The 288,358-nt window shown below is 33.2% G+C and overlaps 6 protein-coding genes and 1 non-coding gene across 13 annotated transcripts; 5 read left to right on the top strand and 2 right to left on the bottom strand.

Moving 5' to 3' along the window:
* Window positions 1-75,653: 75,653 nt before the first annotated feature.
* On the top strand, window positions 75,654-76,436 carry LOC111064468. Its single transcript, XM_022352211.1, has one exon. It carries the CDS (start codon window positions 75,654-75,656, stop codon window positions 76,434-76,436), a length of 783 nt encoding a protein of 260 aa, XP_022207903.1.
* An 8,588-nt stretch (window positions 76,437-85,024) lies between these two features.
* LOC111064462 (rabphilin-3A) lies at window positions 85,025-124,604 on the bottom strand. Its single transcript, XM_039442098.1, has 16 exons — window positions 124,454-124,604; window positions 122,153-122,301; window positions 120,890-121,036; window positions 119,337-119,466; window positions 118,444-118,566; window positions 116,728-116,842; window positions 114,227-114,317; window positions 105,558-105,685; window positions 104,204-104,363; window positions 103,199-103,365; window positions 102,510-102,589; window positions 95,707-95,781; window positions 94,625-94,741; window positions 93,441-93,607; window positions 92,457-92,632; window positions 85,025-86,096 (listed from the first exon to the last, which is right to left on the bottom strand). The coding sequence occupies exons 2-16, from the start codon at window positions 122,260-122,262 to the stop codon at window positions 85,963-85,965; spliced, it is 1,920 nt and encodes a 639-aa protein (XP_039298032.1). The 5' UTR covers window positions 122,263-122,301; window positions 124,454-124,604; the 3' UTR covers window positions 85,025-85,962.
* Window positions 124,605-129,107: 4,503 nt separating this feature from the next.
* Window positions 129,108-153,701, top strand: LOC111064461 (two pore calcium channel protein 1). Its single transcript, XM_022352198.2, has 13 exons — window positions 129,108-129,327; window positions 131,747-131,889; window positions 132,184-132,348; window positions 133,961-134,086; window positions 135,773-136,086; window positions 137,203-137,302; window positions 137,852-138,032; window positions 138,344-138,568; window positions 140,429-140,548; window positions 142,437-142,776; window positions 147,507-147,817; window positions 150,201-150,307; window positions 151,200-153,701. Exons 1-13 carry the CDS (start codon window positions 129,222-129,224, stop codon window positions 151,317-151,319), a joined length of 2,358 nt encoding a protein of 785 aa, XP_022207890.1. The 5' UTR covers window positions 129,108-129,221; the 3' UTR covers window positions 151,320-153,701.
* Window positions 153,702-157,360: 3,659 nt separating this feature from the next.
* LOC111064463 (mesoderm induction early response protein 1) lies at window positions 157,361-195,388 on the top strand. Of its 3 annotated transcripts, none has more exons than XM_022352202.2 (10): window positions 157,361-157,730; window positions 166,619-166,646; window positions 168,909-169,054; window positions 171,679-171,946; window positions 172,988-173,058; window positions 177,592-177,816; window positions 179,078-179,254; window positions 179,758-179,885; window positions 183,544-183,728; window positions 191,347-195,388. In XM_022352202.2, the coding sequence occupies exons 1-10, from the start codon at window positions 157,719-157,721 to the stop codon at window positions 191,502-191,504; spliced, it is 1,398 nt and encodes a 465-aa protein (XP_022207894.1). In that variant the 5' UTR covers window positions 157,361-157,718; the 3' UTR covers window positions 191,505-195,388. The 3 variants fall into 3 exon arrangements, with proteins under 3 accessions (XP_022207894.1, XP_022207893.1, XP_039298567.1); XM_022352201.2 differs by having other exon boundaries at window positions 172,985-173,058; XM_039442633.1 differs by lacking the exons at window positions 157,361-157,730; window positions 166,619-166,646 and adding an exon at window positions 168,407-168,550 and having other exon boundaries at window positions 172,985-173,058.
* A 6,498-nt stretch (window positions 195,389-201,886) lies between these two features.
* LOC111064464 (rho GTPase-activating protein 190) lies at window positions 201,887-260,639 on the top strand. Of its 5 annotated transcripts, none has more exons than XM_039442629.1 (30): window positions 201,887-202,162; window positions 208,669-208,944; window positions 210,432-210,579; window positions 212,235-212,497; window positions 213,184-213,453; window positions 215,532-215,761; window positions 216,975-217,199; window positions 220,535-220,721; window positions 221,067-221,182; window positions 222,375-222,527; window positions 224,871-224,985; window positions 225,836-225,959; window positions 226,420-226,621; window positions 227,654-227,821; window positions 228,329-228,580; window positions 229,448-229,626; window positions 230,108-230,282; window positions 231,542-231,708; window positions 234,190-234,315; window positions 242,905-242,949; window positions 245,103-245,251; window positions 246,031-246,201; window positions 247,619-247,661; window positions 249,049-249,294; window positions 250,296-250,387; window positions 250,859-251,213; window positions 251,967-252,098; window positions 252,283-252,388; window positions 253,542-253,714; window positions 255,078-260,639. In XM_039442629.1, exons 2-30 carry the CDS (start codon window positions 208,774-208,776, stop codon window positions 255,116-255,118), a joined length of 4,824 nt encoding a protein of 1,607 aa, XP_039298563.1. In that variant the 5' UTR covers window positions 201,887-202,162; window positions 208,669-208,773; the 3' UTR covers window positions 255,119-260,639. The 5 variants fall into 5 exon arrangements, with proteins under 5 accessions (XP_039298563.1, XP_022207896.1, XP_039298564.1 ...); XM_022352204.2 differs by having other exon boundaries at window positions 247,619-247,751; XM_039442630.1 differs by lacking the exon at window positions 234,190-234,315 and having other exon boundaries at window positions 247,619-247,751.
* Trnal-caa lies at window positions 238,511-238,627 on the bottom strand. The gene is made up of 2 exons: window positions 238,590-238,627; window positions 238,511-238,556 (listed from the first exon to the last, which is right to left on the bottom strand). It is a non-coding gene; the product is annotated as a tRNA-Leu (tRNA).
* Window positions 260,640-269,230: 8,591 nt separating the features above from the next.
* Window positions 269,231-276,650, top strand: LOC111064466 (derlin-1). Its single transcript, XM_022352208.2, has 5 exons — window positions 269,231-269,331; window positions 271,947-272,038; window positions 273,803-273,951; window positions 274,557-274,667; window positions 275,627-276,650. The coding sequence occupies exons 2-5, from the start codon at window positions 271,982-271,984 to the stop codon at window positions 275,769-275,771; spliced, it is 462 nt and encodes a 153-aa protein (XP_022207900.2). The 5' UTR covers window positions 269,231-269,331; window positions 271,947-271,981; the 3' UTR covers window positions 275,772-276,650.
* Window positions 276,651-288,358: the final 11,708 nt, after the last annotated feature.

The following is a 288,358-nucleotide window of genomic DNA, read 5'->3' as shown; positions in this document are numbered from 1 at the left end:
GATGGAGATTTCACAACACTTTTGAAGTCTTTAGAAAAGTAAAACAAGATTTGGAGCAATTTGATGGACTATGGAGTGATTTAAAGGTTGAAGCTCTTTATTATTTGATTATGTACAGCCTATAAGCAATTAAATGATAGAGGATGTATAGAGATTTGAATTCCTCACTCCGAAATCATTGTTTTAGTTCGAAAAACTTGAAGAAGACCACAAAGTGGGCCAAAAAAGAATACAAAACATATGAAATTCATTACCAGAGAATCTACACCATAGAATGCAATTTTTATAATAGCATGTTTGTATATTATTGAAAAAAATGTGGAAAGATTATAAAGATGTTTGAAGATTTCCTATTATTATTCCTTCATTATAGAGATTATTTCCTCTAACAAAAAAATGAATGAACTCATCTTAAACATACCTTTGGCAGAAGATGCCTCTGATGTTTCATCTGTCTCTTTCATCTGTTGATCCTCTTCTTCTGGAACACGTTGAAGTCCCCACTCATTGTACATTGACTGGGCACACTTATTGTTACGAATGAAAAGATAGATCGCTTTCGGTGTCATCCGCGCATTCAAACTATTTGATATTTCAATAAAAACACTGTTTGTCGGGGGCACGATTTTCCCGTTTTCAAAAACTCTTGTTTTAAAGAGCGAAACCACTTCACATACCTCCTCATTACACACTTTTGGACGTCTACCGCGCACCATTTTAAGTTTGATTCAAGCTACCTAGACAAAATTCGCGCATTTAGAGTTATGTACCTTACATTAGCATATCAGCGTCATTACTGATATAAGGGCTCACTTCACTCAATTGCTAAATTATGCTGAATGTTTGCTCGACGAACGTATACTGGAGACTGAACACTGAACTGTCCCAGGCAAGAAAAAACTGCGAAAGGACAAAAACAAGGGACTTTTAGCAGGAGGAGTTTCACTTAACAATAATGAATAGAATTTTAGGGAACTCCAGTATGAATATAGCTCTAGCAGGTAAAGGAGAACTTGTTTGAGAAGACAAACTTTGACAGTGAAGGCAGACAACCTTCTTTTGCTAGTAGAGAATAGGAGAAATAGCTCTGGGTTTTCACATTGTTGATTCTTAGACCCAGCAAATTTTCGAAACAATATAATTCCGAGAATGGATTCTTATGTCTAACATCTTCCTGCCTATTGTTTCACAAGTCTGTGGAACAGCATGTTTGACAGCTATGAGCTGGGTGGAAGGTATAACTCACCACCTGTTAAAAAAGATGGATTTCGAAGAGATAGCTTGTGCGACTACATTTATTGTAAAAGAGCGCCCTATTTATCATTTTTATCCATGTTGATATCTGATGGCATGATGTATGATGAGAGTAGGTACTTCAGAACCTTCAAACACGGTTATCCAGAAGCAGCTGAAGCTAAATGCAGAACTACAGGTTCACCATAATGTACGTATGATTTTACCTGGTGAACAATAATTTTGTTTCTATTTGCAGGCCCGGCCCCAAGGGTTGGCGGACAGGGGCGGCCGCACAGGGCGGCAGATTTTTGGAGGCGGCAAATTTTAAGGAATGGAACATTTTTAAATGCAAATAAATAATAAATTTCATGTGAATAGTAAAATTTTATAAGAAGCTTTTTCAAACTCAAGCTAATAAAGACATATATCTAAGATCAACAATGTCCCAGGAACGTCTGAGTGGTCTAGCGAACATAAAATATCTCAGTCCCTAGATCTTGAAGAACTAGAGAAGGAATTTTTCTATGCAAAGGTCAGACGAGTTCTACTCAATTAAACAAGTGGGTTGAGCAAACTCGTGTTGTAGCAATTGTAGTTTTGATTACTTAGCAAGTTAAATCGGCCCAATACTCTGTTGCAGTCTATTGATTCAGAACTACCGTCTTAATTATGTTTTCTTATTGTGTACCATATATCTGTTTATAACATAAAAATCTGGTGTGGTACACTCACACAACTTTCCTTGCTCATTGAACTGTAAGCCTCATTCTTAAACGAGAATAATTTAGGGGAATAACATAATGACGATTGGCGGCAACATATTTGAAACTACGATCAGACTACTGTATATGCGTATATATATAATTGTTTTCAGAGTACTTTTTTCTTCGTGTAAATTGTGAAATTCGATGATTTTTTAAAAGTCGTCAAAAAAGCTGTTCTACAGATGAAATATCTCGACTATGTGTTCTTTTAATAAACTGCTCTACCTACCTAACTCATGCACGAGAGGGAGTTTACAAAGTCCATTTCTCAAGGATGGGGTGGACCCCATCAAATTCTCAGGAAAAAGACTCATGCCAGTTGATAGAGCTGATAAATAAATATATAGGGTTTGAATTTGAAATAAATCAGTCAAGTTACTTTTGAGAAAATCGTGAAAAACATGGTTTTTTAGTAACTATCCGCCATTTTTCTCAAGAATATTACGGAGCTCCTGCAATTTTCCCACAAATGAGACTAATGTCAGTTGATTGAGCTTATAAATAGCTATCCATGGTATAAATTTGAAGAAAATCGTTAGAGCAGTTTTCGAGAAAACCGTGAAAAACATGGTTTTTTAGAAATCATCCGCCATTTTTCCGCCATCCTGAATTGAATTTTATTGAATTTCTTATTGTCGGGTTCTCATGGTATAAGGACCTTAAGTTTAAAATTTCAAGTCACTCGGTTAATTAGGAATGGAGTTATTGTGTTCACAGACATACACACATACACACACACAGACCAACACCCAAAAATCATGTTTTTGGACTCAGGGGACCTTGAAACGTATAGAAAACTTGAAATTGGGGTACATTATTCGTTCGTTTTTCCTTGTAATCTTCATAATTTCTTCTTGTTTCTCGTTGTATCATTCGAGATCTGGCTTCATTCTTCTCTCTAATTGCTTCCCTGCACTCATTATCGTACCATCCCTCATTCCTTTTCCATCTTTTCTGACCAATTGCTTCATTTGCTGCTTCCTACAGGCCATTGGCTAGCTTTGTCCATACTTCTTCAACACCATCTGCTTCTGAAGAGCTCAAAGTTTTTGCCTGTATTAGTCTGAGGTATTCACTACGGACTCTTTCACTCTTCAGCTCCGAAATCCTCTACCAAACAAAACTTTCACTCTCAACACTAAAACTGAACTTCTGAGATATTACTACTTTGAGATATGAAAAAAATGTAGAGAACAAAACTTGTTGGTAATTTTGTGAGCTTCAATTTTGTACAGTGTACAAATGTTCATAAGATGCATAGTTTCCGAGATATGTGAGAAAAATGAAAAAAATGGTACTTTCAAACTACCCCTACCCCTTTAGTACATGGGGTAAGGGTGAGGATTTTTGATATATCAATCCTCTTAACATCCTTAAAAGAGCTGTAGAGTTGAAAATTGTGTTCCAAAATTTTCCCTCCATACCTTTATTTGAGCATTCGTTGCCTGCACTTATTCCTCAATATTTATATTTGTCAAATATTTGTTTAAATGTCATTTTTAACTTGAACAGCTGATAACCTTTCGGCAAATTTATAAGTAAACAATAATTATTAGACGGGATACCTGTCGTTGGGGGGGGGTGGCGTTTGCTGATTTCGCCCAGGGCGGCAAAGTCCCTAGGGCCGTGCCTGTCTATTTATGTTCATTTTGAAACACCTATTTTACTTTTCATAGTTTATTTATAAACTTAGAACTGAAAATACCCCAGAGTTTGCTTCTGAAATTAAATATCTTATTTGTTCCGTGTAAAATGGAAATTTCCAGAAGCATTACAATAACAACTATAAATATTTCCCTACACCAATTCTAATTGTTAAGTTTTTAATTATGAATGCTTCAATAATAATGACTTCAGAAGCCATTAATAATTTTTCTACTGCCGGGTCTACACGACAACGATATTTGCGCAAACTTGGCTCAAATCCAGGTTTACGCAAATCTGGCTTTGAGCCAAGTTTGCTCAAACCTCTGCTTACACGATACCAACTTTAACACAAACCTGTATTATAAACTAAACAATATATAAATTCTATACAAAGTCTTTGAAGTGTTTATAAACTTGAGATGAATCCTCAAGCCTCCTCTTCCTCCTCCTCCTCCTCGACCTCCTCATCCCTCCACCGCTCCTCCTCCTCCCTCAAATACTCCTCTTCCACCTCCTCATCTACTCCTCTTTCTTCTCCTCACCCTACTCTTCCTTTTCCTCCTCACCCCACTCATCCTCCTCCTCCACCTTCTCCTTCGCCTCCTCCTCCTCTTACTCCTCCTCCACCTACTCCTCCTCACCCTACTCTTTCTCCTCCTCCAACTATTCCTCCTCCTCCTGAACTACTCCACCTCCTCTCTTCCTCCTCCACCTTCTCCTCCACCTCTTCTTCCTCTTCCTCCACCTACTCCTCCACCTCGCCCACTTACTCCTCCTCCTCCTCCTCCTCCTCCTCCTCCTCCTTCTCCTCAAGAATACTGCTTATCAAGTAAAGAGTATAACTATATCTATTACATTACTATAGTATAAATAAGATACTTATTATCCATCCTTGTTTTTGAGAATTGACCTCGCACATCTTTGATTTGAGGGTGCTGAATCCGAATCTGAAATAGCGAATTCTCTATCTTCATTTTGAAGCGATTTAGGTTTTGATGGATAGAGGAGACATAATCGTTTCCTAGAAAAATTGACGCAAACCTGGCTGAGATTGATCAAAGAAAGCAGAAACCTTCTAACCTCAGAAATTTACAACGATCTCCCATCTACACGACGCAAACTTGGCAGGTTTGCGCTAATATCGTTGTCGTTTAGACCGGGCATACGGTACAGCTATTTTCAAAATTATTATTTTTGCATTTCTGTTAATTGGGATTTTATATTTTTTGGGAGCAATAATGTTTCTCCTAGAAAGCAGTTATCATTTTTTCTAATTAAACAATAGAATAATGAACTTGTATTTAATGGATTGGAATCATTTTGAAATATACTCATAAATGTGTATGAATTTCTACTAAAATCGCTCATTGGACATAACCCCTACAAACATCTCCATTTGAGGAAATTCATAAAGAAGGAAAATAAAAAAAAGTAAGAGAATACAAGATAAGAAAATAAAAATGAAATAAAATAGGCATATCTTCTTGAATGATTATGAACTTATTCTAATTACAATAATTATTACAAGAAATCACTTATCCTAGGATGTGAAAAAGCAATCCATAAATCTATCTCTCTCAGAAGTCTTCCATTTAAATGATCGGTTATGAAAAGAGCAGGTATCACATTTATAAGCTTATAATCAAACTGTCTTCTACAAATAGATAGAACTGCATTGTGTGATTCAAATGTAATGGTTGAGGGATGAAGATTGAAAGGTGATATACGAAGGTTGAAAAGTTCTCTATGTTCATTGATGTAAATAATTAAATAATTTATATACAGCTGCTCAACTGTCAAAACATTAAATTCATTGAAAATACTGTCACCGCGTGGAAGTGCCACCACCCCTGAGATGACGGAGAAACTACCGCTATGGGAAAGCACCACCCCCGACGCCGTTGATACAGTGGAGAGGGTGCCACTGCGGGAAAGCGCCGCCGCCGCCGAGACGACGGAGGGAATGCCGCAAAATCTATACAGAAAAACCTAAACTTAATACTAATACTGAAACTAAACATGTAATAAAATATTTGATAAATTCAAATCTCAAATTATAGAGAATTCTTTTCCCATAGTAATTGTAAATACTATTATATTTCATCTACTGTAATTGGAAAATAGTTTCTATAAGTGCCAAAAATTATCTTTCTCCTCAATGTACTCATTTCAGCAATGCCCGGCCTGAAGAAGAGCGGAAAATGGAAAGCCCGTGCACTGCGAGCGCGGCGCGGCGTTACGCGGTTCCGATCCCGAAAAGTTCAGAGACTCTTCGAGATCTGCGCCGCGCCGCGGTCCAATGCATGGAGGTCACAAAGTAGAAGGAATTCTTTCTTCTCTGTGATGGAGGTAAACTTGATCACTTGATACGCCGCGCCGCGTCGCGCCGCTCCACCTTCATAGTGCACGCCCTACTTGAAGGTGCAAATGTTTTTAATAATGGTAAAAAATGGATACCAAATATTGGCATCATTAGTTGTTGAAATTCAGACATAGCCGCGCCGCGCCGCGCCGCGTCGCGCCGCTCCACCGACGTAGTGCAAGCTCTACTTGTAGGTGCAAATGTTTTTAATAATGGTAAAAAATGGATACTAAATATTGGCATCATAAGTTTGTTGAAATTCAGACATTGCCGCGCCGCGCCGCGCCGCGTCGCGCCGCTCCACCGACATAGTGCAAGCTCTACTTGAAGGTACAAATGTTTTTAATGGTGGTACTAAATAGTACGAAATAGGTGCTAAATATTGGCATAATTATTTTGTTGAAATTCAGACATAGCCGGGCCAGTGACATGCCCATGGGCAGAGGTCATTGACCCTTGTTATTGACATGCAATAACTCTTTAACCTTTGAGAAAAGAAAATTTTTATTGTTGGTACTAAATAGTACGAAATAGGTACTATTTAATGGCATAATTGGATTGATGAAATTCAGACATAGCCGGGCTGAGAGGTCATTGACCCTAACTATTTTCATGCAATAACTCTGTAACCTTTGAGATAAAAAAAATTTCATTGTAGGTACTAAATAGTACTAAATTGGAACTAAATATTGGCATAGTTAGATTGGTGAAATTCAGACATAGCCGGGCTGAGAGGTCATTGACCCTAACTATTTTCATGCTGTATTTCCTCTGTTACCTTTGAGGTGAAATTTTTTTTATTGAAGGTACCAAATAGTACGAAATAGGTACTATTTAATGGCATAATTGGATTGATGAAATTCAGACATAGCCGGGCTGAGAGGTCATTGACCCTAACTATTTTCATGCAATAACTCTGTAACCTTTGAGATAAAAAAAATTTCATTGTAGGTACTAAATAGTACTAAATTGGAACTAAATATTGGCATAGTTAGATTGGTGAAATTCAGACATAGCCGGGCTGAGAGGTCATTGACCCTAACTATTTTCATGCTGTATTTCCGCCACCTTTAAGGTACAAATTTTTTCATTGGAGGTACTAAATAGTACTAAATAGGTACTAAATATTGGTGCACAGCTTGAGTTCAAATTTGAAGATAGCCGGGCAACCATGTCTCTGGCCCGGCACTTTAGAAAATTGAATTGATCTCAAATTGTAGACATGGATTTTTCCTTTCATGTGCATTTTAATGAAATAATAAATAGTTTTGAAATTAGTTAGAAAATTTTAAAGAGGCCGAAGATTTCAAGAAAATTATCATACCTCCAAAGTTGAAGCCATTCTGCAATCAAATAGAATGGATAAAAACAAGTACGTAATTTGTATAAATAAAATTGTAAGGAATTGTATCCTCTAAAAGCCCTGTAGTCTCAAATTTGTTTTCTACACCATTTGCTTGAAAAATTGTTTGAGCTCTGGAGAAAGGATAAATTTAATATTTCTTGAAATCTTCAGCTTCTTTAAACTTATGTCCCCATAAGTTGCAAAAATTCAGCTTTTCCCTAATTTGTTGCGCAAACCCCTGTTTTTTTTTTGTCTTCATTGACTGGGCTATATTACAGAAGATATAGAAAAATGTTGTAAGATGAATGACATAGATGAGATTGAAGGACATAATGTAAGCTCCAATTTTGTATGTAACTGCAATGTCTGTAAGACGTATAATTTTCGAGTTATATTCGATAAACCATAAAATGTTACTTTTGAACCACCCCCACCCTCTTAGCACAGGGTGTGAGGGTGGGGACTTTTGATATGTTTACCTTGTTACTACCCTAAACAGAACCGCGGGATTGAAAATTGTCCTCCCAACTTTTCCTCCTATACCCTTTTTTGAGCATTCATTGTCTGGACAATCAAGGTTCCACATAATTATGGTAAAATGACAATATCTCTACTATAGTCAATTTCACCTCTACTATAGTATATTTGTTTTCAAATATAGCCTAATAAAAATATCGATTTAATAGAGGTGTGAATTGTTTCTAAATTCCCCGTATTATTTTATTGCTCAAATATATTCTATAATATTAATATATTGAATATATTTGATTAACCAAGTGGGGTTTGATCCCAATTAATTCGGATGGCTGGAGTTCTACTGCATTCAGTCAGTTTTTGTGAAGTGAAGTATGTAATTGTGATCATTGTATCTGGTAGTCTATATTTCAATTTCACTTGGTCTAAAACAGTTAATTACTACTGTGATGTTCGTTGATTTTTCTAGTTCGAAAAGCTTTTTCAACGTATTTTTCAGTTACTATCGAAAATTGAATCAGATAGTGGGGATGAGAAGGTTGTGCCATGGAGAAACGGAGTATTAAGTTATAATTCTTATTTCAGTAAGTAATCTATAGTCAGTAAGTGGTTGCGGGAAGCGGGGAGCAACGAGTGGTAGCGATAAGAGCGAGTCCAAGTAACAACACCTGCACCTGCGTTGTTACCGGTTTATCAAGTCAATTCTATTGATGGCATGTTCAATATCCTCAGGGTGGCCACCACTAACAATAAGACAATTATGTCGAGCATGTGTCAACGGAATACGGAAATGTCTTTGAACGAAATAGACATTCACGCTTTCAACTAAAAACAGCTGTTTGACAGCAGCTTTTAACATAAAATAAACAACCAATGTAAATAAACCACTGGAGAATTACAAATCATAATATTATACAAAAATAATACAATTCCAAATAGAGCAACGATGAAAATGAAAACATGAACCACAAAAAATCGAATGTACAAATTCCCAACCTCAAAGAATTTTGTTTGAAGCCTCTTGCTGATGACACAATATGTATGACGAGAATGTATGCAACATCGATAATATATCACTGCAATTAGAAGCAAACAGAAAAACATAATCTAAAGTACTGATCATCACTGCATTGAAGCAAAAGTTCAGCATTGATGACAAAAATTGAGTGCAATGATTTAAACGGCAGATGAATTTTTTAATGAAATATAGACTAAATCGCTAAATACAAATGGAGAATAACTTTGAGAGGCTTACAAGTGAAAGCAATTATAGTCAATAATATTGGTAGAAAAAATGTATTGATATCCTTAGTGCTCCATTCGTTATTTAAAGGCGAAAACTTGGCCGAAATTTTGATCAATGTCTTTGAAGCAGTAGCTTTCAAGGGTGAAGTTGAAAACTACTTTGTTAGACGACTATCACAGGTTCTCTCTCAAAAGTACAAGTTCCAGTTATCATATCACATCCCGCTATCATAGTAGTCCCCCTATCATATTGCAATTTTATGAATGGACCTACTCATACAAGAACATACTTCTTGATTGAAAAAAAAACTAAAAACGGTAGACTGACTCTAAGATCGACTGGACAGTAAAAGTACGTAGGAGGAGCGCATTCTACCTGGCTGAAGGTTGGTCATCATTTGGGAATCACTTTCGTGATGGTGCGAAGGAGGAGCGCACCATTTTGGTGGTACTTTGGTACTTGTCGCGCCTTTTTCTACCTGTCCCCTACCTGCTCACGTGGAATTACGATAATATATATAAATATACATGCTACTTCTTATTTTCCAGTTTTAACAAAAATCGACACGTTCATTCAATAGAAGTGGGAATTTTTAAAGCATTTCATTACATCTCAAGATACATAATTATTATTATATTATACGTTTCAAGACCTATATATATATATATATATATATCAAGACACTTTAAAGTTTGTAATATAAATTAAAACAGGAGACACGATATAAATAGATTGAAAACACTTAAAAACTTACATTAGAAATGGGGAAATTTTCGGAGACTGTGTCTCCTTTCTCAACCGAGCACTGATCAGTCTCCGAAAATTTCCCCATTTCTAATGTAAGTTTTTAAGTGTTTTCAATCTATTTATATCGTGTCTCCTGTTTTAATTTTATATATATATATATATATATATATATATATATATATATATATATATATATATATATACTCAGCCTGAATTTTGAACCCTTGTCAAACTCGAATCGCAGTTGTGCGAAGAAGGAGCTCGTCATTTCAGTGTGCTCCTCCTTCGTACCCTACTGATTTTCCCTTCTGACAGCTTGACAGAACTTTCGCATGCGCTGCTCCTTCGTCCTGGGGGACCTCATTCAGTTGGGGGGGGGGGGGGCTCCTGGAACAGTTGGTGGGACTCAGTAGTGTTTTACGGTACTGAAGCATCGTTAATATTAACGAAACAATGTCTCTCCTAAATCTTTCAATTTTCATAACAGCCAAATCCTTGCAGAAGGACGGCAAATTTATTTGTGTGGTTTAAAATGGTCTTATCTTGATGGAAAGGGATATGAACTCTAAAGCACAAACCATAAACTCAATTCAGGATCTGGTATAACAAATATGAACGATTCTCTACAAATATTCATTGACAGATAACATATTTTACAAGACATTAATCACGAATAGCCCTATAATCGATTTCTTCCTACCTTCACCATCTACATTCCACGTTGGAACAAAAAGTTTATTTTATTCCAATCCAAGAACTATTATATATTTAATCTTACTCCACTCGCGCGGACGGCAAATTGGCCGCCTTTTTAGAATTTTTGTTATATTTCCTAATCTGACAGAAGAGTCCTGCGACATTCGAGGCCAGCGACGGTAGAGGACTCCTGAAAAAGAGGCCTGAACTGTCGCCTGCGCTAGGCTCTCCAGAATGGCAGACAGCACCAAAAGAATTATCATTTAATTAGTATGAATTTACCAGCAATTGAATAATATATTATATCCCATTAATCCTTCATTCTTATGAACTGTTAATATGCCTTAGTTGCTTCTTCATAAAAAACAAAATTTTCAAATTCGTAAACACCTTTTTGATACTTGGATGTAAAATTGTCAGTACTTTATAGATGTAGGATATTATTTTACAAATCAATAACTTTTATTAATTTCACACATTCACATTTTACATTTCCTTGATCTATACATTAAGCTTTTCTCGTAAAAACTAAATTGTTTATTTATTTCATTAACGATGTTGCTTATGTAATTAATCACATGATTACTTTCATATGATGATAACATCATACGTCAAAATAGAATTACCATCGCTACAATATCATATCCTACACTCGGCCATTCTGACAAATTGGCTTGCCCTCAAGCCATAAAATAAACGAATATGAAAAAGATTACAAACATAAACAAAACATGGAAAATAAAACAAACATAGACAAAACACACAAGATGAAACGAACGTGAACAAAACATAGCACTGCATTACCCGCAACACTGCTTGATAAGACTGACTTTCTTTGGCTGTTGGGGTTGGCTGTTGTTTCTTCCTTCCTCTTTTCACCATTTCCAATGTGCAGATGATTGTGGGCTACAGATTTTAAACTGATATAACCATTAAAACTTTCAAGTTTTTGATCATCAATTTTCAATAATTCTCCACTGCGAAGATTTCAGTACTTTGAATTGCTTTTTCATCAATTTTCTTCTAATTGTTGAGTATGCATCAACTCATACATATTCTTTACTCTATAATAATTCTTATCACGTTTTCCAATACTAGCCAATATTTCTTTTTCATTTCTTTCTAAATTCATACCTTGACTTTCTTATATTTCCACATCTTTCTCATCTCTCCTCATTTTTTGTACATTCTCATTCCGTTCTCCAAGTTTTCCTTAATTTAATAATTTAATTCGATTCCATTTTCCTCTCCACTATTCCATCTAAGTTCCCTTTCCCCCTCATCGTCGCCCTGTTTCTTCCTCTTTTCACCATTTCTAATGTGCAGATGATTGTGGGCTACAGATTTTAATCACAAGTTTTTGATCATCAGTTTTCAATAATTCTCCACTGCGAAGATTTGAGAAGTTATCATTACAAGGAATCAGATCAAATGCTTGTAAATTTTTAGATTGATTTCGGTATTCAAATCCAGGTTTTGAAAAATGTTCCAACTTTTGAAACGAAATCGATTTCGAAACGAAATCAACTCCGCGTCAAGACTAACTTCTTGATAGTGTTTATAGTTACCACAAACTCTGTTTCGAATTCTATGATACCAAAAGAGATTCGCAGATTCTAAGAAGAATTCTATGAAGATGATGCATGATAAACAATGCATGATAAACAATCAACAATGAAGATGATGTATGATAATGATTATAAGAGTTAAGGGTGCGTACACAAAGAAAGCTGGTTGCCGGCGCCGGAAAACCAGCCGCTGTAAGCGCGTCCCGGCTTTAGAAGAACTTAACATGGTTTCAAGTGTGCCCGTACACAGTAAACGCCGGTGCCGGCTCAACAAGCGCGAGCTGCCGGCGTCAACCGGCAAACAAGTATGAAGAGAACATTCTTGTAGCCGGTTTCCAGCAACTGGCTCAGTCTGCGAGTGGTCTCTGTACTGTGTGTACAGTTAGTCTCCAGTACAGTCTCTGTACTGCAGTTGGTTAGCGTAGTGTGTACTGTGCAGTAGTTTTAAAGATGGTTGATACAGATGATTTAATTTCCAAAGTTTTTCAAAAGAAGGCGATTTGGGATAAACGGGAGAAGTTGCACGCGAACAGAGTGTATGTAGATAAGTGTTGGAAGGAGAACCGTTGTGGGTCACCTTTTAGTTGCGGAAACAAGTGATGGTATTCACCAAGTTTCTTCCTATGTCTATTAATAACATGAACACCGAATTTCCTCCTTTGCAATAATTTTAAATGAACACTCTCCGCCAAAAACACATCATCACTAGACGAAGACATCTTTGACACTGCTCAAAGTGAACTGACTTGTCGCGCTTGTTACCAGCTTTCTTTATGTACGGCTTCAAGCTTTTACCGCGCTTATAAGCTCGAGGAGCAAGCTGCTGGTTTTCCGGCGCCGGCAACCAGCTTTCTTTGTGTACGCACCCTAAGTGTATGGAATTATTTTTGGATAGATTCAACTGCACTTAACCATTAAAACACATCTCAGTTCTTCCCAGTTCTTTGAGTCTATAATAATTAGATTGATGTTGTCAGTTAGCAGAATAAATTCATTTGTATTGGTATTGTGCAGTCTTCAAGTTCACCATGTCTGCTCATATTTCGAGAAGAGTAACGTTAGAATAGAATACAATAGAATATTTAGAATAGAATATTTTTATTTGTCCAAGAACAATTACACGATTGCATGAGACATTGTCAAGATAGTTATAATACATTACAATTACATCTTAATATATTTCTATACAATATAAGTCATAATAACATCAAAGTATACATTTTTTGAAAGTCATAATACATTCAAATATCCACTTCTCATAGTACTCTTTCAAGCTGTAAAAGAGATTTTTGACTAGAAAATTGTAAAGTGTAAATGTCAAAAATCTTTAAACTTCAAAAACGGGAAATTTCTTATTTCTTGAGGAAGGTGATTGAAGAGTCTCAAACCTACATTTACATGGCTTCTTAAGGTCTTTGATAACCGTACTTGCGGTATATGCAAATTTGCATAGCTTCTTGTATGGTGTGTGTGGATATTTTTGTTGCTGGTTAGATTTGTTTCCTCAGATTTGACATGTAGTAGCAGGGTGTATATGTACAAACAAATAACTGTCATTACTTTACTTTTAATAAAAAGTAGCTTACAGTGGGCTCTCATCTCTGAATTGGTTATAATTCTAATTGCTTTCTTTTGTAATAACAAAACTTCGGATACTCTTGCACAATTTCCCCATAGAATAATACCATAATTCAATATAGAATGAAATAGAGCATAATAGATACTTTTAGAATAACTTTCAGGTACATGGTATTTCAAAGTCTTTAACAAATAAATAACCTTTGAAAGCTTACTTCATACTGAATCTATGTGGTCACTCCATGTCAAATGATTGTCAATCTGAACCCCAAGTAATTTAACTTTTCTCACATATTTTCCTGGAAACTTGGATCTGGTATTCAATGAATAAATGGCCTCTTGTGTTTTTGACTCATTGATGACAAAACTATTAGCTTTGAACCATATGGCAGCTTGATTTAAGGTTTCGTAGGCAATCCTGTTTAGAGTTTGTAAGTCTCTGTCAACAGAAAGAAAAGTTGTATCATCTGCGAACATGATTGTTTTTGAAGAAGTTATACTATTAGGAAGATCATTGACCATCACTAGAAACAACAGTGGCCCCAGTACTGAACCCTGAGGCACACCAAACTTGACATAGGAAGCAGATGATTTGTTTCCATTCACATCAACTATTTGCGATCTGTTATCCAGATATGACTTGAAAAAATTGAGACACTCTCCACGTATTCCCAAGTGATTTAATTTTTGAAATAGAATTGAGTGATCTACACAGTTGAACGCTTTACTTAAATCGCATGCTGTAATTTGAGCCACACACTTATCCTCAAAAGCCTGTATTATATCATCGATAATAGTTAAAACTGCTCCTGTAGTATTTTTGCCTACTCTATAGCCGAACTAGGAACTACTTATCAAATTGAGACTGTCAAAGTAGGTACAGATTTGGGTCTTCACAATTTGTTCAAGAATTTTGCCAAAAATTGGAACTATTGAGATTGGACGATAGTATTTAGGTAATAACCTATCCCCACTTTTTTGAACAATGGTACCAGTCTTGAGATTTTCAACTTTGATGGAAAAACTCCCTGTCTCAGGCACATATTGATGCAATAAGTAATTGGTACAACAATAGACTCACACACACACCTCAAAACCTGGTTGGAAATGTCAAATATGTCTTTGCTCTTTGAATTTTTCATATTTTTTATAACTTTGTGAACGTCCGCACAAGAAACATCCCTCCATTTGAAATTGTTGTGTGGAGAAGGCAGGCGCTCCATGAAGTCCTTAGCTGTCAACTGAGGAGGTCGCTCAATGCTGTCTCTTGCATCCTGGACTGATGAGAGGTAGTAGTTGTTGAACTCCTCTGGTGGAATCTTGATGCTTTGTGACTTGAAACCTCCATTCCTCACTTTGTTAACAAGGGTCCATGCAGCTTTTGACTTGTTGTCAGATTTTTCAATGTAGCCAGCATTATGATTGAGCTTTGCCTTATTCAGTTCATCCTTATAGATTTTTTTACTTTTTTTGTATGCCAATTGTGATTCATTGCTTTTATTTAGTAGGAAAATAGTTCTGAAAGCCATCATAGTATTCTTCAATTCAGCCAATTCTGTGGTGTACCAATTTGATTTTTTTCCAGTTTTCCGTGTCTTCTTACTTTCTTTGATAGGTATACTTGGGCATATTTCGTTGAATATTTTGTAGAAGACTTCAAAGAAATGATCAAAAGCAGATTGGGCCTCCTTTATACCCTCAAATATTTTCCTCCAATCCACTAACATCAATCTATTCTTCAACCTATCAAGCCTTTTTAGTGATACATTTCTTGCAAACTTTTTCAATGAAGGCACCTTATCATTCATTGAATTATTTGAAAATGTCAAGTGGATACCAGAGTGGTCTGAAAAATTGAAATTCAGTATATTCAAATGAATGTCTTGTTTGTCAACTGTGGTGATGACATTATCCAGACATGCTTTCTCTCGTGTAGGCAACATATTCAAGTAATCCATGTTAAATTCGCTTAGGAGGTTTTTGAACTTCTGCACACTGGATTGTTCTGTTGCTACATCAAAATGAGCATTGTCGTCCCCGCCAATAAATATTCCTTTCTTAAACTTGAATAGGTAGAAAAGAAGATGCTCCAACTTTTCCATAAAGAGAATAGGGTCTCCTGATGGTGATCTGTATATGCTCACTAAGATCACTTTGTACTCCTTCAGGTGAACAGCTGCTGCTTCAAATGTAAGTTCCTCGCATATCCAAGCTAAGTCAATCTCTTCATTGTTTAAATTCTGTTTCAAGTACACCGCTACTCCTCCTCTTGAGTGATCTTTTCTGCAGTAAAGGCCAGGACGTAGTTATCAATCACCTCATATCTCAAAGCATCATTCCGCTTCCAGTGCTCACTAAAACACATTACACTAAAATCGTGCTGATCAGCCAAGTGGGAAAGAATGTTCAATTTTCCTGAGATTCCTTGTAAATTCAAAAAAAGAACTCTTTGCTGGTAGTCAGCATTCTCATCCAGAGCTGCATTAGTTTGTAATGGGCTACTAAAATCTGGCTCTGATAGCGATACATTATTACCTATCACTTCACGTCTAAAAAATGTTTCCCATGTAAAGGAATAGCCTGCTCAGAAACACAGTTCTTTTGTACTCCTGATGAAAAACTGTCTACAAAGCATTAATTTCCAATAATTTTCAATAATTATATCTTCTGTGAAATTATTTTTTTCCCAATATAGTTAAGATGTAGCCCATGAGTTGTATGAAACCGTCTGCCTACATTACTCACATCCAGGAATTGACAATTATTGAAATATTTACACAGTTAAGCAATCTCCGTATTAACCCTCTTTACCTCTTGATTGATGCATGACCAATCTGCCAAGTCGTGACGATGGGGTACAGAACAAACGATAACTTTCGATTGTCGAAGTTCTTGTAGTTTTTTTCGCAAATTTATCAAAAAATCCTTCGCTTCATTCCTACCAACATCGTTTGTTCCACCCAGCAACACTACACAGTCATCTGATCGAATATCAGCACAATTGTCTGGTCCTACATACTCAAATTTAGCTCCAGATTTGATGGTCGAAACAACTGAATAGTCACTAATCTTACTGATAATATTGTTCAAATTTCGTCCATGACTGTCTGCAAATAAATGGATTCTTCCAAAACTTCTTTTCCGTTGTTCGTGAGATTTAGTAGTGTTTTCACTACTTATCTACTGTGTTCAGTAGTGTTACCTGAGCTCAGATAATATAAATCCTTAATCCTGTTGGTTTGGCACATTTTCAATGTCTGAGTTGTTGTACAGTGGCACAAGCTCAAGTGTGTGGTATAAGGGTGGCGTAACGGAGTCGTTAAGTACAAATACAGGTCTCAGACAAGGCTGCTTACTCAGTCCTTTGCTGTTTGCATTGTTTTTGAATGATATTGAGGAGGAATTGAGGGGAGGTGCCACTACGGATGGTGTTATGCTCGGTGTACTCATGTCTGCGGATGATATTGTGGAACCTTGTTCATTTTATGTGGGCGGTATGGTTAGAATTCTTATAAACTTCAAGTGCATGTATTGACTATTGACTCAAGCAGTACCTACCCCCTCCTCACCCTTCCTCCCTGTTGTGACGTTCTTCCAGAGTTCCAGTCTGTTCTCTGTTGACGTTCAGATGTCATCGGTTAAGTGTTGATTGCTCGCTCAATCGCTCTTACAGGTAATACCACATTTTCATATATTGTTTATATTGTAGAATATGAATGATACATACGGCACAAACGAAGTGAAGAAAGACTAAAGTTTATATAAAAAAAATGAAGGTGAGTAAAACATTCTATGAAGATGAGTATCTTCGAAGAAAATGGGTCAATGTCAAACGAGGCAAACGACAGAAGAGTCCTGCGACAGTCGAGACCAGCGACGGTAGAGACCGGCGACATTCGAGGCTAGCGACGGTAGAGGACTCCTGAAAAAGTGGCCTCAAATGTCGCCTGCGTTAGGCGACAGTTGAGGCCACTCTAATTTTTTGTACAGCCCCGACAGTCGAGACCTGCGACGGCAGAGGACTCCTGAAAAGTGGCCTCAAATGTCGCCTGCGTTAGGCGACAGTTGAGGCCACTCTAATTTTTGTACAGCCCCGACAGTCGAGACCTGCGACGGCAGAGGACTCCTGAAAAAGAGGCCTCAACTGTCGCCTGTGCTAGGCTCTCCAGAATGGCAGACAGCACCAAAAGAATTATCATTTAATTAGTATGGATTTACCAGCAATTGAATAATATATTATATCCCATTATTCCTTCCACATTATGAATAAGTATTGCAACTTTACAACTGAAAATATACCTTAGCTGCTTCTTCATAAAAAACGAAATTTTCAAACTTGTGAATATCTTTTTGATACTTGGATGTCAAATTCTCAGTACATTATAGATGTTGAATATCATTCAAAAAATCCATATACTGTTACAAATCAATAACTTTTATTAATTTCACACATTCACATTTTACGATTTTTTGATCCATACATTGAGCTTTCCTCGTAAAAACTAAATTGATTCATTATTTCATTAATGATGTAGCTTATGGAATGAATCACACATGATCACTTTCATATGATGATAACATCATACGTCGAAATAGAATGAACATAGCTACAATCTCATACCCTACACTCGGTCATTCTGACAAATTAGCTTGCCCTCAAGCCATAAAATAAATGAATATGAAAAGGATTACAAACATAAACAAAACATGGAAAATAAAACAAATATAAACTAAACACACAAGATGAAACGAACGTGAACAAAACATAACACTGCATTACATGCAACACTGCTTGATAAGACTGACTTTCATTGGCTGTTTGGGTACTTAGAAATCTTTTCATTAATTTCCTTCTCTTTATTGTGTATGCATCAATTCATACATATTCTTCATTCTATAATTATTCTTATCAATTTCACTTTTCCCAATACTAGGCATTATTTCTTTTTAATTTCTTTCTAAATTCATACCTTGACTTTCTTCCATTTCCTCATCTTTCCTCATTTTTTGTACATTCTCATTCCGTTCTCCAAGTTTTTCCTTAATTTCATAATTCGATTCAATTCCATTTTCCTCTCCACTATTCCATCTAACTTCCCTTTCCACCTCATCATCACCCTCTTCCTTCCTCTTTTCACCATTTCCAATGTGCAGATGACTGTTGGCTACAGATTTTAAACTTACATAACCATTGATACTTTCAAGTTCTTGATCAACAATTTTCAATAATTCTCCACTACAATGATTTGATGAGTTATCATTATAAGGAATCAGATCAAATGCTTGTAAATTTTTAGATTGATTTTGGTATTCAAATCTAGGTTTTGAAAAATGTTCCAACTTACCATGGTTAGAAATCAACTCCGTGTCAAGACTAACTTTTTGATTGTGATTATAGTTACCACAAACTCTGTTTCGAATTCTATGATACCAAAAGAGATTCTATGAAGAATTCTACGAGTTCTATGAAGATGAAGATGCAAAAATCAACAATGAAGATGATGCATGATAATTATTATAAGAGTTAAGTGTATGGAATTGATGAAGCGGAATAGGTTGGAACGGTATTTTTGTATATTGTTATTGGTATTGTTGGAATAGTATTTTTGGATAGATTCAACTGCGCTTAACCATTAAAACACTTCTCAGTCCTTCCCAGCTCTTTAAGTCTATAATAATAATTATGGATTGTCAGTTGGCAGAATTCATTTGTATTGGTATTGTGCAGTCTTCAAGCTCACCATGTCTCCTCATATTTCGAAAAGAGAAACGTTACCTGAGCGTCGTGACATTAGCTCAGATAAAATAAATCCTTGACCAACCCCCACCTCCCCCCGCCTAGAATCTGCCTCTGGTTGCACACACCATTATTATCGCACAAATCGATTGAGTCTCTTAAGGAAAAGGGGATTATTCATAAGTGGAGATTGTGCAAGAAGCGTGCGATGGTAATGAAAGTTCATTCGAAAAACGTCCGGTAGATGTGCAAGATCTTGCCGAGAAGAAAGGCCCATTAGAAAAGGTAACTAACCTGAAGTCATTAAATTATAGTATTTAACAATACTGGTTTACAATTACATACTGGTTTTACAATTGACATAAATTGTATGTATATTTCAAGTTAAAACCAAAGATATCAATAACTTTCTGAAAATCAAAATTTTGTAATAATTCCACGAAATCGGAAATAATATATCTAAAAATTATATTAGAAATGCTTTCTCATTTTTCACCTTAAAATTAATTGAATTTCATAATTCCATACTTTCTCACCAATTTCCGATAGATTTGAAGCCATTTTTCTGGGGCAGGGAGGGGGTCGCAAATAGGGGGTCAAGTTTTTTTATTGACGTTGTCCAATACTGCAGAATCGTTCCAAGAATCTTTCAGTTACTTTGGAATTATTTCCCTAAACGGTCTTCTTCCATTAGAAGTAACTGACGATGACTATATAACCATGGTTATATTGTTAGGCTACTTTAAACTGAACTATGATGATAACTTATTGAAAACTGAATTAATGTGTTTTTCTTCGAGGTCAAACACCATCAAGTGTAAACTGTCAAGTGTCAAGAGCAACTTTGGTCTCTCACTTGTAATTTCTTTATGTGGTAATACAATGCACAACGGTTAACATCACCAGATTGTTAGTTTCTCTCAGGTATTGACATTTTGAAGTAGGATTTTTGATGAACGAACAAAGTATGAATGTGAACACAAACGAAAATGATGTCAACCTATTGTCATATTAAATGTTTGGGAATTCTTTAAAACACATAAGCTTTGTATATTTTGGAGCACGTATTTCCCAAAATGTGTTGCATTGAATATAGTACTATTCAACACCGTTACAGCTTATTCCACCTCATCAATTCTATTCGTGGACATTAACATGTTTTTGTTCTCTGTTATGTTTTCCATTCCGTACGCCTTTTTGTTGTCATTCAGCAGATAACAGTTTTCTAAAGAAGCAGAACTCTGAATCTGGATGTGCGCTGAGCATCATCATTGTCCACCTGCCTTATAATAAAATTCCTTGAAACTTAATATGAATTGGCTATTTCTTGAAAAGTACAGGTCAAGTCCCAAAACATGAGTCGAATATTGCACCATCAAATTCCTTCATCATTCATTCATTCAACTATCCATGTTTGGTTTAGTTATCAGTTTCTATTCAATACAGTATCAGCTTATCTTTCTAACAGCTCTATTCCACCATACTCCGGCTCATAGAAGGAATACTCTTTCATGTCCTTTTCAAAAATAGACAATTATGCCAGATTTAAATTGCATTCCTCCTTCATTACAATCCTTCTAAGATGTTCCCATCCTTAGTTAAATACATTGAATAGTTCGTTTTTTCATTCTCATTGTGAATAAGAGCATAAACCAGAAAGTACAAGTATTATTGCAATTTCCATGAATGAATGAATATATTTTCATCAAATCAAACCTAATCTATTCTATTTATGATCGTGATCTGGTACTCTGTTAATATCATTCCCTCTCACATACACTGTAAATATTCTATATCCTTTGGCCGGAGTTCCTAAAGGAGAAAAAATTATGATCATTTGAGAAACAAGAACAGTATTCAGTATTCATTGTACTGCATCAATGAAATTAGACAAAAAAGACGAAATCAGTAGATTTGTTAGAAGTAGTCAGGAGGTGATAATAATACTGTAGAAACTGGTTAGCTCCCCCGGGCTGAAGAACTTTTAGGATATTGACAAGAGATAAGATTCGTTTAACTCTTCAAAGGTGCATTGCAAACATTGGTTCACTCAAAACGATATTGTCCTTTTAATGTGAATATTGCATACTTTAACTCTCTAGTTGCAGGACTTCTTAGGCCTATGTTTTGGGCTATGAATACAGCGACCACATAATACCAATACAATTTGTACCATGTGGTTTCTGTATGAATAGGCCTTTGTCCTATTCAATAGGAAATCTAATTATAAATCACAAGATATTTTGAGGTCCTTTGTAGATTCTGATGTTACAGAACAGTTAGCAATAAATAATAGATTAAAAATAGTAAGCAAGAGTAGCATTAAAGGAAGCTATAGATACACTGAATAAGAAACTGATGATATGAACTCAAAAAATCAATTATACGAACCTATGAACTGTGTAGTGGATGTCTATATTGACTAATAGATGTTATGCTATAACAACTTACCCGGTATTTCGGAAATGAAAGGGTATGATTAATTCAAGTCTCTAGTCAGCATGTAAAGGTGTACCTGTTGATATCAATTTATTGTTATAAATTAAAGTCGTAGCTCAATAATTATGAAGAATTTTCTGCTATAATGAGTGAATCAGCATAGCAGGAAATATGGTGAGACCCACCTATTCATATAGGAATATGGTCTTTAACTCCAAATTAAACAAACCCATTGTCCCAGTTGCAAAAAAGCCTGTTGAATTTTAATCATGATTAAATGCCAAAAGAACCAATCAGGTCAGTCTTTTTTGAAAAGAAGGCGCCTCTTTTCATAGCATTCAATCATGGTTGAAATTTGACAGGCTTCTGTGCAACCGACCCTATACAGAGCTGGATGGCTACCTGCTGGCTGTTGTTTCTCCATCTCTTTTATATTCAATACCATTTCCTATCTTCTTCCTTGTCTCTCAGTTCAATGGCTACTACTTCCTCGAAACAATGGCTTTTGTATAATTCATGAGAGAAGAATTGAAATAAATTCAGAATTATCTAACTTTTTACTGGATAATTTTATCAAAAAAGCTAAAGGAATAAGACGTTCAGAAAATTAATCTGAGTTGAATGGAAGAGAATGGTTAGAAAATAAGGGAAATGCAAGTTAATTTATTTTAAAATTATCAAGCGCACAAAAAGGTTAAAACAAATCATTTTTTAGGCCTCAAAAACTTTCTAACCCTAAAAATGTCCAACCCAAAACTTTTATCACTCCAATTAAACATTGTGTGGTGCAAGGGGGCACAGCCCAACCCCAAAAAATTCAATCAAAATAATATATATATATATATATATATATATATATATATATATATATATAATAACATTTTCAGGGGTGCCACGGGCGAAGCCCCCTGCTGAGCGCAAAGTGCGAGTTATAAATACTAGGCACAGGAATAATCTTAGAACTGAATTTCTACAAATTGCAAGATCTCAAAAAAGGTGGTTTTACACAGGTTCAAAATTATATGCCTGATTATATATAGTAAATGTTAGAGATCTTTCGGGTATAGTTTTCAAAAACACAGTAAAAAATATTTTTAAGGAAGAATGTTTATGTAAAGTTGTTGATTTTTCAAATCAACTTCCTAGATTATATAAAAAGGTAAATTTGTTCATTATTCTAAGCATCATACTACTGTACATAACCTTTTTCTATTCTCTGAAGCTTATTAATTTTGTAACTTTTAAATTTGTGTAACTTTGAAAGTTCAGCATGTAAAATAAAGATACCAGCATCTTTCCATCCTCCAATTGAGTTTCGTCAACAAAGGTGGTCAAGTCATATACATTCCAGTACTTTGATGATGGTCCCTAAACATATTTTTAAGTAATGGAAATCCATTACTACTGCATTATGCCTCCTTCATTGACAAATATAAATATTTATCTATCTTCTATCCATCTAAGACGAGATGGTGACTGTCTTTCTGTCTGTTTTTATGTGAGCTCATCACGCTTGAAATACTTGACTGATTAAGCTGTAATTCTTCACAAAGATGATCGTTCTGAAAATCCTTCAAGGATAAGCCCTATCTACCTTCAAAGTTCATATGCTTTTTTATGAAGGAAGTTTCCATTATTTGGTTTTCAACAAATCAGAAGTTATAATCATTACAAAATGTATTTTGTCTGGAATCGCAGTAGGATGTGTCCTCAACTGTCGCCTGCTGCAAGCGAGTTTCTAATTTTTGTACAGGCCCGACAGTCGAGACCAGCGACATTCGAGGCCAGCGACGGTAGAGGAATCCTGAAAAAGTGGCCTCAAATGTCGCCTGCGTTAGGCGACAGTTGAGGCCACTCTAATTTCCGTACACTCCCGACAGTCGAGGCCTACGACAGTAGAGGACTGTAAAACAGTCCTCTACGGTCGTAGGCCTCGAATGTCATCGGTCTCGACTGTCGCGCCCCCAAGAAAACACATTCAACGAAGATTTATTTACACTTGAAGAAAGAAGATTATTCAATGGGGAGTATTATCAGACGATTAACAGCTCGTTTGATAATTCCAGTTGAAGTGCGGAGCGATACTACTCTTATCACCTTATCAATGCCGGGATGTACATTTTCAACTTTGGCCAATGGCCAAACAGAGGGAGGCGTATTCATATTTTGAATCAGCACTAGTTGTCCTGGTTTGATTTCTTCTGTGAACTTCTTCAACTTGTTTCTTTGGATCATCGTGTGGAGGTATTCTGTGGACCACGTTTTCCAAAATGCTTGCACAATTTGTTTTAGATGACTCCAACGTTGATTGATTGAAAACTTTTCATCAAGAGGAAATTCAGGAGCTTGGAGTAATAGACGAGCAGATATAAAATGACCCAGTGTCAGATACAACGCATTTTCAGAAGGATCTGGTGACAAATCCAGAATTGGACGGCTATTCAATATAGCCTCAACTCGTGCGAAAATAGTTTAATACTCTTCCATGGTGAGGGGTGTTTCTCCAATTTGGTTTTTTATCAGTGTTTTTGCTGATTTAATATTACTCTCCCACATTCCACCAAATGTAGGACTACCTGGTGGTGAGAAGTGTCATGTAATTTCTCTTTGTATGAAATTATCATTGATTTCATTTCGATTTCCTTGTAAAAATTTGGAAACTTCACATAAGTGACGGGAGGCTCCAACAAAATTGAGACCATTATCGGAATGCATATCAGAAGGAAGACCTTTTCTTGAGACAAATCTGTCGAAAGCGGCGAGGAAAGCTGCAGTTGTGAGTTCAGAAACATACTCCAAGTGTACAGCTTTAACAGTCAGACAAATGAAAAGAGCTAAGTAGCCCTTATACTGCTTAGCATTTCTGAGTGGACTGGATTTAGTGGTGAATGGACCAGCCATATCAACTCCAACATGCGTGAAGGCAGCAAACTGATTTACTCGAGGTGTCGCTCGCATACGAGTGCATTTTACACAATGATTAATGCATCTTCTTACAAGATTGCGCACTGAAATGATCCAGAATTTTTGCGCTATCAACGACTGAGTGGTACGTGGACCAACATGCAAATTTTCAGTATGAATTTGGCGACAAATAATTGTACTCAAATGACAACATTTTGGAAGTAACATAGGATGTTTACTACTGTACTTGAGGTTAGACTTTCCGAGTCTACCGCCCACCCTGATCATTTTCGTCGAGAAACGGTGTTAGCGAAGAAAAATTCGGAGGTGGTGGCTTATTCTGTGACAATAGTGAGATAACTCCAGGGAAATAGAATTGTTGAGTGTCCTTCACTATGACTAATAACGAGAGACGACATTCGATGACAGAAGGAGGTGACCCAATATTTTCGACCGGCTTTGCTCTATGGCTTCGAAGATTATAACCTGAATTTTGACGTTTTGTTTTACAATTATTAATAAAACGTAGACAGTAGGCGAAAATGCGAACAACTTTTGAAAATTGGAGTGTTTTTCTACGCATTCAAGTATACAAGATTTCTCTCTCAACACAGTCTCTCAAGGACTGAAGCTTGTGGTTTCAGTTCACTTTTGTCTTCCACCAAATCAACCTTTGAAATTGGCAAACTTTCAGGAACAACATGAAAGGACGGATGTCCATTCCACCAAATTTTATTTCCAATTATATCCCTTGAGGCAAGTCCTCTAGAGGCCAAATCTGCTGGGTTATGATCTGTTGTGACATGTGACCAATTTTCTGGTGAAGATAAGTCAAGTATTTGTATAACTCGATTACTTACAAAAATTTTGAGTTTATGGGCAGGAGTTTTCAACCAAGTCAATACTAGTTTTGCACCAGTGTACAAATATAAACGAGAGATGCACTTTCCAAAAGCAGATAATACATTTTGCAAGAAGCAGAGCCCCACATAGCTCTAGTCTAGGAATGGTGTTCACTTTGACAGGAGATATCCTTGTTTTTGCCATTACCAGATCCATGGAAATGAATCGATCATTGGATGCTATGTGAAGGTAGATACATGCACCTTTCTGACGCATCACAAAATCCAAGTAGAGAAACATTTACGAAGGTGGTATCTTACCAATGTGGCGAGGCACTTGAACATTTGTAAGGAGTAACATTGAATTAGAGATACTGTTCCATTGACGAAGCAAATCATCATTTAATGGGTCATCCCAACTTAAATTGGCCAACCAAATCAATTTTAAAAAATACTTGAATGTAAATATAACGGGAGCAAGTAATCCTAGTGGATCAAATAATTTCGCAATATAAGACAATATTGAACGTTTAGTTGATTTTTCACTAAACGGAGTCACCACATATGAGAAATTGTCAGAGAATGGACTCCAACGGAAGCCAAGCACCTTGATATTCTGTGTTGAGTCGGAAAATGCTAACGGGTTTTCCAAGAATTCATCTGGGAAATCATCAATTACTTCTGATATGTTGGATGCCCACTTTCTCAACTGCATTTCTCCCTTTCCCATTCAATTGAGAAATCAATAGTTTGGCTTTTGGTATATTAGGTGCACCAGCTACTATGTCATCCACATACATGTATTGTCTTAAGGAATGAACAGCAAGTGGAAATTCTGATTCATAGTCGTTTGCTAATTGAAGCACGGTGCGTTGCGCAAGGAAGCTAGAGGAAGTCATACCGTACGTCACACAGTTGAGTTGAAATTCAGTCAAATCTTCTTCAGCTGAAGGACGGTAGAAGATATGTTGGTATTGACGATCTTCCTCTCTGATGGAAATCATCCGGTACATCATTTTAATATCGGTTGTAATAGTAACTTTATGCATTCTGAAGCTCAACAGAATTTGAGACAATTCATTTCGTATTTTAGGACCGACATGTAGTACTTCATTCAGTACTGATCCATTATTACATGATGCCGAAGCATTGAATACAACTCTTAGTTTAGTTGTAGAGTTGTCTTCTTTTAAAACACAGTATGAGGAATTACGAAGTTTGAAGAGGTGAGTGCTTTTGACATTTATGACATAATTCAATATATTTTTGCATGAAATCATGATATTGTTGGCGCATAGTATCATTTAATGCTAAACGTTTTTCAAGAGAAAAGGATTTTCTCATAGTGGACAGGCGATTGTCACCTAACTTTACATTTTGAACTTTGAATGGTAAAGCTACTTCCCAGAAGGAAAACGCTTTGTGGTCTCAGTATAGAAATCTTCACAGAACTTATGCGATGGATCTTCTGCTATTTGAATGCTGACTTCTTCAGTTTCCTAAAATTTATTGAGCAATTGATTGACAGGCTCTACATATGTGAGCAAGGTGGTGCGAGGTGATTGCGTGCCAATAGAATTAATTGGACCAATAATTACATAACCAAACACAGTGCTGAGAGCTCCAGGTGAATTTTCGAATTTGAGAGTAATTCCCTGAGCTTGATTACAAAGTAGGTCTAGAAAGATTTCAGCTCCAATAAGAATATCCACCTCACTTGATTCGTAAAACTTTTCATCTGCTAATTTTAAATTGGAAAAATTTGTGAATAGCTTGGCATTTAGTGAACCAGTGGGTTGGTTACACGTAATTGATGGAAGAACGACAGCAGATGTTTTTACATTGAACTCCCTTTGAATTGGAGAGGATATTTTCAAATTAACTTCGCCAAAACTTTTTGTAGTGGCGGAACCAATACCGATCAACCTTTGCTGAGACATCACTGAGTTTAAATGTAGTTTATCAACTAACTTCTTGGTTACTGCTGTGATTTGTGAAGCTGAATCAATTATTGCGCGAGCAGTGTGAGGTTGGTTGTAGGAGTCAAATACAATAACTCTAGCAGTGCCCAATAAACAATCAGAAGAATTTGAAGCAGACAAAATTGTATTACACAATACTTTGGAGGCCTTTTCATTATTAGAAGAAGGCGAATTTTGTGAAGATTGTTCAGATTTTAACGACTTCTCAGCATGTAACAGACTATGATGTTTGTTCGAATTGCAGACTTTACAACTTTTAGTAGATTTGCAAAATTTGCGATTGTGATTACCCAAACATTGGAAACACAATTTCAAAGATTTGATAACATTGTATTTTTCATCAATTGTCATGTTAATAAGTGTAGGACATGTAATAAGTGATATGATCAATTAACCAGTTCAAACGTACGAGACTTGCTGATGAGGAATTGAAGCAATGACTTAGTTGTTGGAATTTTATCTGTCGAAATAGAAGACTCATATTCAAATCGAGTTTTTGTCTCAAGTTTTCGTCGCATTATAGATAACAACATAAAATCAAAAGGGTCTTCAAGATTCTGACTTTTCAATGATTCAATTGCGCAAGGATTCACATCAACAAAATTTCTTATTGAATTATAATCAGCTTTAGTCATGGATTGGCAATCAAGAATTTGATCAATTAAATAATTACACAGGATACGAGGATTAGAATAGTGAGCTTTCAATTGCTGAAAGGCTAAATAATAACCATCATCTGAGAGAGGGATTCCATTGACCATAAGGAGAGCTGATTCAGATAAACTATTACGCAAATATTGATTTTTTCAATTCCAGACAAAGCATCATTGTCATGGATTAGGGCCTTGAAATTATTGTAAAATTCACTCTATTTGGATACATTACCTGAGAATTTAATTAACTGGATTCTAGGTAGTTGAATGTTAGACTTGACAGGAGAGCAAGCTTGATTCTTTTGTTTGGATAGGCCTAGATTGACAAATTTTGAATAGAGTTCATTGTATTTCAAGGAAATTTCGTTTGAACTTTCATCTTCAATGTCATAAATTATTGATAATTCGAAGATTTGATCACAAAGATTTTCAAAATAGGAGAAGTCCTTTTGAATTCGAATACTCAAGGAGTCAGATATTTCAGTCTGGACGTTTTGCAAAGTTAGTGTCATTAATTTTTGAATGATTAATGAACGCTTGTTTATTAGCAACTTGTGTTGTAGGAGATGGTTACTTTGTACATTTTGAATTTCACTAACGGAATTATTAGCGAGGCTTTCCGTGAAACTATCTTCAGCAGTAGCCATGTCGCAGCTTTAATGTTTACAAACAATGAAACAACATGAATTGAGTATTGAGGTTAAAATCACTTTGAATCAGCTAACAGCGGAACACTACTGTTTGGCAGTAAGCGATGGGTGAGGAAAGGAAAATACAATGATCGGAAGGATCACTGTGTAGAAGGATACATAACACCTTGCTTGTGACGTGAAGATGCAGCTTGAAACGTTGCTGGCCGCGGAGACTTGGAGCATTGCTGGACGCGAAGACGTAGCCAAAGAGCTTCTTGGTTGTATACTGGTACAATACTGAACTTGAAAGACACGCGTGGAGGGGATTGTAAACACATGTAATTAATTTGACTTGCACCAATGAACACGACACGCCATTTTCATGGCATCTTTTTGAAAAATAGACATTTCGAAATTCAATAACTTCTGAACGCACAGAGATAATCACATGAAATAAACGTATTTCTTTGTAGAAAAAATAGATCTTTCGAATGAGATGAGTCCTGAATACGTAATACGAAAGAAATAAACTCTGAAAATGTGAAGCCTGAGCATTTACGATGTGAAACAAAACTTTCACTAACACTTTTATGAGCTGATCGATCCGGTTCCGGTTTTGGACCAAATGTTAAGAGGGTTTACGATGGAGGACCGAGAGTTTACTATAAGAATGAAATTGTAACTTTCAAAAACAATATATGAAAATGCGGTATTACCTGTAAGAGTGATTGAGCAAGCAATCAACACGTAACCGATGACATCTGAACGTCAACAGACTGGAACTCTGCAAGAACGTCACAACAAGGAGGAAGGGTGAGGAGGGGGTAGGTACTGCTTGAGTCAATAGTCAATACACGCACTTAAAGTTTATGAGAATTCTAACCAATAACAATAATAATGATAACTGTACGAACTGAAAGAATTAATTTAGATCTCCTATTATTATTAAGATTTTGTGGCTACCCCATGAAGCTAATTTTAGCTTATATTGGGGTGTTGTTTTAATACATTATTTATTAGATTTGCAAGAGGTTCATAAACATAATATAATTCCTTCTTCTTCTTGTATTAATTTATATTTTTTATGATGTTTACATTTATATGTTAAATTGAGTTATATGTTGATCTTCTATTCTTCTATTGATTTGTTATAAAATAGCTCTTTATTTCTCTTTTAACTTCTGCGTATGTGTTGAGGCTCTTTAGGTGATTGGGGATGCTGTTGAGGATGTTTGGTACAAAGTATTCCGGTATAGCCTTTCCCAATTCTGTATAAAAGTCTGGTGTCTTGTATTGTATCTATGTTCAATTTTGGGTTATGGAATACTATTGTTTTAGTCTTTGTACTGTTTATATGGATATAATTGTTATGAAAGTATTTTGTAATTGTGTTTATATCTCTCTGTATTTTTTCGGCTGCAACTGATAAGTTTTTATGTGTAGATAAGATTATAGTATCATCTGCATAGTTGTAGACCTCCCCTTTGAAATCACAGTTTTTCAGGTCACTGATATAACTTACAGATTGAAGAGCAAAGGTGATAGTGGTGAGCCTTGAATGACCCCAAAAGATTGCGATTTTGGAGTACTATTGCTCTTCCCAATCTGAACAATTGTTTCCCTGTTACTAAAATAACTCTTGAATATTTCCAAATCTCTCCCACATACTCCCATTATATTCAATTTCTTAAGGAGTATTTCATGTTGGATCGTATGGAATGCTTTGCTGAGGTCCAGTAGCACTGCCAAGGTCAAGCTTCTTCTATCTATATTCTTATTGATTGAGTATGACACTTTCTCCAGTAATTGGGTTGTGGACTTACCAGGAACAAAACCATATTGGTTTCTATTCAGTAGGTTATGCTGAATGGAGTATTTCATAAGATCATCATGAATGATGAATTCAAATATTTACATTAGTATTGAGATTGCACCTATTGGTCTGTAATTTTGATTATCTTTTTTTTTTTTGTTCGTTTTTATAAATAGGTTTCATTTTCGTTGGGATTTTTCCTGTTTCAATTATTGTGTTGTATAGGTGAAGAGAGAATTCTTTTTAGGTATTCAAAATGGTCTCTTATATGTTTTGATTTGATATTATCAATTCCTGGAGAGGCAGTTCTATTTTATTTTTCACTATACTGTGTAATTTATTCATCTGTATTGTTTCTATTATGGTATGTGGTTCGTTTCTCAAGTCAAGTTCATCAGTTTCAATCGTTGGCACGTACAGCTCATCTGTTGATATGTTTCTGTTCCTTTCTTCTATCTTGGTTTTAAAATGTTCATTGAAGCTATTGCATAATTTATTGAGATCTTCTTCTTTCCCGATTTTGAAATTTTCCCTTATTATTGACTGGATTGGTTTCTTCCTTACATTGAGTATCTCGTTAACTGCATTCCATGTTTTCTTGGCATCTCCGATATGATCTTTGACTTTATTGTAGTAGTGGTTACGCTTTTCTCTACGTATTTCGTTAGTTAGATTGTTTCTATGGTTTTTATATTCATTCTTCAATTGGTTATTGTCTTCAACCAAATTGTCTTTTTAATCTGTTCCAGAATACATCTTCCATTTTGATTCGGTCTTTGATGTGCTCGGTTATCCATGGCTCTGGGCTTTTTCATCTCTCTTATTGCGGATTTTTATTGTAGCTTTTGCATAAATGTTTTCAAATTTTTGAACAATTGAGTCATATATCTTTGTTGGATCGTTTGATGTTGAATGATCATTCCAGTTAGTATTCCTAATCCTATTTCCTACAAGCCTATCCGAGATAATCTCTATTTTCTCATCTGTCACTGATGTTTCAATTCCATTCAGCTTGAATCCAATCATATAATGATCTGCTATTTTTGTTTTAATAATCATTGTCTCTATCCGATTTGGGTTTATTCTGGAATTGATGTGGTCTATGCATGAAGACGTTATATGATCAGCATACAGTTCTTCTCTGGTTGGCTCTTTTATTCCATTTTGCAGACCAGCTGTATACAATATATTAAGATAGCTTTCTGATTGTGGATTGATGCTTCGCTCCAAGATATCAATGTTCATATCTCCCATGATTAAAAGATTCTTTTTGTTATTCACATGTCCAGTTTGCAGCCAATTCTCTATTTGCTCATTGAATTGGTTAATACTTTTGAAGGTGGCCTGTAGAATACTGCAATCAAATAATCTAAATTAGAATATGGCATTGTATGCTGGGGTGGAGCAGCGAAAGTACATTTCAGTCCACTACAAAAATTACAGAAGCACTTTATTAGGATAATACTTTTCAAAAATCGAAGAGAGCCTTCACTTCCTTTGATCCAATCACTGGGTATTTTCCCACTACGGCATTTATTTGCTTTTAAAGTATTAAGAATTTTCTTTTTGCGTAGTGGTAATGATGGGGTTTTTTAGACCCTGCTTTTCTGAAAGACGAAGGGAGGATTCCATCTCACGACTACCTAGAATAAACTTCAGTTTTTTTGCGAAATCATTTGTTTATCTTAGTCCGAAACTGTATAACATTATACCTTATGATGGCAGGAGGAGAACCTCCCTTACAAATTTCACGAAAATTATAAAACCTTGGTTGTTTCAACAACATGATTTAGACTGTTTACTTCAAGTTTTATCTTAACATGTCAGATTGTAGTTTTAACCCCATTGTAATCTCTTCATGAATATATTAGTGCTTTATAAATTTTCTGAATTGTATTTTGAACTGCTTCTATGTTTCTGAATTTTTTAGTTTTGTTATTCCACATTAAATTTTTTACTCTAAATTTTGACTCTAAGTTTCGTTCTCTGTAAACAGTATTTTTCTTATAAAATTATTATCATTGTACCGCAATGGCCGCAGATAATAATTGTTATTTATTTTATTTAGCAACTCTTACCTCTATATTATGAAATTTATATATAGAATGAATGTAAACTGGCAGCGTCTATAAAAAAATTGCTGCTAGTATAATTCTGAAACTATTAGTGTTTTAAATGTTGTATTACTCAAATGCAGAATATAGTTCATTTTCATTTTTTTCAATCTTTTTTGTTCATTGAGAATTCAAATAGGAGTGACTCACTAGCAGGAAAATCGTAATCTATTATCTTTATATTCAATTCTTTCTTATAATATATTAGTATGCCTCCGCCAGCTCTTTCTTCTCTGCAGTAACTCAAATGATTATAATTTGGGATATCATATGACTCTATTTCATTCTCTTTTAGATTGGTCTCAATCAAGATAAGTAATTATTTTATGCTATCTAATGTGTTCCCCATGACTGCTAATAGTGTGTCCCAATGTTTTTTTATGCTTCTAATATTAATCATGATACATTCAAATGTGTTTTCCTCTATTATAGTATTTGTAAAGTCTTGTAAATTATTGTACGTTTTAGTTCGTATTTGTTCTATGTCAAATAACATAATTGAATTAGTAGGATGGTGGTAATTTTAAATTTTATAATTTATTGCTTTAATAATTAGTCTGGTATGTAGGGTGAATTTTGATTGATTTTGGGTTTTTGTGCGTGTTGTGAGCTCTGTTTTATCCTTTATTTTATTTTTTTTATTCTGTTTGTATGTCTCAAAGAAGGTGAGAGTATGATAATTCATTTTCAAAGTTAATGGAGTACTCTCAAAATTGTCTTATCTGTGTAGGCCTGCCCGTATCGTTATTGATAAGGAAGTTTTATCTCTACTGCGAAGGGAGCACTCGTTGCTTTCCTGTTAGTTTAATTCATTTCATCTTTCTGTAAACAACGTTAATTTATCCTTAGAGTTGTGTGTCTGATATTAGAATATATTGTTATTGATTTGAATACCTAATTTTTTTGTTGCTCATTTTATAATTTAATAGTGAAGTGATAAAATTCTGATTGAAATTAAAGTTCATGTGTTTAGTTTATCTTAAAAGTTCAATCTGTCAAATATTCTGTTTGCCTATCTGTCCATTCTCTGATTTTTTAAATTTTGGGTATTCAGTCAGTCTACAAAACAGTGCACACAACTTAATTGGATTTATATATATATTTTTTTCTTTTAGTTTAAAGATGACATAATAAAGAAATAAATCAAGATTCTTAATAATACCTGTTATCCTTACCTCTCACACTTCAAAATAATGTTCATTTCAATGGGGGCATGGGCCGGTCAAGCGAGAACAATACAATTGCGAGGTAGATTTAGCACATTCTCGACCCTTGTGCAATGAAGCGTATGCTCCCATCCTGTTAAGTTTAGTGATGTTATCCCACACTCTTATACTTTTACTCAGAGATTCCCATTTCCGTAGTCTTTACAGGTCCATCGAAGTTATAATTTCCAACTATTAGAGATTAGACAGTCTATTCTCTGTAGCTCTTGGTGTAACATGGAGTTCCTGCAAAGCTTATCAAGATGCGACATACATGTAAACCGTGAAGGCATATACCAGTTTTTATTGATATACAATCAAATTGCGAATCAAATAATATTATGCCCGTCGTTTGGTGAAAACCAAATCCTGCTATCAAATGAAGTGTTTTACGCAATAAATGAGTTTAGTATTATAACGATTTTATAACCCATTTTGATATTATCAAAGAACTTAAATTCTTAGTGCTAAATGATATTTTTCAAACAATACATAATATTATATCGAGTTGTGAGTTGCGGACCAGAGTGTTGGATTTTGGAGTAGGTTTTGAAAATATATTTTATGATTCTAAACCTATCTGGATGGGGGCATTAAGAGATCTATTGTTCAATATTGATTGAGCATTGGCATGGGTTGACAGTTATTGTTTTCCTTTCCACTGGCGTTGAAGAGTGGGTATTGTTCTCTCTCGATTGTTCCATGCCCCCATCCAGATAGGTTTTACCCCTTATTACATCCTATAAATATTCAAAAAAACATGTTTTTTATTTTAAAACAGCATGAATTTTCAAATTTCTTTATTAATATAGAGGTATCCTACATACCTTCGCGATGATGTTTTATGTAGCATATTCATTTATTTACCGCCGTGATTTGATATTATAAGATCGGTTACGTCCGATGAGCGACTTTGGGGGTTAGCAGTCTGCTGAGCGATCCATTTTTCAGAATAACAATAAGGATAGGCAGACGCTAAGAATGGGAGGACTCGGGTGTCATTAATCATCAGGGACAGTGACAGAGGAAGGCCACAAGCGTATGTGTATAGGTACTCGCAATAAGATATTATATTGATGATGATGATGATTGAATCAGTACCTACCCATTTTTGAAACAAATCATCTAGAAATAAAAAACAATATAAACTAAAAATTTGCTATTCCTATCATTTTGAATCATCATAATAATAATAATATGAAATAAATACAAGAAAATAGGATCAAATAGGGTAAGATTGGTATGATGACAATGCTCCAACTATTAATTAATGTATGCCAATCATGTAATAGGTGAAACCAAATTCATTATTTCAATTCATTGCATATAACTACAGATAACGCAGATCAGCATTAAATATGAATCATGTTGCATGGAAAATATTCAAAGAAGTAAGGGAATGAGAATGAGAGCAATAAATTGCAACTTGAAATGAAACAATGATTTACATTTTTCGACACTGCAAATTCTTTAAACTTTCTTGAAGACAACGCAAAATACTACGAAGCATCTTGAAGACAGAAAATCTTATAGTATTTTTCATTGTCATACATTTAGCAATCTCAATTGAATTCCTTTGTATCGAATATAGATTTATTCTTCAAAGATTATCATAATAAGGATACGGATTCAAATTATTTCTTTTCCAGAGTTTTAGAATGAGAGAAGAGTTTTTACAAGAATAGCGATAGTACCTATTTTAGTTGATATGAGTTTATATTCTGTTGTTGAAAAATTATCAAACTTAATGATTCAATTTTTATTGGCTTTTAACTTCAAGCTGACCTTTTCAATCGATTGGTACATCAAATCATGATGGGTGGACTCAATGGGTGGTTCAAATTACGTTTTTTTCATACTCTGTAGATGGCTGACGTTTTTCTCCAAAAACTTTAAGGGGCGGTTTCCGAGCTCGGGATCTATAAGTTCTGGACTTACAAAGTCCAGGACTGAAATAAGCGCTCGGGTCTAAATCGACTTTCTGAGTCACGATTTTATCTTCCAAACTCCGGAGTCTATAAAGTTCTCGACTTACTTGAGTCCAGGACTTTAATGTAGTAAACATGAGGGGAATTCACAATATTTTGCTCTTATATTGTTGGCATTATATCAAAACAAACACAGCTGATTGCAGCGGGATAATTCAAATGAGCATGTTCTCCAACTATTTTGTGAAAATACCTTTTGATTTATTTGTAGGCCTATTCAAAGCAAAACCTAACCTTTTTAAAGATGAATGAATAAACATTTTATTTTACTTTATGCTATTATTGATCATTGATCCTAATCAATTATTTTGGAATGAAAATTTCATTAGGCTATTGAGTTTGAAAACGTATTTGTTTTGAAAAAAAAACTGGAATAATAATTTTTTATTGTTATATTAATATGTTGAATATGACATCGATTAATAACATTCAGATTGGAATATAAATTCCAAGCCAATCCTTGAATTATTTTTCTTGAACATTTTTAGGTTATGTCACATTCGTAAAATAAGGTTACTTTTTAAACATAATTCTGATACAATTTTATTGCAAAATAAACTTGCAAACTATAAATTATGAATTTAGATGGACTAATCCAAATAATTTAGGTATTACATCTATTTGGCTTTTCATCTATTCCAAAACAATAACTGAATTGTGTTTGCTCAGTTAAGTCTAGAACTTAAATTTAAACCCTACCCCAGTCGAGGGTTTAAAATTACGTTGTTTCAAGTTCTGGACTTAACGATTTTTAATAAATCCTCGACTCGGAAAGAGGCAAGAATCTAATTCAAGTCCTGGGCTTATAAGCCCTTCACACAGAAAGCGAAATTATAGACTCCAGGGTCTAACGTGGTCTCTAAACTCCAGAGTCTATTTGAGTCCTCGACTACGTTACCGCTCTGACTCGGAAAGCCAATTTTCTGACTCCAGAGTTTAAAGCCAGTTAAAGTCTAGAACTTAGCTAAATGCCGAGCTCGGAAACCGGCCCTAAGAAGTACTGACTAGCTATTGAAACGTATCCACCCCTAGATCAACCGGCCAATGAAGGTAGCTGTGACTGAAAGGTTCAAGATCTATTGTGAGCTGGTCAAATGCAGTGGAGAGCGTGCCCAGTCAATTTCCTAAAAGTTTATTCTGATAGAAATAAAAATTCTTTACATTAGAATTCATCTTTCGATGACGTTTTTGTGAGATAATACACTTTCAAGTTTTGATGAGAAATAATAAGAAAGAATTGTCCATTATCCAAAATGTCTTATTGAATATACTCCCTATTTAATATCTTTTAAATCGTCTTTTAAAGGATACAATATAAAAAAACTTTACTTGTAGATTGACGCGCAATTCAAAAAGGATTATTCCTTCCAAATTTCATTGACAATTCATTGGAAAAATCCAAAAATATTGTGTTCATTTTCTGACCTATTATCAAGTATTCGTCGCTTTCACTTTTCCTAAGCACTAATGACTTGATCAACAATGATTGCAACTCATATAAAATGTTAATGCTTACAACAAGCACATATAACTTCTCTCACCAAAACCACCTAGGACGGAGTTAAGAATTAGATAGAGTTTGTTTAGGTATAACAATTTGGAACTACTGTTGAATGTTAATCATGCATGCATGTGTTGAGGCGATGATGCATGGGCTGCCCCGCCTCTTGAGGTACTTGATACAAAAGATTTCTCGGGCAGCCCTCAGAATGGGACAGGAGGCTCGGCAGAAGTCATCATAGAAGTCGAATGCTATTGTAGTATAGACAATACATTATACGGACAATAGATTATACTATGACCGTCGTCGGTTTCAGTCGGAGAGAACAGCCTTTGAAGCAGGTATCATGAAGGAAGTTCATAATGAAATTTATGTTTTTTTCTCTTGGAATTGTATTGCCGTGCTTTATTACATACTGCAGCAATTTGAGTTAAAATACTACACAGATACACACTCAGCCTTCAGAATGGATTGGGGATTTTCAATGCTGAAGAGTAAAACTATTATTATTATTATAAACAATCTTTTATTACACCGAATATGAATAATCATCTCTTATATTACAAAGAAACACCAAGAAAATAACTAACTACCTACATAACTACTCTAATAATTTGCCATATTATCGCCCTACAAACTGGACATGTTAATGGTAACTAGATATCTGTCACCTCCACGCTTCCGTCAGAGTTTGTTACTGAATAGTGACATTCTTGTGCAATAAATGAATTGCAGCATGCCGTCCACATATTAGCATGGCCGCATGGACTGCACAGCCTAGTTACCTTGTACTCTAAGCACAAGACGCAGGCTGTGCAGCCCTCTCCAGCCAGCTCACTCTCTTCCACATGGGCCGCACCAACCTGAAATTGGCCATTTTTTGTATATTGGAATATGGGCTTAAGTACCCATATTACAAGTACCAATAAATTTTTCATTTTTCGACCGAATTTGACTTATGATGCAAGGACCGCCTTGACAAGCCGAGAAGAATGAAGTGTAGTACGATGAAATCTGAGCATTGTGTCAAAAGTTATAAGTGTTTGAAATTTTGATCCTTAAGCGCGCCTTTCCACTAGGAAATACTGAAATGAAGTGCATCTAACGGGTGATACTCATAGAACATGATCTCATGAACTTATGTCATTGTGCGAAATATCAATGTGAGGACAATGTAGTTGGTGATGATGGTTGAAGCTGAAAATAAGGTGTTTTTCAGAATACAAGGAGCATTGTTGTCAGGTGTACCTGCAAATCTATTTGAGATAGAGCGCTCTTCCTGATCTCAGATCATAGAGCACAAAAATACGCCCAGAAGGATTTTGAATTATACATCTAAATGTTAACTATCGGAAGATATTGTTGATCAAAAACTAAAATTCATCAAAATTGATTTTTCCTTCAAATTTCACTCATTTTTGAAAAATCATAACTCAGTACTCATTGAAGATAGAGAGTTCCGAATGATCTCATTTTATTCAGAATTTTTTATTCTAAAAAAAGGCGGGAGCAAATTTTTCTGTCTGATTGCGAGATTTGGCAGAAATAGCTGAAAACTTGAAAATGAGCCGAAAATACGAGGTTTTTGGGCCACCTCGTATCTAGCACAAGGAAATTTTGCATGAAGAAATTGGTTCTGGACTTCTCTTATGTACCCAAATAATATATTGAAAAATCAGAACTAAAATATAAATTGCAAGCACACCCCATTTTCATGTCTATATTGACTGGACTACAACTGATGTTTGGGAATAATTGATTCATGGGAAAAGCGCCTTACTTCTATGAAATATATTTTACATTGGGAAAAGCAACAACTGCTATTTGGCCGTTTTAATAAAAAACCCCTTTCTACCGTCAAGTTAAATTCTGGCCGAATTTCCTCATTTTTTGCACACAGATTCCACAACGAACACTTCTGAAGTTTTAAAAATACCCTCCATTCATCATACTGAATAATTAAAATTTCATCGAAATTGTTTAAGCTGTTCACGCCATCTGTCAGATATACAAACAAAATTAGTCTTGATAGAATAGGATCAATTATTGATAGAACTCTCGTCATAAAAGTTTGTTTTATGAAACATAAAAATTATATATACTCCCAGGAATAGAAATAAATCTGATTACCCTACCCTTTTTAAAATTATTCAACACGACATGATTCGGCTATAAATAATGCCATTATCAAGTGATTGGAAAATAAATAATAATATTATATTCTCAGGAATTGTGATGAACAAGAAAAGTAAAGGAATAGCTCTGATTGAAGTAGCAGTGCCCAATCAATTTTTCCGCGATAAATGCATTTTAATCTTCAACTTGGTGCCAACCTAACAAAGTTAACTCAACTTAAAGCCAACCTGAAAAAATTATTAATTTGATTACCAGTTAACAACTGTTTCGAAGAGGTACTCTCTCTAGATTATAGTTCTATATTAACATATGGTATGGACATTTCAATTATAATTAAGAGATTGGAATAAGAAGAATATACATGCTAAAAGACGAACTTTAAACCCTTAAAAACCACCCTTACAGTTAAAATCACCAAAAGATTTCTTAGTGAGCACCTAGGACTTATAAGGAAGCTATATTTCAAGTTTTGTTGCAATCCGTCCAGTAGTTTTCCAGAAATCGTGATCAGTGAGTCAGTGAGTCAGTGAGATAAGAATTTTATAAGTATAGATGTACATTAGATCTACATTTATTCAAATATATGAATATTTTCATTATTATCAGATGTTAACGGTTGATATTTATTGACAATGATAATTGATGAAATCATAAATATGATAAACATCAATAAATTATTAATTTAAAAAATCACTTATCAAATAAATGTGAACATCCTCTATTTTATTTTACTTATCCAACAAGTACATTAGAAATAATTCTATTCAACTACTGAACTCCATTATAGGTTCTTTAAAATAGTGGGATCACTATAGGATGATTATCCATAGGTTTCCTTATCACTTAGGCTAGTTTCACATTCATTCGGTTCGTTTTCAGCAAATTCCGAAGTGTGGAACGGTAATTCGGTTTGAATTCGGTACCGAATAGAAAGCGCATAGAGCCGAACGCCCACTTGACTCTAATAAATTCCATCAGGTTTCAATTCATTGCTAGCGAGAGGCTACTTTTACACACTTTCGGTTCGGTTCGGTTCGTTTCGTTTTCGGCAAATTCCGATAAGTGTGAAACGATGATTCGGTTTGAATTCGGTACCGAATAGCAACCGCATAGCACCGAACGCCCCCTCGACACGAATAGGTTTCATCATATTTGAATTCGTTGCGAGGGAAACAGGAAAAAACAAAGTCTTTTACACACGCTTGCCTTTACTCAGATCAGTTCAAGAGTAATTTTTATAAAAATATTCAATAAGCTTCCGTTTTTTGTAAGAGAAATATCTGTTGCTCAGTTTAAACGTCAAATGAGAACACTTTTAACAGAAAATCCGCTTTACTCATTGACTGAATTCCTCAACATGAGCAATGTAACTTTTAGTAGCTACTTCTGATCAAATTTGAATTTAGAGTAAATCTTAAATAAGTGTGAACTATTATATAAACTTTCATGACTTGTATATTTTGATTGCCTATTATGTGATTATTATTGAATGTCTGTTAGATTTATTATCATTGTAAGATTATCATTGTAATGCATATAAGATTATGACGTTTCCGATTGTATAGTTTTTATACTTAAAGGAATAAAAAAATCTATTCTATTCTATTCTATTCTATTCTTTTTACTTACCTTGCCCTATTACCATAGGTAAGGAAAGTATTGCTTTCCGAAAAAATTAAGGTACCCCAATTCCTAAATTTCTATACGTTTCAAGGTCCCCTGAGTCCAAAAAAAGTTGTTTTTGGGTATTGGTCTGTATGTGTGTGTGTGTGTGTGTGTGTGTGTGTGGTGTGTGTGTGTGTGTGTATGAGTGTATGTGCGTCTGTGTACACGATATCTCATCTCCCAATTAACGGAATGACTTGAAATTTAGAACATAAGGTCCTTACAATATAAGGATCCGACTCGAACAATTTCGATCAAATGCGATTCAAGATGGCGGCTAAAATGGCGAAAATGTTGTCAAAAATAGGGTTTTTCACGATTTTCTCGAAAACGGCTCCAACTATTTTGATTAAAGTTATACCTGAAATAGTCATCGATAAGCTCTATCAACTGCCACAAGTCCCATATCTGTAAAAATTTCAGGAGCTCCGCCCCATCTATTCAAAGTTTGATTTTAGATTCTCAATTATCAGGCTTCAGATACAATTTAAACAAAAACATTCGAGTGGAAAAGATTCAGCATGAGAATCTCTACAACTAATGTTCAGTAACATTTTCACTTAAAATTAAATATAAGCTCGAAATTCGAGAAAATGTGATTAACCAATTGCAAACTGTTGATTCTATTAAATGATTCACTATGAAGAGATAGCACACCTCGTGTGTCTTCAGCGTTATTGCCCTGTCACCAGCTGGCTCAAATCTTTGAATAGTAGATTTGAGATTCCCGGGAACACTAGCGTCAGGTGATCAATTTTCATAACGGCAAGGAAAGTTGTGTGAGTGCGCCACACCAGATTTTTTGTTTTCATTTCAACCTGATGTCGTGATTATCTGTTTCAAAATTTTCCAAGTTAAAATCATATGGTCAATTCATTTCTGTTAGTTCACAGGAACATTTTTTCCTCAATGAATAGTTTGCTAAAAAAATATGAAAGATATAAATTAAAACTCAGGGAGAATTTTTATTTTTTCATTTTACTTTATATTTTTCCACGAATATTACATGATTTCATCAATAGAGAGAAGAGATGAAGTTTATTATATACCATGTGTCAAAACAAGGAACAAATTTTCAATTTAAAAGAATAATCTCTCTGAACAACCAAAATTAACATAATCAAAAGGAAACTATTCAAATGATCCACAATTTTTAATTAACTTTAAAATTTTGTTGTTCAAGAAATAACATCTTACAATTTAACACCAGCTGTTATATTTGAATATACCAGCATGAACTGTGAAAATCCAATCCAAATTGGACACTGCCGGGGAAGAACTGTCACCCTCACACTCCATGCAATGTATGTGCTATGAGCGATTGTGGGAGCGGGCCTTCGAAGAATTTCCAGGATTCCATTCAAAGCTGAATGCTTTCTCCTAACATCAACAGGTTCTTGACACCCTCCACTGAATCTTCTGTCTTTGTCCCCAATGAACAGCATTGAAAATAATACATTTCCTCGATATTGTTCTGATTTTTCAAAGAGTTCTAAGGGCGAAAATGCCGCAGGTACGTTTGTTATGTCAATCACATTAGTCAAAGTTATGGATCCTCTCTACAACTTTTGAATAATCACTTTAGTGGGGATATTGGCACAGTGTTATGGCCTGTGATGAGTAATCGCCAAACAATACAGTTGACCTTTGCAGGCATCACAAAACAAGAGTTTATTGTTAGGGAAAACCTGATTTCTGTAACACCCTTCAAAATTTCCAAATGACGACCCTCCCTTTCTTGGATCCGTCCCTTTTTCTTGAAAATATTTCTTCAAGGATGCCGATTCTATTATTAATATATTGATAAATTCCTAAAACTTCCTATTGTTCCAATGAACAAGAGAGCCTTGTAAATACGATCTATACAATTTTCAAACATTCAAGTCCATCTTGGGGCTGGTGTGAAGTTGGCTGGCAGTAATAATATTCTAACTCTCAAATCTAAAAACTATAAATCTGAACAAACGTCACATTTGTCGAAATAACCTAAACTAACGCTAAACTAATGATGTATATTATTCTTTTCAGCGGTTTTTTGCGTTTTCTCAGCTTTATCAAGAACAAATGAACAGAAAATATCCAAATTTAGTGCAGAAGCTCAGCTAGGGTGTAAGAATGTAGTAATAGGAGGACTTTGGGATAACGGAAAAGATACACCTAAAATAAGCGGGTTTTCCAGCGTTTAAGAATGTTTCTGCGTTTTCTCGGTTTTAAAAAGAAGTAATAGACAGAAAATTATCAAATTTGGTAAACAGGAGCGTACAGATTTACGCTCCGCGATAAAGACCAATTCACTTTCCATCAGCTGATTATTTCTGTATTCGTACAGAAACGGATATAAAAACATACAGATATAAAAAGCTTGGCATCAACTGTTAAAAAATGAGTTGTACGTGTTTGCGGCTCATAAATCTGTACGCACCTCAAGGTCCATGTTATACGAGCGCTGATAACTTGACTTAGCACTGTTACTTTTATAGTGCGCGCTAATAACGCTGTGTATAACTTGGTTCAGCGCTGCCAGCGCCGCGTTAACGCCGCAGCATTAGCGCTCGTATAACATGGGCTCTAGGCAATACCTATTATTACTATTACTAAAGTAATAGTAGGTATTGCTTTAGGTGTACAAAATGTTCTATTAGAAGAACTGTGGTATAACGTTAAACATAGCCCAAAATAAGTGTTTTTCTTCTTTTTCTCAGCATTTACGAGAACAAAAAACGTTTAAATTAGGTACAAATGTTAGGGTCAGCTAGGGTCTAAAAATATTATGTTGAGAGGTGCCCAATATTTCACCGAAGATACGCTCAAAGCTGGCGTTTTCCAACGTTTTTCTATATTTTTCGTTTTTTCATTAATTTATGGACAGAAATTGTTTAAATCTGTTCCACAGGTCCGTGTAATATTTTTGTAACAATTCAAACACCCCGCTCTCATAGGATATTAATTATTAGAATAGCGGAGTCATCACTCAGTCCACCAAATTGGACTTTTGTACCGGTGAGCTGAAAGAGTGATGACCGCGTAGAGGCGAAACTAGAGGGAGAACGTGCCGAGACGGGCTAGAGGAAGGTTGTGCGTGAGATAGTGAGATGTAGTTTTTAGTAATGTGATTGAGGAGTGATTATGTTTAGAGAGAGAGAGTATAGATGTTTGTTATGGGATTTTTCAATAGAGTGAGATTGTTTTGGTGAATTTGCGTATTTATTTGAATTATCCTATAAAAGTAGCAGGGCCCAGGACCCTAAAAACCTGGTGGTGGCAGCGCTACTGGAGAGCACTGTCATGCTCGCCACGCACGCCACAAGTGGTGACTTGGCGGTGGGATCCGAACTCTGAAAGCTTGTTTAAAGTATTTCAACTGTGAAAGATCAGTAACGAAACTTGTCTCCGAAAGATAATATAATTGGTGCCGTGAAGTTTCGAAGTCCATTGTTAAGTTTTACTAAATTTTAATTCGTTTTTGAATATGTGGACGTGATTTTGTTGAACTCTTGATTATGTGTATTATGTGTTCCTTTAGTTTGTGAAGATAAAGAGAACTTTATAAACTACTAAATAATGAACAGTATAGATTCATTTCTACATGAATTTGGAAAAAGGCAAAATTTCTTAAACTCATAATTTGATAAATCAGATCCGTTCAGAAATATTTTCTAAATAACGTTGACGTCTCAAAAATGATGCAGCTAAAAAAATTATTAAATTCAATTTTAAAGACTGTTGAACAGTGAGTTCGAAAATTATTCAGATGAAATATGAAACCGAGCGCGATTGTTGAACTCTGGAAAGCGGAAGCACGGAAGAAGCATAAGTAGTGTTTCTTTCCTCTGTGGCGGAAGTGTCTTGAGTCAGCAGAACGTGGGCAGTGAACCAGCGAAACGTTGAGGTGGGGATTGGCAGAGGTGTGACGTGGGCTTCCTCCAACTTTTGGGTGTTGGCGAATACGTCACCAGGTTCATCACTCTTCAGGCTACATGACTCCATAGGCTACTTTCACACGATGGGAGACGTGCAACTTGAACACTGAACAGTGTTCACGTTTTTTTGTCGAAGTACATTGAGTCAAATCGTGTCTTTCACATGGTGACTCCTATCCAGGAACCTCGTTTTGTCACGTCTTTTCCCCTCGAGGCAAGCAGAGGCAAGATCTAACAACTACACCGACATTTGCTCAAAGTATGACTCATCACTTTTTCTCAGAGTCTAACTTCCTCAAAAATATAGATAGAAGATTTCTGATTTCAGATTTGGATTCAGCGACCCCAAATTCTTTAAACCGTAGAATATATCCGTATTCGAAAATATCCGAAAACAAGGAAGTTATGGCTGTTTTTAATAGTAGACGGATAACGCGGATACTGGGCAGTTTTTTTATGACTTTTCCCCCCTCCCCCCGCCACCATCCTACCTCCCCTGCTCCTGCCGCCCCTCTCCTGCCCCCTCAACCGCCCCCTTAGAAGAACCTCTCTCTCTCTCTCTCTCTCTCTAGAAGAAGAAGAAGGGGAAGAAGAAGAAGAAGAAGAAGAAGAAGAAGAAGAAGAGGAAGAAGAAGGAGAAGAAGAAGAAGAAGAAGAAGAAGAAGAAGAAGAAGAAGAGGAAGAAGAAGGAGACACAGAATGTAAACTTATTATCTTTCAGTGTATATCCTGCTCTGTCAAACCCGGCCAAGTGATATGTGTTCTTATCAAACATATTTTTCACTAGTATATTTATTTATTTATTCAAGGTGATACACATACTATAATTAGGAAAGAAAAAACAGGCAATTGCCCAAAACTTCTTCAGTTCCTGGATTTTCACATATTAAAAATAGTCCAAACAATTAGGTTAAGTTCAAATTTTGATTTCTGCCAAAGTTTCCGCACCATCCGAGGAAGATAACACAGATATAAAATTGATTTTGAATTTCACAATGTTGATATAAAGCCGAAAAACAATAATCAATCCGAAATTCGATTAAATTAATTGAAATAAATTAAAAAATTTGAAGACAAAAATTAGACACTCACTTTCAGCTACTTTACAGCTGTTTTTTTTTTATAGCTTTAATTGTTGATGTTAATCCAATTAGTCTTGATTTAGAAATTTGTTGTCCAGCCAATTCATATCGAATTTCATCAAAGAGATTTCCAATGAGGTTACTGGATAATATATACTTAGCTTCTATTGGAGCATCCCCAGCCTTCGCAGCTGGTTTTGTACACTTCACCTCCCCCTCAATAAATATAAATGATTTGCATGGAAGGCTGTACTGATCCATAGAAGCCACATGGATGCGAGCTACATCTGAGGGTTTAATTTCTTGACCCGAATATACTGTATGAGTATGGAACTGAAATTTAGTAATATCATTATAGAACTCGAGTTGAGATTCAACATCAAGAATTCCACTAATTGCTGCGCCGTACATGACGCCAATCTACTATAAATCCCAACTTTTCCAATATTCTCGCGCTTTTCGCTGATATAGCACATAGCTTTTTAGGTGTTGACTCTATCACGTTCGAGTCTCTAATGAGCTTCTGTGAGCAAATGCTAGTGCGAGGTTTGAAAACAAGGAATCCCATTTCAAGTTCTTTGTTTTTCACGAATTTGAAGTCTAATTGTAATTATATCTCCTCGGAAATCAATAAATGATCCTTCTTGATTGGTTACCTTTACATTAATGCTTTGAATTCTATGTGTGTTTAAAGGCATATAGATTATCGGATTAGGCGTTTCATTTATCAAATACCCGCTAGGTACTCTAGGTGAGAACTCGTATATAATATGTTTCTGTTTGCCATCGGAGTAACTCCCACAGGCTATATTGCACTCAACTACAATAGAGTCAATATTTGTTATGCTAACTAAATGCTGAGAATAATACCATTTATTCGGTTATAATATAACATTATCAAAACCAAGCATTTTTCCTATTGAAGTAGATGATGTAAAGTCAATAGGCTTATCAGAACGAATTTCGAGCTTCATAGTATTCGTGTTAGCTCTTATATTAAGTTTCTTTTCGTCACTATTCAATTTACTCTTTAAAGCTAATATAATGTCATCAACTTCATATGCACCCGTATCAAGATCAATTAATTTATCACCATATTTGAAGGTAGAATTTTTACCTTTTATAACATTTGCAATGCTATTGTAAATACAGAAATTAATCAATCCAATTTCCCATTCTTTATTTTTATCCAAATCAAGAATTTCTTGTAAATGTTCATAGAGATCACTTGATCTAGATCGTAATGTAATAACAACCATCTTATATGTTTTCGGTACAAATACTGGATTACAACTGGTTCGCAAAAAACAAGAGCATAAGGTGTCCACATATATTAATTGTATGTAATGGTTGCATGTGCTCAACATTGTAAAAAATATTTACACCTGTTTCTTTTTTCCAATATTTATTCAATTCATAAGGTGGTTGTGAATTACCAATTGGATCAAAATAGTAAACATTTGATCCTCGTTTCTTATAACCAACCCAGTGTGTACCATGTCCGGATTGAGTGTCTAAATTAACAATACAATTCTCATTTTTTAGAATTTTATTAGGTAATGTATCTATCATGTATACACCTCGTAGGGGAATTTGTAATAATTTACACCATTTTATTAGATCGTGATTGGACAATTCACCATCGATATTCATTTTTTCACCTTCTTTGTCTTTCTACGTTTTTTAACTCCTTTTTTCTTTGGGAATAAACTTACACCATATGGTGAGGAGGAGGATGTGGGCTTGGGCCCAATCAAAATACGACCACCACTCGAGATTGGAGGGTACGGTTTCAAATAGTAACCTCTACCTGCAATATGCTGTTTCAACTGAGCAATAGCTTTTTTCCTTATCGAGCTGCTATGAGTTTTCCCAACACTTGTGCTCTTCTTCTTCTTCTTCTTTCTCAATCCACCGCCAAACGCTGCTTTAGCTTTCATCACGTTTGTTACAAGATAACTAAGTGCTCTTTCACTTAGAGATGATTTTGGATTCTTGAATATTTCCCATGCTGTGTTTGCAAGAGCTCTGTCTGCAATCGCTCGCGACTTATTATCACTATTTTGAGTGTATGCTATATCATGTACCTTACAGGCTCTATCTAATGAATTTATACCTTGATCCCCTCTCTTTAACCTTTCATTAACCTTTGTGCCAGGGCCACACCACTGGTACCCGGGGAAATGGCTTTCAGGTGATACGTTTATTAATTTATTTATAATAGTTGATGTAATGTCCCCCGCAGTACCCGCTATACCTTTGACAATTTTGCTAGCCGAACTTAAGATTCCTCTCCCTCGTTTTCTAGAAGATAACTTTCTTCTACATACCATTTTTCATTACCTTTCAACTCAATAGTTGAACATCGACTGAGGTTAATTGATCAAACACTTAACCTCAATCGAGAGACAAAGAAATTGTCTCACCATGTGCTTTATATATTACTACAAAGTTGGTATGTTTTAATCAATAGGGAATACAATTTTCTATCATCATGATGTGTCTTATTAACACACTTGTTAAGTATGTTGTAAGTTTTGTAGAAATTGCAAAGAATTGAACGTTCATCAATCATAAATCTATACCAATGTCTTAGACTAACATCGAGAGAAGCATCTGATGAATTGACATATGATTTGATATAAGATAATGTATGATTTCTTACTAGCAGTGATTCCTGCATCAATTGAGGTGTTTCCAAATCCCTAATCTTATTTCGTACATTTTGTATAGATTCCAATATTCTCTTACTATCATTCTGCATTGAATCATATTTTTTCAAAGCAATATGGAAAAGTAATAGCATATTCACACAACATATTATAAAGAGAAGAACAAATAAAACTCTCCATACGATTATCTTCATTGCACAACTTCTCCATTCAAGTGTTGTAAGCATACTGATAAAAATAGATTGCAATATCAATAGTGAGTGTATAGCGCAAACAGATGGAGGAGAATCTCGCAACAAGGTCAAGACCGGCATGTGGTGCATGCGCATGCGCGTGCGGCAGCAACTATAAAATAGCTTCTCTTGTGACCGAACACTCATTGACTGTACAAGAGCAATACTATTCTTTAATATTTCTTGCAGAATCCAATAGTGATGCATACATCAAATTAATAAGCAAACTCTTTCATTGCAACAAATAACTATCAACTGAATCAGTAATTTTCTTAACACATCACTTCAATATTATAGCAAAAAATGCATGATTAGTACAAATAATATGTAAGCATCATAATAATGAAATCAAAATATTCATCTTATTCAATTTTTTGTCTGAACTCTAATGAACTAGTAAGGTTGATCAGTTCAATTTCAAAAAGTATTCATGAATTCAAAATATACACATCTTAACTGAACTCTAATCATTTAATATCACAATATAACTATCAACTAAATCAGTAATTTTCTTAACGTGATGTGTTAAATATTATAGCAAAAAATGCATGATTAGTGCAAATAATATGTAAGCATCATAATAATGAAATCAAAATATTCATCTTATTCAATTTTTTGACTGAACTCTAATCAACTAGTAAGCTTGATCAGTTCAATTTCAAAAAGTATTCATGAATTCAAAATATACACATCTTAACTGAACTCTAATCATTTAATATCACATTGTGCATGCATGTAATACAAAGACATCTATTGGAAATTAGTTTTTTTCTCACTAAAGTATTTATTAGATAGTAGCATGCATTCAACCTAATCACTTCAAATAATTATATTTCTTGATTTCATAAAACAATTTATGCTCAATTCAAATGAATATATCAATGTAATCATCATATTCATGAACTCGAATATACATCTTAACTGAACTCTAAAGTTGAATAGTTTCATTTCCTATATTCGTTATCAAGAAATAATTCTTGATTGAAATTGTCTTTCAAATCAGATTCATCAATAACTCTAATCACTCCAATGTGAGTACATGTAATGTGAACAGATCTATTGGAAATTAGTTTTTCTCAGTAAAGTAAGAAATTTATCAGATACCAGCAAGCTTTTTAGTAGCAAGCTTTTCAACAAATTAATGACAACATATAAAGATTTAAAATTATCTGTTCACATTACATGTTAATAATATTTGAAATAACTAACCTTTGAGGGTACAAAGTTGGTTTCCTCCTCATCCTCCAGAAAGTGCAGCTTTCTCTTCCCCTGCTGCTTGTTGGTGGAAATCGTTGTTAGTGGTACATGCTTCGGTGCCCATCCCAGATGAGATGGTGGTGTGTCTGGTATAATGTATTCCTCACTGCTCATCCCTTTCTCCACGAAGACCCCACATCTCTTCAGCGGTGACTCCTCGGAGTCGGATGCAGCAGCGGCAGAAGCAGGGGGAGCAGCACTGCTATTGGTAGATGGAATCTTCTTCTTCCGCACAGCTTGCACTGCCCAGTAAGATGGGAATGAAGTCTCTTGTTGAGGAGGTGTATCCGGAAGGATGTAGTCCTGACGTGTGGATGACGAGTCCATGATGATAACGAGGATATGTGTGTAACAGGAACGTGACTAGTGCTCGAATGAAGCTGGTAAATCCAATAACCGCTGCTTATATACTCATTTGTTTCTCTCTCTCTGTTTTAGGATGAGTGAGAGATAGTGCATTTTCCCGCTTGTCACATCCTTGACATACAAATGCATTCTTACAAGTACAGCAAGGTGCATTCAGAGAAAAAATATCAAATTCTCACAATGCACTCGATTTCTCACTTCCAGATATCTCGAATAACAATATTTCGAATGTGAGAGCAATGTAATCTCCTCATTAATTTTCATAATTAACATCACATGTTGACTTGCTAAATTTCTTCTCAATATTATTGTGATTTTCATTATGTTCGTTGATTTCACAGAGTTCAAGACTGCATAATCACTCCAGTCTTTGAGGAGGAAAGACGTATGAAGAACTAGTCTGAGAGTTGGAGTGTAAGCAGAGAGAGAGACAGTACAGCACATCATTCATTGCATGTAAGTATGATACAATTCTCTATTTTTCTAATCATGATTTTTCAGAACTTACTTCTTTCCTGATACTACTACAATGCGCTTGGGAATCACTAATATCTCGATTCTGATTGGGAATTACTTCTACAACAGAGTGCATATTGTACAATATCCAGCTTGTTTTCCCACAGCATCTTCTTTTTCATCATTCGTCTTTTCTTTTCCATTATAGCTCATCTTTTTATATATACAAAACGGAGCATGTATCACTTTTTCATAAGGATTTTCAATAATATATTTGCAATATACACATTGCAGATATGATTTCTCATGTAAAAAGTATCCATTTATTGCAAAATAGTCTGCTCTATTAATAAATACCGAGAGCTTGAATGGTTCTGGACGATGGAAAGTTAAAACTCGTTCTTCATATTGCCGTAGAATATTATTATCGAAATTCTCCTCTTCACATGAAATATTATCTTCTTTGCGCCATCCACAATTTGGACTGCATCGCTCATGTTCCTTACTAGGATCGTCTGTTGCCAACCAATTTTCTAAATATACTGAACAAAACACACATTGAACAACGTCAGGTGCTCGCACAAATTTAAAACCCTGTTTAGCTATATTTTGAGGTGACAACAGACTCGATTCTAATTTCCAATGATTATCAAATGTTAATAACCTCAATCGTTCGTGCATGAAAATCTGATCCTGAGATAGCATTTTTTTTGCACTGTACTTGCAGCTTGTTAAATCACAACTGATTTTTAGATTAATGTTTACTTGTTTTTATATCTAATTCTGTGCCATAGTAATATATTCTTTGTTTGTTTTCAGTAACCCGCTAGTAGCAGAGATGGAGCATAGCAGAGAACACAGGGTTGGAGGCGTGAGTTCGCGAGCAATTCGCCATCGCATTTCCTTCGAAAACGTAGCACCTGACATTGAAAATGTGCTTCAAAACTCGAAAGCTCGTGTTTTCGAGATAATAAGAGAACACGCTGCACGTTTCGAAGGAAATGTTAAATGGTTTTTAGTATTAAATGTATTATTGTATAAGATGGTAGTTTTAGAATCAGAGGAATCCGAAGCTGTTTCATCTATTGTGAATCTTCATAGCTACTCGGCCATAGGCATGAATGTCTTGGAGAGTTATGACGAATTGAATGAACAATTTATGTTAGCAGTTAGGAAAATTTTAAGTTCATTCAATAACTTTGTTCGATTTGGGAGTGGGTGGGTGTTGAAGAAGATCGACTCGCTTGATGTAAATGTGATTAGATATAATCCAATATACACAAGCAGTTATATTCAAACACCCCAGTTCATCAACAATAAGAAATGTGTTATCAATGTCAAAAATCTTTCTGATAAAAAGTGTTATCTGTGGAGTGTTCTAGCCTATTTTCACCAGAAACAGACAAATAACAGCCACTTAACGGTGAAATATTTGAGCAAATTTGCTCACAGGCTGAACACTCGCGGAGTTAATTTCCCAACCACCGATAGCAACATAAAGAAATTTGAAATTCTCAATACAGACATCGCAATTCATGTTATCGCGTATGATAACAAAAAGTTTTTCCCCTATCAAACAAGCATATTCCATACGCGTAAATACCAAATTAATCTTTTAATGTTGAAAGGCGATGCAGGAAAAACTCATTTTTGTTCAATTAACACCCCGAACGGGAAAAACGGATTGTCGCGTCTTCTTTCTCACCTTTCGAAAGCTAAAGCACAAGTAGATGTTTGTAATTTCTGTTTTCACAGATTTACATCAGACAAAAGAGTAAACCGGGATGGGAAAGCAAATTTGATGAGACATCTAGAGCTTTGTTCAAAGTTCCAGTCTCAGAGAACTTCATACCCAAAACGAGGTGAGACAATCAAATTTAAAAAACTCGGTTCGACTTTGAAGAAAAAGTATACAATCTACGCGGATTTGGAAACATTTGTTGTGAATATGGATGGTAATGAATCTGAGGATGTACCTATCACCAGAAGTTACACCAAGAAAACGGTGCGTCATATTCCGTGCGGGTATTGTTTGTTGTAATTGATGTGAATGGGGATATCGTGTACGGCCCAGTACTCTATAGATCAAGTAATATCAATGAAAAGATCATGGAGAAATTTCTCAAGGAAATAATCGAACTGGGCGATTTATTGAGTGCGGATATAAAATGTGAAATTCCGATGGAGCATTTAAGTCATAACGTCAGCAACACGAATTTCAAAATGCTGATAAGTGCGGTCTTTGCGATGAAGTTTTTACCGAAACAGACACAAAGGTACGCCATCATGCACATGAAAATGGAAATTTTTTGTGTGCTGCTCATGTGTTGTGTAATTTAAATACTCGAACTGACGATATGATTAGCTGTTACTTCCATAATTTTAGCGGATTTGACAGTCATTTTATTCTAAAAGCTCTCGGAAAATGTAAAAAAGAAATTTTCTGTATCGCCAATACATCAGAAAGATTTTTGACATTGACAGTGGGAAAAATCAAGTTTTTAGATTCATATAAATTTATGAATGAATCTTTAGAAGTATTAGTGCGCAACTTGGTAGATAGTACAGATATGGAATCGAAGTTCAAACGTCTGTTTTCAGTATTTAATGACCCTGATCTCGAACATAGGCAACTCTTGTTGAAAAAAGGAGTATATCCCTATTCGTACATATCTTGCCCTGAAAAATTCGCTGAGACTTCTCTCCCTCCGATAGAATGTTTTTATAATGATCTTAACGATACACCCCTCTCCCTCAAAGAATATGAGCATGCACAAAGAGTGTTCTCAACATTCAAGTTGAAATCTCTCGGCGAGTATCATGATTTCTATCTGTGCCTAGACGTCATGCTATTAGTTGAGGTTTTCGAAGAAATGAGGTCAACGCTTTTTAGGTCATATGGCCTCGATGTGACTCATTTTCTTTTGCTTGCTCATTACACTTGGAATTGTATGTTAAAGTTCACCCGGGTTGAACTTCAATTGATTAGCGATCCCGATATACATCTATTGTTTGAATCAGGAATGCGCGGTGGTGTTTCATTTATTGGCAAGCGTTATTGCGAAGCCAATAACAAACACATCCCTGACACATACGATCCCACAAAACCAAGTAACTATTTGCTTTATATAGATTGTAATTCTTTGTATGCGCACCCTATGAATCAATTCTTACCTTATGGAAATTTCAAGTTCCTCTCAGAGGAAGAAATCCATGCTCTTGACTTTACAAATTTGGAGAGTGAATCAGAAACTGGTTATGTAATTGAATGTGATCTCAAGTACCCACAGGAGTTACATGATATGCATGCCAATTTCCCTCTCGCTCCACTTCATCAAATTCCTCCTAGCAAATTGTTCTCCGAGTACCAAACCAATGAGAATGGTCAAACTCTGACTAAAAAACTCATGAACACACTTTTTGATCGAGAGAGGTACATTGTTCATTACATGAATTTGAAACTGTACCTTCAACTCGGATTGCAATTAGCAAAGGTACATTGTGTCATTAGCTTTTCCCAATCGCCTTGGTTGAAGAACTACATTGAGTTCAATACCTGTAGTAGGCAAGCCGCGAAAAATAAATTTGAAGTCTCTTTTTTCAAACAGATGAGTAAACTTATGCTTCGGAAAATCGATACAGTGTAATGTTCAAATTATCACAGACGCCAAGCGTCTAGATAAGTACATTTCAAATCCCCTATGTAAACGCTGGCAGTCAATAAGTTCGGATGTGATTGCGGTTTTCTCGCGAAAGTTGGAACTAAAAATGAATAAGCCAATCCATTCAGGATTCTGCATCCTGGATTTGAGTAAACTACACATGTATGATTTTTTCTATTGTAAATTGCAAAAAATCATACCATGGCAACGCATCCAGCTTTGTATGACTGATACAGATAGCTTCCTCTTATCGTTGGAGACACCCGACGTCTACCAACTGATAAGAGAAAATCTAGAATTGTTTGACACTTCAAATTACCCAGCTGAGCACGAATGCTTCTCCAATGAGAGGAATAAAGTTGTAGGGAAATTTAAGGATGAGGCAGCTTCATTTCCTTTAAAATCTTTTCTGGGATTATGCTCGAAATTGTATTCATATCTTGTAAATAATGAGAAGGAGGAAACTGTAAATAAGTGTGTAGCAAAAGGTGTGAAGACACATGTGAAAAATAGAAAACTTAGTTTTGACTTGTATAAGAAATGTTTGATTGAACGATGCCAACATATAGAAAAATGTAATATGTTGAGATCCTTCAATCATAACATGCATCAAATTGAATGCGCAAAGGTTTGTTTAAGCCCGTTCGATGACAAGCGCTTTATTGCAGAGAACAGAATCGATACATTACCATTCGGTCACTACAAAATAGCAAACTGATGGCACAGATCAGTGTGTGTGTAACGAGGTAGTGACCAACACATTGAATTCTGTTTCAAGCGTGTCTTCACACAAAGAAGAACGTTTTGAGATAAGAATGAAACTAGCCTGACGCTGTGTGTTTCGGCTCTCGTTTGTGCTTCAAGTTTTGCAGGTTTTTCCGGGAGTTGTGAGTTGAATTTTGGTTGAGTTGTGTGACGCGGACTCATCTACGCGCCTGTGAATTTCTACGTATTGATAATAACTCGTTTGAAAGTTATTAGTGTTTTTGTTTAAAATGGTGAATACACCTATTGCAACGAGGAGCAGTGGCAAGGTTGGAGCCGGTAAGGACAGGGCTGCTGGCGATAAGAGTAGTTCGTCATCGTCCGAGCGTCGCCCCTCCTCTTCCTCATCTAGTTCCAAAGGCGAGGGGTTGATTGTTGATAAACGCCTGATTAAGGAGCTCATCACTGAACTGCTATCAGATGACTTGTTTCTCGACACCCTGGTTGATCGTGTTGCTGATAAGATCAACGATAGACTCGAGGAAAAGATTACTGCCCGTGTTCTGGATGAGTGTGAGTCACGCTTCACGGCCGTGGAACAGAGGGAGGACTCGATGTCGGCTGCGATCACCAAGTTGCACGACCAGCTGGCAGCGAGCAATGCGGCGTACGAGGGTAGGCTGGACGCTCTCGAACAATATCAGCGTCGGAACAATATACGAATATTTGGTATACCGGAGCAAAAGGAAGAAAACGTCATGGAGCTTGTGACAAATCTATGTCGCGACAAGCTGAAGATTGAGATCGCTCCATCGCTGATTGATCGATGTCACCGTGTGGGTCGTCTCACATCGAAGCCTGGCGATACTCGGCCTAGACCTCGGGCTATACTGGTCAAATTCGTGAGCTACCAAACCCGATGAATGATCCTGACGGCGAGGAGGCGGCTCAAGGACTCGGCTGTCACTATTGGAGAAGATCTCACTCGGCGAAGACATCAGTTTCTACTTGAAACGGCGAGCAGGGTGGGAATCAGGAATGTGTGGAGTGTTGATGGTAGGATCCTCTGGCGTGAGGGTGATCGAATCCTGTCTAGTTAATTCGTTCTAATACTTGAAATGGACTATTATGTATTCTGAATACCGTCCTGTATTAATTTAATGAACTATGATATTTGGATATGAGCTATAAGAATGGTGAATGAATATTATGCCTGAATATAAACTCTATTATGCATAAATTTCTCTTCAGTATCTTAAATTGTAATTTATTATTCTTCATGATACTATACTGTAATTTTTTCCGGTTCTATTTCTGGTAATTGGTCATTAGTGGTGTGGGCGGGGTCACTAACTCCATACTTCTGGATTCATATAGTTGTATCTATTAATTGAATTTTTCCGGTTAGAATTTCCTTCATATGGTGTATAACAAGTTTAAGTCTCGAGGTTTTTTTTTCTAAACGGTCCTCTATTTCTTTTCATCTATTTATTTATTTTTCTATATTTAAATATTATTGGTTATTTATTTGTTCATTTCTTTCAATTGTATTATACGGCATGATTCCTCGGGATTTTGGGGTGGTGACCATTCCGCTCTTCGAATCTACTTGATCTCTTATCATTAATTTACTCTCTAACGTTCTTATTTATGTAGGCACTGAAATTTTTGACTAGATTTGTCTTTTCACTTTGCTCTCTCTATTTCTCTCTCCTTCACCGTTCAATTTTATTTTTATTATTATCTTTATTTATTGTAGAGTCCATTTTATTTCTTCTACATATTAAGAATCATTATTCTCTCAACTTTTCTGCTCCAAAGTGTTATTTGAATGGAATATATAAACATTCGTTCTCTATTCTCGCTCCATTACAATCATTAAAGTGCGATATCTGAAATGCCAGTGTTCTTACTGATAATCTTGACCGACTTCTGTATAGTGCAACTTTAACCTAATCTCTTTTGATATTTTATCTCTCTCTCTCGTTCTAATACTCTTCGTTGAGAACCGTTTCTATTTCAAGCTTGAGAGCCGAATCTAAAACCTGATGAGTTAAACCTGATTGAGTGTTGTAGCCTATGTTTTGCATCACGGCTTAAATCACATACTTATTATTATTACCGTATACTAATTATTAATATTTATTATTATACATTATACTCATTTTTATTACTATTATTCAACTTTCATTGTTCTTGTCTTAGTCAATTATGTTATTTTCCAACTTGTCTATCTATTATCAGAATGTAAGAGGACTTCGCACAAAATCTTCCAATTTTTATAGATCCTTACTAAGCACTGATCACGATATTATTGTGTTGACGGAAACCTGGTTGCATGATGGTATTGCCAGCTCCGAATTTTTTGATGAACGCTATAGTGTTTATCGGAGTGATAGGGGTGATGGTGATGGTCGTCTGAGGGGAGGGGGGGTACTTATTGCAGTTAAAAGATCACTGCATGCTGATTTATGTGATGAGCTTTCCGTAGCTAATAATGATTATGAGTCGGTAGGAGTTAAATTGAAGTTAAATGCAACATATTATCACATAAATGCAGTCTATTTACCTCCATCAATTCAGTCGAACACCTATCTCCAATACTTAGAATATATTGAATCTCTTCACGATTTACTTAATGGTAATTTAATGATTATTGGAGATTTTAATTTACCAGAAATAACCTCCTGCACTTATGATCTTTCTTTGGGAACATCTAGAGCTAGGATTCTGAATAATTTTTTGAATTTTTATGATTTAAATTTGTATAACTCAGTTGTGAATAATTTGGGTAGGACTCTGGATCTTGTATTAAGTAACTTCCACGTTGAAGTTGTCAGGAGTGATGATTCCCTCCTCCCTGAAGACGGCTATCATCCTGCATTATTTGTTGAGGCCTCATATTCAGATTCTGGGACTGATAATGCTTCAACTGATACCCGGGAATTTCGTTATAATTATCCTAAGGGAGACTATCTTAAACTCTACTGTGGATTGAGAGACCGCTGCTGGGACTCTTTATTCGGTTGTGTTGATGTCGACTCGGCTGTGGATGAATTTTACAAAATACTGTACTCACACTTGGATGATTGTATTCCGAAGATTAAAGTGAAAGAGCACAATCCTAAATATCCTCCTTGGTTCTCTGCAGATATAGTATCTGATCTAAAGATGAAGAATAAATGTGCAAGGAAGAGGAAAGTTTCACCTCATCATGACAATCTTTTTAAAACTTTGAGAACCTCCTTGAAGACTAGAATTACTTTAGCATATAATAACTATATACATTCCATTCAATCTGGTCTGTGTGGTAATGTGAGAAATTTTTGGAGATACGTAAATTGCAAGAGAAAGACGTCCTTTGTGGAGTCGACTATGACGCTGAGTGGGGAGTCCTACATTGGTCCTCATATTGTGGATGGATTTGCACGTTACTTCGAGTCAGTTTATGAGGCTGATACACCTGTTGCATCTGATGAATGCGGGGGTGGTCCGGGGATGTCTGGCGGCCTGGGATTGAGTGTAGGCATTGGTCATGTTTCTTCTGATGAGATCCTATCTGCTATAGCGGGATTAAAATCTGGTTGCTCTGAAGGCCCTGATTTTGTTCCCACATTTATTGTTAAGGGTTGTGCAGCAGTTCTTCTTGAACCTTTAAAGTTTATTTTCAATCTATCTATAAAAACTTCTAAATTCCCTGAAAAATGGAAGATCGCTCGAATAACCCCGGTTTTTAAGTCGGGGAAAAGAACAAACATAAGGAATTACAGACCTATTTCTATTTTGAACTGTTTTTCCAAAATTTTTGAAAAAGTACTACATGCAATTATACTTGGACAGGTCAAGAGAGTTATTGCAGAGGAGCAGCATGGTTTCTTACCAGGGCGCTCCACTGTAACTAATCTAATGGTATTCAGCAATGAAGTGTCCACAGTGTTAGACGGTGGGGGAAGGGTTGATGCCATATATACAGATCTTTCTAAGGCATTTGATACAATAAATCACAGATTGTTAGTTAAAAAACTCAGAGTAATGGGTTTCTGTGATAACTTAGTCAAACTTCTGGAGAGTTACTTACATTTGAGATTGCAGTATGTTATGATACATAATCATAAATCTGATTCCTTTTATTGTTCATCTGGCGTACCACAGGGCTCTAATCTTGGGCCACTACTTTTTCTACTATTCATTAACGATCTTCCTTCATTTGTTAAAAATTCTTCTTGCCTCATGTACGCTGACGATGTTAAACTATTCAGAGAAATAAAGAATGTCAATGATTGCATTAAGCTTCAGAGGGATGTTGATAGTTTATTAGTCTGGTGTGAAACTAATAAACTGAAAATAAATGTGGCCAAGTGCAAAGTTATTAGTTTCACTCGACAGTTGGCTCCTTTTGAAAATATTTATAATATTGGTGGCACCCCTTTGGAAGAGATGAAAACTTTCAAAGATCTCGGTGTAGTGTTTACCAGTGATTTTACTTTCAATTGTCATGTGGACCTCATATGCAGTAGGGCTAATCAGCAGATGGGTTTCATCTTAAGGACATGCTCACCATTTAGTGATGTTGCCCCTCTCTTATTCTTATACAAGTCACTAGTTAGAAATCTCCTAGAATATGCCTCTGAGATCTGGAATCCATATTGCAATGGCCAAATTCTCATTCTGGAGCGTTTACAAAACAAATTTTTGAGATATATGTATTACAAGAAGTTTACTGTCTACTGTCCATTTGATATCCCAACTGATACGCTGAGGTGTATATTTGGAATTGAAACATTAAAATCAAGGAGGGATGTCAGATCCCTTATTTTCCTTTACAACTTACTTAACAATGAAATAGATTCTGCTTATTTACTTTCTAAACTTAATATCTACATATCATCCATAGCTCGTCGTTCTTCATTTTCTTTTCTTGTAACACGCTCCAGAACAGAGAGTCATTATAACTCTCCAATTAATAGAATCCAAAGGCTTTTCAATCTCTTTTCTGGGCGCCTAGACGTCTTTGGGTGCTCTCGTGGCAGATTCCGCAGCACTCTGAAGGGCTTAATTTGGGATAGATATTTGTAGCCAGGTTTCCGTATGACATTTTTCTTTCTCTCTTTTTTATGACTCTCTTTTTTCTTCTCAGTGCCCACATGATTCTTTGTTATTTCTGTATTGCATGGTTTGTACCCATGTAAAATATTTTAAGTGCATATTTTCCCACCTCCCATATTTATCTTGGAAAGTAGTTTCAGCAATAGATATGAGTTGAAGAATGAGAACGATTTATATCAATCAGATCTGATTGAGATGGGTAGCTTATCTAAATTCAATAAAGGATATCGTTATATTTTAGTTGTTATTAATTGTTTTACTAAGTACGCTTATTGTATACCTTTAAAGAATAAGACTGCACAGAGTGTTTATAATGCACTTGAACCCATTATTTGTAAGAATAAACATATGCGTTTTTTCCAGACAGATGGAGGGAAGGAGTATTTTAATAAGCATGTGAAAGATTTGTTAGATAAGTATAATATCAAGCATTATTCTGTTTTTACTGATAAGAAAGCTAGTATCGCTAAGAGATTTAATCATACAATAAAATCAAAAATATATCGATCTTTAACTGAACGTGGGAGTAAAAACTGGGTTAATAACTTACAAAATATTGTAGATGATTATAGCAATACAGTACACAGTAGCATTGGAATGCGACCCAAAGATGTAACTAAAAAACATCGTGAACGTGTTTTAGAATCACTAAACTCTGCATTTAATAGACGATTCAAATTAAAAGTGTTGAAAACAAAATATAAGCTAGGTGATATTGTGAGAATTTCTAAAAAGAAACATATATTTGATAAAAAATATCTAATGAATTGGTCACCCAAATATTTCCGAATTGTGAGCATACATCCCACAAGCCAATCACTTACTCATTAGAAGATCTTAGTGGTGAGATAATACAGGGTAGGTTTTATCAAGAAGAAATTAAAAAAACACTTTTGAATGAATCTGAAAGAAATGTTTATTTGATAGAAAAAATATTGAGATGAGATAAGGATAAGTTGCTTGTGAAATGGATTGGATTTCCACAACCATCATTCATAAATCGAGAGAACTTATTAGAGTGAGATTGTAAATAATAATTAGAGTAAGATCACATGGTATAATTTTATCGAATCACATTTGTTGTAAATAATTAGAGTAAGATCATATATGATGTAAATAATGTACATTATAATTATCTATCCACATTTGTTGTAAATAATTAGAGTAAGATCATATGATGTAAATAATGTACATTATATAATTATCTATCCACATCTGTTGTGGATAATCATTGTAATATTCTTTACATTGTGTGTTTTTTTAAATAAAAACAACTTGAATTGAATGTTCGCTCTTTCATTTCTCATTTTTGTCATAGAGAAGTGCTAGTAGCATGTGGCACAAGGTGACTAGATGTTGAATGGGTGAGTACATGTATGTGTGTCACCTAGAAACGCTTCATTAGCGAGTGAACCAGACACATGAAACAGTTCTGTTTGTATATCTCACTTTCTCAACATGAACAAACTTGTCATCGTAAATTTCGATAAGTTAATTGCACAAGAGGAAAAGCCTGTATGGTGTAAGAATTGTACATTGATACCACATAACGCTAGAATTCTCATCGTAGGCCCATCTGCATGCGGTAAAACGAATTTATTGTTCAACTTGATTTTTTCCAAAAATGGATTGAGATTTAAACATATTTATTTAAATACTAAAAGTCAATATCAAGATAAGTACTTGTTTTTAAGAAAAGTCTTTTCAAAAATGAAAGGTATTGAATTTCATGTCAATGATATTCCCGAGAGAATTCCCCACCCGAATAAAATTCCACAATTTTCTCTTGTTATATTCAATGATTTACAACTTAGTCACACACCTCAAATAAGAGATTATTTTACTATGGGTAGACATCGTAATATTGATACAGCATATTTAATTCAAAGTTATGGTGCAACACAAAAACATTTCACCAGAGATAATGCAAATATGATTGTTATATTCAAAATTGATCAATTATCACTCAAATTAATACATAGAGACTATGTGGGTGAAGATATTTGCTTCAGAGATTTCAGTAAATTGTGTTCAAATGTGTGGAATTCTAAGAAGCATAGTTTTCTTACTATTATGACCGAATGTGTAGCTAATAGTGGAAAATATAGGCAGGGTCTGGATAACTTCATTGACATTCAGTAGAGAGTGAGTAGCAGTGAAAGAATGAGGATGTCTCATAGTAGACAAAACGCTAGTGTTGCTCTAATCGATAAGATTAAGAAATTGAGGAAAGTTATTAGAGATAAACATAGAAGCATTGTACATTTTGAAAAGCAATCTGACGATTACAGAGAAAAACTTTTTAAACCGATTATCACACCTCTAGTTGAAATGGGGAAAACTAAATCTTCTCACCACTCTGATCAGATTTTTATACCAAAAAAGGAGGAACAAGAAGAGGAAGAAGAAGACGGAGAAAGTACGGAACTGGGAGAAAAACATGATGATGATATTAGTGAAACAATAGAAGTTGCATCACCATCAGCAGCTGAAAAAGATCTAAGCATAAACGAATCAAGTATATTTAATTCAACTAGGCTTGAGAGTGATACAAGCGGCAAAATAAAGAAGATAAAGAATCAAGTGCTTGCATAATATTTGTATACATTTCATAGTGAAAAATTGGATAACTCGATTCCTTATGGAATTTCCTATGATTCTAACCGAAAATTATATTTTATGGGTGAGATGGTTGTTAGCTTTGATAACTACTTCTTTTATATTGATAACGAAAAATTCCGAATTACACATGGACTATTAGAACTGTTATTTGCCCAAAGACCAAATTCATATCTCTTTGATGAAAAAGATCTAAATAAATACAAGAAGATTTTATCAATAACAAAAGTTCATTTGGATAGACGAGGATATGTGAAACGTAACAGTGGTGTAAAGTCTCGCTTAATTCAAATGCTGTTTCCTGTTAAAAAAACAAGTAAGAGAGGTTCTGGGTTATTGAAATTTGCAAAAAATACTTCTAGCAATAGAATTTACCAATATTATGACAACTATGACGAATTGGTTCAGAGACTTCATTTATTAAAATCATCAAAACTTGCTGGGCACTCGGGTCATGATGTTGAGATTGCATCAATTATAGAGGAATTGCGTGAAGGTAAAATTATTGTTTAGTTGCAGAATGAGCGTGCACAGATTCGGAGGTAAAAGCGAGAGAGTAGCTGCGAAGAAAGACATTGTATGGAATGAACCAGATCTTACCAGTTTTAGTGAGAGAATAATACAGGCAATTAATCAACAGGGTGTTAGTGAATCTCTGCATTCGTATTTAGATTCACAATTATCTAATATAGTCAAGAATATTGGATTGAACAAGATCGAAAAGGAACACATCTTCAGTACATTACAACAGTTATCTGACAATATCGATAGGGGACTTAAAGAGAAATCTATCAATTTGGAGAATTCTCTTCATGATCTCAAATCAACAACAGAGATATTCAGATCGCACTTGAATATGATCAACGATAATAAAGTTGACAAGAATTATTTGGATGAGAAATTGAAAGTTATCTCAGACAAGATTAAAGATTTGCAAGTATTAGATAGAAATTATCTAAATACCAGATTGAAACAACTTAGCACAGAACTTTTTACTAGAGTAAATGAAACTCATTCATTATCGGTTGATAAGGAATATTTGGATAAAACTGTGCAGGCATTGAATAACATTGTTATAACAAAACAAGAGTTTGAAGATCGATTATCTGCAATGACTAATACGATAAAGACAAATCTTATGGAGGGGATTGAACAATTTGTTTCAAAAAACGATTTGAATACATTGCTAACTACGTTTAGCGAAACTTATGTATTGAAAAATGATCTGAGTAGTGAAATGCAAGCATTTATTAAGAAAGATGAATTACAAGCTACACTCAAATCAATTTGTGAGGAAATAGCAACTTCAATTAAAAATACAGAGAATGATGAAGTGACGAGATTACAATGTTCAGCTGCATTCACCGATTATCTCACTTTATTTATACATCGAATAGCATACCAAATAGTGTGGAATTATGCTAAGGTTAGTTTCCATATGAATTGGATTGAAGCGAAACAACATAATTTGACAGAAGATCAAGTAGGTGATTTAATCACCGATAAAATGGGTCTCTCAATCTACGGCGATGTTCTAAAACCCTAAAGTTAGAATCATATCAATCTTTAACCGATTTTCACTATGCAAATTGCTTGGGAGAAATAGCTAGCTACATTCTATTTCAACGTGAGAGAATGTTCACATGCATTTTTTCCAAGCTGAAACAAGATTATGCGCGAAAAGTGTTAATGCTCGAATTTGAGATGAATTAGAACAGAGATGCATTCATCCTTGTGAACTCTGTGAAGTAAAATTGCAAAAACGTGACAATGATCGAGTATTGAATTAGACCGGAACCGCATTCGTCCTTGTAAGCTATGTGAACTAAAATTGCAAAACGTGACAATGCTCAAGTATTGAATTAGACCGGAACCGCATTCGTCCTTGTAAGGTCTCTGAAGTGAAATTTTGAAACATGTTAATCATCAGCCAAGAGCAGAATTGGTGCGTAATGATAACGCCCAAGGTTGTGTCACAGTAAGCTTATCTATAAACGTTGCTACATAGTGCTGTGAGATGAGTGAAAACTACAACAAGAAATGACAAACTTTGATATGACAATGTTTTTCAGTTTGATTGGTTCTCTGTTAAGAATGTAAGATTTGGTGAGAATGATTTAATTTATATCAATATAGATTCAGAAAAGAACTTTGAATTCACTATTATTCTTCCAAAGAATATTCAACTGTGCTTGACACATAAAGAGTTTTGAAAAGATGGGATTTGAATGTTACTGCTGGACATGTATTCTTGAAAGAATGATAAAATCTCATCCTAGTTGTCAAGTACATCTAGAATTTATGACAGTAAGAAGTTCGTTTCACTTAAATCTGGCAGTGTTCGTTGTGTGTACAACCCACTGCTTCACATCGTTGTCAAGAACATGTTTCAGTTAAATCTGAGAGTAAGATATTCATTTCACTTAAATCTGGCAGAAGTTCGTTTCACTTAAATCTGTCAGTAGATTGCCTCTCTCTCTCTCTCACATATCTCTCTCTCTACTATTAATAATCAAATAGACCATGACTAAATGTAATCGAACAACAAAAAAACGCTTTCTGAGTAACAAAGCATGGCTTCACGAAATACAGTACGATAATTTAGAATAGTTGATACAATGGTTATGCTTTTCGCATTATGGCAGCACTGTGCTTGCTCACTCACTTCTCCAGTTGACACTACTTGTTGACTTGTCAGTTGTTTACTTGACTTGACTTTGACACCTGTCATTACGCTATGTCTGAGTTTGATGTGGAGCTGTTGATTACTGCAGTTTGCAACCGACCTGCTCTTTGGGATAAAAGTCTTGACATCTACAAGGACTGGAATAAAGTCGCCAAAAGTTGGATGGAAGTTAAAAAGAAATAGTCTGGTAATTTAAAATTGCTGGTAATTTAAAGTGATATTCAACGATTTGAACCTGATAAATTGGATTGTTGAATGACAACTGAAATTTAGTGAATTCTACTATAAAACATTCCTTTTCCTCCTATTTTATTGGGTGATGAGTGGAGATGATTTATGATTTCATATTTGGATTCATCTTTTCATGGTTCAATATTTTTTTGGAAAACTAGAACTTTTAAAAATTGAAAATGTTTATGGTTAAACTTCTAAAGTGTTCAAAAACTTCTTGAAACCTTTGCCTGTCCCTTTGTGAGGCAGGAGTATTATTATCTTAGTACATTTACTATATTATAATCATATGATAATGGACAGCTATATTAAAAACAGCTATAACTCCCTTGTTTTCAGGTATTTTTGAAAATGGGACTTATGCTCCAAAGAATTTTGGGTCGCTGAATCAAAATCCGAAATCAGAAATCTTCTATCTATATTTTTAAGGAAGTTAGACTTTGAGAAAAAGTGATGAGTCATACTTTGAGCAAACGTCGGCGTAGTTGTTAGATCTGTCGGTTTATTTGTAAGATCCCTATGTGAAAGTACAGGAGAGCTGCAAAATATGAAATATGATCTTCAGTAATATGATCTTCCAGGAGCGAGGTCTCTGCCGTGTGAAACTGGCCTACCAGCTGTACGGCGGATGACAACTGTAATAACATGGATCTACTACTGGGGCAAAGTTTGCGGCATTCTACAATGGAGATGAAGACATCAATTAAATTTGGTGAGCAATTTATACAGCTCTTTCTATATTGAAAATATTATTGTTATTATTTATATATTTATCGAATTGTTATGTTATATTATATGGGAGATAGACTTCCCAATGAATTCATTTTATGATAGGTCTACATTCAGTTTATTTAGAGCTCATATCAAATTATTAATGTTTATTTATGCTGAATCAATCAGGTCAGATATCAATTTTGTTTTTTATAAAATCATATAAGATGAGAAGATTTCAGATCAAAGATGAAATTATTTAGGTCACACAGAGCTGATAGATTAAATTGATTGTTTATGAGAGTTATTTATTTATGAAAATGAAAGGTTAATTATAAAAATTTAAAATGGCTGAGAGCGTTAATTTTGAAGGGCTGGAAGTAGAAGTTCAAGCTGCTTTTGAAGCGCTATCAGCTAGATTAAATCAACTTAGTATCACACTAAACGAAACTGTTAACAGAGACCTAAATAGAACAAATACAAATTTAGTAGATGTAGAACTTGTTACACCCCCTGAGCAAAATGTCAAACCAAATTTCGATTTAGTTAGCAGTATTCCAACATTCGATGGAGAGCAGTCAGATCAAACTCATTCTTTTCTTGGCACTGTTGATGGAATCTCTCAATTGTGTGGCGTTGTTAAACGACAACGGGGAGCTCAAGACCGCCGTTGGGAACCCCAAACATTAGTAAACTCAGATCACTTTTGCAATAGGTCTGGACAGGCGAGACGAAGTAAGCCCAAAATTGTAACTACATTATGCCAAAATAGTGCCGAAGAACTAGTTGTGGATGGTAATATTGGAGGAGTGGAAGGAAAGATTGTAGTTGATTTGGGAGCACAAGTATCCCTTATCACAAGACAAATCGTGGCACAATTACTCCAAGCAACATCCTAATTAGAGGCATCGCTGGAGCCCTTATGCGAGTGCATGGGACAGTGAGGCAAGTTATAAAACTGAATAGGATGGAGGTAAAATGCGACTTAATAGTAGTTGACTTACCAGACACCTACCTATATTGCAATACTGGGATATGATGTTCTCAAAATTAAAATGTCAGTCATAGACCTTGATCGTAGTATATTATTTATGGAAGGAAGGCAAGTTGCGCGACTTTATGAAAGAAACAGTTCCAATGAAGATTACAAAAAGAGTGGCTATATGAAGGTTGAAGAAGAAAATACTCAATCAAAAACTATAAGTATGAAAATTGAAGGAAGTACTCAAACAGATTTTACAAATTCAAAGATAGAAGACAATTTTATCCAATCAAAACCGATAACTTCAAAATCACCCTTATAATCGACAGCTCATGTTAATGCGTATTGTAGAACCAATCTCACAATACCTGCTAGGTCGGAGAGAATAGTACAGATCAAATTGGGAAAAAACAATAAAGAATTGAAAAATGAATTAGAAAACAAAGTTACAAAGTAATAATAACAGAGCCTGTAACAGTCAAAGTTCATGGAATTTTAAAATAGCCCGAAGTCTTTCTAAAGTAATGAATGGTATGTGTTGGACTAAAGTAACAAATGTAACCAATGAAGATTTGAAATTATATAAGAACACATCAATTTGTAATGTTGAAGAGTCTCAATCAAGCAATGATGAACACGATGCTAACTATAAAGAAGTGAAGCTAACTAGAAACAGAACAGAGGAGTTTGCAGCCAAATTAGAAGGAAAGTTGAGTCATTTGGATAATGAAGAGAGAATTAAGATGAGAAATATACTTTGCAAATATATTGACATTTTTAGTCTTGAAGGAATTGAGAATTTAGGCTGCACATCAACAGTAGAACACAAAATTAATACTGGTGATCACCCCCCTATTAATAAAAGACCTTACAGGGTACCACATTCACAGAGAGATGTTTTGAAGAAACTTATTCAGGAACAGCTAGACAAAGGAATCATTGTGACCAGTTCATCACCTTGGTCAGCACCAGTTGTTATTGTTCCGAAAAAATCAGGTCCTGATGGTGTTATTACATACAGAATGTGTATTGATTTTAGAGAAATTATCAAAATTACAGTTCCAGAAGTATGGCCTTTACCTGATATCCACGAGACATTAGATTCATTATAGCAAATATTTCACAGCACTCGATATGAATTCTGGATTCTTCCAAATAAAAATGCACCCCGAGAGTCAAGAAAAAACTGCTTTCAGTACTCCTGATGGACATTATGAATATACAAGAATGACAATGGGACTTATCAATTCACCAGCAGTGTTTCAAAGACTTGTAGACTCTACCTTGTTAGGATTGAAAGGAAAAGCATGCCTACCGTACATGGATGATATTTTAATATTTAGCCCTACAATAGATCAGCACACTAAAGATATTTCCCAAGTATTGGATAGATTTAGAGAAGTCAATTTGAGTGTTCAATTGAGAAAATGTCAAATTGCTAAGCCAGAAATAAGTTTTCTAGGTCACATAGTCAACAGGGATGGAATCAAGCCATGTCCTAAGAAAATTGAAGCAATCAAAGAGTTTCTTCGACCTAAAAATGAAAAAGAGATCCGTGGTTTTGTAGGTTTATGCAGTTATTACAGAAGACATGTTCCAAAATTCGCCGAAATCGCCAAGCCGCTTACAAAATTAACTATAAGAATCAACATTTTGACTGGAATGAAGAATGTGAAACCGCTTTTCAAAAGTTGAAAGAAAAACTAATCACAGAACCGCTCCTTATTTATCCAGATTTTTCAAAAGCATTTATTCTTAGCACAGACGCCAGTAATTTTGCAATTGGATCAATTTTAGCTCAGGAAATCAATGGAGTTGAACATGTTATTGCATATGCATCTAGACAACTCAATTCAGCTGAACAAAATTACAGTGTAACAGAGCGAGGGCTTAGCAGTTGTGTGGGCTGATAAATATTTTAGATGTTACCTCTATGGTAGATCATTCACTTTATATACTGACCATAGTGCTATCAAGTGGCTTTTATCACTGAAAGACCCATCAAGTAGACTAACCAGATGGGCTTTGAAGTTGGCTGAGTACGATTATAAAGTTATTCACAAACCTGGTAATAAACACTCAAATGCAGACTGTTCAAACAGAGCTATATACAAGAATACAGTTGAGAATCTTCCATTGTTAGACTTGGAAATCATAAGAGAGAAGCAGTGAGCAGACGAAGAGTGTCAGCGCCTTCGAGAGTATCCTAGTTTCAAATTGAGTCCAGAAGGGATCATTCACTTCAAGAAACATGATAAGAAGTTGATTGTTATACCAAGAAGCCTTCGAGAGAAAGTTATTCGTCTCCACCATGCAGTTGTGTGAGCTTATGTCGGTCATGGGGGCATTAAGAAAACAATTCTAAGAATTCAATAAAAGTTTTATTGGCCTAAAATGAAGAATGATGTAACTAATTTTATAAGAGCGTGTGAAGAATGTAGTAAAAGAACAGATTACGGAAAATCGAAAGCACCCTTAGGAGAATTTAAAGAAGTGACCGAGTTTGGATACAGACTGTCATGTTCTAGGTCCACTTCCATTATCAAAATCAAGAAACAGATACATCCTAACAGTAATTGATCATTTTACTAGATATGTGGATTTTATCGCCCTACCGGATCAAACTGCTGAGACTATTGCACAAGCACTAATACAGAGAGTGATAACAAGAATCGGCGTACCAATGGAATTAATTACTGATCAAGGAACTAATTTTACGTCTGATCTGATGAAATCGATGTGCAAACTTCTAGGAATAAGAAAATTACAAACAACAGCTTATCACCCAATGAGTAATGGTAGAACGGAAAGAGTTCACAGAACTATACCAAAAATGTTGAGTCATTATGTCAACAAAAATCAAGATGACTGGGATGAGTTGCTTCCCATGGTGAATATGGCATACAATTCGCAAGAGCACGAATCAATTGGATACACACCTTATGAGATGGTATTCGGAAAGAAAATGAGAACACCGCTTGAAGATGATCTCACATTAACTGAAGATACAGAGATTTATTCGAATTATATAGAAGATCTTAGAAGTAGATTACAAACTATAAAAGAAATGTCAGTTGAGTGCCAAGAGAAGGCAAGGAAAACGCAGAAGAAGCAGTACGACAAAAAGTCTAAAACAAGTGAATATCGTGTAGGACAAAACGTTTATCTTTATGTACCACAAATTAAAAGAAAGAGAGTGAAGAAATTGTCAAAGCTATGGAGAGGACCGTATCGAATTGTAGAAATTAAATCGAAACTGAATGTAGTATTGAGAGTAAGAGGAAAGAACGTAGTTGTACATGTAAACAGAATAAAACCAGCGTTGTACTATGAGCAAGCTGGAAATGAAGTTCGAGAAGGAAACGATCCAGAAGAAGAAGAGGAAGAAGATGAAGAACAAATAGAAGTCAATGAGGAAAACGAAGAAGAGCAAGATGAAGACGACGACGATAACAATGACGAAGTAAGAGAAGAGGAAGAATATGATGAAAATGAATCAGATAACGATGCAAACTCGAAACACAAGAGAAAAAGAAAAAACCAAGAAGATATAACGATTATGTAGTGTATTGATTATGTCCATGATTATTGAGATATAAATATATATTGTATATTAATTAATGTAAAAGATTATTCATTTATTCATTCAATTATAATATTCAGTAGGAAGTTTAAGTTGAAGTTTATTTTTATCATGTATATTTATTTTGTATTACTTCAAGATAATAACTTTAAATGTTGGTGGAAAAGAATTAAAGCAAGTTTACTAGAGACAGAAAAAAAAGAACTAAAACAAGGTGTGAATGATTAGTATGTTGAGTAAGTATGGAGTGTGAAAGTGATGGCCAGTGAATGTTGATGATTGTGGAAGAATGATTTGTGTGATTGAAACTAAACATGTCCATGGGAAAACTAATGAAACTTTGATTCACTAATTTTGTGAATGAAAACGAAATGCATAACATTCTATTATTGAAGAATTTTCATGTCTTGCTTTAATTCACACCAAAGGAACTATGAAAACTTGTAGTATATTATTTATACCTTAAGCTATTATTATATATTAAAATTAATTTAGGAGATGAAAATAGTTTTGAAAGTAAAATATAAGTATGAAGAAGCCTACTGTATTCAATAAAGTCATCAGCATTGACTTAGGAAAATCTATCGAAACATGAGAATAATTTATGTTTAGTGTGATAGGAAATTGACAATTTATTGCTGTATTTAGCGATATGTACAATATTAAGTATAAGCTTGATACTGGTCGAAGTTTTGTGTTGTCTCGCAGGAGTGCCTTTTGCGAACGGACAGAGAGGCCAGAGCAACAGAGCCACAAGCACACCACCATCCGAGTTGAAGGAGGCGGTCACCTCGAAAAGATAATGCAGGAGACAACATTCGGCAACGACACTGCCTAAGAGTCAACTCAACAGTATCAAAATCGCTGGGTGTTCAAAAGTGACCAATGTGTGATGGGACTATAATGATTAGCAAGTTAAAACTTTATGTGGGAGAACTTTATGGTAGCAAAATGTGTTAAGATGGACTCTGCTTTGCTCTGTGCCAATAACTTATTGTTTGTAAAATTAGACTAGATTCAACATTCAAATATATAACTGTGATACTCTCTCTCCTTGAATTTTATGTTACAAATTGTTAAAATTTTAATGAATCTGAAAATGTACTAACTATATTTAACGATATTGTGAAGATTTAAATGTTATTTGATTTCAACTTAGCTTAAAGATGTGGCAGTAAATGTGTATGCCACATCTTTTTCATGCGGAGGAGTGATGTAACAATTCAAACACCCCGCTCTCATAGGATATCAATTATTAGAATAGCGGAGTCATCACTCAGGCCACCAAATTGGACTTTTGTACCGGTGAGCTGAGAGAGTGATGACCGCGTAGAGGCGAAACTAGAGGGAGAACGCTCCGAGACGCGCTAGAGGAAGGTTGTGCGTGTTGTAGTTTTTAGTAATGTGATTGAGGAGTGATTATGTTTAGAGAGAGAGAGAGAGTATAGATGTTTGTTATGGGATTTTTTCAATAGAGTGAGATTGTTTTGGTGAATTTGCGTATTTATTTAATAATATTATCCTATAAAAGTAGCAGGGCCCAGGACCCTAAAAACCTGGTGGTGGCAGCGCTACTGGAGAGCACTGTCATGCTCGCCACGCACGCCACATTTTTTTAAGTTCAGAGTAAGTTGTTTTTCCAGAGTTTTCAGGAACAACTGAATTTGAAAGTGTAAACTTGAGGTAATGGCGGTGATAAATCAGCGAGATTCTTTTCTCCAGTTTTTCATTTAGTTTTCTATGCATATTTCTTCATTTCTCGGAAAATTCATACTTGAGAGAGTTTGATATGAATGTTTTGTGAGTTAACCACATCATTCCTATAATCACGTATAAGCCTGTGGTACTTTTCTGTAAGTTGTGTAATTCTCATTGATTAAATAAATAAATTCCTATCTCAAATTTTAAAGGCCTGAACTGAATACAATAAATTTCATAATATCCTAACAAAGTCTCTACAGAGATATATTTATTCATACCAATAGAAAAACGATTTTTTCCATCCTGCACTACATAATTCGAATTAAACAGTTCCTGAAAGTCTCTTTTGACTTTTTGATGGAAAGGAGCATGCCCATATGAAAAATGCAGACGAACGAAGTGAGCCTGCCAACTAGTCTCAAATAGTTCCATCGATAAAACCTATAATATTGTACTTTGAAATTTTTCAATTCACTTAAGATTTTTATTATTGCTGCTGGGTCCTCCTTGATCCGCCACTGCCTGTAATTCCATGACCCCTGGACCCCAGCAGTGTCAATGGGAATCACTTCGCTCGCCTGCAAATCCCATTGAAACGGATCTCTCTTGTACATCATATCAGTCAGAAGAGTATTTTGAAGTTGCTTCACTCGCTTGTTGTTTTGAAATGTGGCTCTTGGATAAGAACATAAAGATATGAACCATTACCTAAGCTGAACCGCTGAACCTCATTATGAAGTTTGAACTATTGGTTCTTGAAAAATGTGATATAACTCTTAAAAAAGCAATGAATGACTGGGAAAACCAGGCGTGATTTGAGGAAATCCATAGAGTAAGTGCATGAAATATATATATATATATACCGAGCTCGGTTGAGAAAGGAGCACAGTCTCCGAAAATTTCCCCCATTTCTAATGTAAGTTTTTAAGTGTTTCCTGTAACACATATCGTGTCTCCTGTTTTAATTTATATTACAAACTTTAAAGTGTCTTCTATATATATATATATATATAATATATATATATATATATATATATATTTATTTATTTATATATACAGAGTGTTTCAAAAAAATGTATAAACACTTTGAACTTCCTTAGAAAATGTATTTACAATTCTACAAAGTTGAATTTCAGGAAATTGGAAAGCTGAAAGTCCAATGTAGATGAAACATAAATAGTAAACGTTAATACTGTTTGGTGACCTGCAGCATCAATACACTTCTGAGTACGAGTCACCACTGATTTTGTACATCATATCAAAACGTCCAATGAGATTTCTCTACACACGGTTTGAATCTCATTCCAAATAATGTCTGGGTTACGTGACTTACGTTTGTACACCTCATGTTTTACTGTGCCCCATAAGAAGAAATCTAGTGGTGTAAGGTCTGGAGAGCGTGCAGGAAACTCGATTGGCCCCCTGCGTCCTATCCACTGGCCCAGCAAATTTTGATCCAGGTAAGCTCGTACGTCCCTGTGCACCATCTTGTTGGAAATAAAAATTATCATTACCGTATAATGCATGAATGACAGGAAATATGGAATCAGCAAGCATTGTCAGGTAATTAATACCAGTTACAGTGACTGCAAATTGAAAAGGTCCAAGGCTGTTCAAGGTCGACCTGAATGACCTTTATGCACATCACACACTGATCCATAAACTTCAAATTTGTCTCGTATGTGTGTAATTGTTAATTGTAGTTGTTAACCTTGAAGGTGATTCTGTATCATACTCCCTTCTCCACTGTCTTTGAACTTCATTTACATTCTCAAATTTCCAGTACCACTCAATAACCTGCTTACGTTCATCAAAACTCAAACGTACGTCCGCCATGTTGATATTACAAATTCCAACTGACAATATAACATAGAGGTACGCAGTTGTAACCGTTCCAGCTTCGAATTGTTTCTCCAAAAATGACATCTTTTCACCACCTTGCCATGGAAGCTGGAAGCCCCTCCACGTGGTGCGCCTGGATATCCAGATCAGGATGGAGACCTGAATCTGGAGAACTAAATCGGTTACAAACCCCTTGTTCCAAAGCCCTTGTTCCAACTCCCTTCTTCCTCTTCTGTATGCTTCGGACCTTTAAATTTCTAGAATGGCACTAATTTCTATTGACTCAGCTGTGTGCCATTCTTTCTTTCTCTTTCTGTCGGCCTCCCTTGGCCAAACTCTTTTTTCTTCAGGTGTCAGGTAGCAACCGGCCGTAATATTTTCAAGCCAAAAACTTTCTCCTAATCCAAATTATGATGATACAACTAAAGAAAAGAGATGTGAAGGCTAGGGCGTCCCCCTCAAGCGACGGAAATGCTAGGGTGTCCCCCACAAGTGACAAAACTGTTAGGGCGTCCCCCCCAAGCGACGATATTAGACGCAGCACTGTTAATGTGCGCTTAGCAACATGGATGACATAGTCCTTGTAGCAGAAACTTTACAACAGGTTCAAATAGATTTAATAGCATGGTGCACAGTATTAGAAAGTCGAGGGCTGAGAGTAAGTTGTACTAAAACAGAATACATGCACTGTAACTTCTCAGGAATCAGAACATCTAACATCAGCGTGGCACAACCTCAGCTTGATGGCACTCCTTTAAAACAAGTTGACCACTTCAAATACTTGGGATCTACTCTTGCATCTACAGCCTCCGTTGACAGAGACATCAAGGACCGGATAACAGCTGCATGGCTGAAATGGCGATCATTGACGGGAGTCATCTGCGATGCAAAAATGCCCATCGAGGTCAAAGGAAACATATATAAGAGAGCAATCAGGCCAGTTTTAATGTATGGATCTGAATGTTGGGCTATGCGAAAGTCAGATGAACAACAAATTCATGTTACAGAGATGAAGATGCTCCGGTGGTCGGGAGGTGTAACCCTGAAAGACAAAGTTAGGAATGAATATGTAAGAGGAACATTTAAAGTTGCTAATATAACTAATAAGCTGTGGGAAAATCGCTTGCGCTGGTACGGGCACGTTATGAGACGCAGTGAGGATCACATGACCAGACTCGTCATGGAAATTGAACAGCCTAGGAGACGCCCTGGTAGACCGCCGACAACCTGGATGGGTACCATTTCCAAGGATATGAGGACGACGGATTTAGAGCCTGAACTGACTCAACAACGCCCGGAATGGCGGAAAAGGATTAGGAGGGCCGACCCCAAGAGAAATGGGACATAGGCTCAGGAGAAGAAGAAGAAGAAGAAGAATATAACATAGAGGGACGATTATGCTGGCACCTGGCGTAGAAATATAACATTAGCCTTGCAGAGTGGGAAATCTACGATAGTTTAAAGTGTGTATAAATTTTTTTTGAAACACTCTGTATATGTCAGTTTACTCGCGAAAACTCCGGCACCCAGAGCGAGCGAGGAGCTTAGTTGTCGGGTTCGGTGACAGCAACCAAGATCCTGGCATGCTAGCGTCAACTAGTCTCCCCGACAGTAAATCCCCTACTGGTTCAGAGGGAGACCGTAGACGACAACTAAGCTCCTCGGTCGCTGACGACAACTAGTCTCCCCGTTAGTAAAGCTCCTCTTTCAGGAGCTTAGTTGACGCCGTCAGTAAATCCCCTTGAATGTGGTTTCAAAAGGAGCTTTACTGTCGGGGAGACTAGTTGGCGCGTTCCCGGCTTCAAAGGAAAGATACTAGGTTCGAGTCCCGAAGAAGTTGCAATTTTTTTGTTCTCAATTTTTCCCCTCGAAACGTATCATTATCTATATAAATAAAAATCGAGCCTCAAATTTTGACGTTCAATAACTTTTTTATGTATGCACCGAATTTGATGATTTTTTTAGTTATGTTTAGGACCAGGTTTATGGCCTATCAAATTTATAATCCGACTTCAGGAGTCTTTCCTACGGTCCTTCAAAGTTTACATGTAATCCTTATTGGAGAAGATTTGTGAGCTGGCCTCACACAGAAATAAAAATCAACTGTTATAATCATCGCGTCATCCAACAGCCGTCGGTAGATCTATTTTTCTATTTTCTTTCTTTTTACTGATTCACAAAATTTTAATTCTAATAATAATTATTTTAACATGAGTATAATTTGTGGATTTAAGTGAAATTTTAAATATTTTTTGTGATTGTGAAGGAAGATTTTTGTTTGGATTTGTATTTTGAACTTAATTAATCTGATAAATCCAAAATTATTGTAGTACATACATTTTTTGGACATAAAATAGTGTGTGAATTAAGTTATTATTTACATAACCTCTAGACCGTGTATTCCAAATTAAGGTTTAAAAAGCAGTTTTGGGCGAATGCCTGTTGTTTTTACCAGCATTGTATCTATTGTCTATGAATAAATAAAATGAAATAATGCCGCGGTGCAAACGACGTCCAAACTTGGGTCGTAGAACTCGGAATGCTGTAAATTTAGAATATTCAGCAGCAATGAGATATACCATTCAATTCCCCAGCAAGGTGCATTCAACTATATCTAAAAATACAAAATGCTGTACAACTAGAACATAGGAAGTCCATATTGAGATATAAAATACTGATTGATGGATAATTTTCATAAAAATATAGTGCATCAGATTAAGCGAAGACTAAGCACACCTGAGGAGGCGTGGCTTGGTGATACAAAGTGTTGATCTTATGGAGATTACTTTATCACACTGTTCCCCGCCATGTCCAAATCAGTGTGTGTGAGTTCTTCCATTCAAACCAATAAGCAAGAAGCACCTGGATGCAAAATGCCGCAACGCGCCTCCTCAGGTGTGCATCCAGCTAAAGTTTGTCATGAGATGCATTAACTGTTTGGCGTTACGAAGTTCACCGGGCCAGCTAGTACAAAATAAATGATTGAATAGTGTTGTACATTTCTTCCTTTCTCATTGTTAGTCTAGAGTTTAGGGTTGCAGTTGTCGCGTAATCATTTTTGTAGCATCTTGATCGTTGGTTCATAATTATTATTCATAATATCAATGATACAGCTAACTTCAATTAATTCTTTACAGTACAATTTGAAAAATGAATGAACGGTCTGAAGATGAAATGCAATTTGTATTCGATAATACAATATTTTTCTATATCTACTTAAATCGGCCAAGTTTAAACCGTTCATGATCGTTGAAAAAGGTTATCATGGATATAATTTTCACTAACACTCCACTGGAAAGATGAAAGTGAAAGTGCAGTTGAGAAAAGGAAAATATATAATGAAGAAGTTCAACAAAAAAGTTAAGAAAAAATAGAATTAGAGGATGAAAAAGAAATGAAAAAACAGAAGAAAGAAAAAAGAGATGGAAGAAGGAAGAGGAGTGATTCACTAAAACTTGTCAGTATTTCCTATAAGTTGGAGTATAGTTAAAATAAGATAGATAGATAGTTAAAATAAGTTATATAAGAAAGTTGAAAGAGATGTGTGAAAAAAATGTTGACTATATCTATTTCGAATTCTATTGTTGTATTTCTTTGAATACGAATAATAATACTATTATTAACAACAATAATAATAATAATAATAATAATAATAATAATAATAATAATAATAATAATAATTATAATAATTATAATAATTATAATAATAATTATAATAATACAGAACGGTGGCTCTGTTTCAAATCAATGATTTATCAAATTGGCTATTATAAATGGAAAACTCGTGTGAGAGAGAGTGAAACGTGGGAGAGAGAGAGAGAGAGAGTGAGAGTGAGAGATTTTTTGATTCGCTGCTTTTATTAAAACCTCTCGCATTGAAAAAATATTCTGCAGTTATAATTATTGCCGGTATTGAATTATAATTATGTGTCTGATGAAAAAATATCACCGACAAGATCAAATTTATAGAGTAGAGAGTTGTTCCAGAAATGCTTAACAAGCTTGAAAATACTGGAATATAATAAAGTTGACAAAAATAAAAAATAATTGTCTAAAAACATCAAAACTCAATCAGTGTCTAGGAAAGATTGTGGTATCTGAAAAGATTTTGATTGATTACTGAATGTTCAGAAGAGAAATTATATATGTTTGTCAGTTTTGAGCTAAATCATTCAATATTTCATTTTATCGATAGTGTAGTGAGATTTTCTTGGAAAATCTTCGTAGGTAATTTCACGATCTACAGCTCAAAAACTGGCGCGCCGATAGATCGATTCAAATTTCCCACTTCGACTAGCAATTCTGGCACTCTTCGCAATGGTGAACACTTTTTCACAAGGAGGAAAGCAGAATCTTGACGTCCTGATAAAATGACGTCATGGATACTTACATCGATATCCAAGTTGCTTAGAATCGATAGTTTGTTGATTTGACAACGATACGATCTTTGTCTTTGATCTTTGTTGATTGGCAGTTGCATGTTGAAAGAATTGGTTATGTTTATGTTATGATGCTGAAAGTGGATTGATAATAATGGGTTATGTAAATTGTAAAACATTAGACGTCGTATTTGTTAAATTGAGAGACCATGAAGTGGCTCTTCATAGCCACCTCTACAGGAGTATTAAAAGGTGGCTATGCTTTACATGCCAACTCACAAAAATATCCTAGTATTTTGATAATTCGAATTTCATTTTCATCTGATTTTTGTTCAGTTTCAATTGCAATATCTGGTTTTATTTCCTGCGATGTTATTATTAGCGAGTCTATTCTTGACTCAATATGCTGGATGTGTGTTGGCAAACTATAGAGTTTAAAACAGTTTTATCCATAACATCACTAACTTGGGGAGTTTGGCCTTGAAATTTAAGAATCATGCACTGGTAATACACTTTGATTAATTTTTTTCAATACATTTTGATTAATTTTCTTTGCTTAATTTTACTTGTACTGTCCACTTGTCATTCATGTTGATGACCGGATAATTTTTAGACTACAGAGACTTCATGAAAAATTTCAAAAATAAAAATGCAAGTTTGTAACCTATTAAGTTGTATTCATTTCGCTTACCTGTACTTGTCATTTATTTTATTACCTCAAATTATTAACATAGGCTACTCTTAACCGCATTGTGAATGGCACCTTAAATTTAACCGAATTTGACTCATGATGCATGATTTTGGACCGCCTTGACGAGCCGAGAGGAATGAAGTGTAGTACGATGAACTCTGAGCATTGTGTCAAAAGTTATAAGTGTTTGAAATTTTGATCCTTGAGGTGTCCTTAAGCGCGCCTCTCCACTAGGAAATACTGGAATGAAGTGCATCAAATGGGTGATACTCATAGAACATGATCTCATGAAGTTATGTCATTGTGCGAAATATCAATATGATGACAATGTAGTTGGTGATGATGGTTGAAGCTGAAAATTAGGTGTTTTTCACAATACAAGGAGCATTGTTGTCAGGTGTACCTGGAAATCTATATGATATAGAGCGCTCTACCTGATCTCAGATTGTAGAGCACAAAAATACGTCCAGAGGGATTTCAAATTATATATCTAAATGGTAAAAATCGGAAGATATTGTTGATCAAAAACTAAAATTCATCAAAATTTATTTTTTCTTAAAATTTCACTGGTTTTTTAAAAATCATAACTCAGTACTCATTGGAGATAGAGAGTTCCGAATGATCTCATTTTATTCAGAATTTTATAATCTAAAAAAAAAGGCGAAGAGAAATTTTTCTGTCCGATTACGAGATTTGGCAGAAATAGCTGGAAACTAGAAAATGAGCCGAAAATACGAGGTTTTTGGGCCACTCTGTATCTAGCACAAGGAAATTTTGCATGATGAAATTGGTTCTGGACTTCTCTTACGTACCCAAATAATATATTAAAAAATCAGAACTACAATATAAATTGCATGCACCAATGTATATAGTGACTGGACTCTGGACTAACGGTAGTGACTTCACTATAAAAAGTAAGCTACTTTAAATGAACATGATTTTAAGCTCTTTAATTTTAATATCAGAAATTTGTAACAGTCGCTCTGCCAATAACTAGGCTGCTAAACCACGGAGTACATACAGTATTCTGTGACTAAACGACTAAACTATCGATTCTAATAAGCTACTATCGATTCTAAGCAACTATGGATATCGATATTATGTATCCATGAAGTCATACTTATCATGACGTCGAGACTCTGCTCTCCTCCTTGTGAAAAAGTGTTCACCCTTCGCAATTGGCCAAACTTTTGCGCCAAGGCACATGATTCGTCGACCGTGAAGGCAAGTCGGCGTGCTATTATATTGGGGCCATTATATTACTCTCTTATTTACTCCATTAATTACTGAATGAGACAGATTGATTATCAATTCAAAATTTCTTATTGTTAGTACATTTGGAAAATTACAAATTGAGAGTGTTTATCTGAACTTATTATGTTGTATCCTATTACATAATCCTCAGAATTTTTGTTCACACTATTCCTTCTTTCTTTTTCTTCTTCCTTTTCTTTTCATTTTCTCATCATCCTTCTTCTTCTGATTCTTGTTTCCTCCCTTCTTGTTCTTCTCCCCTTCGGTTTTTCGGTGTCATCTCCTTTCCTCCTCATGTCTCTTCTTCTGTTTCCTGCCTTCTTCTTCTCTTCTTCTTCTCCTCTTCCACCTTTTTTTCTCCTCCCGTACTTGGTATTCTTCTATATAATTTTCATGTTTTGTAAAGCTAGGTTTACACTATGTAGCAGAGCTATATAGCTCTGCTACATGTTCAAAAAGTGACACTGGAGATCTGCTATATAGCAGTTTTAAGCCTATTTTCTCAGCTATATAGCAGAAATTGAGCTATGCAAAGTTTTCGGTAAACACCAAAGAGAATCAGAGCTACATGTAGCTCTGCTACATGTCAATTTTTGTTTATAGCAGAGCTAGATGTAGCTGCTCTGTCCTTGAAGGAAGGCTGCCGCAACTGTTTACTGCTGTTTGGTGCCTCCTGGATTTATACCTGATCACCTGATATATACTGTACTCATTTGTTGTCAGAGTGCTAGTATAGACTACTGCGCATTACAAGCATTTCTTTTTGATTTATAATAATTATATTATTGTGCAAAAATGGAGAGTGGATTTGACTGGAATAAAGACAATAATATTATAAAGTTAGTTGAACTATTCAGGGATTACCCTGTGCTATGGAACGCTAAAAGTGCTGATTTTGAATATAGAAATAAAAAACAGGACGCGTGGAACGATATTTGATGCAAGAAAGGTCCCCAGATGCAAGAAATCTTGAAATAATTGGAAATTTTTCACGGGCTGGAATTGCATCTCTGAAAGAGGTATCTTTTTTTGAAATTTTGTGACCAACTGCATTGAGTAAATATTCTAAATCACCAATTGTCATGCAAAGAAAGTTCTTGAAACTACCATCACAACGAATTTCATAACTGAAATCGTCTCTATCATCCTCATTAGGTCTTTCAAAAGGTCACTATCATGTATAGTTTTCTAGCCTGAAAGGAGAGTCTTATCAAAAATCTTCTTTCTTTTCTCTGTGCTGAAAATATCACAGTAGCTGTGGCGAAAGCAGCGACTGCTGCAAGAACTACCTTCTTCTTCGGCATCTGGCTGGGAACTGAACAGTGAACTTTATCCAAATATCTTGCAGAGCTACATATAGCTCTGCTAGATAAAATTAGTGTTAAAATCTACTTATAGCAGAGCTACATCTAGCAGAGCTATATGTATCTGACAGAGCTATATGTAGCTCAAATTTTATATAGCTCTGCTATATAGCTCTCCAGCTACATAGTGTAAACGTAGCTTTACATTACCTCTTTTTGTATACAAGGCTTAATATGTTTCACTATCTTTTATCATTTTTTCTATCCCCATTCAATTCACTTTTTCTATGTATCTTCTATTTACTATTTGTCCCAATCCCTTTCCGTCTGATTCCTTTCTCCTTCTCCATGGATATGTTTTCTTCTCTCTTTTTCATTTTCAATACTAAACATGACGAAAAACAGAGTAGATCATTAACGTTACACATTCTAAGGACATCAAGAATAATAATTATATTCAAAGAATTGCTTCATCATCAAAACGTTTTCTTCAATATTCATTCTTCATCTACCAATATATTTCATTCACTGAGGTGAGCTAGAAGAATAATAAGAATTTCAAAAGTTTAACTGTATGAAATTCTTTTGAATGTTACTTTCTCAAGTATAAACCCGGCTATCATAGAAGCTACGCGCTACTCGCTACAACTGGCAATATCTCCAATTACAAGCAGGCAACGAATCTTTGATGTAGCGCCTCATTACTTAGCTTGCTAAACGCGCTAGACTAAATTTCTAAACTAGTTTAGCGTGCTAAACTAAATTACTTAGTGTTTAGCATGCTAAACGCGTTCGACTGGCCACGGTAGGTACGCGTTGAGTCGAGAGACCAGTTTCGTCCACAAGTCTGCTGTCTGTCTCTTGCTGTTTGTCTCATGCCGCTTATGTTGCAGCTCTGGAGCTATCTTTTCTCTGAGTCGCGAGCGTCAGCCGATCACTCATCGCAATTTCAGAATTGCTAACTCTCGTAAAAATAAAGATAGAAAGATTCTGATTTCGGATTTGGATTCAGCCCCCCCCCCCCCTAGGGCCGCCCCGAGGTTAATAGGCGCCCGGGGCGAGATTTTGATATGCGCCCCCCTCCCCCCCCCCCGTATAGCGCGGTAAGGTAGTATTTAAAAGTAAAGCCACATTGCTCTTCCAGGAGGAGAACTTCCATTATGGGCTGCATCCTTTCATTGATAATCAAGCTATATATTTTGTAAGCAGTGTTTAGTTGTCACAGGAACATCTTAGTCCAGTCAATATAGACATAAAAAAGGGGGGACATAATTTTTTTTTAATATATTATTTGGATACATAAGAGAAGTCCAGAACAAATTTCTTCATGCAAAATTTCCTTGTGCTAGATACAAAGTGGCCAAAAAACCTCGTATTTTCTGTTCATTTTCCAGTTTTCAGCTATTTCTGCCAAATCCAGTAATCGGACGGAAAAATTTGCTCTTGCCTTTGTTTTAGATTATAAAATTCTGAATAAAATGAGATCATTCGGTACTCTCTATCTTCAATAAGTACTAAGTTATGCTTTAAAGAAGAAATCAATTCTGATGAATTTTAATTTTTGATCAATAATATCTTCCGATTGTTACCATTTAGTTAGATGTATAATTCAAAGTCCCTCTGGGCGTATTTTTGTGCTCTACAATCTAAGATCAGGTAGAGCGCTCTATCTCATATAGATTTCCAGGTACACCCGTAAACAATGCTCCTTGTATTGTGAAAAACAACTAATTTTGAGTGATGATGTTTCAAGCTGAAAATTCAGAGTTTACATGCAGTCTCAGTTTAATGTAATATTTTTAAATAAACTAGTGAAGACTTGTGAAAGCCATGTTCAATTATTAATCTATTGATGAATAGTGCAGTTCTCTGCCTTGTCTATCAGTGAATAAAATCAATGTGAATGAGCCAACAGAAACCTTTTTGTTGTGATTTCTGTTTCAAGGCCTCTTGACACGTTCACAGTTTTATATTACAGTTTACAGACTCTTCATTATGACTTCATTGTTCTCAAATTCACTCTGTATGAAATGTTATTTTTTCTTTTTTCACCTTGTAATAATTTCTCATCATATCATGTCTATAATATATCATGCCAACTGTATCTTATTTTCATCTTTACTTTCCCAGGCTACATTATTGTAGAAATATTATCATCGGAAATGTTGGTGGAAGTCTTTCAGCGTTATTTTTTCAATATTGAATCATATTTAAATTGAGTTTTGTATCAATACAATTTATAATATAATCTGAACTAATTATATCTGGAATCATTTATAAATAGAGCCAAGATATTCAAGATAGTTGTGATATAAATGTTTATTATCTTTAATATATATATAACAAGATTCATGATAATCTTAATTCACAAATTAACAAAATATATAGGTAATGATCAATAGAATGAATTTTATCAAGCATGCATATAATATTGACATTACTCTTACAAAAACACATTCAATACTCCAATAAAATTTATGATATTCGACAATATAATATCAATTAATATAATAAATTTGTACGAGATCACTGTATTATTAATTATTAATAGTCATCACACCAATAGCCTTCACAAAGGTACAGAGTACATAAACGAAGGCATGAAGGATCACAGAGGTATATGGATTTATATAGGGTCTTGTTATTGGAAGCTCAATAAATTATTAGTATAATTTTTTCAACATTAACAATTTTCTTAGGAACTCATATTTTCTCACTTGCTGTTAAACCATGACTTTTTATCAATGATGTTCGTATCAAATTTAATAATATAAATTTCAGTTCATGACCAGTTGATAAATTTGAACAATTTTTACCTTAAGTAGATATGATATAACAGTTATAATAAATATATTCAACATCAATATTATTTAACTCTAAATTGTATTTGGATAATACTGTAATAGTATAGTAATTTACTGCAAAATTCTAATCAAGATAAATAGTACCTATAGTAATAAAGGAATATTATGAACATTGCATTAACATAATGATAAATACAATGTGATGGATTAAAAAAATATCGAATTGCTTTAAAAGTTAAGTTCATGCTTTAGAGCACAATGAAGGTGAACCAGATAATAGTTAACGTTTCTAGTTAGTTAAGTTATTAGTTAACAGTCAACTTATCTGTAACGTAGGCTATAACAGATTAGTTTTAGAAAGAAAACAATACTCATTATTATTATTTGCGCTGATGAAAACTGCACACATCAATTGTGCGATTAAATAACAAAACCTATGTTTTTATGATGAGTTGGGAGGGGGTTGGAGTTCACATAGACTGTGAAGACCCTCATGTTTATGGTCAGGAAACTTGATCATGTCGATCCAGTGGCGCAATCTTTCGCCTTTCGATTTGCAACTCAGTTCAAGGCATCCTGAAAATGTATTCATGTAATGTATGAGTATTTTATTAACAGTGCTATAGTCTATCGAGAATAATGCCTACCGATATATCAATAAATCTGTAGAAACATCAAGACAATACTAATGAAATGCGTTACCTATATTTAGTACACTTTTCTTGAAGTTAAACTTGAATTAATAAATAAGTCACGGTAACTTACGTGCTTTTTTTCGCTGAGGGCTGAGGGTGATGCCCAGATGAGGTTTGTGCGTGGTTAATTAGATGGATTATGAAGATATGTATGTTAAGGGTCGCGATCCCTTGCGAATCACAAGGAAAGAATGTTTAAACTCATGGATGATATTTTTTAGGAGTAGGCTCTTCAAGAAGTCACCTTTACAACAGGAGTAGCAGACGATTGGATTGAAACAGGCCCTAATCTGAGAGATAGTTTATCAGCGTAACCACTGATCGACAATGCCAATCACTTCCCAAAATATTATAGAAGACAAAATGCATAGTTTAAAATAATGGTCTTTAGTGAATTCTTGACGTTCTTTGGGCAATTAGTATACTCCAGCCACTTTTGGTATCAGCATGTCTGTTCATCAAATAAGATGTGTTTTACAAAACAAAAATTCCAATTCTGTGTTTTTATACAAATTGTAAAATTGTATTCAGGGCTGGGCAATAGAGCAACACTGTACAATACATAAGATAATAAAATGTGCCATTGCGCAAAAGCATTTGGTATTGAACTTTGAAATATAACACTGGGGTATACCGCACCCTAAACATTCTTATTGTAGTCATCCCTCCTTTAAAACAAAGTATGGTATTGGGATATTTCACACTCATGTAAATTCAATTTCCATTATTGTGATTTGCCCCATTGACACTGATGTTCAGTGTGCTACTGTTCAGTCTGCTCTGGGATGTAGTGCACGGGGTAAACCCTTATTGTTATATTATCGTATGCAATTTTCCAAGTTTAATATACCATTTGCCAAGTGGTCAGTTTTTGTTTATTTTATTTATCAACAATACTGTGAGAAATGTATCCTCGAAATTGCATGAATTTATCTCTTACCGAATTTTGAAATGATGTTTCAAATATTTAAGCTTTAGTTAAAAAATCTAGTATGGTACACTCACACAACTTTCCTTGCTCATTGAACATTAAACAAGAATAATTTAGGGGAATAACAAAATGACAATTTGCGGCTACATATTTAAAACTACGTTCATACTATTTTTTCAGAGTACATTTTCCTTTGTGTGAATTGTGAAATTCTATGATTTTTTAAAAGTCGTCAAAACAGCTGTTCTACATACTAGTAGTTCTGTGAACAGTAGACCTCGCGCAGTTATAAACCGCAGCCTCCTCTTATACTGTCCATCAGAGTAAATCCTGTCTGTATGTCGTGTCGGCGGGATATCGGTGTGAAAACGGCTAATGGCTGTTGGGGTTGGTGTATCAAAAATGCTAACATCAAAAGCTAATCTGCTTCAAGACATACTGGCAACAGGACAGCCCGAGTTCAAAGCAGAGAAAGTGCGAGAGACAATACTATGTTATTTTAGTTATTAATTGCATGCTTTATTGCACGCAGTCAATAGTTCATTTAATAGTGCATAAAAATCGCATTCAATGAGGCATGCAATTTATAGTCTACACAGCAGCTGATTTTTTACCAAGTTACATTGAGATATTGAATTGCATGCGTCATGGCATGCAATTTATAATCAACTCGTCAGCTGATTTATGATGAATAATTCTATAGTCTGATTCTTACTCTAATATTGGCGTAGGAAGGAGGCTCATTCTTCCTTTTATATTATCCTTGAAATGCAAAATTTCCTAAAACCTTATATATACCGTACGTCGACGCGTAATTTAAAAAGGAACATACCTGTCAAATTTCATGAGAATCTATTACCGCGTTTCGCCGTAAATGCGCAGCATATAAACATTTAAAAATAAAGAGAAATGCCAAACCGTCGACTTGAATCTTAGACCACACTTCCCTCGATCAGTGAAATATCTCGACTATGTGTTCTTTTGAATAAACTGCTCTAACTACCTACCTACCTCATGCACAAGAAGGAGGTTACAAAGTCCATTTCTCAAGGATGGGGTGGACCCCCTGTTAATTTCCCAGGAAGAAGACTGATGCCAGTTGATAGAGTTGATAAATAACTATACAGGGTATGAATTTGAAAATAATCGGTCAAGTCATTTTAGAGAAAATCGTGATAGAAATTTGACAAAATCCATTTTTCTCAAGAATATTACGGAGCTCCTGCAATTTTACCAGAAATGAGACTCATAAAATATCATAGTATTTTCTCTCGACCTTTCTCTGCTTTGAAATCGGCCTGACCTGTTGCCAGTACATGTCTTGAAGGAGATAATTAGCTTTATTGATGTTAGCATTTTTGATACACCAGCCTTAACAGTCATTAGCCGTTTCCACACAGATATCTCGCCGACACGTCATACAGACATGATTTACTCTGATGGACAGTATAAGAGGAGGCTGTGGTTTATAACTGCATGAGGTCTACTGTTCATAGAATTACTAGTAATTATAGATGAGGTAAAACAGGCTTTTTTTTAGGGTGATGCCCACATGAGCTCTAGGCTCGTCCATGGGTAATGAGGCGGTGAGAGATGAATAGACGTACAGTTTTAGGTGGGTCCCGAACCACATGAAGTTTGATTATTATTTAATATTCATTGCCCGATTACTGATACGTCATAGATTGAAGTGTATCGAATTCGAAGGTCATATGACTCATATGGATATGATTCATAACGTAATCGAAGATTATTTACTTCACTTTACGTGGTATGTTGAGATATCATGACATGACATGTTTTAGAAACAAATTGCAATAATAATATTATTAAATTTATGAATCATCATGAATTGTGATTCTCCAAAAAAGATGGACATCTATAAAATCTTGCTAAAAGGTCTTCGCTGAAGTTCACGTCGTTTCAAGCAGCATACCTAGATACCTTGGACTACTCTTGGAAGGACACCGACAATACATCACTAATAACTCTGGCGAGAGGTAGCACCAAATAACACATTTACCAGAAAATTAATCGAATTCAGTTTGAAATAGGTTTTTAATAATGTTTACCTATCAGAAAATTTTATCACAAATTATTTCTGTCAATTAGTTGTTCAATCACTTCTAAATACCCTTGAAAAACTGGGGCTTACGGAAACTCTGGAAGAAAAAAGCTTAATGTAGTTACAGTTTAGCATGCTATCTGTTGTTTGGAAGTTCCAGATAGTTTGGTCCGTTGTTTGGTCAACGTAACTGCGCTGGCAGTTGTGTATGATACGAGGAGATTGATACTGTATCATTTCGGAAAGCAACACGCTACAAAGTTGGCTACAACAGCCTGGTATCACGTCATCGTCATAGTGGCACGTTGAAGCATTGATGCTAGGCTACTAAAATGTTTGTGCCACCTCTGCCATGCTTAAATGCTATCTTTTCTCTATAATGGTTAAAATAAGTTAGTTGAAGTTGAAAACGTAAGAGTAAGCTAGCTATTCAAAAGACGAAGACTCTCCTTTCTTTTTCTTTTTTTTCTTCTTCTTCTTCTTCTTCTTCTTCTCTTCTCCTCCTCCTCCTGCCCTTCTTTTCCTTCTCGATAATCATATTAATCACCAAATAAGTTAATGAGATTATTTGTGCCTGTGAATGTTATCCCAAGCAAAGTGATATGATCAATAAGGAATTAATACTAAATGACCGTGAGCATCTGGGCTATACTAAATTATCTTTCGCTTCAATAAAAACATGAGAAATCGATGCAAATCTCCTACAAAATAGTTATTATACAAATTTTTATCACTTATCATAGTTTTAATACATTATGGGGAGTGGATAATAATTGATAATAGAAGATCGAGAATCTTCGCTTTGAAAATTCTGTAGAGGAAGTTGTAATGGATTCCGTTCTATTCAGAAGGGAAATAGTACTCGACAGCTTTACACGATTTTTTTTATATAGAATGAGTATTATAGAAGAAGCTAGTTTAAAAAACAGGTCTAGTCTATGTGAGGAGAAGGTAGTGTTCTATTATCGTGTTAGTAGAGTTCACATTGAAAAATGTTGAGGAAGACAGCAGAGAAGGTTGTTCTAGAAGAGATTTAGATAGCATCCCAATAATGAGGGAAAAGAATGACATTTGAAAAAATCTGGTGTGGTACACTCACACAACTTTCTTGCTCATTGAACTGTAATCCTTATTCTTAAAAACGAGAATAATTTAGGGGAATAACATAATGACGATTGGCGGCAACATATTTGGAACTACGATAAGACTACTCTATATGATAATATATGATTGTTTTCAGAGTACTTTTTCCTTTGAACTGATTTTTTTAATGTCGTCAAAACAGCCGTTCGACAGATGAAATACCTGGACTATGTGTTCTTTTTATAAACTGCTCTACCTACTTACCTCATGCACGAGAAGGAGGTTACAAAGTCCATTTCTCAAGGATGGGGTAGACCCCCCATTAGTTTCCCAGGAAAAAGACTCATGCCAGTTGATAGAGCTGATTAATAACTTCACAGGGTATGAATTTGAAAAAAATCGGTCAAGTCATTTTTGAGAAAATCGTGAAAAACATGTTTTTTTAGTCATTATCTGCCATTTTTCTCAAGAATATTACATAGCTCCTGCAATTTTCCCAGAAATTAGGCTCATGTCAGTTGATAGGGCTTATAAATAGCTATCCATGGTATGAATTTGAAGAAAATCGTTAAAGCCGTTTTCAAGAAAAATGTGAAAAATATGGTTTTTTAGTAATTATCCGCCATTTTTTCCGCCATCTTGAGTTGAATTTTATTGAATTTCTTATTGTCGGATCCTCATGGTATAAGGACCTTAAGTTTAAAATTTCAAGTCAATCGGTTAATTAGAAATGGAGTTATCGTGTTCACAGACATACACACATACATACACACATACACACACACAGAACCAACACCCAAAAATCATGTTTTTGGACTCAGGGGACCTTGAAACTTATAGAAAACTTGAAATTGGGGTACCTTAATTTTTTTTTGGATAGCAATACTATTTCCTTACCTACGGTAATAGGGCAAGGAAAGTAAAAATAGCTCCATAGTACCCTTTTTTAAAAATACTTTTTTATATAAAATACAATAACAACTAGTTTCAGAATGTTGTATTCATTATCAAGTTTTTCTTTTTGTATTTTAAGAAAGACGTGAACATGGATTTGTGGCGAATCATCTGTTTGCCACCTGTGATGTTTTCAACTGACATACCCTAGTTTGTTTATCACTTGTAACATTTTTATTTCAATATTTTATCCAGAGTTTTTTTTGTTTACTGATGCTTCCAACCACTCAGTTGGAGAATGCTTACAACTGGTTGAAGGCGTATGGCAGCCTCTTGCTTTCTTTTCAAAAAAATTATCTTTGAAAGAAAGTTGCTGGCCAGTATATTATGGCAACCTATTGCTTTCTTTTCAAAAAAATTATCTTTGAAAGAAAGTTGCTGGCCAGTATACTATCGCTATAAGAGGTCCATGTTATAATGACAGTATTTGATAAACTTTGATGTTGCTATCCTTGTCTATCATTCGACAAAGCAGTTAGTACTATCCTTTTCTAGCTCCGCAAAGATGCCAAAACTGTTTTTGACAATGTATAAATATAATTATATATTTATAATTAGGGGGGGGGGGAGGGTAATGTGGCGAATCATCTGATTGCCACCTGTGATGTTTTCAACTGACATAGTTTGTTTATCACTTGAAACATTTTTATTTCAATATTTTATCCAGAGTTCAATTTTGTCATTCCAACATTAAAAATATTTCATCATTCATCTAGTTTCATTCAATCAATTTCAACATAGGAAATCAGCAAATTAAATTCCTATAGATTCAACATTCTGGAACTAGTTGTTATTGAATTTTATTTAAAAAAATTAAGAAAAGGGTACTATGGAATATTATTTTTTAACTAAAAAATCAAGTACCTAGCCCTGATGAATTACGTTATTAGATAATTTAGGCTTCAATAAATATTTCAACTAGGTGCTCATATCTCAAATTATAGCCTATTTTGATAGTATCGAAATCGTATCGCAAAAAGTTTTTTTAATCCTATTGCATAGCCTTTATCCGCCAGTACCGTATAAGAGATGAGTAGGCCTACTATAATAGTTCAATAATAATATTTCTGCACGGTGCCGTTAACCGTAATTGTGTATGGAACAGCTGAAAAATGGTAGGTAGTTTTTTGCGCTGTACGGGGTCAAGATATTATTACCTAAAAAACAGTAAAATTCTAAAGATAACATAGGCCTATGGATCAACTTACCAAGATAGTCATTACTTTTACCATAATCTTTATCCCACACTGTTAGAACTAACGTCTGCATAGCCAGATCAGTCATTTTTGTTTCAAAAGCAAACTCTTCATTGAATGTGGGATTCAAGTTCTTCCATTTCACAGATGTCTTAAATTTCTGGTTTAACGCATCTGGTTTTAAACACCTGAAAATGAATATTGATTAATTTGTTTTAAGTTCACTAGTTTATAATGACGTTGATGATGATGATGATAAAATTTAATATTTTATAACTTATTTTTCAGTTACTAAAGAATATGCTCACCATAACAATAATAAGACAACTGATCTCTGTTCATAATTATTAAATTATTTATAATAATTTATAGTCATGCAGTCATAACTAAAATGAATTTTAGACAACTTTTCTCGAAACCACACGAAATGTTACACAGTTAAAGAATAATTAACTCGTATATACCGATTGAGTAGGGCTACTAACTTCGTGCGACAAAAAAAAATCCTTTTCAGAAATATTCACTATACACTAACAGGACTAAAAAATCACTGTAGTGCCCGAGATGTAGCGACGACGTGGACTACGGAATATGGGCTGATGCTTTCGGGTGGAGATTATTCTAGAGTAGGGAAATTCAGGTGGAACGAAAATTGAATCAAAATTTTAATCCACAACTCAAACAATTGAGTGTCCTGCCAAGCCCGAAGGTTTGTCGGCGGGTGCCCGCCGTCAATTAAAGCTCCAAAAATGCATGTATACGAGTAAATCAGAGTGATAACCTGCTCATATATTAATGAACAAGAGGTGTATAATATCATGTTTTTCGAAAATGCAAATTAGACTGCACAGTGTAGTTCCATCATGAACGTATTATTTGTTTCTTATTGTGTGGCGTAAAATGTTTGTGTATTGTCACAGTGAGTGATGTCATAATAATTAATGTCATAGTGATTCTGCTGAATAGTCTATGCAAAGTTCAAAACTTAGAACTTACAACTTGACGAACGGATCAGAAAACCCATTGTTGTCCATTGGTGCCAGATTGGCACATTTAATGACACCAACAATGAGTGATTTTCGCCGTGTGGAATAGCACAACGTGATCAGTATACGACCGTGAGACCAACTCTCTTCACCCCAAACGGCCTCTTCGCTCTCAACCTGCAAAAATTATTGTAAATTATCACATGAGAAGTAGGCTATGTAATACAGAAGGGTTATGTTTATTGGAAAAATTCAAAAGCATCCTTCTCATTGAAGCCTCTTAGATATATTGTAGCCTATTAGTAACACTGTCCAATTTAATTGAATAAAGATACAATTTTGTTTTCTGAGTTTCTGCCCTTAATTAAGTCGACATTTTAGTTTTCCAAGCTCCAATGAACAAGGAAGAAATTATTATTTATTGAAAGCTTTGTAATTAGACTCGCGCTTATCGTATCTCGTCCTTGAATAGAAATTCAAATGGCCCTACTCCGAAATCACATCTAATAAATGAAACGGTGAGAGAGAGGTCTGTCCTATCTTATCTCAACAGATTGTCTTATCTATATCTAGGAGACTAAAGAAATTATATAATGATAAACCGATATAATTTAGTTTTCTCAGCTCTTGACATTCTCAAATTAATTCTAATTTTATTGAATGACAGCATATTTATAATCATACAATGGGGATCATTAATAGATCATTGAATACAGTAGGCCTTAATACTATTTGAACATGGGGAAATAGTTTTCTATTCACGGCCAAATCGCAAAAGTGTACATTTACCCTTTTGAAACACATTTTATAATACAACAATCATATAATATAGATAAGATATCGCTACATTATCTGCGTGCTACAGGTAAAGGAATCTAGTTGAAATTTTCAGATAGAAAAAAGGGTGTCCTGTGCTGCTCTTGATTCTTTATCTTTCTCAACGACACAGTATTGCTTTTCAATATTGTAATAACATTTATAGACTAAATTTATGTGTAAAATATGAAATTTTTCTCAATGTCGGTGAGACAGTACGAGATTCATTCACTTTCAATAAGTAAATACTTCAGTGATATTTTTCACAAATAAATAAAGTTCATTATTATAATAGTGACTGGCTACAGTTCGTGTTACGTTCAATACACTTTGACAGTTTCTAAATATTGATTATTGTGAGCTGAAATTACCTAAAACGATGATATGTAGAGCACAGCGCTTCAAATCCGATTCGGTTACTCCATAAAATGTTAATGTCTCATTAAATTCCGGGTTCTTTGTCTTGTGAACTGTTCTAGTTCTGAGTCGATGTGACTGGAAAAATTAAAGTGATCATAGAAATATTAGGCTATCATATCATTGAAGCATTGAACATAGGAGGTAAGAAGTTTTTAGGAGTTTTAGAACATGGGTAGGGAAGTTTACTATGCTGATGAATGTAAAAGTAACGGGAGTAACACTGGAGTTTATGCTTTCAACCAGGAGATCATTTAAATATTGAAACAGTCATGTTCCATAAAGTTTGATAACTTATCAATTTTAATAATTTTTTGTGATGTGTTGTCGTAACCTAAATCACCATAAAAGTTTTACAAGTATCCATCAGGCTATTCAGTTCAAATAGGTATTCATTAATGCATGCGGATTGTTGAATATAGAATTTAAAAAATGGACAAAAAGCAGTTCTAGAGGTGAAAAAAACGTTATTGTTCGTAGACTGCATATCAATGAAATGTAATTAATAACTCAGTGCAACTTGAACCATTTCTCTTGACTTCTCAATGCTTTCAATAGAACAGCTGACACATGATATTAGAGAACAAGTACTCCAGCCCGTTGTGCGCACTAGAAAAACCAAGATTCACTCAGGGGACATTTTACAGGTGATTTTGGGATTGTGGAATATTTTTCATGAAATAGATATTACAGGAATATTGTACTTTCTATATTAAAAGTCTTGTATTACAGAGCATTTATGAAGCGGGCCCAAAATTTCGAAAACGTTTAAGAAACTATTAGATAGACTATTGATTTCAAATAACAAACGTTTTTTTATACATTTAAATGTTTTTTAGTAGAACAAGTCTCAAAATTTTCTTAATTCAGTCAGTTCCATTGATTTTAATGTTTGGATCTTACGACATGATTGTAATGTATTATAGATTAAAGGAGACTAAGAAGTATTTTTGAAAATTTCCAGACTTGTATTGGATTTAGTAGATAAGTACTGCCGAGAATACTTTCGAGTTTTTCCTACTACTAAGAAGGTTTTGCCTTACCTTGACACCGACAGGAAGAATATTCAGTTTGCAGAAAGGATCTGCTAATCCATTTATATCCATTGCCTTGAGATTCTAGAAGTCAAAAATTATTACGGTGTTCAGTCAAAGTAGAATGAATTTTCAAAACAACTCATTGGCCATTTTATAAAGAAATATAAATTCAATTTTTTTCCTCTACCCAAAAATAACAATATAAACAAAAATAATTCTAGGGATAAGATAAAATTTAAATACAAAATTTCAAATTATTTTGATGGCATTACTAGCATAATTTATACAATAATATATAATATACAGTATATAATATACAGTATATAATATACAGTATATAATATACATAATTTATACAATAATATATAATATACAGTATATAATATACAGTATTCAGTAGTATTACACACATAACATTTTTACGCAATTAATAAAATATTTAGCTCTCACATTTTGATCCAACATTTTAATCTCAGATGGCTTAATACGGAGATTTCTAATTTATTTTCCTCATCATAGGCCTCAGATAAGCATGTAAACAAATGACGGATTTCATCTTCATATATACAGTATTATTTTCTCTAAACAAAATGAAAAAAATTAAGAGGATTTAATTTACTTTATTTTTTTTTTTTGCTGAAGGTGATGCCTACATGAGCTCTAGATTTAGGTAAATTGAAATTTTTGTGTATATTATTTCATCATACAATAAAACGTTATTTTGGATTTCACCCAGTCATCGACTAGAATAATGAAATTTTTATTTATTTTATTGAAGATTAATTTGTTATTGTTATTTACTTGGTGGTCGAGTATTCTTGTAACTGAGTGCACGGGGTTGTGGCGAATGTTTGGCTTTATTCATAGATAGGATCAAGTTTTTTAATATATTGAAGTTGGTAGGACTGGTTCCTACAGTGTAGTGTTTTGCAGATGTGCTCTGTCGTATTTAATCAATTAACATGAGTTTTTGATAAGTTTTGATACATTTTTTGTGACAGTGAGCCTCAACTAAGTACTGGTTAATGATTCAACCTTGATAAGTAGTGAGTATACGCTTGATTGTATGAGATAGACCTATTTATGTGCTTCAATTATGAGTTTTGTTCAATGAACTGAGTCTACAATTCCTGTCCAACTAGAGAGATAAGCCAAGAATGCAACTTACTTTAATATAAAAGAAATTACCGATTTGAAGGAATTTCCCTTGGAATTCCCCTTTCACTGTATGAAAATTTACTCTTGTTGAAATCAGTGTTATCTCTACTGACAAATGATAACAAGGTTTCTTATAGATGCAACAAGTGGGATAGATGCAACAAGTTTGACAGTGGGCCTACTACTTATAGTCATTCATTGAATAGCCCTACCAATAGATATAGATATAATCATTATCTCTGTACAAGCCAAAAGCAGTAAGCTCAAAGAATCGCCGTATTTATTTCCTCTCATTTCATTCAACCTCTTTTTAATTCCTTTGATCTCAGGAGCTACCTCATCTGAACCAAGGCGTTGAAAGCTCTCTTGGCGCCTCCTTCATTTCCTATTTTATCCTTCCTGTTTCATCATTTGAGATCGGGATTCACACTATAAGGTAGAATGACTAGAACCCGGAATGAATGTGACAAGGCGAGTTGTAACATACATCAAAACTTAAATAATATGAAGGATGACCTTATTAACCAAGAAGTAGTGGAATTGGCAGTAGCTGTTCACGGGACTTTATCTATGATATGTGATAAATACTCTAGCGAAGCAATAATTGACTTAGTGCCCGATATTACGTCACTTTTCAACAAATACGATGCGGCGGTGAAGGTGAATATTGACTTACAAAATTATCTTAAGGATATGGCTGAGGAAAATCAGTTGCTGGTGAAGTTCTTGGAACTAGAGAAAAACAAAAGAAAGCAACATTTTGAAGAGTCTCTCCAATGCGAAGAATTGGCTGATGAAGAAATAAAATCCCTTAAATCAGAAATAAAGACGTTGAAAACAAGTCAGCTTACATTGAGACAGGAGTTAGCTTCAAAGAATGAGATAATTTGTCTTGTAAGTTCGGACTGTGAAAATCTTCGTCTCCCAAGCTGGTCGGCAATCAATAAGGAAATCCAAAGAGCAAACAACGAGAACTCTATTATTTGTAAAAAATTTAATAATGTATCATTTGTTAATATTAACAATATAGGAGGAAGATTCCATACATCAAATGGACTTCACTTGAACTCTTTAGGTAAAAGGTTTGTATGTGATAGAATTCTGCAATTTGTGCATAAGCTAGACAGCGATAAGGAACTGATACCTGACCCAATCCCCTTGAAGAACAATGATACCGATTGTTTTTTAGGACAAAATCTGATGAATTTAGACTGAGTAGACTTGATAGTGATTGTATAAATTCAGATAGTAACGGATATCCTACTAGCACAAAAACTAACAGACGTAAATTGACAGATGATAATTGTAATAGTTTACTTATAATTGATCAGTCATCTAATTTAGTAGTTGCTCATTGGAACGTTCAAGGCTTGATAAATAAATTGGATGAACTCACAAATTTCAACTGCAAATTTGACGAAGACATATTATGTGTCTCTGAGCATTAGTTGGATTCAAATGAGCTGGCTGATATTGAAATTAGTGGCTATACATGCATCAGCGCATATTGCAGGCCTACAGGGCAAAGAGGTGGATCTCTGATCTGTGTAAAGTCATCCTTAATTGCAGTTGAAGTTCCATTTTTGGTTGAATTATCCGTCGATAGGGTTTGTGAGATTTCGGCTGTTTTGATTAAGCAATATAATGTTATTTGCATTGAAATATATCGTGTACCTTTGGCGAGTAATTTCGAGGCTTTCACAGAGACGCTTTTCGGCATGCTTGATGTTTTAAATAGCAATAATAGTTCCAATGCTAGCATTATCCTCTGTGGGGATTTTAATGTAAATTTGATGATGGATTCTAACAACAGTATGGTCTTTAAAAATTTGCTGTCAAGTTTCAATCTCAATTTAACAATCAATGAAGTTACTAGACCAGGTGAATCTACTCATTGTGAGGGGACGTGTATTGACAATATTGCCACATCAATTCATTTTGAAAGGATTATCTCAGCAAAGGTTGAGCCGATGATTGTCTCGGATCATTTTGCTTTAGTGCTTAGCTGCCAACTTGATGTGACTGATCATACAGCTTCAGAATCTTTAAGAGGTAATAATAAGTCCAAAAGAATTATCAGACCACTTAATTACTCTAATATTGTTAGATTTGAATCAATAATTGCAAGAACTAATTGCTTAGATGTATATGCATTCAATAGTATTGAGGATAAATTTGCTCATTTTTAAAATAAATTTCTTTGTATTGCTGATGCAGCTCTTCCCATCAGATGTGTAGAAAGTGGCAGATGTCCTTCAGTAAAACTATTGTGGTACACTGAAGAGATTGAAAATATAAAGGAACAATGCTTACTTATGTACGACCTCTATAAGATTTCCGGTTCTGCCACTCATAAAAGCATGTATAATCAATTAAAAAGATCTTTTAAAAAGATGGTAAAAAAGTCTAAACTCGATTACAATAACAATCGTATCTTGCGTGCCAAAAATAAACCAAGGGAATTGTGGTCAATAGTCAGAGAAAATTTAAATAGGAATGAAGTGGCTAAAGGTGATAAAATATCTAGTCATACATCAGATGGATTCAATGATTTTTTTATTGACAGTGTAGATCAAAAATTGCGTTCAATAGCAGATCCTGTCCATGACGTTTTTCATTATCTTGACAATTACAAAAATTCATTGCCAAACTCTTCAAATTCAAAACCCTCTTTCTCTTTTAATCTTACGAGTGTTGAGCAGGTTCATAGTGTAATACTTTCCTTAAAGAATAGTGCTTGCCTTGATGTGTATTGCTTGAATTCTCATTTGTTGAAACTGGCTTCTCCTCATATTTGTGAGGTACTAAGCTCTCTGTTCAATGATTGTATTCTTGATGGCGTTTTTCCTAATAGCTTAAAATTTGTCAAAGTAATTCCTCTTTTCAAGAAAGGTTCTGCTAGTAAGTATAATAATTTTAGACCAATTTCTATCATTCCAGTTATTTCTAAAATCTTTGAGGTTATTTTGTATTGTCAGATTGTTGAGTTCTTTGAAAATAACTCACTGTTCTCCGATAGTAAATTTGGGTTCAGACCTAATAGAAGCACAAATACAGCTATATCTGAATTCATGGAAAACGGTATCTATTCCATTGATGAGAGGTGTAATCTGCTAGGCAGCTTTTATGACATGAGCCGAGCTTTTGATACAATATCTCATCCCATCCTATTACAAAAGCTCAAATTTTATGGTTTCGATGATATGTCAACCAATTTAATTGCCTCTTACTTGAGTGATAGATATCAAACTGTTTTTTACGATGGCTGTTTTTCTAATTATTTAAACGTATCATCAGGTTCCACACTTGGCTCTATCCTCTTCATTATATACGTTAATGATCTTCCTGCAGCAATCAGTTGTAAAAATGTAAAACCTTTTATGTTTGCTGATGATTTAGCTGTTCAAATAAAAAATAATAGTCTTCCTGGTAGCTTGCAAACGGTTAATGAGATAATTGAAGATTGGACAGCCTCTAACTCATTGTGTCTTAATAAGGACAAAACTCAACTTTTGGAATTTGGATTTAGATTACAACCTGATAATGGAAAGTTTCTTGGTATAACAGTTCAAAGCAATTTAAAATGGGACCTACACATCAAAATATTATGTGGCAAACTATCGAAGGGAATTTTTATATTGAATAGATTGAAGTTCATTGTTGATGAGAGTGTTTTAATTTCAGTGTATTTTGCTTATCTTCATTCTCATTTGTATTATGGTGTTGTTGCCTGGGGTAATGATACGACGAATGTAAAGAAACTATTTGTGTTACAGAAACGAGCAGTAAGGGTTATTGCTAATGTGAATAGTCGTTTTCATTGTGTGGATTTATTTAGAAAATTCAACATTTTGACAGTACCAGCTATTTACATTCTGGAATGTCTTATGTATGTGAAAATTAATTTAGCAAGTATTTCTGTAAATAGCAACGTTCACAACCATTACACAAGAAATTCTGAATCTCTTAGAGTGAACCAGTGCAATTATGCAAATACATTGAACTGCTTTAAGGAGTTTGGTATAAGAGCTTATAATAAGCTTCCTGCACATTTGAAGGAGCTAGAAGTGGGTAAATTTAAGAGAACCATGAAAAATATTTTAATAGAAAAATGCCCGTATAGAAAAGAGGAGTTTATTTGAGGGTATTTTTGTTTGCTGTTTGTATGCTTGTGTTTGAATTTTTATTTCTATGAATGTAAATACTTTTTATTTACCATGTTAAATTTATTATGACGATGCTATGCATTTGTATATAAATGTTTTTCACAATAAAGAAATCTTGAATCTTGAATCTTGTTACCTGATCGTTAGGACATTCATTTCTTGAAAAATGACTTTTCTGGGATAGATCCAAAATTTCTGTAGAGTGACAAATTTTTTAAAATGGAAATCATATGCACCACCCCACACCTCCGAACAGTATACCGTAGGTTGATACTTTCAATACTGTGTGATTTCAGTTTTAGTTTTGAGTTAGGTTGTCCATCTGCGTTGGGAGAAAAATTGATAATTTGTTTGTTTTTATAATTTAAAGTTAAAATACGGCTCTTTAACCAATTATGATTTAAATTTAGTCCAGTGTTGGCTGATTCAAAAACGACATCCCAATTTATCTATCATGAAACAGCAAGGCTGTATCGTTAGCAAATGAAACAATATTACAGTTTGGGATATTTAGGTTGTGCAAATCGTTAACATAGATGAGAAAATATAGGGGATAATAATTGGATCACATAATCGTGCAGAGACAAGGAATATTCATTTATAGAGCTGATCGCATCAAGATCAAGCAGTGCTCGTAAATTTGATTATGTCATCATGATAATGTCAATGGTATTCTGGACTAATGAGAGGAAGAAAAGAAACGCAGTAGCTGTTCTTTCAGATACATAGTGTTTACTCAGAATTTTAAAAGGCTAATGAGGCAACTGATGCTTCCTTACTACAATTAGCTCAAATTGTTTGATCAAGAATTGAGTCTGAGAGTGATAAATCTAAACATTTGTTCAGTTATTTTATCGCTTTGAAAGTGGGTATAGAAGTAATAAATGTGATGAGCAGTTTAAATAGAATGTGATAAAAATAATATCACTGTTTAGAACGCACAAAAAATGCAGACAAAATTATCCTATATTTATGAATAAGAACTTGAAAACAAGCTGAGAAATTGATTGTCAACCATAATATTATTATAAAATGTATACTTACGATAAATTAAGTATTTCAGCTCAAAATACATGGGAAATTATAGCTGATTGGCCCGGTTGCACAAAAGTCTTAAATTTTAATGTGATTGTATGACGGTTAAATCCAAAAGAGCCAATCAGAGAAGCGAAAAACGTCTTCAATCATCACTTAATTAAATTCACACAGTTAAATTCTACAGACTTTAGTGCAACCGGACCATAATAATATTTTAAGTATTACAGTCATATATAGATGTATTATACATATAGATGTATGTGTGTTTGGTATTGAATTTGAATTCGAATTCGAATTTGTTGTGTGTTGAATTAGAATTAGAATAAAATGACGTTGTCTGTAACTATGATCAGTTGAAGGGCAATAAAATTATATTTATTTATTTAGTCTTCAAAGTTTCAGATAAAAATGGAATCCACTGAATAAAAACATTGATACAGAAAATACCTTTGCTCTATGAAGATAAACATGGATGGAACTGGCCAGAGAATCGTAGACCAATGAGAGTTCTACAGAGCCCAGGTTACCTGAAATCAATACTGTATAATGTATAATACCGTATTTATGATGTAGGTATTTTAAATATAATTTTGTTTAATATATCAATTAAATGTTAATGAATTCATTTGAAAACTTCAATTCTATAAAATTTTATTTTTCATTCATTCATGTAATTTTTCTAAAAGGGTTTATAAGATAATTCAATCGATGAAGAATTAAAATTTTAACTGGATCAGATTAACCGGTGACTTCTGCAGTTTCTGTTCGGTTAAAAGGGATTTTTTGAATAATATGGTCGAATAATTTATATGATTTGAAGTAAAGTTGATCATTGAGGATTTTGTGTTTATTATATGCCTGTTTATAGATTATAAATTGTTCAAATATGTTGAGCTAACATAAAACCAAAAGGACATCAGTTAAAGGATAGTTTTATCACAATATTATCATAGTCTACAAAGTCGTCAATCTAGTGTTCAATTGATGTTTACGGTATATAAATCAATTATAATCTTATCATTCATCAGTATGGTAACCGGTATTTTGGAAAAATTTCAAATTTCATTTTTTTTCAATTAGGGAATACATTATGATTAGGAAATATACTTGGAAAAATTTTGAAAAAGTCCAATTACCTTGCAAATTTCTTATTGAATCAGAAGCAATTTCGAAGATTTCTTCAGTTGGTCTGCTGGTGCGGGGACCGCTCACAGAGCTCATGCTTTCAGCAGACAGGGAGCAAAGATCTGAGTTTGAATACCTTTCATTTGATGTTAATAATGAACATTGAGATTGTTGCCAGCTGTAACAATAAACGAGACCATACATCATAACCTGAGTTTATCACGCTTTTATTGTATATTATTTCAATCTATTATTTATTACTATTCTTTATTTTGTTCAGTGATTTTCCTGTTGAAAGTTGCGTTATCTGCATTCGAATGCAGAATGTAGATTTGAAATTAATAAAATAATTAAATTTCGTAAGCGAAACGATTAGGTACTTGATGTTTATTAGAGAGTGAACTGAAATGAAAACCTCCTCAACAAATCGCGAAGAATCAAATTCCATCTATCTTGTTCCAGAATTTCCGATAGTACATTTCAGTATTATCAATTTTATTTATTGGCCTTAATGAATTACAGTCCAATCATTCATCAGTACGCTGCTTGCCGGTATAGTTTAGAAAAAAGTGAAACCTGAATTTTGAAAATTGGAGGATATATTATTATTTAATATGAGAAAATATATGGCACCGTATTTGGGAAAGATTTTTTACCGTATCTAACATTCAGCAACACTGCAACATCCACACTGCATCAGCATAATGTGATAATTATGTGGCTTCGCAACAAGTTTACAGTAGCTATATAAGAGGTCGGTTTGTGTTTTCAAATTAAACTTTTCTGTCGTAGTGATGAGGATATTATCATCCAGAAGTCATCACAAAATATAGAGAGAAAGAAATCTTAAAAAGATGTGGTTACACTAAAACCCTTTCATAGAGAAACCAATAACTTACTACTAGATAGATAGATAGATTAACATTTGTTTTAGTTTTGATTAAATTAATTAATTTCCCATATTCAGTGAGAAATACGGTAGTAAATCTGAATATAGGTCAACAAGACAAACTTACTTGCAAATAAAGTTGGGATATTGCGACGATATCGAATCAAAATGGTCTCCATAATAGTTAAGATTCTTCCCTTGGCAATCAGAGCTTTGTCTACGTAGGCTGTGGGCAGAGCCCATCATTTCTGGCCCATCACTTGGATCAAACTTGAATGAAATTAAACCTGTAAAATTATTACAAAATCCAATAAATGAGTTTTCACCCTGTTACAACCTCGTTCAATATTATAGAGATACACTTTACTGGTTTTGCCAGTCAGATATTTATAAGTTAGTGAAATAATAAAAACTTTCAGTGTGAATTGGGTGATTATCCAAACGAAATTATGTAGCCTACGATATGGAATCAAAATGGTTTCCATATGATAGTTCAGTTTTTCCCTTGGCAATCAAAGCCCGTATCTTATCATGACAGAACTGCAGTCTTTGATACGCTATAATCAAAACAGGAATATGATGATGGAAATATTAAATCAAAAAATTAATCGACTTAATTTGAAATACCATACTTATGATGCATTAATCAGGCTAAGGTGGGTACTCCATTTTCTAATAAAATTTATACAGTACAATGTTTAATCAAATCACTAACTATTATGGGTATAGTAGAAGAGCAAGAAGTGAGAAAACGTACCTATCTACTATATATCACGCAAAAAAAAACATGAAGTTTCTAACGGTTCTGGTTTATGATAGTTTACGTTCATTGTATATGTTTATCACAGTTACTTTGATAAAGGCAAAATTTTAATATACATCAGTAGTTCCATTATTATGAATTTTTAATACGGTACCACAGATATAAAAATATATGTAATAACTGGATTCACTGCAAAGCTCCAAAGAGCAAAAATTAATCATTGAATGATTCACTACTTAATGTACAGTAGTGAAATATGTCAATACAGGCTGTGTTTTCAATTACTATGGGAAAGTTCCACAATTTCAAGAAGAAATCATTAAATCATAAAAAATGTTCCAAATCATCCTTTGCAATAAATTTGATGTGTATATTATGAGTGCAAGTTATGATTTTCCATTATTATAATTACACATACTATGTAAATAAGAAGGCAAATGTTTGTTAATTAACATTAAAGACCTCGTCACCAAAATGGAAATTACAGAATACTTGGAATGCTTTTGTTAATGATGTATTTGTTTCTATCATAAATTTCAACTATTCATTGTGCTTCAAATACTTTCCAAATAGCTTCAATTGACTTGATGCTTATAAATTTACTACATTTTCTATTTTTAGAATATGACATCGAGTATTATCAAAGAAAGAAACAAAAAACTTGTGTATGGCAGAGTATAAAACGTGTATTAAAATGTTATATAATATCCTTACTTACCATGTTTTTCTTCATCGCTATCAATTGAAGCAGGAGACTTCATACCAATAGAGCAGCGGTGTATTAGTTTCATAGCAGCACTTTCATATTCTGTTGAATCTGAATAAAGATGACTCGATCTTTCTTTACTGCGAAATCCATAATCATTTCATTTGGTGTTATTGTTGAATAAAATTAAGTACCGTATATGAGAGATGGATAGAGAAAAAATAGTGAGGCAATACTCAGATAAAATAAATTGGTTAACTTATATTATTTCTATCCATCAAAATATTTTTACTTTTCATTTTTCTAGGTTTACATTTAAAATAATTAAGATTTCTGATTTACCTAATTCCATCTGCACTCAACTCCAATAACATCAAAGTAATTGGAAAATAATAAATTATTTATCTTTACAATGAAAACTTAATTAAAGTTTGTGTCAAAAAATGGAACACGAAGAAGCTCTCTTCACAAGTACAATCTAAATAATTTGTTTAATCATTGCATCACACCTTTACTAAATTCTAATGAGTATAAGAAAGGAGATTATTGAAAACTTGGTGTAGATTACAATATCACTTGGGTGCACTGGTCTATGAAATAATAATATCCAAGCCCCTCAGTTTTTCTATTCTTCCAGCTGTACTCAAGATGACGATAAACATTACTTTTTGAAATTAATCGTTTGTAATTCCTAACAGTACCTTAGCTAGATAATTAACAATTTTTGAAATCGTGTTTAATTTCATTTAAAAGTACTGTTCTGTACAGTACATACTAATTATTGAAAATGTTGTATTAAATTCTAATGAGAATATTGAAAGGTAAAGTTTCTTGATACGAATTATCACTTTAATTTCAATGATGAGTGAATTAATGATGATTGACAACAACATTAATTATTGTTGTTATATAAGGATCTTTTAAAAAGCATAAGAAACATTCATAACAATCCAAAAATTATTTACACAAATGCATATGTCACAAAGAATGTAGATCCTTAGGCCTATCATGTAAAATTACAAACGTTATTTTACCAACTCGAAGCATTTATTTTAAAGATTTACCATGATTTTCATCTTGATGGGTCATTTTAATCCCATAATATATTCTGAACATATTAAAGTAGGCTATTAAGAATATTCTTATTATAGATGAATATTATGAATTTTTCAATTCCACCTTCCATTAAAAGCTACTGCTAGTAAAATTGACCTAAGTGAATATCATGAACATTTGAATATCATTTGTATATCATCGGGAAATATGTGAGAGAAAATTTCATTCCTGTATAAAATTTCATTCATAATTTTAAATTAATTTATCACGAAACGTGGATTTTCTCATTATTTTCATTTCTACGAAATATCTATTTTGAAGTTCAAAGTTTGTGACTGAGAGCGGGTATTATTAGACATTATTAAATTTATCAATAATCTGATTTTGATAAATGAAGCACACAGTGAGTAATAAGTTACTTTATTTTTGCAAATTTTTCATCATCAAGTAATTAGAAACAAAAGTAAATGGATCTCAATCTAGAATGTATAGAATTTTACTGGTAAGGATGGAATGTACTTGAAACAATAAATGAATACATCATAATATAACTTAATCAACTTTTATGTGATTTAATTACTGTATATTATTGAACAAACAAGTTCCAACGCAATATTAACAGCAGCATCAACATAATAATAATTATATTTCGTAAATAGTATATTATATATATATCAGTGTTCAAGATAGTTAAGCACATCGAAGCTTAACAAATTTGTAACTATGTATTACATAACAACTATGACACAGATGGTTAAGCGTAACTTGATACTTAATTGCTTCACTATGAAATACATTTCATTCGTTCTAATGCAATTAATAAGCGTTTTTTATTTCATTTACAATTGGTGTCATATGGAAGAGACATCTAACCACTAGAACAAGTTAATTGTGAAAATACGAATTATTGAATATTATTAGTATATATGTATAACAACTGGATAGGAGAAAAGCAATTTCTCATTAGATATAGGAGGAATTCCTAGAAGATATGTATTATATTGTACATTCAAGAACTTCTTAAAACAGTTTTATAGTATACTCGATGAATTTTGAAGGCGAATTATAACAATTAACATGAGATACATACATCACACTGAGCAATCATAGAGTTGATAAGATTAGTGTGAGCTCTCATCATTGAAGGTCTCATGCTTATACAAACCTCAATCACTAACGAAGCTAGTGTTAGTGTTCTTCATACTCTCATTCTGAACCATAATTATTAAACCATATTTTGATACTTGTCATGAAATAATTATATTGCTATACAGTAATTTATTTATTTATTTATTCAATCATTCAGAATTAATTTGAGAATGAAACGCCGTCGAGCAGGTTTCAAAATCACCAGGGTAATATAGTTAATAAATTATATGCATTAATGTCATATAAAATATATTATTTTCACTAAAAACATGGAGTAGGCTAAATTTTCCATGACAAAATCACGTTCATCAAAGACCATCAGATCTTTTGATGGTAATTTTTTTTGGGGGCTTTGAATACAAATGAACTCTACCTACAGAACTATGAATATATTTTGAATAGATTCCAATAGCAATTTTAGTTGGTACGAATGCCATCTCCATTCTTGAGGTAAAATCAATACAATGGAATTCAAACAATATATCTTGTTTTTCATATTTTACTCTGACAAATATTTGATTAGTAAATATTTTATATTTGATATTAACAAAGTAGGAAAGTTGAGCATCATTTCCTTCAAGGCTTCGAACCAAGCGTAAGAGATTACCATATATTGTTGAAAATTGAGCAATAATAAAAAAAATTCAAATTACGGTACGTACTGCGGTACTTGATATTAAACATTCACTAACAACATCATACTCTCCAGAATAATTAAAATATCGTTATTTCATTTCAAATATCCTTTATCTATGAGGTATTATTTAGGGGGTACCAATACCTCATCAACAGAGAATTTTTTAAAACCTTGATAAAAAACAGAAGAGAGAACAAATTCCACGAAGATAGGTACTATTTGAATTATAAAATTCTACATATATTTCTGTGCAAGTAAAGAGAGATAAAATAATAAAATAGGAAAAATTATGTCCATCACTTTTGATATTAGCTCATTTTTTCAAAAAATGTGTGAAGATTCAAATAGAAAATTAATAAAATTGTGTGAATGGAAAATATTCTATTTATTAGCTACTATTTCAATAATAAGTGAAGAAAGTAGAGTGCAAATAGAGAAAGATAAAATTAAAAAAAGATAGAATATCATGATTCAGCAGATTTTTTTATAATATAACATTTTTGCAAAAAAGGTGATAGGGAAATTCAAATACTGTGGAAGTAATCATTAATAATCAGTAATAACATGCATATTGAAGATGAAAGATTACTACGGGTTTAAACAATTCTTAATTGGCTAACTAACCACGGTGATATAAAAATCGAATATCTCACAATTAAGTACAATTGAAGGTTCATTTTACAATGACAAAATGCTTTACTAAATACTCACTTCAATCTTACACAAGAATTTTAGAATATGACTTCCATTACGTTATCAATTAAGTTATTGTTACATAGGTTGTTATTTAAATGTGATATTAGAACAATTACCGTACAATTTCAAGGAAACTCACCCACAGTCTATCGTTTTCATTATTGTAGATTAATATCTACATAATATTATCGTAGATTAATATTACCGATTTCTTCTTGATCTTAACTAGCCTATACCAGCTTAACTACACCAGTTTAACATTTATTTCAAATGATGAGCTCATGTAAATTTTTGGAATCAGAAACATAGTATTCAAAACACACATTTTTTCAAACAACAGTACCTTATAAAATATCAATTCAACAATATATATTATATTCTGATATTTATATACAAATTTCCAATACCTACACAATATTTAGAATATAGTTATGACGAAGAAAATTTCAAGTTCTAAAAACAATATCGGTTCGCGTTGGGATAGTATTCAAGGGTACATCACAAATATGGTCGAATAAAATATTTATATATTTATAAGTTGTGCGATATTTGTCACAGTACCATCTAGAGTAGTGAGTTACCTACAACAAAAATAATACAGAGAATGGAGGAGATTGCGACAACTTGAGACTCTGTTATTTTCCAACCGACGAATTGGCTCTTCCGTTTCCGAACTTCTACAAAAACAAAAGAAAAATCTGTGTCAATTTCTGACTGAAAAATATAACTTGTTAAATAACTAACAAAAGATTCTGATACAATCTCTTATTGGCGCAAAAATTCAAAAAAGCACCATGAATAATCAAACTCACAAGAGTTTGAGGCCTACAAATGGGAATGAGTAATATATGCGGTGTACCACCCTCAATCATCCGAAAAAAACGTCCAGTTTAAAACATCTTGAAAGATAAGGGAACATTATTTTCAAGATAATTTAAAACACATCTTGTTTGTTACGGTGGATGAAAATGTGTCTTTATAAATATAAAATTCCAAACAAAAGGTGATTATTTTGTAAGTGATGGTCAAGTCTCAATCTCCTCAGAAAATAATTGTTGCTATTAAAATTATACAGCAATGATAATAATTTGATGTATCTTCTAGGGCTAATTGATATTTTTTGCCGAGTACTAAATTACTTATGTAGCACCTACTCTTTTAGTTCTCCTATTCTTAGATAAATGTCTGTATGTATGATTAGATAAAGTGGATAAATGTCTTAGATAAGTGTAAGATCTAGTGCTGCATCTACTCCAATAGCAATAATTGTTGCAAGCCCATTAAATGTTAAAAAATGAATTTCATGTCTGAATTTATGAATTTATAAATGTTATCAATTCGACATCATACAATCTCTACTATCATCCATATCTATAGAAGATGATAAATTAAGAAACGTAGATAGATAGTAAGACCATACACATATAAATTGTTCGTCAATAATCAAGTTCTTTAAATGAACTAGAATACCGTTCGTTATCAGGATTTGATATGATGTTGAGATCATGAAAGTGAATTGCTCATTTGAATGAACGAATTCAGAGCACAGATGTTCCAATCAATCACAATAATCCCTTTTATCTTATCAACAAAGCAATCAGTTTTATACTAATTTCCTATGATGAATTTCATAATAATTTTCAAGCATGAATTATAGAGAAAGACTGTCTTGAATTTGTGTATTATATGAATCCTATGTTACATGAGCTCATAGCGTTTTATTTTTGTGAGTGATGCGGATTTAATTTGAAGTGAAAAATAATATTTCATCCAGTATTAGATGGGAAGATAAATTCTTGCCTAGATGATCCAAGAGACTAATTGAAAAGATATAATCAGATTGTGGTATGATTTTCCTTGTTTTTCTGTTTCAAGATTGCTTGCAGAGTTGGTGTAATCGAGTGAAGTAAGCAGAAACCATAGTGACATTATGGAAAAGTGATGATAATAGAATGAGATCTAACATGTTGAATTTTTCGTTACAATTTCTTTCACCATGGTTGCTATCAATCTGGAAACACCCTTACACCTTTATCTATGACGTAAGAATGAGGCTAATTCTATCAATGATTATCAAGTGTGCCTGTCTATTTATAAGATTATTATACGTTTGTCTATTTCATGTGAATGAAGTTTATTCTATCAATTATTATGAGTGTGGATGTGGAGGTTTTCTTAAATCCTTCTCATGGTAGATCCATTCTTATTTCCATGGAAATCAATTTTGAGTGTAAATGTACCTAAAATATCAATAAGCCTACGCTGAAGTAGAGAAAGTGAGTAGTATGCTGAGATCTAAATCAACTATTTGGTTTGAAATAGCAGCTAAAGGTGGCTTAAAATATAGGAGATTGTCATTGAAAAAGGGAATACAAACCACATATTTTTGTGATGTCGTAGGAATATCTCCTGAGCCATAACTGTATTTCGGTTTCAATGGCATCAGAGATCTCACTTCCCTAACAAGATAAAATTAAAAGGAAATAAATTAAATAATATAACAAATTAAAATAGTAATAAATTAAATAATATAACAAATTGAAATAGTTATAAATTAAATAATATAACAAATTAAAATCGTAAACATAAGAGGGAATAAACATAAATATCAATATAGAATAACATCGTCAGAGAAAATAAATAGAATATAATTGAAATGAAATAAAAATTAGAAGAAAATAACATGGAATAGACATAAATTGATAGAAAGAATATATATTAATTGACAGAAACTTTTTGGTGCTAGATTATCATTGTCACCTAATCATTGTTTACCGTATATGGCTTCAATATAAATGTTTTCTCAATTTAAAAAGTCTAAAATTATCTTTAGGAGCTGATATTTTATCTTTCTCAGTCAAAGAGAATGATAAGAATGAAATGATTCTTCTATCGTGAAGATTAAATTACATAAATTTCTATAAAATTGAAAAATTAAGTTAGAAGAATTTTACAAATTATATTTTTGCAAGAAGATATTTCTCGACAGAAGTGTTTAACAACACGATTATTAGGTTTCAATCATCAAGAGGGATATATTATACTCTCTACTTCCACTTCAAAGCCACTCATGAATAGTATTAAAAATCAATTTTAAATGAGATTGACGATCTTACTCATGATTTACCAAAGAGTCAATTAGACGATCTTACCCATGAGTCAATTATTATAAATTAGTAACGTAATGATAATAATATTGCTTGTACTTGGTCTCAACTTTTGATTGAGAAAAGCATTCCGAATATGATGTTACAAGACTGCAATAATTTGGCCACATTTACTAAAACATACCGTAGGTAGTTGATAGTTGTTGACAAACCTTAATGTAACTGATTTATTTTTTCATTCTTAACCATCTGTAACCAATTATGCAACTCAGACGATGCATATATCGTTGTTCCAAGCTCAACGTAGCCTATATCTCGTGCAATGATAAGTTCAAGAATAATTGAACTTATTATCTTAAACGGTCTTGTCTGCTGGTAAGGTTCATATAATTTCCCATTCATGTCTCAAAATAATATATAATCATAATAGTATATAAATAATTTATCCTATTAAAGAAGCTGAATATATTGATGTCCTATTTTCGCCTTGAGTTACTGCCAATTAGAAATCAATATATTTTTAAATTATTATTGATGCTAAGTTATACTTCATAAGAGTTTTTATCATATTCTTAATAACAAGTACAGTAGCCTACTTTATAAGATGTAGCAAAAACAATCTCACACTAAAGGAGCTATAGTTTTTTATTTCAAGACGTTTGTTAATTAGCTCAAGTCCCTCAATATACTTTCAATCATTTTTATTCATATATTTAATGTCCCAAGATATGGTGATAAGTTACAGATTGAAGTTAAGGTACAACTTTCTTAATTGGATAATCTTTTTCAATATAATTGTTAAGATCATTATAAGAGTGAGAAAAAGTGGCAACTGAAATTTTTATGTGGTCTAATAAGCGAGTTATGGGTTGTTGAAAGTGCTAACTCCGTTTTCTTTTCAGATCATAAACGGTTTCGAATTTTTCATTGGAGTTTTTTTAATACATTCAGTACATCATTGGCTTTGTTGTAATATGCGTTTTTTCGCAATTTATTCCAAAATAAACAAGTTATCGAATTTACAAAAAATGTTACTTTTTTATTTATGAACGATATGGGGAATAAAATATTTTAGTTTGGAAAGATATATTTTTAGAATTTTAAGAATTCTGCTAATATAGTCGAAACCGTTTATGATCTGGAAAGAAAACGAAATCTGGAAAATTAGCACTTCAACAACCCAAAACTCGCTTATCAGACCACTTGAAAATTTCAGTTGCCACTTTTTCTCACTCTTATAATGATCTTAACAATTATATTGAAAAAGATTATCCAATTTAAATAATGAAACAAAGTGTACTGAACAGCCTTAATCGATTTAGTTGTATCAACCATTTTTGTACTTTTTTGTGTAGAGTGAGTAGCCTAGTTATTGGATTGAATCTAGATATTACTTCTAAATTATTAAAGTCCCTCAGAATAATTTCAACAATCTTCAAATGTATAAAACCTTTAAAATTCACGTACAGCCTGTGAAAGTGATATTTGATTTTGAAAAAAACTGGGATTTTAGGTACTTACCCTCACATAATTTAAATATTATTCTGTGAAATTATAAACCACTGTAGCAGCACGATTGATTAAATAAAATGATTAAATCAAACTAGACATTCAGGATGATTTTAAATGTACGGTAGCACTTTTATGAATCAATTGAAAAGGAATGAAATTAATAAGCATAACATTAATTAAACAATTTATATAAAGTGTTAGGTATCAGGAATTATAGAAGAACAATCATCAAAACAAACATTATTGAATATTTTAAATTCTTATTGAGTTGCATAATAAGGGGAAACTGTAAGGTGATGCAATATGCTTGTGATGTAGAACAGAATACCATTAAAACAAACCTATTTCATACAATATATAAAATCCTTGCATGTATAATATGGAAATTTCATCGAGCAGGTCAAGGTAGCTGACACATCATGTACTGAAATATTCGAGATAAGTAATTCCATTATGAAAAAATCAGTATACCAATATCATTAACATCATTCAGAAAGTAATTTAATAGGGAAAAATAAACTTACCTTTCAACATCAACGCTTCTGGTAGGAGTGGTTGCTGTGGTTGTTTTTCTGTCTTCTTCAGAACTACTCTCCTCTTCTACCTCTTCAGATCCTGACGGAATCATAAAATAGTATAATCATCCAAACGACTGTCACTAATTAATTTTATTGTTATCTCCAGCGATCAAACCAAATCACACTACTGTATTCTATTACGGTATCATACGTGTATAAGCCAGCTCTTAACTTTATTATAGAAATAGTTAACGACTGCAAGAGATATAGGACTGTGGAACATAATAGTGGTGAAACTATGATAGTGCCAGAAGTGTCTCAAACACAATAGTAGGTACTACATGAACTTTTTGAAAGTGATTTGAAGAAAATTGTTAAAACAACATAACTGAAAGTTGTCAACCTTATCATTCTACCTCCATTTAGAGAGGCTTTTGTTTGAGCCGAAAGTAAATCTATGGTTTTCCTAAACATATGTTTTTGGGATAATTTCTTTTATGCAGCTGTTTCACATTCACGATATTATTATACAGAGTTTGCGAAAAAAAATCATTGATTACCAAAACAATACTATTATTATATCAATAATAATAATAATAATAATAATAATAATAATAATAATAATAATAATAATAATTATTATTATTATTATTATTATTATTATTATTATTATTATTATTATTATTATTATTATTTATCAAAACAATTATTATTATATTAATAATAATATCATTAAACATATTATCAATTATCAGAACAATATTATTGAGTTTGAGAGGAATCAGGTGGAAAGCAATAATAGAACAGATGCTCTTTTTTGAATTTCTATTATATGATTTTGTTATTTCCAATGATTAAACTATATGTTAGAATATCCTTAGACCAGTTATAGAATAGACACGCTGGGAAGTCTAGCCTCTGAAGCCAACATCTACTGCCAAATCCACCCATCTTGACGTCACAACAGTGACGTCACGCATCGTATGGAAAACTTTCAGATTGTGTCTATTTCAGATTCATGGTGTTTTTAGGTTAATTCTAGCTAAGGGCAAAAACAATATCGGTTAAGTTATAATGTGTTATGTGATATCAGCTTCAAAGTTATAATGTGTTTTGAAAATAATAAGGTCCGGTAGCCTACAAAACTAATTTATTGTCATGCTGCAATGAGTTCACTTACATCATAACCAATGATAATATTACAGTTACAACTTACAATATTTAAGTGTATAAATTTCAACTTACGCATGAAAAGATATTCCACTTTTTTCTAAAAAATTCAGTGCAATTATATGCTGCGCAAGAGATTACCATTTTCATAAATAATAATTACATAAATAAATAACAATCTGCTATGGAAAACAAGCTATGTTTAACAACAATGTATGTTAAACACCACAAACACTTACACAACAAACTCAAAAAAATTTTCTGATGTTGGCTTCATCGACTTTCAGTATGAATATACAATGGGCCATGTCTATTCTATAACTGGTCTAAGAGAATATCACATGTCAATCAATAAAATTATCTCAGTTCCATATGGCGTTCACCTTACATGTTTATAAGCTTAATTAATAGGATCCTTTTTCATCCTTTGAAACCCTTAGAGACAAAATATCTCAAAATCCGTTCTTAGTGCGCGTCTAGCATATTTGACGAATATTTGAGCAAATTTTTAAGTCTGTAGGCCAATTAGTTTGAGCTGTAGTGTGATTTTACATCAAAATATTCGAAAAATGTCCTCTCCTGAACCGCCCTGAGCTCCTGATCGAAATTTTTCTGCATAGATCTAATTTTTTTCGTAGCTGAACAAAAAAGTTCCTCGTGACTTTGCTGTGCAATGGGCGGTTTGAAAAGTACAAAATTTTTGGGGGGCCCCACCTCCCTCAGGGGGGCAAATTTCAGAAAATCCTTTCTTAGTGGATGTTTTGAGGCTACCATGAACATTTGTGCAAAACTTCAAGTTTGTAGGCTCAATAGTTTGGTCTGTGGTGTGATTTCAGTCTGTCGGGGCTTAGCCTTTTATAGATATAAGAGAAGAGAAGAGATTCCACTTTATAATTTTTGACAATAAAATCAGTATTTTTCAATTATGAAAGAGTTCACAATATCAACATGTATCAAACAAGTATAATTTTATAATTTCATTCATTCATTTATTGTATAAAACACTATAATCATAATACAATTGTGACATTGTAGTAAAATCAAGAAATTGATTAGCTGCCACTTGTTACAAAGCTTTGGATTTCATATACCATACACTTATTAGCTTCAGTACTTGGGAATAGGAAGTGGAATGAATCAATTTATTTATGAAAAAGGATACGATTCTCTACAAAATCAGAATTTATTTTTCAATAAATTGTTGGAGAGATCTATCTATAGTCATAAAAAGAGTAGAAAATAATTTTACTAATTAAAAATTATTGAGAGCGGAATTTTTTCCCCAAAATAACAGACTTTCGAAATCGGATTTCTTAGCAACAGTAATAGTTACTTACTTAGGTTGGATGCCCTTGACCAGTTGTTCTTCTCCAAGCCAGGTCGCCGATTCAGGGAATACTTTCCAGCTATATTAGTGTTCTTCTTTGGCGGAAGTACATATTTAGGGAGACCCTGGACAAATCGAGAGTGAAATTATTGCTACTTGTTTTACAAGTGACAAACAATTACTTTTTCACTTGGATATTGGATGATTAGGAATCAGACCAGAACTTTTCGATTCTATAGCCTACATACAGTCACTTCAGTCAAAATTTTCACTGCCTTTGTCAGTCTACAACACAACTTTTAGAATGTATTTTTACAACTTTGAAGAATTTTATAAGTGCGTATTAATTGGATTCTCTATATTACATATATACAGTCCACGCTTATAATAAATAAATATTATCCATTCTCAATTTGACAACTCATCTGTTCTCAAATTAATTGGATTCTCTATTACACATATACCGGGTGCTTCAAAAAAATGTATACACACTTTAAACAATCGTAGTTTTACGCTCTATAAGGCTAATGTTATATTTCTTCGCCAGGTGGCAGCATAATCGTCCCTTTATGTTATATTGTTAGTTGGAATTTGTAATAACAACATGGCGGACGTACGTTTGAGTTTTGAAGAACGTAAGCAGGTTATTAAGTGGTACTGGAAGTTTGAGAATGTAAATGAAGTTCAAAGACAGTGGAGAAGGGAGTATGATACAGAACCACCTTCAAGATTAACAATTACACGCATACGAGACAAATTCGAAGTTCATGGAACAGTGTGTGATGTGCATAAAGGTCATTCAGGTCGGCCTCGAACAGCTACAAGTGATGAGTCATCAACGGCAGTCTTGGAACTGTTTCAACGGTCTCCTAACAAATCTTCAAGGCAAGGGGCACGTGAAAGTGATGTAAGTGCTAGCAGCGTGCTACGCATTCTGAAGAGAGGCAAGTATCGTGTTTACATTCCAAGGCTGGTGCAACAGCTAAATGACGACGATCCAGATCGAAGGTTGCAATTTTGTGAATGGATTCAGGAGATGGTGATACGTGAACCAGGATTTATGGGTAGTATTTATTGGTCGGATGAAGCCCAATTTAAACTTAATGGAACTGTCAATAGGCACAATTGTGTTTACTGGGGTGAAGAGAATCCTCACATTACAATTGAAAAAGCTGTGAATTTGCCTGGTGTAAATGTGTGGTGTGGTTTGTCTTCAAGGGGACTCATTGGACCTTTTCGATTTGAAGGCACTGTAACTGGTATTAATTACCTAACAATGCTTGCTGATTCCATATTTCCTGAAATTTAACTTTGTAGAACGGTAAATAAATTTTCTATGGAAGTTCAAAGTGTGTATACATTTTTCTGAAGCACCCGGTACAGTCCACGCTTATAATAAATAAATATTATACGTTCTCAATTTGACAACTCATCTGTTCTCAAATTTAAACTATTTTTTTGTAAAACTATTACTAAGTCAATAAAACTGTACCGTAACTAAAAATAAAATAATAGAACACATATTATGCTACTATTCTTGTAGAGATAAAACCCATCAAGTGTTGAGTACAATATTGGATTCATATTAGCTATATTATTCATATTTTCATATCATCCATATTATAATGTTATTCATATTAGAATATTGAATTCATAATAGCAGACTAAAAATAATAATTGTTTTGTACTAGAAGAGCATTACGACTTCTGAGGTTAAAATGGTCACCTTGAAGAACCAAGCTCCAGACTTTTTCCACATTTCTCTAGTTTCAGCACAGATCTTGCACCTCCAAACAGATTCTTTCTTTATAGTCGAGTATGTTTCCACTCCACATTTTTGACAAACGTTCTGTAATCAAGATAGTTGTATTGAGTGTTCCACGCTAATAATTTGAATGTGCGATATACAAAAAACCAATCTCACAAAATATAAAATTAAAAGAATAAGGAATGCTACTATGACTTAATACATAAAAAATTTCGTAAAAAATGAGTTAATCGAGTTATAGGCCTATCAGTATGGGGGAATTGTTCAATAGTTCAATGAGCAAATGTCTTTTAACATAAAAATTTTTACCTTTTGTTATCAATTATATATAATTCTAGATATGATTATAAATTATTATAAGAAGATATTATAGATATATAAGAAGATTATAGAATACATGCTCTGGTACATATTGTTGAAAAAGTTATTATTCAATGTATATTTCTGGTATTGCAGAGATATGATATCTCCCATGAAAGCTTCAGATCTTTTCTGAATAATGGAATCACTTAATGTGGAAAAGGCGTCAGCCAAACCCCAAATCTTTTTCAATATATTGAAAAACTAATTTAAAATACTAATTTTTTTCTAAAATGGACTGATAACGTACCCTTTTTGCATAAACCAATTCAATATCGATTGACTGTCAGTCAATAAGATAATTCTTGAAACTGAATTCTCAGCATGAATGGAAATTATTATGTAATTCTTGAAGGATGAGAAAGACTGAGATAAACTTCAATAATAAAAAAAGTGTTATAAGAATAATGTAGACCTACAAAATTGTTTAAAATGTCACAGATTATAAAATAAGATACATTTCATGCAAATAAGTATAAAATCTGGTAAACCTTTTTGCAATCAAAGCATATCATGCCATGGGATGTCAACATTCCGAAATTGTCTCCGCACAATATGCATTGATTCAAACCAGTTCCTACAGCATTTCTCTTCATATTATCTAATCTCTCCACCAATCTCCTGAAATTTTAACACCAACGATTAAATCAAAATATGGGTTTAAATTTGAAAGTAACGTGAAAATATGAATAAACAAGATACTTCCATTTGTCAAATCCACATGTGGAATTTAACATTATTATTGAGAAGTTCAACAACATTTTATTTTTATAGAATAAAGGTACTATGATGTATGACTGATAATATAGTTATCGTCAATATAATACTTATATTGAAATAAGACTAATACTAGATTAATACAATATAAGTCGACCTACTGTACTACTATTCAATATAGTAATCAATATAATAGGCCTACTCATATTGAAAGACTAGTACTAGATTACTACAATATAAGTTTACCTATTGTACTACTATTTATTATTTAAAAACATGTAATACATTATTGGTACTGTAGAAATTCTTGCTCGAGTTGAACAAAGTGATAATTAGATGGGAAAAATATGATAATGCATCATTCAAAGGCTAATGAATACAATACAATTGATAGCAATTAGTTATGATTTATGTTTAGTGATAATAATTATTATTTTCAAACTAATTAAATTATTATTATATAATTTTTCTGTTATTGATAATACTCAACATTGATATACGCTACCTAGTGATATTTAGACTAAATAGATTCGAGTCAGGGAAATATAGATGATTTATTGTATTTCTATGTAGAATTTTCATTACATTTTGTTTTGTTCCATTCTATTTCATTTTTTAAAGTTGTATTATATTCTGTTTAATTTCATTTTTTTAATTTTATCTCATCCTTAAACGAGTAACATCATTTCCATTTGATACTATTCAAACATCAATCTGATGATGTTATTACTTATCGAGAAACAGCCGTTTCATTTGCTCATCAGTTAACGGATAGTAAGCTCATATAGAAGATGGAACAATAGTTCGAATCATACAGTTGTAGCCCAGTTTCACTATTTCATTTTCCATTCTATCAGAAATCAGAATTGCCGTTGTTTTACATTGCGAATTTGAACAGATGATGGAGAGGAAGTAGAGGAAATCAAAAGGAAATTGAAAGCAGCCTGACTAAAACAATGAGAGAAAAAATGAATGATGAGCTACCTATTCATTGACAGACCACTTTTTTCTGCGAGTTCCCATTGAGTGATTCTTTGTTAAAAACTTGCAACTGTGATAAGCGGCGTATTGATGAAAACTCATTCTCTGCTGAACATATATATTATATATAATATATATGTTCAGCAGAAAATCAGAGAATGTATATTGTATACATTACTGCGTTGATTAGGCTACATTTTGATGAACTCCAATTTTGCGAGGTAATTTATTAGACACCGTACATCAACCCTCACCTCATTACCAACATACAGGACATGAACATAATATGCTAGTATTTACCGTATAAATAATAATTATACTTGTTTATCATTTTCCAAATACGAACCCCACTCTTTGCTGCTCCATGTTTTCCAAGTCCTCGGCTCTTTTTATAACAGCTCTGATTGTTTCTTGCTCTTCTTCATCCAAAGATGGAGATTCCGATTTATAGGAATTCAATTCATGTGTTTTAACTGACCAACCAACCGAGACTCTGCAAAAATCCAAATTTCGAAAAAAATGGGAAAGATTGATAATTTGAACATTAAAATATTATTTCCTATTATTAGATCCATATTCTGCACTAGGTTGAAGCTAATATAGGATGGACCAACAATATATATTTTAGTACAGTACTTATATCCATTTGCAGTATAGTGCGGCGCCTCTATACAAATAGCATTTAAAAATATCTATTTATTTCTATGTAAAGAAGGAACAAACGGTATTCATATTTTTGGCCAACCTCAATCACCTCTCCTACATGTTATGAGGAGGTTACCAATTTTATGACCTATGAGATCGTACAGCCTCAGTCCTGTACCTGGGTGCAGACTGCAGATCGAACTAACTATATATGAAATGTGTGGACCATATGAGTTATGCAAAAGCTCTGTAAGGTTTAATTTTGTGGATAAATTTGTAGAAGACATAACCTCATTTCGGACTTTTAATGTTACCTAAATTAGGGAGAGAAATAGTACAAGGTATTCTTAATTTTCTCTCTCGATCTGTGCTTCAATGTAAAAAAGAATGAATAAAGAAATAAATAAATAACATACCGGTAGTTCTTTTCAGGCACTAACAAAGCAAATAATCAAATGGAACAGCTAACGAACCAAACTAGCTAAATATGTTCAAGAACACGGTCGTGATTTCAGGAAAATATATCGTCGTTGACATTTTTCTTTAATTTTAAAAGAAAATAATTGCGACTCTGCGGTAACGATATGTCATCAGCCACTGCAGTGGGAAAGGTCTCAATTTGGATTTATAAAATCATATTTTTACAGTCAGGTGAACATATACCGTACAGGTCATATTATTATCATCTACTTAAATGTACGTATGCAAAATATATTTTTCTCTACGTGATACCGTAGCTGAGTTGGTAGCACGCGAGAGTCATTAATTGAAGGTTCCGGGCTCGAGACCACTCTTTTTTTGCTGAAAATTTTTAACTTTAATGAAGATTATCCACGAAATTTTGACTGAATAATAAATAATTATTATATTTTTTATGTTGCCTGGAGATACGGAGATTTTCCCCACACACAACATTCTCCCCAGTGCAAAGCACGGGTACCTGCTAGCTGAAAATAAATCTTACCTGGCTCGGAGTGCAAGCATCCTATCATTTGGGCAGACCCATTTTTGTTTGACCGGGCTGCTGCTGTGTGGTTGACCATGGTCAACCATTTTTCTATTTAGTTCATTCATGCTTTAACATCACCTTCAATTATTTGCAGTTACAAATACCTGAAAGAGTTGTCACTTATAATTATACACTTATAATTCATTAAAACAAAACTTATGAAAATCTAATGACAATCACTGTTGGCGTTTTACTGGACCAATTTACATGCAGTTCCTTCAACTATTAATATTATACTAGATTGAGCATTAAATAAGGTGGCATCAAATTTGACCACAGGAATAAGTGATGCATTGTGCTATATGAGGATCGGACCAATTGAATAAATATTATTTCAGGTTAATAGATATTTGATCAACATATTGAGAGATAGAACAGATTGAGAGTGTGAATGGTTTAAATATACAAAAAATTCTTCCTTTGAAAGCAAATAAAATACATTACTTTGGCAAAAAACATTTGTTTGAATCTTAACCACTCCTTCCACCTTAAATACTCTCTAAATTAAAAAGAAAAAAATGGTAACGGAAGACTAAATCCGTAACCCGTAACTTTTAATCGGAAAATATATGTAGCTTTCTAAGCAAAAATGGTTAATTTGTTTTATTTCACAAAATCTTTCAATTGATTGATCGGTAGGCTTATTCTTAATTTAACAGTCTCGATATGAGTTTAACTTTATATTCTGATATCATGTTAATGTTATAAGACAAATTTCACAAGTATAATTATTTTCATGGGATTAATGTCAGGTACGAATAACGGAATAATAATTTTACGGTACGTGAAAAACTAACCTTATTTTGAACTGGGCCATCACCTAAATTTGGAAGAAAAATAGCACGATGATTGTCTTATTATTTTATCTACCAATGACGACAGTGTCATTTGCTTCGTGATTGAAGAAATAATCCCCCGTCACGAAACAAGTGGAAAACGTACACTTTTTATTTTTGAATACATAATTTATTGAAGTACACAATTTTTATTATGCATCACATAATCGTTCATTTTTATAATAATATATGCACAACCTTATTTCTCATTTTTTAAAATAATTATTTTAGGTCGGCATTTGGTAAATTTCTTTCATTGGTTTTAGCTGTTTGATCACAATTTATTTTATATTTGACAAATATTTTGTCTCTCTACCTCCTATTTTTATCAGAATTCTTTATAATTAGGTCCAACTTACTGTTTATTAATCTTATTTGTTCCAGGCTAAGTATTTTTTTTCTTTTTGGGCATTTTATATGAAAAAGGTATTCTATTTGTATCAACAAGATTTTACAATATCTTGGATTCTCTAATAATTTTAATTAATTTATCAAATAAATTTTCATCTTTTATTTCCATGCAACACGCCACACACATGACTAGGAGCATTTTATTTTTCTATTTTATATCAACTCGAAACGGATATAAAAGCAAGTAGAAATAAAAATTGTCAACAAAATTGAATGAAAAATTGTACCTATTAATCTTTTAAATTATTTTTTGATGCGTCAATTTCATCAAAATAATTATCATGATACCGTTGAAAATTCAGTTGTGATCATTTTTTAATAATACTATCACATCAAGCCTACTGAAACAATAACTATTACAGTGTCTCAAAGTATTGAATTGAGGAAAGAGCTGCATGAAGTTATAGAATAGATAATCAATAAAGTTTCCAAGGTTACCTACCGTATGTGATGCTGTATGAATGTAGGTCAATGTATTGTGTACCGTACGCATGATTGTAGCTTATGGTACACAATTTTATTAGGTGTATGGCAGATTTTCACGAAACTCTGTATAACAATATTGCAAAGGGGATGAATAAAACGTAAAACTAAAATAGTTGAAATCCCGTTTAATAATTGAAAGACAATTTAGCTTCATTTGAAAAAAGTTTCATATAGAGTGATAGAGTTTGAGAGAGATATATATGACAGCTTCAATACCCTGGCGACATATTGTAATAAATTGATCAGCTTTACCTAACTATTGAGTTCCTATCAGGGCAATGATTTGGTATGGAGTTTCAAGGTGTCAGTGAGGTAGATATTATGAGCAGGAAAACACTGGAATGCCGAAAAAATATTAATTCCATTCATTCAGGAAAAGGGATCATTGTAGGAGCCTGTGATATGATAAGAGACATTCGTACGGTAACCTAAAAAGATTTCAGTAAGGAAAAGTTGGCGAAATTCGAATGGGTTCAAGATTTAAGATTAATGGAGGAACATTGTTTTAAAAAAAGTCACTTACATAACCAGAGGTGGAAACGAAGAAGTCCTCTGACATTTTAGAGGAAGTTTAAAATACTCTGCTGTCAACAGCCTGTTGCACACAGACATTCGTTATCACAGACTGATAAGAAGAGCGCATGCGTTGAACCAGCCCGTAATTGCGTCACTCGAGCCATCAGTGCTCTCACCCCTCCTCCTATCAACGACAATGCTTCAGCTGGTCGATAAATACTGTCACGCTGGGTAAATAGCAATAATTATTTTGCTTATATTCTATCTCGCCTCGGACTTAAAAATATTGATTGCTATCATGTTCAGGCGATCGCTTCAAAAATCACGATAAGTTGTCCTGATCATTGAGCTTATTAAAAATGGAACAAATTTATAAGAAATTTCTATCTAGAATTTTAGTAGCTCATCCCAGTAGGTTTGATTAATTGGGGGGGGGGGTAATACGGTACAATGTGAATATTCAACCCTAAAAAGGTGAGAGAATTGCTGTTCCAAACCTCAAGAATGTCAAATCTCATTTATTCAATACTAAATTATTTCCAGTAAAGTAGGCCTACTTAATTGTATACTGGAATAAATTGTGTTTGAAATCACATTCTTGTTAATTGCTTTCGTTTCAATCACGCTCTGTTGACTGTTGCTGACAGCCCAGGAGCAACAACCCAGTCGTCTATACCGGTATTGATTTTCAAACGTTGCATGCTTCGTCAGATACTGTATGGGCTACAGTGTAGCTTTGTACATGATACACTTTGTTTGCTTGCGTACACTTCCAAATGAATAAGGGAGAGTGAACAACGCATAGTGGTTATATATCTTAGAATACATACAATGCTGACTTTTTTCTTGAGGACTACTTTTAATATAAGATAAATATATAAATCTCAGTCCCCTTTTAAATTATTCTATCACAACATGTTTCAAGACATAAATTATGAAAATGGCATCAATGTCCGTAACATGTTGTGATAAAATAATCTAAAAGGGTACTGAGATTTATATTTTTATACAATGCTATATGTACACCAATATAATCAGGCTATGGTCGAAGGCTATGGTATGTTGTATATTACCAGGCCAGTAATCTGCCGGTCAGTTTAGCCGAGATGACTAAAGGCGTTGCAGTCTGATAGCACTACCTGGTCGTGGGTTCGAATCCCGCTGCGGTAGGCATGTGCGTTTCATCATCTCATCAAATCACCCACGAACAAGCTAAGATCTCATGGGCATGACCCTTTATTCCGCGATCAGTTGCCAATATATGCATGTCATTTGAGCATATGTATGACTCATGTACAGGTTCAATTATAACATACATGCACTGTGAGAACTTGATTAAAAATGTTTTCAGCTCCATGATATTTAGCACATGCCCTGTCCGGTCAATAATAAAAAGAATCATGAATGTTGAGATCATGAAATATTGATTGTATATAGCATTATTTCAAAGAAGTTTATTTATTTTGTCTAGCAGAAAATCCCCAAAGATATCTCCACAATCATAATTTTTCTATGATTGAACGTAATAATGATTTTCAAGAACCAAGAGGATGAGAAAAAATTTAATTTTCCAATTTGAAAGGAATTTAGGCTTAATTATATACTAGGATACTTATCATTGTTTAATGGTGTTCTGAATTGGAGGAAATTGTAGGTATAGTTTAATTTTGAATGAAAAAGATGGGTAATTTTTGTCTAAAACTCACCATAGATTTAATTTTTTTTATATTTCATCAAAATATTTGGTATTTTTCTATTGATCGAAGCAGATTTTTTTTCAAATGTGCCATTTTTGTTTGTTCTGTTTCTTTCACTGAATTATGAGGCTTGTGTTTTTTCTTCAGAATTAAATTATTTACAGTTTCCGTTGATTTGAAATGCAGTTAAACAATAATGGATATTAGTTATGTTCCTAAGAAGGCTATGCAAAGGCTAAAAATAAACTTTCTACTGGTGATATTTTTCGATTTGTATATCATCAAGCTATCAGAATGAAAAAGTTTTCTCAGGAATACATTTTTTTCCGATCATTACTTTTTGAGATATGAGTGGCTAATGTTAAAATTTTTCAGAAAATTTTTGTTTTATCCAATGAACAATACCATGAAGAATTCATCCTCTAAATCTCATGGATTTATCTCCTACCGAATTTGAAATGTTCTGTCCCTAAAATTTTAACATTAGGCACTCATATCTCAAAAAGTAATGATCGGAAAAAAATGTTTTCCTGAGAAAACTTTTTCATTCTGATAGCTTGATGATATACAAATCGAAAAATATCACCAGTAGAAAGTTTATTTTTAGCCTTTGCATAGCCTTCTAAGGAACATAACTAATATCCATTATTGTTTAATTGCATTTCAAATAAACGGAAACTGTAAATAATTTAATTCTGAAGAAAAGACCCAAGCCTCATAATTCAGTGAAAAATACAGAACAAACAAAAATAGCTAATTTGAAAAAAATCTGCTTTGATCAATAAACAAATACGGAATATTTAGATTAAAGATAAAAAAAAATTGAATCTATAGTGAGTTTTGTGTGTGTTTTAGACAAAAAATTACCTTTATTTTCCATTCAGAATTAAACTACGGTACCTACAATTTTCTCTATTCAAAATACTATAAAACAATGATAAGTATCCTAGTATATAGTTAGGCCTGTAATCCTTTAAAATTGGAAAATTACATTTTTTCATAAGTTACATTATTTTAAAAGTAAATAGAAAAACTACATTATTGGCAAATTTTTCTTGTTATCTCAATAATCAGTAAAGTTACACAATTCTCATTTTTATTCAATTTCTCAGGTAGTTTTACATAATAATTGATAATTTATGAACACTCATGAGGCCGTCACAAAATGATAAAATTATAAATTTGGAAAAAATTTGCATTCTTCCACCATCGTTATACCTCGATAAAAAAGTATTTTGGAATCCATGTTCACTGGAACTGTTATCTGTCTAGATTACTGTCTAGAGTAATCTTCCTGTTCAGAAAGCTGAGAAGCCTCCTGAGTCTCGAGAGACTTGTGATGATGTATCATGCAGTGTTTTGCAGTCATGTGCAGTATGGAATTCTTCTCTGGGGCCATTCTCCACATGCCAATGACATCCTGCTTCTTCAAAAGAAGGCACTGCGGATCCTTACCTACAGTGACTTCATTGCCCATTGTCAACCCATCTTCAGACGCCTGAAAGTGCACACCGTCTTCGGGCTGTATATACTGGCCTCTCTTACTGTAGTGAAGATAAACAGGGCTAACATGATGAGTAGGTGTCAGGTGCATTCATACGGTACCCGCGGAAGGCTACAGTTGGAGATTCCACGCTGTAGGTTGTCAAGAGTGAAGGACTCTTTCCCAGTGTTGGCACTCAAAATGTTCAACCTCCTGCCGGGCTCGGTGAGGGATCTTCCTATAGGTGTTTTCAAGAAGAGGTTGTCAAGTTGGCTGATTGAAAGAAGCTATTACAGTGTCAATGATTTCCTTGGGGATAGCTTTGAGGGACTGTGATGCCACGCCATCTTGATTATCAAGCTTAGAGTTTTTTATTTTTTTTTGACGCGATCTATCCGGGAACACCTGGCTAACGATCAAGACTTTGGATATATTGGATATTGGATATATTGGATATATATTGGATATCTTCATTTTGATGTAAGGAAACCACTAACAATGTTTGTTGGTATTTCAGAAACACTGTACGGTATAATTATAGTATAAGACTGTTCTAATAAATAAATAAATAAATAAATAAATTTCCTATTCTCTCGCATTATCTTATTCAGAGAATCTTTATTTCAGTCTGCGCTTTTTCATGACTGATGTTAGCGTGTTTGCTCAGTTCTTAGTATATATGTGATTATGAGACTGTATATGGCGGGAAACCAACCGACAACCAGGCGCAGCGATAAAAGGTCGAAGTTGCGAAGTCACAGACCACTACACTGTGACTTCACCTACTGTGGTAATGCTAGTTTACCGAAGAGGTTACCTGCATCGGATGAGGCTGAAATGCTAGTGTGTGAGCGTAGAGACCGATATAATAATAATGCACCGGTGTGATGCATATACTACTGCAATACTAACGTTATAGGCTATCGCCATTTATAAGCAAAAAACTCAACCTCCCAAACTTCCCTTTTACTTTTGAAACATAATTAAAAAAAACTTTGTAGGTTCATCTCAAGGAGGATCCGCCTTGGTTCATCTAACCTAATTATTAATAGGTTAACTAAAATTGAGAAGAACTGAGATCATCTGATCTGATACATATAATTATTCAAATGCACCTTGAAATAGGCCTATTTCCCTACTTTCATGTTTCAACTCGGGCTGTCCAGCTGTCCAGGTGACAGACTAGTTAGCAACGTTGCCATCCTTCCCAGAGCATGACATTATAATTATTAAAGGAGTCTGTGGATTGATACCTGCACGAGGTCTACTGTCCCAGAACTATCTGGAATATTGACCTACATAATATTCAATATGCCAATAGTAACTAATTTGTCTTATTATTGGCATTATGATAGTGAACTCGTTGACAAAATACTCACCTGCAGCTCTGTATCTACTCTACAAGAGCATCCACTTTCGATGCGTTCGATTATGTGGGCAGCGGGCTGGTTCAAGCAATGGCTGTTTGTCAGCTGTTAACTGTCTGCAATCTATGTGGGCGGTGGAGTGGAGTAGGGAAGACGGGACGAGTTGTAATGTTGTAAACATTTACCGTAATAATAATTATTATTGCTTAAACAGATTGATTTTATTACATGGCTTTTCCAGAAAATTCTCGTAAAGCCCAAACTCCAGATGGATATGTTCGATTCAGTAATGACATTGCAAATGGGATTGATTCCTTACACCAGAGAAGTATCAGTAAGTACAATTATTTCTTATCGGATTCCAAAAATATAGGTTAGGTGCCTATTGACATTTTTTATACAACGTCATTAAATTTGCAATAAAGATTGTTATGTTCGGAACATATTTTAATTATATCTCCATTGATTTTCTTCTCGAATCGATTGAATATTATCTCTTGATTTGAACCAAAGCCTGATTCAATGAACAGGCACTTGAAGTTAATTAATCCAAGTAACTTGAATCATGCTCAAAATTAGATTGTTTAAAATAATAATTATTCAGTTTAGGATTCATAATTATTATGCTATTAATAGGATTAAACTTGATTGTGGATATAGCATTTTTTTTAATGTTTATCTGTATATATATATAAAAGCGAAATGCCACTGATCCATTCTGATGGTACAGAAGACAGAACTAAAAATCTACTGGACCAAATACGTTCAAATTTGGCAAGTATAGGGTTGCACTTGATAATTTTTATTGTTTTTCAATAATTACAGTAGCTCTATAAAGAAGAGTGAAAATTATAGGACTGCAGTGTTACCGATTCTCTCTTACCACTACCTTCTATATTAGATAAATTTGGTTCGACCGTTCAAGTTATTCCGTTATATCAGATATAATATTAATTGCTGGTAATAACTTAATACAATTTCATAATTTTTGAAATATTTTGATAGTTGCTTATGTTTCTTCATAGTCTCAACAAACAATTTTACAATATAGTACGTTGTTAGAAAAGGATAGAGCTATCTGCTTTGTCTAATGACAGAAAAAGATAGCAAACCAATGTGAATCAGATGTTACTTACTTACTTACTTACTTAGGTAGATGCTGACTTTATAACGTTAATCACACTATAAAGATAAAAACTTGCAGCATTATCAAAACGTATGTTGCACTTTGCACCTCTACAATACTTCCAACTTGAAGAACTGTTCCATAGTGTAATTGCTATCTTGTTTTTAAATGGGAGACTGATATAATTATATTTTCCTCCACCTACTGTCTAAAGTACTTACTTTACTCCCTGAAACCTAATACTAAAGTGTCACTTTTTCGCTCTCGGTAGTAAAAAACAGAAAAACTCCCTAGGGAGTAAAAGTGACTCCATTTAAATAACATGGGGAGCATCTCTATTTTGAAACTTACATTGTAATAGGTTAGAAGGTCTAAGCTCAGATGAGAAAGCATAATAGAGGTGTCTGTCATTGAGTCAACTGAATTCTATACCACAACCAGAAATTTGATTAACTCATGAAATATATGTTTGTATGATAATTATTATATTCTTAATATTAGTAGACGATAAAAATCTAATACAATTTTAAAAATATTTTATTCTATTCAAAATACTAGCCAACAAATATTTTTGATCTGCAATTCAAATCTGAACCGCGTGATCTGGAGTCAGCCATTTTTGGTAGCTGCTCAGCTGATATAATTGTTACAACTTTTGCCGATAGATAGCGCAATCGGCAGTGCCAATCAGGCGACCGGTTTTTAGGTTTTAGATTTAGGTTATGTTGTTAGGAATCATTGTCACCAATACGTAAGTTATTAGAATGATTTTATTTGCAGATTCTATAAAAAAATGTAGATGGAGGAAAAATGTTGTGTACATCACGAGCGAAAAATACTTTTTCTCCCTCAGGAAAATTGCTGCCCTCGGCTTCGCGTCGGGCTTCAAACTTTTTCCCACAGGGAGAAAAAGTCGTACTTTTCACTCTAGATATACAAATAACTATTTCCTACAGTTACCTTGAAAAGTGACCATTCCTTTACTGATTACAGAACGAAAAGAATCACTTTTCTGCTCGTGTGCGCAAATTATTACTTTGCGTACTCAGCCATCCCAATCAGCTGTTGACATTGTTGGCGTATATTTTGAATGCGAATTCGTTCTATCTACATTTTTTCTGATTTTCAAATACATAAAAATGAGAACTCATTAAATTATACATTTTTAATATTATTAATTATTATTCATTATTTCAAATAATATTTTTTTCATTCATAAATTGAATGGTTGAAAAATTATTTAGAAATTAAGATTTACTCGAAATTATTCAAATTTTCAATTTAATTGGATTAATTTTATTTTTAATTTGAATAAATTATCAATTATTAATTTTCAATTGGATTATCAAGTTTAAAATAAATTAAAGTTGTTATTAATAACAAAATTATACAGACAAACATTTGATGGTTTTTAGCCATCATTTTACCCATAATCAACCACTTCTCATCATATTCAATGGTAACTGTAGGAAAAATTTAATGTGAAATACGTGAGCAAAGTTCCTCTGCTGCACTCAAGAAACCATTCCGCCCTCGCCTACGGCTCATGCGTAAACGTTTCTTTCGGTGCAGCAAACTGTCACTTTGCGCACTAGTTGCACAACTAACTATTTGAATTATGTTTCAGATAACTGCGATGATATTCCCAATGAGATAGGGAGTAGATCAAGCTTGAATCGAGATGTGGAGCTACGAAGCCCATCAGAAATCACCTCGGACACAGACTACAACTGGCAGATGAATTATCATGAGGCAGCTATTTTTCTCGAGGTATTCAATCTCTTCGAGCAATAAGGCATTCCTTTGATATTTTAAGTTTATTTACCCTAGTAACCATAGATTAGTGTGACTGCCCAGCATCGCTAATAAAGGTTAAATTCATTTCAGGCTTTCACTGTATCAGATTAGTTTATATTAGATTGATTTATTTTCAAACCTAGTCTACTTGAAGTATTCTAACAAACTTAATCGTAATTCATAGTTTTATCTCTATTTTTCAAGTAATCCAATAACATATATTTGTTATTGCAATGTCAATCTTTCACTTGTGATTTAATTTCTCAGGAAGGTGAGAATAATGAGAAATTTGACTCCCACCCATGTCATCCAGAAGCTCTACCAGCATACCTGTTAGTTCATAATCGACTATACTATACAGTGGATCTTGTCACTTCCATAATCTTGCTGGCACTTGCTCTCGGAGAGGATCCAGCTGTTCCTGCTTTTCAGGTTTGTAATCATTTCAAACTCAATTTATATTTAATATCGGTTGATCATAAATTGTTTAACCCATTCAATTAATGGAAGTATCGTTCAAATTAGAATTAGAGTGTTTAGAACTTCCAATTCGATTTTAAAAAAGTAATTATAATAGCATCATGATAAGTTGGATAGTCTCCTTCATCCTCAGAAAAAATATTCACCAGAAAAATTATTTTTCAGATAGATGACAGATGGCAGTGTGTCAGTCAGTATTGATGATGTCAGTAGACAATTATCATAAATGACTATAACGGTTCTCTGTTATGTCATTTGTGATATCATTTGTGATAGTTTTTCAGGAAGGTTAAAATAATGAGAAATTTGACTCCCTTCCATGCCACCCAGAAGCATGTTTCAAATTTATACATTTAATTTTAAGTGGGAACAATCATAAGCCCGAGCCCAAGGTACTCTCCTGTATCACTCCATAATCCACATAAACCTCATCACCTACAACTCCTTCTATGGAAACTGCCTGTCTCCTGTAAGAGAGAAAACTTTTAAACCAGGACAGGGAGGCGCCACGGATACCTATTTATTTAGTTTTCTGTCATATAACCCATGTCAGAGGTATTTATTGAACATGAAAAAACATTTGCAGTATGAAATATTGTACTTATACTTAGATCCGTAACATACTTAGTATGTATTTCCCTTGAGCTATCGTGCAGCATCATCCCACTGTAGAATCTATATGTCGGGATGCATTTAGTTTAATATTCTAAATATAATGTAAGTATAAATATGTTATTTATACAATAAATTGTATAATCTAGGCTATTTCTACCTCTTGAATGCTGTAAATAGCGCTAAAAAATTAATGAGAACTAATTATAGTGGTGAATTTTTTTTTGTTATTATTAGGTAGTGTAAAAATAAATTAGAATAACGTTTAAATAACATGAAATATTAGTTAATATACAATAAGTGTTCGCTAATATCATTTCCAATGCTTATCAACATGCGTTTGATAATTTTTTGAATTTTGAAATGTTCATTCCCACTACTCCAACTGATAATGAATTGAACATTTTACAGCCTATATTATATAGTACAGATTTCTGACCGAAAGTTCTATTTCTTCCAGCAATATATATGATTCTTTATCTGTAGATCTAGTGTTGTGCGCTTGATCTACATTGCGTGTTAAATGAGGGTTTCTTTCGGCGAAGATGAGAACTGTATGTATGTATAGTTGTCGAACGCTTAAAACTTTATAATCTCTAAATAGCAGTCCCGTTGGGTAGAGTCTGGGTCTGGGTCTGAATTTGAGTATTTTGGACTGAAGAATACAGACAAAATCCAACATATTCTACATGGGTTTCCGCTTACATATCACTCTAAATTAAGCTCTCCGATTGGCTGATTATCAGCTGATTTCTGAACGCCAACCCAATCAGCCAATCGCAGAGCTTCCTGCCTGCTGACTCGCTTGAAAAACGCTTCGTATAGATTGGCAGTAAGAGTTATTGCAAGTCTTATGTATAAAGAGAAAATTGGATCATGCGATGCTTTTGTCACTGTGATAAACAAAATAAATTTAATTTGACTTTATCTGGCAGTTTGTCGATTTTTTCAGCTCCCAGTATGGGTTCACAGCACTATTGAGTTGTTCTGTCTTTTCATCATCGGATTAGAATTGGGATTCAAACTGCGCTGGATTGGTTGGACGACTATTCTGAAGCATAAAAGAACAATGTTGAAGGTGAGCGTCCACCATTCATTTGAAGTATCGCATAAAAGTGAAATATTCTTCCTATTTTAACTTTGAAATTGGAAATGCGTCCCTAGCCGAACAGATTTGAGTCAAGAAGAGAGATCGGCCCGTAAAAAGGGGAGGCCACAACCAAAACTAGGACAAATTGATCTGTCAAGGCGTAGTCAAAGAAGAAGAAAATATCACATAGTAAAAATTTAATGTTCAATGAAGACTCATTTAACTAGCGAAAGATGCCTCTGAAATATTTAAAATACTATACTACTTCATGGTTGATGTTTTCGCCAACTAGAGAGATCAAAATTAGTAGCCATCTAAATTTGTATGGAACATTTCGGTTTCAATTTTTTAAACTCCAGAATTGATTAAATCTTCTCAGAGTATGATAGAATTAAAATTAATCCATACAAAAGTGTTTCATTTATAATAAAACTTATTCAAAGATGAGAAAACGTTATGTGTTCTTGTGAATACCAAATTGTTAATTTGTCAATAGCTAATGACCAATCGTAGGGCTTCACTCCAACCATATAGGGTTGGTGAAAATTATGGGAACAGTTCAATGTTTCATTTACAAGTATATTTGACAGTAGGTTTTATTGGGAATCCTGTTCGATTGAAAAAACTACGTTTCTGCAGCTTGAAAATTTTGGCCCGCTTTTTTGGATCCGCGATTTTAATTCAACTTCATTTTTCCTAAATGGAAAGGTGGTCATATGATCTCGATACAGAATTCCAAGAGAAAATGAATGGTGAAAACTGAACATCTATTTCTCAACCTGTTTCAAATTATCCCCATTTAAAGAGATACCAATAAATCATACAAAAATGGGATACATGAGTACATTAAAAACCTGACGTATCAAATTTGTTTGTTGAAAGTGGTAAATATGTGAGCAAAAATTACTAAAAGTGTTTACTAACACTTGAAAATGTGAAATTTGGTAGTTTCGATTTTTTAAGATTTCCTATGTACTCATTTATTCCATTTTTGTATGATTTATTAGTATCTTTGAATGTGAATAACTGTGAAACGGTTTACAATATCGATGTGCAGTTTTTGCCATTTTCTCTTGAAATTCTGTATCGAAATCATGTATTAAATGACCACCTCCCCATCCAAAAAATGAATTTTGATTCAATATGGTGGACTAAAATTTTAAAGTGATAGAAAAGTAGTTTTTTAAATTCAAATAGGATCTCCAATGAAACCTACAGTCAAAGTATCCTTGTGAAAGAAATATTAAGCTGTTTCCATAATTTTCACCAAAGCTGTATATTCTGCAGAACAATGTTTAAGCTTTCAGTTTACTAGAGATTGATGATGGTGTAAAAAACTAAACTATTAATTGAAATTGGTTTAATTAATTAGTGGTTTTGACGATATCAACTAGTTTCTATTCAATACAAAACAAATAAGCTTACTCTATTTAGTATATATATTTACTTTGTGAAAATACTTGAGGACTGAAAATTTTGTGAATTGAAGAACTACAAGACTTAACCTATTTCGGACTATGTGTTATCTAAATTTGGGAGAGGAATAGCACAAGGTTACCTTATTTTTCCTCTCCCTATCATTTTGATAATGTACTTAATTTATAAATGAATTAAGAATAAACAATGTATTTGTGTTTTTTTATTTGACTTATAATGTTAGCAAATTGTTTGCAGTGTGTAACTCTTGTGATAATGGTATTGGAAGCGCTAGTGATCCTCGTACGGCAGTCAAGTCATCTGAGGGTGACAAGAGCATTGCGCCCCATATTCCTTGTTGACACATGCCACCTTGGGGGTGTGCGTCGCTGTATTCGTCAAATTCTGCAGTCATTGCCTCCTATACTTGACATGTTGGCGCTGATCTTCTTCTTCGTTTCCATCTATGCTCTACTCGGCTATCATCTCTTCTCGACAAATCATGTCAATAAATCATTCCACACATTGTATGACAGCTTTGTTACAATGTTCGTACTCCTGACCACCGCCAAGTAAGTAGTTTTTAGTCGAATTCAAGTTCTAACATTTTAAATTTTCCTTTTTCTCATGATTTGCAGCTTCTAAGTTTTGGACATAGTTGTGGGTCACATGTGGCTCGCTCTGTCTAATCTGTGATCATAATTGTAAGTTCAAGTAGATGAACATCTCCGTCACAAATATAAGAAATACCGGGTGTTTCAAAAAGAATGATCCAATTTAGAAAAATGGTGTACACAAGCCAATTTTCCATTAAATTACTCACAGAAGTATCAAGTTTATGATTATGTATTATAAGATAGGTTCCATTTGTCCTCCTTTTGAGACTCGGACCACATCTAGACGGTAGCCAAATTCATCCCAGACTGGTCGCAAGATGTCTGTCTTCTCGGACTGTAGCTACTGCATCAGTTATCATACAGGAACGTAAACATGATCTTTAACGTTGTTCCTCCCTTAGCACTTGATATTGAGGAGCTCAAAACTAGGATAACTGATGCAGTAGCTACAGTCCGAGAAGACATCTTGCGAACAGTCTGGGATGAATTTGGCCAACGTCTAGATGTCGTCCAAGCCTCAAAATGAGGACTCATAGAACACTTATAATACATCATTATAAACTTGATACTTCTGTGAGTAATTTTATGTAAAATTGGTTTGTGTTCACCATTTTTTAAAATAAATATAACTGTTTGAGATTGGGTCGTTCTTTTTGAAACACCCGATATTATTTAGAATATTCAATAAATGAGGAAGCAAAAATAAATACCGAACTCATGTTGCATGATAAATGTGAAGTTGAAGCTGACAGAGCATAGGTTTGAGGTTATGTGGTGTAATTGAAGAAGTAATTATTTGAATTTTCTTGGTTGATGACTCCAATTAATCAGTTTGTAGTAAAAGTTGTAGTTTAATATCTTCATTAACTAGGAATCGTAAATAGAAATTCTGTTCTATAAATGCAAATGCAAAATTTACAGTTGAAAAAATATATAATTTTTCATTCAATTTTAATTACTTAGAATTCCATTTCCGTCAAATGCCAAAAAATTGTTGCCAAATCCTACAGAACTATCAACACATTCCTATTAATTATGAAATTGTGAATTATATGACTTGTTACTTTTCAGCTTTCCTGATGTCATGATGCCCGCTTATGCAATATCGAAATGGTACTCAGTGTTTTTCATTTCATATCTGTGCATCTGTCTCTACATCTTGATGAATCTTGTGAGTTACAATCTCCTGCCATTATTCTTAATCATTTTCCGTGAAATCTTTCAATTTTTTACTTTTTCATTCTCTAATTTGTTATTTATTTACTCAATCTCCTTCAAGTTGTTCCCAAAATTGCATATTACAGAGCCACTTTTTAAACTACCTCAACCCTATTGAATTAATGAAACTCTTTTTCAACCCCAACTTGTTGTATAATGCTTCTGTTGCGAACATGATTTGAATGTAGAAACAAAATATTTTATTGAATTAATCACGCTTTTTTTAACTACACTATGTTGTATAATAGATGCTGCAAACATGATTTCTCTGCACTGTAATTCTCTACTTTCATTTCTTTTTCAAAAACGAGGAATATAGAAAAGCATTTTTCATGTTATCTAGTTTTACCTATTTAAATACTTTTTAATGCTCGTGTACCATGGATCCTCACGAGTTATTCTTACATCTGATAGGAAACAGTTATACCGATTACTAGTTAATATATTATAGTCATTTTCATTAGAATTATTTCTTTTTGATTCAATCATTTGTTGTTTTCAGATGCTTGCTGTAGTCTATGAGACTTTCACTAGTATTGAGAGAGAAAAGTTCAAGAAGCTTCTTCTTCATAAGCAACAGGCATGTCATCATGCTTTCCGACTCCTGGTAACCAAACAGCATCCCGGTGAGCTGAGATTTCGACAATTCGAGGGTCTTCTTCGTTACTACAAGCCAAAGAAATGTAAGGGTAACACATCATTATCAATTTTCAACTTCTTACTTGGAGTGTTTAAATATTTATTGATTAAGTCATTTGATAAAAAAAAAACTTTTTAAAATTCGGAGACCAAATTTTCTCTCACTTGATTTCTCATCTAGGTAGGATACTTCAGATACTAGTGCCCGGTTTCTCAGTCGTTGAATAAACAAAAACTATGAATCAATCAACTTCTACCTATTGAACTAACTACGGTATCAATTCTTCTATCAATCAAATTATCATTTTAAAAGTTTATTATTTATCTTCTCTACAATGAATATGTTTTTTTCCAGCCGTACGTGATACCTTGTTGATCTTTAAACAACTGAACACTTCAAATTCAGGATTTTTAAAAATTGACGAATTTTGTAATATATATGATGCGGTGACATTGCAATGGGAAGCGCAGTATTCGAATATTCCTTGGTACCATGGAACATGGATTCCAGAACGGCTTCAAACTGTTTGTCAAATCACACACAATATTGTATCCGAGAAATATTTCGAGCATACAGTCAGTAAGTACCTGAATGCACTATTATGAAATAGAATGTTTTACATTTTACACTTAATATTTGATTAATTAAATACAATTATTACACATCTCAGTATTTGAATTGAATGAGAGATGATAGTTTATATTACCGTATTTAATTATTAATGAAATAGAGTGAATGACTCAAGTATTGTAATTTAGGGTGAATATTCACAGTTTCGAATCCTCTTTTAAAAAAATCAATGGAATTTTAGTTTAGATTTTTCTGTAATATGCTTACTGAATATTTCACTTGAAATATTCACATATACCTAACAATCATATTTATTACATTATTCTGTCGTGTTTTAAAAAGCACATAACTAGTGACCCCCTGGGTTGGAGAACTCGCTCATGAACTGTATTGTAATCTTTGAAACCCACATTTTTTCATTATACAGAGTTGGTGAAAATTATGGAAACAGCTCAATATTTCTTTTACAAGAATAATTTGACAGTAGGTTTCATTGGGGATCCTATTTGAAATGAAAATTTACTCTTCAAAAATTACTCTGTCGCTGTAACATCTTTTACCCTCATATGAATCCAAATTCATTTTTTTAAATGGGATGGTTGTCATGTGATACATGATTTCAATACAGAGTTTCAAGAGAAAATGAATTACGAAAACTGCACATTGATATCTCAACCCGTATCAGTATGTTGATGTAAAAGTTGTAAATTATGCTGTATATTAACAAGCTGAAATAATTTGTCAGCGCATGAAATCTGTTTGTCTGTGTGATAGCTCCCAAATAGCATCAGCTGATGTTATGAATGAATGAATGGAAAACTGTAGTACTGTAATTGCATGCACTGAATTCTCCAGCTAACTCAAATGATAAATCACAACAATTTTTTTCTTATTCAGTTTCAATGCTATTTTTATATCCTGAAAAAGGATGAAGAAGTGAGCCAATTTTGTTGTCCAACAAACTTGACCTGTAAAAAGGTTCGAAGAATATGTGTTCAAAATTTAAAGCTGATTGATCAATTCTTTCTAAAGTTATTGTAGAACATACAACGACTTTGGCCTTCAGTAAGTCGAAAGTGAGAACTCGCTAACGCTTGGCCAATAATGTTAATAAATAACAAGTACTGTATGAGAAATCATACTGTAAGACAGTTACGACCTAAAATAGATTACAGTAAAGCGCATAAAAATATTCCCTCTGTTCATTTTTCAATTAAAAAAAAATTTAATCAATTACCGTATTTTTCCATTGTCCTCGATAATGATAAATTTTTTCCACCTATCATGCTGAGTAAAATTCACTCAAATAGGAAATATGTTCTTAAATCCATCGATAACGTCGATATCGTTCACTCTCCAAGTAAGCTTGAGCACAGATTTGTTCCTATGATAATGCACACTGTGAAACGGCATAGTGAAGACTGAGCTATTAAAGTTTCATTCTCACACGGATGTCAGAAGTATTGGTTCAATCAATAACCATGTTGAATAGGTGTTCATTAGGAAAAGAACAACTGTAAAATTCTCCGACTTATTTGTTCAAGAGTAAGCATTTATGAATAGACTTTCACTGTTATTGAACAGATTGATTGGAGTTGTAATTTCCGCTAATGGAAGATGCTATTCCTATTTCGATCAACATTTAATTAATTTTAATAGTTATTTTAATTGTTTTTTATCAAATTCAGATTGATAATTCATGTTCATCACAACATGTGAGTAAACAAAAGTATCATATTCGAAGTTATTCTTCCTTTCGTTTCATCAAATTTTGTCGTAATGTACTTGACAAATGTCCTGTTATTTTGTGAAAATGTTCTACAGAGTTTGTATAAATATATTAATCCAACTTCTTATTTTGTGTTTCAGCCTTTATAATATTGTCTAATTGCTTAGCAATGTTATTTCGTGCTAGTCAGAACTATCCCGATCTTGAAAAAGCTGCGCATGTTTTTATTTCTTCCTGGGATGCAATTTTCTTCATGTCGTGTGAGTGTATCTCATCATATTATATTACTGTTGAAAGTATGTTATAATTGATCTTGAATTACTGATTGCATTATTGTTAAAAAGGATTCACAAGAGACTCCAGCCATAAGCTATCAATGGCAAATCATCTCTATTAACTAATTTTCGAAGTATTTGAAATTTAAAATGATTAAACTTGACTAATGAATGTTACAGAAACTTTGAAAGTAACTGAAAATAAAGTCCATCTTGATGATCTTATTTTTTATTGCGAATGATGCCCACATGAGCTTTTAGCGTGTGCATGTTTAATAAGAAGTGCGTGAACGATTTTATGATATGATCAAACGTCCGTCCATGCATATAATGGGATTTGAACCCACAACCAGGTAGCGCTAGCAGACTGAAGGGTGCAACGCTTTGGTCGTTTCAGCTATCCTGGCCAGAATTTCGAATGTCATTGAAGATTATCTAAACTTCAGATAACTGTTGCTGGTGAGATGTGATATCTACAACATCCCAGTGTTTTCATTATTATCTAAACACTTCTCACATATAGTTTTTAAGTGTTTTCAATCTATTTATGTCTTGTGTCTCCTGTTTTAATTTATATTACAAACTTTAAAGTGTTTTCTGTTTTTTGTAAGTGTAGAAAACACTTTAAAGTATGTAATATAAATTAAAACAGGAGACACAAGACATAAATAGATTGAAAACACTTAAAAACTTACATTAGAAACGGAAATTTTCGAAAACTGAGTTCATTTCCTCAACCGAGCAGACAGCAGTGAGTGGTACAGTTTTCAAAACTGTAAAAAAATTCAAAAACTGTACCACTCACTGCTGTCTGCTCGGTTGAGGAAGGGAACTCAGTTCTCGAAAATTTCCGTTTCTAATGTAAGTTTTTAAGTGTTTTCAATCTATTTATGTCTTGTGTCTCCTGTTTTAATTTAAATAGAACAGTTTTTTCCTGTCTTTATTGTCTTTAAAGTGTTTGTTTATATATATCCACTTATATAGATAGATAGATAGATATATAGATTCCACTTTTCAATAATGTTACAATTTTAATCAAAATAGTAAATTTATTCATCTTTATATTTATTATTTTATTGTAACTTAACTATATTGTACAAATTTGTAATTTCATGTGGAAATAAATTAAATTGAATTGAAAAAAAATTGAAACTGTTCTCCTGTCACTAATCAAATTAGGATGATATCTGCATTCTGCAATAATAAATTATATCTACCTTCTTTCTGTTGCAAAAATTCAAACTGAGTCTGCTTTTAACTAAAACTGATAACGTTACTATTTTTAGTCCAAAATACTACGCAAAATATGATTATAGGAACCACATTTGAGTGATCTTACCCCATTTCTTCACTCATTGAGACCATTTCTCTACCCCAAAAACCTTACTCATCAGTAAATAATCAAAATGCTTTATAGGGGTTTCAACTTTGTATTGAATACTTCAACTTTGATCTCAAGCATTTCCTTCAAATCTCAAGCATTAATGAACAACCTTTATGGTTGCTTCATTTCATATAAAATACTACAACTTGTTAAGTCTTGGGGCGATGCCACACGAGCGTTTTTCAGACGAGTCGGCAGAGCAGGAAGCTCTCCGATTGGCTGATTCTCGATCAGCCAGCTTTTTGAATCCCGAACGCCAACCCAATCAGCCAATCAGAGAGCTTACAGCCCTGCCGACTCGTCTGGAAAATGCCTGAAAAAAACACTCTTGTGACCTCACCCTCATGCATTAAAAATGATCAGATTGCTATGCCTTCTGTAATTTCATATTTTTGTCTAAGAGTAAATAATTCTTTCATTGTTTATCATGTTGTAAATGATATTTTGAACTAAATTCTGAATATAATGTATTCCATTGAATTATTTTAGGCTATGCTATTGAAGCTTCATTGAAGGTTGTTGGTCTCGGTTTGCATCAATACTTAAACTCCGGCTGGAATTGCTATGACATAACTGTGACAACCCTCACTCTAATGAGTATCTTGCTGATCAAGATGTTTCCGACTTGGACTTTTCTGGTGATTTTCCGACCACTGCGCATGCTCCGATTGTTCAAAAGCAAGAAACGCTACAGGGATATTATTGGAACAATGGCACTGTTGGTACCACTGATGTGTTCCACGGCGGTTGTCATGCTTGTACTCTACTATTTCTTCGCTATCATTGGCATGGAATTGTTCGCCGGTTATGATATGAGAAATTGTTGCAAGTGAGTGGTTTTTAAATTTATTTAGATGTTAACTTTCATCTTTTTCTCTTGTGTTCTCCATTAGTTTTTCTCAAGTGCGCGTGGCCTACTTAGTGTCAACACAAACGGTGGATTGCAAATACGTTATTTAACCATTGGCTAGGTAGACGATGTCTAGACAATGTCTAAACCTATCAACAGCTGTGTGATTTGACGCGTTTTAATCATTTACTGTTACTAAACTGAGTTTACAGTAAACTTGTCAACAACATAATTATGTTTCCGTCCTTATAAATTCTACCAGATTGAATGGAACTTGACAAACACAATATGTGCGCAGAAAGCACATCATGTGTATGTCAAGCCAAGTTCAATCTAATATAAATTATAAGGACGGTAAACGGTGCCTAGATGTTCAGATCTGAGCGAGAGCCAGAATCAAACAGATGAGAGTAGGACTACAGTGCTACGGCGTTGCCATTGCTAACCATAGTTAAGACACTGTCTACTTGAAACACAGCTGATCTGCGATTAAGCAATTTGTATCTACGGCAACGAGCTAAAATATAGTAAACTATAGAGTGGCTGAGTGGCCGCTATTCCTGTTACGAATTGAACATGGGCAGCCATCACAGAGAGAGGCAAAAGCGGCGCAAAATTTGAATGGTCCTATTGATATAATGGAAACTTGCATAAAAGACAAGGTGCAAATCAGTTATATTTAATAAATACTTCATTGAACATTTTAAATACACGTATTACAGTTGTTATACATCCATAAAATTAATTGTTTGAATTGCTTTACTTGAAGCCTTGGTGAAATTAATGTAGACAAGTTACAGTGTTAATACTGCTTAGCCGTACAAGTGCTCTACTAAGTTGAAATGCCATACCGTAACTGCAAAATTATGATTTTAGAAATTGGATTATTTTTTATGCTATTTTGAGTAAGGAATTCGAAAAAACTAGTTTATGAAGACGTTTCTTTGATACCACTTACGGTACTTATCTACATTATCTCTAAGTTCAAAACAAGAAGGCAAAGTATGATAGTCAAAAAAATAACAAACTAAGGCGGAAGGCCGGTATTAGACGGTAATATTTCTGTCATATGCAGATCATATGAAATAAGTTGTAGGAAATCATATTTTCATATTTTTTCATGTTACCGTCTAATACTATTACTATCTAATACCGGCCTAACATGATCATATAATATTAGCTGATGTCTATAGTTCATTCCAGTCAAGTTTGCAATACCATCATCATCATAAATGTACCTAAACATCACCTATTCCTGCAGTGGCAGACTGGCAATAGAGGCTCTTGTTGCCTCTCTCTGTCATGGCTGGCCTTAGTTGGCCGTGTAACACATTGAGAGCACTGAAAGCACACCAACAGCCGCTCTATGGTTTACTATATTTTAGCTCGTTGATCTACGGTGAAAATGTTTAGCCAATGATCACGGAGACAACGTCTTTGCAATCCACCGATAGTGGAGCGACGAAGGTAGAGTGTATCTTAGAAGGTATCTGACAGTGTTTGAATAATGCTTGTTTCTAAATGTCTTCGCATCCTTCTACCTTCCAGGCTTCTACCCTACCTTTGCCACTCCAATATGTCCTCACTCATCAATTAGCCTACTTGAATATATGCATTATTTTCAACCCTCTCAGCTACCTTCTCTGATACACCCCTCCTTCGCCGCTCCACTATTTTTTTAATTCTTAGCCACATCTCAAAATGAGTAGGTACTAAGGCCACCACTATGAAATGTATCATTTCATGTTGCTAGTATCATATTATTCTTGACTTTTTGTATGTTACACTTGCATACAAGAATGAACTGTATTAGAAGGAAATATCTACTTCTAGGGGCACTTGGAAATATCTTATCAATAATTTTCGTGTATTGTATTTTGTAGGGCTTCTCAATATCTTGTAAAATGAAATACTTGGTAGCCATATTTTTTTTATTGACTCATGTTTCAGTACTGAAACCATTTTCAAGTGTCAAACTGAATGACTTAAACGTAGACAAACTGGTATAAGGTTGGTATAAAATACTAATATTCATAATATTCCCATAATCATTATTTACTTATTACCATAAGGGCTGCTAGAATTACGGTCATAATCATGCCTTCATTTGTTCGCAATAGAAATAATGCGGCAAGATAGAACTGTCCTTTGTTTCATTCACAAATTGTAAATAAATAAACAGTCTCAATTTTATGTTAGGCTATACTCACAATGGAAGTGTACGAATCGAGTCGCTTGTCATGTTCATTGTACCTACACTAGTTTTTTTAGTTTTACGTTTCTGATAGGTTTTTTAGAACTTAGTTGCCAGAAGCCATTAGACTTTTTTGAAATTGTATATTATCGGCTTGTGATTAAGTTAGTAAACTCAAACTAATATGAGTAATTTCACCACTTTTCGAAAAATCGTAATCATTTAACGATTTTTTTCGCTAATCCACTTCAATTCCTAACCTCGCTTTATTGAATACTAGCAGGTAACCCGTGCTCCGTAAGGGTCTATTTTAAAACTTTACAAACTGAAAACTTGACGTAATAAAATATTGGAAAATTGAAAATAGGCCTATAACCATCCTCGGTTGATAAAGAATCTTTATGCAAAATTTCAAGTTAATCAGTCCAGTAGTTCAGACGTGATGATGCGTCAAACATAGTTTTCCTATCCCGTTACGTGTATAAGCCAGTTCTTTCCATTATTATAGTATAGATGTATTATTTATCAGTATCTTTGAATGAGAATAACTTTTGAACGGTTTGAGAAATCGATGTGCGGTTTCATTTTCTCTTGAAATTCTGTATCGAAATCATGTATTATATGACTGCCTTCCAATTTATAAAAATAAAGTTGAATTTAAAGTAGCGGTTCCAAGATGGCTGACCAAAATTTTGATGGGACAGAAAATCAGTTATTTTTATTCGAATAGGATCCCAATCATACCTTTCATCTAATCTCCCTTTTAAAAGAAATGTTCAGCTTTCTATACAACAACTGGAAGCATGACAAATTGAAAACTTGATGTAATGAAATCTTGAAGAATTGAAAATAGGCCTATAACAATCCTCGGTTAATTTAGAATCTATATGCAAACTTTCAAGTTAGTCAGTTGAGTAGTTCAGACGTGATGATGCGTCAAACATAATTTTCCTATTCCGTACCTGTATAAGCCAGTTCTTTCTTTTATTATTAGTATAAATACGGTAACTGAAGAAAACATAATACTTTAAAAACTCAAAGTATCGATTAGATCCTCCTCAATTTGAATCAGGCAGCCTTTTGCTTCCCCATTTCCAAACAAAATACCTACAAATTCGTTTCACTCCTAATTTGTGTCTAATAGTAGGCCGACATTAAAACTGAATAATATCAATTATTACGGTACTAATTTTATTATGATCTATTCATGCATTTCTTATGAATTTCAATGACACAGCATGAAATCCATGTTCATTTCATTTGTACTGGTTGCAAAATTTTACATAGAATTGATGAAATCTATGATCAATCTTAATGAAAACAACTTCCTTCAAAAAATAATTTATAAATAATACGTTTCGAGGGAAAAAATTAAGTACAAAAAAACGGAAGAATCGGGATTCGAACCGAGGAACACTCGCGCCGCAACCGAGTAGCCTACTTTACCGCTAGACCACGGCTGCGTTCAAAATATGTTGCCTTGTACTAACCTTATAACTTCCTTACTTATAAAGAAAAACATTTTACAACAATGTTAGCTATCCTGTATAAAATGTCATGTCCCTTGAATGGAATTTAAACATTAATTCTAAAAAATCTAGAAAGAAAATTTAAATTTGGGCTTTGAGGAGCACGATTTTGATATTTTTAGAATCTATGTGCAAAATTTTGAGATTTAAATCATTACCGTTTTTCCGGTATGCAATCCACAAGTTAACATGTTTTGATGCGAACAAACACAACCCTACTCTCTTTTATTATATAGAAAGAAAATAAAAGAAAAAATACTCGAGTCGTCGAGCAACTGAGTTTCTCAGCAATCGTAATTTTTTATCATTTTTGTTAAGATCCTTGTATACGGTAATTTGATTTGAACATGATAAAAATGTTTTATTATAAGCTAATCAATTAAATTATAAAGAAATAACTCGGACGTCAAAAAACTAATTACTACTTTAAAACGTCAGAATAGTGTATCACATGAAGCATACATTTAAATTAGCAAGTATAGTTTTATTTAAACCATTTTTATTAAATATAGGTAAGAGTCCAAAAAACAGAATTGCAAAAATAAGGTTCCTGTTATTGTTGAGCATTTTTCTACTACTATTATCATCTTCTATTGTTAACCTTTAGATTCCTTTTTCTTCTTGATGCTTATTTTTTATTTTGAAAATCTGCTCAGGAATGTAAAGAAAGATTGACCATTTTCAAAGTGTATTTTCACTTTGTTTCTATATTGACTTTCCAATACAATCCTTATTTTTTATTCAATCATTTTTACAATTGTTTTCTTTATATATAAAAGGAACAGCAGGCTTAGGCCCAAAACTGTCCCTTCACGAATTTATACACATATTAAAAGTGTGTTGCAACGTAGATTGGTCTACATCAAGATATTATCTTGAATATCATTGTTACTCTTCATATTTGGATTCCTGATTCTTGATTATTGGTTATTTTATTCTCAGTCATTATGATGTGTTTGAAGATCGTGTTAATTGTATGTTTTCAGAGGAACAGCTGTAGAGGAGTTCTACAGAGCTTCGAATGGCTCTGGAAATGCTACATCTGCAATCGGCTATTACTACTTGAATACATTCGAGAACTTGGCTGCTAGTAGTGTAACTCTGTTCGAATTAACCGTAGTGAACAATTGGTTCATACTAATGGATGGCTACGCGTACGTGTTCCATCCACTCAGTCGATTCTACTTCATACTTTTCTATCTGTTCACCATGATTGTTCTGACTATTGTGGTAGCTTCAGTGCTGGAGGCATTCCGATTCAGAATACAATACAAGAGGCAAACAACAAAAAGGGATGGTAAGACACATTATTTCTTATCCTTCCTTCTAGATTAAGAATAATTCTGATAAAAGCTTCCATCTGAGTGAAATTGAGTACAGTAGGGTTGTGTGATAGAAGAAGGTTGTAACATTTCCGAAGTATTGCGCCAGAAAACTGGATTCCCACATATCATGCCGGCGCCACACTCTTGCCGAGTGCGCACAAATGACGACGAGCCGAGAGTGTGGATGGCTACTATGCCAGCGCTCGCCTTCACTCGGCTCAGCTTGCCTTCGCTCCGATTTTCGTGAAGACGAGACGAGCGAGCGAGCGGAGGTTAGTGGCTCCTAACCACTGATCTTGATGAGGCGCTCGTCTTCAGATCACATTGGAGTGTGGATGGTAGGCCGCTCTTATTGGCCGTTCGGCGAGCGACTCGACTAGAGTGTAACCTATAGTCAGGTCCACATTATAATGGCAGTGTACGATTCACAATATTGTTGCTGTCCTTTTCTATCATACAACAAAAAAGATAGCGCTATCTCTCTCTCGCTTTGCAATGCCAGAATATTTTATTTTTACTTTTGACAGTGAATGTACAAAAGTAGACAAACAATTCTCAGCCGCCATTTTTTTCTTCATTCTATCAAAATACTTGAGTACACAAGTCGTATAATTGATTTAAAATGTATTTTTGAAACAATAAAATAATTTTTGGACATTACCGTATGAGAAACACAAATTAAAATACCTGAAATGACATTTTAAAAGTTGATAACTAACCATCCTAGACTCCATCCATGCTTCAGTTAGGCTACACGTATAGGTTAGACCTACTCGTACTGTTATAAATAATATTGAAAGGTTATTTCAGAATTATTTACATTAAAATTACTTTTTTGGATAGGATTTCTATTTTTCTAAAAGAAATTGGAGTAGAATACCTACCAAATAACTTAATTTCTGTTGTTTTGAAATTCAGATTGATGTATCACAGCTTTTTAAATTAGCCGCCATTTCAGATTTGTATAAAAATAAAAATTTGATCTCAGTTATGAAAGCAAATTTTTGAATAAAATTATGAAAAAAATATATTTTCTTGATTAATTTGACATTAAATTGATTATTTTATCAAGGAAGTGATAATTATTATTAGATCAAATTTAATGGGATGAATTGAGTAATAGATGTGTACACTCAGTGGCAAAATGGAGAGACTTGGCAACGTTTTTCTCCTATCTTTCTTCACTGCCATTATAACGTGGACCTCACTATAGGCATTAGTATCAGAGTCTTTGTCCGGTCTAGTGAAAATATTCTCCCAATTAATTCCAATGGCACTATTCATACTCGTTTGGGCGGGCTTAGTGGTAATAGTCCCCTTAGAACTCAAAGGAAGAATATTTGCACTGAACCAGGCGCGGACACTGATACTGATCTGTGGGAATCCAGCTTAGACCGAATACCTATGAAGAGTTGCGAATTTTTTCAATGTTTCGTTGATTATAAACTTTGTAAAATATCGATTGAAAGAGTCTGAGCTGGGCTAATAACAGTAGAATAGAATAGATGTTTATTTCATCAAGACAATTATAAAATACAATATACACTTTTTACAAATTAAACGTACCAAACAATAATGACAATATGTTTGTTATGACAATACTCTCTCTTTCTAGCGAATTATTTGCCCCTGATTCAAAGAAATTAATGAGATTCAAGAAACAATATTGATGAGAATTACCCTGTTTGAAGCAATAAAAATGTTTACTTCAATAAAATTCCCAATTGGTATTGAATATGAAATTATATATTGGGTTTCAAACGCACATTGTACTGTATCAATACATATGTATTAGTACATATATTATGTACAATTGTTCATTATGATAAAAAAGTAAGCACCTCCACCTACGATATTGTCATCACAAATGGAGGTTAGTGAATTTCAGTATTTTTCAAATCTCTTGAATACCTCTGGGAGAGTCTTTATTCTTCAAGATCTCATTTCATTAAGTGCCTATTTTGACCATTTATAGAGGTACTGGGACAAGTGGGAAGTTGAGCCGTTTAGTTCGTCAAGTCTCACGGCATCACGTTTCAGTTGTAGGCAGCAGGCTGATACACATTCACCTACTTAGTTGCACACTAGTAAGGGATAAGTGAGAATGGGTTAGGGAGATGTTAGAGGTTAAAGGTTAGGTGTTGGTTTTTTATTTTAAATTACAATAATCTGGTACTATTTGATAATTTTAATACTAAATATTATGATAATGTATCCACTGTTCTGAAAGCAACAGGACTGAAAACTGTAAGTACTGAAGTTGTCTACCCGGGCTGATTCTTGTTCAACTAAGATCTTGATGAAGTAGATGTCACCCATATTTCTATGATTTCTAATGGATGAATTTATTCACAGAGGAAAAGCTATTACACGAGGAGGTGCATTTAAGATGGGATGAGGTGGAAAGTTGGATTCCAGATTTCCATTTGCTTGAAAAACTCAAAACTGACTTTGTTTTTAATGTAAGTATTAAATCTCATTCCATTTTTTAATTTATCTTATACACTCCAACTTGTGTGTATTAAACTCTCAAAGTAAGACTCTCTTGTAAAGACTCGCAACTTGACTGTTATTTTAGCTCGACAAGGTTAAAGCCTGCTAGTTTATTTATTTGTGGATACAATTACGGATTATAAAAATATGATTTGGATAGAACAACAGGTTTGGCCTAAACTATTCTTCTCCCAAATTTTTATAAAGAATAACTTGTGCCAAAAAATAGTTTGCTTTCACTTTTAAGAATTCAATTTTACATTTCCGTCCAAAAATATATAAGGTAGAGATTTTGAATGTAGAAGGATTAAAACACCAAATTATAGCCAAATATTACACTCTATTATCACGGAACATTGAACAAAATTAGTTAATTTCAGAATATTTGAAGAAAAAAATACTCACAACTTCTCACTTCAAGTTCACTATGGCCATAGTTGGTAGATCATTTGTGACCTCTCACTCTTTGGTAATCATTTTTGGACTCTCAATGTATTGGCACAATGGCACACATCCTGTTTGGATGGTTCGTGAAATTTTTCTCTTTCCCAATATTTTTTTCTATCCAAGTGTTTTACTTTTTTCTACTTCAACAATGATTTTATATAGCACTATTTTCCTGTATCATTGATCGCACTTTTTCTGGCACTATATAAGTGAGAAGTTTTTGAGTCTACTTGAAGCCAGATGCTTGTGCAAGCAACATTAAACATAGTGTATCCAAGCATTGTAAATCCTTGTAACAAATATATTCCCAATTCTTTTAAAATCAATTCTATTGAATTAATACTAACATTAATAATATTATTACTATTATTATTACCAAAAAATATTAGTATTGTTAATATTATTATTTAACAGGGTACTGCAACATACTTGGGATGTCGCCCTCGTAACAGGGAAGTTCTTCAAAAGAGAATGTACAGGAACGAAATGGAAGAATGGCTGAAGGAGAATGCAATGAATGGAGAACAAAACTAATGTCACAAGTTATCACAAATTGATACCAAACAACTATTAATGAGCACCATGTAGCTAATGTGTTAGTTTTAGATTGTAACTTTCCACTAATTGAGGTGTTTACTGTTAAGTATTCAGCTTAGTTTAACTTTAACGAATCAACAGTATTATTTCGGTGATTAATTATTTATTTTCTTTAGTTCCTATTTTAATAGTGTATTTTAATAATTGTTGAATTTTAAATAATTTATTTAGCTTTTGCACATTTGAGGCTGGGCCTTGTTTTGTTAGTTAAATTCTTATCACAGTCTAATTTGAAATTTAATTTATCACAAAATTAACATGTAATAATATTGACTACTTTTCATTTATATTAATATTGACGTATGGGGAATTATAATGGTTGAAATAATTTCAAGAATGGGTAGTGCAATTTAGAAAATGAAACATTGAAATAAAATGTACAGCTTTCAAGCAATGTTAGGGTAGTTTGTGTAATATTAAATATTTCATAAAATGAGATAATAAATTCGTATTAAGGTATATATTTTGCATAGAATATATTTGAAAATCTGAAGAAATGTATTTTGAAATAGATATTTGTAGACATACCGGTAGATAATTATACATGGTTTTTTGCGTAAGGAACCTTTGAAAATTTTATAAAACTTGGATTATTCCAATTATCAAAAAGTAATAAAAAATAATATTTTTGGTTGCACTGCAAGTAAGATGTCACATAAAAACGTTCATTCATAATGAAATGAATCTCAGAGTAATAATATTACTATAAATAATAACAATAATAATGTGATGAAAAAATTCAAAGCAATATTTATAATAAGGTATATCGGTATTGATTGATAAGCTAGCTGCCTCTGAGTGGTCGAACTCTCCTGGTTCCCTGTCATTAAATTATATTGGAGCATCTTCCGCCTCATAACAATGAAGTCATCAAAAGAAAAACCGTAATAATTGTAAAAATGCATGAAATAATTTGAATAACTTGATAAGCAAGATATCGAAAAAATTGAGAACTTCTAATATTTCTTGAATGAAATTATGTATTATTAGAACAATGGTGATTTAAAAGGAATTTGTGTAATGAGTTTCTCTGGAAAGGTTTGTCTAGACTGCAGATTCAAGGAATTTTAAACTGGTTCATTTCTATGTAATATCTATGCTCTGAATCTGAAAATTGGTTAGTTGCTTGACAGTTTGACTCGCGGCCATTGTCATCTTTATTCAAAACCCACCTTCTTTATTTTTGAAAGAAATTACTAGAAAGTTCTAACAATTCAAATATTTTGATAGACTTTTTTAATGATTCCAATTAATGCAATTTAGAAAGACGGCTTTAATTTTAATCTATCATTTCTTCGCATTGTATAATCAGAAAATGAAGTTAATATCATATTTCATTCTGTACAGTATTTTACCTTGATTCGCTTTCATGGCTGATACAATGTGTTTTTCACTAGTTGACCTCTTTCTAGGTTTTATCACAGAATACAGCATGTTGTATTCTGTGGTTTTATCATCCAGTGCTCCCAGTATTATTCAGGATAATAAGAAGCCCTATGCTTCCACCTAGCAGATACTACATAGGCTATTAGTTGTCATGTACTACTTACCACGCTACTTAAAGGTAGCATGGAAGAATATCTAATATTGTGAATGTCTATCGTTGCAATATCATAGAACTTACCAGAGATTTAATTCATTATAAGTAGTGGTGTTTTTACTTATATATATCCTGTACTTTGTTCTTTACTGTAGATGTTGATGTTGATTAAATTTAGAATTATTGATTGGCTGGTTGTAAACATAATTTAATAATGTAGTTAATCGTTTACTGTGTTTATGGCATGGCAGCTACCGGTAAGGCATCTCGTAATATAATTATGTTTTAAACATAGAATAATTTATTTCCATATCTATACAAAACCAACTATTGTTATGCCGTTCTCTATTATGCTAATATTTCTCAGGTATTATCTGTTTTACAATCAAATATTGTTAAATTATTCTGAAAAAATGGTTCCCATACCTTATGTTTATGACTTGTCACGATCAGGCTCTAGTATCTCACCGAAAATCATAAATCTAGTCTAGTTTTTAGATTCTATGTTATCTTTTAATCTATGTTGTTGTCCATCTTTTAACTATGAAGCTGCTTGCTTTCGCAGGAAATAAGTTAGCCTACTTTATAAGAAATACTAGTTTGTCAGATATAAGCTATTATTAACTTTTTTTATTGTAATTGGTTGTGTCTATTCATCCACCGATTTCTAAATCTTTCAGTTTATATTTTGCATCCGATTTTTCTGTGCTGTATTATTTATCAACCTTAAACTTCCTATTGAAACAAATATTATTGAGTAAATCTTTTCTTGACACCCATTCATGGAGTGATTGTGATTTTTATTTTTTACAAATAAAATAACAATCTCACTAGTCACTTGGCGGCATGTAGTGAAACGGGTTGGCTGTAAGGGGTGATGTGCAGGCCAACTATTATTATTATTATACAATGTTGTGTTTAGTTTTAAGCTTAATCTTTAAAGCTTTTATTAAGCCTGTGTTACATGTTTAGCAACAATATGAAGAAGGAGTATGCGAAGAAGTGTAGTTAAATTTTACTATAGATTTTATGTTAGGTTTACATGTCCTTTTGACTTTAACAACTGAAAATCTTTGTTTTTTGATACGGTGCTTGAAACATTCTACAAGTATTCCATGGAATTCGTATAAATCTATTCTTTCGGCCTTTAGACATTATGATTGTGTTAATAGATTCAGAGATAGATGAAAAAGGTAATTTTCAAAATCTCTGCTATGCGAAAATTTTCAGGTTTTCTGTTGCTGGGCAAGGGTGAGGGACCCACACTCACCACCCCTCCCCACACACCACTTTTAAGATTTTTCCTTTTCTTTAGAAAACTTTTCTAACCTCAAAAATCTCTGCTAAAACTCTTTGGTATCCAACAATTCAAGTGAGCTGAGGCCTTTCAGGGCCCTGAAACGTTTTATCACTTTTAGGCCCAGTTGCACAAATAAAGCCTGTTAAAATTTAATCTTGATTAAATATGCCAGGAGAGCCTATCAGAGGAAGCTTTCTTTAAAAAAAATTAATGATTTTTTTCATGTTTATTTTTGACTAAAATTTTATGAAAATTGTACCCGTGAAATTCTAACCTCATCTTGGACTTTGTCACCTATAAATTTGGAAGTAAATTTAGCACAAGGTCTACCTTGTTATTTTATCTACCAATGTCATTACATTAGTGTCATTTGCATTTGTAAGCAAAATTTTCCTTCACCAAATATGTAAGGGTGGGAAAATGAAAAAACAAGAAAAGATCGTACAGGTTTTTGATTTTAAAAACAAATCAATAAATTATCCTATTACGAAATTAGAATTATAAATAATAAATTAGAATTGAAAATAAATAAATATAACGATGGCTTTTCTGACTGGTTCTTTGTGGCATTTGATCACAGTTATAATATTTAACAGGTGTTTGTGCAAGTGAGCCTTAGGTTAGGCTTGGTTTAGCTGTGGTTTATTTTTTAAGCTAGCTTCGACACCGAACTAGTTGTAAAAAATAAATACCGTATATTTTGCAGATGTTATATTGAAAAGGTCTAAAAAACAGTAGGCCTACTAAGGCAGGTAGCAATGAGTTCTAACATAAAATTAAAAGCGTGTGCAATAATATCAAATGCCATACGTGAAGCTATTGTAAAATTCACTTCAAACTGACAGCTGCCAGCATTCCTCATAATGCGTAACACCAGGGGAAGGTGCAGTCTAGTGAATCAATTTAAATCAAGTCAATCCATTTTCCATTTTTTACAGTACCTATATACAAAGCATGAAAAGATAACTAAAAAATCACAATCATACCCTAAAGAACATTACAAAAAATCATTATTATGAAAAAGAATCCCAAAGGTTACAAAAACCTTTTTGGGCAGAAAAAAGGAAGTGTTACAGTTAACACAAAGCAAATTAAGAAAGAGAAAAAAATAATGAAACTAAAAAGACAAGGAAAGAGAACTGCTATAAAAATACTAACAATATTAAACTATACACAATAACATTACAAACTAAATGTCGCTCTGTATTATATAAAAAAATCAAACGCTATATTATAATAAATTCAGAGGTCCCGGGTTGAAACCCTGACCCGAGCAAGATATAAATTATATTTCTACCTTAAAATGGTGAAGTTTGCATTATAAAACGTTTCCAATGGCAGATCACACATAGTCATAATGTGTCAATTTTCAATAACTGAATAAAATAAACTCTCTACTGATTGTAATGCGTATATGTAATTGAGTTTTTGGAAAAAGAGACAAATTTGCACTTCAAAAATAACTGTATTTCTTTTTGAAAGTAAGAAATGTGCAGTGGAACCTCGATATAGTACACCCCAATTTAGTACATTCTGTGATCGATCCCTCGATATTTACTTTAAAGTACAGTTTTACTCATAAAGATTCTAGGATATGAGAAACTGAAGGAGAGCCTCACCACGTGGATTCGTATCAGAGCTTCCCCATACAATAATAGCGTCACAACCTACAAGGAGTTGTTTTCCGCCGGCACAATATGACTCCACCAGGAGTTGAAGTTCTCTTGATGGAGGAAGGTCCCCAGAGTCATAGGGCAAGTAAACTGAGCCTGCAGTTGTGCTCCAATCCCTGCCCTCATAACTCCAGGTTATAGACATCACAGTGAGATCACTAGAACAAAATTTAGTAAGTGTTATGCAATCCATACCTCTCTCCTCAAGTATGCAGGCTCTGAGATTTTTCAAAAGGTAGGCCTAAAGTAGATCAACCTACCCTTATTGGTATCACCCAGGCCTCGGTGAAGCTATGGTTCTTGGATCAGCGCCAGGTCAAATCCCTCTCTGAGGATAAGAACTGGCAGATAGCAGCAGATGCTTCTTTACTGTGATGAAGATTGATCTGGAGGACCCTGGGCATTGTCCTTAACTGATGTTGAGGGGAACGCGTCAACCATAAGATCCCCGTCTGCCGAGCTCCTTTTAAACCCACTTTCGAGGGGATTGATTGATGGCGTCAGCTGAGCTCCTGAGAGAGGAGCTCGGCTGATGGGGGAGCTTCCCTTGTCGTGAGCGTGCGAGCAGGAGCTTGGTTGTCTTCCCGAAAACCAGTCCCCTCATCCTAACCAGTAGGGATTGGCTGTCTGGGAGACTCCTTGACGCCAGCGTGCGAGGAGCTGGTTGTCGTCACCAAACCCGATAACCAAGCTTCTCGCACGCTTATATTTGAGTGCCAGTGTTTTCACGATGTAGACTGACAATTATTTCATGAACTTACTCAATATGGATTTTGGAACAGTCCTCAAATCACGCCTGGTTTTCGCAGTCATTCATTGCTTTTGGATGAGTTACATCACATTTTTCAAGAAACAATAGCTCAAACTTCATAGAGAGGTTCAGCTAAGGTATTGAATCAATTCAATAAGATAATCATTTTCTAGTCAGTTGAATTCGGAAAGAGAAATAGTGTATTTCATTTAATGTTTGCAGTGATAGAACATATAGGTAGTTAGGTCCACGTTATAATGACAGTGGATAAAGATAGAAGAATAGCGATGCCGATTCTCTGCATTAATTAATGATATTTTTACACCATCAAAAACATAATTGGCACCGTTGTGGACCTAGAAAAGGATAGTACCACCGGCTCTGTCGAATGATAGACAAGGATAGCAAAACCAAAGTTGATCAAATACTGTTATTTTAACGTGGACCTCACTATAGAAGTGACAACATTAACAAACTTTTTCTTCTAATAATCAAATTCATAAAATGTGTGAAACAGTGTATATCATTGTACTACTTCCCCGCCCGCTTCAAGCTGGTTTCAATGCCCAATAGGGGATCGGCTATCGGGAAGCTTGGTTGTCGTGAGCGAACCGATGTTGAGACAAACTGAACATTGAAAAACGTTCTAGTTTGTCGCCACTCACTTTGTCGCGATCCCGTATACTACATCAACAAGCAACAACTCAATAACACAAACACAAGTTCACAAGAAGACGACAAGACGTAATTGTAGGCAATTACAGTAGACGTAAGATTAAAGAATGAATATTTTTGCTTTGTTTTACATAGTAGAATAAATTTGTAGACACAATTTGTTTTGAAATGTTCTGTATTGTTGGTTGTGTAGTTTAGGTGTGTGTGTAGGCTGATTTTATTGGTGTTTTACTGAGATCAATCCATTGATTGATTCTACATAACCATTATCTCAAAATTGTGTTACAATCGATAAACAACTTGAATGTTGTCTACATCATTGCTCTTCAAGAACATTTGATTATTTTAGAAAAAATTTTATTGTTCGGCACTTGATGAACTATCTTAGAAAGTTATTATGATGACAGAGGTATGTATCAACAGTAACTTATCTAGCCTGCCAAAGTAACTAGACTTTGCGTTCATCTTGATAAAATTAAATCTTGCATTTACTCTAATATTGCTTATAAGAATACAATTTTATTCAAAATCTTAGTTTAACTGTTATATGTTCTTAGTTTAATGGAATACCATTTTACTTGCCAACCCACATAACTAGCTCTATTTACAAGTTTTTTGCAATCTAAATCAATAAAATGCACATTTTGCTTTCATGCATTTCCTCACATTATCTTCAAACACGGCTAGCTTAGAGCTTTTGAACTAGAATGTCATCAAAACCAAACTTTGATGAATTCAACCAATTATTCAATAGATATTATGTCTAATATCCTCCGATAAGTTGAACCTAACCTTTAAGACAACATCCAGGATTCTTCAACGATACACTGGCATGTCCCTCGGAATTTTTTCCCGTTGTACTCATACCTTATACCTTCTTCATCAATCACCCACACTTGTGGGATCGATGGCGTCATGTCGAACAACAAAAACACTATTTTATGAAGATAACTGACACTTAGTGAACGTGTAAGGCCTTGCTCTTTGACTTGCAGGCAAATTAGACAGCATTTGATATCTTCACTCCTACAGGTAGCCTATTTAAGTAGCGTAGTGCTGCTCTCCTATAGCATACTCGCGATCTCTGTAGCAGTCCGTGTTGACTACTGTTAGGATACCCAGCCTAACAAAAATGGGCAGTGTGCTTGATGTTTGCTTGCCGTTATAATCCCAGCAGCCCGTTTTTGCAGCTTCAGTATGTCCACAACCTTGGCTGAATGACCCCACATGAGTTGACCGTAGGAGATATGGCAGTGAAAAAGTGCATGATACATCAGGCAGATATGCCTCCGTCACATGTCCACTCAGCTTGAGCAACAGGAAAGAGCTGAGTTCACCCCCCCCCCCACAGTTGAGTTTCGAAATCAAGACGAAGCTCAGCAGCATCACAGGTTTCTGATCATGAGGCAGACTCAGCAACAAACTACAGATAATGTTTTTGTCTTGCCAAGAAGGATGTGAGATATACCAACTACAATGACCTTAAAAGGATGGCGGATGGCAGAGAGACATGGAGAGTTGCTGCCAACCAGCCCAACGGCTGTTAACCCAAAAATAAATAATCCGTCATCCTTTTGAGGTCACTGTTGTTCATCTCAGATCCTTCTTCGGTTATTCTATGTGCTCCAGTCTTGGCCTTCCTCGCGCATTCCTTCCCTCAGTTATTCCCTCCATTTATTAGTCCCTCATGTCGAAGAATATTACCAACTAGTTGTGCTCGTCTCCTTTTTATCTCTTTCAGTAGAAATAATAGCATAGTATTGTGGCCTGTAAATTTTATGTTGAGTATAGTAAGTGTAGTAGTATAGTTATAATGGCAGTGTGGACAGATAGGAGAACAGTATTGCCGATTCTCTGTCTTGCCACTGCCTTCTATAGAAGAGGTATATTTTTTATGTAGTAATAGCTATTTGCCAAGGAAATATAATTTTTAGTGATCCTAAAGAATACATTTTCATAATTGAGATTGAATATTTTATATTCAATTATATATTTTTATTGTCAAAAAACGATTTGGCAACGATGAAAAACTAGAAAAGGATTGTGCGATTCTCGACGAATGAAAGACAAGGATAGCAACACCAATGTTAATAAAATACTGCTATTATAACGTGGACCTCACTATAATCACTAATTTACACAGTGCGTCTATAGAGAGGTTCACCTTATAAAGACATTATTTGATCAACATTGGTGTTGCTATCCTTGTCTATCATTCGACAAAGCAGATAGCGCTATCCATGTCTAGCTCCGCAACGTTGCATAGATTGTTTTTTTAAGAATGTAGAAATATAATTGATTAACAAATATTATATCTCAATAATATTATGAAAATGTATTATTTAGTAATTGAAAAATATTTTTTCTTGATGATAAAAATATAATTATTTCAAATAAGAATAAACAGTTAATATTACATAAGATAAACCGGTATCAGCTATCCTCTATAGAAGGCAGTGGCAGGGCAGAGGATCAACATTTTTCTGCTATCTTTCTCCACTGCCATTATAACGTGAACCTCACTATATAGACTACTAGCCGGCAGGCTCGCTTCGTTCGCCTTATCCGTCTTGGCAGAGTGCTCCGCCCCCTGGGCCACCGGCCGGATCAGCCAAAAAGAGAAACAGCAGGCTCGCTTCGCTCGCCTGTTTTTTTTTCATTTTTCAAAAAGTCATAACAGACTTTCAGACTCGATTCAATCACCAATTTTATTTGAATTATGTAGCGCAGGGTTGCAAAAGTATTTTTTTCATCAGAATTAATGAATATTGTGTTCCTTCTTGATTAGAGAAAACGCAGAAAAATGCAGATTTTTGGCATATCTTTGGACATTTTTTCAAACCCGTTCTTAGTGCGCCTCTAGAAGGCCAGCTGAATATACACGCCAAATTTGAACATATTTGGTTCATTAGATTTTTAGTTCTGTTGATTACGAATGAGTGAGTGAATGAGTCAGTGCCAGTTCGCTTTCATTATATAGATAGCCACGCGGCTACCATCGTCGCTTAGAGAAAAAGCTTACGATACTATCCGCGATCGGATGTAGTCTATTACTGTATATCAGTGTATTATTCTTTTTTTAAGTATTGTGAATCTCTCTTGAGTTCATACTTATTATTTTGTAGAATCAGTAGAGTAGTCTATCAGGTTTATATTTTGTCTGATTTTTTTACTGTATGCACGAGTGGAGTTGTTTGCTTTTCTGCTTTAAATTTTTTTGCTGTTCCTGTTCATTTTTCGCATGTACTGTACTTTACTATACAGAAATAAAGTTAAATTTATTATTATTATATAGTCTACATAATATACACCGTATCACCGAAGAGGTTTTCACGTTCAATTTTATATTATGTGCCCATTCATGCTCCAAACTTTTTTAAATTTCACATAGTTTACAAAGTAGGTTCTAAAAATATTCTGGGAAAATTTCAGCTCCCTAAACTTTATAGAAACAAAATGGCGGCATATTAAAAATTTTAATGAATTTGTAAAATGCATTGGAAAAATTACCAATTTTAATGAATTGGTACTAACATTTTCATTATACCACCATTTTGTTTCTACGAAGGCTAGGGAGATGAAATTTTCCCAGAATATTTTTAGAACCTACTTTGTAAACTGTTGTGTGCCTGGCCTTTTTGAATTTAATAAAAAAAGATAATTTGGAATAGAATTTAGAATTTGGAAATAGGCCGACTCATCTAGAAAATACCTGAGTCTATACTTAATTCATGCAGGTGAACGGGCTAGAGTCAAGAAAACTTCAATTAATCTTGCCATGCCTGATTCAATAGGTTTCTACTATAAACTAACACTACACTTTGAAATAATTGAAAAATTCAAACAACTTCAATAAACATTGGCAATTAAATCGGACAAAGGAAATACAATTTCATGTATTCTGTTGATTATAATAGGGAACGTTGAAGCTTGTTCACTCTGCTGAGTGTATTGATAGCTAATTATCATTACTAATGAGTTGAGAGCGCAAAATATTTTCAACAATAGCCTATAAAGCAATTCAGTTTGAAATACTATTCTACATAGACTACGATTCAAAGATAACAATGATTTAAACTGCATTATTTGATCAACACGAGAGCAATGACACAAGCGCGATTTTGCATTCTACAATCATGAGAAAAATACTTTTCATTGTAATATTCCAGTAGGAAACCTCTACGACAGAACGCTAGTCAAAACAAAACTATGAGTTCCAGGCTTTAATCGACAATAATTCTATATTTCGCTTCTCACTAGAGTATTGTCATTTTCTCACTGCCTACAACTGCAACTAGATAAATTGACTCGACATCGATCATCATTATTTATCTGAAATAACGTGACATTTTATCCAAACACTGGAAAAATAATTGGAAAAATAATTGTCAACGCATGATTTAATAATATGAAAATTCAGCTCGATCAACTAGCTTAGCATTGGACTGCTACTACTTGACTTCTGATTATCAACATTATGGAATTTACCTACACATTAATAGACTACTATTATAGATTTTCAAATTCACTGGAGCCTCACATAATTATTTCTCAACAATAAATTTCATATTCAACTAAATTCAATTACACTACTAGATCTCAAAATATCCCAACTTATTTACATGGAAAACTTGATTGTAATTTTACTATTTATCATTAAAACATTTTTTTATTTATTTATTTATTAATTCTTTTTGACTTCCTATCTCTAAGGGTCTATCTTTTTAGGGTTGTGTGGCAGAGAGGAACAGAACTCCGTCCTAATAAAGGCAAATAATCAATCAATCTCTTTCTTCCTTCTCCGTTTTCCTTTGAACTAGACCAAGACTCCTACATTAGTTCACCCGGCACTTAACTACTACTGGCTAAGATAAGATTTCTACTACTGTTAATTACTTAAATTTAATTTTCCCAACAAGAATTCTATTTTCTTTTTGACAGGAATTTTCCTACATATTTCTACTTTTATATCCCCATTCAAATTTATAGTCAACCTTTCAACTCTCAACTACAAAATAATTTAAACTCATGCTTAACTCAAGAAATTTCACTGTTATTTATATTTTAATTTAACCCGTTAAGTACTGTTCCAATATTTGTTTCTACTTTCATTAATAACCATTTTAAAATTACGTACTCGAAAAATTTTCTCTGTTATTTTATTTGTATACCTCAACTTATCACTTTAAATATTAAAGTTTAATACTAATATTAAATACTAAAAGCTTCAATTTTCGTTACCCTACCAAATCTCTAAGAAACTTTCAACTCAATAATTCTTTTTTTACCAATAATTATTACTTATGTTTTTGCGGCTGACTTTCATTAACGAATCTTTTGACTGGGCTTCCCTAAAACTACACTACACTAATTGTTTCCCTTACAATCACTATCAAGACTCACTAAATACTTCTAGATTTCGGTTTACGTTATTCTACTGACGAGCCCCATAACTCTAGAATGAACCAGACCGTTTACTAGATACAAAAAAAATCTCAGCTCACACCATCTTCGGTGCCTTTCGCTAAAAGTATACAATTCCACCGTACAAATTTGCAAGGTTAGCACAGCTAAATTCCTTGATTTGTTACATGGACAACTCTCGGGCAGTGCTCTGTTCTCTCTGGACACGGACCTACACTCGCGCCGATTACCTAAATTCAACAACAACACACACAGGCAGGACATCCCTTTGTCCTCCTCTAAATCTTGAGTCTCAACTAAACAAAAAAAATTCCCCACAAACTACAGGAAACGTCACTAACACAACGGATCTTTACACTATCACTACGCATGCCTACCGCAAAAAATCACACTTTCAAAAAATATTTCCAATGATTCACATTTTCGAGAATAAACATTACTGATAAAGGGACTTAACAACCTCATCTCAATCAACTTATTCTCATACAAATTCCCAAGGATTTGATCATTGTTTCAACTTTAATCTACAATACTCAATTATTTAGTTTAAACATCTCAAGGCCAATTAACTTTTCAAAACTACTTATCAACAATAACTAATCAAAGAGTTTCCTATTTATTCCCCAATTACCTCCGATTTACCTAAGCTTTTCAAAAATTTCCCTATTTTCCCCAAACATTCTCCCATAATAATTTCCGAATTTTCCTAATTTAATTGAGTTGACTTAAAATCTCAATATTCACTTTCACTACTACTAATCAAAGAGTTTCCTATTTATTCCCCATTACCTCCGATTTACCTAAGCTTTTCAAAAATTTCCCTATTTTCCCCAAACATTCTCCATAATAATTTCCGAATTTTCCTAATTTAATTGAGTTGACTTAAAATCTCAATATTCACTTTCACTACTACTAATCAAAGAGTTTCCTATTTATTCCCCAATTACCTCCGATTTACCTAAGCTTTTCAAAAATTTCCCTATTTTCCCCAAACATTCTCCCATAATAATTTCCGAATTTTCCTAATTTAATTGAGTTGACTTAAAATCTCAATATTCACTTTCACTACTACTACAATTATATTCAACTACCCGACCAGAATACGTAATATACGTATACGTGACGTATACGTATATTACGTATTCTGGTCGGGTAGTTGAATATAATTGTAGTAGTAGTGAAAGTGAATATTGAGATTTTAAGTCAACTCAATTAAATTAGGAAAATTCGGAAATTATTATGGGAGAATGTTTGGGGAAAATAGGGAAATTTTTGAAAGCAATATTCACTTTCACTACTACTAATCAAAGAGTTTCCTATTTATTCCCCAATTACCTCCGATTTACCTAAGCTTTTCAAAAATTTCCCTATTTTCCCCAAACATTCTCCCATAATAATTTCCGAATTTTCCTAATTTAATTGAGTTGACTTAAAATCTCAATATTCACTTTCACTACTACTAATCAAAGAGTTTCCTATTTATTCCCCAATTACCTCCGATTTACCTAAGCTTTTCAAATATTTTCCCCAAACATTCTCCCATAATAATTTCCGAATTTTCCTAATTTAATTGAGTTGACTTAAAATCTCAATATTCACTTTCACTACTACTACAATTATATTCAACTACCCGACCAGAATACGTAATATACGTATACGTGACGTATACGTATACGTATACGTATACGTATACGAATACATGTGACCAGAAGTACGTAAGTTGACATTACAATAATTTCTATCACCATCTACGGAATTACAGAATACAAAAAATCTATTCAGCACTTAGAATCAGTTGTTTTTCAACCTATCCTAGTTCCTTCCACTAATTTTTATTCTACCGTTGAACCTTTAATTTTTCAATAATCAATCTCAATATAAAGTTTCAGAATACTTTCAACTTAAGCTTCAATGATACTTGACTTTATCTTTAAGCACTTGAAAAGATGTTCACTTTAATGGATTTACTGAACTGAATGAATAACTTTCCTATTTCATCTACAATTATTTGAACTTCAGAAAAATTGGAGTAGCAACTATAAATTGTTCATTCAACTCCAAACCCAAAATCTTGACAGTTAAAACGTTCACAGTATGAATTTTCAATTATAGACTCAGAAAAATTAATCTTGTATGATTAGAGTAAGTTATAAAAAATGTAATTTAAAAAAAAAAATGAATTCCAAAGCAGAGTCGGCGCAGTTGTATGCCTGGCCTTTTCAAAAGGTAATAAAAAAAGATAATTTGGAATAGAATTTAGAATTTGAAATAGGCCGACACATCTATAAAACACCTGAGTCTATACTTAATTCATGCAGGTGAACGGGCTAGAGTCAAAAAAACTTCAATTAATCTTGCCATGCCTGATTCAATAGGTTTCTACTATAAACTAACACTGTGTAAAATTAAAAAAAGTTCGGTGCATGAATGGGCACGTAATATAAAATTAAACGTATAAACCTCTTCGTGGGACACGGTGAATATAGACTACAATAATATATAGTAAATAAATAATATTTTATTGCCAAGAAACAAACAAGTCATGAGCAACGTGAAATACATATCACAGTCAACAGTGGTCATAAAGTGAACATAAAACTGCAGTATATTGTTAAAATGCATTGGATTCACAATATTTTACAAAATTCAACTGTTGAAAAATCACTGTAAGCAATAATATTGCTTCAATATGTATTCCAAGCAATAATATAGCTTCAGAATCAGCCATATAATTATTTCTTAAACTTAGTTTCATTTTCTTAATTTTTCATTTTCGCTGGCCGTTGATTTTAAAATCCCTAATGTGTGATATAAATTTATTGTCGTAGATCGCTTTTGATAGGGGATATCCAATTGCTCTCTACTTCTAGTGTAATGGGTGAAAATTACTACGTATCTTCTAACTGCAGTACTCATAAATTCCTCCATTTCTACACTTTAAAGCATAACAAGTGCTGTGGGCAAAGTTGAGGCAATAAGAGCCCTATCTTCCACTTAACCCACCATGTTATTAGAATAGTAATACCTTAAATCATAAAACATGATAATATGCAAAACTAAATAATAATTCACAATTTCAATGTTGCAAACAAATAATGGATAATGCATTGCAACTTAATACCTTTATCATAAAACATGAGTAAATGCAAAACTAAGTAATGATTTAAAATTTCAATGTTGCTAACAAATAGTATTAATTTAACATTATCTCACTCACTCACTTGAAAATGGCATTAATTATGTCGAAACATGTCGTGATTAATGAAATAAAATTTAATAAAAAGTACTTTGTTTTTTTTATTCTTATAATATAAGAATACTATATTATAGATTATAGCATCACTGTGTACGCGTTAAAAAGTTCCTAATCCATCCTATGTTATTCAAAACTGTGTTAGATATATTAATAGTGTTAACGTATTTTTAATAGCAAAAGTTTAGCAAAGTTCATTATAAGGACTACTTTTAATATAAATAAAAATATTAATCTGAGGACCCTTTTAAATTATTTTAGCACAACATGTTTCGGCTACTAATGCCATTTTCAAGAATAAAATATATTTTCTTGAAAATGGCATTAGTAGCCGAAACATTTCGTGCTAAAATAATTTAAAAAGGTACTCAGATTAATATTTTTATTCATTATAAGGAGTATACATATTTTGTATAAACATTTGTCACTTAGCAGTAGCCTACTTGTGGTTTATAATCCACAACTAAGTTGTAAAAGGTTTGAAAAATCTTGTTTTCATCACACGTAACAAACATATTTTAAATTGACTTGATGGGGTTTCTTCACAAATAGAAACCATTCTGATTAATTTGGTTACATAGATTCCCTAAAATTCATAATCAACTATTTACTTTTTTCAGATGGGTATCATGGAGGAATGCAGTTCAGGTAAATGATTCATACAACTGAAATAATCTTTTATCTGTTATTTAATCAGTTTAATTATTACTATAAATTACTAGACTCATTACTATAACAAGGCAATTACTGCTAATTTATTATTACTATAAAATGGAAATAGTACCTCTTTTCAAGAACACTTCTACTTAAAAAAAAAACATCAAACTTTTTTAAATCATTAAAACTATTCAAAATAAATTATAAGCACTAACTCACACTAAAAATTAAATGGGTTTAAAAATTAAAAAACCTGTTTCTGAAAAGATGCAAAAGGTGCTTTTTAAAATGGGTACTATTTCCATTTTATTTTTATTAGGCTAATAATATTTTGATGAAAATGATCGCTTGTCTAAATGTCAAGGACTTTTATTCTAGTGTATAAAATGTTAGGCTATAGTGAGATGCCCGTTAATAAGTCAGCATCTGATTAACATTATTTTGTTATCCTTGTCTACAAAGACGAAGATATACAAAGAAACTCCATACCTTTGCCAAATTGAGGAATAATTAATTACCAAATTAGGCTGTTAAGGAATATAATTAACTACCAGAATCAATCTCAATTATGAAAACTAATCATTAAATCATGAAAAGATATGATTATGTTCTTAGTGAATACAATATATGCTTTTGAGATACAATTATTTTTAACAATTCAAAATACAATCATAAATTACAAATATATTATTATAAATATCATTAATTTATAATTTAATTTTTTTACAATCATCAATGTATAATATATCTGATATACTTGAATGACTTGAATCACAGATATCTACTGTAGAAGGCGGTGGGAAAAGAAACGTGACAACGATGCCGTACAATAATTCCCATTGATTTCAACGTGATTATTACTATAGAGTGCATGTACTAACTATAGTGAGGTCCACGTTATAATGCCAGTGTTTGATTAGCAATTGTATTGCTATCCTTGTCTATCATTCAACAATGCTGAGAGCGCTATCTCTTTCTCGCTTAGCTCTGTTGCCAGATTGTATCTTAACAATATAGAATTAATAATTAATCAACAAAATATTTCATCTTAACTATGAAATTATTGAAAAATATAATTTCTTGCTTAATAAAATATAATTTATTATTTTAAACGAGAATGAACAGTTAATATTACGTCAATCTGTATCAGCTACCATCTATAGAAGGCATTGACGAGACAGAGGATCGGCAACGGTGTTCTCCTATCTTTCTTCTCTGCCATTATAATGTGGACCTCACTATAGTTTGAAGTATAACCTTGAATGATGTATTAATGTAGACACTATATGTAAAAGGTGTAGATAAAAAGCAAGAGGTATATACAAAAAAATAGAGAGAAAATTGTCAATAAAGTTGCAAGAAAGAGATGCAAAATTATCTGTGATAAGCGAGAAATTGTTTGGAAGGGAATTTGAAGTATTGAAATAGTTGTAGATTATGGGCTAAATAATCATATTTAACCAAACTTATTAATTATTCAAAAACCTTTTTAACGATTTTTTATAAAAAATCAGTCGGCCAAGTCCTAATCCCTCTCTTTAGAAATAGATAAGGAAAGAAAATGATAATACTTAATTAAAATTAGTATCTCTGAATTTCATCCGATTTCCTGTGGATTAAGATAAGAAATAAATTGTAAATGATAATAATTAATAATTATGATAATTTATTTATCACTACTACACGTTGGAAGTTGTATGGATTATATTTTGAAAGGATGCAAGATTAGGAGAGAGCTTGACCGAAGTCAAAAGATAAGCATGTACGAGAATGACTGAAGTACGTGAATAGACAAAATCAATATTTTTTACAAGGCTTATTTGGCACAATAGCCAGTTGAAAATTGGCAATCAAGCGGAACATACTCATAGAAATAATGTATTCGGGAGAAGCAGGTAATATGTTTTTTCAAAGTAGCAGGGTATTTTTTATCATGGCCTACTCAAATTGTTATTGATTAATCTTTTTCTCACTCATAAATACAATCATTAATTGAAATGAACGTCAAAGTTGAGAAATATTACTCACCTCCATGATCTACAATTGTTTCATACAGCACAAGACAAAGTGATATTTTGTTAATGTTCAAGTTTATTTCAATCAATAGTATTTAATGTCTTGAAATAAAGCTGTAATAATTTATTGGGCATGGATAATACAGAATAGGATTATTTGAATTCTAACAATGATTAAATCTTATAATTTTAAATATAATATTCTTGTTCAATTATTCGAATCATGTAAAATTTGCAGCCAAAAGAATCAAATCGGCGGACAAAGAGTTCAATCCGCCAGTAGAAATGATGGTTCATGACTATGACGATGAGAGGACTCTTGACGAAGAAGAAGCACTGGAGAGTACTGAAGACCATCAGGCTGAATTGAGCAATCTCCAAAAGGTAAACAAATTATTTCATTTCATAATTAACTATTGTAGATTGCGTTTGTAAATATATATATGCTCTTTGCATGTTCATGCATTATCTTAAAATGTCTTAGTTAATCTCTCTAACATACTTGGTCTTCCAAGCTTTGTACATAATATATGACAATTATTATTTAATATGGTATTTTATAACTATAGGTACTCAATTTCAGCTTACAGCTATCAAAATTTCAAGTTTTGTTATAAAGTAAAATAATTCCAAATACTATTCTAGTCAGATACAATATTTATTGTGCATCGTTTATTTTATCATGATTGGTGACCGGCAGATTATGTACTGTAAGTAATTTTCATATTGGCATTTTTTATTTTATTTTCTACAGGCTATCTTCACTTATTAATAACTTATTTAATCGAAAACTAGAGTATGAATGTAGAAAAAGGCTTAGACATTAACATCCTTCCTTATTCACTTAAGTTTACAAAACATGTCCAAAAATTCTCGACACCAAAGATTTATTTTGCAAAATGATTACTAACATTATTGATTTTATAATTTTGAATTGAAAAGGCTAATGAAAACGTCATAACAAACTCAAGAAACACCTACAAATATTCTTGAAATAATGAACAGTATTTAAAAACATACAATCTAAATATAAAATTACCTTTAAAATATTAAAATATCTTCATGATCTCACTTCCAGGCAACAATAACCATGCTTACTGTGTTGTACGATATTATTAAAATTCAATATTTATAATCAATATATTTCAGACGTATCTATGGATTAATTATTTTTTTAAATGTGCGTCTCCATAATTGAGATGTTTGATGTCTATTCCGCTGTTTTAAGAATGTTAAAAATACTGTAATGTCAAATAGCGGAATAGAAAACTTATTACAATGAGTCATTTCAATTTAACATATTCTTGAATGTAATATAGTTTTATCTGTCCACCATATTTGGTTTTCTTGACTTTTTGATCCCTGGCTTACATCACTACCACCTTTTTCAAAGAGCTGAAAAAACAAAAATCGTACTTGGAAAAAAGTTGAATTATTTCAAGCTCAAATATGTTGAATTCAAATGTCCAATATGAATGTGACTTATATTGTACTTTACTTCTTACTTCTTACAACGAATTGCAAGAATCTAAGTGATCAGATTCTTGCTAATACTTGTGATTCTGTGTTCACTCATTATAGAGACACAAATAATAAATAATTTATTATGTGAATGCAACTATGTTGGGCTGAAAGTCCTAACTGTATGTGCATGACTTGAAAACTTTGCATGGTTAGTTTTATATGGAAAGTTTTCTATGAATTTCTAAGGTATAGTGGGAACATGATATGAATCGAAAATAATATAAAATTATTTTCTTCTCGAATTTTAGTTGTTGAGCGCATGCTTTTTATACTTTTTTTTTGTTTGTTAACGTTTCACGCATGAGAACTGATAGTATTCCATGCAAACTAGTTTCTTATAGTTAATAATACAATATTAGTACTATTCGATCGGTTGTGTAAATGTTCTTTTCCAAATCTTCCTTTCATCTTTCAATATTATTTTGAATATCAAGATTCATCTACTCGCTATTGAGATTTTTCTGCAAATTTCATCATCATCATCAAATGAATTTGAGTTATTCAGGAAGATTTCAAGTCGAATGATTGTTTTTTAATAATTTTATATTCTTACTAGTTGTGTTGAGTATCTCCCAAAGCTGTACTATTCAAATTTCTATAGAAAAATTTATTTCCTCCCAGTCACCTATTTTCCACTAAATTTCTGCGATTGTTCATAATAGAGTTTTTTCTGTACCTCGGAACAGTCAATAAACTTTTACAATATAGTTGCTACTATGTTAATACAATTTACAATATTATAATATTATTACAATATATAGTTATTTTTAAAATGTCTTTCATCTCTTCAGAAGTGATTTAACTTATGTAACTAAATTGATTTAATCGTATCCAGGTTGATTTACTTTCATTGTTTTATTTTTAAATAGTTGAATGTCTGTTAGAAGCCCTGCTTCCATTTGAATTTAATTTTCCTTTTTTTTTAAAGAAATAACTTTACAAACAAATGTAACTATTTTGAATTTGAAATGCCAAAGAGGAGTATTCACTGGCTGAAAGCTTGGTTGTCCTCAGCTTTTTTTACCGTGAATTTTGATTTCCTCATTGATGTAGCCTACAAATCAATAAAAGTTAATAACAAAATAAATAACTATTATTTGAGCATTATGGTTGTTTGTGACCCTGTAGTCAGGTTGATATTATTTTATCTAATCTTCATCCCTACACCCTATACTCGGCCAACTAACTTTATTATAACTCTAGATTCAGATTATTATCATGTTATACAAATATACTTGGATAGTATAAAATCAATCTCTGTAATTATTAGAAATCTTCCTGTTATTTAAAAATTGAAAGGAACTTTCTATTTTGTGTTTTGATTGGGGTTTTGGTAGTCGTATGTGTGTATGTTTTATCGATTCATTATGTTTTGTCTTATGTATCTTTTGATTTTGTGTATTTTAAAATTATGTTCATATTATAATTTGTAAATAAGAGCTAAGCGTCAAGAAAGACCTGATAAGCACTGATGTACTGCACAGGAAGGTCATATGCCATTAGAAGAGTTGCTTGCTCTATATGGCTATGCTGATTCTAACTCCTCCAGCCATTCCTCCAACCAAGAAGAACCTATGGAGGCTAGCGAGGCACCCGAACAGAGCAAAATTGTTCTCAAGAAAGAATACGAAGAAGAACCAGAAGAAGTTAAGGAAGAAGAAGAGGAGGAAGAAGAGGAAGAAGCCGAACCATCCAAGCTCAGTCAACTGTACGAAGATATTCCTCCGACTCCGACCGCCCATCCGCTCAGATGTGAGTCTTTCGATAATATTAGTCACTAAAAAGTTTTTTTGTCGATTTGACTAAATTTTTACAACTTTAAATCGTTAATAGTTGATTAAATTACTAACACAATATTTCTCGAAATTCTTATCTGAATTAAGTACTAATATAATATTTGAAATAAAAATCAGACTACAAATGACTTGAACGCCTTTGCGACAACAATAACTTTCCCATAAAATTAATTTATACAACTTTAAATCGTTAATAGTTGATTCAATTGCTAACACAATATTTCCCTAAATTCTTATCTGAATTAAGTACTAACACAACATTTGAAATAAAAATCAGACTACAAATGACTTGGACGCCTTTGCGATAACAATAACTTTTCCGTAAAATTGATTTTCCAATATTATAGAATTAGATTTTTCTTAGACGATAACATTTGGCACTTGCTATAAGTTCGACCTCACCAAAAAACTTTACATACATTTTGTATCTTTGTTCACAACTTCAATCGCTTGCAGTTAATTAGAGAATTGTCACTGATGGCAATCCACCGTATTTTCAATCAAGCATCATTTTACTTCAAAATCTCAATTAGTCTCTCTAATTTTATTCTTGTGAATAATGTCATAGATAGAGTTCAAGACAGAAAAATGTTATAAACATTATTGAATTCACAATAATAAGCTTTAAATAACTAGAAGTACCAGGTAATTGCAAGTAACAATTCCATATAAATTTCAATTTCATGACTGTCAAGTATTTTTTAACATAAGCATTTCAAAACGTGGAGGCCGATTACAACGACAAGATTTAGTTCAGAAACTGAGAAAACATTCTAGATACTAGTACTTCTCAAATGAATCTTCAAACAATTTTAAAATTAACTCTGATGTTTATGACTTCTTTTTCCAAACGATTAACGAGGCTTCTCAGAATTAATTAATGAAAATATTTAAAAACCTTTCTTGATCAAATTCATGAATGATTGTTTCAATTTTTAAAATCATCAAGCAACTTTACTGAGCATCGACTATATGTAATGAAATGATTTTGCAGCAGTGTCGAGACCACAAAGTGAAGAGGAAGAAGAAGATTACGATTACAGTCCTGATGAAGATGAGTGGAAGAAGGTGAATTCAACAACAATTTTTTTGATTAGCTTTTAACAAGAGAAATTGGCATGAGGGTCAACTTATCTACTAAATTAAAGCTCTTACAGCAAATCAAATAACTTGATTATTTTTATTCAATTATTTTGTCGTTGGTTCAGTTTTATTTTGTCCACTTCATTGAAAATAACATATAATTATTCTGAATGCAGTTGATTATTGTCAAGCTAGTTGTTGCTTTTTTCTATTTCATAATTTCGGTACTCAATTTTTCAGTTTGGGGAAGAGTATTAATTTTATAATTTGAAAATACGTCATTTTGAAGTTGAATTTAATCAAGCTACGTTGATTTTTGAAAAACGCTAGCAAAAACCAAGATGAACACAAAGGAATTGAATACTGACCAATGGAAAAATACGAAGTCTTATTACATAGATTATTTACATAGATTACATAGATTATTATCTCCACCGCCCCCCCCCCTCTATGTATAGTCCAGTAATTTTTCAACCATCAATATTATCTTAGTTTGTTTTTTTTCTTTTAACTTGCTGTCTATTATGCTTTTCCAACTCAATATACTACATTCAATAATTCCATATTTATTACTTTATTAGCATAAATTTCCTCCAATAAAACCGTTTCGCATTGAAAAGAAGAAATAAGCTGTATTTGTTCATCATTAGTATAACGTCGTATAATAATAACAACTCCGAATTATGAAATTAGTTACATGCATCTTTGAGTTACTTGAGTAATGTTGGAACATTTTCATTTAGTTCATTAATTCAATAATCATTTCCTATAATAATTGGCCAGGAAAACGTAATTAAGGACTCTCTATCAGGTTTGTAAGGTGAGTTTAAGTAATGTTTTCCATTTTGATTTCGCCAAGTAAAATATTGAATAAAAATTTATCGCTTATTAAAATAAAATGATACTCATAAAATAATGTAGTGAATGTATCTCAAGTAGAATATTGTTCGATTTCTCCTATTTTCCTCGAGTTCAGTAATTCGTATGCCTGCCCGTATATCTGTTATACTGTATATTCAATTCAATTGTTAATAAACAATTAACAATGTTAAAATATTGTTAATTCAATTTTTTTTTCATTGTAAAGAATATTATTTGATGGCTGCTCAAAATGGAATTAAATTGTTATATGCATCCTATGATGTAGTTGGAAAAAAATTCTCTATCGAAGACTACTGACATCATCTTCGATTAGAAGATTTCAAATCCATGAATTAAATGTTAATCCAAAGGTAACTCGAATATGTTTGCTCACTCTCTAATGACTATGAGTCACAGTGTTTGGATTTATAGAATTGAGTTGGTTATCTCAAATATAAGGGATAATTTATGAATGGGACAGGCGTTATCATTATTTCATTAGTCAGCTGGAGGAATCCCAAGAAGAAAGAGTTTCCGCTTCAATAGCTTCGTAAATAACCGCCGAAAGCTTTCTATCTCTATTTCAGTTATTCACTGGTAGGTTTGTGAACATTAGACCTTACGTACTTTTCTTGTTAACTGTATTGGATGAATCATGTCAACTGTCGAGACATGTTGATCGACAATAAATACATTTTTCGCTACACTGCACAGAAAAAGTACAATTCTATGTTTGTAAGATTCTGTTTTACGAACAGTGTAAACATCTGGTGTGGTACACTCACACAACTTTCCATGCTCATTGAACTGTGAGCCTCATTCTTAAACGAGAATAATTTAGAGGAATAACATAATGACGATTGGCGCCAACATATTTGAAACTACGATCAGACTACTGTATATGTGTATATATAATTGTTTAGAGTACTTTTTCCTTTGTGTAAATTGTGAAATTCGATGATATTTTAAAAGTCGTCAAAACAGCTGTACTACAGATGAAATATCTCGACTATGTGTTCTTTTTATAAAGTGCTCTACCTACCTACATCATGCATGAGATGGACATTCCTCAAGGAAAGTCCATTTCTCAAGGATGGGGTGGACCCCATTAGTTTCCAAGGAAAAACACTCCTGCCAGTTGATAGAGCTGATAAATAACTATACAGGGTATGAATTTGAAATAAATCAATCAAGTCATTTTTGAGAAAATCGTGAAAAACATGGTTTTTTAGTAATTATCCGCCGTTTTTCTCTAGAATATTACGGAGCTCCAGCAATTTTCCCAGAAATGCGACTCATGTAAGTTGATGGGACTTATAAATGGCTATCCATGGTATACATTTGAAGGAAATAGTTAAGAGCCGTTTTCGAGAAAACCGTGAAAAACATGGTTTTTTAGTAATTATCCGCCATTTTTTCCGCCATCTTTAATTGAATTTTATTGAATTTCTTAATGTCGGATCCTCATGGTATAAGGACCTTAAGTTTAAAATTTCAATGTGAGTATAGTGAGGTCCACGTTATAATGGCAGTTAAGAAAGATAGGAGAAAACCGTTGTCTTGTCAATGCCTTCTATAGACTGTAGCTGATACAGGTTTATTGATGTAATATTATCAATCAATGTAAAATAATCAATTATATTTGATTAAGCAAGAAATTATATTTTTCAATAATGTCATAATGAATTTTCATAATTGAAATGATATATTTTGTTAATTTTATTATTAATTCTACATTGTTAAAAGACGATCTGGCAACAGAGCAAAACTAGAAAGAGATAGCGCTATCCGCTTTGTGGAATGATAGACAAGGATAGGAATACCATTGTTAATCAAGCACTGCCATTATAAAGTGGACCTCACTTTAGTAATCGTACACGACGAGAAGGACCCTGGTACTCACAGTTTTTTCGTCATACTCTACCTGAAGATGGCATCAGCTACCAATAAGAAGTCTGATCAGCTGTTTCTATTCACAACGTTTTAATATTTTGAATATGCATCTCTGTCAAAAAGCCCCTTTATGGTGTCACAAATTATTATTTTACATTTTTGGCAAAATTAACGTAATGTTATTGTTGTTAATATACAAACATCTTGTAATATGGTACATTATAACGTTTTCAATGACTGTTATTAGTTATGCAAAAAAGCCTATTCGAAAAGAAAATAGCTTAAAAATCAAGTGTGAACTTTATACATCAACAATAATTGATAAAAAAAAACCCAGCCACCTAATTGTTACAAATTGAAAATTATACAGTACAGATATAAATTGTAATAGAAAATAGTACAGTAATAAAAAACTATTAGGTTGTGAAAAACAAACAATTTTGAAATTAAGAATTTGACTTAACCCATAGCCTGCATAGAACAAAATTTTGGCGTGAACAATTTTATGGAAACACATCTAAAGTTGAAGGATTTAGAAAAATATATATTATAAATCTTATCTTAGAATGAATCTCTCTTGTATCCTAATCTCTTAAACCAGAATTTCCATAACATTGATATTTAGGATTCACTTACACGAGAGCCGAAAATAGATTCAATACCTCTAGTCAATGACCTCTGCATTCAATACATAAACTCATTCACCATGAGTTAATTATTAGTTCTCACATGGAAAACTGGACAAATTTATACTCCCCGCTACTGCCGGTTCAATAAGAGTGATCGTCATTCATATATCATTCAGTTACTTGACACTACCGAGTGAAGACGTTTCTCAGGTGCCAGTTTCCAGCAATTTCAGGTTATTTGTTTGACATTGATCATGTCTACTGCTCGACCAAGGCGAAATAAATTGAGGGGAAGAGATAGGAATAATTTTCGATTAAAAGGGCTGGATGAAAAGGTACATTTGAAATCTCTTTATCTGTTGAAATTTCTGTTAATAATTCCAATCTTACACTTCAAAATACTTGATACTGTATTCAGAGTGCGTCATATGTATGGGAACCCTTCAATAAGTTGGAGATTGTTGTAGATATAATACTGTAACTTTCAGGATAAGTTATTGGTCAAATACTCTACCTTTTGACGTACAACTGAATTTCAACCCCTCATAAGGGGATGACTTAGAGGTAACTCAAATGTAGTGTAACGTTTTGAACTTGAACTTAAATAAAAATTGAACACTACAGCTTTGTTGTTATCTGAACAAGACAATCAATGGTCTTTCATGTTCTGGGCTATTTGTATTTTTATAAAAATGACAAAATCAAAGTACCCTTTTAACAAATATTTTTATCTTTCACAACATGTTCATTCACTTGAAAATACTTTATAGCCGAAACATGTTGTGAATAATAAGAATATTATGTTAAAAAGTGGTACTTTGATTTTTTATATATACAATTAATATATACATATTTGTGTTTACAAGTACAGTGATTCTCCTTGCGGAAATCTGTATCGAATGCTTCCCTCAATCTTCAATGAGAGTGTGTTTGCTATCTAGACATCCTCTCTTGTGATTGGAATGATCTAGTCTTAATATACATACGTTATCCAGTGGCCAGTGCTATCTATTATTTCTAATAGTTGTTGAATTTTATCTTTTTACGTTTCATTATCACTCACCAAGCAAATAAATTACGGAATTATCATATTTTGGTCAATTATTGCATTTTTTCAAACGGTCCAATTTTGCAGACAATTATGGTTGGAAGTGATTACCAAGCGTGGATACCTGAGGGTTTGTGCAAGTATGACGATGCTCTGCCTTATGAGAACGAAGATAAGCTGCTCTGGGATCCGAACCACTTGGATGCTGAAGAGATAAACACATATTTGGAAAAGTCTCAAGATTCACTAAAACTGAACGCTCAAGGAGTCCATGCTATACCCTGCGGAAATCATATAAGAGATGACGAACAGGTACCGTAATAATTATTACAGGTTAATCAATTGTTATTTATAACATTCACATAATATCATCAAACCAAATCATTTTGATAAGAAGATTAACTAAAGATAAGTGTTTGTGTTTTCGGTCTCAAAATTTTATAGTTTTATTCAAAGTTTGCAATTTTCCAACTATTTGTAATTAATTTAATTCAATTTAGAAGTATTCTTTAATCTAAAGATGATTCTTGTGTGCTTTGAATATTGTAAATTGAGTGTGCAATTGAAGAATATTGAAGTGACACATAACTTAACGACATTTGAACTGTTGTATAAATTATAATTGGAACAGTTTTGGGCGTAAGCCTGTGGTACTTTTCTGTAAGTTGTGTGATTCTGAATAATTAAATAAATAAGTCGAAGAAATAAGGAATACATTAATGAATAGGGTGAGAATAAAAACAATAGAAAATGGAGCATCTTCATTTCAATTCTGCATTTATCATTATCAATTCAAGCTAAATCATTTAGACGAGACGAGACAACTAAAGGTGCAATTCCTTAGAGGCGTTCTAGCAGCGCAGCTATAAGCAGGCTTGACTGCGTCAAAAGCTTCCTGCTTATAGCTGCGCTGCTAGAACGCCTCTAAGGAATTGCACCTTAAGGCGTTGCATCCTTCAGACCCAGTTGCATAAAAGCCGGTTAAATTTTAACCGTGATTAATTTCACAACATCTCATCAAAACACCCTCGCATTTTACATTACACACGCACAAGCAAAACGCTCATGTGGGCATCATCCACAATAATACAAATTTGTATGTGATTCGTATTCGTGTATTTCAATTATTATTGAACGAAGTAGATGAAAGCAATATGCAGTTGTTGACTCCGAATTGAAAATTGTCTTTCATTCTATTTTAAATTACAGTAATCTGTTTTCACAACAATAAAATCAACAATTAGTTGATTTTAAACTTTATAAAATAAAAACTCAGGAAGTTGAAGTGCAAATTTCCAGTGAGAAAACATGAATATCCGAATACATAACCTATTAAATCGAGTGTTGATAGGAAATGACATTGGGTAATACGGCAAGGCAGAACATCCAAAAGGATCTCTTTGCCGATTAAAGCCATAAGATTAAATAAAATAACAGTAAATCTTATGATTAATATAGTATATACTTATTCACTTTTGCTTGATTCTCATAGTTCAGATATTTTCATGAATTTGATATGTATTTTTTGAACTTGAATTTTAAATTACATATGTGTATTCTCTGTTCTTACTAGGCTCTGTATCTTTTACTGCAATGCGGCTACAATATGGAAGAAGCGTTGCGGAGGCGAAGGATGAACGTGATTGCTCCAACAGATACCATGAGCCTCTGGTCAGAAGAGGAATGTCGAAACTTTGAAAATGGATTGAGAACATACGGAAAGAATTTTCATTTGATTCAGCAGAACAAGGTGAACCATTGCTAGATTTCTTGACTTTATTGAACGTTGTTTACTTTTCTTGTTTCAACTTTTGTAGTTTTACTTGTCTGGGAAAACACATCAAGTTTTAATGTTTTTCTTTCAGAGAAAAGTATCGGGAAATGGACATTTTTTCCAACCACAACCTTAAAATTTTAATAGCCTACTAACACACCGTATTAATAAAATATTATCTGTATCAATTCAATTTCCTCATAGAAGCCTTATGTTTTTCTTCTTATAGTCTCCTTACTCTTTTAACCTTTTTTCTACTTCTTTCCATTTTTCCCTTCATCTCCTCTTCCTCATTCTGCGCTTCATGTATCACATCATTATCTGTTACTGTCATTGTTCATTGTGCCTATTCTTGTTTCCCCCTTATTCTGTTCTTCAACGCCTGTCTTGTCTATTCCTCCCTTCTTTTATACTTCATCTCTTGCTTCTTTTCCGTCCTCTTCTTCAAACACTCATCATCTTGATTTCTTCCTTTGCAGGTTCGCACGAGGTCAGTTGGAGAGCTAGTTCAATTCTACTATCTATGGAAGAAGACAGAAAGGCACGACATATTTGCAAACAAGGCCCGTCTGGAGAAGAAGAAGTACACCTTGCATCCGGGAATAACGTGAGCTGATCTCAGATTATTTTTCTAATGTTCTTATAATCATGTAGATATGTCTTTTTACATTACATTATTGAACTGAGGAATTCTTTGATTATGCAATACAGTATTATAATTCTCTAATTAATAATTAGAGCAATTATTGAAAAAATAATAATTCTCCAATTAACTAATTCTTATTATAAATAAGAGTAAAAAATTGCACAAGTCCTCATATCCTTCCTCCACGGGACTAGGGAAATGGGTCCGGGAAGCCGGATCCACAATAATCAGTATTAGTGAACATGTTTTTACAGTCAGAATATTATTCCCATCTAAAGGGGATCATTCACAGGGAATGTAGAGCTGGCATATTACATGTGGCACTGAGCTCAATAAAAACTGCAGGTAACAGTGTTTGAGGCAGCAGTGTTTTGTTTAGTTTTACTTAGAAAAATAAAACAGTATTTTTTGCTGCTTCGTCAATTCAAAGTTATCAGTTGTTGAAATAAAACGAAAATATCATCCAGTACAGTATTTTATTAGTTCATAACATGTTTCAACTCATGCGAGCCATTTTCAAATAGAACGGCTTATAGGAATGGAATTCACAAAATATAAACAACTGACTAGAAAACTTAGTACCGGATGCACAAAAGCCGGTTAAATTTTAACCGTGATTAATTCCTCGAGAACCAATCAGAGAAGCCCCTTCATCAAAAAGGCCTTCTCTGATTGGTTCTCGTGAAATTAATCACGGTTAAAATATAACTTGCTTTTGTGCAACCGGGCCTTAAAGCTAAATACTGGGTACTGGCATGTGATTAACCGGCGACATGTAGAAACAAGCCTGTTTGTTTTTACGTGCCGGCATGTATTGATGAATATTGCGACCAGCTGATGAATGGTAAAGCATTTAAAAATTCAACTGATCGCGATTCTTCTGAAGCGGACCATGTGCTCTTACTTTCATTATTGTGACGTATTGGCATTTGTTCTGGTGCATTCTGAAAATGGCAGGAATATGCACTTCAGATTAGAAGACGAAGAAGAAAAACTCAAAGTGGAATTGTGACGATATTTCGAAATTTTTAAAGGCTTCTAACGCCATGAATTAGTATTGAATTGATAGAAAAAGGTACTGCACTGAATATTTTTATTTCATTTTAACTGATTTTCCTTTTTCTTCTCCAATTTAAACCAGCCAAACTAGACTAAACACAATGCCTCAATCACTATTACCTCCAGTTTTTATTGAGCTCAATGTGCCAGCTCTATATTCCCTGTCAATAAGCCCCTTAATGAAACTATTCATATTGTGATTTTTCCGATTGTATAATGTGTATACTTGAAGGAATAAAATCTATTCTATTCGCTCTTCCGGGCTGTGTGGGAATAGTCCGATTAGAACGCATGGAAATTATAATTTCACTGTACCGGTCACCAACTTACTGATTTGTTATAAATCCTGATACTGATATGTTATAAAATCCTTTACCCAATACTTGTATTAATAATTTGTAATCAACAAGTGTTTCCCGGGGGCATGAGATCTCGTTAGGTGATCTGAATTATTAGGATTAGCAAACTATTCTTGTATTTGATCCTTCTCAACCATTTGGTTTGCCGATCTTAGAATTTATAGATAAAAAAGAATATTAGTTTTTCGAAAATTGTTATTGGCTTGTGATAAGTGTCCGACTATGAGGGCTTCTACTTTGAAAATACCAACAAGTTGAGAACATTTCATGAATGTTTTTATTCATTTAAAATTTAAAATCGAATTTCATGCTACATTGCCCGAGAACTACAAATCTGGTTCCACTTCAATGTCGAATAGATGTTTCGTCTTTTACAAAACCCCTCATGATATATGAAAGTCTCTAATAGTTTGAAAAACAAAATATTCCCCGAACAATTATTGCTGTATGTGTGCGGGAATGAGAATCTATTATTGTTATTGTTCATCCTAGTTTCAACTTTAACTTATTTCTATTGTCTTCTTTTTGATCTTGTTTGTGCCAAATTGAAGTCATCAGACTCATCAGATTGCCGTCATCGCACTCAGATACGGTACATCGTGATATCCGCAAGACACCAATATCTAAACGTCAGTACGGTAATAACATTGCAGTTTTTAATGGATTAAGAAATCTAAGACCTTGTCTTATTCTCATTCTAATCCTTATATAGAGTGACCACCAGCAAACGACGTTTTCAAACAAACATAAATCACTTGTTTTCAAACATAAAACTTTTTCATTACATAGATACTTTTGTATTCTCAAACCATTTAAGAACAAGGTTAATTATGGAATAAGAAAACAGATATGAGGTGTCCATTTTTTAATGCGGAATCCTTCATTTTTTAGAAAATCCACAACGTTTTTGTGGCTCACAAAATCCTTATACTCAACGATTTGTGAATTTAATTTGTTATATAAAATTTCCAACCTACAACAGCACCTATCTTATCTCATATTCCATGAATCACATTGTACTTGGATACAAACATTTCTATCTAATGAAAAATAATTTTTGTTGGAAATCAGTTATTTACTTTGGTTGTTGTTAGTCACTCTATATAAAAAAAGGCTTTTGCAAAACTAATAACAGCTACTGTTGCTGTTATATTTGATCAATTTACATGCGGTTTGCGCCAAAAAATGGTTAGCGATCCTATATTATACAAAAATACAAATTTGTTTAAAAATATCAAAAAACGAATGTATTAAAGGCCGCGAGATATAACATGACACCCAACCGAACTTTATTTGTGAAATTTTAAGTGTCATGTTATACCTCGCTGCCGCTACATCTTACAAAACTACAAATTTTGATTTACGATTTACAATTTTCTTTTGGAATGCCATTATTATTAGATAAGAAAGAAATACACTTGGTACCATTTATAAGATTTTTGGCAGAATTGATTGAACAAAGGAAACTGCGCTTTGCGCTGTACACACTTCTAGTATGGATCTCTTATATGTAGGTTTCGTTCATTGACCAGTATTGTTAGCTTATTTTTCATTACTGTCAATAGATTCGATTATGCAACTGAAATAGGTATAATAATAATGTATTATATCTCCACAGTAATTCACCAATAATATGGATTTATTCAACCGTAACACATACTGTGATAGTGGAGTATTTGTCAAACATTTTGGAATGTTATTAATCTATTCTGCCCTGGATTATTTTCCTCTAGTATTGGTTAGCGATACCGTTAGAATTCAGGTCAACATTTATGGATCAAATATGATACAGACCATACCAAAAACCAAGTCTTCTCTAAATATGTTATGTTTGTATGAAATAAATACAATAATTCGAATTAAATTTGAGTCAACATTTAAATTCAGGTCAACATTTATGGACCAGATATGATGCAGACCATACCAATCCAAGTTTTCTCAAAATGTGTTATGTTTGTATGAAATAAATACTATTCGAATTGAATCTGAGTGTGAGATTTATTTACATCATACTCACTTACACGAAAATAAACACATATGAAATCAAAGAAATACCTGTAAAGGCGAGCCTGAGCAAAGCTATAAGGGATTGAAATTAATGAGTAGAGAAGATCTCGAACAATTACATTTAAGTGTTGCATTTCGTGTTGTGTTGATAAGTATGTAAACATTTTGTTCAATAAGATGCGTGATGATTTCAGAGATTACATGGATAGATTTCTTGAAGAACAGGAGAGTGGCGGGGGAACCGTCAGTGGGGCTTCAGCCTCGCAACGGGATCGCAGCTCCTCTCCCAACATCCAGTGCTTGATCTATGGCGATCGCAAAAGGCATCGAGCTTCTCCTGTCCACTTGAATGGAGTCTCCATCACCCAAAACTCTCAAGGTATTCTCTTCTGAAACTCAATAGTATTAGTTATCTTATTTTCCTTTTCATGTATTGTTTTTCAAATTGTATGCTCAATGTGTGTTATGAATGAGGGCAATAATGGGATTTAGTTCCTGGTGCCCTCAAATATGTATATTTTCAAATAAATAAATAGTAAATAGTCATTCTGCTGCTAGATTGAAAAACTACTCATTCTTGAATAATTGAAAAAATATATTCTTCTGCTTATCCATTACTCATTTATTGATTGATTTTACAATTAAGGGAAATAGAAATTAGACTTGGCCGTTCAGATCTTTATTTCCAGAATAATAATTTATTTTAATATTACAACAGTGTGATAGTATCCCTCTAGCTGTAAGCTATTTGAGGGATATATAAAAATAAACCTTGACGTACAATAAAACAATCAATAACAATAGTTCTGTTTTCTTAATCGACCTATTGTTTTATTGTATGTAATGGATTATTTTTATATATCCCTCAAATAGCTTACAGCTAGAGGGATACTCTAATCTAGACGATTAAGTTATTCTGTTGAATTATGTCCAAAATTTATTCTGGTTATTACTCACTACTTATTTATTGATTGACTTTATGATTAAGGAAAAGAGAACAGGCTTCAGTACTAAACATCTTCATTCGTGGAATTCAGTTTATTAATTTCTCCGGAGTTCAACGATTTTTTTCACAATAATTATTATGTTTAAGTTTTTTACAATAGTTATGATTTCAATTTCACTAATTCTCATATGTATTCTGCTAGTCATCATTTCATTTTTATGCATGATAAAATTTAAAATACTGTATTTCATATGATTTTTTCAGGATGACTGTTTCACCCGAATTTTAACCTGGACTGATCTATTGTAAAAATCTCAAGATTCTTTACCTACATTTTTTCTGTTGATTCATGTTTTTTATTTTCCTCTTCTTTTCATATTTATTCATTTTTTGTGGTCAGGGCTTTATAACCTTGATGACTGTAATCTTCATTTCATCCTATCTTAGAAGAACAGTCTTCAATTCAGTCAACTTGAATTATTATTATCCATCATCTATTTCTTGAATATTTTCCCACATATAGAATTGATGTTGAAATGAATAGATTATTAATTCATTATGCTCAATTGATCATGCATTTATAATAACTACAACCTCGATAATTCTTCGGACCTCTATAATTCGTAGTAAAAGCTCAGTCCCTTGAAAACTTCTATTATTCGTAGTAAAGCACTGTATTTCTGTGCCCTCGATAATTCTTAGTAAAATCGAGCGCTGGCTTATCGTCTACCCCTATAATTCGTAGTTTCGTATGCGTTAATTGTCTATAATTCGTATTTTCTTGATTTTTTCAAACATTATGGAAGGGGAAATAATTACAGTGTACTATGCTATCGCTGACTAATTCCCAAATCAACAGGAAATTACATAGACTGCCAGACGTGAATACCATGTGATCAAAAATTTGAAATTGAATATTTATAAATTTGTCAATAATCCTGAACATTTTCCACTTAAAATCTGTCAATATTTTTTGAAAATTTCAATTCTTTAGTTTATAACTATTTTTATTTTATATCCCATTGTTATCCATAATATTTGTGATTGCTCATAAAATATTTCGTATTCTATAATACGAAATGATTTCTTAATCTCCATATATATTATTATTTTTATGTAACTTATAATCGTGGGTTAAGTGGAAGAGGGGGCTCTTATTGCCTCAACTTCGCCCACTTCACATTTGAAATTGTAAAGTATAAATAAAAGTCATTTATCTATCTATCTATATTAGCCTCCTCTTCCTCCTTCTCCTCCTCCTCCTCCTCCTACTCCTTCTTCTTCTTTTTCTTTTTCTGTTCCTCCTCCTCCTGCACCATAGCCTCTATAATTCAATGCAGTTATCTGCCAGACTTGGTGAGAGACGGTCGCTTGTTTTTGGCTTGTTATCATCTACCGTTCGTTGCCTGCAATGAACTGAAATCTACTCGTAGTCTAGCCGCGCCGTGTCGTGAAATTTTGCATTTTTTCCGAAAAATTGAAATTTAAGCATAGTGTAACAATAATTACCAAAAGTTACAGTTTATTTCAGTTTTTATTTTTTGGTTGTGTACAGTACAGTCATGAGTTTGTGCAACATATGTAATCTATCAGTTATCAGAAACAACAAAGATAAAATTGTATGTAGACAGTGCAAATCGTACTTTCATGGGAAATGTGTCTGGTTGGGTCAAACTGAGATAGATCAGTTGGTTAGTGGTTCCGGTTGGTCCTGTGAAAGTTGTGTAAAACTGTTTAGAATTCAGCGTAGCAACAGTGATACGACACCAGTGCGAGTGAACACTGCGTCAGCCGCAAACAATTCGGATATAACACTTGCATCCTTAAATGCTTCATTAGAAGATCTAAAGGCGTTGATTTTGAGCAGTAATAGTCAGTTGCGGGAAGACTTGTCAGCTTCCATCCGTACGTGTATGGAGAAGATTGATAAAAATGGTGAAATGTTGGCTAAGCAAGCTGAAGTAATTGAAGCTCAAAAAGTGGTCATCAAAAATCTTTCCGACGAAAATGTGACTCTTCGCGCGAGACTGGATGCAGTCTCATGCCAGATGGACGATCTCGAACAGTATTCGCGAAGAAACACCCTGGAAATCAACGGTGTTCCATCCTTGGCTAATGAGGATGTGACAGAAACTGTTATCAAGGTTTGCAAGTCAGTGGGAATGAACATTGCAAAGGATTCCATTGATGCTTGCCATAGGTTGAAGAATAGGAATAACCGTCCCGCACCTGGTATCATCGTCAAGTTTGTGCGCCGTGGAGACGCTCATGATCTGATGCATAAGAAAAAGATGAAGGGCGATCTGAATACTCGACACGTTGGCTTGACTGGTGAGTCTCGACCAATCTACATCAACAGGTCGCTGACGCCTAAGCGTAGGGTACTGTTTGCCACGGCGAAACACCTTCAGCGTGATAGGAACATCAAATATGTATGGACTGATCATGCCGGTAATATCAAAATAAGAATAGACGATGGCGGAATGGCTTTCATTATTAATACCGAGAACGATTTTTCGGATTTTTCTGAGTCATCTCATGTATCTGATTCCCATAATTAAAGTTTGTTTCAATACAGTATTATTAAATTCTATCTACAATAGTGTTTACGAACTTAATTTTGCTAGCTAGGACTGAGATTATTTTATTATTTATTTATTTGTACTAAGATTATTGCATAATTTGTTGTTCATTGTTGCTTTGTACTTGAATCAGTCAGATTTTGAGCACTTCTGGGTTTTGGTGTTGGAGTCGCCCATCACCTTGTCGTATTTTCAGAGCAGAACTGTAATAAACTACCTTCCATGAGTCTGTTGTAGACAGATGAAATTATATGAGTATATTGCATAGCTTCTGAGAGTAGAACTATATTTTCATTATTATTACATTCTTGCTTATACATGGAATTGAATTGAATATACATTTGATTGAATTGAAAAGGAGCAAGTAAAGTACTGTAGCTAGGAAGTATAACGTAAGTTTTCATTTTCAGTTTTGACCTATAATTCCAATTCATTCAATCTAATATCATTTATTGATAGGCGGAGCGATAGTTACTACTTTTATAGCCTTTGTTTACTAACGGCTGCCGTCTTATCAATGAACGCTACTGTCAAACTTCTTAATGATTGAACTTAGTTGACGAGAATTTGTGTACAGTGATGCACAAAGTAGTGGGAGACATTGTTCGAGTTTTCATTATCATTTTAGTAAAGATATAATAATTCATTATTACGGAAGACTGTTTTTTTCTGAATCCACATGGTAAATTGTGAGGTGAAGGAATTTTTAGTATCTCTTTTTTTTCAAGTACACGTATCATCATTTTTGTTTCTTTTTGGCGCGGCTAGCAGAAGTAATGAATAATTACTGATTTCAGTTTTAATCTTTGTTCTTTTTTTTCTATGATTGATTGTGTTTTTTTTTTGTGTAATGGATGAGGATGAGGATAGTCAATACAATCACTATCTTTCTCTTCCTTGTACTGAATTGAAGAATATTTCTGAATATAAAACTTTTTTCTCAACCAGGAATGGCGAGGACAAACTTACAATATTGCACATTAATATAAGAAGTTTTTCCAGGAATTTTGACGAGCTCCTAATTTATTTGAATGAATTGCCCAGAATAGATATAATAGTTTTGTCTGAGTGCTGGCTACGAGGCGATGAGGAGGTGCAGCCGATTGAGGGTTATGATGTTGTTTTTACCGATAAACAGCGCAATAGAGCCGATGGGGTCATTGTTTTCTACAGTAATCGTTTATCAGTTATCTCTAACCAGGTTTATCTTGGTGATGTTCATGGGCTCAAGCTGGATTTTACTTTTTACAATAAAACCTTTAATTTATTAGCATTCTATCGCACGTTTGATAGCGATATCCAATTATTTCTCCATTCTCTAGAGCAACTTGTGAATAGCATTAATAGAGACGTAAGCGTAATATGGACTGGTGATCTTAAATTGGATCTAATAGGCAATTATTCTCAAGATACTGACATATACATGAATACTCTCCTAGGAGCGGGTCTCACCCAATGCATAGACAAACCGACCAGAGTAGCAAATGACTCGAGTACTTGTTTAGATCACTTTTTTCTTCGGTACCAGAACATATATTATGTAAAGTCGGCTACACTACATTTGAATATAACGGATCATTACAGCATTGGTTTAACAATATCCTTCTCAACTGACAGGCCAATAACTACATTGAACCATCCCGCAGGAGAATTCATCGACCGTGCTTTGCTGTACCAAAATCTGTGTCAGGCTGACTGGGACAGCATTATAAATAATAATCAGGATGTTGAAACTTGTTCAACCAATTTTTGTCAAAATTTTTCAGAGGCGTTGAATAATTCAAAAAACCCCTTTAGGCAGTCGTCGACGAGAATGAAAAACCTCAAGCCATGGATCACCCTGGACCTCATTAAATTGATCCGTGAAAGAGATAAAATCAGCAAGAGAATCAAAAAGCATCCCTTGAATGAGGAGCTAAAGATATATTATCGTAATTTCAGACAACATGTAACAAACATTCTAAAAGCAACAAAACTATCATATTTTAGAGGAAAGCTAGATCAATATCAGAGAAATCCAAAAATGTTTTAGCGAACTATTAACGAACTGGCAGGCAGGAATAATGTTAAACAAAATTTTCCCATTAATAAATTTTTACCATCTGTAACTACTATAACTCCTACTGTTTGCAGAGATGTAGCAATTTCAATTTTTTTTTCGTTTGTCGGACAGAATTTGGCCGGCTCAATTGACTCGGGCGGTGCTTTGTTGGTTGATGACTGGGACTTTGGGTTGGACACTAGGTTTACCCTCCACACGGTTTCAGAACTTGAAGTTATTGGGCACGTCAATGCCTTGCGAGGCGGGTCTGCCCCGGGTATTGATGGTTTTTCGGCCTCCTTATTGAAAGAAAACCTATTTATTTTCATTAAACCATTTCTTCACCTTATTAATCTTAGCTTGGAGACTGGAGTTTTTCCTGATATTTTTAAAATTGCCAAAGTGTTTCCCTAGCATAAGTCTGGTATTTTTACTGACAAAAACAACTTTCGGCCTATTTCTCTTTTAAGTGTTTTTTCGAAGGTTCTTGAAAGAATTGTAAAAGAACAACTTGTTAGTTATCTTGCGACTAACGGCATTCTGGCAGAATGCCAATACGGTTTTAGAGGTGACAAAAATGTTTCGGATATATTGTTTGATGTAAACAAACAAACAGCTTCATTTTTCTCTATCTAATAATATGCATCCAATCTTAATCTTCCTTGACCTCAAAAAAGCTTTTGATAGTATTGATCGGAGGAACCTTATCAGAAAATTGTCAGCCTTGGGTGTCACTGGGAATGCGCTTGCATGGTTTACTAGTTATTTATCTGGAAGGAGGCAGTGTGTTTCAATTAATGGAGTAAATGGTAATGAGCTTCCTGTCGACTTTGGGGTGGTACAGGGAAGCACTCTCGGGCCCTTACTATTTCTCATATATATCAATAACATTTCCAGATTAAATTTACATGGGAGGCTATTTCTTTTTGCAGATGACACTTTAATTTTTGTTGAAGGGAGAACTTGGGAGGAGGCTCGTGATAGAGCTGAGTCTGACCTAAGATCTATCAAGAAATGGTTGGATCAGAATACCCTCTCTCTTAATATTGCAAAAACCAAGTTTATGCCCATTAGTCTAAGTAATAACTCAGATTCCAATTTACATCCATTGAAAATTCACGAATGTGGAGTTGATGAGAGGAATGCTTGTTCTTGTGAAGTGATACAGAGAGTTTCTTCTTTCTAAATTAAGAAAATATATATATGCATTCAGGTGTCTCAGTGATGTTTTAAATGCTAGGGAAATTAGACAGATGTATCATGCCTTCGTCCAGTCATTGCTATTATGGTATACTGGCCTGGGGTGCTGCCTACCAGGTGCACATTAGCAGATTGGAGACTGTTCAGAAATCAATTCTTAAGGCAGGTTTAAAAAAGAATAGAAGATATTCCTCTGCGTTACTTTTTAGTGAGTCCAGTGTTTTGTCACTGAGAAAACTTTTCATAAAAGATCTGTTGATCTACATCTATAATAATTCCCATTCAATATTTACTCCTACAGAACATTCATACAATACAAGATATGCATCAGCAGTAGGTATAAACACAATACAACAAACAAGATCGTTTTCAATGACAAATTGCTTTTACATTTCTCATATTTTATTCCGAAATTTCCTTCTCCGTTCCAACCAGAATAGATTGTTGGATGTAGTTTCGAACTCTGCGTTCAAGTGGCACTTGAAGAACTGGCTGTTTGATATCAGTGAGGATAATGCCGTCTCACTCATTGTTACTGGGGGTGCGCGTGTTTGATTCAATTTGGGTGCCTTCAGAGAGATTTTTTTTTAGTTCTGCTTGTCTGATCTGTTTTCCTGACTTGAATTTGTTATTTAAATTGTAGCCTTCCTCGCTATTCCTTGGTTTTCATCATCTTTTATTCTAAATTTAAAGTTATTTATAATTCAGTTTTCCACTTTTTTTATCCCTTCTTAATGCATGGGGATTATAGTTTCATAATTGAAAATTGTTTTAATGTAGTTTAGATCTCTAATAAAAATTGAGATCTCTCTTTATAATTATAGATATAACACGTTACGATAACTCGAGCTTACGCACAGGCCTTTGTTGCCTATGTAAGCTCTTTCCTATCTGATACAAGAATTTTATACAAGAATAAAATTGTGATAGCTCAAGAGTTCTATAGTTTAGTATAGTTCTATATTTTGTTGTTTGTTTTTTGTAAGTATATTATATTATTTCTTGAATTGTATAAACTTTATTGCACAAGATTCTATGTAACTGCTTGAATTGTATTCAGAAGGAAAAAAATAAATTTAATTGAATTAATTAATTGAATAATTCCTACCCTCCATAATTCTTAGTAAACGCTTGGTCCCGTCAACTAGGAATTATAGAGGTTGTTCCTCTATAAAAATAATTCTTTTTCCAGAATTGATCTGCTAAAATCGAAAAATGGTTGTTTCAGGAATCAACGATATTGATGCAAGTCTTCATTTGAACTTGGATGACATTGAAGGATTAAACGGGGATTCATCGAAGGAGAACGTAGACAATGGATGTTCAGCTATCATCAACCACACCACCTTAACAGCAACTTTTAACTCTTGTCTTGGTAACAAATAATTTCATGTGAGAATTCTAGGTCAAGATTCTCATAAAAGTAGCTTACCTACTAAAAAAATTTATGACTACCAATCCTGCTTTTTATTTGTTTAGTGTTTAAGTTTTTGATAGAAGTAATTAATTTTATTGAATGTTTATACGTGGGTAGGATATAGAACGCCGATATTTTGTGCTCTCCACGATGGGGTGGTGGCATAGTGGCAACATAGTGATACATTTCTATTCAGTTCTACTTTTAAAAATGACGTTGACGATTCTGTTCAATTACTACAGTGCATGAGAGCATCTTATTTAGATTTATTTTTAAATGAAGATAGTAGAACTTGTAGAATGACCAGGACAGATTTAAGTAATGAAAAAATGACGGTGACGATTCTGTTGAATTACTACAGTGCATGAGAGCATCTTATTCAGATGTATTTATTAAATGAAAGTAGTAGAACTTGTAGAATGACCAGGGCAGATTTAATTACGATTTAGACAGATTCGTAAGCTGTTCATTATCATAAAAATGTACATTTTTATATACCGGAGCGAGGATATTGTTTGTATAATACATAATTGTTATTCAAATCATTGTTATAAACGTGTTTGTACATGTACTTACAATTCATATTCAGCCCGATGTCAAAGCAAATTGCAAGCAAAGTGGTTTGCACATCTTAGGTCCTTTACAATAATGGCCGTTTTCACACTCACCGATTAACGGACGACTATACCGAGAATGTCATCTGATGGCTAATTCTCACTTGCAGCTGATTCTCTGCCAGTCGGAGGACATTCTGGGTATCGTGATGTTAATGTTGGCCGACAATCAGTAAGTGTGGAAACGGCCAATGTACGAATGCCAATCTAGTTTGATTAACGATCGTGGATCAAATCTTGATTGACTATCCAACTTGTTGAATGATTACCAGTACTACCTATCTTTCATCAGCTGCAGCCAGAAAATTCCATAGTAATAATATAATTCCTACAAAAAAGAAATCAAAAACAAATTATAATTAATATCTGGTAGATCCAAAAAATGTTAATTGTGAGACTCACTAGCCCACCTGATACTTTTCCTGTTTCCCAAAATTCCCCGACTAGTAATGAAGACTGTTTAATATAAATATATCTAATCGAAACAGGCATGCGCCATAATATTACGCTCGATTTCGTTTCTAAATAAATACATTGGAATAGATAAGCACTTTTATGAACTAACGTAGAACAATACTATTAAAATGCATAAGTAAAATTAGAAACGCCGTCATAAATCATAAGTGCAATTAAAAACACTGCGTTTTTTCATTATGCCTCAAAATCTAATAGAAATAACATATGGCTAGGTTAGACTGTTACTTTACATTGTATATAATATATATATATATATATATAATAAGAAAGAAAAAATGTGTACAACTAAACTTCTTAAGGTATCTATATTCAATAATATTTTTGTAGTAGCAGAAATTAAATTTATTGAATATGAGTTTATAAAATGTTGAGTGAGCCTTATTTCTATAAGCAATATTAATGAATTATATGACCACCGATTAACTGACATTTATGCTATTAGTCTCGGTATTTGAACAACTCATTCCCCAAATGGGTATTATTCCGAGTGTAAGATAAACAGACAATATCCTCTTATTTACCGGTATATATTAATATATTACAATGTACATATATTTTGTACATAAGTATTGATTTAAAAATTACTTGAATTAAAGTAATATGTGTGTTATATGTGTTCATAACACATACAAGCAGTGCCTAATGATTGAATTACTCATACACCAGTTTTTTATTTAGAGTCGTTGATAGGTTTCATTCAAACACCATAAATAATTGCTAGTATGTACTATGATTGCCTTGAAATATTTGTTAATGATAGTAAAAAAATACTATTTTAGTTCTACTTAAGATTTTTTTATACGCATCAATGATAATGAAAATTAGCAATACCATTTTAGTTCCACTTAAGATTGTTTTAATAAGCATCAATGATTATTTTCAATCATTTGAATATTTTAAACAATACTTGTAGCTTTACATCATTCATTTTGGTTTTAAAATAATTGCAATATTACATATTTTACTTTTATGTTCCTTGAAGGAATTCTACTTTTTTAATCACTTTGAATTTTATTTTTGTCAAACCAGTTTGTTTATCAATTTTAATTATTTTGGAATAAGGAAAGAATTTCGCCTTAATTAGTCTTAATGTTTTATTTGAGATTTTCAAAACTGTAAAGTTGAATGACATGAAATTTATCTGATCTGAAAATCAGTCACCTATTGTTAGATTTTTTATATCGAATTTATACGGATTTCTCTATGGAAGCATCAATGATACTGAATATTGTAAACAATACTTGTAGCTTTGCATCATTCATTTTGTTTTTTAAATAATAATTGCAATATTTCATATTTTAGTTTTATGTTCCTTGAAGGTATTTTATTACTTTTTTTAATCACTTTGACATTTTATTTTTGTCAGACCAGTTTGCTTTGCAATTTTAATTATTTATTTTGGAATAAGGGAAGAATTTCGCCTTCATTAGCATTAATGTTTTATTTGTGATTTTTAACATTGTAAAATTCAATGACATGGACTGAAAATCAGTCACCAGTAGATTTTTTATATCTAATTGATATGGATTTATCTATGATCGTTATCAGCAATTTCAATATGTTCATTATTGTAGGGTTTTATATAAATATTTTACGGAGAACAATAGAGTATATTGGTGAAAAGTAATAATAAAAGTGCCTATAGCTGGCCCCATAATTTGAAGTACGGTTGACCTTTCTGCTTACCTCAGTTACAACATAATTTGGATGATCGGAATTAATGTATTTCAAATTATTGAAAGAAAATACTCTCAGTGATATGGAGCATTCTAAAGACTTCCGAATGACTTGTGGGAATATTGTCAACAGAATTAATAACATTGTTGACTGGTGACTGGTACTAGGCCACTGAACAAACATATTTTTCAAGCTCTAGAATTGAACTCGACACTATCTGGTTACTGATAAATATTTTTCTTTAGGGTCGCATTCATCAATCAGGGCTTTAGATTTCCCATTAATTCTGTTGGCAATGAAGGTAGCAAGTTCTTTCTTTCAATTAATTCGAACTGTCAGTTATTGAATAAGAGCAGTATATTACCGAACGCCTTGAATATATTTATATAATTAAAATTGGGATCACAGTTGAAATATTTATTTCATCGTTTTTATTGGATTTAGTAAATTTTTTATTTATAACAATGTTTTTTGTATGAAGTGTAGTATATCATGGAATATGATACGAGTAACAAATTGTTTCAATTTTCGTTACTAAAATTTACAAAAAAAAAAAAAAAATTTTCCAATTTTAAAATTTACTATTGAAAAAAAACCTTATTTAATTATGTCTTCGAAAGCATTTTCGTTAGAAAGCTTTAGACCAGATCCCTAGTACTGAAGGTTTATTATAAGGGTCAAACATTTTTAGTTTTAATAATTATCATATCCTGATGAATTATTGTGGTTATTCAGATTGTGTTAAAAGCAATAAGTTATGTGTGCATCGTAGGACGAAGTTGCACGATAGCGCTAATTTTGTGAGTGACAATTATCCTGCATCAACGATCCATAAATTTACAAATGAATATTTCAGATAAGCAATATTTCATCACATGTCATCAGCATTGTTCTTTTAATATTAATGCTTTTGCATGGTAGTATTATCAGTTGATCATTGTGTTAGTATGAAATTCTTCCCCGAATTCCGTCAATTCGTAAGTAGCCATGCTAGACTAGTGATAGTAAACTTTATTTTGTGTAAAAAATTCTCTATTATTTTTTTATTTTGTAAGGATCAATAAATTGTCAAGTTGCAGTTTTTATTTTGATTTTGTTTTATTTTTCAACCCTTTTCTTAGAGTATGTTTTAAAAAGATTGACTGTGATATATTCGTAGAAAACAATCTCCAATTTATTTTGCAGTCTTTTCTTGTGATATTTTCTTCAGTATTTCATCAACAATTATCTTTCTTTTCTCATGTTTGTATCAGCGATTATGCGCTTTTTCATTCTTCAATCGAAAGATTTTGATTTTCTTACTTTATTTGTTTTTTCGTTCTTGCTAACAAATATTAGCTGTGAGGTTTTATTGATTAAATTCATTTTTCATTTTTGTGGCGAGTTTCATACTGATAAGTTTTTAGACCCTGGAAAATCCCAGTCAGATATCGTATGTATATTCTTCAATTAGAAAAGGAATAGCAGTTTCTTAATCACCTATTTTTATTTTCTGTGTGTGATTTATACACGAGTCTGTGACTTGTGATTTATTTGCTAGATATAAACTAAACACTGGCTGGTCCAGTGAGGAATGAAACATATTACTGTTGACAGTAGAGTTAGTTGTGTACCTAATATTCCTGCAGCTTTTTAGCAGGCCTACACATTCAACTGCAATAAATAATTGGCTTTCAATATTTGGAATAAGATTTTGTCATGATAAAGGATGAGTTTACACAATATAATAATGTTAAATTATCAAAAATATTTGAATTTACTACAGTGTGTGCATTTTAACAAGTGTGAATGTTTGAGATAAATGACACGATGCCTTTAATTGAACAGCATTTTTTGCACAGTGGTTAATTTTGCCAATATTATATATAGCAAGTAGTTTTAATGATAGTTCAACTCAATAGCAATATTAGAATAATATAAACTACTAGTTGATAAGCTTCCAATTAAAAACGTTCCATTAATTCCTTATGTTGATGAATTATATAAATATTGTCAATCTTCCGTTATGGGTCGATGCATCATAATTTTCTTCTAATTTTATCATTATTTTGAATACTATAACTTCTAACTACAGTACTTCATTGTTTTAACGTGTGTTTAAAATGGAGTAGTTTTGTCTTTGTCACGGCATCCGTAATGTGCATGCGCTGGTAACGTGTTAGATGATGCTGGGGTTGCTAAGGAAAAGGTTAGATTTTAAATGGCAATATTCTAGGCACCACACTGTTTCATAGATTTCAAAAAATGTTCTTATTGAACCGTCATAGTGTTAGATACAATAAATAATAAATTCTGATTTACCTATGTTTTTTTTAGAAAATCATGCATTCAAAGTTTAAGCGGGACCATTTCTCCATTAAGCAGTTAAGATTGGAACATAATTACTCTAACCATACATTTTTGTGCGTATTATCAATTGCATGATACATAACAAAAATATGTACCAATAATTTTTTCGTGTTGTTTTGTTTATACTTTTCAATTACTTGTTAGATTGTATTAGACATAAGTGCCGTTATCTTATTTTTCCTATTTTATACATATAGGAATTATCATATTTACCGTACATTAAGAACTATTCAGACAAAAAATATTGATGATATATATTATATTGTAAGTATGATAATATAGTTTGCCTTTGTAAATTGCATTTTAAGTATATATTTAATAAAATTTACACATATTACAATATTACGTATCGATAATGCACTTTAGATTGATAATATTCTAAATTTTTTAATACAGAAATTCATTCTATTCATCTATCGATCTATAGGTTCTTGGATGAAGTTCATTTATATCAATCCTCAGTGTGATCTGTTTTTATTGTTCAAACACATAATATAATATTATAACCTCTGCCTTCCAGTACACTCCTATGACTATGAAATCTAAAAAATCCTCGAATATGATAATTAAATTAGAAATCCATCTTTTAAAGTATTTTTCAGGTCTCAATCAATCGAACATATATTCGCGCACTGTTGATATTTTATTCAATATAATGAATGATATACTGTGCACCTAGCCTATTCTTTTGATGATTTAACGTATCAATTTCGCTATTCAGATGTTCAATTACATTATCTTGCTTTTCTGAGGATTACTTCGTTTATACTTCATAATCCTGCTAATGTTAACGCAGTGTTAACTTATCAAATAAAGTATATACTATTTGCTAATAAATTTATGATAATTTCTAATATATCAAAATCACTTTTACAAACAAGAATTGCTATATTACTCAAAACAAGCAATATATAATAATCAGCCTTCATCATGTACATGTTGTTAAATAGTCTAGAATATATCACATTGGCAGATCACTTTCTTTCTTGAACAATCTATATTTTATGTACCTGTTAGTTATATACACAAATTTTATACCAAACAGATTTGGATGATATTTATTATTTCACAGTGGCTACTGCTTTAATAAATGTCAATTATAAAAATAGTTGTATACTCGCATACACTCATATCCTTCTAGCGAAATCACTATATGGTCAGTTTGTATAACACAGTAAATTAGCTGATTGATTGAAACATTTCTTTGTTTGAGATGTATTTTCATTTATATTTCATTCAATCGTCTATTTAATACTTTAGCTTCTGTTCCATGAGTAAAACTGATAAGGAATATCATTTTCATTTATAGCCCAATTCATATTTGTTTTCTATGAAGTTGCTGAAAATGTATAAACCTGATCAATTAGGATCATATATTAGTCATTATAACATTGGAATTCGGTCATATACTTTCACTGTATATCAGAGGGTGAAATGTGAATCGATTCTCAAACCAATCAGCTCCTGAAGTGGCAGCCAATCTAAGCAGTTCATATTACTGATATTTTTTACTATCACTATCATTAATTTAAATCACTATAATTTTCAAATTTCAATCAACGATGAAATTATACAAATTTTTGAAAATTGCTAGTTTCTGGTTTGATAGTTCTTGCACATTCTATCACTATGGAACCATTCAATCCATCTACTCAACCATCTTTATTTTTAGAACTATTATTGTACACTATCATGATGTGTGATGCACATTTTGACAATATAGTGATTTCGACTAATGCGTGAAATTTATTTGTCTTTGTAGTACTTGATTCAAATCAGCATTAGATTAGTATAAACCAGCGATTATAGACAAATCATTGAATTGTAACTGTAGCCCATATATGGTGGGGTATGGGAAATGATGGAACAATTAATTAATCATTTCTTTATTCCTTATTAACTGCTACAACATACAGTGTTTGAACATAATCTTCTCGTATTAATCAAGACGTTAGCCTTAAAAGCGTAATATATTATTGCACTTTCAGAAATATAATGTAAATTAATATTAGAAATCCATTATCAGATAATATAGAAAAGTGTGTGTTTTTCATCAGAATATTATAAAGTAGATGAAACCTATTTTTGTATTTCTAGTAGAATTTTGGAAAAGATGTGTGTTTTTGATACAATCATTTTGTTCTAGAGTGAGGATGTGTATGGTGTGCTGTCTATTATATTTAAATAGAAATATTTAAGTCCAATTAAAGTTTTATTCTGAACAATAGAAATCTAAGATATAAAAAAGGGGTTCCAAGATTATTCTTAAATAAAATAATCAGACAAAAAATGCAATTTATTGGTAGTACAAGGTTTGAAGAAGGACCTGCTTTTTAGTACAAAGTAGAGTTTAGTAGTGCGGCTAGTGATAATAAATTGAATTTCTCTTTCGGTACAAGAAGTTTGCATTACTGTTGATGTAATGAATAATGGAAAAACGTATCACTACACTTATTGTTATTGATATCATTTGTTTTCTATGTCCTTTATCCTTGTTATATTTAGTTATTCAATTTGAAGTAACTTTAATTTTTCTATCTTGTAGGCCCATTTTTAATAATCATGGAAACAGCAATAAAACAAGGATTAATTCTCATGTATCAATCATTTATCTGGAAATATTACAATTTTCAATTAATAATAAATTTAGTTTCCATTATGAGTAGAAACAACTTCCATTAGACCTGGAAATTGGTTCCACCAGTTATAAAAACATGTTTGTGGTTTTATTGATCAAAAACAAGTTGTTGATAATAATATTTTCTTTATTGTTTTTTTAAAGATATTCAATTGGAAAAATATTATAAACTATTATTGCAAACTTCATTATCTGTCATTTCCACGACATTAGTTTTTGATCTGTTATGCTTTTATAAGAAATGTGTGAGATGTAGACTAGAAAGAAAACATATTAGCCTTCGTTCCAAATCAATAACTACCGTACCTATATTTATTGTGGAAGTAATTTAATGATATAAAAGTTCAATAATTTATTATAAAAAAGTATTAATAATATTTATTGAAAATATTTTTATCGAAAAGCGGTGTTTCGCTTTGTTATGCTTATTATAATATTGTTGAAATATGAGAAGCGATGAAAATTCCAATAAATAATATAGATAATAATATATTTGGATTATCGATTTTTTCCACCTGAACATCACCTGCACATTATTTCTTCGTATTTATTTATTCGTATTATTTCTGTATTTTTTTTATGGAAATAAATTGAATTGAATTGAATTTTATGATTTAGTGATATTCACAGAATTGTATGCTATTGTGATTTTTTTGTGAGTTTTTTGGTGTAATCTGAATTAAATGTGATATTATTCAGATTCAACTGAGCTTGGTTCTATTAAAATTGTAGGTAGAATCAATTTAATCAATAATTTGAAAAGCTGTTAACTTTTAGACCCGTATTACATTAGAACACCAGGTTGGGACACCAAGTGTCGAGCGAGCATTAGTTCGGGCAGTAGTTCTTATTGAGGTCTTTACACTAGAAACACCAGCGGTGTTTTATTTAATTTACTTATTAAATTTTTTTATTTATTCATTGAGACAACAGGTAAAAAACCCATTTTGCCTCCTTCACACTATACAATAATTTAAAGAAAAAAAATATTATTTTTTTTATTTTTTCCCAACATAATACAATTTTCAATAAAAAGAAGATAGAAAATATGGGAAAATAATAAATTATAAAAATAGTCAATTATAAAATTATGAAAATGAAATATTATATTATTGTGTTCTGCAGTATTACAGCTTCCTTTACACAGGAAAACCACTGGTGTCCTAAAGTAATATGGGTCATATACAGTCAGTCTGTAGAAGTAGTTTTAGCCGGCGTTTTGGCCGAACACTGATTGATTTTTTTTTTTAATAAAAATTTTAACTTAGATGCAACAATTGAAATTCTTCAGCGGATACATATACCGTATATTTTTTAAAATTGATTTTAATCAATAAATATAACTTTCTCAAAAGTGCTATTGAAAATTTGATCATTTTGCAACAAAATTAGATCATTTTCAATATACGATCGTATACACAACCATATAGGCCTACTTTAGTGAGGTCCACGTTATAATAGAAGTGGATAAAGATAGAAAAAACAGCGTTGTCGATTCTGCCTTGCCACTGCCTTCTATAGAAGATAGCTGATACCGGTACCGTATATCTGATGAAATATTAACTGTTCATTATTGTTAAAAATAATTAATCATATTTTATTTGCTAAGAATATATTTTTTTTTTGATTCAATTATACATTTTCATAATTGAGATTGAATATTTTGTTAATGAATCATATTCCTAAATTGTTAATATACGATCTGACAACGTTGTGGAACTAGAAAAGGATAAAGCTATCTGCTTTGTCGAAATGCTATATAAGGTTCACTATTATAAGGTTGGTTTAAAGTAAGTTATTCTTTCTTCGTCACAGATCGATACTTTTTTAAGACACAAAGCCCGCGTTCTGATGGATCTCAATTGCCAGCAATGTTACTGACAAGTTTGTATGAAATTTTGTCTGCAGCTGAATTTGCCAGACAGACCATCGATCTAAGTATTACTCGCCTACTCATATTGCACTTGATAAATTTGGTAAGGCTTTTTAATGCTTATTATTCATTGTATTTCATTATTATGATTATCCATTTTCAATTATTATCAACTAAGTCAGATATCAGATTCTGGCGAGTATTGGTGAATGATGAATGTTTCAATACGGTAAATTAAAAAAAGTTTATTATTATGTGACAATAATAATTTATGTCCCCGTTATTCTTTACAAATTATTTGGAAGCTACAGAAATTTTTTAAAAAACATTTCTGACCTGGAAAGCTGCCCAGTTTGCTCATTAGTAGATCTTGTAAAACATTGAAATTTTCCAATTGAAGTTTAAGTTTGTTATTCAGAACTCCTGACTTAATCACTGTGTTTTTTGTCCTTGAAAAGCTGTATTTAAAATCTCCCGCTATACAGTAGCACCATTGTGCCAACATGCTGAAATCTATAACGTTCCAGTCTACTACTGGACATATGGCATGATAATAAGGAAATAAGAAGAATATTTCCACGATTTTCAATTATCTTATTTCGAACTTCATCATTTTTATTGGCCTACAGTTGAAAATTATATTGGTTTTTCTACCAAACCAGGGGGCCTAGAGAGCATGAGCAACATTCTGCTCATATTTTAGATCAGGTTGGTGGTAGTGGTAGTGATGTAGTAGAAATACTAAATAATAGTAATGGCGTCTATTTGTTTCGATGTTGAATCTTCTAGCGCGGCTATGTACTGTAGCTTAATGACTCAATAATTCAATAATAATGGATGCCTAGTTTTTATTATTGACAAAACTCAGTTCTGTGCTAAAGTATTGAATTCTAACCGAATGTTGTGATAATACAGAAAGGCCTACACCTGGACCAGGGTGTCGCCGAATTGGCCTAGGACAAGATAGTGCATAAAGTTGATTAGTCTCGATAATTTATTGTAAGTTGAGTATATTTCATTATTGATATTGTAATTTAACATGGCAATTAGTAACCAGTAATGTGCTGTCAGATTTAAGGCATGAATCGCAATCTTACTTCGAGATCTGACTAGTGTCAGTCGATAGTAGTTCGGCTGCACTGCTGAAATTATACCTAGGACGAAACTTATGAGAATGATCACAGAAATCCTTATTTTACATTTATTCATAAATTTCAAAGTAGAAGATTAGTAAAATACAGTTAACTCTCGAGGTGAATATACCACAGGAAAGATGTAAGTTACATTATATTTATTTTTAAAAATAGGTGCCTACTATATCTATGTAATATAGGTCTCAGTTTATCACTCAGATGAAATGTTACAGGAATTAATATTTTGATTAACTTGTCATTCCTTTGTAGGATGTAGTGTCTCTTTTAAAAATTATTGCACCCAAACTACTCTAGAAATTTCACAATCGAGCTTTCGGACTGCATATAATATCAGTATTTATGTAAGCTGTTCATTTAAGGTTAGAATAAATTGACAGTACTGTAATCGGTCTCAACCTTCCCTATACTGTACTCGAAGATAATCCCATAATTCCCATAACATTTTTAAAAATTTTAAATTATACAAAAAGATCAAAATAAACCCTAAATTTGCATTAAGTCAAACAACTGAAATTTCTTAAATTTTATCAACTTCTATTAAATTCAACCAGAGTAAAATTAAATCTTATGGGAGCAATGTCAATTAAATTAATGGGCGAATCGGATTACAATGCGACGTCATTTTACGGAGTTTATATCTGATAGACAGACGTGCAACCGGGCATCAGCATATAAATTCCCAATGTTCCGTAAGTTACCTTATATTCTTATAAAAATACGTTCGCAACTAAGAAAAAATCAATTTACGGTACCTATGACTAAACAGTAATATCATCCAGTCATAAGTTATATCACAAAATCTGTCCAGCTTGAAGCTTGTCAACGATGATAAAATTGAATATGAATAATTCTCATTAGCATCCGATACCATTTCTACATTTATTTATAATATTTTATTTATTTTTCAACGTTCTGCTAGACTGACGTTCAACTTTCTAATGAAGACGGAATTATGACCTCGGCGTTTCTCTTCGCTTGATTTTATCTTGCTGTTCATTCAAAAATAAATTGTCTGGACATTTCTAATTTCAAGGAAGGAAACAAGTATCTTTGTGCATGGTATTCATACTGTTTTTGATTTTACCAATGAATTGGGTTTGGTTCACAATAATCAGTCAGCTACAGTCATTTATCAACTATACAATGCCTGATAGGAGGACAGTATTCTGATTGTTAACTGACGATAATATATCGTCACTTCTTTCATTTAACCTACTCTGTTTAGTATTTGAAAATTGCCAGACATCTTTGAATAGAATACATTTTTGTGATTCATATTATTTCTTTTAATTAAATTATATTCAAACTTCAAATCTGGCTTCATTATGATAATGCAGACTATGCATAAGGTTCTTAAAATGATGACCCAATTTTCAATAACCATATCTATGTAAATGATTAAATAGCCAGAGTGCTAATCGGCTCAAAGAAAATGAAGTAGAAATAATTTTATTGATATATCTTTAGAGTACGTAGATATATGCTAATACTGGAGTAACCCACTTACCTCCGGCTATACCTAAATAAAGTCCTCCAGGCTAGTTATCTTTCAAAAGTTTCAAAGCTTTAGCATCATGGCATTCTGTTCTGCAACTGTAATAAGAATATTTTCTTTCAGAATGATTGTAAACTCTTACTAATAAATCTTTTTTATTTAGGGAATACCAATACTTGAGTTTTGTTTCTCTCGGAATGATCGTTAGTTGGCTTCAGAATTTGAACTAAAATTTTCTAAAAATTCTTTTGTTAGAATTCTGTAGTAGTTTTACATGCTGTTTTACATCATTTCTGTGTTTTACTTTAAAATGATGTTGCTCCTGGTATTGAAGAATTATAACTTACGAGATGAAATTATTGCATAAAATTTTAGTTTATTCAACTGGGAACAACGGGGTTGAACTATGAGCAATGACTATGACCTATGATGGGATCGGTTTAATTAAATAAACCTACATTATTAGTAGAACTTGATATCTTGAATTATTCAGCTTCCATAACAAACTGAATGCCGGAGAACAAGGGTCTGAAACTTTATAACTTTTAATATTTATTTACATGTTGGCAAGAGGTTGAGGTAATTGAAGAGGAAGTAACGTTTGGAAATAGATAGAGAATCATTTTCATGTATTGGCTCCGCGGAATGGAATGGAGGGCTGACTGTCTTAGGGAAAAATAAAGATAGCTATTCTAATCATTTCTCTACCTTCAGTAATTGACCTCATTATTTCTCGGGAATGTTTGAAACATATTTTAATGGTCTGAACGTTTAAATAATTTCATAGACCTGAAATTTCCTGTTTATTTGCGTTGCTTTAAGACGGTCATTGAAAATGAAAAAAAAACTGTATATAGATTGTTTTAATTTCTCATAAAGATATCTAGAAGGTATAGTTGTCATGAAGTAATTCATTGTATGATCACATTGGATGCGTATATATGCAAGTGCACATCAGATCATGCATGAGCTGAAAAACAAAATCTGGGAAGAGCTATTGAAACACATTGTGACTTGTCTGTAGCTGCTCACACTGAACGCAACCAGCAAGTTCACGCTTTCAGTGTGAATGTTCCTATTGCTCTTTCCAGATTTTGTTTCTCATCTGTGCGCTTGGTCATATATATGACCAAGTGTGCACTTTCACATAAATGCATCCAATGTGATCTTAACCTAAGGTTTGATCTCCTCATGGGTGACCTTCATTTTATGAAGTTTCAAATTCGCTGTGGAACCCTATGTTTCTCTGCTATGCTATGTATGTCGAAATTCAGTACCAAATTTATATAATTTTAACGTTTCACCTAACTTTGTCTAAATGCTTGAACTTGAAAGAAATTTTCCATTTATTTTCTTATGTCTTATGACTGAAGTGATAACATCATAAAACTTCCATATCTATCTATAAAACTTCTAAAACTAGTCTTTTCCTGAAAAATAGCAAAAGTACTTGAACCCACTGAGAATCTTTGAAGAAAACTTGAAAAGTACAACTTGAGAAAGACACTTACTTTTTGGTTAAAATTTGATCCTGGAAAGAAATGGGAACTCCAAGTAGCTTAAATTTCTAGAAATATGAGACCGGGAAGCTATGTGGATTCATTTTTTTCTAGGTCAAGTTATTAAGTGGAATTATATCATTGCAACTTCAACTGGAAAAAATATTTACAAATGATGTATAACAATCGTTACTCAATTGATGAATTACAAATAATTTGTAAATGCCTTCTAGCTATAGTACTTTGACAGTATGACCATGCTGTATACTATTTTGAAACGGCTTTTACTCATAATTTCTAATGTTTTCGATTCAAGGTCATTAGAACTTGAATGGATAATATGTAGACTAAACATTCTTGATAATGTAGCTCTTCGATGTTACTTACAAACTCTAAATCAGTTTTTGTCTACTATACTTTTCAAGAATAAATACTTTTAGAACTTAGAAGGACTTTGTATAATTTTATTCAAGTTTTTCCGAAAACCTTGTAATGAAGGGATGATTTCTGTTGATAATTGAAAAGATAAAAATGTTTCTTTTCTGAACTTGACTGGTGGTATGAGTGATATTTACTCCTCTTCCTATTTTTGTTAGAAATATAATCTTGGATCTGGCTAAGGTATAAATTATCGCAAGAATCTTAGCCAAATCCTTGAAAAGTATTTCTCTAATCCGCAAATTTCTTATTGATATAGTACTCGTTTACATTACTGCCGGATTGCTGCTTTTCATTGATAAACATTTCTTTACAAATAATTATTCCATAAAAAATGTGACTCCATCAAAATATGATATATACATTTTTTATAAAATACCTTGAATACTGATTTGCAATCAAATTAATTAAGATCATAACATAAGAGATGATAGAATCTGTACAAATAGTTCATCAGCATGTATTTGGATAATTATTTTAAATAGGATCACGATGGAGTGAAAGTAGGTAAATTCGTATGACTTTTCTTGGTTGGAAGTCCCTTGCGGGAAGGTCCCACCTCGCCTGAATATATATATATATAATATAAAGCCGTCAATGAGACTCACGACTGTCATACTTCAGCCGGTACCGACAGTTTAACGTGCCATCTGATAACATGGGAGTGACCTGGTTAAAAACTTTTGGTGATAAGTGGGTTTGAACCCGGGATCTGTAGGTTGCAACGCAAGACCTCTATCCACTAGACTACGGATCACTCTCGATGGATTAGACAAAGTCGATCACTTTCCTGTAATTTCCCTTAATATCCTTATCTCATGTCCGTATTCATAATTTTAATAAAAAAAAATCGTCTTTAGTTTGACTCGTTTGATTCCGCAAAGCAACCCGCGATTCGTGCTGCACGGGGTAATATTGTCATTTCTGGAAATATTCTTAATGTTAGGTTTGTGTTTCTCATAAAAATATTAAATCATCAAATCAATCTTCAAATATAAAAAGTAGCCTATGTGAAAGTAAGGAATGATTATTTTTCAACCAAGTTTCTTCATGGTTATTATAGATTTTCACCTCTATTAACCTTGAGCGACCATGACGTCATATTTGCTCTCCACATTCATTAAACTTGTTCCTTGCTACCGGAACACAAATAGTAAGCTACCTTTCCTCGAACTGACAAAATTATGTTTAAAACTCTCGATGACAGAGGGACGACAAATGATGGCCAGAGGGAGCGATGCTCTCAACAACATGATATCGGTCGCCGACAATCGGACGACACCTTTGGTGTGTGTGAGCTGTTCCATTTGATACCATGCAATTTCTACACGCACGATATTGAGTCGTTGTCGTGTCGTCGCAAAATCGGTGTACAGTATGTGATCGACCAAGTGTCGGAATTGCAACGGTTTGAGGGAAATGGGTACTGCGCTTGCGCTCTGTTTCTCTCGTTATATGTTTGCATTAGCCGGTAGGGCATACAACCACTTGTCCTCTTTAACCAACCTATATTCGTGACTGAATCACCTGTAAACATAGAAGTGCATTTTGTTTCTGTATTGATGGGTTTTTACTAAATTCTATATTAAGGAAATAACTTAGTGCATAGTGAATTTATTACTGAAGTTGAAACGTTATTTTTCTTTGGTAAATTCGCATTTGGAGGTAATTAGTTACATATTATTGTGAGTCAATTGTGAGTGAGAAAGGTTAGTTGATCGTTCATTTTATTATTTAGTTATTGGCTGTGTCTAAATTTCCTTTATTAGGTACTTCTCTTTTTTTAGTGACGGGAGGATTACCAAGCTACGGTTGGTATCTGTACATAATATGACCTGTTGTGGAAATAGTGTGTTTGTGTGTAGTAAATTCATTACCAAACAGTACAAGTTAGTGAGGTTAGAGTTGAATGTGTCAGATGTGGTCAGCGCTTGTTAAAAGGGTGTTGGTATGTACTATAGTGAAATCCACGTTTTAAAGTCGAGTTCATAGTATTTATAATTATCGACTTCTTGCAAGTGACGTCTCTCTATAATGTTATTGTATTTGTCTATCTGAAGTTTTCTATATGTTGAGAATTTTAGACTTTTGATGGATGTTTTAAGTGTTGGTTTTTCACAATTTGTTTCACTCACAGTTTGTATCATTTACAATTTGTTTCATTCACAATTTGTATCATTCACAATGTTTATCATTCGCAATTTGCATAATTCACTATTCGTTCCATTCACAATCTGCTTCACTTACTATATGCTTCATTCACAATGTAAAGTAAATTCTTATGGCTTTAGTTGGTGGGGAGTCCCTTGCGGGAAGGTTCCATCGCCTGAATATATCATTTAAACCGTCAATGGGCCTTACGACTGTCATACTTCAGCCGGGACCGACAGTTTAACGTGTCCATCCGATAACACGGGAGTGATCTGGTTAAAAAACTTTTGGTAATGAGAGGGTTTGAACCCGGGATCTCTATGCTGCTACGCAAGCACTCTGTCCACTAGACCACTGATCACTCCTTTGTCAATGGAGTGACAAAAACACATTCACAATGTGTTTCATTCGCAATAATGTATCATTCACAATGTTTTTCATTCGCGATTTTCATCATTCACAATTTGTCCCATTCACAATCTGTTCCACTCACAATCTGTTCCACTCACAATCTCTTTCACTTACAATCTGCTCCATTCACAATCTGTTTCACTCACAAATTGTTCCATTTACAATCTGTTTCACTCACAATGTGTTCCATTTACAATTTGCTTCAAACTTGTGTTGCAGGTGTCTGTTCCATTCACAATCTGTTTCACTTACAATCTGCTCCATTCACAATCTGTTTCACTCACAAATTGTTCCATTCACAATCTGTTTCACTTACAATGTGCTTTACTCACAATTTGTTTCAAACTTGTGTTGCAGGTGTTTGATGTGCAGGTAAAAATGTGTGAGATATGCTGGAGCGAATCGCAGAGAAGGCAGCATTCCAGGAACAGACAGTGAGCTGTGAGCTGGGCCGAAGACAAGATGGCAAAGAAGAGCGACAGCAGCAGATGGTTTAATGTGGCTGTTGTTGGCTTGTCGGGCACAGAGAAGGACAAGGGTGCGGTGGGCGTGGGCAAGTCATGCCTCTGTAATCGGTTCATGCGATCACTGGCCGATGACTACAGCGTTGATCATATTTCTGTACTCAGTCAGGTAAGTTTAACCATAGAGAAAAGATACCATAAGAAGATATCCCATGGTGTAGGTCGATTATGTTCCAAATTTCAAGCCGACTGCTGTCCATTATTACTGTTTTGGCCGGGTCAGAATGTAAGAACGGGACAATATAAGAGACTACCAGCGTCACATAGCTTCACCAAAAACAACTGCCAGGACTATCGGCTTGAGTTAGCAGTGAAATTTGGAATATAAACGCCCTATACCATAGGATATTTATGCTATCGTTTCTCTATAGTTTAATCTTACATTCTTAAAGGAACTTAATAGACTTGATGATACTGAAAAGACTAGACATTGTCACCATTAAAAAAGGAATGAACTTACATTCTAAAAGGAACTTATCATAGACTTAATAATGATACTGAAAAGACCAGACTTTGCTACCTTTAAAAAAGGTGAAGACCTTAAGTGAGAATCAGGCTATAAAGTATCATCTATTCTAAAAGGAACTTATCTTGGACTTTATAATGATATTGAAAAGACCATACATTACCACCTTTAAAAAATGAATTACCTATTGTGAGAATCAGGCTGTAAAGTCTCATCTTTATTCTAAAAGGACTTATCTTAGACTTTATAATGATATTGAAAAAGATCATATATTGGCATCTTTAAAAAAAGAATGTCCTGTGGATATAAGGATATGAGTCACCATCAAACTGAATTTAATGGAAACTGAGTTTCAGGTTGTATGTTTTGATGAGTTTTTTCTTTGGTTTCTAATTTCTTGTGTGAGAGGTTTAAGCTTGCCTCTATCCAAGGCATTGTATTTCACAATTAAAAAAAAAAAATAGAATTTGCTTTTTCTGTACTGTGCTAATCCATAGGCTTATTCAATGACTCACGGTTGTACATCTACTAAATTCAACCGTGGTTAAATTTCGTTTAAATGCCAAGTGAACCAATAACAGTAGCGGATGACTTCTTTAATCAAAGGTTAATCACGGTTATACTTAAGACGATCTTGCAGCCGGGTCTTGAAGTTAATCAAATCAAACTCTCCTTATCAATTTTGTGTTTGTCTTTACATAGCAAACCATCATAAGAAAATCAATCTTTAATCTTTGAAAGACCAAATTTTTGTTTTCAACATGGGATTGGGTTTTTAATACTTTGATATTGAAAACCAATCTAACTAAAACATGACAATATTTGTGCAACAGAAGCTTCACATTTTTTTGATATAGAATCGTATGATACAGGCTACGTATCGCATACCATGAATCATATTCATATAACTGATCAGTTCTTAGGCTATATTCAACAAGCTTTAGATTTGGATGCAAGTCCAATCAAACTAAGCAATAGTGGATTGAAATTCGATGAAAACTGGTGTACTTGCTTCATTGTACATATCCAACTATTTTACTATAAATATTATCAAGAGTTACTACAATAAGTAGTACAATCGCATTCTTAAATTCCAAAGTATTTCTAATTTTATTTCTTCCATATTTCAGACTGATTTCAGTGGCCGAGTTGTCAACAATGATCATTTCCTGTATTGGGGCGAAGTTAGCAAACTAACTGAAGAAGGTCTCGAGCTACAGTTTCAAGTCATTGAACAAACAGAATTCATCGATGATGCATCTTTCCAACCTTTTAAAGGCAAGTGTTATTTATAAAATTTGTTGAATGAGGATTGATATTGTGGAATTTTTCCATTATTGAAAAACACAGTTTTATTTTTGTGACATCCACTTTATTAGACATTTATTTATACAGGACTGCAGTTTCGTGTTGAAACCAACACATCTTCAGCTGAAGATGAATCACTACAGCTGAAGTGTTGGTTTCTTGGAAGCTATGTGTTGGGAATACATTTAACACTTTAATATACTTTTGAGAAGACACTATCATTCTGTTTTTGATATTACTTTACTTTATTTTATGTGGCTCTACAGTACATACATTACATATTATATTTTCATACATTTTCAATAATATAACAATATTCAAGGATTACAAAATGATACCTCACTATATAATATATGTGTCGAAGTTATCATCAAATTAATACTAATTTATGCTACAACAGATAATACAAAAATTCCAAAAATCTAAAACTATATCTATTACCCTAAGCATCACCTAGTACAAAGATACTAAACCGAGGTACTATTTTCTACCTATGAATTACCTTATTTAAAAAGAATACTACTTAAATCTAAATCCTACTTACTATTAGTTCCTCACTACTTTGTATCCCAATACTGAATAACCAATGTCTAATTTTTCTATTGAAGCTATTGAAATTTTCCTCTCCTTTGATTTCTAATGGTATTCTATTTGATATTGTAGGCCCTAAATATCCTAGTGATCTTTGCCCAAATGCTGTATTCATTCTTAGTACTTCTTGATTGTAACGTTCTCTTATTCTAGTATTATGGCTATGATTTATGATATGGTTCCTATTTTGATGTTTTTTTAAATCCCTTATGACAACAATATATACAATTGCCCAACACTACTCTACTTTCTATAAATAATTCTACAGTTGGAAACCGGATTTCCCTGTTTCCCATTATTTTCAAAATGCGTTTTTGAGTTTTAAATAATGGATCTATAAAACTGAAGTTAGCTGCACCCCAAACTAACAGACCGTACCTCAAAAGAGATTCAACTAATCTTAAGTATACAGTTTTTAACATTTCTTTGTCTATGATACGCCTTAATTGATAGAATTTGTATATAAGCTTCCTTATTTTGGCAGTTGTTGTATATGTTATGTGTTTGTTCCATTTCAATGAATCATCTACTATTATTCCTAAATACTTAATATTGTCAGAGCGTTCTATTATTGGCAATTACAATTATTGTTACTATTTCTATCACAATTATGAAGCTTCATTGTTGTCATGTGTGGTTTTGTGCTATTTGTTAAAGAAAAAGCTAAACATTTTGTTTTTTCTGAATTTAATGACAATAAATTATTTCTTAACCAACTAGTGATTTTTACAGTCCTGGGTGGACTTTGGCCTCCTCTACATAATGCCTCCAAACTTCTCTCTCCTGGGCTCTTCGTCGCCAGTCTGCCACTCCTAGCACCCGAAGTTTGCCCAGGACGTCATTCAGCCATCTCCTCCTCCTTGGTCTTCCTCTTCTCCTTGTCCCCATCATCATCTCATCCATCATCTTCAATGGGACTCTCTCTTCACCCATCCTTGCCACATGACCCAGCCATTCTATACGTTTTGCCTTTATGGACCGTACAATGTTTTCTTGCCCAATGGTTTCATCAATTTCTGTTTTTGATATTGCAGGTGGTAAAATGGAGCCTTATGGCAAACGATGTGCAGCTACCAAGTTGACATCGGCTGAAAAGCTCATGTATATTTGCAAAAATCAACTGGGCATAGAGAAAGAATATGAGCAGAAAGTTTTGCCGGATGGGAAGATCGGAATCGACGGATTTCTGTGTGTGTTTGATGTCAGTGTTGTACCGAGTCGAACATTGGACAAGCAAGTCGAAATGGTTACTAGCATACTCAATAACTTGGTCAAGACCAAAAAGCCAGTTGTTCTGGTAAGTTTCAGTTTCTTATAATCATTATCTTCATCACATGTCCAAAAAGCAATAGTTATAATTTGTTGAATCCGTATATACTGTTATTCATTGAGTATAAGATACTAGTATATTTTGTTGAAAAATTATAATAATATCAAGAGGAGAAGAATTAAAAATGGAATCTACGTTTTTCAATAGGTAGAGGATGATTAATCTACAGTAGACCTTTCTAGTACTTTTCAAAGGATAGTATCTAACTACCTTCTTTTATTTAATGAGTCTTGTCTGTGGCTTCAAATAGTTTTCCATATAATATGAAATTTAAAATTGAAACAAAATAATGATCGAAATATACAGTAGTCCTTTCTAGTACTCTTCAGAGGATAGTATCTAACTACCTTCTTTTATTTAATGAAAGTCTTGTCTGTGGCTTCAAATAGTTTTCCATATAATATGACATTTAAAATTGAAACAAAATAATGATCTATTTTTTGTATTTTACTACAATGAAACTATTCAAGTAGAAAATTTATAGTATTGTGTTTTATTTGATTATAATGGAAAGTATTTACTACATCTCTGATAACAGAGAATATTTGTCATGGCTATCAAAGGATCATTAATTATTTGTTATATCTGATTATTTGTTATATCTTATTATTTGTTATATCTGATTATTTGTTATATTTCTGCTCTTTGCGCAGGTTACAACGAAGAATGATGATGCTAATGAAGCTTACGTCAAAGAGGCGGAGAGAGTGGTGGCTAGGAAGGAATATAAAGGAGGCATACCGGTTATTGAGACGTCAGCCCATGAAAATATCAACGTTGATCTGGCATTTTTGGCTCTTGCTCAACTTATCGACCGAACAAAAGTCAGAACAAAAATTGTACCTTTTGGAGAAGCAGCCAGAACAAGGAAAGAACTCTTGGATATGACCACAGAGGCTTTTATGTGTCTGATTCGTTCTCAGGTAAACCTTTTCCTAGTGTGCATTCTGATTTCACCTCTTCTCATAAATTGAAAATAAAATATCGTTTAAGAGTGAGTTGAAACTGCATTTCAAGGGAGTTAATTCCCAAATTTCCTTCTTGTCGGTATCTTGTATTTGATCATAATTTTATTGATTCTAGCGGGCCCGGCGAACTTCGTACCGCTAAATAGTTTAATGCATCTCATGACAAACTTTAGCTGGATGCACAACTGAGGAGGCGCGATGCGGCATTTTATTTATATAGATCATTTTTCAATTGCAAAATAAATAATTTACTAAAAATCAATCAATTTTGAACACCGAAGACAGCACAATTATTCGAAACGTAAAGCAATGTCTTTAGAGCATGTAAGTCTTTAACCTGAGGCCGCACTGCTGGATGGTTACACGCAGAACAGTCATTTTGTTTTTAGTCGGGGCGTTTAGAATAAAATACATGGGCGGTTATGGAGCAGCACACACTCTTGTCTACTATCTCCCGACGGCTGTTATATGACGCAATAATTATAGCAGCTGATTTTTATTTCTATGTGTGACCAGCTCACAAATCTTCTCCCATAAGGATTACATGTAAACTTTGAAGGACCATAGGAAAGAGTCCTGAAGTAGGATTATAAATTTGATAGGCTATAAACCTGGTCCTGAACATAACAAACACAACTAAAAAAAAAATATCAAATTTGGTGCACACATAAAAAAGTTATTGAATGTCAAAATTTGGGGCTCGATTTTTATTTATATAGATGTGAAGGAACATAACCTACTTTCTGGACCTACTTTGATGAATTATTCAGAAAGGAACAGTTTTGGGCTAAGCCTTTATGTCCTTTATTAATCATGTATATGATTTGTGTATCAAATTTAATTTATAAATAAATAATTTTATAATCTCTATTAAAACTCAGATCTGAAATCAAGGCCTTAATTCAGAATGTTACTGATCAAGTAAACCTCTGTCTGAACCCATTAAACATTAGAATAGCATGAATCTTTACCAATGACAATTGCTCTTTGAGCTTAAATGATTCATTAAATTGAGAAATCAGTTTCAAATTTTAAATAAGAATTTAAAAATGGCTTAGTGATATCGAATAGGGAGCATAGCTTCAATAGTTCATTCCAGACATACCTCTAAAATAAAAAGTTGTCTCTAAACGTTCATATTATTCATAATATTTTCTCTACTAGATTCTGAAGCAAAGTAAAGAATTGGGTTTGCATCTGGTTTTCCTTTTTATGTTATTTGTTTGCTTGATTTAGTGCTGTAAATTGTTCAAGATCAAATGTTGGTCGGCCTTTACGTACTTACTTTCATTAACGCTATAGTCCGATGTGGACCTTGACCTCCTGCACAATTCGCCTCCAATCCTCTCTTCTCTACGCCACATTCTCCCATCTTTGGACGCCCAAAACACGCAAATCGGCCCTCACATCCTCCAGTCATCTCGTCCTGGGCCTTCCTCTTCTACGTGTACCAATCATATTGCCTTTGAATAAACTATGCGGTAACCTGAAACTCTCCATTCCCTCCATTCCATGCCCCAACCACCTTAACCGTTGCGCCTTGATAACTCGCACAATATCTTCTGGTCCCAAAAAATTTACAATCTCTTCATTATTTCTAATACGCCAGCAATCGTTAACAGTCATCCTGCAATGCGGCCGAAACACTTCCAAGCCAGACACCCATCTCAAATGACAACAACGCCAAGCTGTGAGAAACCATCCTGCACTTCGGCGCTAGGTTTACGTCTTTATTTACTCTGAATTTTTTTTATTTAATTTGTTATCTATTCTGACACAAGCTCTTGCACCTCCCGTTGTGAGTAAAACCATTTTTACCAACTTTCCTGGTAATCCACATCTGCTAACTGTATCCAGGTAACTGTTTCCTGTCTACACTGCCAGAAGTCATCATATACAATGTGCAGGTCTACATTAAACTCAGCACTTCTCCATCCTCATTACAATAATTGACTTACGATTTCTAAATTACGAGTATAATAGACTAGGATTTTTAGTAGGCTTAATGTTTTAACGAATCTGTCTCTGTATAGGTCACAGATTATCGTGCTCTCTGGAGTCAAACATCGAAGAAATTGGCCAAACATGAAGAGTTTGCCCACTACATCGAACTATTTGGCATGGAAGCTACTCAGAGGCTTTTTAGAAGGCATGTGAAGAAATTGAAGGATGAACATCTAGCTAAGAGAGTTCAAGGGTACATGGAAATGTTACCTGATATTCTACAGGAGATGGTACCTGAAATTTCCACTTTAAGAGATGGGTGAGTTGGTTCTAAATTACTTCCTACATGTTTAAAGAGTTGATAAAAAACAAACTTAGATGCTTAAATCCATGATATTTATGCTTCATGATATTGTTGATTTAATAAAACTTTTTTATTTTATAAAAATATGAATTTTTGAGAAAGTTATTCAATTTACTAAAGGTGACCAAAAATAACTTTTAGTTGAGTTATTTTTGGTCATTTTGGGTAAATTGAATAACTTTCTCAAAAATTGATATTTTTTTGAAAATTCTGTTTTATTCAATCAACAATACCATGCAGAATTTATCCTCTACATCTGATGAATTTATCTCTTGCCGAATTTGAAATGTTCTGTCCCAAAAATTTAAACTTTTTGCGCTCATATCTCAAAAAGTAAGGATCGGAGAAAAAATGTTTCCTGAGAAAACTTTTTCATTTTGATAGCTTGATAGTTTACAAATCGAAAAACGTTGAAAAATGTCATCAGTAGAAAGTTTTTTTAGCCTTTGCACAGCCTTAAATAAGTAGTGAAAATATAAATACTGGAAGTATTTCAAATACTTTTTAAATCGTATATGGAGGACATTCAATATCGGAATCTCTCCCACTTAACGTGGGAGCCTACCCTTAGGAGCTTCCCTTAAGCCTACCCTTGGGAATAAATGTTAATGAAACACTAATAAAACTGGTTGAAAACAATTTGTTATCTCCGAGAAGATGTATCTTCAGATATCTTTAGTTTGTCTAGATATGTATTTAATACGAAACTATTTTGGGCTTATATATGCCTGTTGTTTCCTAACTGATAATGTAAATAAATAGGATTGAACTGTGTGTCCGCTTGGAGCGATTTAAAACTGCTGTTGATATTATTCAATCATAAGTTTTATACTTCAGATTCCCACACATCCCATGAGCTCCAATGGGACTATTCCCACTCAGCCCAACCAAGCGAGAGTATAAATAGTGTAATTATAATCCATGGAAATTAAATTCTTACTGTACCGGACAGACTCACTTATATATGTGTGAATCCATCATCCTTAGCAAATTTGTATCGCCTAGCCAAGTGCGTATAAAAATAGTATAATTAGAACCCATGGAAATGAAATTCCTACTGTACCAGTCAGATTCACCGATACTATGTGGGAATCCATCATCATTTGTATCTTTTGTGTTTACATGAAGTACCGCGTCACTTTTTATTCATTCTGTTGTTTGTTTCCAGTGATTGGCCGACTGTCCAGCAGCACATCAAAGACCATCCAGATTTCAACAATTACTTCTACAAGTGTCCGGAGGACATTCCATGGACAGAATGTGATTGGGATGAGGACAGCGATGGAAAAGGCGCTGAGACGCGAATTCCCTACGACGTTCTGGACACCGGAGAAGCGGAAACTGTGTTTAAAAACCATGCCAACGCTCTGCAACAAGAACAGAAACGATTGGAGTGAGTTCAACAATTTACTTCTCTATCTTGTATATAAACGCAGTGAATACTCGAATTATTCTAATCAGGTGCACAGCTGGTATTTTTGGCAGCTTTTATGCTCAACATAAGCTTATTCTAGTTGAATTCAAAGCTAAATATGACACGTCAGCATACTTTAGCTCACCTTCCTAAATATGAGCATAAAATGTACAGTTTTTAACATTTTTAACTACAGATTGGCTTATAGATATTGAAATTTGGTTAAGGAAAAATTGAATCTATACTGTGGATTGCTAACCAATATCCTATTGTCAATCACTACATAAATAGTCATTATCGTGAACGTTAAATAACAAAATTTCTATTTTAAAAACACAGAGTTCAGGTTCAAATATACTCGTATTTATTGGCAACCCTCAATAATTGTAATCAACAAAACACACTGAAATCCCTCCAAGATATTTGTAGCCATAAAAATTCTGAGCTCAAATTACAGATTGAATTTCCTACAGAAGGTTATTCAAACCGGATTAAATTAATAGAAAATAATCAGGCTACTAAAAGCTTCTAAAATGAAATTTAAACTCTGAAATTATAGTGTACTAGCCGGCAGGCTCGCTTCGCTCGCCATATCCGTCTAGCCAGGGGGCTCCACCCCCTGGACCCCCGACTGGATTGTCCAAGAATGAGATCAGCGGGCTCGCTTCGCTCGCCTGCATGTAGACCTCAGCGGAACCTCTGTACCGAATTTGAACGTATTATGTCAATTTGATCTCGAAAAACACCTGTTACTATATCGACTCAACTCAATTTAATGCCAACCTGACAAAATTTTTAATTTAGTTAGCAGAACAACTGTTTCGAAGAGGTACTCTCGCTCTCTAGATTATAGTTCTATATTAACATATGGTATGGACATTTAAATTATAATTTCAAGATATTGGAATAAGAAGAATATACATGCTAAAAACGAACTTTAAGCCCTCCATAACCACCCTTAGAGTTGAAATATCGCCAAAAGATTTCTTAGTGCGCCTCTAAAGGGCCAACAGAACATACCTACCAAATTTGAACGTTTTTGGTCCGGTAGATTTTTAGTTCTGCGAGTGAGTGAGTCAGTCAGTGAATGAGTGCCATTTCGCTTTTATATAGGCTATATAGATAAGAGCTCTTTTCAGACTGACATAGGGATCAATCATTACAGTGCCATAGTCATGGATTCTATCAACAGTAGATTATTATTGAACAGAACGTCTTATTCCATGAAAGCTTGAAAACTAATCTCAAAAATGCAGTATTCAATTGTCACTGATTCATTTATTTTGTAAGGAAATTTTCTCAATCCACAAATATTGAATTAAACTTATTTTCTCCGTTCAATTTATCAATATATTTTTCAAATTAACAAAGAAAAGCTGTGTAATTTGTCAGCAATTACATCGATTTGGTTAACTGTTGACCATCTTTACTTATTAGAGATTAATATCCTATTGTAATGATTAGTAAAGTGTGTTTAACTTTTAATAAAACCAAATGTTCTGTTTTGCTGCAGGCTGCCGCTGAGGTATGTACAGTAGTATGACATTTAATTCGGTGTTCATATTATGTTAAAAGAACTATTTTTCGTCTCCCCGTTCGATGTTTTACCTACCCTTTATCGTTAGTGGTTGTAGTTGACCTTTTTCCCCCACAAGGGGTATTATTACCATTTTATTTTGTGATCTCAGTTTTTCTCAATGTTGTCCAGATTTTGATGTTTATATTTCGTATCATACCATTTTTTTTTGTTTTCCAATATTCAATAATTGCTATGCAATTGTGTTAGTTTGATAGTAGTTGATGTTTTATTTCTTCAACGTCCTATTTCAAATTCTTAGTGTTCCAAGTTATTGTCTTTTCAAGTCAACTTATATTGTACATATGTCATACTCAAATTTCAGCCTTTGATGTTTCTTGTTGCAGTGCATGTAAACAATCCAAATGCTTCGTAAAATTCATGCCTATTCTACGTATGTGTCGTTGCTTGTGATACACTCAGTGTATATTTTTGTTATTAAAGATTGCGCAGAAGTAGTCGGCCATCGGCCGCAATCGGAACATGAATTCAGTCCCATATGATCAATACAAAAATCATGTATTCTTCTTGGAACACATCACGTATTAGTTTACTTGACCTGTTCAAATTTAAATCGGATCTTCTTTAAAAAAATTCATTGAATGAAGTTTTTAATGTAGCAGGGCAATTGCTTTTTCAAAATTTTAATATTCCTTCAAAAACTATTTGAAAATTGTTTAAATTTGAAGTAGTTTATTTTTGCTTAAATTATTGAATTATGATAAAGTTTAAGAATGTAAAAAGCAATTGCACTGAAGAATTAAATTTCCTCTCCAATAACATAAAAATTTCGTCCATATTTTAGTTCACTTTGTTGAAAAGATCACATTGATCTTATGGGGCATAATTCAATATGGCCGACTGCTACCACACTCTTAATATCTCGTTCATTTGTGAAAAAAAATATCTTTTCATTGTATACTGTATGGATATACTTATTTATTCTCGAATTATTGTAAACTACATTTAACATTTATGTTATGTAGTATTTATTGTTTAAGGATATGTTTCTCTTGGAAGTGGTTAAATAATTTTAAACTTCACATTTATGCCTTAATTGGTCCACATATACAGAATGTTTATTATGTTACCAAAAAGAATAATTGCTTTCGGAATTGAACTCAGTAGTTTGTGCTTTTTTCTTCATTGCTCATTGCTTAATTTTTGCTCATTTAGATCGTAATGTGGTTCATAGATACAATGCATTCGGACTGAATATTTCTCAATTGTAAACCTCAAACGCCTCTAGCGTTTTTGTAAATTGAAAGTCATGATGAAAAGCCAGCTCATTGACCAGAGTCATTAAGTAATTAATTTTCCTTATTATATCAAGTATTTTATTGTCGTTTGCTCTTATAAACATACATTAGACGGTTATGCTTATTCACGTCTAAATCAGCAAAATGTTATTGATTGATGCAATTAATATTCTCACTTGAAAATAATTATTTTTGAAAATAGGGAATGCTTAAAATATTACTTAATATTGTACTACAATCAGGAACGTATCAGAATCTGTTGAGAATTTTTATTCTACAGCCATATTATCCCCCGGGTTAAATGCACAAAATCTCAGATTTTTAGCGTGAAAATTCTACCTAGGGAGCTTTCTACGTTTTTCAAGTCCCTTCGTATCACGTCTTACATTGAAGACCTCCATTTCAAACTCTGAAACCAAGCAGTCACCAAAATACAAGTTGCACAATGAGAATTCAACATGGATGAATGTTTGTTACAGATACAAGAAACAATTCAAACAACTTCTGGAAGATACCGGGTATGTGACTCCTGGTAAATTACTGTCCGAAGTTAGAGTGCTTTTCATGGGACGAGAATGTTTTGAAGCTTTATCCGAAGAAGACTGCCAAGTAATTTACGATCGTCATCAAAAAGATATTGTCGAGAAAGCCAAACATTGTTTCCAGGTAAAGTTCAATAAGAAGCCGATTCCTAAAGATAATTTGATCCATACTTCTCACCAAGCTACTCACTTAAATCATGTACACGTGTGAAAATGATCGTTTTACTTATTTATTCATTAAACTATCTACAAATATGTCTAAAGTAATTTATAAAACTTTCGTCAGAATCTCTCCCAGTCTATTTTGTAAAAATGCTTTACATTTTTCTAAAATACTTTTTTCTGGAAAGTAATATTTAATCGAAATTTTGTTTGTTTGAAATCGATCATATTCCATCTCATTAAGTGACTGAAAGATGTTATGAAATCACTGAACAATGTATTAACTGTGTTCTATTTGTTTTTCCAGGAACTTCTTTTAGAACATGCAGATCTTTTTTATCATTTCAAGAGTATCGCTCCAACCGGCACTATCACCCAAGACGATATCAAAGAAATAACTGATTCACTGAAGGAAGATTCTAGGTACGTTTTATCATTTGATTGTGATTGATATCGATACTCAAGAATAGATATTGTAGAAACTATAATTTGAGAAATTATACCTTGATTATTATCAATGATCTTTTCAGGTTTGGATGAAGGAAAAATATGTATGATTTGTTTCCAATTGTATTTAGAAAATGTTTTTTTCCTACAGTTGCCTTGGAAAGTGACCATTTCTGCACTGATTGCAGGCCGCAAAGAATCACTTTTCCGCACTAGTGCGCAAAGTAATACTTTGCTGCACTCAAGAAACCATTCCGCACTCGCCTACGGCTTGTGCGTAAACGTTTCTTTCGGTGCAGCAAAGTGTCACTTTGCGCACTAGTTGCACAAATAGCTATTTTACATTTTGATGAAGAAACCAAGCTTCTATTCTTGATATGAATAAATAAATTGCTAAAACCAATTAATATACAAGTGGCATTATTATGTAGAAAATATTCACATGAATGATACCATCGAGAAAATATAGCATCAGAAGATATCCCATGGTATAGGGCGTTTATGTTCCAAATTTCACTGTTAACTCAAGCCGATAGCCCTACTTCTTTTCCGTAAAGCTATGTTAGACTACGCTGGTAGTCTCTCATACTGTGTCGCTCTTACACTCTCACCTGGCCACAACAGTAATAATAGACAGTAGTCGACAGTAATCGGCTTGAAATTTAGAACATGAACGTCCAATACTGTGGGACGGATATCTTCTTATGCTATCTTTCCTCTACGACGTTACTGTCAGTCCCGGCTGAATTATGACAGTCGTAAGGCTTAATAATAAGCATTAAGCATTGATTAATAAGCATTGACGGCTTAAATTATATATTCAGGTGAGGTGGGATCTTCCCGCAAACGACTTCCCACCATCAAAAGCCATACGAACTTACTTTTTTTCCTCTATGATAATACTCTTCAAACATACGCTTCATTTCAATAAACGTATATCATCAACTTCATTTCCAGAGACATTGGTCTCTCCACTAACATAGTGCTTTTGCAACGAACAATTCATCTCAACAAACGTGAATCAGCTGCAATTCAGGAGTTCAGACCAGAGTCTCTTCAAGTTGTATCTCTACTCTTTACTGTGCCAAACTACAAGTCCCTGCAACCTATTTGTAAAAAAAACTTTTATAAATGATTACACCTGTAAATGAATCTTTTTCCTCTTCAGGTATAAAGCATTGGACAGATTGGATCAGGATCGTAAGTTGATGCTTTTCCAGCATCTTGGCTTTGTCCATTGTCCAATAAGAGAGCACTGTCCAGCGTTTCCCAATTGTATGGATGCTTTAATCGAACGAATATTGGGAAACAAAGCGCATAGGTGAGATTCTTTCTATAATATTTCAAAGTTACGTAGTTTAAATTAAAATATTCGTGTATTTCAAGAGATTTTTTGAGAAATTGGCATAGTTGCGATATTCATGTAGATTTATATTTGGCTTATTTTATAGATTTTGGTAACTCTAAAGCATCACATGAATATATTATCAGCATTTTGAAAATAGTTTGGCTATATTATTTAGCGTATGGCATTTTTTGTCAATTTTTTAAAATTTCACACTTTATAAGTGCACGTCGATGGATGAAATATACTATATTGCCTGGGGACTGGCTACAGTGAAGTCGTTAGCCTCGCCCAGGTAGGCACGTCTCTCATATTCAAATATAATGTGGTGCACTGTCTGCTCCACCGCCCCACAGTCTCCAAGTCCCCATTTGAAAAATGATGCATTGCATCTCCCATGCTGGGTTCGAATTCTGTTGAGTGTCACCCAGATGCGCCGGGGGAGCTCGAAACCAGGAGGCCTAGTGCATGAGAAATAGCTCTCCGGTATTCCGGGGGGCACCTCCTCTCTCCATCTTCTGTTCAGAGAGAACCTGTCATCTCTCAATTGCTCTGTCATCCTGACCGCTGGCCTTCTGGACTTCAGCTCCCTTCTATATAAATCCGGAATGTATTTATATGCATTTGTGTTTGGCTATAGTACTCTATAGTTTGGTTATAGTATTGTGTCAAAAATGTTGTATAAGTTGGAATTAATGGTGATGTCTTCTCGAATTTTATCATAGAAATGCTTGGACTTGAGTGATTGTTGAATAGTTCAGTAGTAGAGAAGAAAAAAATCTGGTGTGGTACACTCACAACTTTCCTTGCTCATTGATCTATAAGCCTCATTCTTTAAAGAGGATAATTTCGGGGAATAACATTATGCCAATTGGCGGCTAAATAATTGAAACTATGATTATACTATTGTTATTGTTTTCAGAGTACATTTTCCTTTGTTTGAATTATGAAATTTGAGGATTTTTTTAAAAGTTGTCAAAACAGCTGTTCTACAAATAAAATATCGACATGGTGTTCTTTTGAATAAACTGCTCTACCCACCTACCTTACGCACGAGAAGGAGGCTACAAAGTAAATTTCTCAGGGATGGGGTGGACCCCCTGTTAGTTTCCCAGGGAGGAAACTCATGCCAGTTAATAGAGCTGATAAATAACTATACAGGGTATGAATTTGAAAAAAAATCGGTCAAGTCATTTTTGAGAAAATCGTGATATAAATTTAACAAAATTCATTCTTCTCAGGAATATTACGGAGCTCCTGCAATTTTCCCAGAAATGAGACTCATGTCAGTTGATATGGCTTATAAATAGCTTATCTAGGGTATAAATTTGAAGAAAATCGTTAAAGCCGTTTTCGAGAAAACCGTGGAAAATATGGTTTTTTAGCCATTATCCGCCATTTTGAATTGAATTTTATTGAATTTCTTACTGTCGGATCCTCATGGTATAAGGACCTAAGGACACACACACACACACACACACACACACACACACACACACACATGTGTTTTCATGTCGTCATTTCAAATCACGTTTTTGGACTCAGGGGACCTTGAAACGTATAGAAAAAATGAAGTTAAGGTACCTTATATTTTTTTGGAAAGCATTACTTTCCTTACCTATGGTAATAGGGCAAGGAAAGTAATGAAACGTATAGAAAACATGAAATTAGGGTACCTTAAAAGAGATACCTTGAATTTTTTTGGAAAGGAATACTTTCCTTACGTATGGTAATAGGGCAAGGAAAGTAAAAATATTAAATCGACGTCAAATTTGAACAAAACAAGCAGCACTTTGCGTTTGCGTTGGGGTGTGTACAACTATTACAGCTATTGGCTATTACAACCAAATATGAACTATCACCATAATAATTACTCAATATTATTATCATAGCTGCTGTCAATAATTGAGAAGTGAAGAGAGTAACAGATATTGAAAGAGAGATGTGTCTTAGAACTAGTGTTGTGTTACCACTGAATAATAATAACTTTTTCTAATAAATTAATATCAGGTAATTTCTTTATTGTTTGATTGCATGAATAGTGAGTGAATCTGCGAGTCAATGTAGTTGCATTACCAAAATTTCTTTCACAATTATAGTTTCCTTGCAAACAATTTTTTTATAATTTAACAAGTAGTATTTTTGTTTTGACAAATTATTGTACATGATAATTTTGTATGATTGATAACAAAATTAAACTTGTTTTTGTTAATTCCTAGTTGGATAAGTTTATAATCTGAAGAAATACATAATGTAAATTGTCATTATTGTATGATGTCAAAATAAAAGTGATTTGATTTATGTTTTTACTTATTTCAGACCGTCGTCTTGGAATCATAGCAACCAATGGCTTTTGAATCCAGATAATAATCAATTGAACCTTGTTATATTAGGAATAGGTGGCTTAGCAAATGAGTTGTGTACTCAAATTAAGGTATGTAATATACATTTTTATTGAAAAAACAAAATTGAATAAGTTTTCAAATTCAAGAAGTTGAATAGGTAGTTGAATTAATCTTTAATTAACGGCTATTTTGAATCTTATATTTATTAAAAAATCACACTAGAAACACTTTACTACTAGGTACACAGAAAGTTTGGATCTCATATTATGTTTCATTGAATAAGATTGTGAGACATTTTTTATTTATTATATCATGGTATAAGTACCATAAAAGTATCTCATTTTAGGTTTCATGGGATAAGATTGTATATTGTATAAGAAACATTTTTTATTTATTATATCATGGGATAAGTATCATAAAAGAAACATTTTTTAATTAGTTGATTATATTCTTATGAAGATCATTGGACAATAATAAGATTAGTAACAAATAAATATGTTGCTTATAGACTAGTTCTGTAAATAATAAGAGTTTTCATTGAAATTCTTACTTTTATAATCCTGTTACCATTTGAGTTCACAGCCTGAATAAATAAATAAATAATTAATGTCACTTCCAGCCTTAATAATTAAAGTGTTTCTCATGAGAACTTACGCATGCGTTGAACGTGTTAGATCAGAGTTAAAGTAAGAAAAATGTTAGGGAAAGCATTAGGATAAGGAAAGCTTAGAAAGCTCGGTTATGCTTTTACATTTCAGAGGTTAGGGAAGGTTCTCATTTAAATTTCTGAAGGTTTAGATCATGCGTAGTAGTGACAGAAATTATTCCAAAGCAACACTCGTCTATTTATAAAGATTTATATACCACGAGTACCTAAAGTAGGACTGAAATATTAAGAAATTGAATCTCACATTGAAATAAAAATGTTACTTGTTACAGGCACAATGCGATGAGGACGAATATGAAATTGATTGTCATTTATATGGATTGGAATATAGAATAATTGATGGTGATGTGAGTCTGCCCCAGAATTCTTTTCAATCAGCCGACTTCTTGCCGCATGGTTTGTATATTCAATTACATTTTGCTGCAAATTGGATTCAACTAGAATAATGAAATTGAGTTTTGTCCGATTTTCTATGAACTCTTCCGGCTTCCCAAACTACTATATTATTCAATGATTTTTCCTATTTGTCGTTTGTCTCGTTCTTCATTATTTAATATGTACCTACTTTTATTTTCTTTCTTTTCAATAGATTTCCGAAAGCCAGTATTCACATTTAATGCTTTAAACTATTTTCAATTAATACTAAACTGAGCCCGTTCTGGGTAACGCCCATTCTATCAACCTTATTACCTAATGTCCTTATCCTTACCCTATTTTCTCCGTCTTTCCTTTTTCTCTCTTCATCTCCTCTCCATATCAAATCAAATCCAACCAAATCTTTTATCGTGTGTTGTATATTTGTATTTCTGAGAACGTGTGGATAAATGAAATTTAAAAGATGTTATTATATTTTCAGGTTGTTTTTGTGTTTACGAAAATTCCGAAAGTTTCGAATATGTACGAGAGAGCCTTGAAAAGACTTTATTATCGAATCTAGAACAAGACGATCGACTTCCCTTTCAAGGATTGCCCATTGTTTTACTTTTTGTAGCTGATACTCTAGTAGAAGAAAAAGAAATTCTAAGATTGAGGGAAGAAGGCCAGAGCTTAGCTGACAGGTAACAGACAAATTCTAGTTGATTATTTTCAATACCACATACTCATCAATTAGGAACTGTTAATTCAATAGCTACTATCCATAGTATTACTCATTTGGTACTACAATATAATGATGGCTATCAACAAGCAAGTAGTTCCTTTCATTTCAAATGACTGTGATTCAATCCGTATCCTACAAATTTCAAGTGCAACTATTTGGGTACGTCATCTTCCATCTAATCTTGGACTAGTCACAAGCAGCCTGCATTTAGGGACAAGAATAGCTTCCACCAGCTGCCGCGGGGACGCAGAATTGGAAATGTCATGTACATATTTATAGTTATAGTTATTTTAAATTCTGCGTTTTCGTGTTAGCTACTATTGTCCCTGTGTTCAGGCTGCTCTATAATAAGTGCTTACAACAGTTCCCAACAAATTATAAAGCACTTTTAGTATAATTCAAAGTTTTGAAGTAACTTGATATTAAATACTCAATGCTCAAACATGTTTTGATTACCGTTAACAGTTTCAATGTGTGCTAGATGTTTCTACATAATAATTAAAAACCAAAGTATGTACCTTTTAACAGTTATTTTTATTTTTTAGACAACTTGCTTCGAACTTTCAAGTGTGAATGAACAAAATAAGCAACGTTTAATTAATACTACCACTAACTTCTTATTCATGATCATAATCATACATAATTATTTTAATGGTTATAATTTGTATACTTATTCTATTATTTTATTAATTTCAAGGGGTACTATAATTCTATTTTATAAATACAAGAAAGTAGCCCTGAATTCATACATTTTAATTTTAATGGGTCGATCAAAATTTTTATGAATATAGCCCCAAACAAGAAAATACAACCTCTGTGTTTATATGAGCTTGAGTAACTCAGACTCAACCATGTCTTCATCACTATTTAACATTTGCTTATATTATTCTTCAACATATTACCATTAAATTAACACTGTATTAATATTAAAGTAATTGGATGTTTCTATCTCATTTGCAACCAAAACCTAATTGATATTGATTGCTTTCAGCCTCCAATGTCCCTTCATAGATGTATCATTGGAAGACGTTGGCCCCGATCAAAGGTTCAATTCTGCTCTTGTGGCAAATGCCTTGCGCCAACTTGTACAGAGCATACGTCACAGGGCTGGCTTCATACATGTTTATCAGTCTGTAATGGATTCCGAGCCAGATATAAGGTAAACTTCATTATTTCTGTCTCATATTTTTTCATCAATTATTATTGATTGATCGATGCTTTCAATTTGTAAACTTAATTCTTGTATTCAAACGCTTCCTCTAACAATTTTGTCTCAATGTAAACTTGTCTCAAAATAACTATTTTTATACTTGTAAATTGAAATTTACGGAAACATTCTACAACAGAAAGCTTTCTCTCACTTTCTGAACATTGTTATAGCTTGAAATTTATTTGAGAGGAACATTTCAATAGAACAATAATTCAGATCATATGAATCCTTCCAGCTGTTTGAAGGGAATTGAAATTAAATGTAGAACAGTTATTAAAATACAGTATAGTGTTCATCAACTTGATCTATTTCTAACAACAATTCCTTCTTAGTTTGTATATAACACACCCGTTCAATTATATCCGTGTGAATTTCTTGATCTATCAATTTCTTTTAATTCTCTTACTGATCATTTATACTGTGTGATATTGATATGAGTGTTTATTTCTGTTACAGAATAATAATGTGTATGTTTTGTGGAGATCCTTACTCAGTAGAAAATGTTCTGGGACCTCTTCTAAGTCATCAGTGCTGCTTCCTCAGTGGAGAAAGGAGTATAATTTTAGAAACTTATCTCGGCACTTCAAAGCGAAAAGTTGAAGTTATAATTTCGTCGTTTCATGGTGCTAATGCTTTTCGTGAAGAACTAGTCCACGGTTTCATTCTTGTTTATTCAGCAAAAAGAAAAGCATCGCTTGCTACCCTCAAGTGAGTTACATTTAGTCAATCTATTGTAAATAATATTCGTCCTATAATATAGATCTGCAATCTTTTTTCATTATAATTGTGATGTAAAAAACCATGAAAGGACGCTTATTAAAGGGAAGTCTGTGGAAAGGAATGTGATTATGATACCTTTGATAGAACTGAAATATATTCAACACTTCAAGTTGTTAATTTACAAATATTTCATGAAACGAACAGGGGTCTATTTCATGTTGAAATACAAACTAATAATACTAGTAACCAGCTGGTTGTTAGAATAGGAAAATATTGAATCATTAAATTGTATTTTATCATACAACAGAGCCCAGCTGTCATGGAATTGAATTTTAGTGAACTTAGCACAGTCTGGTTCGGATATTTCAAATCTGTGGAGTTACGATCTTGAATAAATCAAGAAGAAAACACTTTTTCGTGAATCATACAATCCAGAAAATTATGCTTGATCAGAGTAACTGAGAATGTGATAATCAAACATTTGTAACCTGAGGGCATATTTATTGTCGATTCTCAAGAACGTTCCCAGCCAAGCAGGCTTTAGGAACCAATAAAACCGTTCAACTAAAACTAGAATCTAGTTCTACTACTACTACTACTAGAATTGTCAATGGAAATTTAAATGTCAATGGTTGGTTCCTGTTAACGGTTGCTAGGCAGACAAAGCGAGCGTGGCTAAAAAATTTCTTAGGAATCGTCTGTGGATGCAACCATTAGGCCACTCTGAGGTACTAATATTATGACTTCATAATAATATTGTTCAGCTTATGTAAATTACTGTAATTCTGTTCATCTCTAATAACTTACGATAATGTAATCATAACATAATTCAGCGAGCAGTGGTTTCTGTTTCAGTGCGTTTTCGATGAACATACCCAACTTACCTATTCAAATAATGGCTGTGACAGACATAGGTGGCGCCAATGCTTTCTTTAGTAACGATCTGAGCCATCAGTTGATAACCGAAGGAAACGCAACAGCTGACCGTCTACAAGCACATTTTATGACATCAACCTCCTCATTTCAGCAAAAAAGTACGTTCATAATTCGAATTAAGCAATGAAGATTAACAAATTATTCAAAAAGTGTCATTACATCCATGTGCGATTTATCTCCATGTTGGGTTTGGTAGCCATCATGCGTATATGTACACAATCGCACGCAAAATGGTTCTATCCTGTCAGTATTGGAAGATTCTATTTTCCTTGTAATTATATTAGTTTTCATTACACTCATTGAATAAATAAAAATAATGTATCGATTTGTTGGATGAGGCAAACAAATACAATATTTAGAAAAGAAAAAACAATTGACCTAAACAATTACATATAAGTTTTTACTATACATCAAGAAATTATAATAATGTCTTTTAGAATAATATTTAGAAATATTAGAATATAGATTTTATTATTATTCAGCTACGATATAATTTCTACAGAGGTTGCAATCTTTTGTTAAAGACGATTATGATGGATAAAGTATGACTGATTGGTGCATGGATTTTTTTTATTACAGCTGCATTTTATACACCTTTCTTCAAAGAAGTGTGGGAGAAGAAGCCTGAAATAGAACAGGCATTCCAAATGGAAGATCCCCCTCCAGGGCCCGGCTCAGCCATGGATGAAGGGGGACATCCCCTCCCACCCCCCAGAAACCACAGTTACCATATCAAAATGGATTCAAATGATGGGTGAGTTCTTTTCCGTATCTAATTATTATTCTCAGCTGATTCAAGTTATTACTGTATGTTACCATGTACCGCACATAAGACTAAGAGCCGTTGGCTCAGTAAAAGCTTGAATTGAATTAAACCAGCTGGTGGCTTCAAAATAAAGCACATTATAAAAACGAGACCATATGGATTTTAATCCATTTTGAAATGTAATTTGTTTAAACTGACACTGTACAAACGGCATTAAGTAATATCTCATGTGACATTAAAAATTTTCAATGTTGGCTACTGCCCAATTCAGCCAGCCTAAGACAGTATTTTTAAGAAACTAGAAAGCCTTCTGAAGAATTCTTTGTATTCGCTTTCCTATTTCATTAAAAAAACTCTTTTGATGCTTTACTGTACCCGATTATGAAAATGCTTATCAGCTTCAAATGTTATGCATTTTAATATTCTCGTTGATATAATGTATTATTTAGATTGTTCTACTATTGTAATTGCTTTTATTGGTCAACTTACATTGAAAAGTAAGACATGTGAAAACGAGAACTAACTGGGTATTCGTATCTTGTTATAATTTCATATTTTCACGTTGCCAGGCAACATACTGCAAATGTAACTAATGATGATTTTAGAGATATGACTAGTCAGTAGCTTCAAATTTTCAATCGTTGCATTTTTTGGGTTGAAACTATGTTGTGTATAGTGATTAAAAAGTATTCTTTCACTTAGCATTGCTATAAGGAATAAAAACATTCTTATTAATCATTGATTCACGAAGTTGGTGACAGAAACTTTTGTTTTCAAATTATAGAGAATTTTAACCTCTTCAAAATAAATCCCTCTTGAACTGCTGTTTCCCATTGGAAATTTGTCGACCGTGAAATAACGTGATCTTCTACACCATTTTGTATATAGTGTATTCTTCTACTTCGCATTGTTATGTCTTAAAGGAATAAGCACGGTCTTATTAATCATTGGTGAATATAGTTCTTCCACTAAGATGGAACAAACTTTGTCAATACCTTAAAGAATTATTATTGTCTAATAGGAAGTTTGTGTATGAAAATGCAATTAAAAAACATATATGAAAAGCACAAGCACATACAAATCCATCATCAGGTGAAACAAGGAGGTAACAGTCTCGCCTAAGTCATCCGATATTTGTGGCGATTATTTTTTTATATCGATATTATTTGTGTCGATTAATTTTTTTTTTTAATATCGATATTCTTGGCTACTCGAATTTTATTGTGTGATTGGTTATGCTTGACCAGGAGCTGCTGTGAGGAAGGCGGAGGACCATTCTCACCAACCTACTCTCAGGATCATGCTGTCAGTGATAGTGATGATAGTAACACTTACTCGCCCATTGACATTTATAGTCAAGATGCCGACGACACTAAATTCTCCGACAACAAGTCGACCAGTAAACTTCACCAAGGTATTCTCGAAAATATTATAGAATATATCGATTTTGAAAATTTGAAGCATTTATCTTTTTGGTGCTGGTACAGCTGTCCTTAAATTTTTACTGTTGGACTACTTTTCTTCTCACCCTTTTAAAACTTTCTAACTTTTTTTATAAAAACCAAAATTGTGCGTTGCAAAGATTGATCTGTTGCTCAATTTCGAAAGAACGTGTTCAACGGAGCCATGGTACTGGTTTCGCTTTTATAAAATAGGTTGACTTGAGTCGAGTTATAAGTTGTGAATTAATTTTATGGGACACCTTTAATTTTAAAGATTTTTTATAGGTTTTTTCTATTCGGGGATAGAATTTTACATTATTTACTTTAGTTCAACTACATATTTGATGAGTTTGAGAGTCCTGAATGTTTTCGCAAGGCAATATCTCAGAGGTCAACTAATTTTATTCTGACCATAGTCATATTTTTCCATTCTTTTGAATGTGTTCTATAAGCATTCTCTCAGTGTGTACTGGAAAGTGTATTCAACATGGGGCTCTAGTTATATACTATTATTTATTTATCACACTTTTATATTCGTATGGAATGCACTTTCCTGCTTTCAGTTGCAGAATTATGCTCGTGTGTTCCCAAGACAACACGCCTTTAGAAATTATCAAATTATGACTTATGCAAAAAAATCACCTGATAATTGATTTTGAGAGTTGAAAATTGACTGTTCCTAGCAGTAAGAAAACACCTGTGTTTATGGGATTCGATTCAATTTATATTTTTAAAATGGTTGGGAACGTAAAATCTTCATTACTTTTGGTTTTAAATTTTTGAGAGATGCTTTCTCATAATAAACTCTACGATAAACGTTGAAATTTTGGGATGCCATTTTTGATATTGGTCTATGTTGTTTTAATTCAAAATGATGATTTCTCCCTTATTTTTATACAAATTATAATTTTGCCCGATTATATCATTTTCGCTTGCTTCAGACTTGCAGCTGAAGGTAGAAAATAATTACACAAAAGTGATAGTCCTAGTTGAGAATCTGCTTACAAATTACTTTCCAAGCTATAACTTATATTGGTGCATTACTATCTTTAAGTAAAACACATTTTGTCCGATATATATTTCTGAAAAACTCCATATCCTAGTATTAAAAATGAATTAAAATAACAATAGTAAAAAGCAAAGTTTGCGATTTTTTATTGCCTGTGAATAAATTCTGTGTTGAAGGGGGAGGGGATAATTAGTTAAATTTCATCTGACATGGATATAACTAGTATTCAATCATATAAATGAATGAATAATGAATGTATTGCCAAATATTTTTACAAATAAAAATAATCATTAAAAATACAATAATTTTTGGCGTGACTGGAAAAAGAAGCCTTGAGCTCCAGCTCAAGATTAATCACTTAATCTTGGTAATATTTTTCTCTTATTTGTTCTAATGCTATCCATTGCTGTCGTTTAAATCAATTAATCAATATATCAGGGTCTGTACTCTGCAGTACATAACTTCTACCATGTATTTTTCTACTGTAAAATAATTGTGTTGTTCAGCCAACCAACTCCGTACTACATAATTTCTACGTTGGATTCTTATCCACTAATAGGCTAGTAGGGTAGCTGTCAATTCTAGTTGGAGACAATCCAGGATAAAAGTGATGAGGGTGATGTGGTGGAGGAGTGTAGGGGAACAGAGTCCAGAGTAGAAATCATATTGTCCGTAGTTACCTAGTAGTCCGTAGTACAGGTTACCTAAATGAGCAAATTGAAAGTGCAGTTCTCAACTAACAAGCTGAGACTAACCTTAATTTTACAATTATTTCAATAATTTAAAGTCGAGTAGAAGTGATTACACTTCCATGATTTATTTATCCAGCAGCTTTTATGTGACAAATTTACCTTGTCAATGTACCAAGGTAACAAAATGAATGAAGAATTAAGAAATTGAATGTTTGGTGCTGAACTAACAAGCTTAAGACTCAAACGTAGTTTCACAATTGCCTTTGAAGTCAATTAGAAATAACTAAATGATTTGTCCGATAGCTTTCATGTGATTAAATGTGGTTAAAAAACTGCTGAAAGTCGAAAAGCTCATGTAGGGGAAATATGATATTTGAAGTGATTAAATTTGGTTAAAAAAACTGATGAAATTCTAAAAATCTTTTATAGGAGAAATATAATGAAAGAATGTGATAACACCTTTTTATGATTTTTCCGATAGCTTTTATGTAATTTAGGTCCATATGCACCATCTCGGTTTAAACGGAGATAGTTCTGCAGTTGGTTTAAATTTTGAATGAAATACATTATTAAAAGAGTGACCATACCGTCATATAGTCGCAGATTAGAATTATTAAATGTGGAAGGTGCGTGCATATGGCACATAATATGGTTGACAAAACTGTTGAAATTGGAAATAGCAGATGTGGGGAGAATGAAGTAGTGAGTTGTGTGATATTTGTGTTGACTGTGGGTGTGTGTGTTGGGCTTAGGATTCGTGGTGTACCCCCCACCAACTACACCCCCAGAGCCAGCTCCCCCCGACCATCCCCCGCGCCATCACATCAAGGCGTCTCGGATCCAGCTCGGCTCAAATACCAGCTTGGATGAGCTCACATGTACTGTAACTTGAACAATTTATCAACATGAGTGCACTGTCAGACCCTTACCTCCTTAGATTCCAGGCTTCATTGCTTGTGCTTCTGCTTCTGCTTATATCCTTCCTGTTTGTAGTTGATTAATCTACCCTAACCACAGTGGAACCTCGATAAGTCGAATCTAACTTCACTAGGGAAACATGGAGTTGATCTAATATATAATCAACGTCCAGTCAAGGACAAAATCAAAAACTAATCTATCTGAGAATCTCGCAGTTGAAACCTGGAAAATGAATAAACGTCGATCATGAATGTACTTCATTTCTATCGTAGGCCAATAGGAGCTTTGATTGAATCTCTATACAAAAATAAACCGATCAACAAGTTTTTATTTTCAAATTAGCTTTGAATAATTTATTTAGATTTATTTTGTGCATGCTTCATTTTTAAATTATTTGAATGGTTATCTATCCATGAGCAAATGAAATTTATTTCAATAAATTCACTTAATCCGAATTCTTCAAAATATTTTGTTCATAAATAATTAATTTCCATCTATTCAATTCAATTTATTCACTCAATCCCATGGATTCTTGAAAATGTTTTGTGTTGTTGAGAAGGGGTTCAATTTGTTGGATATTGATAAATTGAACTATTGCAACTTCTCAATATATCCCATGTTACTTGTACATTTACAAGTGATATTATTGTATTCAAGTTAGTAGTTATTTAAAACAAGATATGATGGAATAAGGCCACAATTATAGTAATATAATAACTAGTCCACAATCACAAGTAATTTTAAACAAAGCAATTAAATCTGAAAAGATAGAATACTTGTAAAGCGTTTATTTTTTTCAATTTTAATTTTCAATAAGTTAAGAAAACTCATGTAGAATCGCTCTATCATTTGAAATCCAGTGTATTCAACTTTTATGTCTCGAACTAGGGACTTCAGTTAGATTTCGTTGTAAAATCAGAGTTGCAAAGAATTACTATCCTCGTTATTGAATTTCGTTGCCAGAAGTATTGCTCAAGAGAAAAAAACGTAAAAGGGGGACATGGTCACGAAATTGGGTGTTTGATAGTTGCTTTCCAATGATTGACGAATACGGTGACCGATGCACCTTTATGATTTTTATCTTTTGAAAGATTAATCTCATGTTTGATGAATATTCAATTAATTGTGTATTAATTAAATGGATCAATAAATAAATTTAAATATTTGGAAAGATGGATCATACCTGATAGGGTGGGTCCCATGTTTTGAGTTCATCCCTACATGATTAAATGATCGCAGATGAATATGAAATAGTCCTGTAATTAATTAATCTCTATTCATTTATGAAAACTCCATCTTTTATACACTAGTAACTTGTTGGGAAAGCAATACGTTGCTTATAATTAGGTACACCAAGTTTAAAAATTCATAAACTTAGAAATTTACTCCTCAGATTGAGTTGAACTTTTATGGTTTCTGATAAATTTGTAAGTTTACTTGAAGTGGATTGTATTCCATTGAAATTCAGTGTTGTAATAAGAACTATAGAAATATAATAAGAAATTTAGAATCATGAAGAATTAATGAGTTTTATTTGGACTTTAATGTAATTTTGACTCCAAATATTTTAAATCAAGACATTAAGGAATTCGAGTTATTGAGGTTCTACTCTACTTAGCTACCTGTGTTATTTTCTAACGTAAAAATTATCCGGCGTAATATCAATTATAGTTGATTTCATATTTTGTGATGTTTTACAAATATAAATACTTTCTTCAACCCAACATCCCTTTGAATGTATAGAAAATATTGACCAATGCAGATAATGAAAATAGATATGTCCTATACAGGATGGGGCGTTGTTCTAAGTATTAAATAGACTCAGAAACACTTCTGTCACACATTGGGAAGCATGGTATAAAATGTTATACTTATATTTTTTTATGGTGAGCACGACACCATAACACACACTTTGTCAAGAGGTGACAGAGGTGACTAACGATTCTTGTGTGTTGAGTAGCAGGTTGAAATTGACTGCTCCCGCACACTCAACGTAACTTTTATAACCAATTCTCAAACAATATCTGCGACAATAAGTTTTCCATACTTGATCCGCTGTATCGGTACCTTTAAAAAATGAAATAGAAACATCTGCACGATATAACACTTCAATTCTTATTGTATTGTTTGCTCTATCCAATAAATAAATAAATTTTGTCTTTCGAGAAAACATAAGATTTATTCAAGAATAGTGGGACAAGTGGAATGTCGTAGCATATTTGCAGGTGAGAATCTCGTCAACTAGAACGTATTTTCGCGTATTTTGTATCAACTGAACATTATCCCTAGTCCCTAGAATTAATTCTGGGGGCTTTATACTGAAAACGAGAGGTCAGAGAATAGGTTTGAAATTACTATCGTTCAAATAATAATATTAATAATATTGGTAATCTGAAATATGAGTACCAAATTTTTTGGGATGACATGATCAAATTGAAGATCAAGCAAGCTTCCAAAAAGTTACCAGTGGAGCGCTAAGATGGGAAACGCTTGTGTTACATTCCTCACCAACTGAGTTGCTCGCTGGAAAATTACTGGTGAGAGCGGGACCTCAGTCATCTCTTGACAGTGTCTGGGTTTGCCGTAGGCTGAAGGTGTCAGCGTCCCTTTTTTATGACCTCGGTAATAGTTGAAACTCAAGATAATCCAATATTCAAATCGATCCCACAATAACATATGTATCTTCTTTTTTGTTTGCAAGTTCAATTTGTAACAAGCTCATCTTCCCTGCTTGTAATTCACCAGTCCAATACTGCATGATACCAAATTCCACCTGTGGAGAATGATTGACGTAATTAACCACTTCTCAACTACTGACTCCCTCCACTATTTCAGCTTTCTTGAACGAGCAACTGCCCCACCGGTATTTTCTTGAAAACTGGTCATCAATAGATGTTTTGGTTATTCATTCAGTTTCCAATTTTACTGGATAGTTTCAGGACTGTATTAGTTGGTTTCAATAGTTTACTGATTTAGTAGTACAGCACTTACATTGGCCCACATTTCAACGTTTTTAATTTCAAATTGTTTGATATAGTTGAAGCAATAGTAATGAACGAAATATATTCACACCTGTATTGATCCTCAAAATGTTGTTATTGATACTGTTACCCCCATGAATAGATACTTAGTATCAAGTACGGCACTTGAAAGAGATACTCGCATGTATTGTAGCTATTAGAATGAGATTAGAACACGTCTGCTCCAAGTTATTTATAACTTTACACAAACCGTCATTTTATTCTTGTATATATATTCACAATAGGTGTTCACAAAATAAGTATCCCTTTTCATTGAATTAAAGAGAACTTGGTACCGTGAGGGATGTTAAGTTTTGTTCTGTCAATAATGAATGAGATGTGCATAGTTAGGTAGGTATCTCTGAACTGTAGACATGTTAGACAGATCTTAACCTCACAGCTAAGAGAAGGCTTTGAACATTCATTTCTTTGGCTCAAGATCACTGAGCCTGGTTCTTCCTTTGCTAGCTCAGTAGAAAAAAGTAAATTCGTAGGGCTTTAATAAATAAATGTTTAATTCGTAAGTATCTCGTAAGTAGAGCTGGATTCCTACTTATCAATTATCATTGTACGTGTCTGGTACAGTGTAAATATTATTTACATGAGTTCATGAATAGTCTCATTAGAAATCATGAGAATAATATTTTCGCTGTACTGAACACGTCCCATGATACTGATCCAGCTTATAACTAGATAGATATTCCTCACTGTCACACTACTTTGCATAACTTTCCCTCTTATGTATCATTTTATATTTGAATATTTCTATGTAATGATTTGGCCTATATATTTTTAAAATTAATCAATTATAGTGATATTCGCGATATTAAGTCAGTAGAAATGATAGAAGACATTTTTGACACAGCTTTTTTTAGGTAGGTAGCTATGAGTAAAGTTTAACTAGGAAATCTAATCTGATGTTTGATTCTCGTTATGATCTTCTCGCGCTCCACTCTTGCTCCCCGGTCGATCATTAATCGATCTGCTCGAGTGACGTTCGATTGAGGAGCAGAGCGAAAGTCTGTACGCACCTTTAGATCAACTAGAATTTTCATAAAGTGAATTTTACCATAGAGAAAATTCAGCGATATGCATTCTTCTCAATTATCACTCATAGCTTTCCGCAAAAAAATACTGTCAGAAGTGGGATTCGAACCCACGCCCTCAGACGAGGACCAGAACGCTCGCGTCGAGTGATTCCCGACAAGGTTTCCCTTGAGTCTGGCGCCTTAGACCGCTCGGCCATCCTGACATCTACCCCTCAGATAGGCCTATTCAATTATTCTATTGAAGCTAGTTCATGTTTTTCAAAACTGAATACAAATCAGAATAATTTACTCAATTGCAGTAATGAATAGTGAAATTGATGCAGTAGGTACTTCTGTATTGTTAGACATGAAATAATTATTGTTATAAAAATCCAAATTTTTAGTGTTTTAAAAACGTTAACAAAGGGTTCTATTCTAACTGGTCAATTTAAAAGTATATGTGTATAGTAATTATTATATAGAAATATAATATAAGCTTAATATTCATTATGAATTGAAGGAACGGTTATGCGAAGTATAATACTGTATTATATATCTAAATATTCCAGGTAAGATATTATTGAAAAACAGTTTCAATCCATATTAGGCATGTCGGGATTTCTTACTATTGTATCAGCCGAAAATTCATACTATTTATTTATATAAACATCATAGGTTTTAGTTGGATCAGTGTTCTTAATAGCGGACAGAATATTCTATTAAAATTTCTAAAAATAACCCAAATTCTTGGAATACACAATTCAGTCGGATATCGAGTTGCCTGGCTACAGTCAATGAATGAATTATAATTATAGAGAGCAGGGACATTTTTTACTGGGGATTACTTTGGGCATTTTTACTTTGGGAATTTCTTTAGAGTAGTAAGTGTTATTTAGGTCTCGACAATTCAGAATAATCAATGCTATAAAGGGGCTACATTTATGCCTCATCTCAATCAGAGTATTTTGTTTAATTTATTAATGGCATTGGCATGCATTTTGGCGTGTTAATGTTGTACAGTGAATCAAAATGCAATTGTTTTAGAGATAGTGTGAGATTCAGAGACTTAGAGATACTGTGGAACGTAATTAGGTGAAATAATAAAAAACCCATTCGTGATCAAGCTAAAAAAAAAAAAGATTTCGTAACTTCTCAGAGAAAATAAGAGGTATTGCTTTTTCCGGATGAATTCTTTTTAGAAAATAGTAGTATTAAATTAGATTATAGTAGTAGCTATATATGTATGCTCAATACACGTAATGTGTTGGTAGAAGTAGCGCTAGAATTGCAATTCTGTTTTCATCTTTATTTTTGCATTATTGTGTTGATATAAAACTAGTAACAAATTATATTTTTGTACGTTGAAATATCACGCTTAGAATATTGTATTCTAATATGTTTCTGAGCTGGGAGTGAATTTATTTTAGTGGCAACTTCCACTAAAAATATTAAATTTGAAGAAAATTTATTTCTATTATGAACTATATTCTTGATCAGTCTTTAGGGCCATAGCGATCTGCAGGCAGCGTTCAGAGCGGTCTTGGGTATCTATATCTACAACTTGGATATCTATATCCTCCTAAGACCGCTCTGATCGCTCCCGCAGAACGCTCTTTGTGTTCAGGCAATTAAATGAGATAGTGAAACTGTTCTTGTAGAAAAATGAGTAACAAATACTAAAACAGTTTCCCAAGATTCATTCAAAAACAAGTCTAGTTCAATAAAATATTGTATTGCAGAACTTTTTGTTTTTACAACAATCATTTTCGCTGTATTTCAAGAAATGATTCGAAGAATCGTACTTTAATTTAATTGTGAAACTTTAGTGAATGATGAGGACAAATATCAAATTATTTGATCAGAATTACACAAAATTCAATTGCGTTTCACTTGAAATCCGTTGATACAAAATGAACTATTTGAAATTTCTGAATTGACATTGCATGTTTCACTTTTTTTAATTTACTCCTTTTATATTTAGTTGTGTGCATGGCTCAATAGCACTTGTACTTACATGCTTACAATGTTTGTTACCCATAACTAAAAAATGATACATACATTATAATAGATCAAAAACACCAAAACATTCTAATGTCATAGAAATTCACTAGATCTGTAGGGTCCAGTAAATCCTAAAAGTAGGGCCTTTCAAAAATGAGGACACTAAGCAATCGATGAACAATTTTAAAATGTGATTACAAAAACATATTCAAGTTTCATAGAGCCTACCTTTAAAGATGAGCACTTGATACTATGCCATTCTACACTATTTCGTTTTGAAAATGATATTTCTTGAATGACGTTCTCGATTGTTGTTGACTCATTGGCATTGACGTAGTCTTTTTCAAGAGTTATCCTTAGTTTTATGTTCCATTTTCCTTGGAAGGTCTCCCCTTTTATCAGCTTGTGAGTTCTCCTTGGGAACAGTTGATGACTTGAAAACATAATACCACTTGACCCAGGAAATGACAGCTATTCCACTTAGATAAACTATGGATAACGGTTTGGGAAATCTACGTCAATGTATAATCGGTTATACGTTTTTAAAATTGATAATGTGAAATTACACAGTGTCAAGTGTTAATCATTAAATATAATTCTATGGCACTTATGCAACAACATTTTTAATTAGAGTAGTTTTAATGCTGGAATTTGAATAATTCGAATTATTTCATCTATGAGGAAATTGTATCATCATCTTGGAAGCCTGTTTAAATCTCACATGCAACCTGCAAACTATAAAGGTATTTTATTTTCTTATTAGATTAAACTGACATACTTTTGCAGGTGTGAATTACATATGCACCTCAATTTCGAACCTGTAGAACTTTTTGGTATGAATACTAAATTAATGTAAAAATACTAAGATCGTTCTACTATGATCACTATCAAGCGAGATTTAGTGATTAAAAAATAGAAGCTGTTTTTCATAATTTGGAAAATTTTCAATTCTTTCAAGCTCAAAGCCAAGTAATATCATTATAATGTAATTTGTATATTATTGATTTTTTGTAGGATTTGTAGAGCTGAGATAATTTACATTAAAAATAACGTTGAAGAACAATGTTGTTATTATTGCAGCATTTTCCCAAGATCACTGCACAGGCTTACACACGTAAAATCGTATTTTAATGCACTCTGTAATGCATTCTCTGAAGCTTTCGAGTAGACCTAGAGCTGGTTTAAAATGTTTTATTCACTTAATCAAAGAACCTCCTAGAGTTCCTTTAATAGGCATATTTCTTCAAACCCCAATTGATGAAACCTTTAGGTACAGAGCAGAGAATGAAACTCTAATGATCCCGTTGTGTTCTGTGTTAGTTATTATTAATACTCCTTCCCAAAACAAAAATTGTATTTTATTTTCAAGGAATGTGTAATTTAGTAATTGCTGGATTGGTTTCCTGTTGTAACTATAATTTCCATGTTGTTTGTCTAATTAATTTCGTGTAGAAATATTATAAAATAATGCATGTATCTTGTCAGTGGATTTGAAGTTGATATGAAATAATTCACAATTATGAGTATTATAATTTTAACTGATTTAATGAATGTCATATATTGATGATGAATAGTGTCAGTGTGTAGGTCTAGTTTTTCAATGTATTTATCATGGAAAATATATTTACTTCATCATTTCAATACTGACGGAGATAAATTATATATAAAAGCATTTATGAGTAAAACCTTCTTTAATTAGTTTGATCTTATTGGAAATACATACATTACAATGATAGTTTTTAAAAGTAAATCTTATGAATTTCCTACTCAATGATATGATTAATAATTTTATCATCAGCAATCTCGATTGAATTGGAAAACCGAGCTGACATAACAGTCTTTGATTTATTACGATATAAACCAGAATTAACAATTAACAATTGCTGATTGAGAGTGATGCAGGAAATTCTTGTTTTGTGAATAATGATAATTAAGGTTCAACTGCTAAACTAGCTTTTTATGTGTCAACATGACAATCAATGATAAGTATCAAATAGGAATTACTGAATCTTGGGTAAAATCTCATTAGTTCACACGTGTATTATATAATAGTAAAATGTATTCATGAGGTAGGAGAGATAGGATGAGATTGGATTAGAGAGAGAGATTAGATAGAGTAAATGATTCCACTTTACCTTACCAAATCTATGTTAATTTATTGCTTTACAAAGTCCATCTTTCCCTGACGTATCAATTGATAACAACGAAAACTCAAAACAGTATAAATTACCATAAAACCGTACCGTCACGGGATCTAGTTTAATGAGATTGAAATGCATAATATTATAGATATTTTGAGTAAATCAAATTTGAATTTTTTTACAAAATAATATAGATACTGTTCACTAATTTCCAATAATTCAATCTTGAAATTAAACTACATTACACGATTAGCTCATTATCTGTATCATAGTCTTATTTTCTGGAAATTATGAAGGCTGTATATTTTTTCAATGTTAATCTTATCAACTGCGGTAAAAATATTTATTTTTGCAAGCAGCTGACATCAGTGGCTCCAGAGAATCATTGGCTACTCATGATTCAGGTGATTATTGTTAACATACATTTTGAATTGACGTAGTCAATCTGTAGTCAGATTGTTGATTGGCGTGGACATAATAAATGAACATAATAAATGAACGTCAAATAATAATAGATGATTATCGAGGTGAATTTGTTGACAGAATAGATTGATAATATTTATTATATATTAATTTCTATTAATATGATTACTCATGTATGTATTTATATTTATTTATTTTTATATCTTAATGATAATTATATAATTTTTTTTATATAATTATAATTATATAATATATATTATAATTATATAAATATATATTATAATTATAATTATATAATTATAAATGTTATATAATTAAATTTATATTATTTGCTATTATATGACTCACTGTTTTGTTGACCACTTCTCCAGTTTTATTTTCTCCCAAACTATGCTACTTATGCCCGGTTTCTCAGTCGTTTATTAAACAACGCTATAGCTATTGATTCAATAAATTAATGTATTTAATAAATTTATATTGGTTTCTTAAACATATTTATAGAATCCATAGCTATGGAACGAATAATCTGTTCAATGAATCTGGCAACATTGTGTCAAAAGTTATAGGTGTTTGAAATTTTGATCCTTGAGGTGTCCTTAAGCGCGCCTCTCCATTAGGAAATACTGAAATGAAGTGCATCTAACGGGTGATTCTCATAGAACATGATCTCATGAATTCATTTTATTGTGCGAAATATCAATGTGAGGACAATGTAGTTGGTGATGATGGTTGAAGCTGAAAATTAGGTGTTTTTCACAATACAAGCATTGTTGTCAGGTGTACCTGGAAATCTAGATGAGATTCTGATCTCAGATTGTAGAGCACAAAAATACGCCCAGAGGGATTTTGAATTATACATCTAAATGGTAACAATCGGAAGATATTGTTGATCAAAAACTAAAATTAATAAAAATTTAATTTTTCTTCAAATTCCACTCATTTTTGAAAAATCATAACTCAGTACTCATTGGAGATAGAGAGCTCCGAATGATCTCAATTTATTCAGAATTTTATAATATGAAAAAAGGCGAAAGCAAATTTTTCTGTCTGATTACGAGATTTGGCAGAAATAGCTGAAAACTGGAAAATGAGCCGAAAATACGAGGTTTTTGGGCCACCCTGTAACTAGCACAAGGAAATTTTGCATGAAGAAATTGATTCCGGACTTCTCTTATGTACCCAAATAATATATTGAAAAATCAGAACTACAATATGAATTGCAAGCACACCCCCTTTTTTATGTCTATATTGACTGGACTAACTGGTGACCTACACTTAATTTTTGTAAATTAATTTTTCGATTGCAACCGAAAATTCTATCCATTCCGAAAATTTGACACATTTATCCATTCCATAAATATTCATAGGCTGGATCTTGACGCTATAGTTTATCGAGAGATTTATGGATTCAATAAGTGTATGGAGCGTTCTGGAAACGCATTTCTCATGTTTATCGATGTAATTGAATAGATAAACAGTTTATGGAACGACTGAGAAACCGGGCATTAGTATTTAAAAAACGTGTTTTCTATTTAATTGAGAACGGCTTTACCAAATATGTTCCAATATGTAACACATACGCTGTTCATGCAATTTAAGTTTTCGGTAATTAATTGTTATAATACTCTTTTTTATTGTTCCAGGCGTTTAGTACTAGAAAAATACGAAGTATATTGTAAGTTGCAAAATTATCCTTTCAGGAATTGATCACTCCATATCAAATCAAGGCTCGGATTTTTTTTCGTTTGAAATCATAACTAATTTTATATTGAGATTGAATGTTCCATCTGTTTTTCTCAACTGTTATAATTGTTTTGTACTGTGCTATTTTATTACCTAACTGATTAGGATAATCACTTGAAGAAGTGATGGTACACGTTGGAGTGACATGGACATCCTCACACGAACAACAATCACGTGTTGTATTAATCTAGTATTTCAATATCAAGCATTGTTTCTTATTGAATAATCAAATAATTTTAACGAATAAACATGGATTTGAAATTTTAATGCAAAGTTTCCTATTAAAAGAAAGATCATGTTTAAAAAGAGCTCTGCAATTACAAATTTTCAAGGAGAGAAGAATGTTATTTGTAGATTTTCAGCATCTAATTTTGAATTGAATTGTCAACAGGATGGGTTGATGACTCGGTATTTTTGCAAGAGGATGGAAGCGGCGTATGGGCCAACAACTTCTCCCAGCATGCTTTTACAACAGGACGTAGAAGCGCTTCAAAATCGCGCTTCAAAACTGGAAGTAACAACAGTCATCACACTCTGAAGGTAAGATTATTAGCTATTGAGGTTTTTGTTACTTGGATTTAGCAAGTCTTTTTCCACTAAGTCACTTATTCAATAACATCGGTTTCAAAATTTTGAAATCCTGCATTCAAAAATGAAATATTTTCGTATGCATTCATTGAATCACTGCCCAAATAAAATTTAATTAGCCATAAAATTAAAGACAACATGCAATTGAGATACAGATACAAATACATGAAACGAATAGATCCATCATACTTTTTCTAAGAGCAATATCACGTTCAAGTAATTCCCAAGTATAAAGTGTTTACAATCTTTAAAAATACTTATTTTTTCATTCAAGAATGATTAAAACACATAATCATGAAATGATATCCATGTTGTGACCATTAAAACATTCTAAAGCTTTGTGACTAACATGGAATATGTGAAATACACTCATAATTTTTTATATAAACACGCTTACAATAATACATTATTGTGTTTTTTATGTTTGTTTTAATCTCCTATGATATGTTGAAGCTTTAAACATTTTATTAAAAAATATAATGCAGCTGTAATGATATCTAAAATACAGTCTAATGAACTAAATTAATTGAACACTTTTATTAGAGATGTTTTACAATTGTACTAAGATGATATAGCAACTCTATTCAGTAGAAAATACAACTCAATGTGTTTCTAGTTCATGAAATTCGATGAAGTTTCAATACTCTCCATAATGTTTGTGGGTTTGTGGGCCCAATTTGAATATTTTTGTACTGAATTGATTTTTCTAATAATTGTCATGTTGATTACAGCAACCTGGCAAACTCAACATGAAGGACTATACCCTAGTAACGGATGCTATAGCTCGCATGAACCTGGGAGGCAAGGAACCCCCAAGGATCGCCAAAATCGGTAAATCTATTTTTGGCAATGCTCCATTAGCGACCCCGGAAAATGTGGACTTGGGGTCTGAATATGCACAGGTTGGTACTTGTTTATTCAAAAATCTTTTAAATCAGAAAGTTTATCGAATGTATGAAATGTTCGTCTTTTTTACTGTGTTTTGTGTGAGTCTCCATTAGTGTTTGAATTGTGAAAAGCTAATATTGTTAATCTATTAATAACTAGTTATCTATTAATAACTTATTATTCATTTTATCATGAAAACCGGAATTTATTATTTGAAATGTTGATGTGGTGGAGGATTTATTTGTGAATCACGTGTTCATTTCATTCCAGTTCACGTTTTATTTGTTATATCAAATCCTATTTCAATTCATTTCAATTTTGAATGTGAAATGTGAATACAACTTTTTCCAACAAACGTGTTCATTTCCTTATAGTTCCTCTGTTCACTGTTTATTTTGTAATTTGATTAGTTAAATTTTAAGCTTGAAGATTGACTGATGATGATAGATGAACATGTGTTATGTATTTCACATTCTTGTCCATTTTTTCACTAGATCTTATAATTTCTTCTACATGAAATTTTGATAATTTATTTGTTTAATTGGTGTTTTCATGTTATCTTCAAAACAGTAACTCAGTGCAACTCGCTGCTTTCCTGTTATATGTACAATATTCGTTTTGAAATGTGAACTGAAATCCGGCCAGGTTAGCCGAGACGACTAAAGCCCTTCAGTCTACCTGGTCGTGGGCTCGAATCTCGCCGGTAGGCATGGACGTTTAACCGTCTCATCAAATCACCCACGCTCAAGCTAAAAGCTCATGTGTGCGTCATCCGCAATAGAGAATCCATCATTCAAATATATTACATATCTCAGGTTTAGTCTATTGTGCTCTGAATAAAATTGTTTGCATTTATTACCAGTCAGTCTGTCCAATCAATATCAATGACAGTAGCACATCTCACTTCTATTAAAACATCGATATAGTAGAAAGCAATATGATAGTGCTCCGAAATCGGGATCTTCACCTGAATTGCTTCAGTGTATCTTATGAACAATAAAATTTGAATTAGCAAAAAAGGATTTTCGAATCTGTCAAAAAAATATTTTTATTTTCTTATTATTATTTAGAAATTCATGTTTCCTGTCGTTTTCTGTATTAGGTATGTTATATGTGTAAGTTGAGTTTGTATAATGAGAAGTATTCTCAAGAGAACTAACCTCTCGAAATGTTGTAATTACCACAGTTTTTGAGTTGATTATTCAACACAATTTATGTTGAATCAAATTTTTCAAGAAAAAATCTGGAATAATGACTAATAAGAACACAAGATCTTCTGGCTGCTATAGCATCTTCCTAGTGGGGAACAAGATCAAAATTGTAGATATTTTTCTTGTAGTAGAAGTAGACAGTTGTAAATTACTTGTAGTAGGACTATATTGTTGTGAATTTGATGAACGAAACCGCTTACCATGGTTCTTTTGGTTTCAGGTTAAAGATGCAGTTCCTAACTTGTACTCATCGTATGATGACGGTGAATATACTTATACACCACCTATACAAGACTCTATATCTAGTACTAATAAGTCGAAATTGAGACAAAGAAGAGAAAAGGGAAGACAAAGTAAGATCAGTTCAAATTTATTTGTTTCTCTCACCAGCTTTAACGTTGCACAGATCTCAACTACTATTTGTTGCACTTATAGATGAGACTTGAATCTTCATTGTGTTATGTCTTCTTCATTTTTTAAGATGAATTTTTGCGCGAAATATATGAGATTTAAGCCGGATTCCTTTAGCGTCTAGTTAATTATTTTGTTTTGGTTTTTAGTTGTAGTAATTCATTAGCTGACCAGCTTCCCAAGCACTTTACAAGCGTCTTACTATTGATTTTCTCGTTTTACTATAGAGCTGTAGAAGACGTAGATTGACCGTGGGGATGAAATGCATCGCTAAATCGGGGCTTGCTGATTGTAACTTGAGCATGTATAAAGTATTATGAAAAATATTCATGATTAGTCTGTATCTACACAACTATTTTGTTCTAAGTTCTTGATGCATTTAACCATCTGTTCATCTCTGACGTTATATATCTGATTGCGAATAACTTGGGAATATGTAACTTACGAAATGATTCATAAACAAATACTTCCTGTTTATCAGCTTGAGCGCTAATGACTGTGAATAAATTTACAGTTACATGAAGTATTCAACCTTCAAATATTACTAAATTGAAAAGCAGGCTTTTTGTGAAACCAATTATAAAGATAATAGCGATGGTCTGACTGTACTGCACAGTTGATAGCATCAAGACAAAACTAACACTGCTACTGCTACTGCACAGTTGTAAATCTCTTTTTTAAATCATATAATGAACATTATTTAAATCATATTATATGACAAGAATGATTCAGTATGTTTCCTCTAAAATCTGGGTACACAGACTAGATTTTTCAGTATAAATGCTCTGGTTACAGCAAAGGTTCAGGCATTAGAGCGTCGAATTTTAGTTGGGGTTAATGTTTATCACTTTTTGTTTTGTTTTGAGCATTCTCCAAACCTTTTCAATGTTTTTTCAGACTCTCTTACTATCTTATCAGTCACTATATTATTTTTATTTGGCACAGTGTTCTTTGACTCCATTCTCAAGTTTTTATTTGGCACAGTGTTCTTTGACTCCATTCTCAAGTTTTTATTTGGCACAGTGTTCTTTGACTCCATTCTCAAGTTTTTATTTGGCACAGTGTTCTTTGATTCCATTCTCAATTCTTTTATTTAGCACAGTGTTCTTTGATTCCATTCTCAAATCTTTTATTTGGCACAGTGTTTTTCGATTCAAGTTTTATTTTCTTATTTTGTTGAATATTTATTTTTGACTGTATTGAAACACTTGAAAATATATTTCTTTTCTTTTGGTCCAGTGCTCTCTGATTCTGATAGCGAGTTTAGTTCTCTGGAGAGGCGACAGCGATCGAACGAAGCTTACCTGAAGGTGAACCGGAAGTCGACCACTCATAAACGGACGAGGAAAAAGCGTCCGGCTGCGATTCCTGTTGCCACGCCCAGAGTTCCACCGTTCCATTCGGCCACCAATGGCGGCCCTGCCACTCTTGATGATTTCCAGTTACTCAGTTTCAAAATGGCCGAGCCTAAGTTTGATGCTTCAGGCAAGTTTATTTTCAAATTCTTATTCTTCACTGTTGATAGAATTCTATTTGCAAGTATTAGAACATATTCTAGTTGACATTTGTATGTTCTGTTTAGTTGAGTACTATACAATACACATTACAAAATATCGTTAAATTGTCGGTTCCGGCTGAAGTTTGACATTCGTAAGGCCCATTGACGGCTTAAATTATATATTTAGGCGAGGTGGGCCTTCCCGCAAGGGACTCCTCACTGACGAAAGCCATACGAAGTCACTTACAAAGTATCTCCAACTATGCTTCAATCTACGAATGATCTATGCATGATAAAAACTATACTGATTTTGATAAATTTTTATACAAATTTTTGGTAAACATTTCAATCCTATATTCAAATAATTTGTACTATAAAATGAACTCCCACTAATGCTTCAATTCGCCAATATATGTATGATCAAATATAAAATGAAATAGAATAACTTTTTATTTGATGACGTTTGGACTTGAATGTCCACTCTACCACTTAACCACGTATAATAATAATTTATTCGACAAAAAACAATGGTATATATATATATATATATATATATATATATATATATGAATGATAACAATTAAATCAGATCTTTTAACATATTATAAGAACAGATTGTATTAGAAAGAAGCATAATATGATTAGGCTTACATAGAATCAAAACTACGTACTTTTTTTCTAAGTTAAATGTGGCAGCAATGTAGGTACTGTTGTTAAGAGGAAACTATCATGTATGGCATGGGCTTCGCTAGCTAGCAGAATATTCAATATATTAATCAATACTCCATTTCCGTACGCAAATGTTGATAGTCAATATCAATATCAATTTGATAGCAAATGTTATCAGCAATCATTATTATACATTTATGATGTCGTTCTCTTTTTTATAAATGAATATTTCTATCCAGGAAAATGACAGAAACACTAATCTTGGTAAATTCGTTATAATTCCATTAGTTTTGATTTATTTTAATTATGATTTTTTTAGGTAAAAAATTGGAACAATTGTTCGACATAGTACCAGCAGACGAGGAATCCAGCTTGGATGTTTCTTCCCCTAGAGATGTCAATTCACCTTTGGTCAGTATTCAATTTAAATTTGCTGAAGTTTCACCAATAAAACTAGAAATTATACACACAAAATAAAAGGTATTACGTAAAGTATAAATAAGTCCTAATGATTGAAGATCTTTCAACTCAAGGTAATGTGTGTGTGTTGGCATATAAAATGGAACATAAGTGATGAAAATATTGTTGTAAACGCATGAATTACTCATAGAAAATGAAATGCCCCATTGTAGGAGGACATTATTATATTAGAATTCCACTTACGTGCCATTAGTTTTAGATAGGTTTATCAAGATGGATGTCAATTGTAGACAGCGTTTCAAGATGTGTCAAAGAGTAATCGAAATGTTGAACAAAACAAACCTTCAAAGTGTGATAATTTAGTGTGCGCTCTGTGTGTTAAATCACACTCGCAGACTAGAACATAAGTGAATCATCTCTCGGAAGGTGAACGTTAGTCATAATTTGCAAATCATGTTTCAGTTTGGCGCCGTAAATAAAGGAAAAGAGGGCGATAAAACATTGAGACGAAAAGAAAAACAGAAAGCCAAGGAAGAAGAGAAACAGGAGAAGAGGCGTCAGAAAGAGGAGAAATTGAAGAAATTGGCGGAAGAGAGGGAAAAGAAGAAACAGAAAAGCAAATGTGGAGTGAAAGGCACTTTGTCTTCTCACCAACCGTCACTAGAGGCGTTTGCTCAGTCGGAAACAAATGCTGTGCCGTTGATTTTGGAGAAATGCGTCATGTTCATTGAGGATGAAGGGTTGGACTCTGAGGGAATTTATCGAGTTCCAGGCAATAGAGCTCATGTCGATCTTCTTTTCATCAAGTTTGAAGAAGGTTAGTTGATTTCCAACTTAATTTTTCGATTACAGTTTGATTAATCTTTCTATTCAAAGTATGATACCTAGATGAAAAATTCTCCAGACTCTTCAAAATAATGATAGTTGACAGAAGGATTTCTTGCTGAGGGTGATACCCACATAAGCTATCTGTAGGCTGTAGGCTTGTGCGTGGTTAATATGAAGGATGATGATGAGAGATGAATTTTTCTCTCAGGGCAAGGATATTTTCTTCACATACATCTTACATACAATCACTCTTAATAAATGATCTTATCATTATAGTATAGTCTCAGTATACAATATATCATCATTTTCATTATAGTCTCTCATAAGCAAAGTATGGAACACTTTACTTTTGGTAGACTATTATTTCAAATAGTTTTAAATCATGTTTTACAGATTACAACAACATTATATCAGTTATAAAAGTTGGATTATGGGCATTATGCTCACTGCTCACTACCTTTTACGCATATTGTTTGTTTAAACCACCAAATTTTTGCGTTTACTTATGACATATTATAGTCTATTATAGTCTATACGGCGTTTAGTTGTTCTAGATGGAATGAGCATACGGATCAAAATCATTGGATCATCGAAGTTTAAATCATTGAAACGCTAGGTGCAGTTTAAACGCTGCTTGTCCTTACATAGTCAGACTAATTTATCATTGCTCATTGTAACATTGACATTATTTTTATGAACTGTACAAATTTAGAAAATAATAATTCATTGTGATTGATTACAGATCATAATATCGACATAAACAGTTTGGATATACCAGTGAATGCTGTCGCAACTGCACTCAAGGATTTTTTTTCTAAGCGATTACCGCCTCTCTTCCCAGAAGAACTAATGGCTGAACTCGAAGATATCTCTGGTAATTTGCATTTCTCATCACTAAAAAACTAATTATAAACATCATCATTCACAAAAATTAGGTTAAAATGAAATTAATTAAAAAATGTCATTTTCTCAATGTTCTAAAATGGTTGATTTTGAAAAAGTGTACAATAATAAAATTAGTTCTAAAATTTAATTTTCTCAATGTTCTATTTTTTCAGTGAAAGGAGATAGAAGTTGTCGCTTGTTAGCACTCAGAGGTTTATTGAAAAAGTTACCGCTGGTGAACTTTGAAGTTTTAAAATTCATCTTTCATCATTTTGTTAGGTAAGTATATTATATGTAATTGTCTACACTTCACAGGTATACATGATATCTATTATATATTATGTTCAACTCTAATTCCAAGTTCATTAAAATATGATAAATGGGTTAAATGGTAACAATTACAAATATATATATATTATGAGGTAATTTTAGATTTTTTTAAATTATTGATCATTTGCGTCATTGCATTTTTTGATGATAACGTCTTTGACAATTAGACGACGTAGACTTGAAAATCTGTTATTTTCTATTGCAATAAATGAGTTTAGACCGATTGGTCTTGGTTGGGAAAAACATTTATATTGTTGAAAGACAACTATGGTGGATTCCCACATATCAGTATCAGTTTAGTTGTCCGGAACAGTGAAGATATTATTATTACAATGAGTTCTAATAGGACTGTTCTCCACTCAGCCCCGCCGTGCGAGTATCAATAGTCCTATTGCAACTCATAGCAATAATATTTTGTAATAAGTGTTTTATGTAGTATTGTTTTTCAGTGTTGTGCAATCCATGATTTTGGTTTGTGTGGACATCTTTAGAAAAGAAGTCGTCCGCCAAAAAATTTACAATTCCAACCATTTGCATTTCTCCAAGTGAATTCGTTACAGTACAAGTATAAAGTGATTTTATAAACTGATTGTAGAGCGTGTCCTCAGACGAGATGATCAATGATTCCCATTGATCCAAGTCCTCCCATTCATAGCGTCTGCCTATTCTTATTGTTATTCTAAACAATGGATCGCTCACTGAACTACTTTTCCCATGATCGCTCATTTCACGACACCATCTACTATAGAAGGAATACTAAATACTATACGATGGAAAAGGAAATTTGACAACTATGCGCTCTATCATTTCGACTGTCTTTATAACGTGAATCTCACTGTGGGTGTAACAAGTGTATGCTTATTTATTTACTAGAAAAATATCTTGCCCGAGCCGGGATTTGGACCCGGACCTCTGGATTAAAAAGCCATAATCTACTTCACTCGACTACGGCCACTCATATTTATTTACTTATTTAATTGACAGTGTGGGAGCATACAGGTAGACCCCCCCAAAATTTTCTCCCTGATCTAATAAGTATTACATAAAATGAAATATGCTGAAAAAGAAAAGTTTTGAGTGCAATCGATGATTTTCGTTTCAGAGTGTCGGAAAACTGCAAGCTGAACAGCATGGACTCAAAGAACCTTGCGATCTGCTGGTGGCCCACTTTGCTTCCGATCGAGTTTAGCGACATGGGCCGTTTCGAGCAGATGAGGCCTCACCTTGAAGACCTCGTTCAGACTATGATCGATCAATACCCCTTCCTGTTCTGCGGTAAGGACGCGTTTGTCATGGTTTGAGCCAGTCCAACCCACATAAGCCAGGTTTTCAAACTATTCCATCATACGATTATATTATTTATCGAGTATTATTAGCTCATTAGGTTTTCATTTAGACGAACTTCTAATATTTTCATTATTTATAGATTCATAATCACCTCTAGAAATTACAATGTTTATAATCTTTCATAGCAATGCATATTTATAAAAATATATATATTTGTCACGCCATCCCGTGATAATTAGCTATTTATACTCAAATTCTAAATCCCAAATTAAATTATTATAAAACCATTTGAACGACGTCCTCTCATTAGTTATATTTTATACAAAACTAGCTATCACTCGATAGAAGCCTGATAATTTCCAATCCAGTTGATAAACGCATTATTCTAAAGATATTAAGACTATGTTTTATGTGACATTATATTTCCTAACATTACGATCCATGTTTATTATTTCAACAATCATCGTCATCATCGATAATTTGAACAACTAATGAGAAATCGATCATTATGAATGTTACCATTCATCATTATAACCTTCTCCAGCCTAAAATTATTTTTGTCCTTGTTACGAATTGCATCATACATAACCTTGTTCAGATCATCACAGAATATTAATTCATTATTGTTGATTAAATTCATAATTAACCAACAACTGCCATACTCAATTTTAAAATTATTTGTGAACCATAAATGTATCCTTATGGTTTATAATATCTCCTCCTATCACTATCATTCTATTAACATCATTTTTAATTCAAACGTTTATTTCACTGTGAAAAACATTTCGAACTACAGACAAATAGTATTGAATTATAATGATTGTGTCCTAAAACAATCATCGTGTATTATAAACCCAATAATATTAAACTAAATGTGATGGAATTTTGTATGTTAGGTCGAACTTGTTTGCTTGTTGATGGAAAGTTTATTAACTGTAAGTGGTTTTAATCTCCAGATAAAGTAAATGTATTCTCATCATTACAACATTTCAAGATAAAAAAACTCTATCTAAATGATAATTAGTGTTTTATTTCATATTTTTCTTGTGTATTCATATTTAAGAAACCACTTGGATTAATTTCCAGGTTTTTAATGAAGAAATGAAATAAGGGCTTCAAAACTCATTGTTTCTGAGATACCGGTGTTGAAATACCAGTTTTTTGTTGTGATTCAAAAAATTTGTTGTTGGATGAATCCCTGAATAGAGAATTTGCTTGATGGCTCGGATGACAATTGTTGCTAAGATAGGGTGGTTTTACAATGTTTATTTGGTGTGTAATGTTAAGTGATGAGACTATTGAGCAAATCACTACAAAAGAGCCATCATATTCACAAACTATTACTTTTCAGATACGGCAATAGCAGGTCTACCCTGGGGTAATGTACAGTAGATCAGATAGTTGCCATGCCACACTGGTCACAACAATAGCCCACTTCACTCCTGGCTCGTCTATTCCAATCAAATGTAATCGAAAACACCATTAGAAGTTAGTAATAAAATATTTGTTAAAACCCTATGCAGATTTCATTTTTGTTTTTAAAATACCATTCATTGGTCGATCGTTGGTACCAACCAAGTCACAAAACGTTCTCTTTCATAGTAATTCTTTTATCTTTCAAATATATTTAAAATTAATTATCGATATAAAGTTATCTGATGAACATATTATTAGCTAACTTACAATTGATGATTATCTTGAAAAACTTGAAACTCAAATTACTAGAGGTGATTAAGGATTAGTAGTATACTTTGTGTTGATATATTTATTGGTCTCTCCACTATTCCACAATAATAATGTTTATTTTGAATTATGTTAAATTCGAAAATTAAGCAATAAATTATAACGATCAAAGCTCAATAGGCATTAGAATCGAATCTTGGAAATGTTCAGAATTTTATTCTTGCTTGTTGTTATTATTATTGTAGTAATCATTGACTTGATCTGCCTGTTATAAATTGAATTATTGTAAACTTGACTTGTAATGATTCCTGAAGTATAATATACTCTATAAACGATCGGCTCCAACTCCATTCCATGTTGTATAATAAATCTTATCTAATGGATAGATTTAAAAATCAAATAAGAGAAAGCTTGTTATATTTAAGGCAATTTTTATCAGATCTGATATTAGTAATCAATTTTAAAAATCACTGTTCAAATATCTAATTGTCTAGTTAGATTAACAAAAAATAATTGTCGTTTGAGAGGCACAGATAAATAGCATATTGTTTCCAGTCATTGGATGGTGGAAATCTCTCATTCAGATTTTATTAGTACTCCTTTATTTTTACAAGGATCAAATAAAAATCTTAAGATTATTCTCAGTCATCCAATAAAATACTGGCAATTTATAATTTATACAGACTTTTACTTGTAAACAAGGATATTGTTAAGATGCTTAAAAACCACTCTGTATGATGTTCATTCGTTTACATAATTTTCGAGGAATTCCAATTTCATTTTGTTGAAAGGTAATTACAAATAATTATAAAAGTATGAGTCAGTTGATTTGTAATCTTATTTCTCTATTGGGTGTCCATGAAAGAAGCAAGAAGAAACTAAAGATCTAGTTCTGGAGAAATCCTGAGTAAAAGTTGTTTGTAACCTAGTCGAAACTGAAAATGAATCATGTAACTGGATTATATTCAAATGATGAACCAACTTTAATATACATTTTTATGTAATGAAAAATACATCAAGTAATCACAGTTCAAGTTTTAGGAACATGAATAACATTAATTCATACTTTCAATATGAAATGCGCACAAAATAACTTGACGTTACAAGTTATTGCTCCTATGATGGATAGAATTTTCTATACAAGGCTCGTTAGAATGTAGAAATGATTTGTTCAGCTTTTTTTTAGACTAAGGTCTGGAAAGGTACTTAAAAGATCATTCAGGTTTTGGATTGTAAGAAACATTGTTTTCAATACATAAAAAATGATTGAATTTTAAATTTTTAACAACTGAATTACTGCAAGTAAATATGTTTATATTTTTAGTTCTATAAAACTGTAAATGAAAATACCTATGGAATATTGGATTCCTATTTAACCTTTTTATAACAAATTTTTTTTTATAATGTTTCCAAATAGCTTCACAAACATTAAAGCTTGATCACAAAGCTAAACACATTCTATTTAATAAATGTTGTATAAGAATAGGAACTAAACATTTTGAATGTTTTTCTATCTTATGTACTACTATTTATACTCATTTTTACCTTCTTTTGGCCTAAATACATTTTTGACCGTAAGTTGTAATTATTGAGTAGTGGGAAAATCCGCATTTCATACAATTAATTACAATAATTTCAGTCAGTCTCAGCTTCAAATATTTTGTACCTTCCATGAACTGTTTCCAAGTTGATGGCTCTTTTGATTTCTTTGAAAACTCAATTTGATATTTCATGTCTCTTGCTATCTTTTTCAGAAAATACGAATTCCAAATTTACTGTACAAAATAATTTTTTATGCCATTATAAAGAACAATATTCTGTAGCAATAGATTTCATCGTTCCATTTGTTTAGCTGTGTAAATTTGTAGTTGGAAGGTAGTCTATTGATTGCTTCTAATTTATAAGGCAGCTTGACAAGATCTAATAACTCAATAATTAGAATTTGACTTGTCTATTAAATTTTTATTTGATTGTTTTTACTTTGAGTTCGATGAAGTGATCTAGTTTTAATAAATATTTTGATGTTTTTAATTTAAAAATAAAATTTTGATTTTTAAGTTTTGAAAATTTAAGAAGTTTTCAAATGTATCTTATTTTATTCTATCAAACTCATGAAAACAGTTCTTTGCGCAGCAATCTACATAGAAAAACAGTTTTTTTTACTTCTGTAACACACAGTCCCTACAGTATAGTAAGTCACGGTCCAATGGCGGACTCATTTGGGGAATAGGACACAGCTCCCTTGACCCTTTGCACAGCTACCTTTCACTGGAAGAAGTACTTCACACGCACTAACTGGGGAACTAAGTGGTTGCTATATTGAAAAGTGAGGATTGAAAATGGCTGAGTTGTTAGTATATTCAATTCAATTCCTTTTATTCAAAAACTTTATACATTACATAGTATGTAAAACAAAGTAAAGGCGAAACAAAGTAAAGTGAAGTTCCTTCACTGATTGAAATATTACATTCTTAACCATATCTTTCCAGACTTTTTGTGCTGATGAATTACTTATTTGGTGCGATTCCACAAAAATATTTGCAGTAAATTTACACACCAAATTCTCCAATATTTAGCAATTTTGTGGTAGCAATAAACTGTGATACGCTTTTATGTTTTAAACTAGTCAGGGAAAATAAATCGACTTTCTTGAAGCTGTTGTGAAGTTACTAATGGAACTTATTTTAAAGAGTTTGTGATTTAATTTCGTTCTATTTTCAAATTTATTCGCGAACTTGTTCTGTGGCTGTGATTTTAGTTCCAGTAAATGACCGTGTTATTTAGGACTTGATTGATTTGTAGATCCTAGCTTATGCAATCTGTAAATGTTTGAATTATATTGTTAAGATTGTGGAGTATTGGAACATTAAAACTTACTGATCATTACTCGTTGGCCAAGCTCTAAGCATGCTGAGAGAATAATAATGTACACATAATATTTATTCCAACTGTTAAAGCATATGAACACAATCCTATTTTACTCGTAATTCAAGTTCTAAGCATGCTGAGGGTATAATAATGTACACATATTTATTCCAACTGTTGAATAAATATATGAACACAATCCCATTTTAATCGTTAGTCAAGCTCTAAGAATGCTGAGGGAATAATAATAATAATAATAATGTACACATATTTATTTCAACTGTTAGATATTTTAACACAATCCCATGTAACTGATAATGAAACAAAAACCCGAAATCGCCCACAACGTTTCTAGTGTCTAATGCGAATGTAAATATCACATAAATGATTAATGGAAACTTTATTTGCATGATCTATTTATTTACATCATAAACGAATTGATTCTGTTATTAAAATATTGTATAAATTTTATTAGAATAAATGTTTTTATCCAATCAAGCCCAAATGTGAAATCTGTCTTACTAAACTAGTTGTATGGCCACACTGACATTCTATGTTACTGTACTATACTCATCTTCTTAGAAAGATATTAGATGTTGGGTATTCTCATGTTCTATGTGATTTTAAGTGTATGTTGTAATGCTTTTAAGCTCTTGTTATGTACTTTATACAATAAATGTAGACAATAACTTGTCTTTGAATTATTTGAAAGTGAACGAGAGAGTAGTTTTAGAGCTGTTTGTAGTTGTATTTATTTTATTGACCTAATATCTGAATTTATTCTTTGCTTTTATAAACCCAGTGTCTGAATCAAAGAAATTTGTCAAGTTGACTTTCATTTATCCCTTATGATACTATAAATTCAATCTTTCTTATACTCTGGAACTCTTTCCATAACTAATCAACTGTTGTGGTATATGTTTCAAACAAATTTCTGTCTCAATTTAATTGTATCTCATTTTTTTGTAAATTATTTTATCATTGTCGCTTTGATTCTCCTTTGAAGATTCCTGCTCTTCAGAGTTCAACTTGTATAATTTCAGCTTTTTGGCCTAGAAACAACTTGATTGTGATGATAATATCGATGATGAGGATAATGTATGGAGAATGAGGCATTGAATTGTGCGTCATGTTGAAAAGCGAACAATTAGTTGTTGAAAATTAATATCATCGTTCAATCCACGAATGGGTGATGATAGCTGTAGAGCTACTCTCACTTGCTTAACTAGTATGTCAAAGGTATTTCCCGCTTAAAGTAGTCAAAACTTTTCTTAGTGATCTCAAGGTGTATATATATATTCACTCTTAATTTCTCTCGAACATTCTCTTTCAAATAAAATTTTCTCGTAATTTTTCTAATTTCATTCATACTAACTTTCATAATACAGCTTCCAATTCAATCAATTTCTTTTGATGTAATACATGTATACTCATAGCACAGAAACAATTTATTCCATTTTTCAAATAAAAAACATTTTTAATGTATCATTATAAGAAGTAATTGATTCATACTCATCTTGGATCAAGTAAAATATTCTGGTTTAATAATGTTCTCTTGTAGATAATTACTTCTAATTAGTTACTGTCGATGTAATACATGTAGAATTAATGATTTGGTGGTTATCTTTGTCGAATGATGCTGACATGTGCCGCACTATTGGCGAATTGTAAATGTTGGCTAGCTTTTATGTATCTGCTCCTGTTTAAAATTCACATTTTATAGAAATCGTGTGAAAAGTGGGTGCATTAATTGTATGTTTCTTGAAATTTGCTACTGTCGTCCATTCCATATATGTGCTAAGTATTTAGTATTTACTGTACTAAATATTTAAGTAAATATTTTTATGTGTATGTGTAAAATGCGTGTGAGGTTCGCTGTGTGTTTCTGAGCCAAAGATGTATTTATGAAGGCTATAAGACATTTAGAGATATTTTCTTATAATTATTAGATTTCTTTTGTGTAATAATGTATGTTTATTTATATGATACTTATTTCACAAATGGAACTGTACATTTATGATGCTCGGGTGATCAAACTTGACAGTAAATTAAGAAATATTCAGTCGAATTTTGTATCGAAAGTCAATAGTCTAATCAATTAGTAATATAGTATGTGTTTTTCTTAAGCTTAATGAATTGCCATTTTTGAAAAAATTAACTAGTCCTGAAGCATCCAGTTGAGATAAACATTTTCCTTCTCAACACCATTCTCTTTTGTTAGAAAACATAATGATTGTATATTATTTAGTGCTTAACTAAAACATTGAGGGTTTTCATTCTGTAACAATTGAACTGATCAGACTAGATTTTTTTAATCAGCTTGTTGAAGATATTAAATATCCAGAAAGGTGTTTATGTTGTGAGATTTATTGTGTTATTTCCTTTTCAAATCCAACAATCTTTCTCAGGCCAATTCATAAATATTCAATTACTATTGAACTGAAATCCAAAGCTAAATTCTGTTAACCACCCCGAAGACTTCTGCTACTGCTACTTTTGGATAGAAGCTCTCATCGAATTTCTTTCTAGCTGTTCACCCTTTTTGTATATATATATTTGCAGTAGCAGAGGTCTTCAGGGCGATTTACAGCATTCAACTTTGGATTTTCAGTCAAAAATAATTATTTATTCATTAGCATTTGAAAAAATGTAATTTCTCATTAAGTTACATCTCATAAATAGCTCACTTGTGATCAAAGAAATACTAGTTTTCTTTTTCGTTGTAAGTGAAGTAATGTTATTCTATAAACGACTGCATTATGTATGTGCATTACTTATCAGCCTACTCTCGTATATTAGTGACGTCTACATTTTAAGACTTCGGTACACTTTTTTTTATTTTAATTGGATAATCTTTTTCAATATAATTGTTAAGATCATTAAAAGAGTGAGAAAAAGTGGCAACTGAAATTTTTAAGTGGTCTAATAAGCGAGTTATGGGTTGTTGAAGTGCTAACTTTCCAGATTCCGTTTTAATTTCTTTCCAGATCATGTACGGTTTCGACTATGTTATTAGAACTTCTCTTAAAAATTCAAAAAATTTATCTTTCCAAACTAAAACATTTTATTCCCCATATCGTTCGTAAATAAAAAAGTAAAATTTTTTGTAAACTCGATAACTTGTTTATTTTGGCATTAATTGCGAAAAAACGCATATTCGAACAAAGCCAGTGATATACTGAATGTACAGTATTAAAAAAAAACTACAATGGAAAATTCGAAACCGTTCATGATCTGGAAAGAAAACTGAGTTTAGCACTTCAACAACCCATAACTCGCTTATTAGACCACTTGAAAATTTCAGTTGCCACTTTTTTCACACTTATAATAATCTTAACAATTATATTAAAAAAGATTATCCAATTTAAATAAAAATGAAAAGGTGTGACGAACAGCCTTTTAAAGTCACTGTATAAGATAAGATACAGCATTGCCGACTTTCTGCGTTACTACTGCCTTCTATAATAGATTAATAATTATTCTTCCTTTTTAATAATAATCAAACATATTTTATAAATTATATAATATTATTATCTCGTTTCAATTTGAACTTTGAGGTTCTAAGTGGGCCATTCAATGATAAGTTGTCCAACCAAGTTGGACCGGTAGAGTCTATCTTTCACGCTCCGATTGGTTGTCCATGATTTAGTCCAGCATCCCCACTCTCGTTCCAAATCGACTAGTTGACTGACCTTGGGAGGTTGGATAAATCGAGTGAACTGTTAACTTGTCCAATTCGTCCAGCAACATCCAACATTCGCCCCGCCATTACTTGCTGGATAGGGAAGAACAAAGTTCTTTGTTCCTTCTTTTGTCTGTGCTTGCATGTATGTAGGGTACATAAAGAGCTGCATGTGAGTATTTTGGCAAATATCATTATAACAGTTGAATATCATGAAGGAATAAAGGACAATTTTACTATAGTGAGGTCCAAGTTATAATGGCAGTGCCATTAGTAATAATTAGTAATGGTATTGCTGTGCTTGTCTATCATTCAATAAAGCGTATTGCGATAGAGCTATCTCTTTCTCGCTTTGCTCTGTTGCCAGATCATCTTTTAACAATGTAGAATTGATAATTAATTAACAAAATATTTCATCTTAATCAGGAAAATTCATTATGAAATTATTGAAAAATATAATTTCTTGCTTAATAAAGTATAATTGATTATTTTAAATGAGAATGAACAGTTAATATTACACCAATAAACCTGTATCAGCCACCGTTTATAGAAGGCATTGACAAGACTGAGGATCGACAACGTTGTTCTATCTTTCTCCACTGCCATTATAACGTGGACCTCACTATAGTAGCTCTGTGAATAGTAGATCTTGTACAGTTATTAAAACACATACTCCCCTAATAAAATTCCATACCCTGGGCTGGGGAGAATACCCTGAGTAGTGTGTCAACTTGACATCCTGATTTAAAATCAGTTAAAATGTGAAAAGGAATAGTTCAAGTTCCATTGAGTTGTTACCTTATCAATTGCATGCATCAGTTCCTCTCAATTTGAGTTGAACTATAATGCTAGATGAACCCAACACTTTTTGTTCGATTATGTTCAAAAGTAAAAGGGAAGGTTGGGAGGTTAGGTTTTTGCTTTTAAATGACAATATAATGTTGATATTACTCCAAATGTTTAATCTCATATAATAAACTCGAAAAAATAAAACAGCTGAAGAACTGATTCGAGATGAAATAATAATGTAATCAATTAATTTATCCATAGATTTTATTTAATCCCGATTCAATATTTGTGTCGAGAAACTAGTAAAGCTGTCAAAGTTTCCGACAAAGAAAGTTTTCGGTCACCATTTCTGCAACTTTTCAGTGGTGCCGGAATTCCGGCGAATCTTACCAGCTACCCGATGGTTACCTCGAAAATTGGTTCAGGGCCATATGGCCATGGTATAAAATTACTTATAAATATGAGTTTGATCATTTAACTTTTTGCTTTTTCAAGTGATATTTTATCATAAAATACTTCATTATCTTGATTCAACTAGAAATCATTACGTGTCCAACAGCTGATTTCTAGTTTGTATTCTAATTTTTGAGCGGTGAATTGGTAGACTTGATTCAATTCTTATTTTTGCTTTCGCTCCACAAGCAATATTTTCTGTACTTTTAACTTTGAACTCTTTTTCCATGAGAACTAGTAAATCAAAAAATTGGAATTTTAATTTCATAGAACATTTCCACTGGATTTGAGTGTAATTGTAGCTGCGAATGAATAATCAAAGATGTTCAGTATGAAGTGTTAGGTTAGACCGCTATCTTGGACTTCAATGATCGGTGGAGGATGAATAGTAGTTTTATGTGTTTCCAACAAGTTGTTTGATCTCGTGTCAGGAAATTGTCAAGATACGACATTTTTAGAATAAAAAAGTTTATCTAGGAATATTTTTTACTTTTAGAGTCGAAAAGCCATATTTCAATGGAGCAATGATGTTGATACACGTGTCTTAGTATCTTGAATTCTTGCTGACATATTTTTTTGAAGACATTTGTGAATAAATAGTTCGAAAATGAGTGATATAGGCGAGTGGTTAAAATCCTTACCAATATTCACCAGATATTGGTTGCAATTGACTGTGGGTTTGACTTTGATTGCCCGCTTTGGTTTTGTGAATTATGAACATTTAGTTTTGGCATATGAACCTTTCATAAATAGATTCCAGGTTGGTAAATATTCATTTTTTTACTTCTTTACTAGCTCACTTAGTACTTGAATGGATGTTCTTTCAATTGCTAATTAATAATAATAATATCCTTATAATATAATGATCATTTTAAAATGTAATTTTCTAAACTAAATTCAAGTTAGCATCTGTTGGTTTGTTTCAGTCGCGGATCCATAGTTAGGAAACTACATTGCTTGTGCAGGCATTTAAAAAATAACTTCAACCACCTTCTATTAAATAGCCTAATATCTGATAACCTAACTTATTAGACAGTATTATTAGATTGTCAATTTTTTTATTAAATATGAAGGAGGCAGATGAACTAGAAGTGATAATAGCTATTATCTATTGCTTTTATGATTAATATCTGATTTAGGTTATGTGCTCTAGAGGTTTAGGTTATGTGCAGATCCAGCACATTTAGGCTCAACTCACACTTACGCGACTCAGGTCGAAAAGAGACTCGGCTCTAGTCGAGAGCATGTGTTTCCAAATGGTGACATTCACGCTGGTTACACATTGGGCGGTTTCTGCCGCGGCGGTAATTTTGCCGTCGCCGCCGTTCGAGCAGTAGTCTATAGGCTTGAATGGAAGCTTACACACTGGGCGGCAGAAACACCGCGCGGCCATATTGCCGTTGGCGGCAGCTGTGCAGCCGTCTACTGCCACTGCGGCTGGCGTTGTTTTTGCGACTCTAGTCTCCGTGACTGTCACCATTTGAAAACACATACTCTCGACTAGAGTCGAGTCTCTTCTCGACCTGAGTCGAGTGAGTGTGAGTTGAACCTTAGGAGTTGCACCTTAAGGCATCATATAAAATCGCCCATCTATTTAAAAAATTACTAATTTGATTATTTTGAGAATAATAATAAACTTGAGACCCAAGTTTTATTCATTACTTACACAACAGCGATGCCATTAATGTTATAGTGATGTCCAGGTTATAATGGCAGTGTACGATTGACAATAGTGTTGCTGTCCTTGTCTATCATGCATCAAAGTAGATAGCGCTATCTCTTTCTCGCTTTATTCTGTTGCCAGATCGTCTTTTAACAATGTAGAAATAATAAAATAAGTCATACCGGTATTAATTGAATAATAATTATTTGATTATTGAAAAATATGTAAGAAGCTGGTTGCTCTACATTCACGCTTCTTCTTTCTAATCATATGAACCATATGACTTGTTAATAATTTACTAATGTTGTTTATCAAACTATCATTGAATGTTCATATTTGTACAGTTTAAGTTATTGAGATTATTTATATTATAATTGACATTAAAAATCGATTTTCTAAAGTAAATGAAAATCTTTCGTCAATTATTCATTAATGTGCGAAGTAAGATCATTATAAATCGATTTTTTTGTTCAACATGCCGAAAAAAGGTAAGAGTGAATTTTCAATTGATATTGATAGGAAATTTGTTTTGGAAAAATTCTCGGGGAAAATTGGACAAAATGCAAAATTCTGGCTGGAAGATTTTGAGAAAGAATGTATCCGTTACAATATCCACAACGATGAAGAAAAAATAACATGTTTAAGACTATTTTTAGAAGGGAGTTCTGAAGATTGGTATACTTCCAACAAATATAAATTAGGATTGAAAAATTGGAATTTGTGGTCAAAAACATTTCTCCAAACTTTTTCTAATAAAGGCTGGTCAAATGTGAGATATGCATATTCATTCAAATACATTGAAAATTTTGGATCTATGCTTGATTATGCTTTGAAGAAGGAACGATTATTGCTTGAATGTGAGAGAACTATGACAGATGAATCTAGAATCTCACATATTGTTGTGGGACTACCAGTTCATATTCAGAATAGATTAGATAAGGAAAATATCGAGACCACAGAAGATCTGATGAATGAGATTCAAAAATATGATTCATTCACAAACTCAAACGGACATAGTCATATAAATAGCCAGAAAAAAGACTCAACAAAGATGGAAGAGATAAGAAGAAAGAAGACTCCTTGTTCTGTATGTACAGCCTTGGGAAAACCAAATCGCTTTCATCCTGCAGAGATCTGTAGGAATAGAAATAAAACAGTGAATTTCACAACCTGTGAGGAAAATACACTCGATGTTGATAACTCAAAAAACTGAATAAGCCGGCGTGTAAGTTCATTCCATTGATTACAGTTAATGTACTAGTTGATAAAAAGAAGATTGTAAAAGGGGTTTATGACAGTGGCTCAAATATCACTCTAATAAATCAGAAAATTGTTGATGAGCTGAAGACAAAACTTATGAACGACCATAACCTTTTTCGAACTATTAGTGGTGTGAATTTTACAAATCGCCGGGCCAAAATTCCAATGAAAATCAATAAAATCGAAGAAATATTAGATGTATATGTTGTGAAGAACAATAATTTCTCTTATGACTTACTTCTTGGATTGGATGCAATAAAAAAGTTCAAATTGATACAGAATGAAAATTTAGAAATTTTACAGAAGGTTGATGACAAAACAGATGTTGAAAGATTGAATTATGAGTCATCTGTCTTCTCTGTAAATATGGAAAGCAATCTGAATTATCTTGATACTGAAAAGAGACAAACAATAACAAGGCTGATTGAAGGTTATGAATCACTATTTGCAAAACACAAATATGATGTAGGTGAGGTAAAACATGCAGAGGCAGAAATCAAACTTTCAGAAGATAGATATATTATTAAGAAGCCATACAGAACGTGTATCCCAGATAAAAAAGAAATAGAACAACAAATTTCAAAACTTTTAGAGGCAGGATTGATTGAATATTCAACTTCACCATTTGCATCTCCTGTTACACTTGCCTTCAAACGAGAAGAAAAAAAAAATCACGGCTATGTATTGACTTCCGGGAACTGAACAAAATTGTAATACCAGAGCCACAACCATTCCCAAGAATAGAAGATATAACAGTGAAGGCTGGTAATTGTAAATGGTACACAGTACTTGATGTTAATTCAGCATTCTGGACAATACCAATAAAAAAAGAAGACAGAATGAAAACTGCATTTGTGACCCACGAAGGCCATTATCAATGGTTACGGATACCATTTGGTTTGAAGACCGCGCCTGCAATTTTTCAAAGAATATTGGGTAACACTTTACAAAAAAATAAGTTGACTGATTTTTGTACTTGCTACATTGATGATATTTTAATATTTTCAAAGACATTTGAGGAACACTTGAAACATATAAACCTCGTACTTGATGCGGTTTATAAAGAAGGGTTCAAGCTGAAATTGGAAAAATGTAACTTTGCAAGGAGTTCAATTAAATATTTGGGACACATAATTGAAAATAACTCAGTCCGTCCACTCACTGACAATCTCAAAGCAATTGAAAATTTCCCACAACCGAAAACCAAGAAGAATGTACGCCAGTTTTTGGGGAAAATAAATTTCTATTATAAATACATAGAGAATGCAGTGAAAGTTCTAGAACCTTTACACAATCTACTGAGGAAGGACATACCTTTTATCTGGTCAGAGACATGTGATAAAGCTTTCCAAAACGTGAAGAAATACTTATGTTCTAGTCCCGTATTACAAATTTATGATTATGAAAAACCAGTATTCATTTTCACCGATGCCAGTGGAGAGGGATTTGGAGCTGTACTGAAACAACCAAAAGAAAATAATGAGCTTCATCCAGTAGCATATTTTTCAAAAAAACTGAGCCCTGCTCAAAAGAAGAAAAAAGCTATTTATCTGGAATGTATGGCTATAAAAGAGACAATTATGTATTGGCAATATTGGTTGATAGGACGGAAGTTTACAGTGATCACAGACCACAAACCATTGGAGAATCTTAGAGTGAAAGCACGAACCGATGAAGAATTGGGAGATCTTGTATACTACCTATCGCAATATGATTTCACATTGATATATAGCCCAGGAAAAGGAAATGTTGAAGCAGATACTTTATCAAGAAATCCAGTTTTAGAGCACTTTGAAGGAAATGAAGACATTTTAACAGTTGTGAATTTGATATCTATACAAGAAATAAAAGACGATCAAGAAAAAAACAAAGAAGCAATAATGAATAATAGGAATGTTGAATATAAAGAGGAAATATTCTACAAATGTATGAAAGGAAACAAAAGAATCTTCCTTTCTCAAGAAAAGGGTAAAGAATTGATTGAGAAAATTCATTTTCAACTAGGACATATCGGAACTCACCACACACTATTACACATACGTCCACATTACTACTTTTCCAACATGGATGAAATGGTCAAGCGCTATTGTGATTCGTGTCATATATGTAAGAAGAATAAAACAAGAAGAGGTCGCTCAATAGGATTACTTTCACAATTGGGTCCAGCTAGTGAACCGTATGAGATCATGTCGATAGATACTGTTGGAGGGTTTGGTGGAAACAACTCAACAAAACGATACCTACACATATTGGTCGATCACTTCTCTAGATATGCATTCACTTCAAGCTCTAGCGGTCAAACTACTAAAGAATACATTCGTTTGCTAGATCCTATCTTACAAAACCATTCTGTCAAGATCCTATTAGCTGATCAATATGCGTCTATCAAATCAAAAAAGTTTAGAGATTACCTACTCGAAAAAGGTGTTACAATGGTGTTCACATCGGTAGATTGCCCACAATCAAATGGTCTTAATGAGCGGCTAAACCAGACATTGGTGAATCGTATTAGATGCAAAGTGAATAGTCCAGAAGGAAGAACGCAGACGTGGTCGAAAATAGCGGAAAGTTGCACATCAGAATACAACAAGACAATCCATAGCACTACTAAATTTACACCAAGATATCTGCTATTGGGAGAGGATTTGGAAATAATACCATCACAACTGAGGAAAAAACGAAACTTACAAATAGACAGAGAAGAAGCAATAAAAAATTCCAATTTAAACCACAAACGGAACAAACTGAGATGTGATAAGAACAGAAGAATATATGGTTTCAAGGAAAAAGAACTAGTGTATATAGAAAAAGGGAACAAGTTGAATAGAAATAAATTAGATGAAGTTAGAAGTGGACCGTTCCCCATTATAAGAAGAATATCAAACTCAATGTATGAAGTGGCCTGCGGAATCAATGGGAGTGAACCAATCATCTGTCACTCAAGCAAATTGACACCTTCGAGGAAGTTTCTCGTTCAAGGGGGGGAGATGTAAGAAGCTGGTTGCTCTACATTCACGCTTCTTCTTTCTAATCATATGAACCATATGACTTGTTAATAATTTACTAATGTTGTTTATCAAACTATCATTGAATGTTCATATTTGTACAGTTTAAGTTATTGAGATTATTTATATTATAATTGACATTAAAAATCGATTTTCTAAAGTAAATGAAAATCTTTCGTCAATTACTCACTGAAACTTGAAAGAGGTTTGTTAAAAATCCTATTTTTGACTAATTTTATAGTGCATTACCGAGGCATTTGTTCATATATATATATATATATATATATATATATATATATATATATAATATATATATATATATTATAGTATTATTATATATTTATATAATATAGTATTATATATATTTTCAATCCACTGTATATTGCTTTATTTTCCACAATGACACAATAGATACCTCTGTCTAAAGTGCTTATTTTATTCCCTGGAACATAGAAGTAAAGCATGATTCACATCTTTACCGGTACTAAAAAACTGAAAAAGTCCTTGAGAGAAGAAGTAACTCTATTTAAATAACATGGGAAGCATCGCTATTTTAAAAGCCTACATTAAAATAGGTTGGAAGGTCGGAGCTTAGATGAGAAAGCATCTAGAGTTGTCATTGAATGATTGTAATATGACCATGTTATGATGCTTCATTCTCAAAATGTATTGGTATAAACAAGTAATTTATTTATAATCAGTATACATTGTATTAGAACACAAACATTTCCGTGCCTACTCTGGCTACCCAGATATTGTTTGTTCTGTATCCATATATTTATATAAATTTAAACATATTTATAAATATTTTATGCTATTAAAAATACCAGCCTACAAATATTTTCATCAGCTAATCATAATAAGCTAATATTTAGCTTTTGAACTGTAGTCGGCCATGCCGACAAGCTTACAACTTTTCCAATCCAATACACACCGCTTTTTAATTTTTTTATACAGAGTGTTTACGAACTGCCTACCAATAGGCCTACTCTAAGTCATTGTTCCTGGGGAAGAAAAATATCTAAATATCATATTTAAATTGTCCAAAAGTCTTCAGTTACTCACAGCGGCCATTTCGCTTTTATTTGCTCGCATTTTCCTCTTGAATGACGGCCCCAGCCTCCACAATTCTACCCACCAACTCAATTTCATTTTCCACTGGAATAGAGTAAACAAGTTCTTCCATACGTCCCCAAAAGTGAAAGTCCAGTGGCGTCAAGTCTGGAGATCTAGGTGGCCACGGTGTCGGACCCACTCGCCCGATCCTACAATCACCAAATGTCGCATCCAAATACTCCTGTACATTGTTTCCAAAATGAGCTGGGGCGCCGTCGTGTTTGAACCACATTCCCATTCTTTCTTCCAACGAAACTTCCTCCAATTCTGGAAGAATCTCTCTCAGAAGGACTAGGTAAGTGGGAGAATTGAGTCAGAATATATGACCAATGACGTGGTTACCGAGAGCACCTTCCCAGACATTAACCGAAAACCGATTTTGATTTCTCTTCTTAATAATTTCTATTATTAAATATTCCATCTCCAGTGAAGCTACTTTCATCTGTGAACAAAATCTTTTGAAGGAAGTCTGGTTCGTTTGTCAACTTGTGAAGAAACCGACGAGAGCATGCAACACGATGGGGATAATCCTGGGGCTTGAGTGGATACAGTTTCTCACCATTCAAAACTTTGCAAACAGTGGCGTTGCACGTATCTATTTCATAAGCTACCGTCCGGGTACTGGTTCGTGGATTTTCTTCAAACTTTATAATAACATCTTCAAATTCCTCAGATCTAATAGAATTATCCCTACCTGTGTCTGATCTACTGATGTGTTATACATTTATTTTGTTCTGAATTATTTAAATATTGTTTATTATTTGTAGGCCCATATCAATGCTGCCCATTTATAATATCCAAATATCTATACAATAATATTGATTGTTCAAGCCAGTTTCTTTGTATAGTAGTTTTAGTTTTCCTTTATCCGCTGCGTAGTGCTGAGGAAGAGATTTTGTCCTGTTATCGTTTTCATTCCCACGACTTGAGCCATCCCCTCCGCTCTAGGCGTGTGCAGCCCGGAGCTGAGCTCAGTTGCAAAACAGATCTCATTGTCGACAGATCATTTTTTTTTCGTTTGGATAGTTGATTCATAATTAGCAACTCCTATTTGTTTAATTTGTTATTTTTTTAATATGTCATCGTGGGAAATTTGTCCCATTATTATTGTAAATATAATATATTCGTTTCGTGTAACTGATTCATAACTTGTGCTTGTGTTTGTGTTTGTGAAAATATATTGAGAGTGAAAGCCAAAGCCCTAAATCGTTTAAAATACTTTGAGTGAAATATATATCCAGTCAGTACAAATGTTTGAGGACTAAGGACCACAAGAGCAGATCACACACCATCGCAGAATAATATCGATTTGTTTTCACCCATCTGTCTCCTTCATGTTCCTTATTCCAATTTACCACCTGAAACTATGTAACAAATCGGTATATAATTACGTCATAGTTTGGATTGGGGTATGTGATTTTTCCTATTTGTTTTCCTGGGTCTAAATACTGGTGTGCTGAATTGGATATATGAATGTCTTTATTCGTATCATACAGTCCAACCCAAAAAACCAGAGGCAAAAGGCCTATGGATTCGTAGAAATTTGTAACATAATAAATAATTTATTATTAATGCTTATTTTACTGTACTTCTTTCGTTGTGAGTTCTAACACACTGCCATTCAATATTTGATTTCCTTTTTTCCTCTCCATATAAATTCTATTAAATCTGGATTCCAAAAATAATTCCTATATTTTTTCACAGATGTATTTGGAGGAAGACCAGCTGACTACTTTTTCATGCTTTTGTTCAACTGGGCATGTTGTGTTATCTGCTGTCTCTTTGCCCAGATTCCGGTGAGTCATTTCCTTATTAGATTCATCTGCATCTCTTACAGGATTATGCATAGAAGATTCTTTTTTAGGAGCTCTTATGTATGTTCTCTGCTCATAATTCTATGTCCATATCATGCAGCGTATGAAAATTGTAGACCGATGGTTATGGAACTTGTTATGGGAATCAGATTATCCAATTCTACCATATCAATTGATATGGTTATTTCTTCTATCGTAAGCTTTACCAGATATATGACGAAGAACAAGAGGTTGGGGAAATTATTTTAAGGGTCTCATCACTACATTCATTCATAAACTCTGTTTTCAAATTTCCTATCTAAAATGAACCAGTATAGAGTGGTTAAATTGCTAGGATACCAGTTGATAAGGTATGCTATAAAACTATATAAGCAATCGCTCAAATGCAAGCGAAATAGCTAAAAATAACTTCGTAGAAGGAGTTTAACAAATAATGAAATTGCATGACACATCCACCTACGTAACATTAAAAATGATGATGATGATGATGATAATAATATATCATAATAGATCATTGTAATAATTTTATATTGATAAAAAAGTTTGATTGATTGTCCACCCATTCTTGTTTTCTAGAGCTCAAGTCCTTAATAATAACTAGAAGTAATAATAACGTGAGACAAGCAGATAATAATCTAACTTTTGTATTAAAAACTGAAGCGTTATGCTGTTCCAATATAAAATATAAGATTACTTATTGGAGTACTAATTATAATAATTGAAATACATATATAATCATTGAATACATTGAAACACGTGTAGATGAAAAATACACCAAATATAGTAAATAATAAACTGGAATGAAACTGAAACTGATGAATACGAATGAAGCTAAACTGCCGCTCTGCTCGGCTTTGACATGTCTGAGGAATCAAATTAACCGACTGGATTGATCTTGAATCTGTCCGCCAGGCGGAACTACGCCGACCATTGCTGGGAAGAAGCGGTTACTGCGGCCGCTCGCATTCCTACCAACGCTGCTATTATTTGCTGCCTCAGCGCCTAGTCCGATTCAGCCAAGCAGCCAGCCTGCACTGCGGAGCTAGGTTTAGAGTTCCAGCTGTCTTAAGAGGATATAGATATGTATAAGCATGTATGACTATCTATATGTATATCCTCCTAAGACAACTCTGGCCGGTGACCGCTCTCTGTGTGCACACAAACCTTAACTTCTTTTTACTCACATACTCTACTATTTAATAACCACAATTTCTCATTAAAATATGTAGTGAAACCAAAATAATATATGTTTCTAATGCAAATTTAAAAGTTGGCTGCATTTTCTCCAACTGCTCACTTATGCCTAGTATTTGTAACAAACTTCTAATAAATTATTCTTCAAAGCTTAATTCCGTACTATTTTTCAATTATCACAACAAATTGACATCTTATTCGAAATCCATTGTGAAACTGAAGTAAACATGTTTTTTCAATATGTTAGCTACAGTTGCATAAAACGCGTTTCCTCGATGTGCACCACACTCAATGGTTAATGATCAAACGGTGAGGAGGATGCTGAGTGCCCTCGAGAGAGCTTCGACTGAACTTCAACTCAGCTACCATCCTGACGTGTGCAGCATACTAAGGCGATTTCTAAGCTGTTCTGCTGCACTAGATAACCGTACAAAAAACTAATTGTTATGATGTATATCTTTGTAACTCACTTGTGTTTTGTTCAAATAAAAAAAATACAGTCATTAAAATATTACCTATAAAAGTATTTTTTTAAATGAATTATTTTTTCAGGTAATGATGGACCCGATGGTCATGAGCATACTGTACATCTGGTGTCAACTGAATCCTGATGTCATTGTGAGTTTCTGGTTCGGATCTCGATTCAAAGCTACATATCTTCCATGGGTGTTGTTCGGATTCAATCTCGTCGTTTCTGGCGGGTAAGTCTCGTTTTTTATTCACGAGGACATCGGTGGTTCAGTTGCTGTAAAAAAGTTGGTGAGGAATGGAAAATAAGTGTTTCCTATCTTCCCATCTACCTGGCACACTGTAAACGACTATTGTTCTATATTTTAGGGTGACTGCTATGTTATTAAGTACTACCCAACAGTGGTGGAATTGATTAGAAATAATACAAGACACCCATAAAGAAGAAACTATTCCTATTTATATTTAAAATTTGAAATTAGTGACATCTAGAATGAGAAATAATGGTCTGATGTTTATTAGTGTTTCATTCCTTTCAATCATTTATTAATACAATTACAAATCAAAATATAGTTACGACTGAGGGAGAGCAAAAGGTTCAGCATAAAAATGTTCTTCTCCCAAATTTTATAAACATTTCCAAAATATGAATGAAATTTCACTTTCAAGAATTTAAGTGCAATTTCATGTCCAATAATGAAAATTTCAACTTTAGAACGATGAAACATTTAATTAGAATTCAATATTATGCGTTGTTCAAAGTATTAATTATTGATCATCTCCTGAATTTGTCCTGATTACATGAACATTGCAATTTTAAATGTATGTCAATTTTCAGAGGAATAATGGAACTTTTCGGCATAATTGTTGGGCATACGTATTTCTTCTTGATGTTCAAATACCCCCAGGAGATGGGTGGACCCCAGCTCATCAGAACGCCGCAATTTCTGTAAGTATTCATTTTTCACTTTTTTGATAAAGTTTGGATAGTAGATACCCTTATTGGATAAGCAATATCCATAAATCAAGCGTTTTGTGTGTCATTTTAGTGTATTTATTCTATTCCAATTGATAGACTCACTAACTCTTTTGGCTGAAATCCTATGTGAACATGAATAGTTGATTCAGGCAATGTAAGGAATGATTAGAGATAATTTGACGTACAGTTGTCAGTGGATTCCAAATCATCGGAACTAACTTTTAGTTTTTGATTAGTGATTAGTTGATGAATGAGTACTTTGTAGTTTGTAGTGCTGGCCAAGAAGTGATCAGCTGTTCAATGGAAGTGCCAACACACTGAGAGCGGTCAGAGGCTATAAATATAGATATTATTCATATATGTATATCTATACCCCTCTAAGACCGGTGGAACTCGGAACGCCTGACCTCTCTATGTGCACACTCCCTCAGTCCCCACAAATAACTTCTCTTAGTTCGTGTAACTTATTGAAGTATACTTTCCTACTTTTATGTACTTACTTTTTGATCAGTAATATTTATTACAACTATTCTAAAGCATGTAATTTATACGTTTTCACAGAATCAATCACCATTCAACTCATACATATATATTTTCAATAAATCGATTCATGTTGATTTGTTGAGGCCTTTTAATCTTTAACATTTAATCTTGCAGATCATTATTAGAAGCTGATATACGTGAACTGAGACGTTTCCATCACCTCTAGAGTATGAGTTTATAATTATTATTTACGAAGAGCTAAAGTTAAATGCTGTAAACCACCCCAAAGTCTTCTGCTACTGCAAATATTAGCAACAGGGTGAACAGCTGGAAATAAATTTGATGTACGTTATTAAGCTATTGATTTGTATTGTAACTTTGTGTCTTTTTCTGAGAATATCTGATTTATGTATATTTTAGTTATGTGTTGGTGTTTTATATTGCAGATACGACTACTTTCCAAATCAGAGAACAATCCATAGTTTTGGTTCGGTTCCGACGCCCCGGGCCCAACAGCCGGACGCGGCCGCAGGAGGTGATCCCCGGAGGCACAACTGGGGCAGAGGTCAAGTTCTGGGAGACCGCCAGTGAGGTTCCATTCAACTTATCCTTTTCAATTGGGCGAGGACACTTATCATGTCACAAGTCTGAATTATTCTTATCGTTTTTTACGCCAAAGTTCGTTGCTAATCTTTATGAATTGGCTGTATACAACGTTGATATTTTATCAACCATTTAGTATTATCTTGAAAATTGAAAATATTGGTGGATATATTCAGCTTCATCCAGCTGATACTTTTTGGGCCTATGTAATTTCGTGAGATCTATATTTAAAATAATATTATTATATATTATCTAAAGTTTGGGGATTCTTTTACATTCGAGTGTACATTTATACTGAATACAGTAAATTCACTTTGAAGTTAAAAACTTCACATGAAGAGGATCAGATGTGATGATTCATTTGAAGAACGTGATACTTAACATGCATTGAGGCCGTACTAGAAAAATACGAGACTGCTGATGATTTAGAAATTCAGCATAAGCCTTATATTTCTTTAAAATGTAATGTAATTCTAATACTTATATCATGCGAAACTAAGGTTCAAATATTGAAGAATGCTATTATAAATAACACCAATAATTATAATAAGATACTTGATCATATTAATATCGATTGCAGTGGAATTATCATTATATTCTTCTATTGACTCTCAATTGGAAGATAGTTTTTGAAAAGATTATTCAAAAATAACGGTATAATATGGAAAACTTGTTATACTCTATTACATTTAATTAGTTGATATTATTATTCTCGTTCTAGATAAATATTTCCATATCTAATGAAACGGGTTGTCTTCTAACAAGAGAATGAAGCAATAAAATTAATCTCATACATTTCATTTCCTGTTGCATAAAAGTTTGTTTAAATGTATGGAGTGCAAATAAATTCCTTTGAATCGTTTCCAATGATTGATTGATTGTGATTTAATTAGTGGATACATTTAAATACTAAAAAATCTTTAAATTAGTAATACTAAACAAAAATTGATTAAATGTATAATACTAAACAACAAATATTGCTTAAATTTGTAAAAGTTACAGGTTCTTGCGGAGGTTGATTTTTAATATTGGGTTAGTGTAAATATGTCCTGTAGTTTGACACTATTCACAAGTACACTTCCAAATTTAAAAACATTACTGCAGGGCCCTACCTACAGATCCACTGACCACACATCTACACACATCCATTGACAATGTGTCTCATGGTGCCCCACAATCATATTCTGGAGAGGCGGAGGCGATGTAGTCCCTTTTGGAAAGAGATGGTGCTTGGCTTGTACCATGAATTGTGCGGATACGGTTAAATTAAACTGACTGAATAGTACTTAGTCCTGTCACCCTATTATAAATGTGTAATAATTTATTTCTAATGGGAAATATTTTGCTTTGTCGCAAGAAGTTGGTAGCTCTACTCAATCGTTTATTTATTTATTTAGCGTATGGCCCTACGACACAAATCTTTATTTTATCTAACATAAGTCAAACAGTAGCTGAATAAAGAAAAAGAGTTAGTCCAAAACTTCCATTCCTAAAAATTTAGTTGATAAACAGTCATCTTAGTCACAAGTTTAAAAAAAAGGTGGAACAAAAATTAAAAAGAAAATTTTAAAAGTTATAAACATATATCTAGTCGATTTAAATATGCCACTTCATCTGGTGTAGCTACCAGGAAGTCATCCAGCCTGCCCACATAAGCTGTTCTTGTGCAATCTTCTACAATGTGTCTTATGGTTTGTACAGCGCCACACTCATAGAAAGGTGTTGGAGCCTTTCCCCACTTGTGCAACGCATAGGCACATCTTCCATGCTGAGTTCGGATCCTGTTGAAGGCCGACCACAGTTTGCCGACTCAATCGTTGTACATACGCAGTGCTTTATCCTATACGGCAGTTGATTTTCCTTGAGCTGTGTAACATTCTGTGTGGATTCCGGTGGTCTTATAAACGTAATCTCTCTTTTACCATAGAACGATGTATATTCTTAATAGGGGTTTATGGTCTTTAAGATTGCTAGACCTCACATTCCCTGATTGCTTGTTGTGGGGCTACATCAAGTGGGGTCTTGAAGAAATCCTCACAATATTGATGAACTTGAAGCCAATATTAAAGTCTTAATCACAAATGTTTGCAGTGCAACTCTTATAAAGGTTTCTGCTAGTTGGGTGAAAAGAGCCAAATCGTGTAAAACTTCAATGAGTGAAATTTTTTAACATATTCTTGAATAATCTCAAATAACCAAGACATGTGAGTGATGAAATATTAAATTACATCAAAAACTGGGTAACAGGAATAGAAAATCACACAGTATTATATATAGTGTTGGGTTAATAGGTTGTTGTTTGATGATGCATTACACAATTATGAGTCGATTATCACAATTTCAGAATAAAATTGGTTTTAACTATTCAACATTAACTGGATTTTTCGGTGAAGTCCAAGTGCCGTCACTTTCATCACGCTATCACTTGATTCAGTGCATTGTCTTCTTCTTCTTCTTCCTATCACGGGTTAGGCATTACTACCTGTTCCAAACCTCTGTGCCTCTAAAATTAACCCTTATCTTCTTCCAAATGGCTGATAATATAGATCCCTTTTTCTTTGACAGTCCTTTTTATAATCAATTTTTCCGGTCCTTTCCGAGGCTATTTGAGGTTTGTCAGTGAGTTGGTTTATCCCCCGGCATCGTAACGAGCGCAGTTTGTTCAGCTGAATATCTGCATTGAAACCATGCAGTGTGTCGCAAAATGCAGAATCCCCAATTATGAAGACTCCCTCAATCTCAGCTGTGTATTGTGAGTCAATTTATATCTGCATATCCATGACAAGTGTTCGAAGCATGTTCTGTTTGTTCTTCGGCTTGAACTTCAGAAGCATAAAACATTATCGATCTGGAAGTATATTGATAATATGAAACGGATTTCCTATTCATTCAACAAACACATCCCTTAGAACTGAACTCTTCAGAAAGGTTTGATCATTTCATATGTTCAACCTCTTGATGAAATCTTTTAACTCCGTTCCCCAAAATCTCGAATCCTAAAATACTTCTGGATGAATCTAACTGTAGGGGAGTATTTCTGTAAGTAGTTTCAAAAGACTGTCAGCACAAAATTATTGGATTAGAGAGTTAATTTTCTGTGTAGCCTCTTTCTGGAATGCTCAAGTGAAGGTGGGCTTTCCGCATCTCCAATTTTTATTAACAATTCATTTTGCATTACTATGAAGACGTTAATTGGATTTTTTTATTTCGTTCCTAATAACATGTAACAAGCATTTCTGTTTCTTACCAAAAAGGGCCTTGATTTCTTGTTTATTTAAGGATTGAGAATGTATTAACTTTTATAATTTCGTTGATTGTGGTCATTACTCGGTGTTGCTATTTTAATAATGTTTGCGTATTCTGATTTTGATGCATGTCTCTAATCCTCATGTCAGCATGCAGTGATATGCTGATCAATATTGAATTTTCTAGATTGATTAATATTGTGTATTGTATTACTAGTTCATTTCACCACAAACTCTGAGAGTTAGCGCATAGCATGCTTGATGGTTTAAGTTGATTTTCTTTGGAATTTTTCAGATATCACTGATATATATCATTTGGTTACAAAGAGTTTAGATTAGAATAAAAAGAGTATTCCTGTATTTGTGTGCGAGTGTTTATACACACGATTTTTTTACTGTTACACCGACACGCAGTCAATTATTTAAACGTAATATACAATTAGTTTTCTCACTGATTGTAGCGCTTTCGAGTTACTTGTAGTATTGCATGTTGGTGTAACAGTAAAATATTGAGGATTTATACATCATAGTTCGGAATGGATTTAGAAACTCTTAAGCTCGACTCTAGTCGAGAGCATGTCTTTCCAAATGGTGACACTCAGACCAGTCGATTCTAGTCTCCGCGACTGTCACCATTTGAAAACACATGCTCTCGACTATAGTCGAGTCTCTTCTCGACCTGAGTCGCGAAAGTTTGAGCCTTGAGTGTTTATGTTTGAACTATATGATATACTAGCCATCAGGCTCGCTTCGCTCGCCATATCCGTTTCCTGGACGGCTCCGCCCCCTGGACCCCCCCCCCCCGGCTGGATCGTCCAAAAATAAGATCAGCGGGCTCGCTTCGCTCGCCTGCATTTTTCTTTTGATCATGCTTCATTCCATCAGAAAGTCAAAGTACTTCCTCGCTCGATTCAATCACCGATTAATTTCAATTATTTAGTGCAGGGTGGAAAAAACTAGCAGATTTTGGGCGTATCTTTGGCGTTATTTCAAATTCCTTCTAACACAACATTATTACACCCTATAGTGAGGTCCACGTTATAATGACAGTATTTGATTAACTTTGATGTTGCTATCCTTGTCTATCATTCGACAAAGCCGGTGGTACTATCCTTCTCTAGATCCACAACGATGCCAATTATGTTTTTGACAGTGTAAAAATATAATTACTCAATGCAGAAAATCGGCATCGCTATTCTTCTATCTTTATCCACTGCCATTATAACGTGGACCTCACTATAGCTTAGCTTCTGTACTAAATTTGAACAATTTCTGTTCATTTGTTCTCGATAAAGCTGAGAAAACGCTGGAAAACGCAGATTTTGGGCGTATCTTTGAAAATTTTTCCAAATCCGTTCTTAGTGTGCCTCTAAAACTTTTGTAATCAACGTGACGTGAAGCAGTGATTTATGAAAGACAACTAACATATTATAGTCTTTTCTAAAAGCACAATATGTTTTAATGTCCAATTCAAATCACAATGAATAGCGTACAATTGTCCAATAAAACATTTCAAGTATTACTAAAGCATGATTTCGGATTCAATGTGTCTGCAACTTCTAATTTCTATTAATCGAATAGCATGTGATACGTTAGCCACGAGAGCATATCTTGAAAGCAAAGTACTGCTTCAATGAATTTTTGTTTTGCATGTAAGATGCATTGTAGTGTACTAATTGAAGGTTTAGCGTTCAACATAACAAAATGTATATTTAATTGTTTTAGTAAACAGATTTATACATATTGCAGTTCCAACTGCTGGGATATTATGACATTATAATAACTATTTCAAATATCCAATGAAAGCTATATAAATAGAACTAAGGACTTCTGCATATTTGCAGTACATAGCAGAAGTCATTAGTTCTATATTTGTATAGCTTTCATTGGATATTTGAAATAATTATTATTATAAAGTAGAGTTATCCCACTTCATGGGTTTTCTAAAGTAGTTATAACTAAATTGAAAAAAAAAAACTAAACAGAAGAAGATTATCTACTTTATAAATGTAAAAATGCAATGAAATCATAACGAAACTTACACATAATTTGTTAGTTGTATTTTTCTATTGAAAGGTATAACTTACTTCAGAATTTGAACCAGTGAGTATAAGGGTCATCTAATGAAATAGTTTATTTGTTCAATGCATTTTTTATTATAGCTGGCTAACCCAGTAATATTGATAATAGTAACCCAGCAGTCAGATAATACATATTATACTTAAAAAAGTGAACAATTGATTGAAGGCTAAGTCATGAAAAAATTAACTATTCCATATTCGTTTGGCTTAGACATTTACAAAAATAGACATTCTGATTTAGTAAAATAAAATATGGCAAATGGTCACAAGAAAGTCTTTATAATTTTATATTATTCTTCTATCTTATATGGATTTTACTGACACCTATGAGCGATTGGGAGCAGCAGACTTGCAGTCACCAAATACTTTTATTTAATTTTATAATCAAATTGGACTCATCTTCATTTCCTGCGGAGGTAAGAAAATATTATTACGAATCCATATACCCCTTACATAAGTGGTCAGTGGGATGATGAATGAAAAAGTTATTAAAATAATAAAATATAAACGATGCTGTATGAAATAAAATTTCATATTTTCAACGCTGTTTTTATATTTAAATTCTTATTTAGGTCGCATAATCGAGGCGTATGTACTACTCGTTTGTTTTATATATAAATACAAATGTTCAAGTATACATTTGTATTTATGTATAAAACAAACGGGTGTATTGAAATCCACTTGAATAAGTGGACTGAAATGAAAAAAAATCTCCGGTACTGGTAAATGTGGATAAAATGTGATTAATAATAGATGAAGCTTTGATACTAACAAATGCATGAGTTTTGTCTTTAGTGAGGTTTGATAACCACAATATACATTCAATGACCACAATCAATTTGTCTGATCGAACATTGTCGGTACTGTATTTTCAAATACTGACCATGCTGACTTGCTGAAAGGTTACAGCATTTACATATGATTATGTCAAAAATTTTCTCAGTCTACCTAGCACCTTCCTCCAATTTATCAAGATAAATTTATTAAAATTGACCAACTTATCATGGAGAACCCATCCTTTTAACTTTCTTTCAAACAAAAATCTTAATTCATCAGGCTGGATTGACTGTTTGACTGGTATGTCATTTTCCTTTCTGAAATCCGGACCCTGTGTTAGAGCTGAGTACTGAAAGAGTATACTGCTGCGGAGCCAATGGTGACAAATGTCAGGCGAAGCTGGGATCGAGTCTACAAGCTAAAGTCCACTGAATTTTGATCACTCTCCAACGAATTACCCTCTACAACCAGAAATCCATTATTCCTTTGAAGCCCTTTTTGGAATTTTGGAGGGATGGAAATCAAAAGCTTTTACTTTTAAAATATCATTAAACATTATTCTTTCAGGTATTTTAAGTATTCTGTGGTCGTTGCTGTCGGAACTCTATGTTAGGTCGGAATGATTCACGTTTTGGGGAATTCTGGAGAGTTGAAATCAGAACCTGTCATAACTGTACCATTGGTGATGTATCAAAGCCATGCCTGCTGGGTGAAAGCCAGATATCCTAGCCACTAGACCACATGGAACGTATGAAATTTCCCTGATTAGTTTGACTATGACTTTGTTTATCATTTGTCTAACTAGAATATGTACCCCAAATCTGACAGCTGCTTCAAGATTACCCATCATGGAAATTGCATCATTACATTGAAAGGTATATAGGATGGGATAGGATAATTTGTTGGTTTAGTGTATTTTGTAGTTAATTCCTATTTCCCCGTTTTCGGGGAAGACTAACAGTTCGAGCTCATTGGGTGATTTGCACCAACTTGAGTCTTTGTCTCAACCCTTTCTTGGAGTAATCCAACTCCAAGTTTTTGGATTAATTTCCTGGGAGGTGGATCTCTTGTACTGAAACGTTTAATTAAACGGTTGTATGGGAGCAAAGTCCCACTTATTTTGGAGGGTTTGGAATTTGAGTATTTCACTAGTGTGTCAAAACTATTCCTCTATTGCAAAACTATGAAAATGAAAAGAGTAGATATTCCTCTATTTAAAAAGTAAGAAAATACTCTCTAAATAGCCTCTAAGAAAATTTTCCTCCATGGCAAAACAATGAAAGTGAGGAGAGATGTATGAACGAGGATTTCTATAGGAATGTTCTTGGTGAATGACATTTTATTATTATACAGGGGTGCTACTCCAAACCCCATTATCTCAAATTCATTCTAGCCCCCCCTAAAAATATAAGGAACCCTTGCAAAAAAGTTCAAATCAGAGGACTATAGCTTGTGAATTTGATTTCCGCTTTGACTCATATCATTAGCACCACATAATTCTTCAACTCTTATCATATGCCACATCATAAGCCCGTTATAGGCCCTTTATCTATTAATTATACTGATTTAATATATTTCTAATTTTTGCATCAATTTCATATTTTAGTGCCACATGTCGCCAACAATATCATTATAATTCTAATTGCAGTCATAATCTTTTATATAGTATGCCTGCCTAGTATATCACTCCAGGGCTCTAGTCGCATACCTCTGCCCGGGAGGGAGTTTTGCCTGGGGGTATTAGCTAGCTAGTTTTGTACTTGCTCTTCCCTGCAGGATGCAGAGGTCACACCCTACCTCTTGTAATGCATCATTCAAACCTCTCTCTCAAGTCGCTAAACTGTATTTTATTATTTGTTAAATAAACCTCAATTAGTTATGCATCACTATTTTCGTTTACATCTCAAGACAAGTGTTACTAGGAACTATGCATATTTTTTCCATAGCCATGATTGTGAATTCAGGTAATTCATCAAAAAACATCTAGGTCATCTGGCCCGGAGGACCATATTAGCTAGCTAGTAACTCATCAAAAAACATCGAACTTCAACAATGACTTGAGGTACTGTGAACTATATTATTTTTGCTTTGCTTTTATTATTCCTTTGTTTTATATTATATCTCTCATTGCTTGAACTGATGTCAAGCTGGTCCCTTGGAAACTCAATTCATAGTTTTACCATTCAAATCATTACTGTTCTCTAAAAAACATTATACTATATTTGTCCTCAAACCTCAATAACAAACATTTTGGTCATCCGGCCTGGAGGACCAAGATGTTTTTTGATGAGTTACTGAATTCACAACCATGGCAATGGAGAAAATACACATAGTTCCTGAGCACTGGAAGTTCTGCACACTTTCACTGGTAACACTTGTCTTAAGGTGCAAACAAAAATAGTGGTGCCTAACTAATTATGGTTTATTCAACAAATAATAAAATACAGTTTAGTGACTAAGGGAGATGTTTGAATGACACATTACAAGAGGTAGGGTGTGACCGATTGCATCCTGCAGAGTGCAGATAAGAGCAAGTGCAAAACCAGCTAGCAAATACCCCCAGGCAAAACTCCCTCCCAGGCAGAGGTATATGCTACTATAGCCCTGGAGTGATATACTAGGCAGGCATACTATAATATAGTATGCATACTTTATAGTAGTCATACTTTTATATTATAAAAGATTACGATGACTGCAATTGAAATAATAATTATATTATTGGCGGGCATGAGGCGCTAAAATATGAAATTGATGCAAAAATAAGAAATATATTAATTCAGTATAATTAATTCGTAACATAACCGTTTGCATCACAGTCATCCTTGGGAAATGTGAGGCCTGGAACAAACGTTTTTTGCGAGTATTCCTTATTATTATAACCGGGTGCTCAGGGACATGAAATATCCCCTAGAGGAGTGGTGATCTGATGGGGATGCTTCCCAGAAATTTTTGAAATATTCTTCCAAAGTAGTCATTTTAAGCTCGTTGAGGAAAAAGTTCAATCTCCCACAGTCTGGAAAGTCAGTTGCATTGCCATTTGCAAAACTCCAATTTCTAGTTGTGATTTTCTTGTATGTTTATAAAAATAACTGGGAATAATAATTAAAAAATTACTTTTGCAATTAATTATAAAACAAAAATGAAATAAATATAAATTTTAATCTGATAGGGAGTAAATGTATTTATGAGTATGACATGAAGGGATGAGAGAAAAGATGAAAAATATTAGACACTCAAGTTTAGTAGGAGATTGTTATACTAAATTTTAACATGAAAAAAGAAGAAATGCTTGCCAGTCAATGGCTCTGTCAGAACATACATTATAAAAAAGCACACATCATTATTAGATGTACCTGTTGAAGCATCCCTGGTGAGTGTTATGAGGCTCACAGAATTTAAGCAGAACAATGAAAATAACAGAAAGTAAATGAATCACTAAATTTTTCTTTGATAAATCTTGTTTATTTATGTTTTTCGAATTATTTCTTATTGTGCGGGTGATCTCATAGATCCTTAAAATGCTTATAATAATAAGTTTATTATTTTCAATTTATAATAACCAAAACTTTCACATATATTTTTTCAACAAGAGAACCTCTTCACTCTTGAAGACAGATCTTTTGAACACTATTTATTATTTTATTCAAACTATATAAATAGATTCTATTTATTATCACTATTGAAAGGAATTATCACTCGATGTTTGAACAAACACTGCATCATAATAACAGTTTAGTTATTGTAATTCTCATTTGAAAATAGTATTTTATAATTATTCAGAGTTTAAACTAGAGGAAAAATGCCAGCATCACTGAGAATTATCCCCAAATATTTATATTAGTTAACTGAATCTCTATCACTTATACCTTCTGTATCATGGATTAGGAGTTCGTTTTATTGAATATTAATTTACTTCTACGTTTTTGAACGTAAATTAATATTATAATATTAGACCGGGAAGCTTCATATTTCCCGCCAATACAAAGCTTCAAAACGTCTGTCTTCTGAACCTTGTAGTTGGCTTCATAGATTTATTGAATTTTAACAACTATGCTCAGATCAGAAACTAGATCAATAATGAGGAGTAACGTTTCTAATTTGAGAAATTTAGTATTTTCTATCATAGAAAATAATACATTTGAAATAAAGTTAATCAATAAGGTTTTCAATGTCATATGGGAGACGTTTTACTCATAAATCAATATTTTAGTACAGTGGATAAAGTGATTGAAAATAAGATATTTCAAAATATCAACTAATGTATTTGCATAATTCTTTTTAAATTCGCACGGTATTGGACATTTTTCTTTCAATCATGCGAGTTTTGAGTTATAGCAGGATAGGCCTACATCTAATTTAGGGGTGCTGGCCCCTCAAAATTCACACTTAATACCAAATAGGAGTGAAGCATTATTAATGCTAAGCAAAAGCATAAATGGGCAATTTCCACAATTCTTTATTGACTACGTCTTGCGGTCGCAGGTAGCTTCTTCCATATTCTTTTGAAAATAAAGTCTAGAATAGTCCAGTCGAAATTCGAATGGTTATTTTTCAGGAAACAGTCGCGAAAGTTTCTCTCGTCGGTTTTATACAGAGTGGGTGAGAACAGCCGAGAACAGCTTAAGCTTTATACACACCAAACTATTTTGATCTGCAGAGTGGCAGAGCAACAGAGCACAGATATCTGAGCGTCCGCAGAGTTTGTATTCACACCAAAAAACATCTGTGGGCCGACAGAGCTTTTTGCTCTGTTCACAGTTGCGCAGTGACACTGGCCGAAGGAAGATGATGTCAAACCAGTATGTGCCGTGGTGTAGAAGTTCATTTTATAAAAGTGTTCCTTGGATCAATAGGGACAACGATGATAGCAGTGACGATGATCTGCTTTTGTTATACTCTAGTAGTAGTGGTATCATTGACCTCATTGGGTGCACCCAATAAATAAAAAAAAGAAAAATTTATGGCGAGTTTCATCACTTGATGCGAGATCTCCAATCTGATGAAGACAGATTTAGGGGGTACTTCAGACTTAGTAAGGACCAATTTAGTGAAGTTTTATCATTTATTGATGATAAAATTAAAAAAGAAGATACCAACTACAGAGAATGTATTAGTAGCAGAGAACGACTAGCTGTCTGCTTAAGGGTAGTTATTTGGCCTAATTCAACTTAATAGTTCCTGTACATTCATCATTCTATTCAGTCAAAATAAATCATACAATACTAGGATCATATTTCATTAATGAAAACCATTTCCACTTCAATAGCATGCCTACCAACTCCAAAATAATAAAAACACCTTTGTTCTGAGCAAATTTCTCTGTTAGGTGTTTTAGGTAATGTTTAGATGGCGTTTCTTCAGGATCCCTGCCGATTCCTCATTTTTCATATTTTTTTGCAAACGCGAGCCAAATTATTAATTTCAAGGCGCTGAATCCGAATCTGAAATTAGAATTTTTCTATCTCAATTTTTACGCGATTTAGGTTTTTGATGAGAGAACTTTATCGAAAACGTCCGCTCGGATGCCTGGAGAAAATCGCTCCCAGAGCGATTCGAAAACATGTGCATGCCAGCAGTTTTGTTGGAAACGTCGGCTGGCCGATATCTTCGGTTGATACGCAGAGTACGGTGTGTATAACTGCATTGCTTAAGCCGGTGACAGATCTTTTTCCATCCATCCATCCACAGACTCTGCAGAGCTGCCGAGTTTGGTGTGTATACTACGTTAATATCTCATACACAAAGGTAATTTGACGGTGGGTGTGATTGGGGATCCTACTCAAATTGAAAAAATACTTTAAAAATCTGGTCCGCCATCTTGGATCTGCCATTTTAAATGCAACTTTATTTTTTTAAATAGGAAGGTCATACAATATATGATTTTGATACGGAATTTCAATAAAAAATGAATGGCGGAAACCGCATATCGATATCTCAAACAGTTTAGAAGATATTCACATTATTAATCAATACCATGCAAATCAGAAATGCATGAATGGTATTGATTAATAATGTGAATATTTTCTAAACGGTTTGAAACCGTTAATAAAACGTGGCTTGCCCGCTGAGATTCAAAGAAAGTCGCGGCTGACAGGCGATGAGCAAAACATTTTCGGGCATGCGACGCTCTAATGTGCATTGCTCCGTCCGAAACCCATATACTGCTAACAACTTTTAGAACGCCAGTGACCTAGTTGTCGCTCTGGTTGTAAAACCGCGACTAGAAATGTCGCAAGTATGCACCGAACCTCCGAGTATTATAAGGTGATGATGATTAATCACTTTGATAATGAAAATTACATATTACCATGTGAAGGTACAAGTAATTCTTATGAAGAATCTTCAAGAAATTTCTACAAATATATTATGTAGAAATTTTCTACAACGTCTAAGGGTTGAAACATGGTGGAGCGGCGAATGAAGCTTTAAAGTAGTATTCACATCAAACTCGGCAGCTCTGCAGAGTCTGTGG

Source organism: Nilaparvata lugens, chromosome X (assembly GCF_014356525.2).
Source record: "Nilaparvata lugens isolate BPH chromosome X, ASM1435652v1, whole genome shotgun sequence".
Classification (NCBI taxonomy): domain Eukaryota; kingdom Metazoa; phylum Arthropoda; class Insecta; order Hemiptera; family Delphacidae; genus Nilaparvata; species Nilaparvata lugens.
The sequence above is the reverse complement of the archived record's forward strand: the minus strand, read 5'-3'. Positions and strand labels throughout refer to the sequence as shown.

Bases quoted from the DNA above. Each gene is read 5' to 3' on its own strand.
- LOC111064468 (XM_022352211.1), top strand. From the start codon at position 75,654: ATGGATGACATAGTCCTTGTAGCAGAAACTTTACAACAGGTTCAAATA.
- LOC111064462 (XM_039442098.1), bottom strand. From the start codon at position 122,262: ATGAATGAACTAAATAGAAAAATGGTTGACCATGGTCAACCACACAGC. The intron at 118,567-119,336 runs GTTTACCAGATT...TCTTGATTACAG, and splicing joins TATGCTTTGATTGCAAAAAG to AACGTTTGTCAAAAATGTGG. The intron at 104,364-105,557 runs GTAAGTAAGGAT...ATAATTTTACAG, and splicing joins TAGCGATGAAGAAAAACATG to GTTTAATTTCATTCAAGTTT.
- LOC111064461 (XM_022352198.2), top strand. From the start codon at position 129,222: ATGGCTTTTCCAGAAAATTCTCGTAAAGCCCAAACTCCAGATGGATAT. The intron at 132,349-133,960 runs GTTTGTAATCAT...CGATTTTTTCAG, and splicing joins CAGCTGTTCCTGCTTTTCAG to CTCCCAGTATGGGTTCACAG. The intron at 138,569-140,428 runs GTAAGTACCTGA...TTTGTGTTTCAG, and splicing joins ATATTTCGAGCATACAGTCA to CCTTTATAATATTGTCTAAT.
- LOC111064463 (XM_022352201.2), top strand. The intron at 169,055-171,678 runs GTAAACAAATTA...TGTACTGCACAG, and splicing joins AATTGAGCAATCTCCAAAAG to GAAGGTCATATGCCATTAGA. The intron at 177,817-179,077 runs GTACCGTAATAA...TGTTCTTACTAG, and splicing joins ATATAAGAGATGACGAACAG to GCTCTGTATCTTTTACTGCA.
- LOC111064464 (XM_022352204.2), top strand. From the start codon at position 208,774: ATGGCAAAGAAGAGCGACAGCAGCAGATGGTTTAATGTGGCTGTTGTT. The intron at 224,986-225,835 runs GTATGTAATATA...TACTTGTTACAG, and splicing joins AGTTGTGTACTCAAATTAAG to GCACAATGCGATGAGGACGA. The intron at 250,388-250,858 runs GTCAGTATTCAA...ATCATGTTTCAG, and splicing joins GAGATGTCAATTCACCTTTG to TTTGGCGCCGTAAATAAAGG.
- LOC111064466 (XM_022352208.2), top strand. From the start codon at position 271,982: ATGCTTTTGTTCAACTGGGCATGTTGTGTTATCTGCTGTCTCTTTGCC. The intron at 273,952-274,556 runs GTAAGTCTCGTT...GTCAATTTTCAG, and splicing joins AATCTCGTCGTTTCTGGCGG to AGGAATAATGGAACTTTTCG. The intron at 274,668-275,626 runs GTAAGTATTCAT...TTTATATTGCAG, and splicing joins ATCAGAACGCCGCAATTTCT to ATACGACTACTTTCCAAATC.